The 224,408-nt window shown below is 41.7% G+C and overlaps 1 protein-coding gene across 1 annotated transcript; it reads right to left on the bottom strand.

The window, feature by feature from the left end:
* Positions 1-687: 687 nt before the first annotated feature.
* VAX2 (ventral anterior homeobox 2) lies at positions 688-162,458 on the bottom strand. The gene is made up of 3 exons (XM_033934020.1): positions 162,206-162,458; positions 151,623-151,810; positions 688-2,316 (listed from the first exon to the last, which is right to left on the bottom strand). Exons 1-3 carry the CDS (start codon positions 162,456-162,458, stop codon positions 1,852-1,854), a joined length of 906 nt encoding a protein of 301 aa, XP_033789911.1. The 3' UTR covers positions 688-1,851.
* Between the last annotated feature and the right edge of the window lie 61,950 nt (positions 162,459-224,408).

The following is a 224,408-nucleotide window of genomic DNA, read 5'->3' on the forward strand; positions in this document are numbered from 1 at the left end:
ACGGGTGGGCCTGGGTTTAGGCCTACCCAGCATCAGTGCGAATTACTGCACTAGTGTAGCTGGCAGAGATCCCCAAGCCCTGCCAGCTAAAGCCTCCCTGAGCAGTCTAAGCCTCAGAGCAGTCATGCTGAGAGCCTCTCACTCATGCTCAGTTCATGTGCATGAACTAAACGTGAGCAAGGAGCTCTCAGCATCAGCGGTCAGATGCATGCCGCCGGCTGCCCCAAGGTTTAGATAGCTCAGGGAGGCTTCACAGAGGACTCTAGCCGGTAAGCTTGAGGGATCCTCATCAGACCAGGTATTCATTTATATTGTTTCAGAGAAGGAATGGGGCAGCAGGCGGAAAGGAAATGGGTGGTCCTTGCCTACCCAGTTCACCCCCTGGCCCACCCAGAAATAGAGTGCTCCTACTGCACAAAGGCAAAAATGCAGATTATTATACCTAACTGGGGGATTAGAAAAGTCATCTCACACACTCATCTAGCTTTTCTGTGGCCTTACTCTGGAAACAGGGAAGATTTATTGTGCATGAACTGAATTGTGCCCCAGTGCTAAACTCTGATCTTTCAGAGTCTGGATCAAAGTGCTTCAAAGCCAAGAGGTTGTTTTTGTTGGGGGGGAGGGGTTTGGGGGGGGGCGGTAATGGAAGAAGTCACTGATTTCCAAATATGAGTTACTCATCTGTGTTTTTTAATGAGTTGGGGTATTGTTAGTTTGAATTCCAAAATAAAAATAAAACAAAGATGTTTCTAAACGTGGACATGTTCAATCTTTTGACTTTCAGAAATTAGACTTCAATGGTGCCCCATGCACAAATGTAAACACTTATGTTTCACAGTGGCATCTATAACAGAACATTTACAGAGTCAAACCAGGCTTCTTAAGTAGTCAGTTTCATATCATTATGATACTTAAGTATTGTCTATCATACTATGAACAAACTCTGTCAGTATTCGCAGTAGATCCTCCTCTGTATGAGCTGGATAAGGCAACGAATCATCCTGATTGGACAAGCAAAGTCGCATGATCATGTGGTAAGACATAAGCCTGGTATTAATGTTTACCAAATATCCACCCGAGAATATTCTATGCTTGTGTGTGTATATTTATTTTGTGAATAAGCTGTTTAATAAAAGCAGAGGTAAACTGCACTCAGAGCTTAGACTCAGACTCAGTCCTTTAGACTACACTCAGCCCATAATCAAATGTCTTCCCTCCCCCTCTCCCACCTAGTCATGGATTACCATATTAATTTACAGGGCCTGGTGAAATCTCCAATAAGAATTTTGATGAGGTTTGGCTATGGGACTCACCGAACAAGCAATAATTGAAGTAGACTGTGGGCAGAAACCACAGATACACAAAAGACATGCTGATTACCTGGGCATCAGAACATTCAGTGAACAAAACAATGGTGTATTACTTTTATCCAACTCTATTAGCATCTTCTAAATCATGTACATCATATAGTAAATTGTACAATGCCCAACAGAAAAGGTGGTAAAATCCCTTCCCTAAACCACCCTATCTCCCTTCACATTACCAATGGCACAGCAAAATACTCATGTAAAAAATATATTAAAACTGTGGCGAATCAGCAATCAAGCACCATTCAAATGTGACAATTACAAAGTGTAGAGGGGCAACGGTGCCCTACACCTTTTCTTTTCCTCAGCACTAGATTATATGCCCCAGCGGGCATCTTCAGTGGGTTTCCATGAAACAAGCACACACACAGACACCACCTAAACCTTTGGTAAACAGTCTATGCATTTCCACTTTCAGAGCTATCGGTCAGTGTGTGGTATTGAGGAACAGCGATACAGTGGACGCTGCGAATTTTGTGTTTATTTAAGAACTCTGTTTCTTGCTGGGGACACTGTCTTTCCTTTCCAGTCTCGAGTAAGGCTCAAACGCTGAGGTGCCCAATCCATATCCAGTGGGTAGTTCATGTAAACTTCCCAATATTGGAGCAGAGAAACAAAGAGGCGCTTGTAATCTAGGGGAGGATGAGGACGCCAATGAAGGGACCTGGAAATTGAAGGCCCCTGTGCCTGAAGGAGTGTTGCTTATCCCAGGGGATGTGTTTCCTGATGTCCCCAGGTTGGAACCATTCCCGGTATGAGTCCCAATGACATTCTGATTTGGTGAAAGTAAATTGGGTGGGGCAGGAACAGACAAGAGTCGGCCTTGTTCCAACAGACGCAAAATGTTACAAGTGGCAAAAGATTCCGAGATCGAGGAAGATCTTTTTTCAGAGTCCCTGCTCTGGTCTTTCTTCTGTTTTGTTCTTCTGTTCTGGAACCAGACCTTTACCTGTGTTCAAAACAAAAAAAAAGGCAAAAAAGTAGATAAGTTGTACATATAAAACACATGATCTGATCCACAGTGATTTCCCTCGCCCTTCCTGTGTCATGAGAAGAAACTTAAGGGCTGGTATTCAAAGGAATTTAACCCCTCTAACCAAGGACTTAGGGGTCTAAATCACCAGGGGTGAAAATGTACCCCAGCAGAGCAGTCAAATCCAGTTTCATTGGATATTTGTGAAAAGTTGAGGAGAATCTAGCTAGCTCATGCTGATTTTTAGCATTAGCTGCCTAAATTCTTAATCCTAAACATAAACATTAATTACTATTCTAAATTGAGCCAACTAGATTTTGGTCACCTAAAACTTCAACTGCATCCTGACCCCTTAATGCACCAAATCCAAACTGGTAAGGAAAGCTGGTCACTGTTACAGCATCGAGATAATAACTATCGGTAGTTATGTTTATAAGATCGCAAAGATAACCAGTTATGAACGCAACCAATTATCTTTGTGATCTTAGAAACATAACTGGCTATGTGCTGGTTTTCAACCCCTCAATATTATACATGTATTTTCCTAAAATGGATGCTTATGGTGCAAGCAGCCTGCACATAAAGGTCCATTATTTCCTGTAATCCAGAACAAGCTCTACGTCTGCAGATTCTGTTCTAAAATACTGGTGGAACTTAAGATGCACTGACCCGTATATTTCAATTCCTGCTTTTGCGGCCTATCTAAAATGGTACTATGTATGTTTTCTTTTTTTTTTTCTTCAAAAAGCATGATTTAAATAGATCTTTCAATTTTCAGTATATATGAAGGCCTCCCTCACATGCTCATTTTGCCTTCTGATGTGCACCTTATCATTTCTTGTTTTCAGGTTTCATCAAAATGTATTTTTCAGTAGGTCTTCCAAAGTCACAAAAGGCCTCAAGAGTTGTGCATCTAAGGTAGGGTAACCAGACTGCTGGATTTCCCCGGACATGTCCTCCTTTTGAGGCACTTTGTCCGGGTTTTGAAAAGCTGTGTCGGGCAGGGAGGAAGTCCCCGCACGTGCGACGTCATCACGTAGCGACCACGCATGCACGGATTTCTTCCCTGCCCGATACAGCTTTTCAAAACCCAACAAGAGCAGGCAGCAGGGGAGGGAGGGGGCCGAGGCTAGGGCGGGATTAGGGCAGGGGTGGGCATAAGTAGGCGCGTCTGCCTTTGAGTAATTCATTTATACTGGAAGTTTTATATAAAGCAGCCGCTTGGCATTAAGCCTGCGGCAGTACGTGGCATCTGAGCTGCTCACAGCACCCACCCTTCCTTCGTATATGAGACATGAAACTAATTTGGCCAAATTTAAAGCAAGCCTCAAAACCTTTCTTTTTTAAAGATGCCTACAGGGTATAAATATGAATTCCGATTTCAGCTTATTCATCCTCCTCTTTCTTTATTCCCTTCCCCATTCTTTTTTTTTTTATTATTATTCTATGAGATGATGTAACCCTTGCCGTCTTCCTTTTGTATCCTATGTTGTCTCCCTTGTTATCGTTATTGTTCATGTTAGCTGCCCAGATTTTAGATTAATTTTTTATGTATACCACTTAGGATTTCTGAGAACCAAAAACAATCTCGACCGTTTTAAGGGTTTACTTAAAAGTTATTTGTTTAAAGAAGCATTTACACTAAGACATCCCTCATTTCTAGACTCTGTTCATCAACCTTTTGTCCTTACCTTCAATGGTCTCCTTTCCTTTTACAATTGTATTTCATGCCCTTCAACCTTGCATGTCCCGTTAGTCAAATGTCCAAGTTTAATTCTAAATAGAAGTTGGCTAGCAGTCTTCGTCCCTTGAGGGGAATGTGAAGGATAGAAACCAATCTATTAAATAATGGACATCAGTATGAGCCCTTTGAAAGTAAATGAGGGATTATGGGCTCGGGCAATAACTCATAGGTGACCAGCACCAGACATAAGTCTAAATAAGAATTGCCCCATACATCATTTAGTCCTTTTCAATATAACCACTATAACCAGTGTGATATAAATATTGAATAGATACCTTTTTAACATTACCATCAAGGGAGAAGACAAAATGAAAAATAATAAAGAAAAAAATCAATAAATTCTCCAAATCGTCACAGTATATGAGGTCCTTAAAGTGTAAGTGCTCTACAAGAATTCATGCTAAAATTCATATGAAAAATTAATGCTGAAAATCTTCAGTGCTGCAAAAAATTGTTGCTAAAATTTGTTAATGTCTCTTAATAAGGGATGGTTAATAAGACTAAGAATGTTATAATGCCCCTGTATTGCTCCATGTTGCAACCTCATCTGGAGTATTGCGTTCAATTCTGGTCTCCTTATCTCAAGAAAGATATAGTGGCACTAGAAAAGGTTCAAAGAAGAGCGACAAAGATGATAAAGGGTATGAAACTCCTCTCGTATGAGGAAAAACTAAAAAGGTTAGGGCTCTTCAGCTTGGAAAAGAGACGGCTGAGGGGAGATATGATTGAAATCTACATAATCCTGAGTGGAGTAGAACGGGTACAAGTGGATTGATTTTTCACTCTGTCAAAAATTACAAAGACTAGGAGACACAATGAAGTTACAGGGAAATACTTTTAAAACCAATAGGAGGACATTTTTTTTCACTCAGAGAATAGTCAAGCTCTGGAACGCATTGACAGAGGTTGTGGTAAGAGCGTATAGCTGGTTTTAAGAAAGGTTTGGGCAAGTTCCTGGAGGAAAAGCCCATAGTCTGTTATTGGCAAAGATAGAGGAAAGCCACTGCTTGCCCTGGATTGGTAGTGGAGTTCCCCAGTGTTCAGCACTTTCAGCATTATTATTTTATATTTATATGGCCACAATTGGTCAGTTGTTTCAATCTCTAGGGTTCGAATACCGCATATATGCAGATGATATTATTTTTTTCTTCCCAGTATGTGTATGGGGAGATGGATTAGAAAAGTTACTGAGTAATTATATGAGTAAAATTACTGGATGGATGGAAAGGCAGGGTTTAAGATTGAATGTAGAAAAGACTGCGGTAATGTTTGTGGGAAATCTGATCAGGCTAATTGGCCAAAAATTTTGAAAGTGATGGATGAGTCTATGACAGTCCTGGGAATAAAACTGGATCCATATGTTTTGCAAAGATACATTTATTGTATCATTTAAAACCAATGTTGTTACCATCTGACTTTCATGCTGTTGTACAAACAATGATCTTGTCGCATCTGGACTACTGCAGTGTCCTGAACCTGGGAATAACTAAGACCAGATCCAGGGCTTTGCAGGTGGTACAGAATGCTGCGGCTAGATTGATAACTGGAACATCAAGATATGAGCATATTACTCCATATCTCCAACAATTGCATTGGCTGCCAGCTGCATTCAGAATTCAATGCAAAGCAATTATGATATGTCACCAATTTTTATATGGTACGATCCCTGAATTTTATAAAGGTTTGATATCTGAGTATCAACCATTAAGATCATTGTGCTTTGAAAGTTCAGCATTCCTGAAAACGAAGGCTAACCCTAAATATGTGGAAATGGATGCCATGACTTTTACATGTGCAAGGGTTAAGTTGTGGAATAGCCTGGTTGATCAAATCCGAAAATGTAGAGATAAGAGCTCATTTAGGAAAAGCTAAAAAAACACAATTATTTGTAGATGCATTTCTTAGAAAAATTAATTTTATGTAAGGATTGAATCTGTTTGTTTTGTTCTATCCTTGTTCTGAATTTTATAATATTTTATGTATGTAATTATTTGTAAACCATTATGGAATAAAACGGTATATTAATTTTAAAAATAAATAAATTGTTACTCCTTGGGTTTTGGCCAGGTACTAGTGGCCTGGATTGGCCACTGTGAGAATGAGCTACTGAGCTTGATGGACCATTGGTCTGACCCAGTATGGCTATTCTTATGTTCTCTTATAGTGTATGGTGAGCCCTCAAAAACCTATTGGACCCAAATGTATACCATACCAATAGCCCTTATGCCTGCAGGTGTCACCTGTATGTAGGTACAATGGGATTTGGGTGGATTTTGGAAGGCTTACATATTCCATCAAAAGTGTAGTAGTTAGAGTTGGATATGGGCCTGGGTCCCCATATCTATAGTCCACTGCACTGCCCACTAAGCTTTTCCAGAAACTTGCTTGCTGCTCTACTAGGACTGGCCATAACATGTGAAGCTCTCATACAGGTAGGTATGTACTGTTTCATTCACATCTTTGGGGGTGGGAGGGGGTCAGTGACTACTGGGGGAGTGTGTGTAGGGTCATGTTTACATCCCACCAATGGTCATCTGTTCAGTTTGGGTACCATTTTGGCAGGTTTTTTTATTTATTAAATCAAGTCTAGCTCCAGATGCCCAAATTGTGCTGGACGTATTTTTAAATGTTCGATTATGGCAGAAAAATGGCCAACTGATGAGCTTGCTCATACCATGCCTCTAATATGCCGCCTTGAGATTTCAAACTACTGGTCAACAGCATAGATATCTTCTATAACAGCAGTTCTCAACCCTATCCTGGGGGACCCTCAGCCAGTCAGGTTTTCAGGATATCCCTAATTAATATGCATAACTCAAATTCTTAAAACCAGCTATTAAATATTTAATACAAACAAATATTATCTTAATTCAATTTTAATATTATCTCCCACAATTCTTTTCATTACAGTACAACTTATCAATACTTAATTTATTGTTAAGTATCAGAATAATTTAGTCAGTGAACCTAATCCCCATCAACTCATACTCACGTCACAACTTTCACACACATACTACAGTCACTGTGATTACTTTTATCTAAAACTGGATCTTAGTTAGTTTATTAGTCCATGATCATCTAGTCAGAGAGGCTTCAAACTGAGAGTTGTACAACAGTCTAGCACATGAGAATCACAGTTTCTTAAACACAACCGGCAGGCCTCTCTGTCCTCATGATGGTCCTGTTCTTCAACTCACAAAAGCATTCAGCTAAACGCAAGACTGTGTTTCGCCACCTGGCGTCTTCAGGAGCTGTATTTGCAAAGCTCACCAACATCACAACTTCACCAGTAAACTAAGCATGACTCGAGCAAGGACCCAGGATTCGGCACAAGCTGGGATCAGCTGACAAGCAAGAAACACACTGTCTACCAGGAAATCAAACTGGTGAAACACAGTCTTGTGTTGAGCTGAATGCTTTATGAATTTAAGAACAGGACCATCATGAGGACAGAGAGGCCTGCCGGTTGTGTTTAAGAAAATGTGATTCTCATGTGCTAGACTGTTGTGCAACTCTCAGTTTGAAGCCTCTCTGACTAGATGATCATGGACTAATGAACAAACTAAGATCCAGTTTTGGATAAAAGTACCGTATTTTGCGCTCCATAAGATGCACTTTTTGCACCTCTAAAAAGGGGGTGGAAATAAGGGTGCATCTTATGAAGCGAATACTACAAACCATCCCCACCCCACCCCCGTACCTTTTTATACTCTCCCCCCGGTACCTTTTGTATTTCCAGCACTTCCCTCGCTGGACGGCTGCGGAAGTGATCTTTTTCTACTCCAGGCACTCCCCCGTTGGACGGCTGCGGCAGCGAGATGCAGAGTGGCAAACAAGGCAGGCAAGAGCTTTTCGCATGCCTGCCTGGTCCCACGCCACTGCGTGAATGGTTGCTGTCAGTTCTCGTGAGAACTGATAGCTATTCACGCAGCAGCGCGGAACCAGGCAGGCACGCAAAAATCTCGGCCTGCCTTGTTCGCCACTCTGCCTTTCGCTGCCGCTGCAAAAAATACAGTAACTGCTAAGTTTCAAGGTGAGGGTGCTAGTTCTGTCTATGAGAATCATGGTATGTTTGCATTGCTCTTAGTATGAGAAGAAATGAAGGGTAAGCATAGAGGAATGATGAGACTTGAAGGTGTTTTGAAGACGGGGTGCCTATGGGTGGTTCCTGGAGGGGGCTTCTGTTTGGGGAGAAGTGGGAGCTCCTTTGGTTCAAGGGGAGGGAGTGGAGGCTGTTCCTTTTGGGAACTGGTCTGGTTTGGGCTTCAGTTTTGGCCAAAAGTGAGCAGGCTGCAGATTCTGTTTCAGCTGACAGAAAAAAAAGGTTTTGGTCACTCTTTACTAATAATCTTTGCCAGGTGGGTTCATGGATAATAAAGCGAAACTACAGATTAGGATCTTTGTTTCCATGTCTGGATAATTAATTAAATATTTCTCTAGGGTATGGGGGAGATGAATGCCTACACAGCATCATTTTGATGTTGGAGTTTATCTGATTTATCAAAAATTGTTGCATTTTAACCTAATCACTTTGGAATTCATACCTTTTTCTTCTCTCCACCGGTACCTTTTTGTACTCACAGTGCTTCTCTCTCTGCCGCAGTCGTCCAGCGAGAGAAGCGCCGGGAGTACAAAAAGGTACCGGTGGGGAGAACAAAAAGGTACGGAGGACCCTGCCAGGATTCAAAAAAGGTACCGGGGGGGTGCCCCTGCTTGCTTGTCCCTACCTGCCTGCCAGACACTAAGTCTGCCTGCCCTTTGCCCTGTCCTGGCCTACCACTAGACCACCAGAGGGGGGATAGGGGACAGAGCATGGCAGAGACAATTTGGTTCAGAATGTTTTTTTTTTTTTTCTTGTTTTCCTCTAAATTTAGGGTGCGTCTTATGGTCAGGTGCGTCTTATGGAGCAAAAAATACGGTAATCACAATGACTGTAGTATGTGTGTGAAAGTTGTGAAGTGAGTGTGAGTTGATGGAGATTAGGTTCACTAACTAAATTATTCTGATATCTATATAATAAAACCGTAGGCGGCGCATGCGCATTCTTATCGGCGTGCTTCCATGATCCGTATGTCCGTGGCCGCCAAGAGTGCAGCATGCCCCGCGCTTACTACGGCTCCACGCGCAGCTGAGTTCGGCACGGCGGTTTCCCCAGATAGGGGAAGTCGAACATCTCACTCCCGACGCGCAGCTGAGTTCGGCACGGCGGTTTCCACAAATAGGGGAAGTCGAAAAACTCACTCCCGGCTCTCCTCGGCACCGCGGTTTCCCCAGATAGGGGAAGCCGAACAACTCACTCCCGCCGCTCCTGTTCACAGCGACCTGCACGTCAACGACTCCCCCCCCATCCTCCCGCAACAGCCGCTACCGCTCATGTTCAAAGCGGCCTGCTGAGGTTCGTGACCGGCTGTAGCGAACCTCTCAGGCCGCTCTCCACATGGTAGCACGTTCCCTCTGACGCGATCGCGTCAGAGGGAACATGCTACTGAGGTGGACAGCGGCCTGCGAGGTTCGCTACAGCCGGCCGCGAACCTCAGCAGGCCGCTTTAAATAGGAGTGGCAGCGGTGGCAGAAACCATGGATACACAGGCACAACTAAGCGCCAGCTCCTCCCGAACTCGCCCGAACTCACACACACACATAATTGTCAGCTCATTTGAAGAGCCCGAACTCACAGCCACACCTAAACATGCAGACCGGGATCGTGGGAGGATGCGCCCTGGCAAGTGGTGCACAGGGACTTGAGAGGGAGGGAAATTGGCTGGGGAGAAATACAGGCAGACAGCTTTGTGATGTTCCCAGAACAAATGTGGCAGCTCAACCTAACCTGAATGGAAGTAAAGAGGTATGTACGTTCTTCTTTGCTTCCACAGTTGACAAAACAAATTTCAGACACTCACAGAAGGACAGTAACACTGGACAAGGAGAGAGAGACACACAGACACTCACAGAAGGACAGGGGGCTAAAGAGACAGATTGAAAAAAAAAATAAAAAAATACAGTGGACAAGGAGAGAGAGAGACAAAGACACTCAGAATTTCTGGACAGGGATCTAAAGAGACATTGAAAAAAAAACCACAATAAACACTGGACAAGGAGAGAGAGACACACACAGACACTCAGACTTATACAGATTTGCAGAAAAAATGGACAAAAAAAACAATTTATTAAGCACAAAGTATGCAACAAATAGGAAAAATATAAAAACTTTAAATAAATCAACCATACGATGGATATTAAAGCTCTCACATTAAGTTTTCAGTAATTTTCACATATATTCTAGCACCCGTTAATCTAACGGGCTTAAACACTAGTTTATTAATAAATTAAGTATTGATAAGTTGTACTGTAATGAAAAGAATTGTGGGAGATAATATTAAAATTGAATTGATTAAGATAATACTTGTTTGTATTAAATATTTAATAGCTGGCTTTAAGAATTTGAGTTATCCAATAGGCAGCTATTTAATTAACTGAAAATAAAACCCAAGCTTAGGCTTTAGTTTAATTAATATGCATGGGATATATTTGCATGCCTGTCTCCTCTATTATATGCAAATCTATCTCAAGTATATTCATTAGGGATATTCTGAAAACCCAACTGGCTGGGAGTCCCACGCGCTAAACGCTAACGCGTACATGTTAGTCTATGGACGCATTAGCGGTTAGTGCGTGTTAAAATGCATAGCGCACCTTAGTAAAACAGGGGGTTAGTCTTGTTGAGAAGTGAAAGTGTCAGTGCCTTGAATTCTATTGAAATTAAAGAAAAAGAGAAAAAAAATAAAAGACAGACTTAGTAAGAAAATCCATAGTTTGCTGAGAGTTGAGTATAAAATTCAGTTTCCTAAATGAGGTTATTTTGACTCTAATAAACACAATTTTTGCTTGCTTTTCTGGTCATTGTAAAATTATATGACATCAAATTATGGTTTGGTGGGTAGAATAAGGGGCTGATTCTATTAACAGGTGTCCCAATTGTAGGCAGTAGGCATCCTACCACCGACTGGCAGCCAATCAAGATGCACATTAGAAGAAAAAACCCCTCAATGTAGGCCACCTACACTGTAGGCATTTGTCGCGGGTCTAGGGAGACACGCAGGGACACTTAAGCTCACCTAAGGCTGGGTGTGATTTTGCCTGGAAGTGGCCTTGGGTGAGCTTAAGCAGCCCTAGGCATCTCCCTAGAGCTGCGACAGATGCCTGAAACGTAGGCCAGAAAAATGCTGGCCTACATTTCAAATATTAAAATAGGCATGGCCAGCTGAGCTGATCAGGGGAAAATACCCCTGCTGCAAAAAGCTGAGCAGCTACGGCAGGGGACCACCATCAGCCGCCCAAATCGGCAGGAGGGATGACTACTGCCTCCGGCCACGATCCCCCAACACCCCTCCCCCTGCGAAGCACCATCGGCAGGAGGGATACCCACTCCCTCCTGCTGCCACCCCCTCCCCTCGAAACCCCAAACACTTGGATAGAGTATATTTCCAAGGTGGAAGGGTATACATAGGGATGGATTCAGAGCAGAGCATGGGCGAAGCTCCCACTTATATTTTGCTTGTTTCTTTGACATTTAGATGCAACCATTTACACCAGATGTATGGTACATAGGCACCTATCTATCTGGTTAAGCTGGTAGTTCTTAAAGGAAAGTAAATACATCTTTTCCTTTATAGAAGAGGCTTCTACCAGGCACTCTGTTATAGAGCTGCCCTTATAGCGCAGAGATGGTTTTAGAAACATAGAAACATGAAGGCAGATAAAGCCCATATGGCTTATCTGGTCTGTCTATCCATGTCATCCACAATCCTTTCCTCTTCTGTAGAGATCCTATGTTTGTGTCCCAAGCTTACTTGAATTCAGATACAGTCTTCATTTATTTATTAATTCAATTTTCTATACTGTTCTCCCAAGGGAATTCAGAACGGTTTACATGAACTTGTTCAAGTACTCAAGCATTTTCCTTGTCTGTTCCAGTGGGCTCATGCTCTCTCTAATGTACCTGGAGCAATGGGGGGACTAGGTGACTTGCCCAGGGCCACAGGGAGCAGCATGGGTTTTAACCACAACCTCAGGGTGCAGAGGCTGTAGCTTTAAGCACCACAACACACTCTCCTCTCCCACCAGCCCCAGGAGGCTGTTCCACAGTTTTACCACCCTTTCTCTGAAGAAATATTTCCTTAGGTTGCTTCTTTCACCTTCATCCTATGCCCCCTCGTTCCAGAGCTTCCTTTAATAGAAACATAGACTTACAGAAACATGATGTCATACAGGCCAAATGCCCCCTCCAGTCTGCCCATCCACTACGGTATGGTGCATACCAGCTGATGGCATCAGCTCAGCAAATAACAAAGTAAAATCCTCTTTCATTCTAGTGAAAGTGTACTGAAAGTGCTTATAGGTAGCTGAGTAGGGAGTTTTGGACATCTTAAAATAGTTTCAGTGAGGGAAAGAAGGGTCAAAATTGGAATCGATTTTGTGCAAAATGAAACCTCAACCTGTCTTAACCGGAAATAATTTCAGTAACCCAGAGTAGTACTTTAATGAGCAGCTGCTCATATTAATGACTGGCTATCTGGGTTCTGCATCTCATTCACACTTCTTTTTTTGTTGTTTTTATTGGTTTTGCCTTTCTTTCCTAAGATAGATTAGCAGGAGCAGTTCTGCCTTTCATAAACATTGCTTTCTTTTCCTTAACCTGGTCAAGTTTACTGAGCACTTGAAAAGGACTTTTATGACTCTGGATTGCAAAACCATCTTGTTTTTTCTATTGCCAGGATTCATTTACTAGGCTGGATAATGCAACCCTTTCTGACATTTTATTGCTAGAATGTATGAGCTTTTACTCATGCGTATTTCTGACTGAATAGCAATATTTTATTTCCGTTTGTTTGCATTTTTACAAATGGATGTTTTAAGACTAATATATGGCTTTAAAGTTCTGCGAAGGAGTTAGGTCTACATTTTAGGTAAATGCTTTAGCCGAGGTGTACAATCAGTACACAAAAGCCAAAGATGAAAACGGTAATTGTTCTTTAGAGTTGAAAAAGGAAATTATTTACTTAGATAACCATGGGGGCCCCAGGGAAGAGGTTTCACAGTGAGCACTTGTATAGCACCATAGAGAAAGATTTCACTTTAGCAAACTTCATATATGCAGAACTGCCGGATTATCGAGTGCATTTGTAAGTACAACACAATGCTCAACCCCCAGTAGACTCTGGGCTGTTTTACCCTCTGCCCCTGTGTAAAGCCCAGAGCATTCTGGTCCCTTTAGTCTGGTTGAGAAGTGGAAGTATCAGCACCTGAATTCTACTGAGATTAAAGAAAGAGAGAAAAAAATAAACTCTGATTTGGTATGAATATCAATAGTGTGCTGATAGCTGACTGTAAAGATTCATAGGGCTCCTTTTACTAAGGAGCGTTAGGGCCTTAATGCGCGGAATAACGCATGTCAAATTGCCACGTGCGCTAGACCTTAACGCCAGCATTCTAGAAGCGTACCGTGCGGTGTAGCGCGTGCTAATTTCGTCCTAGACAGGGTTGCTTTGACTCTAATAAACACAACTGCTTACCTTGATGGACATTGTAATATAGTTATGTGACATCAAATCAGGGTTTGGTTTTAAATGAGGGTCTATGATATTTCTAAATACTGTATAAAAGAAAGCTAGAGGAGAGGAGGGACAGGGGTGATATGATACAGATGTTTAAATACTTGAAAGGTATTACTATAGAACCAAATATTTTCTCGAGAAAGGAAATTGGTAAAACTAGAAGGCATAATTTGTTTATTAACTAATCAAATGTTGTTTCATTTCTATTATGTTTTTAATACTTGTAAACCGCATTGAACTTACCGGCTATGTGGTATAGAAATAATTTATTGTTATGTGTTATGTAAATTGAGATTGCAGGGTAGTAGACTTAGGAGTAATGATAGGAATTTCTTTTTCACGGAGATGGTGGTGGATGCCTGGAATGCTCCCCCAAGGGAGATGGTGGCGAGGAAAATAGTGACAGAATTCAAAAAAAGTGTGGGATGAACACACAGGATCTCTAATTGGAGTATGAATGTATAAATCGAAGAACTAAGGCTGGTACCAGGCAGAAATGCATGATCTGTGTCCCTTGTATAGCAAATTGGTTTAGGATGGGCTTCGACGGGAACCCCAGCAATTTGGAACATGAGGATGATGCTGGACAGACTTTCACAGTCTGAATCTCGCAAATGATGAGATTCTTTGGATATAATGGATGAGTTACACCAGTAGTTGAAACCTAAGGATAGTGCCAGGTGGACTTCTAAGATTTATAGCCCAAAAATAACAAAGAAAAAAGACATTTCAATTTACCGTAATCCTGAAATTGTAATGCGTGTAATTATAGGGCAGACTGAATGGATTGTTCAGGTCTTCATCTGCTGTCATTTACCATGTTACTATTGTGACCCCTCACTCCTCCGAGGTAAAAGTATCCCTTCTGGATAAAAGTAAATTTTAGTAGTCGTGGTTATCCGAGGGTTAAAAATAGAAACTTCATCCCAGGAGGAGAAGAGATTAACATTAAAAAATTGTTTGTTTTTACCTTTGTCCAAACCTTTAGGACCTCAGAGTGACTTATTGAAGAAGTAAACAAACTCTGAACAGGTAAGTAAAGTATATAAAATTTTTATTATACACTTAGAACAAATTTTAACTTTCTGCACTTCTCTATATGAATAACATATCAAACTCTATAACATCAAAAACATTTATATACAGTTAATATAACCATGAACCAATGTTTGAAGAACCTAAACAAAATCTTAATATTCTTTTCTAGGAAATTTCTTTAATATAGACATTAAAGATTTCGCTCCTCTGCCAACTATCAGATAAGTATCATTTTATTTCCCTTATCTAGATAGTGACTAATTCAGTTTATGCATAATGTCTCTGGATTTAGAACTGATTCTTTGTTTTAAACTTCTATCTTTTCAGATGCAGCTTTCTAGGGGGGTGCTAATGTGTGCATGTTAGTCTATGGATGTGTTAGCGTTTAGGTGCGCTATTCGGTTAGCGCACCTTAGTAAAAGGACCCCTTGGTGAGGTACGGTAAGTATTCTTTAAATTTTGTTTCTCTGCATCTGTTTTTCTTTCTCAAATATGACTTTTTGTTGGGTACCTTTCTTCATCAGTGCATGCTTGATTGAAGTTCTCTGATATCTACTCCTTGTCTCAAATGAGAGAAACCTATTTTTAACTAAAAGAATATATTCCCTGCCTAATCTTTATTTAAAGCAGGGGTGTCCAACCTGCGGCCCAGTGAAGTATTTTGTGTGGCCCCAGTCGAGGGCGATGCAGTGTTTTCCTTTGCTGCCCCTGGGTGTTTACCGTCTTGCCAGCTCCCTCCCTGTGTCTTACTGGAGCGTTTGCACGTTTGTGCGGCCCCAGAAACATTTTTTCCGGCCAATGCGGCCCAGTGAAGCCAAAAGGTTGGACACCCCCGATTTAAAGGAAAAGGTCATTTGTGGTCCCTATTTTAAACCCTCCCTCAAAAATACAAACATTAACCATGATGTAAAATCTACAGCACAGCCTTAATAAAAGCTCCGTCAGAAAAAATGAAAGACAAACTCTCAGTAGTACAAAAGAATTGTGTTGAAAACAGCAGTTTCACAGGACAAGCAGGAAAATTTGGTTTCTTCCTAAGGTGTAAAGTGATCTCTTGGGATGGATAGATTTAACAGCAGTAGCAGAAATTCCTCAAAAACTCTCCATTAAAATAGTCTCTTCTCTAGCAAAAATTTTAGACAGCCAGTGTTCAAGTAGCTTAACCAAGATTAAAGAAGAAATTGACAATATTACCAAAAATTGAAAGATATGTCTTGTCAGAGGCTTCTGACAAAAAAAAGGAAAGGTTTTCTTAAGTCAGCCTCCTGGCATTCACTTAAATCATCAGAAGCCTAAAATATCTCCACACAGAGAACACGCCTCACAGGTACAAAAACCTCCTGTCACAAAATATACAGATGACTGCTCACAGATACCAAGAGGTGACACAAAAATAATATAGTTGCTCAGGGAAGCCACAAATCTTACATATAGCAAATAGAATAATTGTCACCAAATTTGTTGTTCTAACCCCAAACTATGAATTAAATACTACCACCAATTTATTAATCAACTTGAAGAACCTTTTAACATTAAACCATAAAAATACCACAGAACTTTTCATACTACACAGGGCTATCAAAAATTAATTTAAACTTCAACAACCTTACAGATCAAACCAGAAACTATTAACCAAAGCCCAAACTTCACCAAAAGATTCCAATCCCTATCCAAAATTCAATAAAACCAGCTATATTTACCTTCTCACAAGGCACAGAATCCAAAACACACCTGTCCAGACCAAGGAACCTTCCCAACTGTCGACCTGCACGAGGTCACACAAACTTGTGCAGGAAAACACCAGTGCAAGCAGAGACCCGGGACCAGTCAACAAACCTCCCGGCTCTGCAACAGGGCCCAGGACCAGCCCACAGGTAATTAAAAAAAAATAATTTAACTTTGGTTACACTATGTTACAGGTAGAGGCATTTTCAAAACACTAACCCTCCCCCCCCCCCCCTTTTATGAAGCCACGTTAGGCTTTTTTATCGCTAGTCATGGTAGTAAAAACTCCTATACTCATAGGAATTCTAAGAGCGTCAGTTTTTATCGCCACGACCTGGGATAAAAAAAGCCTAAAGCGACTTCATAAAAGGAGGGGATAAGACATCCAAAAATGGTATAAATTGACACTTGGATGTTTTTCCCGCCAAAACATCCAGCATCTGTCTGGACATCTTGCGAGGCATCCTAGCCGCTGTGCATCCAGAACTAAAGGGGGACGTGTTGGAGGCGTGTTCTGGGCAGGCTTGGATTTAAACTTTAGCGGTAATAATCGAATCTTTCCCAAGACGTCCTGGACGGAACTTAGATGTTCTGAGCTAGACCTGTTTTAAAAGCATCTAAGTGCCAAAAACTGACCAGATGACCACTGGAGGGATTAAGTTATGACCCCCCACACACTCCCCCAGTGGCCACTGACCTCCCTTCCACCCACTCCAATTATATTAATGACCATGCCTCCTTTTGGGTTACAAGTGAGACACTTTGGGTTTGCATCGTTATTGACTAACGAATAGGCAAATCAGCACGAAAGTACAAATTAGTGGCAATGACTTCTTAATTAATTTGTGCATGGATCTCAGGGATGTGCTCACATGTGGACAACCTTCATTGAGCCTAGAGGATTGTGCCTTGTGAAACTTTTCAAGATCTGGTATATTTTTTCACTTTTGCTATCTAAAGAATAAAAATCAAAATGCATTATCACTACTACTGTCCTTCTATATGTTCTCCACCCTGTGTTCTTGGTATTATTCTCTCCTAATCCTGGCAGCGAGGGTCCTCCTGAGCATTCCGCCTGTAACATGGCGGCTGACATAAGAGAGCCCAGCTCTTGCCCTGCCCTCTCTCCTCGGCTCCCAATGGCATCACTCCTAACGTCAGCGGGGGACTCTCTGTTCCCATTTGAGGTTGCCGGGAACTGGGCAGTGCAAGATCCTAGAACCGCCAAATTTCAAATTCGGGGTGCAGAGAAGCCCTGGTCCTTTCCTCTGGTTTTCTTTTCTGCTTTTGGACTGTAAATTGCTTAGGTGTGTCCTATATGGTTATAGCGGTATAGTAAATGTGAAATAAATAAATAGTGCTGTATACATTATGGAGTGCAGTATACATTATGAAGCAAATTCTATAAACAGTGTCCTGTTTGTAGGCAGTGGTAGATGTCCTACCGTTGTCTAACCAGCCAATGGGGTTTGTTGTCCAGCACTGTGTGGTCTGGTAGCGCTTTATAAATAATAGTATTTTGCGTACATTTCTAATATACCGCTTCTATTTGAAGTGGTTTACATTTAAGTACTCTAAGTATTTCTCCCTATCTGTCCCGGTGGGCTCACAATCTAACTATGGTACCTGGAGCAATGGAGGATTAAGTGACTTGCTCAAGGTCACGAGGAGTGGCACAAGGATTGAACCCACAACCTCAGGGTGCTGAGGCAGGGGTTCTAACCACTAGTCCACTCCTTCCTAGTAGAAGTAGTAGCAGAGCACTTCTGCTGCAGAGGCTTGGCGACCCCTACCAGCCAGGGGTCTGAACCCCAATTAGAGGGAAGGCAGGCAACCAAGGCCCCCCTGTGACTATACCCTATACGTTGTGTGGGTACATAGAAGTAAGTGGCTTTGCTCCAGTGGTAGCGCCTGTACTAGGCAGAGTAGAGCGCACACAGGTACTGATTCTGTATGAGTCATCATGCCATAAAGTACGGCAGGCTCTGCGGGTGCACACAACTAAGTGGCTTTGCTGCAGGGTCACAATTACAATGTTGTTACAGGAAAGGGTCGAAGGAACATGCATACTGAGTCTGTTTGTAAGTGTGAGAATCATTTTGCTATTAGAGTCTAGCGCAATTCAGGGATACACAGGAGTGAGTAGCTGTGCAGCAGTGTCATAGGGACAGCAACCTTACTTGCCAATACAACAGGAAACACAGAGTGCAAAAAAAATTCTGAATCACTCTATGAATGGGTAAAAAGTGGCTTCTTTTCGCTCTGATGGACAGTGATTGAAAACCCATAGGTAAAGAACTAGTAGCAAAGATATGGCTTGTACCCAACTGACAAATGAGAGAAGGTATAAATCTAAAAATGAATACAAAGACACAAATATATAGTTATATATTCCTCATGTTAGCCGATTGCCTCTCAACACAAGAGAAAAGCTCAGGGTTTTTTTAATTATTATTTCATATTTGTACCATACTACTTTGTATTACACTAGAAAGCATAATCCAAAGCAACAAAAGGACACTTTAGAAGGGAAAAAGCAACTTTTTAATACAGCAGTTCAGTGCTGGAGCTTTGAATTAAATCAGTTGGTACCTTTTCCCACCGGTCGCACCACCTGGGTAACATCTATTCTATCAACTTGGCTCCGCTCCACAAAACACTAAAGTTCCTTTAAGACCAAAATCTGCTTTTTTGTGCCCACCTGTACATTAGACTTAAATTTGCTCAGTGGCAGACCGTACAACAAGAGGCATTTAGAGCCAGACAAAAAAAGCTAATAAGTGGAAGGGTATGCACTGCGGAGCAACGGCAGCCTTCTGACTGTGTAAATGTGATCAGTGTTCCAAGCAGCAAAGGAAAAGGGGGAAGAAAGGGGCATGACATTCCGTCCCATAAGAACATAAGACTTGCCATACTGGGACAGACCAAAGGACCATCAAGCCCAGCATCCTGTTTCCAACAGTGGCCAACCCAGGTCTCAAGTACCTAGCTAGGTCCCAAGTAGTAAAACAGATTCTATGCTGCTTATCCTAGGAAGAAGCAGTGGATTTCCCCAAGCCATCTCAATAATGACCTATGGACTTCTCTTTTAGATATTCATCAAAGAAACCATCAAAAATGTATTCCTTTGTACCCCTCATGCACTGCAGTTCTGTTTAACATAGAAACATGACGGCAGATATTAAATATTAAAAATAGAAGATTAAATTGTTTAAATATTAAAAATGGATGATTTAATTTGGGCCTGGTTTTGATCCAATGTTAATAGCCCTGATTTAATTTTGACTGTGGTTCCTGTCCCATGCTAGCAGCATCCTGGCTCCAATTTAAAACTGAACTATAATACAAGTTCATTATTCCTTTACCAGGAATCATATTTTCACAAAACCTTACAAGCCCGTGCAATAAATGGCAAGTCCTGCTTATTGTAGTTTCCAGTACAATCGACACAAATATATTAAGTGTCTTTATGACATTAAGAACATAAGAATAGCTTTACTGGACCAATGGTCCATGTAGTCTGCCCATCCGCAGCAACCATTATCTCTTTCTCTCTCTGAGAGATCCCATGTGCCTCTCCCAGACTCTCTTGAATTCAGACACAGTCTCTGTTTCCATCACATCTTCCGGGAGATGCATCTACCACCCTTTCCATAAAAAAGTATTTCCTTAGATTACTCCTGAGCCTATCACCTCTTAACTTCATCCTATGCCCTCTCATTGCAGAGTTTCCTTTCAAATGAAAGAGACTTGACTCATGCAGATTTATATCACGTAGATATTTAAACGTTTCTATCATATCTCCCCTCTCCCACCTTTCCTCCACAGTATGCAGATTGAGATCTTTAAGTCTGTCCCCATACGCCTTATCACAAAGACCACACACCTTTTTAGTAGTCTTCCTCTGGACTCCATCCTTTTGATATTTTTTTGAAGGTGCGGCCTCCAGAATTGTATACAATATTCTAAATGAGGTCTCACCAGAGTCTTATACAGAGGCATCAATACCTCCTTTTTCCTACTAGCCATACCTCTCCCTATGCAACCTAGCATCCTTCTAGCTTTCACCGTCACCTTTTCAACCTGTTTGCCCACCTTAAGATCATCACATACAATCACACCCAAGTCCTGCTCTTCCGTCGTGCACATAAGTTCTTCACCCCCTAAACTGTACCGTTCCCTCTGGGTTTTGCAGCCCAAATGCATGACTTTGTATTTTTTATCATTTAATTTTAGCTGCCAAATTTCAGACCATTCTTCAAGCTTCGCCAGGTCTTTATTCATGTTATTCATACCATCCGGCATGTCTACTCTATTGCAGATTTTGGTTTCATCCGCAAAGAGGCCAATCTTGCCCGACAAACCTTCAGCAATATCATTTATAAAAATGTTAAAAAAGAACAGGCTCAAGAACAAAGCCTTGGGGCACAACACTGGTAACATCCCTTTTCTCAGAGCGATATCCATTGATCACTACCCTCTGTCACCTTCCACTCAACCAGTTCCTGACCCAGCCTGCCATTTTGGAACCCATCCCAAGGGTACTCTGTTTATTTATCAGAGGTCTGTGTGGAACATTGTCAAAAGCTTTGCTAAAATCTAAATACACCCCATCTAGTGCACATTCTCTATCCAATTCTCTGGTCACCCAGTCAAAGAAATTGATCAGATTTGTCGGACAAGACCTACCTCTAGTGAATCCATGTTGCCTCCAGTCCTGTAATCCACAGGATTCTAGAAACTTGACCATTCTCTGTTTTAAAAGCGTTTCCATTAATTTGCTTATCATAGAAGTCAGACTTATCAACCTGTAATTCAATACTTCTCTTTTATATAGATATACAGATATCTAGATTTATATATCACTCCTAGCAGAATTCTGTGCTACTGCGCAGAATTACTCCCTCACTGCAGGCTTTCCTTCACCGCGTTCCCGCTATTGACGATGTTACTTCCTCATTCTTCAGGCATTTGTTATTCTGTAAACCACTTTAACACTTCATGCAAAATGGTATATAAAGTCAATAAGTCCAATCTGCCAAAGTTGGTACTCCCACGCATGCTCAGTTCAGTTGCTGAACTGAGCACGCACGAGAGAGCCAGTACTGGTGGCTGAAATGCACCTGATTACTTAAGTGCTGCTCAGACAGCACAGGCAGGACTCACACAAGAGACGTCTTCAGCTAGCGCCGCTTGACATCCCTGCCAGCCATTAAAGCAGAGATGGCCCGAAATGAAAGTGAGGGGCCCAATACCCCAAGGCACCGCTGTAGCTGCACCATTGGGTACAAGAATATTTTAAGGATGAGAATCAAATAAGATCCAAAGAGGATCATGGATGGAAGATCGACCTGGAGAATTCAGGAACAATGAGTTTGAGAAATCATTAACCTTATTGTGGTTTTCCTCTCATATACTTCCCTCCTGCATAACATAACATTTGTATTCCGCATTACCCTTCAGATCTATGTGGTGTAACAAAAGTAAAATACTGCTACAACACTGAATGAAATACATTTTCAATCTTTCAAAAATTTCCTAAATAAATAAGTCTTTAATAGTTTCCTAAAATTTTGATATGATGTAGATGTAAAGAATAATGGATGAAAATCAGTATCCCAAGTACCGTAGATGCTTGAAATCACAATAGTCGATTATGTATAGACTGTATCTTTCCTTATCCCTTCTTTCCTCGTGTACAAAGTTGTTTAATTTGCTTATATTTTTCTGTATGTCTCCTCCCCATCCCGTTTTAACATTTGCGAAAACTGCTTAGCTTTTCTTGCAATGCAAGCCATATATCAAACAAAACGGAACCTAAGCAGAGTCCAGGACTCAGAGGAGGAGGAGCCCAGAGGGAAAGCCTATATCAGTGCAATGGATGGGGCTTACATCCTAAGTGCATTCCTCTTCACAACTAAAAAAAAAAAAGCAGTGCAGAGGTGGAAGGGACCTGTTCCCCAGGTGTGTTCCACACCTCCCAGACTAGTTGTGTAGTTTTATGTGTAAATCTTTTTATTAAGCAATGACAACATCAGGTATAACCGTAACAGAAAACAAGGGTTACAATACCAACCAACTGCCGTGGAGGACTGGACTCTGATGTCCTCCACGATCCAGAGCAATATATCAACCCACCCGGACAGAACCCCACCCTCCCCCCTTTCCCCCCCACCCCCACCATGAAAAATATACCCCAACACCCAAACAGAACAGTGAACAGCTTTAATACCTTTTCTTGGTAAGGAAAGCAAATATTCCCTTAAATTTTTTTCTCTGACCAGATATTGAGAGATTTTTACATTTCTTTCTATTAGACCAGACACTGTCTTACTACTAGTAATAATAATAATAATTTTATTCTTATATACCGCCAAAGCCGTAGTAGTTCGAGGCTACTATTAATTATTTCTATAGTGCTACCAGACGTACACAGCGCTGTACAGAGTCATGAAGGAGACAGTCCCTGCTTGAAAGAGCTTACAATCTAAACAGAAAGGACAAACAGGATGCCATGGATACAGTTAGGGGGAAGGTTAATCCGCTGGCTGGGTTGGAGGGCAGTGGGGAGCAGGGTTATGGCTTGAAGGCTACATCAGAAAGGTGGGTTTTTTGTCTGCTTTCAAACAAGGGAAGGGGCTTGACGGACAAACTCAGGTAATTTATTCCAGGCATAGGGGGTAGCTAGATGAAAGGAACAAAGTCTGGAATTGACAGTGGAGGAGAAGGGTACAGCTAAGAGCAGCTGATCTGAGGAACGGAGTTCTCTGGGAGGTGGGTAAGGAGAGAGAAGAGAGGAGAGATATTGAGGGGCAGCAGAATGAACACACCTGTAGGTTAGTAATATAGATTAATGAGGAATGCGAACCTGAGGAGTGCAGCCTGCACCCAAGAAGAAGAAAGAAGAAAAGACATAGTAGAGGCGTGCTTCATTTCTAATGACAATAATAACCCCTGAGGTTGATATTCAGCCAGTGAATTTAATGCTGGGCCCTGATTGAGCTTTCATGAGGAGTGCCTGGTGGTTAGAACTGCTGCCTCAGCACCCTGACGTTGTATCTTTGATCCCAGCCTGCTCCTTGTGACTCTGGGCAAATCACTTAATCCCTCCATTGCCCCAGGTACTGCAGTTGGATTGTCAGCCTGCTGGGACAGATAAGGAAAATACTTAAGAGTACCTGATTACTATTTAGTGTATTGTAAACCACTTTGGGTGAATCTCTACATGAAAAGGCAGTTAATAAATCCCAATAAAAATAAAATATCTGGCTTTGCAGAGCCAGCTAATTTGTAACCGGCTAAATGCAATATTCAACACTAAATCAGCTGTGAGTTACCACAGAAAGATAGGACTAACTTTTATGTTTTTCTATTTATACGGTTAGCCTGGCTAGTTAAGTGCTGAATATCATCACTTAATCGGCCAAGTGTCAACTCTGATCCCAGAATGCCCCCAAAATAGCTAGTTTTCACTTCAACACTAACCAGTTATTTTCAGCGGCACTAGCCAGTTTAATGCTGCTGAAAATTCGTAGTTAGCCCTGGCCCCTGAACAAGCAATTTAACCAGCCAAGAGCCATTTCTGGCCAGTTAAATCACTTTGAATACCGACTCAAGTATTCTAAGGAACTCAGGCCCGGATTCTCTAAACAGCACCAATATCGGTGGCCACCTAAAAAGAGCCACTGATCGCGTGTCAACCACGCCATGGTGCCATTTAAAGAATCACGCCTCCAGGAAAGATAGGCACCAGAAATGTAGGCCAGGGTTTTCAAGGCCTACATTTCTGGTGCCTATCTTTGCCGTGAATCATGCCTCTGTAGGCGCTTTATGGTGCCTAAGACCACTTCCAGCGTAAGCCACACCTATAATGGCGTTAGGTTCCAGAAGGCGCCACTGGAGGCGCAATTCTGGCATCTTTTATTTAGGCACCATTAGGGACTTTAAATTTAATGTTGCATGCCATTTCAAATGGCATTTCTCAATTAACTTAGGCACTTAAGTTTAGGCGCTGTTTATAGAATTTCCCTCTCGGTGACTACCACTTATTGATTCTCCTATTTGATTTTACATATTTTGCACTGTACGGCAGATACTTTATTTGTGGGGATCTCCAATAAAAATGTTTTCATTAAAGATACCTTTGGGGCCCACTTGTCTCCTTTTGCATTGTTGTCTCTTATTTCACTCCTTCTTAGGCCCTGAAGACTTCACGCCTCCCCCTATCCACCAAGAATCTTTATTTCATTGTCTCACTGGTATTATTTTGCTAATTTTCCTGCTTATGTTTAAAATTTAGTGACCCTTTTCTTCTTTTATGTATGCCTCTTGGGCTACCCTCATTGCCCCCCTCCCCCCCCCCCACCTCCACCCATGAGCACCAAGTCCAGCAAAGTACAAATCACTATCAAATGTACATTATTATGTTTTGTGTTTGAGCAGTGGCATGATATGTTAAAGGCATCAATCTGACAGATATTTGCAGTGTATTTCAAGGGGAAAAACCTAAGAATGAACATTTTGGTTGTTATTCTTTTTAAACAACAAAAAAAGTAATTTTGTTTCCCTGCTTCATCTTACAGTGCATGTGTCACAGGGAGGAAGGGAGTAGGGGATTATATTTTATGCATTTCATGAAGGGCTCTTTGTCCTCCATTGTTTAAATATTAAAAATGGATGATTTAATTTGGGCCTGGTTTTGATCCAACGTTAATAGCCCTGATTTAATTTCGACTGTGGTTCTTGTCCCATGCTAGCAGCAACCTGGCTCCAATTTAAAACTGAACTATAATACAAATTTATTATTCCCTTACCAGGAATCATATTTTCACAAAACCTTACAAGCCAGTGCAATAAAAGACAAGTCCTGCTTATTGCAGTTTTACGGGTCTCTCCACATCTGGTCAGTTACAACCGACACAAACATATTAGGTGGCTTTATGACATTGAGAACATAAGAATAGCTTTACTGGACCAATGGTCCATCTAGCCCAGTATCCCATCTTCACGGAGGCCAATTCAAGTCACAAGTATCTGGCAAAATCCCAAATAGTAGCAGCACACCATACTACCCTGGAGGATCTGAATTTCAGCTTTCTACCTAGGAACCTAAATTTGGCTTCCAGAACCTCCCTCACATATGTCATTAGTACCTACATGTACCAAGACAGCCAGCTCCTTCCCAGCACTATCTAATATCTTATCTAAGTGATGCATGAGGTCCACCACCTTCACACCAGGCAGTCTAGTGACCAAGCGATCCTCATGCTCACTAGCCACCCAACTATCTACATGTCTAATGATTGAATCTCCCACTACATTGACCATCCTAACTCCTCCCTTTTGGACAGAAGTCCCTGGAGATAGATCCTCGGTGCAAGAGGATATTGCAGGTCTAGGCTACAGGATCATTTCCTGCATCACCAGGGTGATGTTCTCCTTATAGGAGGCCTCCCTCCTCCAAGGCAACAAAGGGGCTGCCAGACTGGAGGTGTGCCTGCATAGCCTTCAAGATTCTACATGGCGTCCTTCCTCCCGTTATCCCACTCTTCTGGAATTCCTCAAACCCGCTCTCGACTAGATCCTCCCAAAAACTGAAACTATCTTTCCCTTCTATAAAAGGTATATCCCGCGCAGGAAAACTTGGAACATCCCTCCCCTTTAGAACCACAGAACTCTGGAACAACCTTTCATTCCCACTCAGAAATTCTAGCTCCTTCCAATCCTTCCGCAAACACTTGAAAACTTGGCTCTTTTCAAAAATCTAATCACCTCCCGTGCCCTAGTATCCTGTCCCCCTCTATCTCCTCAGTCCCTCTCCCTTACCCTTTCTCTGTAGTTCCTTTCCTCTCAACCTCTGTAAACCGTGCCGAGCTCTGCGCACGCGGAGATGGTGCGGTATACAAACCTAAGGTTTAGTTTAGTTTAGTTTAGGTGGGACTTCTCTACAATGTCCCTGTAGGTCTCCTCTATGGACCTCTCTGTCTCCTTCAGCTTCTCCAAGTCTGCAACTCTAGCCTCAGGAGCTCTTTGCATCGAGCACACACATATAATTCCTCACCTACTGTGACACTCGGTGCAAAAGTTTTCCTCTTGCTGCTGGACTACTTTCTGCGTCTTATTATTGAGCTGCTTAATTAAATCTTATTAAGCTACTGGATATGTTAGACTGGTATAGAGAGCCTTAAGATAATTTGCATGCTTTATTTAGTTTTTGAGTCTTAGCAAGTAAAGAAATACAAATTATATATGTAGTTCACAGGTTGCTGTGAAAACTAGGGTTACCAGATGTCCAAATTTTCCCAGACATATCCTCCTTTTGAGGACATGTCCGGGGGATCCGGACAGCTTTTCAAAACCCGGCACTTTGTCCGGGTTTTGAAAAGTTTATATCAAATTGCCGTCTCCGCCCCATCCCCACGAGCTTGGTCCCTGTCCCCACCCCGTCCCTGCAAACTCGGTCCCTATTTCTGCCCCATCCCCACGAGCTTAGTCCATGCCCCGTCCCCACAAACTGTCTGATCCCATCCAAACAAGTCTCGAATAATTATGATTTTATATTGAACTTATTTTATTATAGTATACAAAGAAATAATATTCTATACATTTGTCCTTTTATAAATACAAATAATCCTAAGCAAGGATCAACAAAACCTCTTTCTCCCTTCCCCTTCACAAATATCCCCTCCACTATCAAGAAAACTGAAAAAAGCCAAATTATTACAGAATACTACACAGAAAAATCATGCTAACAGAATACTGCAGTCACACATAACAGGAATAGTGTTTGGGGAGTGCAACTGCCCCCTGGTCAGAAAGAGCCCTAAGCCAGCTGGAAGCTAAAGAAGCATGGCCTGGGCTTTGTGGTCCCCAGGATACATATTTCAAATCTGATATATTCTAATTACAAAATAGAAAATAACATTATTTTTTCTACCTTTTTTGTCTCCTCATTTTATTCTTCAAATCATTTTGGTCTCAGGCGCAAGTCTCTGTTTCTTTTGTCTTCTCTTCTCATTTGCCAGGGTCTCCTGACCATTTGACATTTCTTCTTTCTCTGTGCTCACCATCCAACTTCTATTTCTGTGTATGTATTGTTCCCCATGTTCAGCAAAGAACAAACAGCTTGGGAGAGGCCTGAGGCGCCTGAGCCAATCAGGGCCTTAGGCTCCTCCCCGTGCATTACATGATGCACAAGGGTAGGGCCTAAAGCCCCAGTTCATCGAGGGAGGCCTATGGAGCAGGAAGGACTGAGCACCCCTCTTGCTCCCAACGTTTAGAGGTACAGGAGGGGGAAGGGACTGGAGCATCTGCGTTAGTTTTTTTGGGGGGAGGGAAGGAAGGAGTCAGCAGGATGGAGTCGACATCCCTCCTGCCATTTTGGGGGTTTGGGGAGGGGGAAGGGAGAGAGCGCTTTGTTGGGGGTGGGGGCTTTTTTTTTTCTTTTTTTTTTAATGGCCAGATATTTCTGTGACTATATATGAACAAACTGGTTGCAGCTGATTTCTATATCAAGAACTCAAATACCGAAGACACTACTTAATTTATTTTGTGTCCTTACTGGGGTGACGTGTTCATCACCGGTCTTGTTGAATTTTTTAATGCAGGCTATACCCTAATGCATATATGTGATACTATAAATGATTTTAGGAAGAGCACTTAACTTATAGCCCAACGGTTACCCAGCCGTTTCACTGGCATGTTTCCTCAGGGGCTGTTGCTTTTCTCTTCTGTATTATTTATTAACACTGCTGAATGGGCTCTCCCTATACCACTTGTGTTCCAATTCCAGCAGAAGCCTTGACAGCAGTGACAGGAGGCTTTGACAGGAGCAGTGACAGCAAATCATTTGCATACAAAAAAAGATAGCGAACCAATCGCTGTTTTAAAATCGGCCAGGAATCGGCCAATAGCGATTGAATAGCTATCTTTAGTGAATCTGGGCCTATGTTTGATTTTCGAGGGCCTCAGACAAAATGGGCCAGAAAACTTAAAGAACAAGCCCTTTATACATCGTCAAGTCCTCTGAGGTCCTTTCATGGTGCATCACTATCTGTACCCTCATCAAAAGAAATTGTACGATGTCATACCTGCCAGCAAGCCTTTTCAGGCTCTGGAATTTACTCCCAGAGGGGCAGCATCAAACTCCAGACTACCTCTGCTTCAGGAAGCAGGTGAAAGCCTGGCTCTTTACCCAAGCCTTTAATACATAGGGTGATTGACTATACACTCATTATGCCCCGGGACTAGCTTGCCACATACTAACTAAATCAATTCCTTATATCTTGTTTAGCCTCCCATCTGTTTATCCCAACACACTCCATATCACCCATCTTTTCCTCATCAAATATCTGCATTTGATCCCTTGGCTAAAGGATAAACTCTATTATTGAAAGCATTAGTATCATATCTATGTTATTTGAATGTTCTGATTTGTGCTTATTAGATGCTGCATAAGTATTATGTCTCCCTTTTAGTATGTTTTATATAGGATTACCAGATTTTCCAACGTAGAAACCTGGACACATGGCCCCGCCCCATTCCATCCCCAGCCCCGCCTTGTCCCACCTTCAGTCCCACCCTGTTCTGCCTCTAGATCCACCCCATTATGCCCCAACCCTGCCCCCACAAATCCTCATCTTTCTTCTCCGACCTCCAGGCCATGTCTGGAGGGCCTCCAAGCATAAGCCGATGCATGTGATGTCACCCACGCATGCTCAGAGACCCTCCAGACAAGGCCAGAGATCGGGGCTTTCCAAAACCTGGAAAACTACTGGGTTTTGGAAAGTCTGTCCGGGCACCCATAGTCCTCTAAAAAGAGGACATGTCCAGGTTTTCCCGGATATCTTGTATCCCTAGTATTATATCTCTTTCATTTATATCATTTATATCTCTTTCATTAACACAGGTATAGAAAGCTAACCAGGTAATAAGTATAGAAACCCAACCAGGTCGTGCATGTGCAAGACCGGAGGGTTAGGACTTCGATGGGAAGATAGGACTCAATGGGAAACCAAGGTGGCAAGGGGGCCCCTTCTAGTGATTCAGACAGGTCGTGACCTGTTTGGGCCGCCGCGGGAGCGGACTGCTGGGCAGGATGGACTTATGGTCTGACCCGGCGGAGGCACTGCTTATGTTCTTATGTTCTTATTTGAATTTCAGGATATTTTGACAACACATCAACTGATATACTCGCTCTCATTTTTTTTCTTCACTTTACATTCTTGCTTTAGTGATTCATTGTCATCCACATCAATATGAAAATGCAACAGAGTGATCCATCCACACTTGTAGAAACACCTGCAAATCTGCCAATGCAGCAAACCCTGGTGGGACAAATACCAGATCAAGAACATGTCCCACTTTTTGTTAGATCACTCAATTATTGCAAATCCAAAGAGAAAAGTGCATCAATAAGCACATGCAAGACAGAAATTCATGGTAATATTGGTAAATTTTTTTTTAATCTTTATTGATTTTTTTAAGGCCAACAAAAGTGCAATACCATATTTATACAATAATCACCAGGTTAAACAATTATACTCATAATAACAATGCATAAAGAATAACACCCCCCCCCCCCTCTTTCCCTTCCATTACATTTTCATCAAGGAATGAAACAAAGCAAAGAATAACCCTCCCCCGGATGTGTGTAAAAATAAACCAAAAGTAGATAAAAGGCAACTATAATGAAGTACTAAAAGACGTCAATGGGCCCCAAACCAATTTAAATGAATTACTATGCCCAGGCCCAGGGCCGGATTTAGATGAAAAGAGGCCCTAGGCTATTCCACTTATGAGGCCCTTCCAACTCCCATTTTTAAGTTTGTAAATTACATGAGAAATAATAAAATACATCATTACTGTGATATATATCAATATGTTAAATGAAACATGTTGTTATTGGTACTAACCTTTATAAAAAATGTGACACGGATAATAAATAAAAAAAAGTCGAGAACACTTATTTGGACATTTATTCTCAGCACCATATATAGTACTTGTAACAATAACTAATCAAACATAACACACAACATTGCCCCTTCCTATGTCCATAGTGCCCCCAGTGCGTCCTTCCTCACCTCATCCCCCGATGCCAGTCTGGGCCGCCCTGTCCTGACGGATCCACGTTTTGCCTCTCTCCCCGCAGGGCTGGGCTTTGCCCAGCTGTTTCTGGACTAACGTCTTTCCCTCCCCAATCCTCCTCCCAGGGCGAGAAAAAGAAAGGGAGAAGCCGAGTCGGCGCCCCATTGCGGCCGGAGCCAGTTCCGATCCCGAAGCGTAGAATTTCTCCTTATTTTCGGTTCAGTGTTTTAGTGTTCACTGTTTTTAGAATAGTGTAATTTTAATTTTGCTAACAATTTGAATGTAGGCCCCTCTTGATCTTGAGGCCCTAGGCTGAAGCCTAGTTAGCCTAAAGGAAAATCCGGCCCCTATGCCCCACATATCTGCGTTCATTTTCTCATACCTGTAGCATAAGCATAAATTCGCCCACCAAAAAGGAAAATTGATGCGATCATAATTTTTCCAATTACAAGTAACCTTTGCATGGCAATCTGAGTCATAATCAGGAAAAGTCTGCCTTTATATTGGTCTAATGGGGGCTTGACGCAATAACGTCCCACATATGACAATCTCAAATGTCAATGAAATTGACGACTCCATAATGATATTAATCTGTCCCCAAATTGACCTCCAAAAATTAAGTATCAAAGGACAATAGAACAACATATGATCCAGTGTCCCTAGGTCAAGATGACAATGCCAGCATCTATTAGACTTAGAACTATCTAACTTCTGTAAACGAACTGGGGTCCAGAAAGTTCTATGCAACAAAAAAAAAACCTAGTTTGTCTCATAGATGCTGATGCTGTACATCTCATCCTCCAAGTCCAAATTTGTGGCCATTGAGTAGCAGAAATCTGCTGCTTAAATAATATTGGTAAATTAAAATTTCCTGTAATCAACAATTTTGATATAGCCACCTGAGGGTAAATTTAAAAATTCAGCTTCTTTGAACAATTACCAGTCAAGGCACCTTGTGGACAATAGACCACACACACTGTTAAAAAAATAATAGCCCATTACTAAAACATCAAAAACATTTGTGTACTTTTGTACTTATGGACAAAATCAATAAAAATGTTTGAACTAAAAACATCAATTACATCAATTTTTCCTTGATAAATTAACTGAAATGCCAGACTTTCACAATCAATAATAATACTCCACCCCCCACCCCCCTCCTAAACCCTTGCAAACAACTCTGCTTCACTAATAGGGTACCTGATTCCTCCAACCAAGATTCTGTTACAGTATAATCTTGTTATAACGGACTTCAAGGGACCTGGAAAAACGGTTCGTTATATCCAGAGTCCATTATATTCAGAGTTGCATTTCTTTTTAAATGTTATGTAGGTCAACTTGAAACAATGTTCAATCAATGAACAACAGTCACTGCACAACCATAACAGCAACATCAAGAACAAAACTCAGCAAAATATTGGTATGGCACGAAATGTTTGCAAAACCAGAACACTAAAAGATGTTCTAAAGCATTATGTCGTATTGTCCTGGAAAGAAAAATACTTTGTCATTTTCTTCTGGGCTGCATTTTGATACTATATCACCGGCATGCCACATGCCTTGTAGGCGGAGCCTGCATGTCCTTTATAGCCGAAGAAAACTACAGCTAAAAGCGGCTCTGGGGACCAAATTGATTGTCCGTTATATCCGAAAGTCCGTTATATACGAGTCCGCTTATGCATTGATTTTCTGTATGTTTATAATGGTGCACGGCCAGGACCAGCAGACCTCGTCCGCTATAGGCAAGTTTCCAGTATAAGCGAGTCCATTATAACGAGATTATACTGTATACCTAAAACATCAAAGTTATTATCTCTAACCAAATCATAAATTAACACAGTTTTATTTCTCTTAGAATGAGGTATTCAACAATCGTATCTTCAAACAACCAGGTGCAGAAAAAGTCTGCAGTTGGTTCAGCTGAATAGATACCATTGTCATATCACATTTTATATGTCTTTTGTATTTGGGCGTGTTGACAACATGCCATACAATAGCTTGATTATACCATTATAGCACATGGGATTACAGCAAAGTGGTTTACAAAATTAAAAGCCTAAGAGAGGGCAGGGGTAAGGGCAGAGCCAGCATTAGGGTGGAGCAAAGGGAGCAGCTGCCCTGGGCCCCACGGCTTCAAGGGGCCCCCTTGCCTTCTATTTTGGGCCCTCACCTGACCGCAACAACAGCACCTGCAGCCACAGTGGTCATCAGCATGCACCTACCGGCAGTGCAACAGAAATGATGCATCCCGGCGCCATTAATTCACACCAGAATGCAATGCTGGGGCCAGCACAGTTAAATACATTTCTGATGCACTGCCAGCACGCGCAATCTGATGACCACATCAGAGGTGTGAATTACTGGGGCCGGCACAGTTAAATTACCACCGAAGGGAAGAGGAGATTGGAGGCAGCAAGGGAGGGGTGGGGGTGGGGCACTGACTGCTTCAATTAGGCTTGCCTTCTTGAGTCCCTCCTCCAGCTCCACCTCCCTACTGGTCTGGCCCAGCATTACAATGTGCAGCGAGGGGGGGGATGGACCCAGAAGCCGTTGTCATCATTGGACCTGGCAGCAACTTCCTGCTTCTGCCGGTCCACCCCCTCCGACATAACTTAATTCTTCCGAAGCAGAACCGGACGTAGTCACCTCAGTGCGGCTGTTGACTCTGCTCTAGAACAAGCACATCGGAGGGGATGGACCAGTAGCCGGCAGCTGCAGTAATCGTGGGTGTGACCTTGCTGCATGGAGGGAGAGAAAGGAGCAGGACTGCTGGTATGGAAGGGTGTTGGAGGGAGAGAAAGGGGACAGGGTTTTATGGAAGGGTGGTGCTGATGGAATTGGTGTGCAGGGAAAGGGAAGAGAGACATAAGGGGAAGGATACTGGACAGAATTGGATTAGAGGGAAAGGGGGCAGATGTTGATGGAAGTGGGGGAAAGGAGAGACAAGGGGTAGATGCTGATTGAAGAGGGGTGGAGAGAAAGGGTAGACATTGGATGTTAGTGGGGAGGGTAGAGGGGGAGCCTATACTGGATGGAAGTGCAGATGGAAGAGATAAGGGAGCAGATGCAGGAAAGAAGTCAGGAGGAGAGAAAGAGGGGAGCATACACTGGATGGAAGTGGACAGAGAGAGAAGGTACTGGATGGAAGGGGTAGAGAAAGAGGGCACATGAAGAAGGACATAGTACTACTTGAATGGATCCAGAGAAGAGCGGCTAAAATGGTTAAGGGGCTGAAGGAGTTGCCATACAGTGAGAGATTAGAGAAACTGGGCCTCTTCTCCCTTGAAAAGAGGAGACTGAGAGGGGACATGATCAAAATATTCAAGATAATGAAGGGAATAGACTTAGTAGATAAAGACAGGTTGTTTATCCTCTCCAAGGTAGAGAGAACGAGAGGGCACTCTCTAAAGTTAAAAGGGGGATAGATTCCGGGACAAACGTAAGGAAGTTCTTCTTCACCCAGAAAGTCGTAGAAATCTGGAACGCTCTTCCGGAGGCTATTATAGGGGAAAATACCCTCCAGGGATTCAAGACAAAGTTAGACAAGTTCCTGCTAAACCAGAACATACACAGGTAAAGCTAGACTCAATTAGGGCACTGGTCTGTGACCTAAGGGCCATCGCGGTAGCGAACTACTAGGCACGATGGACCACGGGTCTGACCCAGCAGTGGCAATTCTTATGTTCTTATGATGGAAGGAGGGGGTAAATAAAGGGAGGGCACATGATGGGGGGGAAGAGGATTGAGTTAGTAAAATACTGGAGGGGGTGATGGAAAGAGGTGGCAAGCTGTAGGTAGACAGTGAAAAAGGAAATTGATGACAGGATAGTAAGAACGTAATCTAGACATGCAGAAAATAAATTGAAAAGGAAAATGAGTGAAAAAAAGGAAAGGGAAAGGGATTAGAGAGGAGAGGTGTGAGAGAGAGAAGGAAGGAGAGGAGAGAGATGCCAGACCAATGGGGGTGAAGGGAGAGATGGAAGGGGGAGGAATACAGTTTCTAGAAGGGGCATAGAAGGAGAGAAGATGCCATATAGAAGGGGCAGAGAGAGGGCAGACAGTGGATGGAAGGAAGAGAGTAACAAGAAGATGAGGAAAGCAGAAACCAGAGAAGACAAAGGTAGAAAAAAATTTTCTATTTATTCATTTTTTTGCTTTAAGGGACATGCATCGCTGTTTCTGTTGTGTTGCATTGTATGCAGAGTCCAGCTTCTTGGTGGTTCAATTTAACCTTTGTCTACATATTTCTATTTTATCCCCCCTTTTACAAAACAGTAGAGCGTTTTTTTAGTACTGACTGTGATGGTAACAGCTCTGATGCTCAGAATTCTATGAGCGTCTGAGCTGTTACCACCATGGCTATAAACCATACTACAGTTTTGTAAAAGGGGAGGGGTTAATTTGTGATTACATATTCCATACTAAGCGAAGGTGTTTTCTGTGTTCTGTGTGTTCGAAAGACATGGTTTTCTATTAGGATTGACTGTGCAGGATTGATCTGTACTAGTCTGGCTTGTTTAGTTTTACAATGGGTGTATTGATGTTGTACTACTCACTGCAGTATGTAAGATGCTGCCTTTTCCTAGGTACACTCTTGTATGAAGTATGGATTGTTACTAAAAATCATGTTTCTCATAAAGATGGGGGGGTCAAAAAATGATGGGCCCCAGGTGTCACATATGTGTGAAAAAGTCATTTAAAATTGTTTTATATGTATATGGTAGTAATGGTGGGTATGAAAATTGGGAGAGGAGCCCCCTCCTTAATTTCTGCCCTGGGCCCCAGCATGTCTAAAACCGGCCCTGGGTAAGGGAAAGAAGAAGAAAAGGGGGGAATAAAGTAAATAAAGATGATTAAGCTTTGAGAAATTTCTTGAACCCTGAGTATGAAGATTCTGTTTTTGATATTTAAAGGCAATGTATTCCAAAGTATAGGAGGAGCATATGAAAATGAAGTTTTTAAAGGTGATAGCCAAGAATATGATAGAGTGCAAGGGAAGTTGTAAAAGTGATTCTTGCAAAGATCGGAGGGGATGACTAGAAGTACAAAGAATGTAGCGGTCAAGATGCCAAGTGTACAAAAGCCATCCTTAACATTTTGCTATGCCCTTTAATATCCCACCAGGTATACTATTCCTGTGCCTGCCTGAAGGCCCAAGCTGAGATAACTTCCTGCTACGGGTTTACCACCCACAAATGGGGAGGTTTCTCCAGAGGGCATCAGTACCCACTTGAGATGCTACTTGTTTTGCCTCTTCATTCCATACAATACTTACTGCCTCTAGCTGAGTGCAGTTTGTAAAAAGAAAAAGACAACACTTGACACTGCAGCCACCACCACCAGCATATAACAAAGAAAGAATTGGCCTGCTTTTAATGCTGCTGTTGTGAGACTCTGGTTTATCAGTCTTTTAGTGGCAGGTGGGCTGTAGGCTATGCTTACAAGTGAGTCATTAGACATTTCTAAGCTTCAGAAATGAATGCATATGGAATTTGATTAGCATGCATAAGAAATGAACATAAATCAATTTTATTATGTGCATAAAGTCAGTTTAATCAAATTTAAATCAGTAGCAAGGTAATCCTTAAGGTGTGGACATTCTGAAACATATTTGGCAAATCCCAGCAACAATTACTTCAATTTCATAAGGCTTATACCGCTAACACTCTTCAGCAGTGACCCATTTCATACATGTACACAGCCTATAACTCGCTCACACTCCTCATCAGGTATGTATCAATATTATATTGATCCATACAATTGCTATATTTGTTTTAATTTTTAAAACATGAATTCTTAAATAAATGTAAATTACTTGTCTTCAAAAACTATTCACTCTATACAGAAGTCACGGAGCTGCCCCATGGAATGTTCCATTTGCAGTATTCCTCGAAAGGAGTTTAGCATTAATTTGTGATCCGGGACCATACACTGATGCGATTTTTGAAGCATGGCCTATGTCAATGCGGCTCCATGACTTTCATATAGAGTGAATAATTCTTGAAGATAAGTGATTTAAATTTATATAAGAATACATGCTTTAAAAAGAAAAACAAATATAGCAATTGTATGGATCAATATAATATTGAAACATACCAGATGAAGATGGTGAGCAAGTTACAGGCTGTGTACCTGTATGAAATGAGTCACTACTGAGGGGTGTTGTTAGCGGTATCATGGGAACCAATTTTGCAAAATGATTAGGGGTGCTAAACCCTATGGAAATTAGCTCTCTGTGGACAGAGTTAAGGAATTTGCTCAATACCGTAGGTGCTCAAGCATCCACAGCACCCACAGAATGGCCCCCAAGAGCAGTATAAGCCTTATGTAATTGAAGTAGCTGGTGCTGGGATTTGATGAATAAAGTCAATTTAATGCGCATTTATTATACACATAGATTTTTTTTTAACCCCAAGCCAAAAAGAAAACCCCCCCCAAACCCCAAACCTAAAAGAAAAAAAAAAAAGCAAATCTTAGAATAAACTAAGCCCAAGGGCTTTGTATTGAACAGGGTTATTGGTCCCTTCTGTGGCAGCATGGATACTTCTTTTCTACTCTATCCTTTATCACACTAGCAGAACTCAAACCCTGAAATAATAAAGTTCAATCCAGAGGCAATAGGTGATGGCTCTAAAATGTCAATTCTTTGCGAGGCATCCAAAATCAATTATGTGAACAAAATCCATAACCACAGTCTCCACGGTAGACAAAATACAGCATCAGAAGCACGTTACAGAAGCAATTTACTCCTAAATGATTGAATTTATTTCTGACGCAGCCAGCATGCCTTCTTCACGCAATAAGCATAGATGCTCACTCCTTTCCTGAAGGTTATGTCAGAGGGTGAGACCTGTGGATCAATAGCTCAATAAGGTTCTTAATTTCTTGTCCCTACAGTCCTAGGTGATCTTTTATTTGGGTCCAAGGACTTAGGAATGGAGTGATTTTTGTTTCTCCATAAAGTGGGCTGTACAATCTGCCACTGCACAAGTAGTCACTAGAAACCTTTCTCTTCCAGATTTTCTTACATCCTCCCCCTATGAGTTGCACCATATATTGTATACCAGGGGTGCCCAACACGTCGATCGCGATCGACCAGTAGCTCAGGAAGGCAACGAGAGTCGATCGCGGAGCCCATCCCGGGCTCCGTGATAGACTCGTGTTGCCGTCCTGATCTACCGGGCCGATCAGCCTTCCTCTCCAGTGTTCTCTTTAGGGCCTTTTAGCTGGGCGGTCCGCCCAGCTGTCATCTGCTGCTGCCGCCGCTGCTGAACATTAAAAAAAAAACCAAACAAAACCGGCTTGGAGATTTCAGCCCGTAGCGAACTTATGCTCCGTGGCTCTAACGTGTGCGTGCCGGCTTCCCTTCTCTTCCCTCCGAAACCGGAAGTTATGTCCGGGGGGGGGGAGAAGGGAAGCCGGCACGCACATGTTGAGAGCCCTGAAGCAAGCGTTCGCTATGGGCTAATGCGGGAGACAGGTTAGTGAAGCATTTGCTCTTCTTGCTGCTGGGTCCTGCCTACTTTCTGTTTCCGCGAAGGCAGGACCCGGCAGCATTTCCCCCAATAGGTCGATCGCGATCTTGGGCCAATCAGCCTTCCTCTCCCCGACGGCAGAATTGACGTCGGGGAGAGAAATGCTGGTTGGCCGAAGCAGGGAGAGCTTTGGGCGGTGTCGGCTTTCGGGCCTGTTATTGGTGGCGGTTTGGGGCCTGGTCCCCGATGGCAGTGGCTTGGGGGAGGGCAGGTAGAAAGAAAGAAAAAGGGCAGGCAGGGAGATAGAAGGAAAGAAGAGAAACAGAAAAAAAAAGAAAGGGAGGCAGAGAGAAAGAAAGGGCAGGGAGAGAGGAAGGAAAAGTTGGGGGAGGGAATGAGGTCTGGAGGAGAGGAAGCACTCAGGCTAAAAGAAGGGAAGAAAGATTGGATGCACAGTCAGAAGAAGAAAGTGCAACCAGACTCATGAAATCACCAGACAAGGTAGGAAAATTATTTTATTTTAAATTTAGTGATCAAAATGTGTCTGAAATTATATCTGCTGTCTATATTTTACACTAAAGTCCCCTTTTACTAAACCGCAATAGAGTTTTTTAGCGCAGGGAGCCTATGAGCATCGAGAGCAGCGCTGGGCATTCAGCACACTGGGCATTCAGCACCCTGCGCTCTAAAAACTGCTATCGTTGTTTAGTAAAAAGGGAGGGGGGTATATTTGTCTATTTTTGTATGGTTGTTACTGAGGTGATAGTGCATAGAGTCATCTACTTTGACCTCTTTGAAAAACCCTGGAATAGGAATGATAATTAACATTTTCTATGCGTACAGTGTGCGTTGTGTTTTTTTAAAATTTCATTGTTGGTAGATCATTTTGACTTGGTCATTTTAAAAGTAGCTCGCAAGCCCAAAAAGTGTGGGCACCCCTGTTGTATACTAACAAGTAGGGAAAGCATGCAGTGGAGTCATGAGATTCATTCTAACCTCCTCTATATGTGTGTACACATACACATGTGTGTGTGCATATCTGTGTGTTTGCTTGCATGTGCTTGTATCTGTATAGCCTGTGTGTGTGTGTGCATATGTTTATGTTCTCTCAATGTATCTATGGCCTGAAGGAGAGAAGATTGGAGCAATTTAAATGGAACAGTTCCCAAACATTCCATTGGTTTGGAAAGAATAATGAAATGAAACCAAGTAAAGTGTGATAACAAAGTAACATGGTACATGACAGCAGATAAAGACCTGAACAATCCATCCAGTCTGCCCATTAGTTATACCCATTAAAAATACATGATTAAATTAACTTGCCTCTTCTTTGATATTTCTGGGTCATAGACTGTAAGTCCACCTGATATTGTCCTAGGTTCCAAATGCTGAAATTGCCGTCCAAGCTCACTCCAGCCTATCCAACCATCCTGTTTGCAGGATATCTACCACAAAGTCTGGCCAGTAACATCCTCATGTTCCAAGTTAGTGGAGCTCCCATTGATGCCCTCCCCAACCCATCCTACACCAAATCACCACACAAGGGACAGAGACCATGCAAGTCCTAGCTCTTTAATTTACATCCTTCATTTTCTAATTAGAAATCATCTATGTTTATCCTACGCTTTTTTTGAATTCCATCACCATCTTCTTCTCCACCACTTCCCTCAGGAGGGCATTCCAGGCATCTATCACCCTCTCTGTGTAAACTGTCAGTGCCAGCAGATTTGAAATGTTGCATTTTACGTTTAAACCACAGTGTGTCACTGTGAAAAGGCAATAGTTGTTGCCATGTTTTTATACCACTAGGAGGCTGTACACGCAGCAACCATTCTGCATGGTACAGTTGCTCGATGTCACCAGCCAATGCAATAATTAAGAAGGCTATACAGTTCACTTACTAGATTTCATAGTAGATTTTACCATGAAGAAAATGAAAAAAAAAAAGCACATCAAAATCACTAAGACCAAGCACGGTTGGGATGTAGTAGTAGGGACACAGTTCCAGTGTGTAAGTGTGTGTCATCTAAGTTTCACAAGTGTAGTATATCAAAAGTGAACTCATTGGAACAGTCATCCCACTTTTGAGATGTGATTTGTTTTCCATAATTTATGCAAAGACAAAAGCAAAAGATTGATGAATACTGGTTATTGGATTCGGGAGTCTGAGAGCCCATCTCGGGGGTGATAGTTAACACGGGGACAGGAAGCATGCGTGTGCAGCTAGTAGGGGGCAGGTTTAAGGTATGGCGGGTCAGGAATTGGCTAGCGGTGTCTTCCCACCAAAGATTTGGAAGGCCATTGGAGGGCTGCGACCACAGGGGACATTTTGAGGGAGGGATTAAAAGCTGGGACCTTGGAGGACTCAGGGCATTCTTGGTCCTCTGAGATGGCTTTTCCTGCCCACCTTCCATTGTGGGTGTTTTGAGGGTTGTTCACAGGTTGTATTCGGGTGGGATGAGCTGTGGGCCAGCAGGGGAGCCATGCCCAGGGGTCAGGTGACCCTGGTGAATTGGGTTATGTGGAGGACATGCCACTCCTCAGATCCTTGCTGACATGGCAGGATCAGGGGCTATACTTTGATATTTTGGTAGCTCGGGACAATTTTTCTGTTGGTTGGTTGTTAAAATGTTAATTATCAATAAACAGAGCTGCGGCTATGTTTCCACCAATATGCTTCTGTGTGATGATGTTATCTAATCTAATCTAATCTAAAACTTAGACTTGTATACCGAATCTTCACCTAAAAGGAACTCGGCTTGGTTAACAATAAGATAATATAATGAAATAATTTATAAAAGAGAAAGTGAGGAGAAAATTCAAATATTATTTTGTTATTCAAGATCAAGAATCCAAATATCGTTGGAATAATACTGTGTTCATAGATTTACTAAAAACTTGGAAAGAGGTAATCATTCTAACAGAAGCTGGAAGACCATTCCAGATTTCGGTTAGTCTGAATAAGGATTGACGCAGCTTTCCAACAGATTTTATACCTTTCAACGATGGAAAAGAAAGTTTAAATTTATATTGATCTCTTGAATCAAGCAACCACATAGTATTTATAGTCAATGAAACAAAAGATATAAAGGTGGCATATAAAAATTTAAACATTATACACGCACATTTAAATTGTATTCTATTAAAAAATGGAAGCCAATGGAGTCATTCCAACAATGGGGAGACATGATCAAATTTTCTTGTTCCAAAAATCAATGTTATATGAGTTGGGGCATTTGTGCTTTGGGGGATGGGGTGGGGATCTTGCTGTTATTCTCTTTTTTAGCCATTAACTCTACTCTGAGCCTCACAACATTTCTTTCTAGAGTGTTTGGTTTGGGTTTTTTTTTAACTAGAGTAGAGCGGTTTCAAGTTTTAAAACGGTGTGCTACAGATGACTTACAAAGGTGTGCTGAAAAGTTCTCAGCCCAACCAAAAAGAGAATGACATGGATATGGTTCAATCAATCTGAAATGATGTCAAAACATAGAATTTTTTTCTGCGAATTGGCACTTAATGAAATAAGATAACACTCTTTTCAGCTACAGTTTAGAATTTAGGAAGTTGGTTGGTTGGGCTGAAAACTTTTCCGCATCCCTTCATACATCTTCCAAAGAACTATATATCAACTCTTTGCATACATCAAGAGCTCTTTTTATTAATTACTTAAAGCAGGGGTGTCCAACCTTTTGGCTTCCCTGGGCCACATTGGCCAAAAAAAAATGTTTGTTTCTGGGGCTGCACAAATGCTGCAGCAAGACAGAGGAGGGAGCCAGCAAGACGGTAAACACCCGGGGGCAGCAGAGGAAAACACTGCATTACCCTTGACCGGGGCCAAACAAAATACTTCACGGGGCCGCAGCTTGGACACCCCTGACTTAAAGTGTGAAGATTGCATATGAGTAAGCTTGTTTTTTTTTAAGATATACAACTTTACCTTAAGCCTTATAAGAGCTGTGCATCAAACTGTAGAGATTTAGAAGAGCTAAATGCGGCACTCCTTTTGAAAAATATTACATGGTAATATATACTTGTCACAATTTTTGATATGTAGTTTAATTTCAGAATTTATATTAAGTGAAAAGTATGCTATTCAATTTAAGAATTGATTTAAGGGGGGTTTTTAGACCACAGGTTCTCATCCCCAAAATTGGAACACAGCCTGTCAAGTTTCCAGGATACCTACAATGAATACCCATGAGATAGATTTACATACAATGGAGGTGAACCGTCGCGCAGGAACCGTCTCTTGCATGTTTAATGTACAGCACTGTGTGCATCTGGTAGCGCTATAGAAATAATAAATGCAAGTAGTAATAGTAGATTACATTAAGAAAACTAGTCATTTCTAAGAGCTATAGAAATATAGCGATCATGGATGGAAATTCAGAAATATGTGTGACCTAAATAATCAAGTCAATTAAAAAAAAAAATCTCTAAATCAGATAAGTTTTCAATTTTTGATGCACAGCTCTTATAAGGCTTAAGGTAAAGTTGTATATCTTAAAAAAAAAAAGCTAACTCATACGCAAACCTCCTACTATTTTCATCACCCTCCTCTGGACTGCTTCAGATCTTCTTATGTCCTTCGCCAGATACAGTCTCCCAAACTGAACAAAGGGCTAGATTCACAAAGCAAACTGATCGTGTACCGATTGGTTTGCGACCCCGACCCGATTCACTAACCTTCTGGCTGATCCTGTCCACACCCGATCCGATCCATGCATGCAAATGAGGGAAATGGCATGCAAATCTAGGAAGGCAGCGATTCACTAACATTTTTCAGGCACACCGACTGGACTGGCCAAACCAAAACCAAGCAACTGATGAGGACCAGTCACTCTCTCCTTTCCTGCTCTCTCCTGCCCTGAAATACCAGCGCTGCAGCCTTGAAAAAACCCTACTCTCTGCCACCCTGCCTGCCTCGTGTGTTCAAGCAGCAAGCCTGTCTCTCCGCTAAACTTTTGCGTCTGTGGGGAAAAGTGCCGCCCCGACTCTCCTGCTCTCTGCCGCCCTTCCCCGCAGTGCAGCCCTGCTTTAAAACTACGGGTTTGCACTGTGGGGAAGGGCATCAGAGAGCAGGAGCGTCGGGGTGGGTTATGTGTTCTCTAGTCTGGCAGTTCCCCCCCCCCCTTGGCTTTTTTAAAAGAGGCTGCAGCGAGTCCCGTCGAGAGACGAGATTATTTCACCACCTCTCCCCCTTTGTTTTGACCTCATTGGTGTAGGAGAGTGGCGCATGCATGGATCGCATGTACATCCATCAATGATGGTCTGCGCATGCATCGTGATCGGTCTTCAGCGATCCGTGGGATCGCTTTTGGGCGTGTTTCCAATTAGGTCATTTGCATGGGGAACCTTTAGTGAATGGGTCACCCGGCAAGATTCGGAAACTGATTGGAACCGGATCAGACAGGTAAGGGGGCTTTAATGAATCTAGCCCATAATACTCCAAGTGGGGCCTCCCCAACGACCTGTACAGGGGCATCAACACCTTCTTTCTTCTACTGGTCATGCCTCTCTCTACACAGCCTAGCATCCTTCTGGCAAAAGCCATCATCTTGGTCACACAGTTTCTTTGCCTTTAGATCTTTGGACACAATCACCCCGAGGTCCCTCTCCCCATCCGTGCATATCAGCCTCTCACAGCCATCCATTTGTTAATTCCTTCGAAGAAGTACAGTAAGTTCGTTAGGCATGATCTCCCCTTGCAGAAACCATGTTGGCTTGTGATTAGAAGTTTATTTCTTTCAAAATGCTCATCGATGCTGTCTTTTATCAGCGCTTCAGCCATTTTCCCCGGAACCAAGGTCAGACTCACCGGTCTGTAGTTCCCCGGGTCACCTCTTGATCCCTTTTAAAAGATGGGCGTAACATTGGCTATCTTCCAATCCTCCGGAATCACTCCTGTTTTCAAGGATAGATTGCAAACTTGCTGTAGTAGTTCCGCTATTTCCTCCTTAAGTTCTTTCAGAACCCTTGGGTGGATTCCATCCGGGCCCGGCGATTTGTCAGTTTTTAATTTTTCTAGCTGCCTGCGTATGTCTTCAAGGATTATTTCCATGGATGTTAGTTTATCTGTTTGGTCTCCTTTGAAGATTTACTCAGGTTCCAGTACGTTGGATGTTTCCTCTTTTGTAAATACAGATGAAAAGAACATATTTAGTCTTTCCGCCACTTCTTTCTCCTCCTTCACCACTCCCTTCCTGTCTCCGTCATCCAGCGGTCCCACCTCCTTCCTAGCCGGCTGCTTCCCTTTAACATATCTGAAGAACGGTTTGAAATGTCATGCTTCCTTGGCTAGCCTTTCTTCATATTCTCTTTTGGCTTTTCTAACCACTCGGTGATATTCTTTTTGATACTTCCTGTGCTCTTTCCAATTCTCCTAAGTTTTGTCCTTTTTCCATTTCCTGAATGAATTCTTCTTATCCCCTATCGCTTTCTTCACTTTTTTGGTTATCCACGCCGGGTCTTTTGTTCAATTCTTTTTGCACCCTTTTCTGAATCTTGGGATATGCAAATTTTGAGCCTCGATCACCGTGTCCTTGAATAAAGACCAGACTTGCTCTACAGTCTGCCATTTCAGTCTGCCATTTCTTTGAGGTGTTCTTAAGTTTCTTCCTTACTATTACTCTCATCGCTTTGTAGTTTCCTTTCATGAAGTTAAAAGTTGTCACTATGGTTCTTTTTCCCTTTGGTATTCCTACTTCAATTTTGAACTTGATCATATTTTGATCGCTGTTTTCCCAACAGTCCCATTACTTCCACTTCCTTCGCAGGCCCTCTTAGCCCATTTAGGATTAGGTCCAGAGTGGCATTCCCTCTCGTCGGTTCTCTAACAAGTTGATCCATGAAGCAATCCTGTATAGCCTCCTGGAATCCGGTCTCTCTGGCGCATTTGGAGCTTCCAAGACTCCAATCTATCCCGGGATAGTTGAAGTCTCCCATAATAATCGTGTTACCGCTTTTGCATTCTCGCTTCATCTCGGCTTCCATTTCTTCATCGATAGCTTCGGTTTGCCCAGGTGGACGATAGTACAGGCCCATCTTTACTGTTTCAGTGCTGAAATGGGATCTAAATCCCGATTGTGAGTCATGAAGTAATGAGTGTTGCTCAAGATACTTATGGTTTCTTTTAAAAAGCCGTGTGGCAACAGCCCTGATGCCCTTTAAATCTCTATGAACTTCAGGGTCGTTAGCGCAGTGCAGCTGCGGCTTTTTAAAAGAGGCCGTTAGTCAATTGAATCCATGGACCAAACCTTCCATGATTTTTACAAAGAGGGGGATCGATGCTATTGGTCTATAATTGGATGACAATAAAATGGATTCTTTAGTATTTTTAATTATTGGAGAGATAATTATGTTGCCATCTTCAGATGGAAATTTTCCTACATCTAAGGAGTCAGTGATCCATTCAAATAACTTCAATTTAAAATTTAGAGGTGCAACAGCCATCAGATCAGGGGGGCAGGAATCAAGTCAACAATATGATTGTGCATATCTTTGGAATAATTTGAAGAAGGCATGACATTCTGGCTTGTCGAATGTAGACCAACACAAGTCTGTGACAAATGTCAGAACCTCCTCAAACATTCTGGTGGAGGCACACCAGAAATGATAGGGAAGGAAGGCAGGCCATGACTGTCTTTTGAGAATCCTAGGGACTAAGGGCTGGATTCACGAACCTGCCCGATCCGGGCAGGTCCGACAAATTCTTCAAACTAAAATATGTAGATGGGGGAGATTGGAGGATCGCCGTTGTGTATATATGTGTATATATATATATATATATATATATATATATATATACTACAGCGATCCATGCCGGCAGATGGGGGCGTTCCTCCAATCTCCCCCATCTGTATATTTTAGTTTGAAGAATTCGTCGGACCTGCCCGGCTATATATATATACTAGCTGATGCCCCGGCGTTGCACGGGTATTTAATTATAGCAATAACACTGAAAATGGATTCAAATAAAGATACTTTATAGTGGTGAATGAAATTATTTTTTTACAGCTTAATAAAAAGTACAATATTCAAATTATAATGTGAAATATTTGACAAAATGAATACAATACAACTAACGCAAAACATGATTATAAACAACAATTTTAGTTTCACCTCCTGGAGCAAGAACATATAAATTCTTGGGTGAACCCACCCTTGAGCAAGCAACATAGAGTTGTGGGCCGCGAGACCCCCAGAACATATCACCCCAAGTAGTGAGGGATCTGCATACTGATGTAGATAGGCCGCTGTCTAGGCCTACCTCGGTAATGAGACCTCGAACGCTATATACTGGTTCAATAAGTATATATTTATTTAGTCAATCAATAACAGCTTACAAGTATAGATCATATAGTATATAGCGTAACAGAAGGTGATGACCTCTAGGCCCAGAGGTCCTCCGATGTCTGTTCTGACCTCTCCCTTCTAAAGGCCTGGTTTTTATACATTTCTTAGTGGCCAACACCACGTTGGTTCACATCACATGATACATCCTTATTGGTTATTTACTTATGCATTACTGCCTAGCTACATTCATTTATTGGCTATTCTCATCTACGTCATGTTATATGTCTACTCTGTTTTCCGTAAAACCTACCTTTTCCCCGAAATGCCTGTTTCCCCACCATATTAGTATTTCCGAGCACAAGCCCCCCTCCCAACTTTAAACATCTCCGATACTTTCTATTAGATGATATTTCTTATGAATTCTTTCTTCTGAGAATTCTGTCTTCTGACCACGGTCTGTTTATCTCTTTATGGTATCTGGCTGGGTGGGCCTTGGTGTAAAACCACAGCTAGCCCACAGCCTCAGGACCTGTTGCTTTTTCTCTAGTTTTAGTAGCTAATTGAACTCATAAAACAGCGTATTTCTCCATCTTTGCATGCTCTTCAGTTAATGGTGAAATATCTTTTCATAGTTAATCTACTGTTTCTATCATCTGCAGAGATAGATAAGGTAGATGTCAGTTGCAGGGGGTGAGAGCAGATTTTCTGTTAAAGAGAAAAGTGATCTTTGTCTTCCTTCCATCCCCCTTCACCTGGCCAATGTCAGGACTTTCCGGGATGTATCCAGAGCTTCCATGCTTTATTCTCTCTCATCCCCTCTTCAAAGCCCCTCCAGGTGGCTTTGACCCCTGTTCATTCGGTGAGGAGTTAGTTTGTATCAGAAACTGTACATTATGGGCCGGGTCTATGTGCTAGGAATCACCCATGGTAAAGGAAAGAGACAAGTACCCACCCTTGCTATGCTATCGAGGACAGAGCAGTATAACATGTCGTAGTGTACTTATTGCATATAATAATAAGCTAAGTTGTTAATAATTCAGATATTGTGCGAAGCAGAAATTACATGGGCATTTAAGCTTCAAATAAATGACTTATACCTTTAGGGTTAGACTGCTGTGTTGGAAACATCAGCATAGATTACTGATGTAGTGGGGATAGGTGGTGACTCGTGGGAGGGGAAATCAGCTGCTGGTGTTTCATAGGGAGGTACATTAAAAATCAGCCAAGTCAAGATTATCAAAAATGTTGTGTATGGGTCTGTGTAGGGGTCTCTATTTCAACATTTGGGATAGTTCGGGCAACCAGGCATCTGCAGGGGTTCATAATTTAACCTGATTTATTTTAATATATTCTCTCTTTATGGCTTCATCCTGTTATGAGCATACTACATCCAAAAGGGATGGCGGGATAAATTAACAAGTTAGATTATTTCCATGCTCTTCCAAAAACAGCTGGGATCGGTGCAGACTCGGCTGGGTCCAGACGCCAGGGGTGAAAGTCCAGGTAACCACATCAAATCTTACGTCATCATCCTTCAGCTGGGCTCATCACTTCTTCTTCACTGCAGTGCTCCTCAGCTTAGCAGCAAGAAAGGGAATGGAAAGAATCCAACTGGAGGGGAAAATAACTAGGGAGCTATTGTGGGAGTCAAAACAGGATGAAAATGCATAAAGTCACAATCAAGAAAAGCACATGAACTTGCAATAGGGCTGTTAGAAATAATTATCAACACATGAAAATATATATATGTACTAATACTGCATGAGTCCATAAAAGAGTGAACGTGCAAATTAATAAGTCCATAATTAAAGCTGTAAAAGTTCAAGGTCATAAAGGTCATCCCGTCTTTGGTAGCAACAGTCAGGAAGTCTTCGCTGGTAAGTCTAGGCACTTATCCAGTTTCTTCTCCGGTAGCAAGATCCTTCCGTTGGGGCTCATCCGTCATCGGGGTTTCCTACGGCCGAAAATCTTTCTTCCAGCGATGATATTTCAAATAGCATTAGTCCATAATTATGCAAATAAGTCATTAATAGACATTAAAAGGATGTAAACACGGATTCTCATGTAGCATACAGCTTCCTCTGATAGGCAATTGTCTTTGTGAAGTGATCCATAATTAATAAGGCAAAAATATCTGTACTGTATATATCATTTAACTTGTTTCCAACAATACCTGAGCAATATTACTAACAGGATAAGTACAGCGTTAACAGATGACATACAAAAGAAAACAAAAACTTATCTGTTTTAATTCAAATAGGCTAAGGTCTAATATATGTATTAGCTGAATTATATTTGTCAGCCTAAGGGAGTTATAGTTACAATGGCATATGATGTTCAAAGGACAGGAGTAATATGCTAAACATAAATATGAATTAGCAAACCCAAGCAAAAGGATGGCTAAGCTATAGCCTTAAACATATTAACACATAGGGTATATTGAAACATACTAAAATAAAGAGGATAAACCCTAAAAATTACAATAAAATAGGATTTATGGGAAAAATGTCCTTCCCATGGGATTCTATCAAATCATGGGTTCAATTTTGTTTCTTTCACTAATATTCTGAATGTCAATCAGCAAAAAGATCTAAACTACAGTATTTTGAATTTCCAATCAATAGGACTGGATATTTCCTTCACCAACTTATTAGAAAAGTTCTTAAACAACAGTTAGAACCATTTTTTTTTTTTTTTTAAATAAAGCCAAACGCTAATTGCATTGTGTTAAACCAAAAAGTATTTCTGCGTGTATCAGAGAATATGTAAGAAAAAGAAGAAGTAACATTTCTTTTACAAGTTCCAAGAAAAGGCAGAGAGAGAAAGACTGCTAGAAGGTTTTTTTTTTTTTTCCTAAACTGTTATGATAAGTAAAGGAACAATAGTTTCCCTTTTATATTGCTGTTAACCGTGCAATGGGTTAACAGTACAGTTCATGAAGAAAGCAGAAGTTACTTTCGCTTCGGTGTGTTAGCACAACATTAATTAATATTACCATTTGGGATAGAAGCGGATCATAAGAACCCTATGCAATATGTTCCAGTTATTGTAGAGACATGAATAATGAAAAAACAAAAAGAAAATTTCAAGTTAAAGAAATAGAGCACTACATTTCCCAGTGTCCTTAAACATAGACACATCAACCAGGAAGTAGCTCGGTATGTTTGTGTAACGGAAAAAAAGAAGAAGAAGCATAACTCATTTCTTAAACTTTGATCACAGACAAAGAATAAGGTTTGAAATCGTTGTGGTGAGTAGAAAAAATTAAATCTTCTTTCATTATATTGGTAATTATAGTGAGCGCTCATAAATGGAAATCCACTCGTATTTCCATAAACACTGAATTTGACATATGACACAATACAACAGATAATGACTCATAGTAACATAAAAGACTATAACGCTGAAAAATAGACAGACATTAATTGCTAGCAAGTATTAAGGGAGTTCCCCTCTTGTATAATTTATTTCATTTTCTTTTCTATTTAGAGTATTAGCATTAGGTGTTCTCTTCGAGTGCACTGTAGTTTTTCCTAACTCTAGAAAACAAATGATCGTTAGTAATGGGAAACGCCCATAATAAAAATCCCAGACCTAGAAAGACAAAGGGTGTGTTTATTTTTACATTGTCAGTTATACTTAATGCCTGTCAGTTATTTGGTTAGACATAATCACCTGTCACGAATCCTTCCTATCTACGTACACTATCTCTATACTTTCGATATTTGTCTCTCTCCCCTTCTTTCCAATACTGTTTGTATTTATATATAAAAACAATAGTGATCCAAATCATTTCTGTAATTTCGTTCTTCTCTTTCTCAAAAACAATCCTTTATAATCCAGCAAACTTATATGAAATAAATAATTGTTTAATGAAAGATTAAATATATACTTCCTCTTTCAGTCTCATTCACTCTCATCCCCCTCACCCCCCCCCCAATTTTTTTTTTTTTTCTGGTTCGTGACCACAAAAGAACAGGAAACAAAAACTCACGAGAGCAATGCTTTCGCTGTCTCACAAAGCGCCATATGTTACACAGGTCAGTACACAAGCGACAGCTAGCATAAACGGAAGAATAAAGGAAGCCTGTAGACAGCATGACAAGCTGAAAATATTACAGTAAAACACAGACTCAGAGCTATGCCAAGGCTAGAAGACCCCTCTTGTTAGTAGCAAAGAAATAAACCCAGAAAAACAGAACGAATAAGCCAAAACCCATACAAAATAGTAGCCATACATGATAATACTACATCATAAGGGGCTAGGTAACACAAAGCACAATGCAGAGAAGAGGTGTATACTTTCGGCTCAACAATGGTAGGAAATATGGGGGCAAAAGGAGGAACATGATCGTCTAAGCAACAGCTTAACAGAAGATCAAGAGTGGAAAGTGGGGGAAGGTGGGGAACGGGGTGCATTGCTGTTGAATAGTTTCACAGATATCTAATGCCTGAGAGATAGTGGCCCACGGGACAGGGGAGTAACGACCAGTATGTGTTGTAAGAGTGTGATCTGCTGGCCATTGCACTTGGTGTGCAACGGAAGGTGGAAAGATAGGACTCGGGTTAAGAGTATTTGCTGGGGAGAGCAAAGGGGCAGTTGCCAGTGGCAGAGAGCGATACAAACAGGAGGACTGAGACGCTAGCAGCAAAAGCGGAGAAGCAGGAGAAGAAGGGGGTGGGAGACTGCAGGAGCAGGCAACATGGGAGAAATAAACATATATCCAACTACAAAGTGTACAAGTAACAAACCAATGAGTCTAAAAATAAAACTAATAAGAATACTTACAAAATGATGCAATGCGATCACAGAAGAGCAGGTACCTTCGTAGCAATAACTCAGGCGTGGCCAGAGACCACAGAAACAGCATAACCACCAGTCAAAGCTGGTTCAACAGTCACACCATAACAGTGATAGTTTGATATAGCAGAGGAAATGTCAGGCTTGGCCCAAGACCACAAGAAAGAAAGGAAAGAATTTAACTAGCAAACGAATCAGTGTCTGTACCAAAAAAGAAAATTTTAAGGAGAGTAAAAAGAAGGCATATAACGGAAGTGTTAGTGGGTGACAACACATATATACATCAACTACGCCCTGAACTAGAGGCTGACTACACAACCCGCCAACCATTCTGACTCTTATCCTATTCTGACTCCTATCCTAACCTATGGACTGACTACCACCCACCAGTCATAAACATATATACATCCTAATTCCTAAACTATTCCTAAGCTATGGACTGGCTACCACCCACCAGTCATAAACATATATACACATATCCTAATTCTTAAACAATTCCTAAACTATGGACCGGCTACCACCCACCAGTCAATTCTTAAACAATTCTTAAACTATGGACCGGCTACCACCCACCAGTCAATTCTTAAACAATTCCTAAACTATGGACCGGCTACCACCCACCAGTCAATTCTTAAACAATTCCTAAACTATGGACCGCCTAAGCTATCGGTGGACTACTCGACCCGTCCGCAAGCAAATATATCATCTTATGAACTATGGACTGCCTACCACCGGTCAGTCCGACTAACTACCCAACGCGCTAGTCTATACAGGACCCGTAGGACAGCTAAGGATGGTAGCCCGGTCCTGGGCGAATTGACGTGAACTCCTGCTCCAGGTCCGGGGTCCAAAGTTGACGCCACAGGGCCTGTGTAACGACAAACAAACAGGATTAGTAAGAAAAGAGAAAGCAGTGTTTAAGGCAGACCACATTCCATTGCTGGCTTTAAACTAGAAAAAGAAAGAAAAAACCGCATAAAAGGGGAAGTAAAATAACACAGCAAATCTGCAAGAAAATAAGGAAGTTTAGGTAGAGACACTGCATAAGTACAAGCAGGCAACCCAGAAACACACTTTTGGCCAAAAGTAATGGAGAGGCAATCTGACAAGCAGAGTATAGGCCTTCAATCCAGAGAGGTCTCTAAAAGGGGCATGTTCCCTTTATTTCAACGTCGGGGTTCACCACTGAGGTAGATAGGCCGCTGTCTAGGCCTACCTCGGTAATGAGACCTCGAACGCTATATACTGGTTCAATAAGTATATATTTATTTAGTCAATCAATAACAGCTTACAAGTATAGATCATATAGTATATAGCGTAACAGAAGGTGATGACCTCTAGGCCCAGAGGTCCTCCGATGTCTGTTCTGACCTCTCCCTTCTAAAGGCCTGGTTTTTATACATTTCTTAGTGGCCAACACCACGTTGGTTCACATCACATGATACATCCTTATTGGTTATTTACTTATGCATTACTGCCTAGCTACATTCATTTATTGGCTATTCTCATCTACGTCATGTTATATGTCTACTCTGTTTTCCGTAAAACCTAACTTTTCCCCGAAATGCCTGTTTCCCCACCATATTAGTATTTCCGAGCACAAGCCCCCCCTCCCAACTTTAAACATCTCCGATACTTTCTATTAGATGATATTTCTTATGAATTCTTTCTTCTGAGAATTCTGTCTTCTGACCACGGTCTGTTTATCTCTTTATGGTATCTGGCTGGGTGGGCCTTGGTGTAAAACCACAGCTAGCCCACAGCCTCAGGACCTGTTGCTTTTTCTCTAGTTTTAGTAGCTAATTGAACTCATAAAACAGCGTATTTCTCCATCTTTGCATGCTCTTCAGTTAATGGTGAAATATCTTTTCATAGTTAATCTACTGTTTCTATCATCTGCAGAGATAGATAAGGTAGATGTCAGTTGCAGGGGGTGAGAGCAGATTTTCTGTTAAAGAGAAAAGTGATCTTTGTCTTCCTTCCATCCCCCTTCACCTGGCCAATGTCAGGACTTTCCGGGATGTATCCAGAGCTTCCATGCTTTATTCTCTCTCAATACCAAGTTTTGTTCAAATCGGTCAAGCCGTTTTTGAATTACAGTGAGAATGGCAGCTTTTTACATTTTTTCCATTGACATGAATGGGGTGAAATCTGATTTTCTGTTTGTAGCTCTGCCCACGTGTGCAGGTGGGCCGCGAGACCCCCAGAACATATCACCCCAGGTAGTGAGGGATCTGCATACCAAGTTTCGTTCAAATCGGTCAAGCCGTTTTTGCGTGATCGCGGCACATACACACACACATACATACACACATACATACCTCCGATTTTATATATATAGATATATACACACACAAACATATTTTTTAAACTCCTTCCCTTCTCCCCCTCCACTCCCCAGGGTTTGGCATCTCTTTACTTCCGTCTTCCTCACTTCGGTGCCAGGCAAAATGGTAGAAATGACTATAAAACATAAAATTGTAGAACATGTAGACAAACATGATTTAATGAGTTGGAGTCAGCATGGGTTCAGCCGAGGGAGATCTTGCCTCACAAATTTGCTTGACTTTTTTTAAAGGTGTGAATAAATCTGTGGATAAAGGTGAGCCGGTTGATATAGTGTATCTAGATTTTCAGAAAGCTTTTGATAAAGTTCTTCATGAGAGGCTCCTGAGAAAATTAAAGAATCATGGGATAGGTGGCAAAGTTCAGTTGTGAATTAGGAATTGGTTATCGGATAGAAAACAGAGGGTAGGGTAAAATGGTCATTTTTCTCAATGGAGGAGAGTAAACAGTGGAGTGCTGCAGAGGTCTGTACTGGGACAAGTGCTATTTAACTTATTTATAAATGATCTGGAAATTGGGATGAGTGAGGTGATTAAATTTGCAGATGACACTAAACAAAGTTGTTAAAACCCATGCGTATTGTGAAAAATTGCAGGCGGACCTTAGGAAATTGGAAGCCTGGGCGTCCAAGTGACAGATGAAATTTAATGTGGACATTGGGAAGAATAACCTGAAATGCAGTTACCGGATGCTAGGGTCCACCTTAGGGGTTAGGGCACAAGAAAAGAATCTGGGTGTCATTGTAGACAATATGATGAAACCTTCCACCCAATGTGTGGCGGTGGCCAAATAAGCAAACAGGATGCTGGGAATTGATAAAAAAAGGGATGGTTAACAAGTCTAAAAATGTCATAATGCCCCTGTATCGCTCCATGGTGCGATCTCATTTGGAATATTGCGTTCAATTCTGGTCTCCTTATCTCAAGAAAGATATAGTGGCGCTAGAAAAGGTTCAAATAAGAGCGACCAAGATGGTAGAGGGGATGGAACTCCTCTCATATGAAGAAAGACTAAAATGATTAGGGCTCTTCAGCTTGGAAAAGAGACGGTTGAGGGGCGATATGATTGAAGTCTACAAAATCCTGAGTGGAGTAGAATGGGTACAAGTGGATCGATTTTTCACTCTGTAAAATATTACAAAGACTAGGGGACACTCGATTAAATTACAGGGAAATACTCTTAAAACCAATAGGAGGAAAATTTTTTTCATTCAGAGAATAATTAAGCTCTGGAAGGCGTTGCCAGAGGATGTAGTAAGAGCGGATAGCGTAGCTCAGAGGTGTCAAAGTCCCTCCTCGAGGGCCACAATCCAGTCGGGTTTTTAGAATTTCCCCAATGAATATGCATGAGATCTAGTTGCATGCACTGCTTTCATTGTATGCTAATAGATCTCAGGCATATTCATTGGGGAAATCCTGAAAACCTGACTGGATTGTGGCCCTCGAGGAGGGACTTTGACACCCCAGGCATTGCTGGTTTTAAGAAAGGTTTGGACAAGTTCTTAGAGGAAAAGTCCATAGTCTGTTATTGAGAAAGACATGGGGAAGCCAATGCTTGCCCTGTATTGGTAGAATAGAATATTGCTACACCTTGGGTTTTGGCCAAGTTCTAGTGACCTGGATTGGCCACCGTGAATATGGGCTACTGGGCTTGATGGACCATTGGTCTGACCCAGTAAGGCTATTCTTATGTTTTTATGATCCCCCTCCCCCTTCCAATTTGTCATATTTTTCCCTTACCCTTCCCTTACCCCCATTTCTCTCTTCCTCTCCCCTCTTCCCACCTTTGGCGGCCCTGCAAGCTTTTCCTCTGCCTTAATTTCCTGTTCCTGCTGAGGCAGGACGCTGCAGAGGGAAAGTTTCCAGGCTACCAAAGGCAGCGTGTTTAGCTGACTGATGCTGCCGGTGGCCAGAAGATTTCAAGTTGCAGTGTGGAGAAAAGAGAGATGTTTTCTGTTGGGTGAAGGTAGGTGGGATGCTGGACAAGCAGCTCACTTTGCCCCCCCCCCCCCCCGCCCCATCCCCAAACTACGGCCATGCATTTACTGATGAGCATCATTATTCAAAATGGTTCACAAAGCTATAAAATACAATATATTTGGAAAATCAAAATGAAATTACAATAAAAGCATAATAAATCTAAAATACCAACCATTCAAAAAAACAATCAGAGACCGGTTTGACCATCTGGAAACAAATACGGCCTTCCCAAACACACAAGCTCTCCTGAACTGAGCTAAAAATGGAATTACTAGCAGTGTTTTATATTCAGAGAACTGATTTAAGTGTCTGCATCCTCCCCGATGTAAACATCATTTTTAATCATTTCTTTCATGTTCTACAACACGCTGACAAATCTAGAGCCAGAAAGCTGAGTGCAGTCATTCAGTTGTCATATATTATAGAAAGATTACTGTAAACTGCTTTTATGGGCTCAATTAAGCTCAAGAAGCTGTCTAGTAAATTATATTTGCTATACTGCATTGTATTGTTCATTACCAGAAAATAGCACAGGGTATTTTTCATTCAGGCTGAGCTTCACAGGGGCAGCAAGCCGGACAATCATTTGAGGACCTAATTACACAAGCAGATTTCTTGGTGAAGCTAAGATATGTCTCTGCTGTAGAACTTTGGAATATCAAGCCTTGGCTAGGCCCACTTCTTAGTATTTTTTCTAGATTCCTATGTGCCAGCTCTACTTTCACCAAATATAAGGTTTCTCTAAATGGCTCAGATTTGCTGTCCTAGCATTAAGGATTACTTTTCTGCACTTTGATATGGCCTTGTATATGCTGTGAATTAAATAGCATTTTATCATAAGAACATAAGAATAACCTTACTGGGTCAGACCATCTAGCCCAGTAGTCCGTCCTCACAGTAGCCAATCCAGGTCACCAATACCTGGCAAAAACCCAAAGAGTAGCAACATTCCATGCTACCGATCCAGGGCAAGCAATGGCTTTCCCCATGTCTGTCTCAATAACAGACTATGGACTTTTCCTCCAGGAACTTGTCCAAACCTTTCTTAAAACCAGCTACGCTATCCACCCTTACCACAACTTCTGACAATGCGTTCCAGAGCTTAACTATTCTCTAAATGAAAAAATATTTCCTCCTATTGGTTTTAAAAGTTTTTCCCTGTAACTTCATCGAGTGTCTCCTAGTCTTTGTAACTTTTGACGGAGTAAAAAATCAATCCACTTGTACCCGTTCTACTCAGGATTTTGTAGACTTCAATCATATCTCCCCTCAGCCATCTCTTTTCCAAGCTGAAGAGCCCTAACCTTTTTAGTCTTTCCTCATACGAGAGGAGTTCCATCCCCTTTATCATATTGTGATGAACACAGAGGATCTCTAATCAGAAAATAATGGGTATACATTGAAGGAACTAAGGCCATTACTGGGCAGGCTTGCACGGCCTGTGTCCCGTATATGGACATTCAGTTGGGAAGGGTTTTGATGACTGAGATGGTTAAGATGGGCTGGACAGAGCTTTGATGGAGACTCCAGTAGATGGAACCTACGCACACTACTGGGCAGGGCTCTGGGTTTCTGGCCCAGAAATATCTAAGAAAAAGGACCATTTAAACTAAATTAATTTATGGAGCATGTATGGTTGGGCAGACTGGATGAACCACTCGGGTCTTTATCTGCCGTCATTTACTATGTTACTGTGTTACTATGTCACTCTGTTTTGAACCTTTTCTAGTGCCGCTATATCTTTCTTGAGATAAGGAGACCAGAATTGAACGCAATGCTCTAGGTGAGCGATACGGAGGCATTATAACATTCATAGTCTTGTTAACCATCCCTTTTTTAATAATTCCTCGCATCTTGTTTGCTTTTTTGGCCACCGCCGCACATTGGGTGGAAGGTATCATCATATTGTCTACAATGACACCCAGATCTTTTTCTTGGACGCTATCCCCCAAGATGGACCCTAGCATCTGGTACCTGTGATTTGGGTTATTCTTCCCAATCTGCATCACTTTGCATTTGTCCACATTTGTCAACTTTTTTAAATGATTGGTTGCTAAACTCAAAACAAATTACCCCTCACTAAACACAGTGAAGGAGTTTACTCTAGAAACTTGATTGGGGTGCACTTCCTCCACACTGGGAAGGCTAGATGTTGGAAGCATGGTGCTCCAGTAGTTAATGGAGTTCACAGCTGGATATACAGTTGAATGCAAAAGTTTACACATTCATGGTCAAATTGTATATACCTACATGAACAGATGGCACAATCTCTACATGCTACAAAGTTAAACACAATAAGACAACAAGCTGTGACCAGAAAAGCAGCAAAAATCAAAACATGCATTTTATAACATAATTATGGAGTAAATAGTTAAGAAATTAATACTTGATTGAAAGATTTGAATTATGTCAAGTCTGATAGTATGATACCCCCAAATTATAATAAATGAAAAAATTATTCCGTATGAAAGAATAGTGATATGATTATAATTTTTGGCTGATTAAATTTCAAGATTTTTTTTAGATCACCTGTTTTTGGCATATACAAAGGTAAACACCTAATGTAATGCGCTGTCGCACAAATCTCAAATGCACTCTTATATAGCAATTCTTAGAGATTAACCGGGATCTCAAGTGCTCACAGCCATAATATTGAGATATTTTTCAAAGTCAATGGCCGATACCGTGAGCTATCATTGAACCCTTATGTATTTCTCTATCTTTATATTATGTGCATTTTATTCTTTTTCTTTTCTTTTTTTCTGTTATAAAATATATAAATTTTTTGCTTTGCTGTTCCATATAGTGTAGGATCACTTATCTTTTTTTCTTCTTTGTATTTCTCCTGATGTCTATTCACTTCAATATTTTGTTCTCACTTCCTTTACTTCAATGTTCTATTTCACTTCCTTTCACTTTATAGAACAAAATATTGAAGTGAATAGACATCAGGAGAAATACAAAGAAGAAAAAAAGATAAGTGATCCTACACTATATGGAACAGCAAAGCAAAAAATTTATATATTTATATATTTTATAACAGAAAAAAAGAAAAGAAAAAGAATAAAATGCACATAATATAAAGATAGAGAAATACATAAGGGTTCAATGATAGCTCACGGTATCGGCCATTGACTTAGAAAAATATCTCAATATTATGGCTGTGAGCACTTGAGATCCCGGTTAATCTCTAAGAATTGCTATATAAGAGTGCATTTGAGATTTGTGCGACAGCGCATTACATTAGGTGGATAGTGAGTTTCACAATAGTACATTGAGTGGTGATATACAAAGGTAAACACAACATTTCTGCAATTTATAATGCAAAATTTCTACTTTATTTACATATTTATTTACTTTTTTACAGATACAGAATACATAAACAGTCAATATGACAGATGAAAAGTCTAGATATTCTTTCAGTCGAGTAGGCACTTTGTAACACCTCCTTTGTTAGAAATAATGGCTCCCAAATGTTCCTACAGCCAGTTAAGAGTCTTTCTGTTCTTGCTTTTGGAAATTTTTCCCACTTTCCCTTGCCGAACTCTTCCAGCTCAGAAATGTTCTTAGATCTGTTTGCATGCACTGCATGTTTGACATCTCCACACTGATTTCCAAACCCTTCATCTTTCTTTCCTCTAAGTCAGTGTTTCTCAGCCAATGTGGTCCTAACCCCTTATTTGTCCTGTTTGTCCTGATTGTAAGTCCTGCCAAGCAGGGACTGTCTCTTAATTAATGCAACAAATTCTAGATATCAGCTCCCACCTCATCAAGATGGAAAGACAAACAAAACAGCATTTAACTCACTACCATTTGACCCTTTACTCATTCCAGTTTTTAATTTCCAGTAACTAGAAGATACTGCCGCTCTCGGCGACATCTCTTTAATCGATGCTTGTGAAATGGAGAAGGTTAGGAACAATTTCCTTTGCGGTTCCAAAGAAGTGCTAATGTGGCAAAGGAAGCCTTGGAGAATTATTGTTCAATATATCTCCTCAGGTGGAAATGCTTCCTATAAACATGAAAATGACTTAAATGAGTTTACAGCTAGGCAGTGCTTACGCAGGGCACTGTAATCACGCAGTCATTTCACCACCAGAGCAATTCTGTGCAATTTCAGCTGAATCGCACCAATTTCTTTGGAAACTGGAAAAAAAATGAAATGTAGAATGCTGGATTTTTATTTATTTTTTTCTTTTTATTACTAAACAGTAAAGATGCTTTGAATAGGCCAGGTTGGGATAAAGGCAGGATCTTCAACAGAACAAGAGAAGGGTTTTGGTTAAACCTAGAGCACCCAAACTACTCATCTTCCTGACCCAGAATTCATTAGAAGCTCACCTGCCATCTCACAAATCCCCTCAAAGGGCTAGATTCACTAAGGCCACAGATCCGATCCGATCCGTGGCCGGGGGGCTGATTGACGAATCTGAATCACGCCCCAACCGACCGCACGGATCGCTAAATAGCGATCCCGACGCAAGCGCAGACCATCTGTAGATGGTATGCACATGCTTACAGAGCAGCAACCTTTTTATTACTTCACTTCACGAGCCCGTGTGGTTATGGGGATAGATTCACTAAGGGCACGGATCGGATCCGATCCATAAGAGATCGGGTCCGATCCGTGGCCGGGGGGGCTGATTCACAAAGCGCCCTCATGCACATGAGTCTGATCGGAATCACGCCCCCAACCGACAGCAAGGATTTACGCCCCCAACGGAATCAAGTTTCAAGTTTCAAGTTTTATTTAAATTTGATAAATCGCTTATTACATACTAAGCGAATAACAGTAAAATATAAGATAGATCTAGAGTTCATTATACAGCTTTAAAAGGGGTTAAAAACAAACTGACAAAACAGACAGACTCGGATACATAAGGGAAAGGAAAAGGAAAGGGAGACAGTTACAATATTAATATTTTTCATAATTGAAAAGAAAGGAAAAAGCCAAATAAGGGAAGAACATGGAATCACACCACCAACTGACCACTCTCCAGCGATCCCGACGCATGCGCAAACCATCTGTATATAGTCTGCGCATGCAGTGGCCCTCCGTGCCTGGCAGAGCTGGAATCAAAACTTTACTACTTTTCTACTTTTACTTCACGAGCCTGTGGTTTTAACACACTTTAAACCCCTGCGGGGAAGGTTAGAAGAGTCGGGGCAGAGAGCAGGGTTTTCACACAAGCGACTGGTCCTCAGCAGTCGCTTGTTTCTGGATTGGCCAGCCCAGTCGGTGTGCCTGTGTTTGTTTAGTGAATCGCGTCCTTCCTACTTTGCATGCTATTTTCCCTCATTTGCTTGCAAATTTCGGATCGGATCGAAGGGTGATCAGCCACGAGGTTAGTGAATCGGGTCGGAGGAAAATCAGGTCGCAAAGTGGTCGGACACAATTGGGGTCCTTAGTGAATCTAGCCCATAACCCGCTTTAAACCCATGGGTTAAAACCATGAGCTCGCACTGCAGGGAAGGCAAGGAGAGTCAGGGCAGAAGTAGGGTGGTGATCAGGGCAGTAGCAGGGTGGCGAGTCGGGGCAGAAGCATGGCGGCAATTGGAGTAGAGAGCAGGAGAGTCGGGGCGGAAGCAGGACAACGATCAGGGCAAAAGCAGGGCAGTGAGTCAGGGCAGAAGCAGAGCGGCGATCGGGGCAGAGAGCAGGAAAGTCAGGGCAGAGAGTAGGAGAGTCAGGGTAGAAGCAGGGCAGGATTGGGGCAGAAGCAGGGTGGTGAGTCGGGGCAGAGAGCAGGAAAGTCAGGGCAAAGAGCAGGAGATGCAGTTAGAAAGGACGTGAGTGATTGGGCCCCAACAGTCGCTTGTTTCTTGATCGGCCAGTCCAGTCGGTGTTCCACTTTTTTGTTAGTACCTGCCTACTTTACATGCCGTTTTCCCTCATTTGCTTGCGCAAATCTGATCAGAATGGCACAGAGGTTAGCGAATCCGGTCGCAGGAAAATCAGGTCGCAAAGTAGTCGCTAACTGGGGGACACAAACGGTGTCCTTAGTGAATCTAGCCCATTGTCTGTATAAACTGGCCTACATTGTAAGTAGACGCGGCCGCTATACTTATCGCGGCAAGGGATCTCTCTGCCGCTATAAGTATAGCGGGCCGCGGCCCCCTGACCAGGAGGGTGCCCAAACCCTCTGCCCGAAGACGCACCCCCCCCACACACACTACCGACCGCCCCCCCGACACTACCGACCGCCCCCCCCCCCCCCGACAATATTGATAGCTGGCAGGAGGGTGCCCAATCCCTCCTGCCCGAAGACGCACCCCCCTCCCCGGCGCTATCAACCCCCAAACCTCCACTCCACCAAACCTGTTCTTAGATGGGTCTTGCACGTATTGAGCCGGCAGGCACGCCTCGTCGAAATGAAGCGGGCCCACCCCTTCCCGGCCCATCCCGCCGAAGCCTAAGGCCTGATTGGCCCAGGCTCTAGAAGCCTGGACCAATCAGGCCTTAGGCATAGCGGGTCCGCCCATCCCCACTTAATCTAAGGCCTGATTGGCCAATCAGACCTTAGACTTAGTGGGGATGGGCGGACCCGCTATGCCTAAGGCCTGATTGGTCCAGGCTTCTAGAGCCTGGGCCAATCAGGCCTTAGGCTTCGGCGGGATGGGCCGGGAAGGGGCGGGCCCGCTTCATTTCGACGAGGCGTGCCTGCTGGCTCAAGACGTGCAAGACCCATCTAAGAACAGGTTTGGTGGAGTGGAGGTTTGGGGGTTGTTAACGCCAGGGGGGGTGCGTCTTCGGGCAGGAGGAATTGGACACCCTCCTGCCAGCGAAAGATATTGTCAGGGGGGAGGAGATCGGTAATGTCTGGGGGGGCGGTCGGTAGTGTCGGGGGGGGGCGGTCGGTAGTATGTGTGGGGGGGTGCGGCAAGATCCCTTGCCGCGATAAGTGTAGCGGGCCGTGCTAATCTAACCCGTTTCTCTAACCCGCGTCTGTAACATGGACGCCGGTTACAGAATCTGGGTTTAGTTTAGGCCGATTCTGAATAGGACGCCTCTCCCGGGCGTCCTATTCAGAATCAGGGCCTCGGTGTCTTGCGGGCCTCGCCTTCAATATAGGCGGCCTGCCTGGGGAGCATTTTTTTAAAAAAATGTGCATCCCAATTGGCTGATTAGACAGCTGTAGGACGCCTACAGCTGCCTAAAATCGGGACGCACTTTTAGAGAATCAGGCCCTAAGTGAAGAAGAAATCTTTAAACTAAATAAAAATTTAAAAATGAATGTCCACTCTAAATTGCAATTCTGGTGAAAAGGGGTTAAACCAATCTGACAAGCCAAGTCTGGCCTATTGAAAATACTTTGGTTTTCATAAAAAGATTTTGCAAGTTTTATTCTAGTGCAGACATCATTGGGAGGGGAAATATGCATGAAGGATACTTTGGATGGTGATATAGAGGTCTGTGACATAGAAGAAAGCGTAGACAAAACAATGTGTACCCTTTTTATGTTACATAAGGAAGGTATGTAGGATCTTGCCAGGTACTTGTGATTTCGCCTGGCCATTGTGGGAAACAGGATACTGGACTTGATGAAACTGTAAGATTTCCAGTTTATTAGCAATCTCCATCAAACTAAAGTCTGCAACACATTCAAATCTATTGGCTAGCAAACTTTCATGAAAAATTCCGCTTCTGGGATGGGTCAAAATTATTCTTCCTTTTAAATATTGTATTGTTCTTTCATATAAAATAAGTCTGCTAACTCTCAAATCTCTTCTTTATAAAACTCCTGCTTTCATTCATAGATTATTGATTCCCCACACTCCAACAAGATTACTTAGGACAAACGACCAACATTTATTAATTGTTCCCTCTCTCAAAAACATTAACACACGGCAGCAATTCATCTTTCCTGTCACAGCCCCCCAAACATGAAATTCCCTTCCTATTCAAGGAAAGAACGTAACCTAGACAGATTCAAGAGCAAGCTAAAAAGCTTACTTTTTAAAGATGCATTTGACTGCTAGAAAGCTAGATTAGGAGCCTCAATTGAATCCTATTTCCCAACTTATTTGAAGCCCACCGCTCTCACCCTTCCTATTGTTTTTTTTTCCCCTACTTGTCTTATTTACTATCAACAACTTTCTTTCCCATTTCTTCCTTTTGTTTAATATGTTTTGTCAGTTTAATCTTATTCGTTTGTTTTGTTTCCCCCAGAAATTTGTAATTTTACTATTTTTTTTGTACATCGCTTAAAATTTTGAATAAGCAATTAATCAAATTTTTAATGAACTTGAAACTTGATGTGTTTTGTTGTTTTTTTGTACTACAAATAAGATATGTGCAGTGTACATGGGAATTCATTCATGTTTACTTTCAAACTACAGTCCGGCCCCCAACAGTCTTTGAACTGGCCCCTGTTTAAAATATTTGAGGACCCCTGATATAGAGGGTCCAAAATATGTAAACTATATTTACACAGAACGCCAAAACGTGATAAAACACATAAGAAGGCCATAAAGTGGCATTTTGCATATACAGTATATTTTACAAGTTGCAGCCTTTTAAGAAAAATATTTATAATTCAGTATATTAGCTTATTTCTGTTGTAAATCAGCACTGTCCCTCCTGCCATGTCTCAGATGATCTGTACTCCTAGTAAATCTATTAGGTCCAAGCCCAGCTCTTGGAGGAATATAACAGAAACCTGGCAAATGTGTTGGCAGCTCAGTGAAAGGCTCTTGTACCAAATTTCAGCCACACTCATCCAGGAATAGGGCTTCTTATACATTCATGCAGATATTGGCTACATCAATAGGTTGTGCTCAAGAAATGCACCCAAATATGGAGACCTATCGGTGACGTGTTGGTAATTTTTTTTTTCTAGAGATAAACCCATGCTAGCAGACTGAGTTTTCATAAAAATTCCACACAATTTATTAAAATATTCCAAAACAGAGCTTCTTGGCCAAGTTTTAACACTTAAACCTGTATTAGAGACTAATTTGCAATCTATAAAAAATAAATAAATGAAAATAAGACATCATTACCATAGCATACAATAAATAGAATAAATCATAATGTGTGGGAAAAACACAGATGAACACTATATAGAAAAAGGATATAAAGCAAAACATAATCAACCTAACAACTGAAGTGAGCTATGAAGACAGCTTCAGAGATTGGGAAGTATAACCAATGCTGACAGACTTCTATGGTTTTGGTTCTGTAAATAACCAAAACAGATTAGGATCAAGGCTGGAGTGGGCTTCAACGACAACTCCAGTAATTGGCAAGTAGGACCGGTGCCGGGCAAACTTCTGCGGTCTCTGCCCCAAAATTGGCAAAGAGAGATGAACGTATTTGTTCCTGAAATCCTGAGGCAGCTACACTGAACAATCTCTCCCCACAATAACTGACCGCTAAATCTTAACTCTGTTCAATTCTACTGCTTGCTTTACAAGGCTATCAACGGAGAAAGCCCAACCTACTGGAATAACCGACTAAATCAATCCTCCTCAACCAGACACAGAAGAACCCACTCACTATTCTCCCACCCATCGTCCAAAAATGTCAAACGAAAAAAACTTTATGACAACCTTATAGCCTCCAAAGCAGCTAAACTGGACAGACAAATCACCACTCTGTTATCTTCAACTACAAACTACAAAACCTTCAAGAAAGATACTAAAACCATACTCTTCAGAAAATACATAAAACCTATCCAGCACGACCAATCCCAATCCAACATCCAACACTCTCTATACCCTTAATATTCTCTAATACTCTTCTATTTACCAAACGTTATCTAAAATCCCATAATTCACCCTATTCCTATCTCCTAAAAACTTCTACTTCCCGTTGATAACTATTTTACCCGACATTTTTATTACCTTAAAAATTTTATTTCATCGCTTATTCTATTCCTTCAAATTTTGAATGTAATTCTTGTTTTAACTTGGATGTAATCCGCCTTGAACCACAAGGTAATGGCGGAATAGAAATCACTAATGTAATGTAATGTTAGTACTACTCAATCTGTAACTTTTTAATCATTGTAAACCGCATAGAACTTCACAGCCCTGCGGTATATAAACTGTTGTTATTATTATAAAGTATAGCAGTGTTTAATTAGGAAGAAGTAGAGCCCGTGCAGAGTGCCAGATTCAACTCTGGTTACCTTGATGGGTACAGGAAGCAAATAGGTAAACAGTCCACAAAGGCCAGACTAGCAGGGAAGAAAGACTAAGGGCTCCTTTTACTAAGGTGTGCTAGCATTTTTAGCGTCTGCACGAAATTACCACGCGCTACACCGCACGGTACGCTTTTAGAATAACGCCAGCTCAATGCTGGCGTTAAGGTCTAGCACGCGCAATTTAGCGTACCCTATTCCACGTGTTAAGACCCTAACGCACCTTAGTAAAAGGAGCCCTAAATACTGTAGTCCAAAGAAGCCATTTTATTGACTAACCACAGCGGAGGAGTAAAAACTGCCTTACTTGACAACAGACTGGTGGCTGAGAGAGAAAAACGGGTTTACCAGCTCTAGAACAAGTATTTATGGTTCACTCGCTGATGTGGCCTAGAAGAACAAAACTTAGGGCGCTAAAGCCACTAGCGTAACTTTGTAAAAGGAGCCCTTAGCTGATCTGCAATTGTGTCTGATGTGGTGTTTAATTTGTTATGAATGTAATTTTTGTAAACCGTAGAGTTAATCTTCTTCTTCTATATATATAAAATCGGAAGTATGTATGTGTGTATGTATGTGTGTGTATGTGCCGCGATCACGCAAAAACGGCTTGACCGATTTGAACGAAAATTGGTATGAAGATCCCTCACTACCTAGGGTGATATGTTCTGGGGGTCTCGCGGCCCACCTGCACACGTGGGCGGAGCTACAAACAGAAAATCAGATTTCACCCATTCATGTCAATGGAAAAAATGTAAAATGCTGCCATTCTCACAGTAATTCCAACTACCTGGGGTGATATGTTCTGGGGGTCTCTCGGCCCACTTGCTCACGTGGGCGGAGCTACAAACAGAACATCAGATTTCACCCATTCATGTCAATGGAAAAAAATGTAAACAGCTGCCATTCTCACATTAAAACAAAAACGGCTTGACCGATTTGAACGAAACTTGGTATGCAGATCCCTCACTACCTGGGGTGATATGTTCTGGGGGTCTCGCGGCCCACCTGCACACATGGGCGGAGCTACAAACAAAATCAGATTTCAACCATTCATGTCAATGGAAAAAATGTAAAAACCTGCCATTCTCACAGTAATTCCAACTACCTGGGGTGCTATGTTCTGGGGGTCTCTTCACCCAAGAATTTATATGTTCTTGCTCCTGGAGGTGAAACTAAAAATGTTGTTTATAATCAAGTTTTGTGTTTGTTGTATTGTATTCATTTTGTCAAATATTTCACATTATAATTTGAATATTGTACTTTTTATAAAACTGTAAAAATATAATTTCATTCACCATTATAAAGTATCTTTATTTGAATCCATTTACAGTGTTATTGCTATAATTAAATACCCGTGCAACGCCGGGGCATCAGCTAGTATATGGTATATAAATTTTTAAATAAATAAGTGAGGCACAGATTTGGTATTTTTTTACCTCTCTGCTGTTGTTCAGTACAACTGCTTCATTGGACCGTATTTAAGACTATTTAGTCTTTTTTCTGATCTGCTCACCTTGATGGGGAGACTGGATGGACCACGTGGGTCTTTATCTGACAATATGAATGTATTTATTTAAAACCTTTTTATACCGTTTACAAAAAAATGAAACGGTTTACATCAGGGGTGTCCAACCTGCAGCCCGAGGGCCGCATGCGGCCCCGTGAAGTATTTTGTGTGGCCCCGGTCGAGGGCGATGCAGTGTTTTCCTCTGCTGCCCCTGGGTGTTTACTATCTTGCCAGCCCCCTCCTGTGTCTTGCTGCAGCGTTTGAAAGTTTGTGCGGCCGCAGAAACATTTTTTTAGGCCAATGCGGCTCAGTGAATCCAAAAGGTTGAACACCCCTGGTTTATATCAATTAAAACATACATAAGATAAAAACAAACCATGTCATAAAATCTACATAATTAAACAATTTCTAATCTAGACAGAACCATCCTCTGCACAACAGTGTGAAAATCAGAAGACAAAATCAACTATTTCAAACAACAGAGTATATGAAGTTGGTTAAAACATGCCTTAACCATCTTAACTATTTGCAGCTTTATGGTCAGATCTGAATCCAAAACAAGCCTCAGAACAGTCATTTCTTTCCTCACAGGTAGTGTTACCCCCCCCCCCCCCCCAAACACTTAAGGAATCAGGCCACAGCTCTTCCCCGCTCCTTCTAACAAACATTAACTATGTTTTTCCCACATTTAAGCAAATGACACTATTTAAAATGAAATGATGCTACTTTTAATTATTAACCTCTTTTTCACCTGCACGCCCTGGGGAACCGGGCTCAATTCCTACTGCAGCTCCTTGTGTCTCTGGGCAAGTTACTTAAGTCTCTATTGCCCCAGGTACTAAATAAGTACCTGTATATAATATATAGATCGTAACCACAGAAAGGTGGTATGTCAAACCCCATCCTCTTTCTAACACCTGTGTTAATTTAATCAGTCCTATCATAAATGAAACCTTCTTATTTGTCCTGTTAATCTGTCTTGGATGGAATATAAGACCTCTTGAGCAGAGACTGTCTCTTATGTGTCTGTGTACAGCTATGCATACATGGTGTAGTGCTATAGAAAATATAGTAGTAGAATATGGCATATAGTAGACAGAATGAAAGCTTTAAAAACCTCAATTAAGACAAAAACATTGCACATGCACTTAATGGAGGAAGGAGTGGTGTAGTGGTTAAGAGCTACAGCCTCAGCACCCTGAGGTTTTGGGTTTAAATCCCACACTGCTCCTTGTGACCCTGAGCAAGTCACTCAATTCTCCATTGCCCCAGGTATGTTAGATAGATTGTGAGCCATCCGGGCAGGGCCGCCATCAGAAATTTCTGGGCCCCTTACTGAGCAATCCTATTGGGCCCCCCACGCACCCCGATGCCCCCCCTTCTTCCATGGGCCGAATACACACATACTTTTCTGCTAATGCTCCACCTAAGCCAGTCCCGTAAAATCTTCTCACGTCCATTGGGTGATTTGGCATAGAGGAGATATTCATAAAAAGAACATCCGTCAAGATCTTTACTCATAGACTGTGCCATTTGCTTTAAATCATCTTCCATCATTAATCCAAATTGCACAATTCTTTCTCTGTCTTTGTCCTGAATGGTATCTGGTCACATTGCTGGATCCTTCCAGTCAACAAATTTATGAGCAGGTGCAGAGAACGCATTTTTAAACAAATGTAGTTTATCCTTGTACTCCTTATGTAATTTTAATCATCTATGGATATGTTTGTATGTTTATTGTTCAAATGGTTTTATTTATTTCCCCAAATTTATTTTTGTTATATGCATTGAAAATATTTGATATTGCGTTTAAATCAAAATCTCAATAAACTTGAAACTTGAAACGAGTGCCCGTGAGATTTTGGGAGGGTTAAATACTCAAAACTTAGAAGAATAACAATTTACTTAAAGTTTTTGCTACGCCAGCTTTCTGGTATCTTTACATACAGTGGCGTACGTAGCATATGTAACACCCGGGGCCCATCATTTTTTGGCACCCCCCCCCATCTGTAAGAAAAACATGATTTTTAGTAACAAACCACACGTCACACATGAGTACCTAGGAAAAGGCAGCATCTTACATATTGCAGTGAGCAGTACATCAATACACCCATTGTAAAACTAAACAAGCCAGACCAATCAATCCTACACCGTCAATCCTAACAAAAAACCATGTCTTTCGAACACACAGAACACAGAAAACACTTTCGCCTAGTATGGAATATGTCATCACAAACTAACCCCTCACTCTTTTACAAAACTGTAGTGTGGATTTTAGCCACAGTGGTAACAGCCCTGACGCTCATAGAATTTTGAGCATCAGAGCTGCTACCACCACGGCTGGCGCTAAAAAATGCTCCACAGTTTTGTAAAAGGGGGGATAAAGTAGAAATACACAGTTTCAACGCTCTAGCTCAGAGGTGCCCAAACTTTTTGAGCTTGTGAGCTACTTTAAAATGACCAAGTCAAAATGATCTACCAACAATAAAATTAAAAAACACAAAGCACACTATACGCTGAGAAAATGTTAATTATCATTCCTATTCTGGGTTTTTTTCAAAGAGGTCAAGGCAGATGACTCTATGCATTGTCACCTCAGTAACAACCATACAAAAATGGACAAATATACCCTCCATCCTTTTTATTAAACCACAATAGCAGTTTTTAGCGCAGGGAGCTGCACTGAATGCCCAGCGCTGCTCTTGACGCTCATAGGCTCCCTGCGCTAAAAACCACTATTGCGGTTTACTAAAAGGGGACCATATTGTAAAATATAGACAGCAGATATAAATTCAGAACTGTGCATAGTAAGTGAAGGGAAGTTTTCATCTCTGGGAATTTACCCAGTTAACTATTAAGTTATTTGGGCAAATTCCTTTGAAAACTGTGGTAATACTGCCTCCACTTTGCTAAATTTAAAATAAAATCATTTTTCCTACCTTGTCTGGTGATTTCATGAGTCTCTGGTTGCACTTTCTTCTTCTGACTGTGCATCCAATCTTTCTTCCCTTCTATCAGCCTGTATGCTTTTTCTCCTCCACACCTCATTCCCTCCCCTAACTTTTTCTTCCTCTCTCCCTGACCTTTCTTTCTTTTTACTGTTTCTCTTCTTTCCTTCTGTTTCCCTGCCTGCCCCCTTTCTTTCTTTCTCCCTGCCGTTCCCCAAGCCACTGCCACTGCCGCTGCCATCGGGGAACAGGACCCACCAACGGAGAACAAGCCCCAAAGCCGACGCCGACGCATGCTCTCCCTGCTTCGGGCCGATCAGTCTTCCTCTCCCCGACGTCAATTCTGCCGTTGGAGAGGAAGTTCCGCCCAGCCAGACAGCGATTGGCTGGCCCGAACTTCCTCTCCGACTGCAGAATTGACGTCAGGGAGAGGAAGACTGATCGGCCCGATAGATTAGATCGCCAAGACAAAGTGAGTCCTAGGTGATCGACTCACTTTGCCTTGGCGAGCTACTGGCGCCCCTGCCTTAGAACACTGCCTAGGACCCTGGGGGAGCCCGGGCCCCTGAATGCAGGACTGGTAGTACTGCCCTGATGGCGGCCCTGCATCCGGGACAATAGGGAAAAATGCTCGAGTACCTGATTGTTAAACCGCTTAGATAACTTTGAAAGGCGGCATATAAATACCTAAAATAAAAAAATAATTGAAATAATTTGATAACAAACTTAAAAAACTAGAACATGTAGTTCATACATGTGCATGCCCATACATGTAACATGTATCCCACTTATGCCCCTATAGGCCTGGTTTCTATAAATGGCACTGGCAGCAGCCACCGCCTTAAAAATGGCCACCAATTGCATGTCAATCACGCGACAGTGTCGTTTATAGAATTGCAGCTTCGGGAAAGGTAGGCGCTTCGAAATGTAGGCCAGGGTTTTCAAGGCCTACATTTCCAGCACCTACCTTTCACGTGAATTGTGCCTACAGAGTCACTTTATGACACCTAACGCCACTTCCGGTGGTAGGCATTGTAAAGCACCTCTGTAGATGTGATGCAGGTGCCATTTTTTTTAAGGCGCCTACATTTTTTTGTTATAAATTGCTTTTAATTTCTTTTAAACAGCATTTTCAACTTGTTAGGCACCAGTAGGACGCCTACTAGTGCCTAACTTAAGCGCTATTAAAGAATATGGGCCATAATATCTAAATAATAAAGGGACCAAAGAAGTTAATAAAAAGTAAAACTACGGTATAACCAGAAGCAGTAAATCAGCGCTGTCAAAATAAACCCCAAACTGTCAAAATGATCAAACAGAAAACAAAAGCCCTTTATGTTGCTACATTTATAGTATCAAAATAAAAACTAAATTACAAGAACAAAAAAATTGAAAAGAATAGGAGTAACACAGAGAATAAAACAACCCAGAATAGGCTGACTACAATAGGCTCTGATAGAATGTAACCTGTCACATAGAGGCATCCACCCGACCAATTGTTTCCCTCCAAAATTCTTTTGCAGAATTTGGAACATTATGATGCTGAAGAAATCAGAATTGAGGGAAAGACAGAGTCAAAACTTCTCTCCAATGCACATACAAAACATCTCATAATAAAAAGGTCACGCTACTAGGGGAAACCATTATGAAAGGCCATGGGAACATTGAATTAGGAACAGAATCCATGGGTCCCAACAAAGTGAAATGTCTTACGGGTTCTTCAGCTAGCAGGCATGTAAACCAAATACTGAAAGTAATCAGAGAAGAGACAGGATTCTTCAGTTAACATTGTAATCTACCTGGGAACAACTAACCAGGCCAAGGGTAGCATACTTGTGGAGTACAGAGCTTCCGGAAACTGGGAGATGGGATGAGGTCTTTGGTAACTTTTTCTGAAATACTGCTTGCTTATAGAGAGGGTGAGGAAAGACTATATGAGAAGTTTAACAGGTAGCTCAAACCCTGGTATCAAAAAGAAAATTTTAAAAATATGGGAGGAAAATTTTAAACATATGGGCAATATGTGGAAATACAAAAGGCTATACTATAATGATAGGCTACATTATTCTTTATCACAATAGTGCTGAGATAAATAGATAGATAATTTTTTAATCTATCTATTTCACAATGTTTCAAAACTAAATAATATTGTGCTATGTGCTCAGTACTCCAACTTAAAGGTCATACGTGAATAATAAGACCAATAGTTCTGGAAACCATCATCAAATCACTTTGTTCCCAGCTCCTATATTATTCTTTGACAGGAAACAGTATCCTTAGTGAGAAATTCAGCCAACATAGTATTATTTTAGAAGCTCTATTCCTGTTTTGGACTTCTGAAAACTGGAACTTAGACCTCCATATTGCATTGATGTCCAAATCCCAAGTTTGTAAAGGCAGGATATGGATATCTAACATTGCAGCCATCCAGGACGTTTGTTCCACTCAGCAAGGCCTGCACATGAAAACATACCGATCTTACTACTAGCGAGGGAGGTATTTAGGGGGAGGACGATGTATAGGCCGCCACAGTTATGCAAAGCGCACCCACTAGGCCGGTTTGCAAAACCCATGTATAGGCCGCGGCCTATACATGGGAAAATACAGTATTTTTTTTTTTTTAGGTACAGCGGCCAGAATTGCACACAGTATTCGAGGTGCAGCCATACCATACAGTGATATAAGGGCATTATAACATTTTCATCTTTGTTTACCATGCTTGCATGTTTTATTCTACTCTTTTTTTTCTTTTTTTTTTTTGCCTCAGACTTCTTCAGAATGTGGACTTTATGCAACATATAGTATTTTGTGATTGTTATTTCCTACAAGTTGTATAGGGAAGTTTGTCGCTATGTCACAAGGCTAAAACGGAATGTTTTAGTTGCCATTCAAATCCTTATTTACTTTTCCATATTAATGTGACTGGCCAAAGCTCATCTAACTAGGGTTGCCGGGAAGCAGGTAGTTTCAGTTGTAGTGGTCCTGCTGGCAAGTGTAGAATGGTTTCTGGTTTTCTGTTTTTGGCACGATATAAAAACAACAAGAAAACGAGTAGAGGAAAATCCCTTCAGGAAACTAGACTGGGTTGCTCTAGCCCCGAATCAACTTACAAATCATCAGTAGTCTCAGTTTTGTTACCAATTATTATCCACACATATCTCTGAACAACTACACCAGTGTATCGCAAACTGTGTGCCCTGGCAGATACCAGGTGTGCCCCAAGATGCCGACGAGGCCATCTTAATCTTTTCAGCAACAGTATGTTTCAGCTAGCGCAGGGGTCTCAAAGTCCCTCCTTGAGGGCTGCAATCCAGTCGGGTTTTCAGAATTTCCCCAATGAATATGCATGAGATCTATGTACATGCACTGCTTTCAATGCATATTCATTGGGGAAATCCTGAAAACCCGACTGGATTGCGGCCCTCAAGGAGGGACTTTGAGATCCCTGAGCTAGCGTTTACCCAGTGAGTGGCTTAATGAGAGATTTTTGAGTGAATTTAATGCTTTGGATCAGGTATATGTAATAGGAGCAACAAAATATACATGGGAGGCTATTTATGTCCAAACATTTTACTTAATAAGATCGTTTTTTAAAATATATTACATAATAAGATTATGTTGCAGATTGCTAGGATTAGGGCCGTTAAAAGTTCTTTAATGTTTCTATTTTTTGGATTTACAGCATTATGCCCTAAAAAGCTCACCTGTTCCCTGAAGAAAGGGTTGAAACGGATACTCCGTCGGAGAGGTGGTGCTGTTAAGCAAGCTAAGTACACGATTGCTAATTTTTTGTGTATCTTGCTGGTTCATTGATGAACTGAATAAGCATAATTTGCACAAGACTGAACAAATGAATTGATATACTATTTAATTAAATGAATTGAAATATTACTTAATCAAATAAATTAGAGAATTAAATCAGTTAAAGAAACTATTTATATAACACATAAAATAAACCAATGGGACTGAGGAGTCCAGTCAGTTTGTGTCTGTTGACTCAACTGGCATTCTGAAGACCCAATGGTTGATTATCAGCAAGTCTGCACATACCTTTTTGCAAAAGATGTACTTTGATGTATAGTTTGGGCAAGGAGGAGAGGCACCAGCACCAGCTGACTGCTTACAGGACGTGCCTCTCATGGTGAGAGGCGCCGGCACCTCTCCTACTCACTGCCATCTTTGCTTCTTCTCCTCACCTCCCCTTCTGCAACACCCACCACCGGTGGTAATAGGAGGCTCAGGGCTGCGGCTAGAGGATATCAATGTGATGATGTCACGCTTGCGAGGACATCGACGTGATGTTGTCACACATGCACGTGATGTCATCGTGCCAACATCCGCACATTTCTGGGTGCTCTCCAGAAGCAGCCCCGAGATTAGTGTGCCGCAGTTTAAAAAGTTTGCGACACACTGAACTAGATACTTTCTGCAATGTGCAACCTGTAAAATAATACACTGCAGACACTGGGGTCTAGGGACTCCTTAATAGCTTTCACCTCATATTTCCTTTTCCCCCTGCCACAGATTTAATGTTGAGTAATATTACTCATCGACTCCCTAATTTTAAAACCTTATGCACTCAAATTTCCAACTAGTGTACAAATTTGCACACACAAGTTATAGGATAAGATAAGTTGTGCACATAACATAATGCAATTTGAGTAAATAGCCAATTATTGACTATAATTGGACTTAATTGGTGCTACATGGCACCAATTTGCCACTATGCACATAACTTAGTTTGTATGCACATAATCTTAGTTTGTATTCTATAAGTTGCACGGTCAAATTCCAAAGTGCACAGTTTCAAGGGGTGTGGACCTGGAAGAAGAAGGGGCGGGTTAGGGACACATGCGGGTTATAGAATGCTATCATTTACATGCCTAACTGCCTACAGCTAGGCAGGATTATATATGACAAGCGCTGAGCTGGTGTAAGTGTTTTATGCACAGAAATGCAGACCTAAAGACCAGCATTGGTATTAATAAGCCATATGAGGGGGTGCTGAAAAGTTCTCAGCCCAGTCAAGAAGAGAATGACATGGCTATGGTTCAATAAGTGATCTGAAACAATGTCAGAAACAAAGGATTTCATTTCTGAAAATTGGCACTTAACAAAATAAGATAACACTCGTTTCAGCTACAGCGGCAAAATAACACTCAATTTAGGAAGTTGGTTGGTTGGGATGAGAACTTTCAGGACCCCCTCATATTGTATGAATATCAACAGCTATTTGGAGGTGGTATCTAACAACAACAGCTCGCTCCAGTCATGATACATGGGCTTGTTGTGCCACTGCGGCGTGCGTGCATCTGAAAAGCTGAAAGCTATGTCGGCGGTAGTTTCACTACCAGCAGGGCCTCCCAAGGCAGATAGGTTTCAGTGGAGATGTAAGAATAATGATGTACCACCCATCTGGGCAGTGTTGGAGGATCGCGTTTGATACGACAATGGCAAGAACATCAAATTTATACTGCGAGGAAGAAAGGCCCGGCAATCTACTTCTGTATTCTGCCACATAAATTTGATGACGATCGTCAAGTCGCTTGGACTCGAACATGCGTCAATGGCACGTAACAACAACTCACTTTACAGAAAAACTCAGGCCTGTTTTTGCTTCATTCAATATCAGACTCGGAACACTTGTGTCCCAAAAGCTGAATTTTAGAATAGTTTTTAGAACACTTTCTTCATATTTATGGTATTTAATTGAGCTCTTCTCACTGTGAAAATGTCTGAAAAAAATAACAACTAACTGATTTTCCTATATAAACATTTTCTTTCCTTTTAAACTCCTCTATCTGTCACTTGTCATGAAGTACAAAACTGGATAATTGACAGTTGTCTGCTATTTGGGGGAGAAATATATGAAAGCAGGACATCCCACGTATCATTAATCTTGATTTTAATCTGATTTTGATTATTGCTGGTGTTTCTCTGGAGGACCTTTCAGCTTGGGCAGTAATATGGGGTTTGATTCACTCATTATGAGGTCAGAAAGGAGCCCAAGATAAACAGTTATTCAGGTGAATGTGTTACATGCTAGTATGAATTTAAACAGTCGCTCCAAGGGGGGCCACACAGAGGTGAATAGGCCAATAATGAGTATGTAATGAAGCATTGTAGACCAGCCCCTTTCTGTGGGTGGGAATATATTATCTGCTGCACTTAAATATGCATGAGGCTGATAATTCTTTTCCAGAAACGCAAAGATGCTCTGCCAGACACATGAAGAGCTGAGCATGCTCAAAGAGTGATGTCATTTGTGGTCTAAAAGCAAGAAATCAAAGCAGCTTGTCCACACTTCAGCCTAACACAGCGCCTCATTTAAATATCCTTTCAAATCCTCACCTAGTCTGCTGCACAACGTATAATGGGAGAAATGAGCAGTAGCAAGAAACATATAGAAAATGACTTTCTGGCGTACAAAAATACAAAGAATGACAGAGAATCGTAATGATGAACTGCTGGCATGGGAAGGTCAGAACATATGAAAACATTATTTTTAAAAAAACCTTTTTTTATATTTATGCAATATGTTTTTCTGTTTTATTCAATGACCACTGTCCTGTCCTACCCATCAGAATGCAGCATTTGGCCACTCTTCCAACAAAACGGACAGACCTTATGAGTACATAGACCAGTGTATCGCAAACTGTGTGCCTCCTAAGATTTCAGGTGTGCCGTGACACACTGTGGAGGAAGAGAGATGCCGGCGCCAGCTGACTGCCTGCAGGACATGCCTCTCGCTGTGAGAGGTACGTCCTGTAGGTAATCAGCCAGCGCCAGCACCTCTCCTCTCTGGCTCTTTTCCTTGTTGGCACCCACCACTGCCGGCGCAGGGCCCGTTTGAAGGACCTATGTGTATGCGCGGACGTCAACATGATGACATCACGCATGTGCGTGACATCATCATGGCGACATCACGCACTTCTGGGTGTCTCTAGCCACGGACACTAGGTTTAGTGTGCTGCGGCTTGACAAAAGATTGTGAGATACTGGCATAGACTCATCAAATTTTCTGTAATTTGATTTGCAGCATCCCTGTTATCCTTTTTTTTTTAATTCTGTATTGATTTTTAATTAAAATACAAAGTGCAAAAAAAGAAAAAAATTTACAAACAAATAATTCAATGAACAGCACTTACATCCAATCAAAATAATACAGTACAAAACATATTTTTCCCCTCCCCTCCTTTCCACTCTCCCTGGATGTGTGCGAATAACAAATGGGAATCAAAAGCTTATACAATTAATCTGATTTAATGAATTCCATTAACAGACCCCATGTTGCTTTAAATATTTTATTGTGCCCCAATATTTCCGAATTCATTTTTTCATATTTATAACATTGACACAAAGAACCCGACCAAAAGGAAAAATTTAGCCTATCCCAGTTCTTCCAATTCTGGGTGATCAGTTGTATGGCAACTCCTGTCATAATTATAAGTCTGTTTTTATACCTATCTAATGGATTTTTAGCGTTCAACAACATCCCACATATGACCACATCGTAGGACAATGGAATCGATGTTTCCAATATCTTATTAATTTGTCCCCATATTGATTTTCAAAAATTGAGTATCAAGGGACATTAAAACAACAAATGAACCAGTGTCCCTACTTCAAGATGACAATGCCAGCATCTATTAGATTTTGAACTGTCCAACTTTTGCAAACGAACAGGGGGTCCAAAAAATTCTATGTAACAAAAAGAACCAGGTTTGTCTCATGGATGCTGACGCTGTAGATCTCATCCTCCAAGTCCAAATCCATGGCCATTGAGTAGCAGAAATCTGCTGCTTTATCTCAATGCTCCAAATGTCTTTTAGGCTTGTTTTAGGTTTTTTATTCAAATACTCAGATATTAATTTATACCACTTGGCGGCCTGGTGCCCTTGCAAATCTGTCTGGAAACATAAGCCCGGCAAGCTATACTGATTTTTTAAAGTTCGCCAATCAGAGAACCATTTCTGAATGGCCTGTTTCAACTGCAACCATTTAAATCCTTGAGACTTTGAAATGCCAAATGATTGTTGCAATTGTAGTAAATTTACCATTTTCCCATTCTGAATAACATCATCTAAAGTACGTATGCCTGCCTGCAACCAACATTTCCAGAGGATTTTAGACTCGCCGATTTGTATCTTGGAGTTTAACCATAGAGATTGACACATGGATTGTTCTACTGGAGTAGGTGTTAAATTATTAATAAATTTTAATGTATTCCAGGTGGAAAGAAGAATACTATTGTCCTTATATATTCTATGCATCTTGATACTCAAAATATGGTTAAGACGTAAAGGGGACCTGAGATGACTCTCTAATATCAGCCAATCCGGTAGATTCTCCATGAGTTCTGGAAGGATCCAATACATACCCTGATGCAATATGAAGGCTTGATGATACCTATAAAAATTTGGAAAATGTACTCCTCCCCCTTGTCCCTTTGCAAAGATACTAAGGGCTCCTTTTACTAAGCCACGTTAGGGCTTTAACACGCGGATTAGCGCGCACTACATTGCCACGTGCGCTAGATTTTAATGCCAGCATTGAGCTGGCGTTAGTTCTATAAGCGTAACGCGTAGTATAGCGTACGGTAATTTCCTGCGTGCGCTAAAAACGCTAGCGCACCTTAGTAAAAGGAGCCCTAAGGCTATTCTAGCAGTTTTACCAAGCCAAATAAATTTTGTAAGAATCCCATTTAATCCCTGTTATCCTTAACCTAGATGCTGCAAATCAAATTAGATACGAGTCTCTTTCCATGTCATTTTATTTATTTCCAATATTTCTAGACCGCCTAAAACTAAGCGGTTAACAATTGAAAAACATTCACAATAATTCATACACAATACATTTACAAAATGCGTTAAATAACATTACAATTACATAGCAATCTCATCCCTTAAAAATAATTTTGAGAGCTCAAAGAATATACACATTAGCTATCACTGTATATAAAATGCAATAACCACAGCTTAGAATTCATAAGATAAAATCTACGAGGATAGAAACCCAGATGAAAAGTGAATCCAAGATGGCCGCGGTTGTGGAGCGCTGAGCAACCGCCCGCAAATCTTCACTAAAGGAAACTTTTCTTTAGGCGGTTAACACCGCAGAATTCTTACCATGCCGAAAAGGAGGGGAAAGGGAGCCTCTTCGGCCCCGCGGCGTCCCGGTTCAGCCTCCTCTGGCAATATTGAAGACTTGCTGAGACGGATGCAGGGCGTCATGGGAACGTCGGTGGTGCCCCCGGCTGGGACGCTCCTTGGTAACGGACTCGAGGCGTCTCTTCGGGCTCATGAGATCTCTTTGAGCCCCGACACAAGAATCCCTCCTCCCAATCCTCGAGCCACCAGTTCCCCGGGAGTGGGGAGCCAGCCGGAAGTCGGCGTGAGCTCTCCCCCAGAGGCTGCAGGGAACAGTGAGATGAACATCGACTCAGGCTCACAAGGATTGCAGCAGAGCCTGAGTGTATTTGAGGATACAACAACGCTGGGATTAACTCCAATACAGGAGGGACGGAGAGGAGAGGTTCCTGTAGCTGGTGAGCCTAATATACAACTATTAAACTTGCAAACTGTTGACCTTGTAAAGCCCCAAGAAGTAACAATGGGAGCTTTGTGGGATTTGATTGCCAATCTGACTAGAACAGTAAATAGTAACCATCTTCAAATAGAGGGGAAAATAAAAACTCAAGAGAAAGAAGTTCTTCAGATAAAACAAGACTTGGGAGAATCAAAACTAGATATCCAGTGCATTAAAGATCAACTTAAATCTTCCAAGCTTCTTCAGGACACCTTAATTAAGGATAATATAAATTTAAGAAGGAAGATTGAGACATTTGAAAATTTCTCCAGGAATAATAACTTAAGATTGATTAATTTTCCACGAATTTCAACAGTGACTCCAAGAGAAATGTTAAAAAGGTATTTGCTGGAGATATTGGAAGTATCGGAAGATTCATTGCCTCCTTTCACCCAGGTCTATTATTTGCCTAGTAAAAATAAGGATCTTCAAGAAAAAATGCAGGGACCAATTGATGTATCTGCTTTACTTGAACTATCTGATAAAGAAATAGCAATACCTGCTACATTGATTGTTACCCTGGCTATTACGCTAGATAAGAATTGGCTTTTGAGATTATTCTTTAAAAATAAAGAGAAAAAGTTTCTTGATTTAAAGATTCAGATGTTCCCAGATTTGGCAAGAGATACACAAAGACGTAGAAAAGAGTTTTTATTATTAAAACCTGGTGTTTTGGCTCTTGGGGGAACTTTCTATCTTCGACATCCTTGCAAGTGTATAGTTCAATATAATTCTCAAAAATATGTTTTCTTTGAACCAAATCAGTTAACGGCCCTTCTCTCCATGTCTCGCCTGGAAAAGGGGAAAGAATGAGGGCTTGAGATATAAGGCGCCTGGAATTTCAGTTAACCACGTACCACTTATCTTTTATAATATGGTTCTTTGTTAAAATTCCGTTTAATTCACATCATGGATTAAAATGGTGGACTTGAGAGATTATACAAATATTTGATTTCTATATAATTCATTATGTTTCTATTTGTTCTTTTTGTTGTAATCACTTTCTGTACAAGATGTATCTTGATTTGTTAATTTGAAAATTATAAATAAATAAAAAATAAAAAAAAAAAAAAGATAAAATCTACCAAGTAGTTTTAAAAAAGCCTCCACAAACAGTTGTGTCTTCAACATCTTTCTAAATTGTAAGTGGTCGGAACAGGTCCTCAGGATACCAGGGAAGGAATTCCAAACTTTGGCCCCTGCTACGGATAACATTGCCACTCTGGATGTAACATACCGGACAGTTTTCTCCATTTCAGAGGTCAATCTCATAGTTCCCTCAACCTTAAATTCCTCCTCGGTTGATACACCTCCCACAAAGATTGAAAGTTTAAAGAAGCAGATCCATAAGCAAGTACTAGGGAAGATTTGAAAAGTCACAAGGAACAGCAAGATGTAGGCATGGGTGCATGGTAGATACATGACCAAAGAAGCGATCTTCTCATAATTTGTGTTGAGTTGCCCTAACTGTTTAGGTACAGTTTACAGTTTATTAAAACGATATACCACCAAGCCAGCACAGGTTTAAACAGTTAACAATAAAACATTAAAAAAATAATTTAAATATTTTCTTGATTAATAAGTGATATTAAAGTTCATAGGATTGTATTTCTACTCAATTGTTGAAAGTTTAAAAATGAATAAAGAATTAAAAAAAATTAAAAAAGGAAAAAGAACACCAAAGTTTTTGGATAGGACAGACCTAACTCATACACTCCTAAAGCAAAAAAAAAACAAAACCCAAAGGATAAAATACTATTACATCTCAACACTGGTATACCTTCCACTCCCCTTCAGCCTGTAAGTTGAATGCTAGGTTTAATAATATTTATAAATGTTTCAAAACCAATTCTGCCCAGATAACTTTAGGCAGAGCATTCCAATGGATAGGAGTGATCCATTCAGAAAGCATTTGTGCATGTTGATTCCCATTGAAAACTAGCAAATGATAACAAAAAATCATTCCATGATCTTGCAAAGATCTCATAGCTCTAAACACCCCCCTCCCTTTTTTTTTTTTTTTTTTTTTACAAAAACGTAAATGTTTTTTAGTGCCGGCCATGGTGGTAACAGCTTCAACACTCATAGTAATTCTATGAGCATCGGAGCTGTTACCACTGCAGCTGGCGCTAAAAACCACGCTACGATTTTGTAAAAGGGGGGGTTAATGGTGTATTTGGAAAAGCAAAGTTGCTTAAATATTAGGAATATGTTTATAATATGCTTTATGAGCAAGAATTAAGATTTTAAAGCAAATTCTGTAACTAATGAAAAATGCAGAAAAAGTGGCATGATCAAACTTCCTCACATTTCACAAAATTCTCAAAGGAGCATTTTGAATTATCTGTAAACGCGTGGAGGAGCATAATCGAAAGGGACGTTTACGTCCATCTCGCAAGTCGTCCAACGTTAAAAAGAGCCTAAGACACATTTTCGAAAGAGACATTCAACTTTTTTTGACTTTCAAAAATCGTCTAATTATACGTCCTGCCGATCTGATCATCCAAGCCGCTAAATCGTTCATCTTTATACATTTCCGTCCAATTTTCTGTCCAAGTCCAAAACGCCTAGACCAAGCCCTGTTGGACATGGGAGGGGTCTGCAAAGTGATGGATTGCACACCCAGACATGCCACCTAAATAGTGGGGTACCTTACAGGTCACTGCTGTGAACTTCACAAAAAGGATGCCATGGTTTCTCCTCACTGCAGCTCCCTTATAGGTGATGGTGAGCCCCCCAAACCACCTCCAGAATCCACTAGACCCACTTCTCTACCACTCCAATAGCCCTTATGGCTGCAGGAGCCACTTATATGCCAGTCAAAAAGGGTTTTGGGGGTGTATAGGACAGTGCACATGTTTCAATATCAATGCAGTGATTACAGGGGCCTATGGGCATGGGTCCTCTTCTCTATGGGTCCCTAACCCACCCCCAAGATGACTTAAGCTGCCTCTGGGCTGGACGACTAGACTTTCCTATGCCAGGCGGCCAGGTGATGATGGTCTGAAGGCTGAAATTTAAAGTATGATTTTTATGGGGGGGTGTTGGTGATCACTGGGGTAGTGTGTGGGGGTCTGTGTTATGTGTTTGCAGTGCTTATCTGGTAAGTTTAGGTGGGTTTTTGTGACTTAGACCATGTTTTACATGGACACAGTCTGTCTACCACCCTTTCTGCAAAAAAGTATTTCCTTAGATTACTCCTGAGCCTATCATTTCTTAACTTCATCCTATGCCCTCTCATTCCAGAGCTTCCTTTCCAAATGAAAGATTTGCCTCATGTGCATTTATGCCACATAGGTATTTAAACATCTCTATCATATCTCCCCACACATGTTATGATGAAGACCACTGACCATTTTAGTAGGCTTCCTCTGGACCAACTCCATTCTGTTTATATCTTTTTGAAGGTGCGGTCACTAGAATTGTACATAATATTCTAAATGAGGTCTAATCACATTCTTGTACAGGGACATCAAGACATCCTTTTTTCTTACTGGCCATTCATCTTCCTGTGCACCCTACCATCCTTCTAGCTTTCACCGTCACCTTTTCAACCTGTTTGGCCACCTTTAGATCATCACATACTATCACATCCAAGGCCCGCTCCTCTTTCATGCACAAAAGTTCTTTACCTCCCTAAACTGTACCGTTCCCTTGGGCTGTTGCAGTTCAAATGCATCACCATGCATTTCTTAGCATTAAATCTTAGCTGCCAAATTTCCACCCCCACTCATTTCTTTTCTGGTCCGCTTGATTGAGGCTCAGGAAGAAACTTACAAAGTTCCACACTGTCCAGATTGAAGAGATTTTTTTTTTTTTTTTGGCAGGCTGCAAGTCAATCTGGTACAATTATTCCCTCTGGCTGGAATGTCCCTTTGAATGACATTTGGATGGTAGTATCTAGGAATAAAGGCTTATTTAAGGGTAATATTTCCCAATAATGTGAATGTTCTAAAAATGCTGTGGGCAAAATGGAAGGCCAAGATAAAAAAACTGAAAATAGTTGAATCTTGTGTGCCCATGGGTGACCTCTCCACATGTTGTTGGGGCAACAGCTTTAAGGACAGCTTGATTGTCCACATTAAAACTGAGCTGATAAAGAATGTGGCAAAAAATAAGAATTTATGTTTTTTAACATTATACAGTGATAAGGTTTTTATTTTCACTGGAACTGTGTAGGAAATATTTGAGGTAGGCTTGCTTAACCTCGCCAAGGAAACATTATGGAAAGTTTTCCAAACCTACTATGGCAGTTATTTTAGATGTTCTATTCTTGTTTTGGAAACCTGAAAACTGGCATTTAGAAATCCATGTTGCATGGACTTCCAAATCCCAATTTTACAAAGGCAGGATATGTGGTATGTCCATATGGCAAGGGGGCATGATGTTGGTGTGTTTGGGCAGGACTACAGAGGGCCCAAAATATGAACATCCAACTCCAATCACAGAAGGGAAAGGGACATCCAAGTCTACAAAAAAATGGACATCCGTATTTAGATCTGGTACTTGACATGACCAGGTCACAGAAAGTTGCTCTGATTGAGCAGCTATCCATTGGTGGGATTAAGGCATGACACCTTCTTAATCCCCTAGTGGTTGCTGGATCTTCTCTTTTCCCTGAATGTGAAACTGGCAAGAGATATTAAGCTCTATGACATAATGGTTAGTACAGCAAACTGAGAACTAAGGGACCCAGGTTCAAATCCTGCTTCAGGTATGTTTGTTTTTTCTTAAAATATGAGCCCTGCAGGGACAGAAGAATACCTACTGTACCTGCAAGTCTAAGGGGTATTGGAGTGGTGTACAATTTTTTAAAAAAATCACAAACAGCTAAAGTGTGATTTGAACCTTGGTCCCCTGATTCTCAGCCCTCGAACCAGTATACTACCCCTCTGTTCTCCATGGATATCTGTTTGACTATTTTTTTTTTTTTATAACATGGATATTCCTATGCTGCCACACAAATTTAAATGTGCCTTGGTTTCCCCTATTCATAATTCGGGCATTTCAGTTTGTAAAATGAATGTTCATGACGGACATTTCCTATACATGGATATCCACTCCACATGTATTTTAGAACAGGCTGTATCCTATCCTAAAATACAAGTGAGATGGACATCTGTTTATGATGTTCTGATTTGTACGTCCATTTTCTAATTTGAACGTCATTTCAAAAATGTCCCTCCATGTTCCTAAAAGCATACAGGTTGGTATACAGGTGTAGGTGTATACCCTGTAGGTGGTATACAGGGTGAGATGGATCATATTTTGGCCTCATTTTATGAAACTGCGCTAGCAGTTTCTAGTGCGGGGAGCTGTGCTGAATGGCCCGTGCTGCTTCCGACGCTCATCGAGTTCCTGTGAGCATCGGGAGCAGTGCAGGCCATTCATTGTGACTCCCCGTGCTAGAAACTGCTAGCGCAGTTTCGTAAAAGGAGGCCTATATCAGCAGCATTGCCTTGAGCTAATAGCCTTTTCAGAATCATCTCAGGATGTCATCACATGCGTATTGTTATTGATTCATCTCTTACATTTAAGGATCAGCTAAATTCTCGTTAAAAAGTGTTTCTTTAGCTTCCATATCCTGAGAAGAGTAAGAGCGCTCTTTCATCAGCAACATTTCTCTGTATTGGTTCAGAGGTTGGATTATTGCAACTCAATGTACCTGGATCTCTCAAAGGTCAGTCTGCAGAGACTTCAATTGATACAGAGTATCTCTGCTAAGCTCATTTTTGGTAAGAGTAAATTCGATCACGTAATTCCATTGCTCAAGGAATTACATTGCCTTCCAGTGTATCTTAGAATTCAATTTAAGTGTGTTTGTATTTCATTTAAAATTCTCTTTGGCATTTTTATTACTTTGGTTCCTTTAGATTGGAATGTACACAGATCTCATCTCGCTAGGAGTTCAAATAAATTAAAACTTACATTTCCTTCCCTTAGGGGTAAAAATAGAACTTTCAAGAGATTCAGCCACTCTTTCATTTTCAAACTATCTGAGCTCTGGAATGAGTTAACGTTTTCACTTAGAAGTCTAGGCCCCTTCATTTTATTTCAGAAAGCTCTGAAAACTTTCTTGTTTATGTAAACACTTTGGAAACTAAGCCATTCTAGATTACATTCTTCTTCTATATTTACGTACTATATTTACATTTTTGCAAACCAAGTCGAGCACCTTTTTGGTTGAAGACCCAGTCTATAAAATTAAGTTTTAGTTTAGTTTAGTTTAACTTGAGCTACTCTGCTATCTCTTTTCTTTCTGATAGAATAAACCTTTGGTACTTAGGGCTTACATTAAGAAAAAATGGACACTTCCTTATTTTTTATTGAGATTTCTTTTTTTTTTTTTTTAATTCTTTATTCATTTTCAAATTTACAATAAGTGTAACAATATATCCAAACAAATTAACAATAAATTTAACACTTAATAATCCTCAATGGTACAAATAATATGCTCTTATCTCCCACCCTTCCCACCCTTTCTTATCATATAATCAATACCTTATACAATATGTAACAATAAATTTACCCTCCCCTCCCACCCTCACAATCAAACTTGTAAATTTAAGGGAAAAAAAAAATAAAATAAAATGTCATCTAATTGGTACAATACTTTGTAAATGGCTCCTACACATCCTGAAATTTCCTGAAAAAACCATGCTGTATTGCAATAAATTTTTCCATTTTATAAACATGACATAAGGAATTCCACCAGAAATTATAATTTAATCTACTCCAATTTTTCCAATTATACGTAATTTGTTGAATGGTAACCCCTGTCATTATAAGTAATAATTTGTTATTATTTGTAGAAATCTGACTTTTTGCTCTCATTGCCATACCAAATAGCACAGTATTTCTATCCCGTTCTCCCAGGAGCTCAGAACGGGTTACAATTGACATTCACAGTAAAGTTACAGGACAAAAAAATTATAGGCAATCGAAGAAGAGACAGGTGAGGGGATGTAGATAGAGAATGGGTGGGGGGAGCAAGGAAATGGAGGAGGGAAGAGGAGGGTAGAGATGGGGGAGCGGTAGTATAGCAAGACGTTAGAGGAAGGGGAGCAGGGAACAAGAGAAGGAGGAGAGAGGAGAAATGAAGGGAAGCTAGGAGAAGGTAGTCTATTAGCACTGTTCAATTGAAGAGATGGGTCTTCAGCATTTTCCAAAAGGTTATCAGCGAGTCTTGTGATCTTATCTGGGCAGGTAATTGGTTCCAAAGACGGAGGATGAAGTGGATGTATGAGCGTTTATGAGCTGTTTCCAGTTAGAGGAATCTTCCTGGAGGGATGTATAGTTGTTTCTCTGCTTGAGAGCGGAGTGAACAGACAGGTGTGTATTGAGGGAGTTTGGATGTAATGTAGGCAGGGGTGATGAGGTGGAATCTCTTGTAGGCCATAACAAGGGCTTTGAACACACAGCGTTTGTTAACTGGAAGCCATTTTCTGCACGGAGGGCTGGGGAGATGGGGTTGTGGTAATCCAGGTCATGTAGGAGGCGGATCGCAGAGTTCTGGACTCACTGGAGGCACTTGAGTTCTTTGACAGTGATTCCATTGAAGATGGAGTTACAATAGTCTATTCTGGAGAGTACATAGGCGTAGAGCAGTTGGGCTAGGTCAGGTTTAGTGATATATGGTTTGATCCTTTTTAGCTGACGCAGATAGTAGAAGGAGATAGAGGCCACTTGTGAGATATGGACTGAGAGGGACAGGTGGCCATCCAGTACCACTCCAAAGCTTCACACTTGGTCTTTTGCTGACAAGAGTGTGTGATCCCATGTACTGGGCAGGTAAAATTAGTGTTCTTCTTTCTGATCCATAGTTTAGTTTTGGCAGAATTCAGCTTGAGTTTGTTGTCTGTCATCCAATTCTTCATGTCGGTGAGGCAGTGTTGAAGGTTGGTGAGTTGGGTAGATCAGTCTTTACCTAGCGGGAGGAGAAGCTGAATGTCGTCCACATAGGAGTGGGTTTTAATGTTGTATTTTTGGGCAGTATCGATAACTGGTCTGATGTATAGGTTAAAAAGGAGTGGGGACAGCAGGGCACCCTGTGGGACTCCATATTTGATGGGTTTGGATTCTGATTTGTTTGGGCCTAGTAGTACTGATTGAGTTCTCTGTTGAAGGAAGGAAGTGACAAGAGCAAAGTGGAAATGTCCAATCAGATTGGTGCACAAAAAAGTGTCTTTCAACTCATCTGATAAATCCAATGGTCTTTATTAATCCAAAATAGCTCATACATCCAAAGCAACTCAACGACTCGACATGATCATGTTTCGGCCACCGCGGCCGCATTATTTTGTGGTGTTACAGATTCGGAGCAACGGTTTGTTCGTTTTGCTTTAGACCATTTGAGACCATTTGATACCCAAAGACTCCTAAGACTCCTGATGCAGGCCAGGTGGCCGAAACATGATCATGTCGAGTCGTTGAGTTGCTTTGGATGTTGAAAGACACTTTTTTGTGCACCAATAAGAACATAAGAACATAAGCAGTGCCTCTGTCGGGTCAGACCACAGGTCCATCCTGCCCAGCAGTCCGCTCCCGCAGTGGCCCAAAAACAGGTCAAGACCTGTCTGAATCATCAGAAGGGGCTCCCCTGCCACCTTGGTTTCCCATTTAAGTCCTGCCTTCCTATCGAATTCCTAGCCCTCCGGTCTACACAAGCACGACCAGGTTGGTTTACTCATTTCCTGGTTAACTTCCTACACCCGTGTTCCATCCCAGCTCCTCCCTCAGTATTCCACGATCCCTCTATCCCTCAGGAATCCATCCAATCCCTGCTTGAATCCCTGTACCGTACTCTGCCTGATCACTTCCTCCGGTAGCGCATTCCAAGTGTCCACGACCCTTTGGGTGAAAAAAAACTTCCTTGCATTTGTTTTGAACCTGTCTCCCTTCAGTTTCTCAGAATGCCCCCTCGTATTTGCTGTCCCCTTCAGTCTGAAGAATCTGTCCCTATCCACCCTCTCTATGCCCCTCATGATCTTGAAGGTCTCTATCATATCTCCCCTGAGTCTCCTTTTCTCCAGAGAGAAGAGCCCCAGCCTATCCAGCCTCTCGGCGTATGAGCAATGTTCCAGCCCTTTTACCATTTTCGTTGCTCTCCTTTGGACTCTCTCAAGTACCGCCATGTCCTTCTTGAGGTGCGGCGACCAATACTGAACGCAGTATTCCAGATGTGGACGCACCATCGCTCGATACAATGGCATGATGACTTCCCGTGTTCTGGTTGCTATGCCCCTCTTTATGATGCCCAGCATCCTGTTGGCTTTTTTCGAGGCTGCTGCGCACTGTGCAGACTGCTTCAGTGATGCATCCACCAGCACACCCAAGTCTCTCTCGAGTCTGCTGTCTCCCAACAATACCCCCCCTAATTTGTAGCTGAACAACGGGTTTTTTTTCCCTATATGCATGACCTTGCATTTGTCCACGTTGAAGCGCATTTGCCATTTGTTTGCCCAGTCTTCCAGCTTGTCCAGGTCCCTTTGTAGGTCCTCACACTCCTCCCTGGTCCTAACTCTGCCACACAGTTTGGTATCGTCTGAGAATTTTATAACCTCACACTTTGCCTCCTTTTCCAGGTCATTGATGAATATGTTAAAGAGTAAAGGCCCCAGCACCGATCCCTGTGGCACACCGCTCGTGACTCCCCGCCAGTCAGAATATTGACCCTTTACTCCAACCCTCTGCAGTCTACCCGACAGCCAGTACTTGATCCATCTGTGCACATCCCCTCCCACCCCGTGATTGGACATTTCCACTTTGCTCTTGCCTGTTTGATTTTTGTGGAATTGTTTCCCCTGTTTTATTGTGAAGGAAGGAAGTGAACCATTGAAGTGCAGAATCCTTGATTCCTAGGTCGGTGAGCCTGTGGTCAATAGTGTTGGTGGTCAATAGTGTCAAAGGCTGCACTTAGGTCTAGAAGTACTAGCAGGGCATCGCTACCTTTGTTTAGTATTGAACAACTGTCATCAATGATGTCTAGAAGAACTGCTTCTGTGCTGTGGACAGCTCGGAAACCAGATTAAAAAAGGGGAAAGGGCATTTTGTTCTTCTATGAATGGGAGTAGCCGGTGGAGTACTGTTCTTTTCGGGATTTTGGATACAAATGGGAGGTTGGAGACTGGGCGGTAGATGTTCGGGTTGTGTAGGTCGAGAGTAGGTTTCTTGATAGTGAGTTTGATAATAGCCATTTTCCAACTCAGTGGGACCTTACCAGTTGCCAGGGAGGTGTTTATGATGGGGAGGAGGGATTCAGCTAAGGCATCGGCGGTGGCTAGGAGGAGGCTGGAAGGGCAGGGGTCTAGGATAGTTTTGAGGTCAAATGATACAGATTTTTCTAGATATTGCAGAAAGCACTTTGCTATGTAGGAAAGCATTTCTTTAATTGAAACCATGCATACTTGTACTGGGAGCAACTTTTTTCCTTAAATTTCCTTGGAAGTGCCTATCTATGGGAGAATAAGTATGCATTTTGGACCCATTGCAACTAGAGAATTTTCTATCGCTGAATAATTTTTTTTATTTCAGCAATTTTATTTTTGTTAATGTAATAAGGGTAGTAATAAGATGATTGGGTGACTTTTCAGGAAGTATTATTCTAATTTTCTCCATGTATTCTTGGATTATTCTCCTTTTCACTTTTATGTGGATGAGTTATGGTTATTTTGTTTCACATTTTTTCTTAGTACTTACATTTTTTTAATGATATACACTGACAGTGAATCTATTTTCAAAAGTTTCATTAAAATTAAAAATAAAGAATAATGAGCTGGTGCACGGAATGTGGATAGAAAGTTCTTGCCTTCTGTGCAGCTGCACTGAAGAAAACACAAAGTATGTGCTGGAAATTACATGTGGAAATTTCTCTTCCCTCACCTAACTCCACCCCTTTTATTTCCTCACATAAACAAGGGATTCAGTAAGCAGGCTGTGTTTTCACATGTGTGAATAGAAATTTATCTGTGCAAACACTTCTAATTATGATGCCACATTATCCTTATGAATGTGATAGATGATAACAACTATGTTTCACTCACTCGCATTTTTGTAAATCATTATCTTTGAAGAAGACCCTTCATCTATTTTGATTTAATTCCACATAGCAGGAAGAAAGCATACAGAGTGCACCAGCATTTGTTAGATTTTATAGGCTAGAAACTTCCAGTGGGGGGGGGGGAACTAGACCATCTGCCCATGTCACTGAAATTAGACTTCTTCAGAACAGAGGTTAGCAACTGAATGTGTTGAATATTCTTCACTCAGGTTTTACAATAACTGACAGTAGAAGACAAATAGAAGAATAAAGGGAGTGCTAATATCTTTCAGACTGGATGACAAAGAAGGTCTGTAATTTGAACAAAAAAGGCCTTTAATAGTGATGAAACCTCGAATTTGTGTTCCTACTTCCTCCCTTCTCCAGAAAATGAAATGCAAGCCCTTTTAAATTAACTGCATTGGGCCCATTTTAAAAAAAATGAAGATATAAACAATCCTAAATTATATTTTTGCTATACTTTGCAAGCAAACCTAGAACAGAACCTGGAATGGTATATACCACATCCATCTCCCACCGCCTACATCCACAACCTTGCGACACAATCATGACCATTATGTATCAGATGTCATTTCTCTTCAAATGCCAAAATGCCAAAATACCTTTTTAAAATGTTTTTGAAAAAAAAAAACACATTAGAAAAAAAGGCTATGTTATGATCATGTTAGTCCTTTTTATGCCAGACTGCAATGGCTGCAATTTGAGGCCAGAGTGTTTTTTAAGTTTGGGTGCATTTGTTATAAGGCGCTTTTTGGATTATTACCCTCTTATATGGTATCTTACTTTAAATTGTCTTATTCAATAAAACATACCAGAAATTCAGGTATGTTTATCTTCCCTACCCCAATGGCCTGTCGTTACAAGACTTTTTTGGACAGGACATTGGAGTATCAGGCAGTAAAACTTGTATATTGTACAACAAAAGTTGTTATTTCATTATAGGTTTCTTGTCACAGAAATTGCTGTGTGTCTAAGCAGAAGTTATGGGTAATATGAGCGTTCATTTTTTTAATTCATGAATTGAAAATTTGTTTCTGTAAATAGGCAAAGCTTTCAGCTGGTTGGCGCAGCTGGGATTCACACAATTGTTGCTATAACTGAGCCACCTGCTGTAGCTTTACAGATTTTTCAATAGCTACGGGAGAAAACAGCTAGAAGCCGCTTTATCAAGCATCAGCATAAAACTAAGAAAGAGAACCTATTTTGTTCAGGCAAGGTTAGAGCCCAGCCTGTCAGGCAATACCCTTCTCGTTTTTCCTATGGATCCACAGAACAGCTTCTATTCTGGGAATCGGAAAACTATTGCCTCCAAGTGGGGAAATCTCATTTTATGGTTCCTGGCCTAGTAAGAGATCATAAGCCAGAGAACTTATAAGAGCATATGAAAAACTCTGCTGGGTCATACCAATGGTCCATCTAGCCCAGGATCCAGTCTTCACGGTGACCAATCCAGGTCATAAGTATGTGGCAAAACCCCAAATAGTAGCAACATTCCATGCTACCGATCCAGGGCAAGCGTTAGAAAATTATCTACAGTATGTTAAGTATCTACAGCATGACAAATCGCGGGTGCCAGGTTATTAAGGCATTTAAAATTTGAACCATGGCTCCTGGGATTCATGCTGCCACTACCACCACTGTTACCAAAGAAGAAAAGATGACATATACCTTGCATCTGTCCATGGCTCTTATTAGCCTTAAGCTGCCTGGTATAGGATTGTCTAGTGCAAAGCTTGTGAGACATTCCCCATATATGGAAGCCTGGCCCCTAGCGGAAATACCCATAAATGGAAGTTTGAACCCCTCCCCCGCCCAAGCTCACATTACTATTCGAGGTCTCAGTGGCCATTTTTGAGACCCAACAGCCACAAAGCAGGAGTGAATGGGCATTGCTCATGCTTCTCTAGACACCAGAGGCCAATGATAAGCCCAGAGACTGAATTGGGGAGTAGACGGTGTGCGTGGTTGTGGCTGCCAAATGTTGGGTTTATGCCCATTCATGGGGGCCTGCAAGAAGGATATTTTGGTCAGTTAAATAGTGCTGAATATCGGCCGGTATGTGTTTTATTGAAATAACCTCAAAAGAGGTGCCTACTTGACCTCCTAACCTCAGTAACCTAATAAAAAATCATCCACAACTAGTTCTTCGAGGGGGTGCTGAAAAGCTTTCAGCCCAACCAATCAACTTCCTAAATTCTGAGCATGATTTTGCCACTATAGCTATATCTTATTTTGTTAAGTGCCAAGTTGCAGAAACTAAATTCTATGTTTTGACATTGTTTCAGATCATTGATTGAACCATATCCACATCCCAGATGTGGGCGGAGAATTTTTCAGCACACCCTCGTATAAATGCTTTCAATAGCCAATCTAGAATTTAAAAGCCTAGTGCCAGTATCCCAGTTAGCATTCTGCCCTGGCTTTTATTCTGTTTGTGAGAGTAAAGCTCTGTGGTTACAGTCCTGTAAGTGGAAATGAAAGGATAATCTGGTTTGAGAGTCAAACTGCATTCAATTTGGTGAATTGAATGCTTAATTAATTCCACAGTCTGTGTCCCAATTAATACTAGATGGAGGTGGATGGGCTGGAGTGGGCTTCAACTGCAACTCTGGTAGTTGGGGAATAAACTCCAGTGCCGGCCAGACTTCTACAGTCTGTGCCCCAACATATCAAGGACATATCAAGATCAGGTATGCATATGTTATATTGTTATATTGAAGGTGAAAACAGTCCCCAGTCGACATAGTAGAACAGATAAGTGCTTTTTAAGCATATTTAAAAATTGAAACTTTTGATACTATTTACAATTTAAATGAAATGCATAAATAAAACGTATGACTAAAGTGACGCATAGAAATAAAGCACATGAATAAAATGCATAAGTATAATGGATAAAATTGGGTCAATGAGGAATGCTAAGTAACGATTAAACTCGTGAAATCGTTACCTAAGCTGTGTACATATTTCCGTGGATTAAAAGTGATCAAATACGGAAAGCATATCTGATAACCTAATAGATGAGCTTATGTTCAAGTTATAGATGGCTTATATTGCCTCACTTTTATTCATATTTGTTGTTTCCTGGAATTGGTGAGTGAGCAAAATACTAATAATTCAACAGCCAATTACTGAACATATGTTATATTGTATCATATCATATGCCATGAGTTATCTTGCATGGATGGATCATGCAGGTCTTTATCTGCCATCATCTACTATGTTGCTATGTTACCAATATGTAACTCTGGCTTCTAGGATGCAACTATTAAAAAAAAAAAAACCCACACAGTTAACAACTGTTGTTCAAGTAGGTGTTTCAAGTTTCAAGTTTATTAAAAAAAAATTTTTAACCGCTTAATCTGATTTCTAAGCGGTGTTCAATCTAAAATTTACATAAAAACGTATTAAAAATCAGGAAGAACTACAATCGTAAAAGAAAAATGAAACAAAAAAGGAAAACACAGTGGGTTAGGGTAAAAAGTAGATATTTTGCAAAAAGGTAAAAACTTTTGAGTAGTTAATAAAGGGATCCTTTTACTAAGGCACACAAACCGATTTAGCATGAACTAAATGCCGTTATATTCTATGGGTGACTTAACATTTAGCGTGTGTTAATCTTTAGAGCGCCTTAGTAAAATGAACACACACACACACACGATATTTAAGGCAAACAGAGAGAGAGAGAGAAAAAAAAAATTTCATAAAACCTTTAACACTCTCCACAGTAACAGCAGACCTATCTACCCAATATGATTCACCAAAACACATATGGCTTTTTGGATCTAGTGCATCAAGCCATCAACATTTATTTAGTATTTTTTTTATTTATTAAAAACTTATAGCCCACCTATAACTAAGCGGGTTCCAACATACATAGTCATAAAACAGATAAAACTTTAAAACATACATTAAAACAGTATACAGTGCATTTCTTGTCATAAACATTCCCTCCTATTCATTTTTCCATCAATTCTTCATGTCTCAAAAAGCATAATGCACACTTCATCTCTTAACCTTCATCTCCTGATTCAAAAGAAGGCTTGTACAAACAAAGTAGTTTTTAAAAGTTTTTTACATTTCCTTGTATCACCAGCCAATCTCAACTGTCTAATCAGGTTATTCCACAATGTCACCCCTGCAACTGAAATTGCCATAGTCCTTGTACATGCATATTTAATCTGCTGTATCCCATCAATAGACAAATGCATTGTCGATTCTCATAAGGTGTGAAAAATGGGCTAAGCCATTTGGCCACGGGACCACCATATTAATGGCTTGATGCACTAGATTCAAAAAAAGTTGCAAATCGGCAAAATTGAGGGTTAGCCTATTCTTCCATATGTACCTCCAGGACCGCTCGACCTGAATATATTTAATTATGCCAATGCATTCAGCAGCATATTCAGTTCATTAGTATCTTTTAAAACATTTCAAGGATGATTCTATAGCAGGGTGTCTAAATGTACATGTCACTTGCAGGCATAAAATTACAAAAAATACTAGCACTTCCGCAGACTACTTCCACAATTACACATGTAAGTGCTACCTGGAGCACCATTCTGTAAATCTGTACGTAAGTGGCATAGCTCGTAAATGCAAAGGGAGCTTGCACATGGGATTATTAAATATTGTAAGTTATGCACACCCTTGATGCATTTATGCAACCACAGTTAAGCCAGGTCTAAGGCTAAATGTTGGTGGTTAGACTAATATTCCATAATGGACTCTGGGTGCCCAAATGCAGTTATAGAATAGGATCTCACCACGCCTAAACAGAAGCACCCACTTATAGAACTGCCTCCTTAGTGCTCACTAAATTGATATAAAAAGGCAATAAAACAGCATAAAACCCTAATTAAAATAAAACCAGTTCAGTAAAAGTGGGATGGACCAAAGGCACCAACAAAAAAGGGGGCACGTCTCAATTAAGCAACAAGCCATTAACTAGCAATAATTGAGAGTTAACAGTTAATAGGATTTGCGCACATCTTGCTAAGTGCTGTTCTATAAAGATCCATGCACACAACTGCAGAGGGACATGGTCAAGGGAGGGGCATTGGTGGGTTGGGGCATTCACTAAAGATGCACGCAGTATTATAGAATTGGGGGGGATCCACACCTAATTTATGCACTAAGATTTACATCTGGTTTCACTTGTGCATCCTCGTGCCCACAGTTGAGCATGGATCCCAGAGCTATTCTATAAAGGGCACCCATCCCAGAGTACCCTTTACAGAATATTGTTCAGTGCCATGTATTAAAAAAGGAGGAAGGAAAATCAAATGGCAGCCAGTATGGTTAACGAGTGAGAAGGAAGTCATTAGAGACAAAAGAGAATCCTTCAGAAAGTGGAAGAAGAATCCAACTGAAAATAACTGTAAACAGCACAAGGAATGTCAAGTCAAATGCAAGGCGCTAATATGGAAGGCAAAGAGAGATCTTGAAAAGAAGACTGCTCTGGAAGCAAAAACACACAGTAAAAACTTTTTTTAGGTATACTAGCTGATGCCCAGGCGTTGCACGGGTATTTAATTATAGCAATAACACTGAAAATGGATTCAAATAAAGATACTTTATAGTGGTGAATGAAATTATTTTTTTACAGCTTAATAAAAAGTACAATATTCAAATTATAATGTGAAATATTTGACAAAATGAATACAATACAACTAACGCAAAACATGATTATAAACAACAATTTTAGTTTCACCTCCTGGAGCAAGAACATATAAATTCTTGGGTGAACCCACCCTTGATCAAGCAACATAGAGTTATGGGCCGCGAGACCCCCAGAACATATCACCCCAGGTAGTGAGGGATCTGCATACCAAGTTTCGTTCACATCGGTCAAGCCGTTTTTGAATTACTGTGAGAATGGCAGCTTTTTACATTTTTTCCATTGACATGAATGGGTGAAATCTGATTTTCTGTTTGTAGTTCTGCCCACGTGTGCAGGTGGGCCGTGAGACCCCCAGAACATATCACCCCAGGTAGTGAGGGATCTGCATACCAAGTTTCGTTCAAATCGGTCAAGCCGTTTTTGAATTACAGTGAGAATGGCAGCTTTTTACATTTTTTCCATTGACATGAATGGGTGAAATTTGAATTTCTGTTTATAGCTCCGCCCACGTATGCAGGTGGGCCGCGAGACCCCCAGAACATATCACCCCAGGTAGTGAGGGATCTGCATACAAAGTTTCGTTCAAATCGGTCAAGCCGTTTATGAATTACTGTGAGAATGGCAGCTTTTTACATTTTTTCCATTGACATGAATGGGTGAAATTTGAATTTCTGTTTGTAGCTCCGCCCACGTGTGCAGGTGGGCCGCGAGACCCCCAGAACATATCATCCCAGGTAGTGAGGGATCTGCATACCAAGTTTCGTTCAAATCGGTCAAGCCGTTTTTGCGTGATCGCGGCACATACACACACACATACATACACACATACATACCTCCGGTTTTATATATATAGATTAAAAGCAAGAAGCCGGGAAGAGAACCGGTTGGACCGCTGGATGACTAAGGGATAAAAGGGGCTCTCAGGGAAGACAAGGCCATAGCGAAGAGATTAAATGAATTATTTGCTTCGGTCTTCACTAAGGAAGATGTGGAGGACTTGCCAGTGCTAGAAACGGTATTCAGTTCTGATGAATCAGAAAAACTCATACAAATCTCTGTAACACTGGATGATGTAATGGGTCAGTTTGACAAATTGAACAGTAGCAAATTGCCTGGACAGAATGGTATACATCCCAGAGTGCTGCTAGAATTGAAAAATGAACTTGCAGAGCTATTGTTAGTAATTTGTAATTTTTTTAAAAAAACCAGTATAAAACCAGAAGACTGGAGGGTGGCCAACATGAAGCTGATTTTTTAAAAGGGTTCCAGAGGTGATCCAGGAAATTATAGTGAGTCTGGCATTGATGCCAGGCAAAATGGTATAGACTATTATAAAGAACAAAATGCCATTTTCTGCTTTGCCAAATTGCTGTGCCTGATGATCTGGGGGTTACAGCGCAGCCCAGCTGTTCCTGAAGAAGGGGGTGTTCACCCCCAAAACGGAGTCCCATTGGACGAATTTGTTACTTGCTGGCTGTATCATCCACGGAGAAGCTAAGTACTTCCAGTTGGCTTTTGCTTAGTTGGATCTTGGCGTTTGAACCTTGTGCTTTGGCCCCCTGGATAAGAGGTAGAGACAATTTTATTGAACTGTAGAGTGTGTTTTTGATTTATTTTTTGCACTTTCAGCACTATTTGTGTGCACATTTATCACAAAAATTGCACGGAGAGAGCCCGGGGATGTTTCACAGTTAACACCCTTCTGGGTGTAAGCCAGTGACAGCCATCACTTCTGGGAGTTCCCAGAGGGAGGCTGTGTGACTGAGGGCTCTCCCAATCTCTTGAAACCATATTATTGGGCTGTCTTAATTACAGCAGTGTAATCATTCTTTGACTTGTCTCTCCTCCTTATCCAGTTCTACTTCTTGGGGTTTGGGAGTTTTGTTTTTTTCAGAACATATACATAAGCATGGATTAATGAGAGAAAGCCAACATGGTTTTAGTCAAGGAAAATCTTGTTTCACCAATCAACTGCATTTCTTTGAATGGGTGAATGAACATGTGGATAAAGGTGAACTGGTATTAATTATGTATTTGGATTTTCAAAAGGCATTTGACAAAGTACTTTATGAAAGACTTCTGAGGAAATTAGAAAGCCATGGGATAGGAGGTAATGTTCTATTATGGATTAAGAACTGGTTAAAAGACAGAAAACTGAGAGTGAGTTTAAATGGTCAATATTCTCAATGGAGAAGGGTAAATAGTGGGGTTCCTCAGGGGTCTGTGCTGAGTCCGCTGCTTTTTAACAATGATCTAGAGATAGGAATAACTAGTGAGATAATTACATTTTCTGATGACATCAACATTGCTCAAAGTTCTTAAATCATAAGAGGATTGTGAAAAATTGCAAGAGGACCTTGTGAAACTGGAAAACTGGGCATCAAAATGACAGATGACGTTTGTTGTGAGCAAGTGCAAAGTGATGCATGTGGGAAAAAGGAACCCAAACTATAACTACGTGATGCTGGGTTCTATGTTAGGAGTCACTGCCCAGGAAAAGGATCTAGGTGTCATTGTTGAGGATACATTGAAACCGTCAGCTTAATGTGCGGCAGCAGCTAAGAAAGCAAATAGAATCTTAGGAATTATTAGGAAAGGAATGGAAAACAAAGATAAAAATGATATAATGCCCTTGTATTGCTCTATGGTACTGCCACAACTCGAATACTGTGTGCAGTTCTGATCACTGTATCTCAAAAAATATATAGTGGAATTAGAAAAGGTACAGAGAAGGGCAACGGAAATGATAAAAGGTTTGGGACAACTTCCCTATGAGGAAAAGCTAAAACAGCTGGGGCTCTTCAGCTTGGAGAAGAGATAGCTCAGGGGCGATATGATAGAGGTCTATAAAATACTGAGTGGAGTGGAAAGAGTAGATGTGAAACGCTTGTTCACTCTTTCCAAAAATACTAGGACTAGGGGGCATGTGATAAAGCTACTAGGTAGTAGATGGTTTAAAACAAACCATAAGAACATAAGCAATGCCTCTGCTGAGTCAGACCTGAGGTCCATCTTGCCCAGCAGTCCGCTCACGCAGCGGCCCAACAGGTCCAGGACCTGAGCAGTAATCCTCTATTTATACCCTTCTATTCCCTTTTCCAGCAGGAAAATGTCCAATCCTCTCTTAAATCCCAGTACTGTATTCTGCCCTATAACGTTCTCTGGAAGCGCATTCCAAGTGTCCACCACACGTTGGGTAAAGAAGAACTTCCTAGCATTTGTATTGAATCTGTCCTCTTTCAACTTTTCCGAATGGCCTCTTGTTCTTTTATTTTTTGAAAGTTTGAAGAATCTGTCCCTTTCTACTCTCTCTATGCCCCTCATGATCTTATAAGTCTCTATCATATCCCCTCTAAGTCTCCTCTTCTCCAGGGAAAAGAGACCCAGTTTCTCCAATCTCTCAGCGTATGAAAGGTTTTCCATCCCTTTTATCAGACATGTCGCTCTTCTCTGAACTCTCTCGAGTAACGCCATATCCTTCTTAAGGTATGGCGACCAAAACTGGACACAGTATTCCAGGTGTGGGCGCACCATCGCCCGATACAGCGGCAGGATAACTTCTTTCGTCCTGGCTGTAATACCCTTCTTGATTATACCTAGCATTCTATTCGCTCTCTTAGCGGCCGCTGCGCACTGTGCATTCGGCTTTATTGACCTGTCCACCATTACCCCCAAGTCCCTCTCTTGGGTACTCTCATTCAATAACATCCCTCCCATCGTATAGCTGTACCTCGGGTTTCTGCTTCCCACATGCAATACTTTACATTTCTCAACGTTGAACTTCATTTGCCATTTTGTCGCCCATTCTCCTAGTTTGTTCAAATCCCTTTGCAATTCCTCACAGTCCTCTTTAGTCCGAGCTCCCCTAAATAGTTTGGTGTCATCTGCAAATTTTATTATCTCACACTTCATTCCTGTTTCTAGATCATTTATGAATATATTAAATAACAGCGACCCGAGTACCAAGCCCTGTGGAACACCACTCGTGACCCTCCTCCAGTCAGAGTAGTGTCCCTTCAACCCTACCCTTTGTTTCCTACCTGCCAACCAGTTTCTGATCCATCTATGTACGTCTCCGTCCACCCCATGGTTCTTCAGTTTCCGGAGTAATCGTTCATGAGGCACCTTGTCAAAGGCTTTTTGGAAATCAAGGTATATGATGTCTATGGGGTCACCTCTGTCCATCTGTTTGTTAATTCCTTCGAAGAAGTGTAGTAAGTTGGTTAGGTACGATCTCCCCCTGCAGAAACCATGTTGGCTGGTTGTCAGAAGTTTGTTTCTTTCCAAGTGATCATCGATGTTTTCTTTTATCAGTGCTTCCGCCATTTTTCCGGGAACCGAGGTCAGACTCACCGGTCTGTAGTTTCCCGGGTCACCTCTTGATCCCTTTTTAAAGATGGGCGTGATGTTGGCCGTCTTCCAATCCTCCGGGATCACGCCTGTTTTCAGGGATAGATTGCATATTTGCTGCAGTAGTTCTGCTATCTCCTCCTTTAGTTCCTTCAGAACCCTTGGATGGATTCCGTCCGGACCTGGAGATTTGTCAATTTTTAGTTTATCTATCTGCCTGCGCACATCTTCAAGGCTCACTTCCATGAGTGTTAATTTTTCTGCTTGATTTCCATTGAAGAATTGCTCAGGTTCCGGTATGTTGGTTGTGTCTTCGTTCGTAAATACAGACAAAAAGAACATGTTCAGTCTTTCCGCGACTTCTTTCTCCTCCTTCACTACTCCCTTCCTGACTCCATCATTTAGCGGTCCCACCTCCTCCCTAGCTGGCTGTTTCCCTTTAACATATCTGAAGAACGGTTTGAAATTTCGAGTCTCCCTGGCTAACTTCTCTTCATACTCTCTTTTGGCTTTTCGAACCACACGGTGACATTCCTTTTGATACTTCCTGTGCTCTATCCAGTTTCCTTCAGTTTTGTCCTTTTTCCATCTCCTGAATGAATTTTTCTTATTACTTATCGCTTCCTTCACTATTTTAGTCATCCATATCGGGTCCTTTATTCGACTCTTTTTGCTCCCCTTTCTGAATCTGGGGATGTACAGATTTTGCGCCTCGCTCACCGTGTCCTTGAAAAAAGACCAGGCATGTTCTACCATCCTTCATTTCTTGGAAGTGTTCCTAAGTTTCTTCCTTACCATTTTCCTCATTGCTTCATAGTTTCCTTTTCTGAAGTTGAAAGTTGTCGCCATGGTTCTCTTTCCTTTTGGTATTCCTGCTTCAACCTTGAACTTGATCATGTTATGGTCACTGTTTCCCAACGGTCCCACTATTTCCACTTCCTTTGCAGGTCCCATTATCCCATTTAGGATTAGATCCAAAGTGGCATTTCCTCTCGTCGGTTCTCTAACAAGCTGCTCCATGAAGCAATCTTGTGTAGCCTCCAGGAATTCTGTTTCCCTAGCGCATTTTGAATTTCCAAGACTCCAGTCTATCCCAGGGTAGTTGAAGTCTCCCATAATAACTGTGCAACCGTTTTTGCATTCTTGTTTCTTCTCGGCTTCCATTTCCTTATCGATATCTCCGGTTTGCCCGGGTGGACGATAATATAGGCCCATTTTTATTTCATGTCCCTTTCTACCTGGTATTTTAACCCAAAGTGATTCCAGCTTGTTGGTTGTCTCCGCTGTGTGAGAAAATATTTCTTTACACAATGTGTAGTTAAACTCTGGAATTGGTTGTGGAGAATGTGGTGAAATCAGTTAGCAGGGTTTAAAAAAGGCTTGGATAATTTACTAAAAGAGAAGTCCATAGACTATTACTGAGATGGCTTGGGGAAATCCACTTCTTATGCCTAGGATAAGCAGCATAAAATCTGTTTTACTACTTGGGATCTAGCTAGGTACTTGGACCTGGGTTGGCTACTGTTGAGAAAACAGGATACTGGGCTTGATGGACCTTCGGTCTGTCCCAGTATGGCAATTCTTATGTTAAGTGTGAGCATCAGTTATTGAATTTAGTCATACATAGGCAGCAATTCATGAAATTGTACCTTTATTAGAAGTTCCAGGACTTATACGAGGGGCCGCTGAAAAGTTCTCAGTCCAACCATGAAGAGAATGATGTGAAGTCATTTTACAGGTTATTCCACACTTCTCTTGACACTTTCTTCATTTCATTTCATTTCATATCATTGAAATGAAAAGTGTCAAAAAAGGTGTGGAATAACTTCTAAGTTTCATGGCTCCACATCATTCTCATCTTGGATAGACTAAGAACTTTTCAGCGACCCCCCCCCTCGTATTTCACTCATATCCACCCAGGGCTGTAACATCATCAGTTCGGGCAGTGCGGCCACACAGGGTGCAAGGGAGGTATGGACACCAAAATTGCTTCCCTTCCATTGTCTCCTCTTCTTGCTGGACATACAGGACGTGATTCCTACGTGGTACACTGCTGCATCCACCTGACACACCTCTATATAGTAGTGCTCTGCAATGTTATTATTACTTAATGTTTACGTATGGATGGATTTTGATAGCCACACATTGTTCAGGGTACATAGTTCTATCACTAAATGTATAGTGTTTGCTTATGTGATAATGGTTGTGGCTATGGGCTCCTTTTACAAAGGTGTGCTAGCGTTTTTAGCGTATGCACCGGATTAGTGCGTGCTATAGCACGCAAGACCAGAAAAACTACGGCATTTTAGCGTGCCATATTCCACACATTAAAGGCCCTAACGTACTTTTGTAAAAGGAGCCCTATAATTCACTCACCAAAGAAAAACAAAAGAGGTGACCTGTGGTGCTTAATCTTTTTATTCATTCAAGACCCGACATGTACGTGTTTTGGCCATATGGCCTGCCTCAGGGGTCTACAAAAATAAAATATTTCATAAAACATAAAAACTATATATATAATCACTGAATAAAATATTGAAATAATGAGGCATCATTGATATAAACTAAAAGAATATTAATATTATATTAAACATATATGTCAAAACTTAAAATTCTGCATATGTTAAGAAATAAAATAATTATAAACAAAGCAAACATATCTCATCTTAAGAGGAAGGGGAAGGGGAAGGGAGGGGGAAGGGGATAGGGGGTTGGGTGTTGGAAAGGTTGGAGGGAAGAGGGGAGAAGAGGGGGAAGGGAAAGGGAGAATGGGATAAAAGGAGGAGGAGGGGTGGGGAAGAAGAAGGGGAAGAGGAAAAAGAAGGGAGAGAAAGGAAAAGAGGGGGGAAGGAACAAATACCCATGAGGAATAGCATAAAACAATTGTCTAATACTCAAATGAATTAAAAATAAAAACAAATATAAATATAAAAACATAAAACACATTTGCCACAGAAAAACAAAATACAGCTCTTGTAGGAATATAGACACATATAAATACAACATTGTTGTGCAAACCATAATATAATGAACCAAAACGTATATTGCAATTTTGTAATCACAAAATCATCTTGTGTTCAGTAACAGTTACACATTTAATACATTGTGACATATAAGAAAACATTAATGAAACCATGGCTCTTTTTGAAATATGGACACATGGAACATATAAGTACAACATTGTTGCTCACACCATAATATAATGAACCATAAACTTATATTGCAAAATTTTGATCATAAAAACATCTTGTGATGAGTAATGGTTTATACATTGTGGAAAATAAAAGTGAATAGCATTTGTGAAGTGCAGGATAATGAAAGCTAGAGCAAATTCTACCATATTTATTTATTTCTAAAAATTTGATACCGCTTTATATCAAAACAGTTTACCAAATGATTACATGCATAAAATGTTAAAATAAATCTGGACAAGTAGAAACAGACAGCATTAATTTAAACAACAATCAGTACTCAGAAAAATGCATCAACAAATAATTGTACTTTTAAAGTCTATGAATCGAAATGTTAATGCATACCTTATCCTCAATGCAATGCACTTTATTTGTAATTGTCCTCTGTACATAAAGAAATGCACATAAAAAAAACTCTTAAGGGTCCTTTTACTAGGCACTCTAGCCGTTTTAGTGCACGCTGTACCCTAACGCATCCATTATATTCTATGGACGCATTAGCGTTTAGTGTGTGCTAAATCGGCTAGCGCGCCTTAGTAAAAGAGGGGGTTAGTTAGCATTTTGGAGATGGAGAGGGAAAGGAAAACATAAAAATGAGAAAACAGATTTCAATATACCTTATAGTGAAACAATCTAAATCTATATGAACGAATGGTGGTTCAAAAAGATAACCTTTAAAAGCTGAAAGGAAAATTAGATGAATAAAAAATATAACCCCCCCCCCTCTTTTACAAACACATAGCGCGGGTTTTAGCACCGGCAGTAATTGCTCCAACGCTCATAGGATTCCAATCGTTGCCGGCGATAAAACCCGTGCTATGCATTCATAAAAGAGGGGGGATAGTGAATAAGAAAGATGCAAATAGAGTAAAACCTTGGATTGCAAGTAATTTGGTTTGCAAGTGTTTTGTAAGACAAGCAAAATATTTTATTAAATGTTAACTTGATATACAAGCAATGTCTTGCAATTCAAGTACATACAGTATACACACGTCACATCATCACAACTGAGCTGATGGTTCATCTCTCTGACGTTGCAAGAGTGTTCTAAATGAGCAAGGTCGTATAGTATTTTTTGTATTAAAGTTTTTGAGTTGTGGAACGAATCTTCTGAGTTTGCATTATGGCCTATGGGGAACTTTGCTTTGATATATGAGGGGAAGGGGTAAAACACTGACCTGACAGACCTCGCGGATCTAAAACCGCACGTCCTTAAAAATCTGAGGTCCGTGCCACTTGTAGTTAGTTTCTGGCTCTGACAGACCTCGACGACAATTTAGCGCTGATGGATCCGTCTCAGCATAGGGAGGGAAAAGTATTAGGATCCGTCAGCGCTAAAATGTCATTGAGGCCTTTCAGAGCCAGAGACTAAAAGTGGCGCGGACCTCAGATTTTAGGAAACCGGTTTAAAGGATTCGTTTTAGAGCTGCTCCAGCACTAGTCTCTGGCTCTGATAGACCTCGATGACATTTTAGCACTGACGGATCCTAATACTTTTCCCTTCCTATGCTGAGACGGATCCGTCAGTGATAAAATGTCATTGAGGTCTGTCAGAGACAGAAACTACAAGTGGCACGGACACGGACCTCAGATTTTTAAGGACGTGTGGTTTTAGATCCGCGAGGTCCGTCAGGTCCGTGTTTTACCCCTTCCCATATACAAGTGCTTCTGGAACGAATTATGCTGGTAAACCAAGGTACCACTGTAATACCAAAATTATTGGAATGCCATTTGGTAATAAGTCTGTCAAATACTCCACATATGCTGATGATGTTTTGATGTACTCCACACCCAGTTCTATTCCTGCTATCCTATAGGGCTACACACTTAGGGCATGTTTTACAAAGCCACGCGGCAACAGCCCTGAAGCCCTTTAAATATCTATGGGCTTTGGGTCTGTTACCGTGCAGCAGCCGCTAGTGCGGCTTTGTAAAACAGGCCTTTAGTCCAGCGATTTTCTGCTTTTTTCATTCCATATTTTTCCAACAGAACGAAAAAAGCGGAAAATCTCTAGACTGAGTGTATAGCCCTCAATGGAGATTGCCTCAACTTTGTTGGTTGGGTTGAAAACTTTTCAGCAGCCCCTTGCAATATTGTTAGCAAAAACGAAAAGCTTTACCTGAAGCTAGTCTAAAACCATACCTAATGAGAACATAAGAATGTTATAAAAAACATATAGGCAAAAGGGGAAATCCCTGTGGCACACCACAGACAGATCTCCTTTTAACTGCATGAGCTCCCTCTATTTTTACTAAATAATGACTGTTGGAATTGGAAAGAAAGCCAAGAAGTCAACTTAACACTTTCCCCTGTATGCCCAATTGATCTAATAGCATTGAGGCATGATCAACTAGGTCAAAAGCACAAGGATGGTGATTGCACATTGACCCTTGCTCAATAAGATTTTTCCATGAGTCCGATCAGAGCAGAGGAGAAGGAGGACTAGGAGGCAGGAGGCAGAGAGAGGCGCTTGCAGCGCAGAGCACGAGGGGACTTGCTGGGGTCGCGGCGTGAGTAGCTCCGCCCACCCCACGACGTAAGCAAACAGCGACCGGGCTCCTCCATTAAAGGAGGCAAGCCAACAGCGCGCAGCCATTCGGTGCGTGGCAAAGGCGAGAGCGCCTTTGCGAGGAGCCAAATCTAGGGAAACAAGACACTGCAGGACATCTAGCTTAAGCTCAATCTTACATCCTAGCTTAAGCTCAATCTTACATTCACACATCCTGCTGCTTAGATTTCTCTGACACACTAACTTTTCAAAAGCTACCCTTCAGACACCCTCTCATACTATCCCTTCTGACACCCTAACTTTTCATTCACTACCCTTCAGACGCACTAACCAACATACTCTCATACTATCTCTCTTTCTCTTTTATTCCCTCTCATATACTCTCCCTCATCTCTCATCTTCTCGTTAACAGGCAGACCACATATATTTCCAAGTATGGCAGGGCGAACAAGAAGCGTGAAGCCTACAAGCAAGATCAGCACTCCCTGCACTGAGGAAGTCTCAGTGCAGACTGAGACCATCCCACTGCAGTACATTACGACCTCTACACAGACAGAAGAGGTCGGCCAGCAGGACGATGACATCATACAGGAACTAAAGAGCCTCAGGGAGGAGGTGAAACGCCTGAGAGGCATCAGAGAGGATGAGGCTTACATCGATGGAATAGTGCAGGAGCTGTCCCTTATAACCGAACACGCCTGTGGCAGATCCCTTGTTGAGACACCAGGGCCGTCGACGCTGGAACCAACAGTTGGAATCCAGGAGATGGCTGGAGACACTGACTCCTGGCAGTTAGTGACCTCCTCCACAGGTAAACGTAGGAGACCCCCCCTCCCCCCCCCATCTACAAACTCTTCACCTTCCTATTCTTTCTCTCACCAGGGCAACTCCACATCGACTCCACAACTTAATCTGAAGAACAGATTTCACGTACTGCAAGAAGAGACTGCCGATGTGAAGCAGGACCAGGTTCAACACACGTCATCATCCCCAGGGACAGCAGATCGACCCCCCCCCCCCCAAAAGAAGTGGAGAGTAATAACCATTGGGAACTCCATGCTGAGAGGCACCGAGGGACCAGTATGCAGGCCAGATATACAGTCGAGGGAGATCTGCTGTCTGCCTGGAGCCAGAATACGTGATGTGACCGCCTGCCTTGACAGACTTCTTAGGCCCCAGGACCACTTCCCCATGCTGCTCATCCACGTTGGAACGAATGACACAGCCAAGAACAGCGTGGAGGACATAGCTAGAGACTTCGGAGATCTGGGGAAGAGGCTGAAGCGGACAGATGCACAGGTAGTATTCTCTTCAATTCTTCCTGTTAGGGGCAAGGGAAGAGAGAGGGACGAACGTATCCTGAAGACGAATGAGTGGCTACAACGGTGGTGCCGGGAAATGAACTTCGGATTCCTGAACCATGGAGAGACGCTGCAGGGACTCCAGGGACCAGACGGACTACACCTGACCAGCAGAGGTAAGAATGTCTTCGGACATCGTCTAGCCCGCCTACTTCGAAGGGCTTTAAACTAGGTAAGTTGGGGGAGGGTACCCACTTATATACAGGAGCAGTAAGTAACAACCCTGATGTGATGATCCAAAACCCCGCTTCTAGGTACGAGGTAAGTACCCTCACTGCTAGAGATTCGCTAAGAGACTCTTTGACACAGAGGGGTAGCTCTCTACATGGGTTTAGCAAACACAAACAGTGGAGAGCTATGTATGTTAACGCACACAGTTTAGGGAATAAATTTCTAGAACTGGAAACAGAAATAGTGGATGCAGACCTGGACGTGGTGGCAATATCCGAAACATGGTTCACAGACTCTCATGGGTGGGATATAACTATTCCAGGGTACAACCTACTCCGCCAAGACAGAGAGGGTAAGTTAGGAGGGGGGGTTGCACTTTACATCAAAGAAAACATCAAAACAACCAGGATCACCGATGTCAAGTACACCGGGGAATCCATCTGGGTAAACCTGGCCAGAGGCAGAGAAAAATGTTTATACCTTGGGGTGGTATACAGACCTCCAAGACAATCAGAGGACAAGGACGCAGAATTAATTGAAGACATTGAGAATATCACTTTAAGGGGGGACGCTGTTCTGTTAGGGGACTTCAACATGCTTGATGTAGACTGGAATACACTCTCAGCAACAACTTGTGGGAGCAAGAGGATATTATTGTCCATGAAGGGAGTACGGCTTAAACAAATGATACATGAGCCCACTAGGGCCCAGGCCATCCTAGATCTGGTACTTACAAACGGAGAAAGCGTCTCGGAGGTCTCAGTGGGAGAAACGCTAGCCTCCAGTGACCATAATATGGTATGGTTCAACCTTAGGAAAGGCTTCCCTAAATCACAAACAAAAACGAGGGTACTCAAATTCCGGGGCACGGACTTCGCACGCATGGGAGATTTCGTCCAGCAAACGCTACAGGATCAGGAGGAAACTGATAATGCGGAAGCTATGTGATCAATCCTGAAACTGACCCTACAGGAGGCAACTGTCCGTTACATAAAATCGGTAAATAAACAACAAAGGAACAAGAAACCTCAATGGTTCACGGATGAAATCTCGTATCTCATCAAGGAAAAAAAAAGAGCATTTCTTTCATACAAACGTACGGGGAAAGGAGAAGCTAACAGTCAATACAGGGTCAGGTCTGCAGCAGTCAAAACAGCAGTTAGGGAGGCCAAACTACGAGTGGAAGAAAACCTAGCAAAGAACATTAAAAAAGGGGACAAATCCTTCTTCAGGTATATTAATGATAGGAAAAAGAACACCAGCGGAATAGTACGCCTTAGAACCCCGGATGGGAATTACACAGAAGCGGACTCCGACAAAGCCAAACTACTGAATGAATACTTCTGCTCAGTCTTTACCTGCGAGGCACCTGGACACGGACCTCAGCTGGTATCAAATTCAAGCGTGGAAGACCCATTTCAGAACTTTGAATTCACACCGGCTGACGTTTACAGCGAACTGGCAAGACTCAAGGTGTACAAAGCCATGGGACCAGACCAAGTGCACCCAAGAGTGCTTAGAGAGCTGTGTGGAGTCCTGGCAGAGCCATTAGCCATGCTCTTCAATCTTTCCCTAAGGACGGAGAGAGTCCCACTGGACTGGAAAACAGCTAACGTCGTTCCTCTGCACAAAAAGAGTTGCAGAGCAGAGGCTGCGAATTACAGACCAGTGAGTCTCACATCGATAGTGTGTAAACTCATGGAAACACTACTTAAACGCAAGTTAGACATGATCTTGGAGGATGGGAATCTGAGGGATCCCAATCAACATGGATTCACTAGGGGTAGGTCATGCCAATCTAATCTCATCGGCTTCTTTGATTGGGTAACAATGAAGCTGGACTCCGGGGAGTCTCTGGACATGGTGTACTTGGATTTTAGTAAAGCTTTTGACAGTGTCCCACACCGCAGGCTTTTAAGCAAGATGAAATCAATGGGGATAGGTGAGACGCTAACTACTTGGGTCAAAGATTGGCTGAGTGGTAGACTTCAAAGGGTGGTGGTCAATGGCACCTTCTCTGAAACATCGGAAGTGACCAGCGGAGTCCCAAAGGGCTCAGTTCTGGGTCCACTCCTTTTTAACATATTCATAGGGGACTTGACAGAGGGCTTCAGGGTAAAGTAACATTATTCGCCGATGACGCCAAAATATGCAATATAGTAAGGGAAAATAATTTGCAGGATTGTATGACACAGGACCTGCTTACATTGGAGAACTGGTCCTCAACATGGCAGCTGGGCTTCAACGCCAAGAAATGTAAGGTCATGCACCTCGGTAGCAGGAATCCATGCAAAACCTACACCTTAAATGGAGAAACGTTGGCTAGGACAATAGTTGAGCGAGACTTGGGAGTGATCATCAGTGCAGACATGAAGGTTGCAAATCAGGTGGAAAAAGCATCATCCAAGGCAAGACAAATGATGGGATGTATCAATAGAAGTTTTGTAAGCAGGAAACCTGAGGTCATATTGCCACTGTACAGAACCATGGTAAGACCTCACCTGGAGTACTGTGTGCAGTTCTGGAGGCCACATTACCGCAAAGATGTGCTTAGAGTCGAGTCAGTCCAGCGGATGGCCACTAGGAATATTTCGGGGCTCAAGGGTCTCTCGTATGAAGAGAGACTGAACAAACTGCAGCTCTACACTCTGGAGGAACGCAGGGAGAGGGGAGACATGATTGAAACGTTTAAATACATCACGGGTCGTGTCGAGGTAGAAGATGACATCTTCCTACTCAGGGGACCCTCGGCCACAAGAGGGCATCCACTCAAACTCAGAGGAGGGAAATTTAGGGGTGACATTAGGAAGTATTTCTTCACGGAAAGAGTGGTGGGGCACTGGAATAAGCTTCCGGAGCAGGTGGCCAAGGCCAACAGCGTGCTTGACTTTAAGAATAAATGGGACATCTACGTGGGATCCCTACAGAGGCCTAGTAAGACACTCAGACTTGATAGGGCGGGTCAATAGAGTGGAAGACTTGGTGGGCTATAGCCCTTTTCTGCCGTCACCTTTCTATGTTTCTATGTTACTGTTTCCATGCTATGATTTTTCCTGAAACCTGACTGAGAGATATGAAGAATGGCATGTTGCACCAAATAGTTCTCAAGCTGCTCTCTAACATACCCCTCCATTATTTTCACATAAACAATGGGATAGAAGCCACAGGATAACAATTACTGACTTCTGCCAGACTTACTTTAGAATCTTTAGGAACAGAAGTAAGAACGATGTCCCCACCTGATGTTGGAAAAATACCAGATTCAAAACATGAGCTTAACCAGTTGGTTAAAGATGTAGGTAAAACAGAAATGCCAATTTAATCAGATAAGGTACACATGTATCTAAACTACAAAAAGATTTAGCGTCCTTTAACAGTAAGCTCTTCATATCATTGTCATTAATTTTATTGAATTAGAACCAATAACTCAACAGAAGGACTTATTATAAAATACCTCTCTAGTAGTAATTATTCTCTAATTTTTAGAACCTTGCTTCTGAAATACAGGGCCAAATCGTCAGCTGTTGGTGAAATGCTCTAATTGGCTGTGACAGATTCTGCATCCAATGTGATCCAATGGTGGAAACAATTACTTAATATTAGGTTTATCATGCCCCACCAATTTTAAGTAATATTCCCTTTTGTTGGTAGTTAATTTCTGCTTATAGTCATGAATGGCAGCATGCCATTTGTTTTTATTAACATCTGTGGGACATCATTTCCAAATTCTTTCTTTACTTCTACACAATTGGGTTAGTGACAAAAGTTCTCGATCAAGCCATTTCTCAGATCAATGCTGCATTTTGACCTTTGGGCTAGTCTGACTAATATAGAGCTAGAGATTTGATTCCAGCCTACAGAGAAGCATTCAGCTGTGGCAACACCAGATGCCAAATCAGCATCAGCTACCTGCCAAAATAAAAAAGGTTCAATTTTGTTTCTAAACTGTCTTGTGGTTGTAATGACTACTATAGTATCTGCCCTTCTCACATTGATGACCTTCCAAGACTAACAGAAAAGTGGTTCGACCAGTGACCTTCAGAAGTAGTGTTAAATGATAATGAGTCCACCAAAAACTGTCTTCCTGCCGCAAATAGTCCCAACACCTATGTTGTTCATCAGAAACTGTTTGAACTGCGATACAGTATTTATAAGAAATTGCAAATAATAGAAGTTGCTGAACCTATCCTGCTCTGTTAATAGACCCAACACTCATGTTAGTTCACTAGTAATTGTTAAAACTGCTAACTCTTGCTAAGTATGTAAACTGTTAACTCATACGTAATCTTGTAAGAAATTGCTGATATTACAAAAAGTTGCCAAACCTATCCTGCTCTGTTAATAGTCCCAACACTCATGTTAGTTCACTAATAACTGTTAAAACTGCGAACTCTATCTATGTATTCAAACTGCTAACTCTTATGTATGTTAACCTGAAACTCATTCTAGGATCTTCTGTGGAACACCAAAGTAGGCGTGGCCAATGTTGGAAGTGGAATTAGGCAGGCTAAAGCGGCTACCTAGCCGCAATTCACAGCAAGATTGTTGGCTGAAATCTAGGCCCAGAAAACCCTGGCCTACATTTCAGCCACTTATCTATGCCACCGAGGGATCCTAAAGTCAGGCTGCAGCAGCCATAAGCTGATCACGGCAGGGGAAGTTATCCCTGATCAGCTGAGCTGGCAGTGCTTCCCGAAGCCATGAGGAAGTACTCCTGCCATGATCAGCTGAGCGGCTGTAGCAGGGGACCCCCCCCCAATCACGATAGGTAGGAGGGATAACCACTCCCTCCTGCCATAATCCCAAAGTACACCCCCCAACTGCGATAGGCAGGAGGGAAGCCTACTCCTTCCTGCCTGCAGGACCCCCAAACCCATAACCCACCCCAACTTCTGATATCCCCAAAACCTCCCCGAACCCCCCACTCCAACACCATCCCAAACACCAACTCTCCACTGAATCCATAACTCCCAACCGCCATTACTCCCAACCTCTCCCCCCCCCCTGTACCTTTTGTAGTATGGCCGACCGGACGGATGCCTACACCCTCTGGCCTGCAAGCCTGCCTCTTCATAATGGTGGGCCTTCCCCTTCCTGGTGCATTCTATAGGAGGGGCCTTAGGCACCTGGGCCAATCAGGGCCTTAGGCCCCTCCCCGGTGCATCCCAGGATGCACCGGGAAGGGGAAGGCCCCGCCATTGTGAAGAGGCGGGTCTGCCAGCCAGAGGGTGTATGCTGTGACATTGTCTCAGATCATTGATTGAACTGTGTCCATGTCATTCTTTTCTTGGTTGGAATAAGAACTGTACCATCTTAGCGGGTGAAATATGCACCTATAATTTAGGAGTGGGTATTTATGCTAGCTATAGAGCAAATCTAAGGGCTCACAATTAAATGCCTGAAATTTGTGCTCTGTTTAGACTCCATCCATGTGTATGCCTACTCGTAAAATTCATGTTCTTTAAGATATGCACATATTTACAGCATAGTGCTTAGGCAGAATTTTGGCATTTGTGTGCATATGTTTGAACATATATGTGTTTATACCATTATTCTATATAGTCACATGTAAATGTTACCACTACTTTACAAAATTGCCACTACTACTATTTATCATTTCTATAGTGCTGAAAGGCGTACACAGCGCTGTACATTTAACATTAAATAGATACTCCATGCTCAGAAGAGCTTACAATCTAATTTGGACAGACAGACAGGACATCTCAGGGTTTGGGAGCTTCTAGCAGAAGGAATGATACAATGGGTAAAGGTACCTGACAGTGAGTGGGAGTTGAGTTGAAAGCAGCTTCATAAAAGCTGCTTTTGAATATTGCTAGAGATGGAGCATAATGGATATGGTGCAGCATAAAAGACGGGATGGAATCTGGAGTTTGCGGTGGAGAAGAAGGGTACAGATAAGAGGGACTTACCCGATGAACAGAGTTCACAGGGGGATCCATAGGGGGAGATAAGTGTGTCTTTATAAAATATTAGCACAAACCCTGCAGAAATTGCACCTTCATTGAAAGCATGGGCATGATACTTGCTTGAGAGTAGGTAGAGATACTAGTGCGTACTTCATACACATAGCACATGCCTATAAAATATGTGTAATTGCAACTGCGCCCTCTCTGGCTATGAGCACACCTGCTGTACATTGCACTGATTGCACTATACTTTCTTTTAGGCATGATCTAATGTTAAAAGGTACTTTTTTGGGCAGTAGATTTATAAAATTACCTCCATAATGCAGAAATTCCTATTGAATGGGTGGCAAATGGGTAGGTATATACCTTGCAGTTGATACTGAGGTCATTATCATGTGTAACTTCTAACATGGAAAATACCATGGTTCTATTAGCTATCTATTTATTTACTTATCAAATTGGTGTAAAAGTATGGAATTCTTTACCTTTAGGTGTTAGAGAAATTCAGAATTACTGTGAATTTTGGAAGGATTTAAAGTCCTATTTGTTTACTAAGATCAGAAAGTTATTCTTTAAAGATGTTTATTGGAATTCTCCTAGAAATGTAGAATCTCTTTTGTTGTAATTCACTGACAATCTATTTTGAAATTTAGTGGAATGTAATATACGTATATACAGGTACAAGGTATCTGTTATATTTTTGTCCACTGATACTTAGTTTCTGGAAGTCAATCTGGGAATAAATAAATCTCATTCTTGGGTCATCTATCCCCTTATCCTATGAGATGGTAAGATGTGGTACGTTACTTCATGTTAAGCCTACTTTAGACAAGTATAAAAGTCACCTTTTCCTGATCATGACAGGAATAGGTGTTCAACTGATCACACATAATTGGAAGAACTATGACAGGATTAATTATACTTTTTGGTGGGTAAATGTGTGTACCACATATAAGTATGAAAGAATGATGGCAGAACATTTGGGGACAAGTAAGTTCTTTAATGATGTATTGAGTCCATTGACTACTTCTGTTGCATTACAGTAAGGGTCATGTTTCTTCCCTTTTCATTAGATTTCTTTACACATCCAGGGAGGGTGGGTGGGGGGAGGGAAATGTACAGTGAGAAGTTAAAATATTTAATTATAATATTGAAATCACATCATATGTATTATTGTATTAATAATTAAGATGAGGATGGGAGTAAATGATTGTTTAATGTAATAATTGAGTTCAAAATTATTTATTGTTTTCAACAATTCATAACACAAAAGCATTATAAGAAAAAAGATATCATGAACAGTACCATATCAGCAAAGGCGAGGATCACTAAAAATACATATAGTGGGGTATGAGCAATATAATATGAAAGTCTAAGTGTCCAGCCCTCATGACATGGACATGTAAGTAACCTGGGGAGAAGATGAAAAATCAAGAAGAGAAGAGAAAAATAGACAGTTAATTGTTCAAAAAGTGAAAGAGAATTATCACCAGTAGTCAGGGAAGAAAAAGGAAAAACTTCGGAGCGGGGCGATCGACCCAATCACAGTATAAGGGTGACGAAATATAGTAATATGGAGTGAAACCAGATGATTAAGCGAGAAGGAGATGTCAGCGGTTAAAAAGAGAAGGATCTAATAGGGTCCCAAATTTTGGAAATAGTAGATTTCCTACCAGAGCGTTCAGTTATTAGTGCGTTCCATACAGTATTTATGATTTACCAATTGTATTGCATTATCAAAGTTTGAAAATCAATAAAGATTTAAACAAAAAAATTAAAATTAAAATACTTTGATGCACTGTTTACACATTTCAAAAACAGGAAGGGTTGTTTGGGTTTTTTTGGCCAATGATGAAATGCTAGAGTCTGCTTGGAGCAGTAAACTAAGCCCCCTGCAGCATTTTGAAGCCTTTCCTTCATTTTTTGTAATAGATATAAGTTGGTATGAACCTGTTTGAAGCGGTGACAAAGGTTTGAGTGATAGATTATATTTGTTGTGATATACAACTACTATAGTCGTAATTAAGCTCAGTTGGCAGCGGGTTCCAAAGTAAAGACCTGACATAGCAAAATGCTTGTTTCTTGTGGTTGTCAGCTTGACAAAATGCAAAGAAAGAAGTTTCTAAGAAGAGTGCAAGATACATTGAGATGCCCAATTAAATCACTTTGACTCATAAATGCATCTATCTATCTAATATAAAAGGTGCATATATTTTATTCCAAACGGTTAATAAATTAGAGGAAGAATTTATTAGGTAGGATAAAGCAGACCTAGAAACAAGCTCAGTGGTATATGTCATTTCAAACAAAAAGAACATCCCTAGGGTTAAAATGCAATAACACGTATATTAGCTTCCCATGGTTAGAAACTTGTTTGATTACATATATTCAGTAAGAAGCAGCTATTGATGCCAATACAAATAGGAATGTATGGGTCCACCATTCAGTTAAAAGATAGAGGATGTAAAAAATGTATAACTAGAAAATTGTCTCCATGAGATTCTGCCGGCGGTGCCAAAATTGGAAATTCAATGCTGGGCCCAGTCTAGGCTTTGGCATAGAATTTCTGTTCTTTAAAATGTTTAAGTTTTTGTTTTTTATTTGAAAATTCTTTATTAATTTTTGAATCTTGCAACAAGTGTACAATATTCAATCATATAATTTGTACAAATCACTTGACATTCTTAACAATTATTATCCATTACATATAAAAAAGACTCCCCTCCCCCCACCCAACCCAATCATCAATAATAAATTCATTAAATCACATAACATGCCTCCCCATCCCCACACTAATTATATTCCTATGTAATAACAAGGTGTCGAAAGTGTCTATTCAGACTTAACCAGATATGGGTAAACAGATAAAGATAGATTATTTGTGCAGTCTTATTTATCTGCTAAATCTGGCCAGTTACATCTGAATATTGGATTGCAATCAATTTGGCATGCATAAAGCTCATATTGTTGAACTATTATTGATAATCCTTATTGGATACCTTACGATTGGGGATGGATCAACGTGGGACTTATTGCGTGATATTGTTAGATGTATCTGAAGCTTTTGATTCAGTGGATCTTCACAAACTGCTGTTGAGTCTTGAAAATCTGGGAATGGATGGTGTAGTGTTGAAGTGGTTTTCTACATATCTGATTGGTCTTTCCTTTCAGGTTAGGAATGGATGTAAAGTATCAGGTGACCATGCTGTAAAGAGTGGAGTTCTTCAGCTATCGGCACTATTCAATATCTACATGGCCACTATAGGTCAATTGTTTCAATCCTTGCAGGTTGATTATTGCATATATGCTGACGATATCATTTTCTTTTTCCCAGTATATGTATGGGGAACTGAAGTGGAAAAGATCCTGAGTAATTATATGAAACACACTGTTGAATGGATGGGAGAGCAAGGTTTCAAACTGAATGTCAATAAGACAGAAGTGATGTTGGTAGGGAAAGTAGATCAGGATAGGTGACCAAAGGAATTAAAGGTAAAAGATGCAGTTCTTCCAGTGAGAGAATCAATAACAATCTTAGGAGTTAGACTTGATTCAGGTCTTACAATGAATAGTCAAGTGGCAAAGACTGCACAGACATGTTTTGCACAAATACATTTATTGTATTGAGTGAAGCCGATGCTGGCATCCTTTGATTTCCGCACTGCAGTGCAGACAATGGTCTTGTCGAGGCTTGACTATTGCAATGCCCTGTATCTTAGAGTGACTAAGACAAGGTCCAGGGCATTGCAAATGGTACAAAATGCTGCAGCCAGACTGATTACAGGAACATCAAAATATGCTCATATTACACGTTGGCTTCAGCAACTGCACTGGCTGCCAGTGGCTTTTAGAGTACAATATAGATTGTGATGATTTGCCATCTATTTTTGTATGGTACAATTCCAGAGTATTTAAAACGTAAGATGACTGCTGCATTCTGAAAATTCTGCTTTGTTAAAGGCCAATGTTAATCCGAAATATGTAGAAACCTGTGCAATGACTTTTTGTTGTTGCTGGGGTGAAATTATGTAATTCGATGGTAGGGCAGCTAAGGAAATATGCTGACAGAGGAACTTTCAGAAAACTCCTCAAAATACAATTTTTCGTTCATGCTTTTTTTTTTATAGGGTCTGACTTGTCTTGATTGAGGATTAACTGTGAGCTTAATTTTTGATGATTTGTACTGTTTTTAAGTATGGTGTATGTGGAACTAGACGGTACAGAAATTTTATAAATAAATAAAAATACTAAAAATAACTGGACTTTGCCCCCGGAACGCCTTCAACATAGCTGGCTTGAACTTTGGCACTAGCCAGTCATGTTTAGTGGAACTAACTAGTTAAGTGCCAGTAAAAATGATTGGATAGCTGCAAACAAGCGAGTTAACTGGTTGGTGGCCATACCCAGCTGGTTAACTTGCTTTGAATATCAGCTGGCCTATGTTTGCAATGTACAATAAAACCTTGGTTTGCGATCATCATTCGCTCCGGAAACATGCTCGTAATCCAAAGCACTCTTATATCAAAGCAAATTTTCCCCATAGGAAATAATGGAAACTCGGACGATTCGTTCCACAACCCCAAACTTTAATGCAAAATGCTTTATGCTGTGAGCGCTTGAGCTATGGGTAAATTGGGTGTGACACTTCTATTACATTCAGCCGCGTTCGGCGTAAGGTGCGCGTATGTAGTGCGTGCTTGAACTGAGGATAAATTGGGCATGACACTTTTATTACGTTCATCTGTGCTCAGCGTAAGATGTGCGTGCTTCAACTGCGGGTTCTGATGACGTAACGGAAGATATGCGCTCGTACTGCAAGACAACGCTCATTTATCGAGTTAAAATTTAATAAAATGTTTTGTTTCTCTTGCAAGCAGAAAAAACAATGGAGATGACTGAATGGTGTTCAATCTCATTTATTGAATTTAAAAAACTCAACACGATCGTTCTATCCTAGATGCAATTTTCAGAATTTTCTCACTAATGAGGGAGCACATTGCTTTCACTAGCTTGCTGTGCAGGGTAGCTCTTTGTAGCTATTGGTTCATTGTATTTTTTGCTTGCAATGTGTACTTTTTGCTTTCAATACTTAGTTTTTCAGTGTCTTTCCTTCTTGTGCTTGTCAGTCATTTGGGCTGAATTCTGTGCTTTTGTTGTTGTTACGCACTTCAAAGGGCTAATTTTAAAAACAAGTCATCTATAAAAATTCTAAAACTAAACTAAAACTTGGCTTTGTATATCGGGTCATCACCAAATGAGGAGCTCGACTCGGTTAACAATTATTTTAAAAAGTAAAAAATGGTAATAAAAAAGAAAAAATAGGACTTTAAATCAAAGGATAAAAAACTAATGAGAGTGATTTCCAATATGATTTGCAAACAAAATTGTTTTTAAAGTTTTGCAAAAAGATTGAAATGAGCCAGGACCCCGTAAAGTAAATTTTTTAATGGCTTTTATTTCCTTAACTGAGGGAAAAGAAAGTTTGACACCTATTTTATAAAGGCATATATATAAAATCTTCATTGCTCATTATTAATAAAAATATATAAGATAGACTTTCATATGTGGACAAACTTCATCTGTACTGAGACTTTTCCCAGTAGGGATCAAATTGATCTCTACTCTGAACTTTTCTAAGTAGCGCACCAAAATATTATGAGACTGAAGACTAAGCTCCGAAAACCGAAATTTGATGTGAACCGGAAGTGGTCAATTTCCCCAATGTGACATACATCGGGGAATCTCAGACGTTAGCATTTGGGGGAAGTTATCAAGGTGTGGTACAAGATGGGCTTTTACCGCATCTTGATTTATCACGAGAGTCCCCAACGCTGAAACTAACGCAGGTACATGGGTTTCTCTTGTTCTCTGCACAATTCAAGTCAGAGGGCTGGAAAATGGCAAAATGAATTCCATTCAGGGTCACAGTGAGAAGCAGAAAAGAAGGTGTTTTTATCTCTGTCAATTGTACACAAAGTTGAGGCATTGAAGAAGCTTGATCTTGGTGTATCTGTACAATGGCTGACTGAAATGTTTGGTGGCAATTTTATGGTCTTATGGTCTGTCTTATTCTGACTTTAACATCATCATTCTAAAATCTGAAAAATTTCCCAAATCATAATATGCCTGGTCCCAAGAATTTTGGATATTTTTAAAAATAGACAGTATTTTTAAAAAATCTAAATTGTATTACCTAAATCAATGTAACTACAAAAAAGGCACTTAACATTTGGTGCTTTTTCAGTGCTCCTTGACAAACTGCTTGCTTCGGGTCCATTTACTGATGGTGGCCAGCATGTCACAGAAGCACCATTGTATTAGGGAATGGACCCATTTATCTTTTATCACTGAACTCCATATAAATGGGTCCGATTCCCTGATGCAATGGTAACTCCATGAAACTCTGACCACCCTCAGTAAATGGACCCAAAGCAAGCAGTTTGGCAAGTTGCACTAAAAGAGCACCATAGGATAAGTGCCTTTTTTGTAGTTGCATTGATTTGGAGGGGGCACTGGGTTCTGCAAAATGGATCATGGAATGGAATGGTAAGGTTACTTACCATGGCCTAGATGCAATAAATGGTCCAATCGTGTACCGATAGTCGCTAAACCAGTTTGACTGATTTTAGCGACTGACCGAATTTGCCAACCCAATGTTCAAAACAGCTCACCACATGGTTTTCCATGCATTCTCCGACTCTGGTATGCAAATGACCTCATTACTATTAAAATGAGGTCATTAATGTTAAAACACATCTGGTCGATGGCCTAACATTGCAATGCCATAGTCAGATTGGTAATACTGACACAATATCTGCCCTATTAAAAAAAGTCAAGCCACCACCTCCCCCCTCCCTGATGATGGTGCCCTCCTGACGACCCCCCTCCCAAACAAAAAGAGGCAGGAAGGATGCCCACTCCTTCCTGCTGCCATAAAAAAAGCCCCAAACAGCTGACTGGCAGGAGGCTGCTTTGGGGCTTCCCCTGCCACTCAGTTGTTCAGGCTTCCCCAAACCGACTCTGCGCATGAGTACGAGCCGGTTTCTAAACATGCAATCGGATGGGATTACGGCTACCTGCAACAAAACTCATTTGCATGGGAAGCTGTTTGAACTAGAGAGTTGCGCGGGGACAGAAATCCCACCCGTCCCCACCGGTCCCCGCCAAAGTCCCACCCGTCCCCACCCGTCCCCGTGAGGAATCCCACCCGTCCCCACCCGTCCCCGTGAGGAATCCCTCCATCCCCACCCGTCCCTGCGAGGAATCCCCTCCGTCCCCGCCCATCCCTATAAACTTCAGAAATAGTTATTTCATTTAATTATGCTACTGAATTAAAGGCTCTGGTAGAAACCCATTTACAAATAAGCAAAAAGACTTTATTAATTTGGAAATATTAATTGGAAAAAATACATACTTTGTAAACGGGTTTCTACCAGAGCCTCTTTTGTTTATAAATTTTTATCAACACAACTAATATACTACTTTATCCTGAAGCAAAAAAAAAAAAAAAGAAATAGAATGCTTTTCCTACCTTTGTTGCCTGGTTTCTGCTTTCCTCATGTTCTCATTCAGTTCCTTCCATCCACTGTCTCTCTTCCTTCTGCGTCTTCCATTTGCTCTGTTACTGTGCCTCTCCCTTTCTCCCCCCTTCCAAATTGGTCTGGCACCCATCTTCTTCCCTCCGCTCCCCCCATAGTCTGGCATCTCTGTCTTCTTCCCTGCCAGCATCTTCTCCCCACTCTCTCTTCCCCATTTCCTTTCAGCGTCCTTCTCCCCCCCCCCATCTTCCCCATGTTCTGTCAGCGTCCTTCTCCCCTCTCTGTCTTCCCCATGTGCTTTCAGTGTCCTTCTCCCCCCTCTGTCTTCCCCATGGCCTTTCAGCGTCCTTCTCCACCCCAACCCCGTCTTCCCCATGTCCTTTCAGCGTCCTTCTCCACCCCTTTGTCTTCCACAAGTGCTTTCAGTGTCCTTCCCCCCCCCCCCCGTCTTCCCCATGGCCTTTCAGCGTCCTTCTCCACCCCTTTGTCTTCCCCAGTGCTTTCAGCGTCCTTCTCCCCCCTCCTTCTCTCCCGCCCCGGGTGCAGCACAGCCGGCCAGGTCCCCTTACTTTTGTGGCGCTTCCCCGACCGACCGACCGACCAACCGACAACAGCCCCGGTCCGACAAACCTCCCTGCCCTTACAGCTGCTGTAAGAAGGTAATTTAGATTCGCGGTTAAGGGCAGGGAGGTTTGTCGGACCGGGGCTGTTGTCGGTCGGTCGGGGAAGCACCACAAAAGTAAGGGGACCTGGCCAGCTGTGCTGCAACCGGGGCGGACCGCCACCCCCCCTCCCTTGGTAGCCACTCGAGCCGCGAGGCTACTCTCCTCCTTACCTGCCCTGCCTGCAGCACAGAGCCGAACGGAAGTCTTCTCGATGTCAGCGCTGACGTCGGGAAGACTTCCGTTCGGCTCTGTGCTGCAAGCAGAGCAGGTAGGGAGAAAAGCCGTGCGACTCGAGTGGCTACCAAGGGAGGGGGCGGTCCGAGTGGCGTACCAAGGAGCCCCGCAGGAACCCCACAACCCTCGGAGGCGTCCCCACGGGATCCCCTCGACCCTAGGGGGCGTCCCCACGGGATCCCCATGACCTGTTCCCGTGCAGCTCTCTAGTTTGAATATCGAGCGCCGTTTAGAAATCAGCCAAAATATCTGTCCACAGTGACCCGCACGGTCTTAATGACCGTTTTTAGTGCATCTCCTTTAACTTGCACTGTTTCACACATTAGCCAGCCAATGCTCCCAGGGGAACATTAAAAATACCTCTTGCTACTTTCATTGAATAGCACAACTTGTGAGGTTTAACACAAACTGCATTATTAATTTTACATTATAATGCGAAGTTCTGCACATAGTTTCACCTCATTATTATTTAACATGTATTACAGTAACAAATCTCACATTGCCTCAGGTACTGTAGCTAGACTGTGAGCCTGCCAGGACATATAGGGAAAAATACTTAAGAGTACCTAAATGTAATAATTGCCTTGATGGTTTTGCAAAGGGTGGTACAGTATTTAAGTACCTTAATAATGTACATTGTTGTCTAATGCAGTTTAGTAAAGAGAGGCCTAATTTATACTTGAGGGACTGACTTATCCAAAGCTATAAGGAGTACCAGTGGGGTTTGAAACATGGCTTCTGTAACCACTAGGCTACTCTTGAAATAAAAGTTAGAACTATTTTCCATTTAAAATTAGATTACATCAGACAGTGCCTGGAAGAAGGGAATCTCAGACATCAGCATTTGAGGGGAAGTTATCAAGGTGTGGTACAAGATGGGCTTTTACCGCATCTTGATTTACCACAAGAGTCCCCAACCTGCAATATCTCAGTACCACAGGTTACTGACTCCCTTGCTGCATAAACAACGCTACTTGTGAAGTACTTCACAGTGTTATTCCATTAGCCTTTACATGGAAACATGACCCCCTAGTGGTAGTACCAGAAGATTACAGCTAGACCTCACCAGCATCATTTTGGATATTGATGCCGGTAATGGGATTGCTCCTCCGTGGGGGTCCCTCCTACTGCATGCACTACTAGGGACCAGCGATTTTACTAAAGTTAGCCAGGAGAGGACCTTCGTAAGCATGGTGAGGCCTTAGGAGGGTCTGCTGATGTGGGAGGGATACCATCTGGGGTGGCACTTTTAGTTTGGAGGATCAGGCTAGAGTGGCAGGGCCTTGATTTGGGAAGGAGTTAGAGAATATTATTGACTTGGAAAGGAAAAGCTCTGGCCCCTATTATTTCTTTGGATGCTGGCCCTTTTAATATACAGCCTGAAAGTATCAGGAGATGGCTAGGTAGCTCCCAGTGCACACTGCAAACCACATTATAGTATTTACATAGTAATGTGCTGCTTACTTCTCACTACTTTGTAAAACAGGGTCAACAAAATAATGCTGCATTAGGGGATCACAACCAACATTAGAGCCTTGTAACATGCTTTAAGAGAAAAATAACATGGGTTAGGGCCCTAACACAGTTGGATAACTACATCCTCACTGTCCAGATTTAGCAAATGCATGCACCTGGTTCTAGACAGAGTTGTGAATTGTGACCCCTGGCCAGAGTCTGTCTCTGCAATAGCTAAACCGTAAGGGTGAGGGATCATGAAATAGGAGAAACACCCCAGGAAGTTGTGAAAGATGGTTTATTGTACCATAGCCAGTAGAGGCTGGTTCCAATAGAATAGATAAGCTCAAAGAAGTCAAAGGAAAGTGTCAGCTCCAAAAACAAATGAAATATGACACGTCAATATTTCCAGAACCTTCCATAGCAATGAATAGCCAAAATATACAATAAGATTTAATGATCTAATATTTTAACAAATTAAGATTAAAAAAAGAATTCATGATATCATTACATAGCACAATCTTTGAAGAAGGAATTTCAGTTTTGTTGATAAGGCACAATATAGGTGAGTATTGCTTAAAGCAGGGGTTCTAAACTCAGTCCTTAGGATACACCCAGCCAGTCAGATTTTTAGGATATTAATCATGAATATGCATGAGATAAATTTGCATGCAATAGGAGCAGTGCATGCAAATTTATCTCATGCATATTCGTTATGGATATCCTGAAAACCAGCCTGGCTTGAAATGTCCTGACGACTGGGTTGAGAACCCCTGACAGACTATTTTGTCAGACAAATCCAAGTCCATCTAAGAATGTAAAGAATCAAAACAATACCTATGATGGTAATTGAATATCATTAAAGGTAGAACATGTTATATAGGCAAGGGCCAATGTAGTAAAGGTTTTATCCCATTTTGGCCTATTAAAAACTAGTCAGTAAGTGGAGGTCCATTTTCAATAGGATGTCTAAGTCCGACTTCGGATGTTTCCTGCAAGACATCCAAATGTCAGGGGTGGAGAAACATCCATTTTCAAAACCACTAGATGTCCAATTTTTTTTTTTTTTTTTTTTTTTTCAAAAATGGCCTACTTGGACATCTTCGTCGTTAGAATGTACAACCTTAGGATGTCTAACTTTTTTTGCCATTTTCGACCACAAAAATGTCCAAGTTCAAACGGCTAAATTCAGGAGGGGCAAGTATTGTATTGGACTAGCTACACAGACTTGGCAACAGAGCAGTTGGGCACCTTAGAGGGCACTGCTGTAAACTTCACATAAAGGGTGTCAGGTGTACATCACATCATAACCCCTTATAATTTATGGTGAGTCCTTCAAATCTCCCCCCAAATCTATTATACCCAATAGCCCTTATGGCTGCAGGTGGCACCTATAAGCCAATATAATAGGGTTTTGGCAGCCTCACACTTTCTACTATAAATGTCATGTTCAGAGTGGCTTATGGGCCTGGGTCCTCTTCTCTATGGTTCACTAGTCCACCCATCAGGCTACTTAAGATACCTGTGTGTTGCTGTAATAGGCTTTCCCATAATAGGTGCTGCTGTTTTAGAGACAGGTATTTACTGTTTCATTCAGATCTTCATGGGGTGGGAGGGGGTCAGTGACCATTGGGGGATTGTGGGAGGGTCATTACTTAATGTCATCTCATCAATGTGGGTACCTGCTTGGCACTTAAATGCCTTTAAAATAGGTCTAACTCCAGACATCTAAGTTCCATCCTGGACGTCTTGAAAAAGGTTCAATTATCACCACAAGACGTCCAAATGCTAAGCACACCAAAAGCCCTCTCATAACATGCCTCCAGCTTGCCCCCCTCAAACTTTGAATTCACAGTAGCTAAGAAGCCTAGCAAGACATCCAGAAAGTCAGTATCAAAAATCGGCACTTGGATATCCTGGCAATTAAGATGCCGAAGTGCCGGTTTATTCTGTCTTTTGGACATCTTTCTTTTTTGAAAATGAGCCCCTTAGAGTCTGTGGTCAATGGTCAAACTACAGGATAGCATAACTTGGATAAGCAAAGCCACAGTTGCCATGAATAATTGATGCATCATTGCACCCAAAACACGTTTCCGTCAACCAGAAATAGACTGCATTGGAGAAAGAAATAGAGATTATAGCTGAACGAGTGTAGCACTGTACTCCTCTGTCTATCCAAATGATCTAGACACACACCTGAGTACTGGTGGGAGACCAGGCTGCAACCTGTATAACCACAATCTTGACATGATTCATCACAAATCTATTCTGTCTCCCTCTCAACAGTTTAAGTAAGCAATTTCAAAGATTATAGAGGTATACAAGTTGGGTTTTTTTCCAACCTGACAAGAGGATCTTTATGAAATAAACTAACAATTACTGACAAGAACAGCTGAACCAATCATGTACAGTATCTAGACCAGACATGGGCAAACTACGGCCCGTTTAGCGTTTTAATCCTGCCTGCAAAAAATTTCCTGCCGGTCCGTGCAGGACTGACAAGATCAGTGCTCAGAAATTTCATGCCAGCCCTTATAGGGCTGACAAGATCAGGGGGGCCCAGTGAGCGCCCACGTTTTGCTTCCCAGCCTCCGACAGCAGCTTCCTTCCTTCCCCTCCCAGCAGTCTCAGTACTGCCTGCAGCAGTGCCAGTAGCGTCAGCGCAGTGATTCATTTAGGCAGCCTTGGGGCTTTTGCTGAGTCGCAGCCCACCTCTGATGATGCAACTTCTTCTTTCCTCAGAGGCAGGTGTGACCTATCAAAGGACCCAAGGCTGCCTAAGTGAATCACTGTGCTGACACTACTGGCACTGCTTCAGGCAAGTACTGAGAGCTTCTGGAAGGGGAGGAAGCCACTGTTGGAGGCTGGGAAGCTGCTGGACTAAGTAAAATATAGGGAGAGATGCTACTGGACCTGGAGGGAGGGAGGGAGAGAAAAGAGATGCTGCTGGGAGGGAAGGAGGGAAAGGGAAGGGAAGAGAGTTACTGTTGGATAGGGAGATGAGGGAAGGGAGAAGGGGTACTGCTGGACAGGGGAGGAGGAAAAAAGGAAGGAAACAGCTGGCAGGGAGATTAGAGGAGGGGAAGGGTTCAGGGTGGAATGGAGAGATCAGATGAGGGAAAGGGGAGAGACAGATGAATGAGAAAGTAGAGAGAGATCGATACTGGGAAGAGGGTCAGCAGAGAAATAAGGAAAGAGGGGCAAAGATGCTAGATCTGGTGTTGAAGAGAAAAACGAAGAGAGCAGTGAAGCTAGAATGAATAATGTAAAAAGAAGAGAGGGGGTGCAGGCTGGATGGAAAGGGGAAAGGAGTATAGAAAGAAGGCAGATACCATATGGAAGGGGGAGAGGGCAGGCAGTGGATGGAAGGGGCAGATGTTGGATTGAAGAGACAGAGAGGGCAGACGCTGGAAGGAAGAGTGAAAAGAAAATGAAACAGAAACCAGAGACAACAGTCTGCCCTTTGGGGGGGAGGGTCCTTTCTTTCTTTCTGCTTAGCCTCTTCTCTTACCATCATCATTCTGCGGTGCATCAGAAACACACACCCGGTTGCCCGTCCCCTCTGGAAAATTTAAGAACTCATTGTGGCGCACAACTCAAAAAGTTTGCTTATCCCTGATCTAGACCATTTGACAATTTGAAGGAAAATGCCGATTGTTTCCCTGGTCTCTCCCATTTTGAAATAATTTGGAAATGGCAAAATCTTGCATTAGTTCAAATGGTATTTGAAAATATAACATCAGTACATTTGTCACAACACAAACCTGCATCTTACCATAGTATTTGTAGAATTCATTATCATCTTCTCCCAAAGATCCTAACATACAAGATCCCAGTTATTTGACAAATTTGATATCAGTGTATCGGATACAACTTTCTTTGATATCCTCACAGGAATTTCTATTGGCATTACCATAAAACCATAGCTGTCAATTAGTGAGTACAAGGAACTGGACTTTATTTAGAAATATCCCTGGCTTCTGGAATGGTTTACCATCCAGTAATAGGGAAATCTCCAACTACATGATATTTCTGCAAGCTTTAAAGATTTGGTTATTCCAAAAGTATTTGTTGAGCTGATTCTCTGAGTGATCTACTCGTGTTTTATGTTTTCTTTTTTAATTGTATGAAAGTACAGTATAGTTTGCTATTGAAATAGACATGGGAAAAGTCACTGCTTGCCCTAGGATCGGTGGCATGGAATGTTGCTACTATTTGGGGTTCTGCCAGTTGCTTGTGACCTGGTTTGACCATTGTTGGTAGCAGGATAGTGGACTTGATGTACTATTTGTTCTGACTCAGTATGGCTGTTCTAATGAGCTTATGTTCTAATTGCTATTTTAATATGACTTTATAGTATGATGGTCTATTTTATTGCTGTGACCCACTTTGAACCTGAAGGTTAAGCAGCATATAAGTGATAGAATTAAATTAAATCTTCAGAAGAGTTTTGCCATGGGCATATAATGGAAATGCAATGCCTTTCACATTAGCTTCATTCATATGAACATGTCATACAAAATTTCTTCAGAATTAAGAGTTGGTTTCAAAGCACTACATGGTCATTTGTTCTTGTTTTGACAGGCATGTTTGCACCTATCTTCTTGTTGATTTTTAAAAGATGCCATTTATCGTCTGAATATTCAAGAGTTTGGCCTCATCATCCTGATACCAAGCTTTACTCCTTCCAAAGTCAAATGTATATCAGAATTATTGTCTTTCCCTTGCAATATATGCTAAGTGCCCTCACTCAGCTGCCCTGTGAATGACCTGGGACTTGTAAGCTATTCATCCAGCTGTCACAAAAGTGACCTGAAAGGTTTAAGCTTTAAGCTATGCGCTGATCACCTCATGGTTAGGCATCTTAAGGGGCTATACATAGGGCTGCTCCTATATCCACTTCCCTATCTGAGCAACTGAATGACTGTTCTACAGATTGTCCAATTTAAGTGTGCATGGTGACAGCAATCCTGCAGAAGTAAATCATCCTCTCTGTGCATGTCCTATATATTCTGGAAGCCCTACCACTTATTTCTGTACCTGTGAGTCTTTGCAAAAACCTTTAGCAAATTTTTCCAGGCTCCTACAGTACTTTTCAGCACCATTTAGTGAATCCAATCTTTTATGTGTAAGGGAAAAGTGATTGGTACATGGGAACCTTAATTTGCTTCAACTTGGAATTTAGTGACCTATGAAAATCTTTTGCCGCCTTAAAGGATTAGATGTGTCCAGTTACCTCAGCTTAGAGTCCTCTTCTAGAAAGAGCCTGAAATGTGTTTATAATATTTAATAATAATAATAATTTATTTTGTATACCGCCATACCCAGGGAGTTCAAGGCGGTTCACAACAGATAGATGAATCACATACAGTGCGATTGAAAAAAAAGAAGAACATAACAAGGCAATCGTAGGGTCAAACTCGTTTACATTAACAATTTAGGTGAGGGAAGGGCTAAATACGGAGTACATACAATGTGTGCTGTAATAGAATACAATTGAGTTTAAGAGAAGGGGGGAACAAAGCATATTAGATGGAAAGGGGGGGAGCAACAATCTTAGAAGGGGGGCGGAAAAGTAAAGGAAGAGGTGAGGAGCGTTGAGGAGGGGGGAAGGGGAGCGTTAAGGGTTTGGTCTGTTGCAAAGAAAGGTTTTGATCTGTTTTCTAATGTGGAGAAGGGGAAACGTTTAAGAAGACACAATAGTCAATCTGGGGGTCTTGAGGTAATAGGGTCCCCTTCTTTCTTCATGTGTACCACCTTTTAGTCAAATCTGCTCAACACCATAGAACTTCAACTATTTATGCTTTTACCGCCAAATCTTCAGAAATGCCTCCAATGGATATAACCTGAAAAGGGAATCAGTGGTTCAAGATGGAAGGGCATGAAATATTGAGGGGGCATCCTTGATACAACCGAAGGGTGAAACATGTCGGATAATGTCCCCGCTGACAAGTTGCAGTAAATAAACAGATAAATGCAAATATTTACAATATTATGAGAATCATTATAAATACTGCAAAACAAGAGGAGGGAATGAGTTTGGAAGCAACTGCATAACAGATCAATGATGAGGAATAGTGCGCAATCTCCGATTGGTGAAGTTATAGCCATCGGAGGCACTTCTGAAGATCTGGTGGTAAAAGTATAAATAATTGATGTTGTATGGTGTTGAGCACATGAAGAAATAATTGTCATTGCATTAACTGTAATAAGCACATTTTAGCCTCTATGCTATATGCTATGTTATAAGATTATAAAGGGGCGAGGGCATACTGCATGTGACAAAAGCTTAATAAAGAGCCCACTTGGGAATCAGCACAGCTACACAAGCCAACAGCTAAGATTTGAAAGCCATGGGAAAATTGGTGACTTTACTAGGAGTCATACAAAACGTTGCTATAGACTTCATGACCTGTAAAGTCCTTGTCCCTATAATATACATAATTTGTGCAGTGATGTGTTGGCGTTCTAACTTATTTGGAGGCGTTGTATACTGTAAATGAATAGTCTTGAGAGAGTCACTTCACTTGGGAAGTCTTTTTGCTCTCTATTTCAAGCTTGTCAGATTTTATAGAAGTACATACAGTAAGTGAATAATACAAGGGTCCAAAATAATAACAATAATAATACAGAAAATACATTTCCATGAACTATTGTTGAACTCCCTGCTTCTGAGAACATCTGTTCAAAGCTCCACCTTCTAATCTTCCAAATAGAATGGTTTTTGTAAGGACCTTTTCCTGTTCAAAAGAACAGTTTGATGTAGTACCAAGGGTGTTCTCCTGAGAAGTATCCACTATAATAACAATAATCTCTCTTCATGTGGTTTACATTGTGCTGTTTATCTACACGTGAACCCAACACAGTTCCTTCCAGTTATATTTTGTGAATAACAGTTGCTGAAGGAGAGGTGGGAAACAGGGCAGGATGATCTATCTCGGTCTGCTTTCATGATGTGCTGAAGAGGGGCAGCCTGTGGGGAAAGTGGAAGGTTCCAGGGCCATGTTAAGAGACTCATTGTGAGGCATAATGTACATAAGTCTGTAAGGACTGAAAAGCAGAGCCAAGTGCAAAAAATATGGCCGCTCAGTGACAAGGCTAGCCCTGGTATTCAGATCAAAAGTCTGAAATAATGTACTTTCTAAACTATAATAAGATTGGAATGTATCAGTAGGCATGACACTATTTCAGAATACTGCTTGAATATGGGTATTTGTTTATTTAAAAACAAACAAACAAAAAATCATCATTACCACGCAAATTGCTCAACCTCTAAGCCAGCGGTGGGCAACCTTGATCCTCAAGGCCCACAACTCAGTCGAGTTTTCAAGATTCCCCCAATGAATATGCATGAGATCTATTTGCATATAATGGAAGCAGTGCATGCAAACAGTGCATGCAAAGCATATTCATTAGGGAAATCCTGAAAGTCAACTGGGTTGCGGTTCTCCAGGACCAAGATTGTCTACCCCTGCTCTAGGCGACCTGCATGAAGCATATGAAATAGTCAAAATGGCATAAACAAAATATACAAAAGCGCCTCTCTTCAGAGGGACAAACATCTAAATCTGTAGCTATAACAGGCTAGTGTTACCATATAGCTCCAGAAAAAGGAGGACGGATTGAGACATCCGGGTTTTACTTCTACTGCTTTCACTGGAAGTAAAACCCGGATGTCTCAATCCATTCTCCTTTTTCTGGAGCCATATAGTAACCCTATATAATACCCTAAACCTATTTTGAATAATTGCAATAATTGGAACCATTCTCCATTAGATTCTGGTATCATGAATCTTCCAAAACTCAGCCCATCTGTAGCAGTGGCCATAAACCACCTTTCTCTCCAGAGCCTACTTAACATGGATCCTAAGACTGTTGTGAATGAGGGGGGAGACTTGGGAAGAGGGAAAAGGTAACTATAGCCACGATGCATCAAAGAATAAGGAAAATTACACCTCAAGGTTATGCATAAACTATATTAAAAGAGCGGCCTAGTGATTAAATCAATGAGATGAGAACCAGGGAAACTAAGGTTCAAATCTCACATTTCCCCACTGGCAACTTGCAACAATGAACAAGTCGCTTTCCCCTGGATTCTATATATGGTGCCTAGATTTGCATGTCCAAATTTAGGCATGCTCCTGAGACATAGGCAGCGGAATACTTATTGTTTGGTGGGGGGGGAAGTTATACCCTAGATCTGTCTCTCCGGCTCCCGGCTCCCCCACCTACCTACTCCCTGGCCACTCTCATTTTAAATCTTCAGGCAGCAGCAACAACTGCACGATGCAGAATGAAGACTTCTGGGTCATGCCAACAACAGCATGCTCACCCGATGCCATTGCCCAATGATTTTAAATGCAGGTGAGTGGGGTAGGCAGGAGAGCTATCTCTTCTGACCTCCGACTGCCAATTTTTGGGAGGGCCATGGTCCCTGTGGCCCCATTCCAATGCCCATGTCCTGAGATGCACACACAAATTAATTGAGTGATGACTTATAACCATCAATATTTGTGTGCCAAAAAACCCCAAAAGTATTGCTGTTAATTGGCACCCATTAGAATTTGCGCATACATCTGGCTGCACACTATTCTATAAGGCAGTATAACTAACTCCCATAGCACATAACTCAAAAGGGGGCATGTCAGGCGCATGGGCATGTTAGAGGCATTCAATAAAGCTCCTTGCGTTGTTGCCGAACAATGCCTCAATACCCCTAATTTGGGCACAAGCATTTACACCAGGTTTCAGTAGGCATAAGAACAGGCATCAGAATAGGGGAGGCCATAGGGGCCATGACTTTCCCAAAAATTGGCGGTCAGAATCAGTTATGGCTCTACTCCCCCACTCACCTCCTCCCACCCACCGTAATTTTAAATCTTCAGGCAGCCACCGCGTAGAATGAAGACTTCCGGGGCATGCCTGCTTGTTGACGCTGCGCAGCAGCTACCAGAAGATTTTAATTTACAGTGACTGGGGAAGGTAGGTGGGGGAGTCGGGAGATGGAGAGAGAGGTCATGCCTGCTGGAGAGAGAGGTCATGCCTGCTGGGGATAGGAGGAGCCTCTGAGCCCCTCAAACGAAAAAGCGTTCCGCTACCTATGGGCATAAGAATGGAGCTTAAAGTATGGCGCGTGAAATAGCCGTAAGCATGATTCTATAAAGGACGCATGGCCCATGTATACACTTAGGGCCAAATTCTGTATAGGAAGTCGGGTCTCTGAAGCTGCCTAAGTAGCTTTTTAGAATTGCACTTGGGCGTCCTAGATAGAATCAAGTCTGTCCTCATAAACAGACGCCTAAGCCCATATAACACCACGATTCTCTAACCAACGTCCATGACACAGGCACCGGTTAGAGAATCGGGTTGCTGCTGAGCTGATCGTGGCAAGGGAATCTCCCTGCCACGATCAGTGTAGCGGCCGTGGCAGAGAACCTGATCCCCCATGAAGACTACCAGCAGGAGGGATGTCCAGGCCCTCCTGCCGGAAACATACCCCCGAGACAACTCCCAGTATCCTGACCCCCCCAAACCCACCCAGACCCCCAAGTACCTTTTTCAGTTGGCCGGCCAAAGGGATGTTTTCTCCCTCCGGCCGGCAGGACTGCCGCCACTGAATTACGGGCCTTCCCCTTCCCGGTGCATTGTGGGATACACTGGGGAGCAGCCTAAGGCTCAGATTGGCCCAGGCACTTAAAATCTATCCCATAGGAGGGGCCTTAGACACCTGAGCCAACTGGAATCTTAGGCCATTCTCCCAGTGCATCCCAGAATGCACTGGGAGTGGCCTAGGATTCCGATTGGCCAGATCCCTTAGGCCACTCTTGCCGGGGACTATTTCTGGGTTTGCGGCAGGAGGGATTGGGCATCTCTCCTGCTAGCTAACTTCGCAATGGGATGGGTTCCCTGCTGTGGCCGCTAAACCGATCAGGGCAGGGAGATTCCCTTGCCGTGATCAATTCAGCGGCCGTATCTATTTGAAATGTAGGCCAGCATTTTGCTGGCCTACATTTCAGGCGCCTATTGTGGCCCTAGGGAGCCACCTAAGCATGCCTAAGGCCACTTCCGGATAAAAACACGCCTACAATTCTTATGTAATGTTACAATTCTTGTAACCTCCTGACAACTCTTGTGTAATCCGCCTTGAACTGCAAGGTAATGGCGGAATAGAAATCACTAATGTAATGTAATGTAATGTACACCTAGCCTTGGGAAAGCTTAAGTGGCCCTATGCACCTTCCTAGGTTTGTGAAGACGCCTACAATGTAGGCAGACTGTCTTGGGGTGTTCTTTTTTAAATGTGCATCCCAATTGGCTGGTTAGACAGTAGTAGGGCACCTACCGCCACCTACACTATGGGCGCCGTTTATAGAATTTGCCCCTTAGTCTGTAATTCATCTTGAGCACTATTTGGAAAAGTGACTAAAAATCCAAAGCATTCAAATTAAATATGGTTTTTAAAAATCAGAATATTTCACTGAAATATAAAAAGGGTGTCTTTGCCTGTTCCTGATCTTCCTATCAGGATCAAGAGATGATGTGTTCCCCATAACAAATCCATTCTTCTCACTTTCTCCCTCTCTCAAGTGCTTGCCTTCTCGCTCCCTCACCTCAGTTGCTTTTTTTTTTTGTCATTCTCTTGCCCCTTAATCCCCTTAGTCATTCTTACCCCTCTAGGAGCCAGATGCTCTAAAATTGCCGTTAAAATCCTGTGGGTCACTGTGGTGCCAGTAAATTCTCCGATTTGAAAATGGCGATCAATGTTTACACAATTTTGCGTGCAAAAGTCAAATCAGCGATCAATATTCAAACAATTTTGCATGCAAATAAGTTTCGTAGAGGTCCGCCGTAATCCCATCCGATCAGTCCTAGGAGAAAGTGGTTCACACATGCACAGAATAGATATGTCAAAGGGATGCATGAGCATCAATCATAGGTGTGCCTTATTGTAGTGCATCATTGGCGCATGTCATAAGAGGGGAGGGGTGGAGAGATAGCAACAAACCATGCAAATGTGCAAACACAAGATATATATGCTTTTTTCTACACATGCAGGAGTGCTTCCTTTGTGACTACTTACTTCCCTCCTCTGTCTGCTCATAACAAAGCTTAACTATTGCAGATTTGGCAAGTCTCAGAAGAATATGGCTCAATTTGAACAGTAAGTCAACACAAAAGGAGAAAGTAGCCACAGGTAAGAAATGCGAGCACTGAAGATCATGGCTCTTCGCTATGTTTCTTCTAGAGCATATGACGGTTGATGAGCCATGTTTCACTTTTTGTACGATTTCTTTCCCTTTTCCCTTTCCCTTTTTTCTGTTCTTGATCTTTGAATGTACTTATGTTATAATATGTATAATCATTACATTTGTACTATGCATTCCTTGATCTTGTTGTATGCCTTTTTGCTTTATCACAAAACCAATTAAAAAAAAAAATAATTTTTTTTTGAACTAAAAAGGATCAGGATTCTTAAGATTGTCATGTAAGAGGCCTCCAGGTGCACTCACATCACCCAAGAGGTTATGGTTGCAGATGGGACAGGCATCTCTTTCCTTAAGGCACTCTGTGCAGTCACACAGTTTGCACACTCCAAAAGCCAGCCTTCTCTGTGAATGCTGCTTCTGTAGCATCCCCAGTCCAAGCCTCCTGAAGGAGCAGAAGTTCCATCTAGGAATTGCCACAGGTTTGTTTTTTTTAAGAAATATCAATCCAAAACAGGACCCAAATTAGAAGAACAAAGTAATATGACCTTAAATTGAAGTTCTTCTCTACCACTACAATCTGTGTAATCAGAAAAGGGAACACACCTTATCAAAACATATATGCAACTCTCTCACAATCCAATTAAAAATATGTGAAAGCGTGTCCTCAGTATGAAAGCATAAGCTGGTAGAACCGAGAACAAGCTTAACTTGTGCAATGGCTATTTTTGCCATATGCTACACACCAAAATAAGAAAACCCGAACTGTACTAGAACACACTAATATAGTGAACAGAAAAGTTCTAGATCAGGGATCTCAAAGTCCCTCCTTGAGGGCCGCAATCCAGTCGGGTTTTCAGGATTTCCCCAGTGAATATGCATTGAAAGCAGTGCAATCACATAGATCTCATGCATGTTCATTGCGGAAATCCTGAAAACCCGACTGGATTGCGGCCCTCAAGGAGGGACTTTGAGACCCCTGGTCTAGATGATACTAGCTTGAGGCAGAAAAATGTGTACTGCAACAATATATATAGGTATGTAACACTAATATCGGTAATAATAATAAAAAATTTTGTAATGAGAAGATCTCTGTGGATTGGTCAGTCAAATGAACGGAAACCGTTCAATCCTTCAATTTGTGCGCGAATGACAACCCAGCACACCACACCATCATAGAATCTTACTCGTGTGTAGTGAATCAAAATAACAGTGCACAAAAACACTCGTGATAAATCATACAAAATTATATAAAGTTGCAGTAACACATTAACTGACAACAAGGTAGAAAAATTGCATAGTCTATCCAAAAAGCAGAAAAAAGACTTAGGGCTCCTTTTATCAAGCCGCGCTAGCGGGGTTAGCACGTCGGACATTTCATCAGGCGCTAACCCCCGCAGCCGGCTAAAAAACTAACGCCTGCTCAGTGCAGGCGTTAGCGGCTAGCGCGGCAGGCAGTTTAATGCACGGTATTATGCACTTTAAACCCCTACCGCAGCTTGATAAAAGGACCCCTTAATTTAAGTGGATGGCCTGCAAAAGCAGGAACTCCCCAAACGAGTTTCACAAGGGGTCCAATTGCAGAAGCTGTACTCTAGGAAACATAGATGGTTCAACTGATTCAGTTTCAGAAATAATCCTTCTTCAGGAACCTGTCCTAAATGAACTTCCAAGAGAGAATGCCCAGATTAGAACTGAAGAAGGCATTTTGCCAAAACAATGGCCCGTGTAGGGACAAAGTTCCAATGTGTGTTTTGTCACAGTTTTCAATAAAGTTTTATATATTTTTATTTCTTGGCTCCAAGTCCTGGTTCCATTTTGTCCATAATTTTATTCTCTATAATAGTTTCCACTGTCTTGCCCAGCACTGAAATCAGGCTTACTGGTCTGTAATTTCCTGGTCACCCCTGGAACTCTTTTTAAAAAAACTGGCATTACTTTGGCCACTCTCCAATATGCCTTTCCTTCAAATCATAGTACTGAAACATTGTTAGCATCACTCATTGATGAACTCAGGTGTGGGTTTGATCAGGGCAAGGAATATAATATGATGTCATTAGATATCTCTGCTGCCTTTGACACCTTGGACAAGAAAAGCGCTCTGGCTACAGACAGTCAGAGCAGGGGGTTTTCTCCTGCTCAGGACCAGAAGAGCGGAATAAGCTTCCATCTTATATTAGACAACAGAGAAGGTTAAGTGTCTTCAAAAAACTATTGAAACACCATTTGTTAGCTGAAACTGTAGCTATGACGGAACTATTTATTTATTTTTAAAATATTTTATATTTTATAATATTTTATATTTTATAATATTTTATATTATAAATATATTTTATATATATTATAAATATATAATATATATATAATATATATTTATAAATAAATATATTTATATTTATATATAAATATATATATAATATATAAATATATATATTATAAATATATTTTATAATATTTTATATTATATTATATTTTATATTATATTATATTTTATATTATATTTTTTAAATATTTTATATACTGTCTAGGTCCTAGGCAGTTTACAGTATATCCACATACAAAATGCCTAAAAAACAGTACAAAAGAGAGACAAATCATCAAAATTTGGATTCATAGCAATTCCTTGAACAGGACAAGTCAGACCCTATAAAAAAGCATTAACAAACAATTGCGTTTTGAGGAGCTTTCTAAAAGTTCCTCTATCAGCACATTTTCTCAACTGCCCTGCTAGTGAATTCCATAATTTGACCCCAGCACAACAAAAGGTCATTGCACAAGTTTCAACATACTGTGGATTAGCATTGGCCTTTAACAAAGCAGCTGTCCAATTAATGATGTCTGTTACGGAAAAGAAGAGTTGATAATTGTATAATAATGGTTTTTAATGGTTTTGGTTTTATGATGTGTGGAATTTTTCCATTTTATGATGATACTTTCATGTAGTAGGTCAATTTTATTGTGTGCGTTGCACTGTACTCCACTTTGTTAAAGGCGGATGATAAATAAAACAAAGTGAGTTTCCCTCTTACTAATATAGCTTCTTGTTCTTTCAGGCCTAGCATCTAAGCCTCACACTATCTGGATCATCAGTCACTCCTATATCCATTATGCAGCTAAAAGAGCAAAACTGTTCCCCCAAGAACTCCATATGGGGTTTGCCGCCAACCATGTGTACATTTCCTGGTGTGCTTTCAAAGGCATGACCTGGGATCAACTTTTGCCTTCTATATGAGACTTCATAGCTGTTTCAGTGCCACTAGCAGCCCTAATCTTGCACCTGGATGGCAATGATTTGAATTCAGTTTCCTGCAAACAGCTGAATGCTTGGACTAGATCAAATAAGAACATAAGAAGAAACGCCTTCACCGGATCAGACCTTAGGACCATCTATTCCGGCGACCCGCACACGCGGAGGCCAAGCCAGGTGCTCCCAGATGGAGACCCTGATCACCCGTATCCCTCAATGTGATTTGCAAGGAGGTGTGCATCCAACTTACGCTTGAAACCCAGAATGGTAGACTCCGTCACCACCTCCTCCGGGAGAGCATTCCAAGCGTCCACCACTCGCTGTGCGAAACAGAACTTCCTGACATTTGTACTGAGCCTGCTGCCCCTCAGCTTTAGTCCATGACCTCTTGTCCGTGTCACTTTTGACAATGTGAACAACGATGTTTCTTACTCTATTTTGTCGAATCCTTTCAGTATTTTAAAAGTCTCAATCATATCCCCTCGCAGTCTCCTCTTGAGGGTGAACAGTCCCAGTCTTCCGAGGCGTTCTTAGTAGCTCTTTTCAAACTCACTCCTCTTGCCAGCTACTTGCATATTGTGGTCTGACATCATACCAATATACAGCTAGGCACATCTTCACTGTATCATTTCATTGCCATAATTGTACCCATCTTTCTTTCTGTTTGTACCATTTTTTCTCTCTGTTGTACCATTTATTTCTCTCTGTTGTACCATTTTTTCTCTACCACCTAATTTTATCTGATTGTAACATTGTACCATTTTCGCTGATTGTCCAGCCCTTCTTTGTTGTAAACCCGCCTAGAACTGCTATGGCTTTGGCGGTATATAAGAAATAAAATTATTATTATTATTACCCTCTAGAGCTGCAGGAACAGGCAGATTGGTCTGTGGAATTGTTCCCTAGGGGCTCCTTTTACTAAAGTGCGTTAACCCTGCGATACATGGCAAGAACTAATGCCAGCTCAATGCTGGTGTTAGCATCTAGCGCGCTAAAATCACGCTAAAATGCACGCTAAAATCGCTAGCGCAACTTAGTAAAAGGAGACCTAAGTGGCTGTAAAATATAGCACCAATGGGCCACCTCTTGCAACCTGAATGTAAACCGCTTCAAACAGAAGCGTTATATAAGAAATGTACATAAATAAACGAACTTCTGCAGGGACCACATCCATCTTTCAGATATGGCTCAAGATTTGTTCCTCAATGACTTTCAAAAGGCCCTTCAAAGTTGCTCCACAGATTAGACGACAAAGGCCTTAGCCATAGACTTTTCTACTCCTTATATTGAGGGGGGGGGGGGGCATGACAGGCATTGATGCCCAGGGCTGTGGCAGGAAAAGGGAGCACCTGAATCAATAGAGTGCCAGTTTGCTGTAGCGCGGTATTTGCGAAGCAAAAAATTAAATCACCATTAGGTACATAAGAACATAAGAACATAAGTAGTCACCTCCGCCGGGGCAGACCAGAGGTCCATCCCGCCCAGCGGTCCGCTCACGCGGCGGCCCATCAGGCATATTGCCTGAGCAGCGGTCCCTGACTAATTTTATACCTACCTCTACACTTATCTCTAAACCTTCCACTACTCTTATCTGTACCCCTCAATCCCTTTGTCCTCCAGGAACCTATCCAGGTCTTCCTTGAAACCCTGTACTGTGCTATTTCCTATCACGGCCTCCGGAAGGGTGTTCCATGTGTCCACCACCCTCTGTGTGAAAAAGAATTTCCTTGCGTTTGTTCTAAACCTGTCCCCCTTCAATTTCATCGAGTGACCCCTTGTTCTTGTGGTTTCTTTCAAATTGAAATCTGTCCAGGTACTCTGCTGAATGACAAAAGCCAGCTGGAGAGTAAGGTGGGCATGGACTGAGCCACAGAGCTGGAGACATATAACCTAGCTGGACATCGTGATGGTGGGTCATTGCATATCCATATAGGATAACATGCTCCAACTGACTGATTGTGGGGCAGAAAGCATAGGACATTAAGGACTATGGCTCAGGTGCTCCCTAGAATTGCTGATGTTTGTTAATAAAGCTGCAGTCTTGTTTTGCCCACATTTGAATGGCGTTCATTTCCTGTTAATAAAGCTAGTGCTTTGTTTTGCACCCATTTTGAACAAAATTCCTTGTTAAAAGTAGTCTAGAAGTTGTGAGTGCAGAGAGGGGCCCGACATGTATGCTGCCTGCCTATGTTATTGTTTACAATTTCAGCAAACCCATGAAAGACGGTACAAATTTGGAGCTGAGGTAGACTGGAATAGTGATATTGTTTAATTTGCATCACCACAACCCTTGTTGAATATGAAAAATTTCCAGTGCTCTTAATCTGTCATGTTTCACCAGCACTAAGGAGTCACTAATTTGAAAAAGCAATACAAAGCATCCCTTCAACCAGGCATGAAAACCTGTAACTAGGAATGGGCAAGGAGCAGCCATCCACAGCACAAAGCCCCTTGGAAGTAGAAAAAAAGACTGAAAAAGGCTAGCAGCAGATGAAAAATCAGGAAGAGAAGAGCGTGGCTCACCTCCTGCCATCCAGCTTGAGGGAGTGAAAGAGGATGGGGGGGTGATTATGGGGAAGGTAGAGAGAGTGCAGCAGGATCAGGGTAGAGGTGAGGGGTGTAAATTTACTTGCTTACCCTGCCTAGTTCATACTCTGTGATATCAGGCCACCAAGTTCTGTCACTTCTGCGCTCCCATACTAGCAAGGGCTGGAGTATTTGGCACTGAAGATAGGGCTGCTATTCCAAAATTCAGATTCATCATTGCACTTACAAGAGCTAAGCATTTTTGGGAAAAGATGATTTTTTAAAAAGCTGTGATTTTCCTATGGAAAACAACCACATGAGTCGCACGGCACCCAGTACCATTTTGTCTACACAGGCTGACTTCATCTCATTCTACAGGCTAGAAATTATGCTTTGGATCTGAATAGAAGCCAATGTGCACATCTCTGCTGTACACAGGGAAAGGGAGAAAGGACTCTTACCTCTTCTGCATCCTCACCACCCCCCACAATTCTATTCCTCCCCAAACAAAGAAGCCTTCAAGGCTCCACGATAGCAACAAGATTTATGACCCCAACAGCACCACAAATTTCTCAGACTACGGGAAATAGGGGATAGACAGAAATGGCTTAGCAGGTGATCATTCCCCCACCACACCCCCACCCTAAAAAAAAAAAAAATGCATGCATCTATCTACAACTAACCCTGCCTAGGTAACCCCTGTCTTCTATATAGGAGTTTTAGAACTGTGGTGGCAATTCTATAAATTGGCATCAAAATTTAGAAACTCCAATGTCATACACTTACCTCCAAATTCTGTATATATTATGTTGCATTAAATTGATGTGTGCAATCTAATTGTCTAATTGTTTATTAAGCCTAATCAGTGCTGATAATTGACAATTAACGCCTTGTAATTGACGCTAATTTGCACTAACAAAAAATTAAGTGCACAACTTGGTAGCGTATTCTGTGAAGTGTGTGAATCTGAAAAGGGGGTGTGGCCAGGGGGAGAAGCATGGGCGGATTGTGGACTTTCCTAGAATTGCTGTAGAATACACCTGAAGCGTGCACAAGGCAGGCGCAGGGATTTAGCACTGGCTTTCCTTGGCCTAAATGGGTGGGCCTAAAGTTGTAACACACACCGGCACTTAGCTTGAATCTATAAGGTGCACATATCTTTTATAGAATTGTGCTAAGTGCCATTCAAGTCGGCATCAATGTTTTTGGGTGCCCTAAATATAATATGGTTCATAGCACCAATTCTATAAAGGCATCTTAGCACTGAGATTCCATTATAAAATACTAGGGGAAATGGACATTGGTACACCTAAAGTTAAGCACCAACAATTATACCAAGCAAATGGCACTGGTAATTGTTGGTATGTGTTTTCCCTGGAATGCGCATTACTTATAGTATTCTATAAGCTATGCACATGTCTCAATGTATGTCCATGATCTGATCATAATCTGACCATTTTTTGCACCCCCTCACACTTATGCACCAAGTGATTTTGGCACATATGTCATAGAATAGTGCCTAATGAAACAGTAAAGGGGGCAGAAAGAACCACACAAAAATAGTCCAAACAAAAAAGCTGGAAGAAACCACACAGTATCAGGATGACACCAGGAGTATGCAATAAAATCGTAAAAATATACGTATTAACAAATGAGGTAGCAAACCACAAGGGTGAGATAGCAAATCACAATGTAGAATGGTTCAGGAAGGCCTCAATACGGTCCGTGTTTCAGCAAACTCTGCTTACCTCAGGAGTTGGTATATCTTTGCTACACCTCACTTGTGCATGAAATAAATTTGTGAGTACTGACAGGCTCAGTGTTAAAACACACAGAAGTGCGTTTAGCAAACCATTCGTAGCTATGCATTCATAAGTGAGGAATAGCAAGGATATACAGACTCCTGAGAAAGACAGAGTCTGCCAAAACACAGACCATGTTGAGTCCTACTGGAAACCATTCTGCATTGTGGTTTGCTACCTCACCCTTGTGGTTTGCTACCTCATTTTTTTTTTTTTTTAATAAAAAGAAATTATGTCCTTACCTGGATAACGTCTTTTCCAGTAGATAGGTGAGACATTCTAGACAAGTGGGTTTTCTCCCAATGACCGCAAGTCACCTGCAGAAGGAATCCACTCCAGATTTTTTCGCTGACCCTCCTGTACTTCACTGAGAGCTCTACTGCCACCTGTAGTTAATGCCCAAGCAGAAAGAGCTCTATCGACAGCATGCGAAGTAGGGTTACCAATTGGAACATTCCCAAGAATCAACTGTTCTGCTCAAAAAGGAAGCACAGAAGAAAAGAAATGTGGAACCAGTTCCTGGACTTCCATGAGTTTAAAATCGCAAAGTTATTTTTTGTATATATGGAAACATTAGAACAACAAAAAGCCAACAAAAGCATCAAAAGAGCACAGGAAGTGCCTCTGCATGCACGTTGAACATACATACAGAATTCTTCAAGGCCCCAAAAGGGCTAACTGGCATCCAAGAATCAAACTTGGAGAAGCATAAGCAGAATAAGACAGTAGGCAGGTGCAGGAAGCACAGGCAGCAGTCTAGAATGAATCACCTATCTACTGGAAAAGATATTATCAAAGTAAGGACATAATCTCTTTTTCAGTGCAATAGGTGAAACATTCTAGACAAATGGGACATACAAAAGCAGTCCCAAAAAACTAGGGTGGGCTGACTGCACCAACCCTCAAGACCAAGGTCCCAAAAGCAGAGTCTTGTCTTGCCGCCACATCCACTCTGTAAAATCTGGCAAATGTGAGCAGAGTGAACCAAAGAGCTGCTCAACAAATCTCCTCAGGGGAGATCCTCGACCCATGAAGAGATCACAGTCCTGGTAGAATCCACCTTAATAGAAACAAGAGACTGTTTACCACAAAGAAAGTAGGCTGACAAAATGGCTCTACCGATCCATCTGGAAACAGTGGCCTTAGATGGATCCAAATTAAGAAAATAAGAAGAAACACAAGCACTGGCAACTTAGATGCAAAGCATTGATAAAGAAAGCTAAGAAAGAATACGAAGAGAAACTTGCAAAAGAGGCAAAAACTCATATCAATTTTTTAGGTACATAAGAAGCATAAAACCTGTGAGGGAATCTGTGGGACCGTTGGATGATCAAGGAACAAAAGGGGCACTCAGGGAGGATAAGACCATAGCGGACAGACTGAATGAATTCTTTGCTTTGATCTTTACAGAAGAAGATGTAAGAGATCTACCTGAACTAGAAATGGTTTTCAAGGGTGATGATGTAGAGGAACTGAAATAAATCTTGGTGAATCTGGAAGATGTACTAAGCCAAATCAACAAGTTATAACGTGATAAATTGCCTGGACCAGATGGTATACATCCCAGGGTACTAAAGGAACTCATACATGAAATTGCTGACCTGCGGTTAGTGATCTGTAACCTAATGCTAAAATCATCTGTAATACCTGAAGATTGGAGGGTGGCCACTGTTACATCGATTTTTTAAAAGGGTTCCAAGGGAGATCCAAGAAATTACAAACTGGTAAGCCTGACTTCAGGGCCAGGCAAAATGGTGGAAACTTATAAAAAATAAAATTGTGGAACACATAGACAAACATGATTTAATGAGATGGAGATCTTGCCTCACCAATTTGCTTGACTTCTTTGAAGGTGTGAATAAACATGTGGATAAAAGTGAGCCAGTGTGATGTAGTTTATCTAGATTTTCAGAAATCTTTTGATAAAGTTTCTCATGAGAGGCTCTTGAGAAAATTAAAGAGTCATGGGATAGGTGGCAAAGTTCAGTTGTGAATTAGGAATTGGTTATCAGATAGAAAACAGAGGGTAGGGTTAAATGGTCATTTTTCTCAATGGAGGAGAATAAACAGTGGAGTGCCGCAGGGGTCTATACTGAGACCGGTAATAATTAACTTATTTATAAATGATCTGGAAATTGTAATGACGAGTGAGGAGGTGATTAAATTTGCAGATGACACTAAACTGTTCAAAGTTGTTAAAACGCATGTGGATTGTGAATAATTGCAGGCAGACCGTAGGAAATTGGAAGACTAGGCATCCAAGTGGCAGATGAAATTTAATGTGGGCAAATGCAAAGTGATGCACATTGGGAAGACTAACCCAAATCACAGTTACTAGATGCTAGGGACAGCCTTGGGAGTTAGCGCCCAAAAAAGGATCTGGGTGTCTTCGTAGACAATACAATGAAATCTTCCACCCAATGTGCGGCGGTGGCCAAAAAAGCAAACAGGGTGCAAGGGATTATTAAAAAAGGGATGATTAATAAGACTAAGAATGTTATAATGCTCCTGTATCGCTCCATGATGTGACCTCATCTGGAATATTGCATTCAATTCTGGTCTCTTTATCTCAAGAAAGATATAGCAGTGCTAGAAAAGGTTCAAAGAAGAGCGACCAAGATGATAAAGGGGATGACACTCGATGAAGTTACAGGAAAATACTTTTAAAACCAATAGGAGGAAATTTTTTTTCACTCAGAGAATAGTTAAGCTCTGGAACACTTTGCCAGAGGTTGTGGTAAGAGTAGATAGCGTAGCTGGTTTTAAGAAATGTTTGGACAATTTCCTAAAGGAAAAATCTATAGTCTGTTATTGAGAAAGACATGGAAGAAGCCACTGCTTGCCCTGGATCGGTATCTTGGAATATTGCTACTCCTTGGGTTTTGGCCAGGTACTAGGTACCTGGATTGGCCACCATGAGAACGGGCTACTACGCTTGATGGACCATTGGTCTGACCCAGTAAGGCTATTCATATGTTCTTATGTTCATGGACTGTGGGGCATCTGCAACCTCTTGCATGGAACTTTCAGCCTTGCTGAGCTCCCCCAAAAGAAATGGCTACCTCAATGGGTTACACAACAAAGAAAAATGAGGAGACCCAATGATCCACAGTGAAAATAATAGCACAACAGTTTTTTGTTTTTGTTTTTACCTCAATGGGCTAGCCATCCATTTAGTCACCTGCTTAGACAGCAGAGAGGTTAAGAATGGTAGCTCTGCAGGTTCTTAACTTGTGCAATCTTGGCAAGGATTTGAAACAGAAGAGCCCAAAGACTCCATCCCAACAAGATATGAGGCATAAATGCAGTTCTGGATGTGCAAGGAGCTTTTAAAAAAAAGATTGCTAAAAATCCAAGATGGCGCAAATTTGTGCCCAAATTGCAATATTTTTCACCTGAAATAAAGTACAAAAATGACTATTTTAGGATTTTTCAGGCTCCTCCCACCCTCTCTACGCCACTGGCTGTAGCAAGCTTTGTCGAGGCAATGTGGCCACACAGGGTGCAAGGGAGATGGGGATTCCAAAATTGTGTCATATCCATTGTCTTCCCTTCTTGGCTTTGATGCAGTGGGAGGGATAGGCACACTAAGGAGCATATCACATGGGGTGCATTCATTCTGTTTGAAGATTTTTGGGAAAAGAAATAAAAGGAAAGTCACGAACATTGTGTTTTCCACATTCTGTTCTTATTTGGATTGTTCCTTCTTCTGTGGAATACTGGGTCTTCTTGGGAGGGGGGGTCGTACTGTAAATCTTGGCACATAATATAGGCGCAGATCCTCGGTATTCAATAATACTGCATACATCTTTAGTGAATGCCCCTGATCTGCCCATGACCATGTCCCCCTTTTGAGTTGCAAGCTATGAAATTTGCTCAAATCCAAATTGTTGCCAGTTAATGGCAATAATTGATTGTTAGCATCCAATTGTTGGTGCTAATTGGCTCATTGCTTAATTTAATTGTGTGCACATGTCAGAACAGCACACAATTTTGCACAAAGAATTTTGCATGCTATTTATAGAAATCAGAGGTAAAGTTCTATAGAAGTCAAGCTTAACCAAGGAGGATGTGCGGAGTAGCCTGGTAAAAAGAGGGGAGGAACTGTGCCTGGTACTTACTCAAAAGAGCAATCGCTAGACACAGCTCTTCCTCCTACCTGCAGCCGCCATTCTTCTTCCCTCTGCCCAGCTGAGTGCAGCTCTGGAGCCATGATCAGATGAGAGCCGGCACAGGAGAGAGCGATGGCTGCCAACTCAGCCGGTGGTGTAGTTAGGGAGGTTGGCATTTGGAGTGGGGTGGTGGCACCTGTCATCGCCATCTGTGTGCCCCCCCTGCTCCTCCCCACCACACCACGCACTCCCCATCCCCTGCACACCTCATGAAATGTTCACCAGCACAAGCAGCATCTTTCACCCCCCCCTGCTCGCACCAGCCTTGTCTCCCTTCTGACATCATGTCCTGATCCCGCGACCAGGAAGTGACATCAGAAAGGAGCCAAGGTTTGCACGAGCAGGAGGTGGAAGATGCTGCTCAAGCCGGTGAACATTTCAAGAGATGCACAGAAAGGGGCAGAGAGGAGGAGAGATGCTGGTGCCCCCATGAAGACGGTGCCTGAGGTGCCCTCCCCACCACCACCACTATGCTACTGGGCTCAGCTGATTCACAATTTCCCCTGCCAGCTCCAGAGCCGCAATCAGCTGATCAGGGCTTCCGGCTTCCCCTGCTTTAGAGCTGGCAAGGGAAACCCCAATCAGCTGATCGTGGCTTTGGAGCTGGCAGGATAAGCCGTGAATCAGCTCAGCCAGCAGCCACCGCTCTCCCCTCAGCTGTTCTGCGTGTGTTGTGTGAGCATACAACACAGGCACAACTGCTGCCAGCAGTTCCAGAGCTGCCAGAAGATTCCCCCCCTCTTAAAAGGGTGGGGGGTGTTTCCTTTAGTGCAATACAAGGAGATATCATTAGAATATTAATGAGTTCCTTGTAATGCATTTGCATAGTGTTCTTGGTGACTGCCGCGAGGATCGGTAGAAGCCACGGAAAACCCTTTTGTGCATCAGAAACTGTGTTTCCGTGCCAGTAAGACTCCTTTAATGAGTCTTACTGGCACAGAAAGCTTTCAAGCATCAAGGCCCAAGAGGGAAATGAGAAACCCTTTGCTAAGGGACCGATTTACTATATTATGAACCACTTTTAAAGTGACCAGTTTTCACATTGCTACATTCCATTAAGTATGTTAATAACATGCAGTAGATTAACATGGGCAGCAAAGTTTAGTAAATCAGTTCCCTGTTGGCTAGTTGCGGGTGAGGGGTTTACTATGGGCATAGGTTTTAGATTTTTTATAAAATATCTCCAATGGAGTGGAGTACGAGGGGGTGCTGAAAAGTTCTCAGCCCAACCAAGAATAGAATAATGTGGATATGGTTCAATCAATGATCTGAAACAATGTCAAAACAAAGAATTTTGTTTCTGTAAATTGGCTCAGAATTTAGAAAGTTGGTTGGTTGAGCTGAGAACCTTTTAGCACCCCCCCCCCCCCTCGTCATCCCAGTGTACATGTTATCCATTTTTTTACATGGAAAATACTGTACCATATATTCTACATAGCAGTTTTCAGATTTGTTCTTGTTCTTTTTTATTCCTGATGGGCTGGATTATGAGAGGCAGAGGCAGAAGCCAGGGCTGGAATATTGTAACTGTTTTTCTAAGCATACTTTTGACAATCTCCAGCCATTCCCACAACAGGATTGCTATCAGGAGAGGAGTGTTCTAGGGTGGCAGGACACAGCTGAGTGCCAGGGCCCCCTGAGTTCAACAGTCAGCAAAGAATTCAGAAACTGGGCAGCACAAATTCAAAACCCACCTCCCACTGTCTGACCTCCAAGCAATCTCTTAACCTCAGAATTCCGCCTGAGCATCTTTACAGATGAGTCCTTGTCACCCAGGTGAGTTATTTTGTCAGCAATGGAGGTACTGACAGCCTTTACAAATAAAGAGTACTATTATTGTCCCTTCTCTGACACTGACTGCATGTGACCGTAAGCAATTCACTTTACCTCCTCCTGCCTTGGTTTACCCGGCTATAATTGGGTAATCATAATAATGATGGCTGCAATAATATAACAATATTATTCCCCTCATTGCAGAGACATCATGCAGTGGGCAAACCACTGTGCCTAGCCATCCACTCAGCAGGTAGCTAGATGTAGGTTTCTGTAGTCTGCAAGATGGAAAGTGATTCAGGGATTTGTTTGACTAAAAATAACCTGACAATCAGTGGGAAAAAAAAGTATTATTATTCCTTTAAACTTCAAAATGAATAACCCCTTTAAATTAAGTGATTCATATATCTACCTAGCCTCTTTAATTCTATATTTTCAAATAATTGGACAGTATGGTTGTTTTTGTATTTTGGTTTTGATAGGCCGTGCATATGAGTTCTGGGAATCTGTTTGAAGGGTGAATACTACAACAAAACTGACCCCCAAGGTCCATACAAAGATTACCCCACCGCCACCAATAGTAATAATACCTGGCTTTAAAGTGGTTCCCTTCCTAAACACCTCACTCCTCCCCCAATCTAGGCCGGATTTCTGTCAAAAGGCCTCGGATTCTTCACCTATCGAATACAGTCAGATGCTCCTTAATCCTTTCCAGAGTTGTTTTACCCAGGTATCTGGACAGACCTTTGAAAATTATTATTTTTTTCTCTTTTTGGCCTCGATATTCTCCCTTCCCTACAGCTCCTTTCTTCCCAGTGATCGGTGCTGGCTGCCTCCTGCTCTGACAAAATTTTACTCCCTCGTCAACAGTCCCATCCAAAATTTCCTCTAGAAATAAACTTGGTGGCCCTTTCCTATGAACAGAACGAATGTCACACTGTTCTTATGAAAATAAACCTACAATCGGTCTTTCCTGGCCACCATGCTCCAATATAGTCATATAAATTTCAGATGTGGGAGACTTTCCTCAGCTATTTTATCCCTTATCAATTTTTCCGATGAATCGGCGAAAAGACACACCACAAAAGTGGCTGGTGTGCACTGTATATTTAATGTCCAACAGATGAGCCTTCTTCGTTCTAAATATCCAAGTATGGACGCTGGCTTCCTTTCTCGCTCGTGTTACAGAAATAAACACACATCTGAGCAGCTCCAAGGTAAAATAGAGACTGGGCACCTGCTTTTCAAGAACGGGAAGGGATAAAATACGGACCTCGCGGATCTAAACTTGCACATCCTTATAAATATGAGGTCCGTGCCACTTTTAGTCTCAGCATAGGTTATGGCTCTGACAGACCTCTATGACAATTTAGCTCTGATGGATCCTAATGTTTTTCCCTCCCTATGCTGAGACTTAGAGCTCCTTTTACTAAGCTGCGCTAGTGGTTTTAATGCACGCTACAATGCTGCACACGCTAGATGCTAACGCCTCCATTGAGCTGGCGTTAGTTTTTCCGCACAGCGTGGGGGTTAGCGTGCGCTAATCTGCAGTGCGCTCTAAAAACGCTACCGCAGCTTAGTAAAAGGAGCCCTAAAAGTGGCACAGACCTAAGGACAAAAGTTTTGTCACTTTTAGACTCAGCATAGGGAGGGAAAGCATTACAGTCTGTGCTAAAACATGAAAACTAGGATTCTTTTTCAACAAATTTGTCTTATGTCTTATAACACTTCACCACTATCCTCCATTATGTTCGTTGCACCAAAAGCATTTTTGTTGTGGTTTCTTTTCTGTATAACTTAATGCTCTGAGATCTTAAATCTCAAATGCAATAATATAGCTATCTCAGCGTAATTTACACAATATGACTATATTGAGCAGCTTCTGACAGTATAGTCCTAATTTTCACTATTAATATTACGATATCATCATGACTATGGCCCTAATTCCATAAGCTCTTTTCCCACTGACAATGAATGGGGGAAAAAAGCTTCAGCAAATCCACCCTGCAGTTTTCTTGTTTTTGCTAAACTCAGAATTTAAAAAAAAATAGTAGTAATAATATGCATTTTTTTTTTTAAACAGAACCTCAAGTTTTTTGTACTTTCTCTGCAGTCCCAAATTTAAACATGCGGCCAGATCTCTCAAATCAAACACAAGTAGATTTTTGCCAGTGTCAGCAAATGCATTTTCAAGAAGGCCCAGGATTTGCAATTTATTTTCTGTTTTAGTAGTGGAAGTATTGGTAAGTCTTTGTGTACCATTGGAGAAATAGTAAGTCTGTGTTTTCATCAGATCAGTACTCCAAGAATTTTTACTATAAACATGAAAATAAAAAAATAAAAAAACTAAGCTTACAGGCTGCCTGACTCAGACCCAAAATGGGAAAAAGCTAATACATTTAATTAAAAAAAAAAACAGGACTGTTTTACCCAAGATTTACACTTGTAAAACATGGACTAGATTTATTAGATTTACCAACAAAAAATGTTATGTCTTGACTGGTATACCATGTTGGTGCCATTTTTTTTGCACTAGACTAAGAAAAACTGGCACAGTCCTGAAATCGGCCATTTTTAAAACTAAAGAATGAGAACGTGCTCCATTGAAATAGGATACACTTACTTTCTCAAGAATACTCTAAATCATTTTTTAAAGTCAGCTGTGTAGCCTCCATCACTGAGGCGCAAAGTTTTGCGCCTGTCCTAATCCCATTTACCGAAACGGTAAAAGGAAAGTTATGTGCAGAGAAACGAAGGTGCAATTTCAAGGAGCTAGGACGGGAAAATAGTATTTTCCCCATCGATTTGTGAAAAGACAAAAAAAAAAAGTCATAAAGCGGCCTAAGTACAACATGCCCCTTTGTTCTCAGCGCTCCTACGGGGTTGAAATGTATTTACCTGCGTTAACAGTGGCGCTGATGATCCCTTACAGTTAATATATCCCCATGCCCTTGTAAAACAGTTATTTTTTTATTTATAAAACTAAAACAGATTTGTTTTTAATTTAAACTGTGGCACTAGATGAGTTGCAAACTGATTGTAAAATCTATCTGGACAATCCACCGGCTCCCCCACCCCCGAAGTAAGAAGCAAAGGACAGGCACGGGTGTGCCATATCTCCATGGCTCAAAGTCAGAATAATAACAGAAAGGAGACCAAGGCTAAGCAGAGGGGAGATGTTTTCCTACCTGGGTTTCGGAGAGATTAAGCTGCCTGGCTAGTTCGGTCCTCTCCCTCCCCACCACATATTGGCACCTCTGAAACTCCAGCTCCAGCCTGTACAGCTGCTCGGCCGTGAAAGAAGTCCGGGTTCGCTTCGGCCGGTCCAGATCCAGACCTTTAGGGAGAACAATCTCCCGGATTGTCCCTTTGGCATCTGTAATTAAATAAATGTAGATAAACAAATATCTATGCTACTCACAATGAGATGAAAAATAGCAAGCAACCCCCACCCCACCCCACCCCAATTAATAAGATTCAGTTGGAATTATTTCGTTTTACTGAACAGTTTATGAATGGTTTAGACAATTACTAAGATACTGCCCAATTCTTGTGTCATTGAAAACAGGGCAGGATCATGTCCACTACTAGAAGCAGCTCCTACAAACTGAGGGGAAAATAGACATTTTATTTCCTGCCAAGATTTAAAAAACACACACACACACACACAAAGAGGAAGCTCACAAAACCACCCAAACTTCCAAACTTAATAATTGGGCGCCTTTACAACTAGTGCGGCTAGATGCCTGGGTCTAAAATATAGCCCTCGAGAGATTTAGGAGCAACTCCAAATGAATTAGACTAACCACCATTCATTCAGAACTGGGCCTAATACCACACCGCAAGAGCCTGAGCTTTGTGGGAGATGGAAAATAGCTCCTTTCCTCTGATCTCCAGTCAGATACAAAACCCAGGTCACTGTCCGGATGTGGACCTTGCGAAACAGTAACCCCCAAACTCCGAATTAACAAACACATTTTCCAAGGTACCCATATATTTTTGTGCCCACTCTGGCTTTGCCTTTCACATCCAGAACATTTACAGCGAAAAACAGGTATTCAGAGCACACTTTTTCTTTTTTTTCTTTTTTTTTGTAAGTTTCATTGTGTTGTCTATGGAGATTTCAGATCTGCTCTATCCTTGCCATTAAATTTTTAGGTTGCTGAAGGCGAATCAAATTCTGCCAGTAAAGCTGATTTGCTAGTTGTTGTGTAAGCGTTTGGTGGCTTGCCCGCCGGCTTTAAAAGTTAGTGCTAAATTTAGAGCACCGCATACGCGTTATGATACTCTAGGGCTCCCGTAGTCTCCCTTGTGCCTCAGCACCCCTATTGCCCTCAAGTACAGACCACGGTTAATTTCTAAATACATATTCATAACAAGTAGACAGGGTTTTCTGGAGTTCCCTGAGGAGGCACTATCAGTTTCCGAACCAGCGTTGCCAGTGTTTGAAAGAAGTTCTTCTGACTTAGGCCAGTCCTAAACTTATGACAACAGGAAACAAAACTATATTTTAAGAAAATAGTGTTCATCTAAAAATATGAAGGTCAAACCGACAATAAAGAAACAGAACTTAACCCACCCACACGCCCATCCCCCTTTAACAAAACCCTTGAAGCGGTTTTTAGCGCAGGCCTACACGCGGAATGCTCTGTGCTGCTCCGTCACTCGTAAGAGTTCCTATAAGCGTCAAGCGCAGGGCAGAGCATTTAACGTACCAGATTGCGCTAAAAACCGCTTCCGCGGTTTTATAAAAGTGTGTGTTTGGGGGTGGGTAATATATTTTTAATAGCAGTTTAGGATCATTGTCAAAATTGGTGAGGATGGGAGAACATGATAACACCGAAGACGTCATCAACTCTCACTGTCTTATACTTAAAAAAAAATAAACGTTTTGCACAAACTGTAGGTTTCAAGAGTGATTAGGAAGCATTAGCTCACTGGAAAATAGATTTACTAAAATGTCACTAAAGAAACAAAAACATATCGCAATCGGGTAGAAGAACGCTTTAAAATCACAGATTGAAAGATAGCAGCAGCTTCATTACCAGGGGTGCTAAAAAGTTTTCAGTCCAACCAACCAACTTCCTAAATTCTGAGAGTTATTTTGCCAATGTAACTGAAAAGAGTGTTATCGTATCTCCTTAAGGGCCAATTTGCTGGGGAAAAAATTCTCTTTGGGGTTTTTTTTTGTTTGTTTTTTTTTTAACATGGTTTCAAATCATTCATTGAACCATATCGCACACTCTCCTACATACCAGAACTGATAAACTATGAGTTACATGTAAGTAATAAGCCTGTTCAAGATACCAGTTATTGGTAAAATTGGATACATCTGCTTTATTATGAGCAGGAATGTTAATAATATCATATACATTCCGAAGTAAGACTAACTTTATTAAAGTTGAATCTGCAAAAAAAAACAAAACAAAACCCAGAAGTGATGTTTGTTGGTAATGAAGAACAATTATTGCATTTGTGGGAGATAAAAATGCATAGTGTGAAATTGTCTGTATGAGAGTGATGGGTATCTACTCGGATAGCCCTCTGACCACGCAACACCACATTCTGCATGTTGTTAAGGGAGCTTTTATGTAGATGAGGATATTATCTAGCTAGAACAAAGAAAACGCTGGCGAGAGTATATTTTCAAACCGTAATACAAAGGGGTCCTTTTGCTAAGGTGCGCTAATCAATTTAGTATGCACTAATCAATTTAGTGCGCGCTAATAGCGATTTAGTGTGCGCTAATCGATTTAGTGTGCGCTAAATGCTAAGGCGCCCCTATATAATATAATGGGTGCCATAGCATTTAGCACATGCTAATCTTCAGCGCGTGCTAAATCAGTTAACGCGCCTTAGTAAAAGAACCCCAAAGTCTTGTTATTGAGAAATCGGATTTTTGAGGGGCAATGCGTTGTTTTGGGGCATGGCTAAATCCAAAGTGCATGCTTTACAAGTGGTGCAGAATACAGCTGCTAGGATGATGACCAGAACTTCCCGTTTTCAACATATCTCCCCAGTGTTGAAACAGCTACACTGGTTGCCTGTCATATTTGGTACTGAGTACAAAATCTTGACAATTATACATCAGGTAGTATACAGAATATATGGAAAGGCACCTTGGTATCTAGTGCAAGTGTTAAGGAAGTACTTACCATCTCACTCTCTGCATTTAGAATTAACAATGAAGTTAACACTTGAGCATGTACATGAGATACATTATAAGAAAACATGGATGACAGCCATTTCTGTGGCAGGCCCAAAGTTATGGAATGCTCTGAATGGTACGTTAAGGTTGTGTCAAAATCTGAAGTCTTTTAAGAAAACTTTGAAAACTCATTTGCTGGTTAGATCATTCCTATAAATTTGGCAGACTTTTCTATTTTGCCCTGCTATCTATGATTGCTTATTTGTAATGAATTATATGCTTGTGATGTAATGATATAGTAATAATTGGAATTATGTATGTAAATGCTGTCATTCGCTTAGATTATAAGTTGAATACAAACTTTTTTAAAATAAATAAACTATTTTGAAATCATCTTGCCGTGTTTAGATCCAATGTATATCATCGTGCCTTTTTTTTTTTTTTTTTTTTACAAAACTGTAGTATGGTTTTTAGCACAGGCCATGGCAGTAACAGCTCTGATGCTCATAGGAATTCTGTGAGCATTGGAGCTGTTACCACCATGGCCCTGGCAGCATAGCAAGGATTCTTGCCATTGATGCCTGCTCTGTGGATGGTGTATGTACAAACTCCTTCACTGTGTCCAGTAAGGGACAACTGTCTTAAGTTTAGCTTCTCCATTCATTTTGAAAAGTTGGCTTCCGTGATTCTTGCATTATTTCACAGCTGCCCAGCTGTGGTATAGGGATATGTGTGTGCTAGCCACTCTCCACCAGGTAGTCTAAAAGACTTATTTAATACTAAATATTAAATTTCCTCCACTTCTGAAGAGGGCAGAAATGTTTCTACCATCCCTGGGATCTCCATTTTTCTTGATTCCTCACCCCACCTTCTAGCGCTTTGTTGCCCTCTAAATCAGTCCAAGATCTGAAATAAAATTCTGGAGTGAAACCAAAATATAGGATCCACAGTTGCTGTTGCTAACACTGGCATCTACCCTCAAAAGGAATTGCACCTGCTTTCCCAGCCCTTCAGGGCAGACCATTCTAAGACTTCTTCTGTCGGACTGTAATAATCGAAGTAATAATGATGTAGTCAGCGCTTCACTATTTTTAATAACCATATAACAAATAAATTATTTGCCTGACACCAGGTTGCTGGATGGCGCTGGTTGGGTATCTGCGGATTTGTAATCTCTAGGCTCCCTAGGATTCAGATTTCCAAGAATTCCCATGCTTCCACCCCCTCCCCCCCCTTTCCCTCTCTCCCAAACATTTTTAGAATAATCTTCACTGTTACCTTTGGGGACACCTGCTCAGTCCCCAATGCGCCACAGTCCCTCCTCTCCCCTGTGAATGGAAAATGTTGTAGGCCGCCTTTCAGTCTGAACAAGGGCACCCATTGTCCTCACTAATAGATCTCCTCCCAGTCTAATGATGAAACTGTGATTCTTCACGGTTCCTTTGTGGACTGCACTGTCCTCCACCCTTCCTAACAACCCTCATTAAAAAAAAAAAAAAGGAAAAACCTTACCATAAATGTTGCACTTTGGGAAAGGAAGGATTGCAGAAAGACTTTTCAGCTCTATTCGGTACAAAAGAAAGGGTGTGCCTGCTCCTTTTTTTTTATTTTTTTTATTTTTTCAGAATCCCTACAGTATTCAGAATTTCATTGGCTAGTATTTTTAAAGACAACAGCAAAATACCATTTGTAAGCATATTTGTTTCTAGGCCTCAAGCATGCAATATCATATTATAATAATAGCAGGACTAGTGTAAGTGACTATTGTTCCCCTAAATGTTCCATCCCTGTTTCACTTATATATATATTTAAGTATATATTTCTTTAAAAAAGGAAAGCAATATTATAGTTACATATCTGGTTATAAATAAGTAAATACACATTGTAGGATAGTAATTCCTTCTTTCTTTAGTAAAATTAGTTTTATTATACCAAGCTAATTATTTTTTTGGGGGGGGGGATATAAAATGCAACTCAACAGAAAACTTCAACACACAGGAAAACCTAAAATCTAGTTTGCGGTATACAAATGTGTAATACAAATAACAATCTGAATATTATATCACACTAGTGACTTAAGAGAACGCCACGCTTATGTTTAGTTATTATAAGGTCAGCTATGTAGAGATCTTAGAGAGGGTGCTGAAAAGTTCTCAGCCCAGCCAACCAAACTTCCTAAATTCTGAGCGTTACTTTGCCACTCAAGCTGGAAAAAAGTGTTATCTTATTTCATTAAGGGGTCCTTTTATTAAGGTGCATAACCGATTTAGCACGTGCTATAGATTAGTGCACGCTAAATGCTAAGATGCCCATAGGATATAATGGATGCCTTAGCATTTAGCATGCGCTAATAATCTTTAGCGCGCGCTAAATCGGATAGCGCACCTTAATAAAAGGGCCCCTAAGTGCCAGTTTGCAGAAACGAAATTCTATGTTTTTTGACATGGTTTCAGATCATTGATGTCATCAAATCCAAGTCATTTTCTTCTTGGCTGGGCTAAGAACTTTTCAGCACCCCCTCCCAATATCAGTTTTTTCCAAAATCATTTCAGTAAAAGATATTTCATTTTGTTAAAAAGACCATCCGATAAATAGATTAAAGCTATCCTTTCTCTGCTAATTTCATCTTGACTCTACCATTCAGTGCACTGTGATTTGAATCGATTTAATTGTGCCAACATTCTGATTACTTTTCATCTGCTAAACCTGAAAAAAAAAATGTCAGTGGCTCATAGCCTTTTTTTTTTTGCTATCAGACGAAAATTACACAGCCATCATTTTTAAAAGCCTTTTTTTGCTTTGCGACTGAGGTATAAAAAGAACCATGTAATTTGAGGTTTATATACCTATCCAAAACCATAATCCATAAGCTAACGAGTAAGTCATTACTGTCAACACATTGCTTTATTTTTTGCTGACAGGTCTTATTTGTGGCGCGTATACAGCAGGTTTATGAAAAACTCACTGGCTATGTTTCTCTCTATCTCAATCAGAGTCTTATGAAACACTAACTTCGTTGCCACTGGAATTCAGGGCAGAATATAGGGGGGGGGGGAAATCAAACAGGTATATTTAAAATGAAGTATTTCACATTTAAAATAAGGTTTAGGGGCCCTATTTTTTTTTCTAGAAATCATACCTTACAAAGCCAAAATGAAAAATAAACTTTGAATACCAGGACCCTGTAATAATTATCAATAGAATAGATTAAGGCCACAGTTGTAAAATTTAAAAAAATAAAAATAAAAATTGCATGTAATAGTAAGGGTTCACACGCATTTAGGAGGGAAAAGAGATATGGGAGAATTAAAGAAGCGAATGTTACAGGGCTGAAAAGTTCTCAGCCCAACCAACTAACTTCCTAAATTCTGAGAGAGATTTTGCCACTGTAGCTGAAAAGAGTGTTATTTTATTTGGTTAAGTGCCAATTTGCAGAAATTAAATTCTATGTTTTCTTTGTTGTTTTGTTTTGGGGTTATTGTTTTGGGTTTTTTGGGTTTTTTTAACATTGTTTCAGTTCATTGAATGAACCTTATCCACCTCATTCTCTTCTTGGTTGGGCTGAGAACTTTTCAGCACCCCCTTATACAGTTAAGTCAGTATGAGAACTACAGACCCGGTCTTAACCCCCCAGTCCTGCACAAGTATTAAACCCTATTACTAAACAACGCCTGGAAATTATCTTTCTGGCCCAGGAGCGTGCTCCCCTCCCTTCTCCCATTAGAAATATTGGAAGAAAAATATGACGAGAGGATATTTATTTAAACAACGTTTCATCTAACCCTTCATTTTCAAAAATACGCATAATCCTCATTTTACCCGGTCCCCAATTTAGTCAACAAGGCATTGCTACAATGTGGTTATAGTAGCTGAATCTCAAGTGTTTGGGAAGAGATTTAGCCAGAAAAGGAGGGGACTAATGGATGTCAGATCCTTCGGTGATGGTAAGTAAAAACTACATAGAGGTTTGGGGAATTTTTTGTTCTTCGGAGTTAGAAGTTGATGCATCACAGGCTACTTTCATTTCAGATACAAAACATCTCTCCTAAAGGGCTCAAACAAACACATCTGTGTCCATTTCTATCTTCATAACATGTTTAAAAGGACACCCCAAACCCTTTCTCCCACAGATTCAGTTTTACTCCGATTTTACGTTTGTTGCGCGTGGAAGAGGTCATGTTATTGAATGACATTTCCATCTTTCCTTTTATTCATCTGTTCAATTACGATTTTGTTTTGGGGGGGGGGGAATATGTTTACATTTGGGAACTACGAATGTTTAGAGCTCAAAGGAGGGGATTGAAAAAGATAGGACCCTCTTGTACCACCATTTTGTTGCTACAGTGGTGGGAAGAGTAGCAAAATGGTGGTTGCTCCTACTTCATTGACCAAGGCCCCTGGATCTAGATTTTATTTATGAGTGCTTCAGAATTCCGAATTTCGGGAATTCTGAACCTTCTTGGAGCTTACCAGCATGATAGCTTGAGATCTGGGCGAGGTGGCTTAAATCTGGTCGCGTCTAAAAAGAAAGCGACCAAGTTAGGCCATTGGCTTTCCACAGATTTTAAACTTCTCTCTTTCCCTCTTCTCCTCGGCACGAAACCCGCACTGTTGAGAGCCAGCTTCTTTTCCTGTGTTTCCGTTCCCAAGCTGGAATATACCAGAGGAATACACTGGACAGCAAGAAGGACTATGTCTGGCACCTCTTCCAGCCCAAGCAGCTCCGTATTTTGAGTGTCAGTCAGGTGCTAGGACTGACTTACTGACCTTGGAGTGACCTTATTTGTTTAGGAACTATTTAATGGATTTAAACGCCGGCTTTAGCATCAAACCCTGCCAGATGATGCAGGAAGGGTCTTTTCTGTTCTACGATCAACCTTTGCCAGCAAATCAGGAAGCATGTGCCTTTCCCAAATGCATTATCATGTATTCATCTTGTTATAATGTAAATAAAACATCTGGTCACCTCTTATGTTGCGGCGACAGTTACTGTGAAATAATGTATGTTTATGACGATTATGTGTCTTCTAACGTGAAATGCAGCACAGCTGTTTCAATCATATTTTTCTGATTCACTGTAAATGATTTTGGAATATAACTTCTTAAGGGAACAAAGCCATCAAAGCAGTTGTGTGCAGCTCTCTAATGAAACAGCTTTCGATCAAGTGGAGAAAAAATATTATTCTATTTTTATGTAGGTCTAGAGTTGTGTACGTTTCAAGTTACATAAGGAGATATTTTTTTCTAACAGCTCTCAGTTAATATGTGCTGTTTTCTAGGCATTTCTTATAAAAAATTATTCACTTATCATCAAGTGATAGGCCTTGTCACATAAGCGCGTGTTAAGTGTCATAAAAGTAAGAGAAATATATATATATACTGTATTTTGTTAGTACTGTGTAAAGGCTTATGAAATATAGAGCTCCTTTTACGAAGCCGTGTTAGCGGTTTAACGCGGGTAATAGCGCGCGCTAAACTGCCGGCCACCCTAGCCGCTACCGCCTCCTCTTGAGCAGGCGGTAGTTTTTCGGCTAGCGCGGGGCTTAACCGACTATAAAAAGTCGCGTGCAATAAAGCCGCTAATGTGGCTTCGTAAAAGGAGCCCATAGTTTGGATATTATATGGAGTTTAATAGAATGTAGCTTATCTCAGCTGAACTGGCAAAGTCGAACAAAATGTCATTAGCTCCAAATCAGGCGTCATCGAATCGCCAGGCTGTATTGTTAATTTCTTTACTGTAGAAAAAACCGCAGACACGTTTTTGAATTTTATATATAGCTCTTTAGTTGCTAAAGGTCATCTAACTGTGCCTATTTTGCATTTTTTTAATTGCACACAGATGGTTAGACTACTTTAGAAAGCAAGTGTTTAAATTGTATTCTGACATGCTTAAAAAAAATAAAAAAATCTACCATCTGGTTTCGATATGTTTTTTTAACAAATTAAAGAATTTCTGTAATAATAATTAAAAATAAAAAATAAAAAAATCTAAATAAGCTGGTTCGAATGCTTCTCTTAATTGTCAGTTAAGGGAAACATGGTAAAGTTTAAAGTAAAGCGTATAGTTTAGGATAGGCAGAGAGCTCCAGTTTTTCAATGGCATTTTCACCTCCCAACACCTCCGCAATTAAAGAAAGCAAAGCTTTTAAGATGCCAAATATTTACAATACTTAAAAAAAAAAAAAAACCTAGGAAGTTACCAATATACAGGGGCCGCTGAAAAGTTCTTAGCCCAGCCAAGACGAGAATGATGTGGAGCCGTGAAACTGGCAAGTTATTCCACCCTTTTCTTGACACTTTTCGTTTCATTTCATGCCATTGAAACGAAAAGTGTCAAGAAAAGGGTGGAATAGCTCGCAAGTCTCACGGCTCCACATCATTCTCTTCTTGGCTGGGCTGAGAACTTTTCAGCGGCCCCTCATTTGCTATAAGATAAGCGGTCGAAATTAGGTGATTTGATTCGGGGGAAAAACTGTAATTTAACTTACACTCCTGTTAGATAATGCCTGTTTTTTATTTTCTCGTAGTAGTTTAAGCTAAAGGGAAATATGATTAGAAAAAAAATTAAGCTGCGATCTATCCATCTGAGCAGAAGCAAATTGACTGTAACAATTGTTACTTTTCTGCTTTAAACGTTAGAGTTAACAATATGACCAGGCAAATAGAGTTGGATAAAGGAAATGCCTCCCAGGTCCTTCCATGGTCTTTCTTAGAAATTTATGACTACCATGGAGGGGAAAGACAATATGGGCAGTGTGTGCTAGATCTTTTAAAAGCCAGGGGAAATGGAATTTCAGGAAATTTCCTCGAATCAGAAGCACGTGGACCGGCTCTATTTGTTCTCTAATACAAACTTTTTTTTTTTTTTTTTTTAATGTCAATGCCATTTTAAATGTAGCTTATCCACGCTGATGCTTTTATGACGACTTATGTAGGCGACATTCCATCAAGCATCTTGGAAGCTCTTTGGGGATTTTCGAATCTAAATCTGTTTATTGTTCCAGGAAGGGGGGGGGGGGGGAATGAAGAGGTTTCTTTGAGCCAGTGGTTGATCATTGAAAAAAACCCCAACAATATTTATAGCTGAGGAAAAAAAAAAAAAAAGAAGTTAAAGAGCGCTTGCGCAGAGAGCCGGAGAAAAGATCGAGTGGAGCAGCCTTGGGGAGGGGGGGGGGGTATGGATGAGGAAACCCTTCCAATCCTATCAGTGTCCAAGAAAACTAGTCCGCGTTATTGTCCTGCATTGAGCCCCCCCTCTGCTCTGCTGAAGTTCCCCACCAGATGGCTTGCACTGAGGGACCTCCATCAGCCAGTCGCCCTACTAACACAGCTATCAGCCACCAATGAAGGAAGACAGCGCCATTTTTTGCAGCCTGCATGCCCAAGAGAAAAAGTGCGAGAATAAATACAAATATATTTATATATGATCTATCCCTGGTTTGTTGGGGGGGGGGGTTTATCCAAACCCCAATACTGACTAGGTGCAATATGTTGGGGGGGGGGTTGTTTTCCCTTTGTATTGTCACTGTAAAAGAAGCTCCCTTTGAATCGGTTTTATTCCGTCTTCCTCGCCCTCTCCCCCCCCCCCCAGCCGTCTCCATTCGTTCTATTTTCCAGCCTTACCTCGGACCAGGATCCGGCGGCAGTAATCTGCTTCTCCCCCCGACTGGCTTTCCTGCCCTTCCTCCTTAGAAGATCCCGGGCTGGAGGTCGAGGTCCCCGGAATGTCCTTCAGCCCGTGACCACGCAGGGCGCACTCCAGCTCCACCCGAGTCCCCTTGTCCCCGGCTCGGTCCGGGCACGACGTGCCCGAGTCGCGCGCCGAGCTTCTGTCCTCCGCTACTCCATCGCCCATGCCGGTGTCCTGCTCCAGCATCGGCGGAAGCCCCGGCCACTACTAGCCAAAAAAAATGAAAGCCAGAGAGCGTAATCCCGAGAAGGAGTCAAAAGTCAGAGCCCCGCCAGGAACCTCCAGGATCCTGCCGAGAACTTCCCCAGGGGTCGCTTCATGGTCATCCGAGGCGCGAGCGGGATTGTCCCGGGAGAGCTGCAGGTACGATTTTCTGGAAAGGCATAAAAGGTAACACAATCGCCAAACAAAAACAAAATTTTTAGGAAAAAAACAAACCAACCCACAATCCAACCCCACTACAGCTGAGGAAATCCAGAGCCTGAAAAAGACTTTCTAGGATTTCTAGGGAGGTAATTAAAAAAAATTTGGACTTTTTAAAAAATAGGATAAGAAGGGATTAGGCAGAGCTCAAACTTTGACAGTTCACGGATTCTTCTTTTTCAAACTTCTGAAGCCAGCGTATCCGCGAAGTAATTGCTTCCAGGTATGGGTCCCGGATCCCTCTCTGACCTAAGAATTCCTTGATCTGCTCAAAGCCCTCCTTAGCATTTTACTAGACAGGTTGGACCTTCAAATATGATTGAGTGGGCAAAGATCAATACTGCTTGAATTTTTTTTTTGTTGGGGGGGGGGGGGGGGGGGAGGGGGGTGGAAGTAGGTGGAGTAGAGAGGAGGAGGAAGGGGAGGAGAGGTGGGTAGGAAAAGGGGCAGATTAGTGAAGGCTGTCTATATTTTTTCAAACCCCCTCCCTTTCCTTCCCTTAGTTGAGCAAAAGAGACTACCTTGGGATCACACACCGCAACATTAATGATTCTGTTGAGAAAAGAGGTTGGTAGGAGGTATTTTTGAATTGACTGCCTGCCACAACGTAATTTCCTGCTCCGCTCTCCGGCTATTGATTGGTAAACAAAGATTCTATTTAGTTCCAGGCACATGAATTCATTTGGGGGGAGAGAAAAAAAAAAAAAGTGGGTTGTAAATAGAAAAGAACGAAGAACGCTCGGCATTTTAAGGTCTTGTTTTGTAAGTTACAAAAAAAAGAGAGCACGGATTAGCAAATTATTTAATTAGGTTATTAAAATGCAGGAGCCTCTCCATCACGAGAGAGAGAGAGAGAATAGTGGTGAGGATGGTGGTGTAAATCGAGGGACGAAGGAGAGACTTCGAGACTACTAAATTAAATTATGAAAAATAAGATTATGAAACATTGGTTTGAATAGTTTAAAACTGCCTTAGTTTTTCTTTTTAGATCCAACTTCCCTTGGAGGTGATGGACTCTCTCTTCACTATGTGAACTCTGATTAGTCATATATGTGGAATTATTATATATAATTTAATGTAATTATTTTCCTTTTCAATTGTTAATTTCTTTAGATTATTGTTAAACAATTTGTGAAAATTATAAATAAATTAAAAAAAAACCTGCCTTAGTATACACTTGTACGAAGAGAGTTGTATATTATTTTGTGGTTTTCCATATGGTACACATTTGTAAAATCAATTCATTTTTTCTACACACAAAAGTGTGTTTAATGTTTAGGGCGGCTTTCTCCCTCTCCCTCTATTTCCTAACAGTTATGGAAGGAGTGCCACATACTTATTATTCGAAAATATTCATATTCGACAAGTATGGACATTTTCGATTGTTCCATCTTAACCGTAGCGGCTGAGAAAAATGAGTGCTGCTTCCTAATAAATACAGAGGTCTGTATAATAATAATGTGTAACTGATCATTGACTACAATTAAATTTTTATCTTTCTTAGAAAATGGATTTGCAAGAACTTGTTTGGTTATTAAATGCTTATAACTGAGAACTTTTGCGCAGTCTACCTTAGTTTTGACAATTAAGTGCTCACAAAGTAAACATGTATGTAGGTGTACATAATTTTTGCAAATTAAAAATTGAATCATATTATTAAATCTGAACACAAGTTGTGATGAAACTCTTTTCTGAAATTCCATAAAATTTTATACTCCTGACATTCTTGACTTCCAATTGGCAATAATAGCTCTATTTTCAATCTGCTTTTAAAAAGAAGAATATGTTTTCTAATGGTCAGGAATGGGGAATTCACTATTTACAAAACAGGGGCTCAAAAATGAACCCCAATAAATTGTTGCCAAAATGTACCCAATTCATGTAAACCTAAGTTGCAAATATAGGTAATAATAATAATAATAATTTGATTTTATATACTGCCATACCCAAGAAGTTCTAGGCGGTTCACAACAATTAAATGAAATACAAACAATGCAAATCATTGAAATCAACAAGTTATATGTAAGTATCTATTAGAAAGATGTCTGTCAGACAAGGGGGGTGGGTGTGAGCCCACCATGGACAGAGAAAGTACCTGCATAGGAGGGTGCTGAAAAGTTCTCAGCCCAGCCAAGAAGAGAATAACATGGATATGGTTCAATCAATGATCTGAAATAATGTCAGAACAAAGAATTTTGTTTCTGCAAATTGGCACTTAACAAAATAAGATAGCACTCTTTTCAGCTACAATGGCAAAATAACGCTCAGAATTTAGGAAGTTGGTTGGTTGGGATGAGAACTTTTCAGCACTCCCTTGTATGTAATAAAAGTGAGCCAAGTGTAGGACAATCAAGCTATTGTGACATCACTGATCAGATTGGCTCATATTGGTGGAATGAGGCATTGTGACATCACAATCTCAGCTCTGGTTACAAGAGACGGAAACTCTTCACACTATGAGGGGGTGCTAAAAAGTTCTCATCCCAACCAAGAAGAGAGTGATATGGATATGGTTCAATCAATGATCTGACACAATATCAAAACAGAGAATTTCATTTAGCAAATTGGCACTTAACCAAATGAGGCAACATTCTTTTCAGTTACAGTAGCAAAATAAACGCTCCGAATTTAGGAAGTTGGTTGGTTGGGCTGAGAACATTTCAGCACCCCTTCCTATATTACGTGCAAGGGGCCGCTGAAAAGTTCTCAGCCCAACCAACAAAGTTGGGACAGTCTCCATTGAGGGCTATACACTTAGCCCAGCGATTTTCCACTTTTTTTCAATCCATTGGGAAAATGCAGAAAGATAAAAGTAGAAATTGCTGGTCTAAGTGTACAGCTCTCTATGAAGACTGCCCCAACTTTGTTGGCTGGGCTGAGAATTTTTCAGCGGCCCCTCCTACAGCACTATAGAAATGATAAGTAGTAACAATGGTAGTGGGGTGTATTATGTGTGTGATCTTTCTAATTGCTGTCATTTGTAATAAGGGATAAGGAAGATAAAAGCAAGATTGGGGTTAGTAGAATTTGATTTGTAAGAGAAATTAGAGGGTTTGTAAAACACACTAGTTGTGATTCTACACCATAAATGCTGAGCCTTCAAATACTGTAGCTACCAAAGATGATAGTGTAGAAATCTTCAACTAAACGCTTCCTATATTCTCCCATTTCAACACATTTATTTCCATTTTCAGGAGTAATTATTACAACTGAATTAATGGTTTGGGTTTTAATTTATAACATTTTATTGAAGGAAATCAAATAAGTATGCAATAATATAATTGGGTTTTTATTCAACAGTTGACTTTCTAAAATCAAATGGATAGATTTTTCTTATTTATTAAAAGAGTAAAAAAAACCAGTCTGTTACTAATGTACCCCTTTCCCCCCCCCCTTTTTTTATTTTTTTTTTTTTAGAGCCACGCTAATGTAGGGTTACCATATGGCTCCAGAAAAAGGAGGCTGGATTGAGACATCCTGGTTTTACTTTCACTAAAAGCAATGGAAGTAAAACCTGAATGGCTCAATCCATCCACCTTTTTCTGGAGCCATATGGTAACCTTATGTGAGTGGCTGCCACTGCAGTAACTGCCCCAAAGCTCATAGGGATTTAAAGGACTTTGGGGCTTTTGCTGCACAGCTTTGTAAAAGGGGGTGGGGGAGGGGCAGTGAAGCAAATATAGAGGGATAAGACTGTCACAATCTGTTATTGGAGTTTAAAGTGCAAACTAGGCCAAAGTTGCACCTAGGGTTCTGAGAAAAAAAAATAAACCAAACACTAAGAAATCCAAAATGTAATTCATATTTTATTTTATATACTTAGGCCATAGAAAGCAATAGTCAGTAGTAAAATAAATAATTATCAAAATTGTTTTGGAACAACAATGTATTTCCTTTTTTCATGAAATTTTATTGCAATAATTTTACAATATAATAGAACAATAAAAAGTATGAAATACAAGGTGAGCAAAGTCATCAAAGGTAGCTATCACAGTACAGCTAAAGCAGTCTCTATGGAGGGCTGTACAATTCGTCCAGTGACTTTCCACTTTTTTTGTTCCCTATTTTTCCAACGGAATGAAAAATGGTGGAAAATCACTGGACTAAAGTGTATAGCCCCCAGTGGAGACTGCCCCAACTTTGTTGGCTGGGCTGAGAACATTTCAGCGGCCCCCTCATATTATATGAGGTGGGTAGAAAAGAGTTTCACAAAAAAATATGAAGTTAAGAAGTTATTGAGCAGGGTTATGAAGATAGTTTTCCAATAAAGATCACATTAAATGCTGCTTTTTTTTTTCTGAGCAGATTCTGATCATGAAGCTATAAAAGATTCAAATTTGTAATGCTGAAAAAGCATTTGCCACCAGAAATGAATGTTTAATAATTGAGAAGACTTCCAACTAGATAGAACATGTTTCTGTTCTAGAGTGATAGATATCAAATAGCCGCTTATGCAGATCCAGAAGTTGCATTTTAGGCGAGGAAGATTTGAGGATAATTATGGATGGAAAGATGTCAGTTGAAGATATTTTAAAAAAAAACCTTTGTAGTGATAATCCAGCAGTCCGACCAGAAATTTTTGAATAATGAGGGGGTGCTGATAAGTTCTCAGCCCAACCAACCCACTTCCTAAAGTAGAGTTGCAACTCCAGCACATGCCATCTTCAAAAAGACCAGTGGAGGCAAGTCTAGGCAGTGCCCATAAAGTTCTAGGATATAACATATAGGGCTCCTTTTATCAAGATGCGGTAGGCGGTTCACGCGCAGAATACCGCGCGTTCAACCGCCTGCCGTGCTAGTCGCTAACGCCTCCGTTGACGAGGCGTTAGTTTTTTGGCTTGTCGCAGGGGGTTAGCGCGTGATGAAATGTCCGATGCGCTAACCCCCGTAGCGCGCCTTGATAAAAGGAGCCCATAGATAGATTGAATAGAGGAAGCTGAAGACAGAGGCCTCAAGATATATGCCCCCAAAGTATTCCAATGATCTTTTGTAAGACTTATATTTAAATCTTTTTCCCATGTGTTTTGAAGACCTAGGGCTCCTTCCACTAAGCTGCGTTGGGGCTTTAACGCGCGAAATAGCATGCGCTACATTGCCGTGCGCGCTAGACCTTAACGCCCGCATTAAGCCGGCGTTAGTTCTAGAAGTGCAGTGCGTGGTAATTTCCTGCGTGCGCTAAAAACGCTAGTGCACCTTAGTAAAAGAAGCCCCTAATACCTGCCTTGAGGATGAAAGGGAAGGGGTATAACGCGGACCTGACGGACCTGACGGACCTCGCGGATCTAAACCCGTACGGCCTTAAAAATCTGAGGTCCATGTCCGTGGCGCTTGTAGTTTCTGTCGCTGACAGACCTTGATGAGATTTGAGCGCTGATGGATCCGTCTCAGCATAGGGAGGGAAAAGTGTTAGGATCCGTCAGCGCTAAAAATCTCTTCGAGGTCTGTCAGAGCCAGAGACTAGTGCTGGACTTTGGAGACTTCTTTTCCATAACGCACGTCCAAAACCTATGTCCCCGCTCTCTTGGCTTCTGCTCTGCTGCTCCAGCACTAGTCTCTGGCTCTGACAGACCTCGAAGAGATTTTTAGCGCTGACGGATCCTAACACTTTTCTCTCCCTATGCTGAGACGGATCCGTCAGCGCTAAAATCTCATCAAGGTCTGTCAGCGACAGAAACTAGAAGGGCAGGGACACGGACCGACATGGACCTCAGATTTTTAAAGTCGTACGGGTTTAGATCTGCGAGGTCCGTCAGGTCCGTGAGGTCCACGTTTTACCCCTTCCCAGGATGAAGCAATAAACATTTTTGCACATAGCTGAAGTTTCATGTCCCAGTAATAGCACTGCAGGAATTTTAGCATATAAATATGGCGCTTCCTTATGAACAATATAAAGAATTTTGCGGGAACGAATTCCCAATGGGACAATTGCAACCATTGTTAATGTAATAGTCAAGGTTCAGCTTGTCTTGTGTGCTATACAGACTCAGCTTTCAAAAAGCAGTCAAAAAAATAAAATAAAAGGCTCCTTTTACAAAGGTGCGCTAGCGTTTTTATCGCGCACACCGGATTAGTGTGTGCTAGCCAAAAATCTACTGCCTGCTCAAAAGGAGGCGGTAGAGGCTAGCGCGTGCGGCAGTTTTGAATGTGCTATTCCGTGCGTTAAGGCCCTTTGTAAAAGGAGCCCAAATTATTTATTAAGTAACTCGGCTTTACTACCTTGATATGACATTATCAAAGCAGTTTGCAAACGAAGCAGAGTGATCAGCGACATAAAGTTCACGGGACCCAATTTTTTTCAAAATAAAAATTTTTGTCACTCTGAAAATACTCTCAGACCCGCGAGGTTTCATTGATGCTGTGCACGCTTTTGAATATAGTGTCTCTTTATACACTATACCTGCACTTATGCTATGCTTGTTTTTTCCCTCCCAAAAAACCTGTTAACATGAAGACACTTTCCTATAGACATTCCTACACAATGCTCTAAATCAGTGGTCTCAAACTCGTGGCCCAGGGGGCCACATGCGGCCCGCCAGGTCCTATTTTGAGGCCCTCGCCTTGTTTATCATAATCACAAAAGTAAAATAAAAGTTTCTTGATCTCTTTAGCTATAAATGACAATATTATATTTAAGATTTAGCCAAAAGGAAAGATTTATAAACTATAAAGAGTTTTACATCATGCAAAATTGTCATTTCTTTAATAAGACATTAACTATTTTTTCTGCGGCCCTCCAAGTACCTACAAATCCAAAAGGTGGCCCCGCAAAGGGTTTGAGTTTGAGACCACTGCTCTAAATCGATCAATTTGAAAATATTTTTGGAAAATTCTTAACTCAACAAAAGGCTATTTTTCTGTTTCTAGGGATCCAAGTTGCACAGAGGACAAACTACATTTGAGAAATCAGACTCTTGTCTATTGGCGCTTTAAAATAACGTTTCAAGAGGATTTATGCTTTTAAACAGAAACAGTTAGGCTAAAATTTGGCCGATTAAAATATTGGAAAAGTAGCCCCGTAAACAAAAAAAGTATACATGTCCAACTGCTTTTGAGCACTTGAATATTGCAATTTTGATAACATGTCTAAGTTCTCCAGTGTGTGGGGAAAATTGCCATATAAATCTATGCCACATTTCCAAAAGGCATACTTTATTTCCAGGTAAGTGGGAGAAAGAAGCCGAATCATTGTATTAAATACAGCAGTATATGCCATATTTAAATACATTAAAAGTCAGGCATCACATTAAATACCTATCAGAGGTCAGGAATGTTATCTAATTTCATTTATTGAAGCTTAATCCACTTATCTACTGTACTTATTCTAAAGGGCCTACACAATGTTCCAAAATTAATTAAAAGGTCTCTATCAAACCTAAAATTCTCTGGGTGGGTCTCAATTTTGGAATTGCACGTATGTATTTAAATTCTGTTCAGAAAACGAACAGACATCCCAGATAGGCGGGGGCTTCGGGGAAGGGCTCATCGGTTTCACTCGTCCACTCTTCGCTGAGACCAAAACAATAAATTATAGGACAACAAAACTCTCTCTCTCATGTTTTAGTATGACTATATACGCCTATACCTCCAATGCATCGACATCCGATATCCACATTCATATTTCCTGCCCAGGGATCGAAAGGTCAAAACCATCAGAAATATAAACAGTGCACATTTCATGTGAGGATTTTACCAGTGCAATGTGCTAGCAGAAGCAGAATTTGGCCATTACAATGCAGGGAGATGCTCATACTAAGCGTAATATGTTCTGCGTGCCCTACTTGAGCAACTGTGGTGCTAGGAGACAAGGGAAATGCAATCGAAAAGTTCCAAGTGCTCTTTTAACAGTTTAGTGCTGGAAAGGGGCTCTTGGAGATTCCCCAGAGCCCCTCCTTAAGCTAGTTATATGAAGGCCAAGGGCGTCTGTGGCAGTAAAGCAGGCGGGAACCCTCATCCGGGGAACGCGGGAGCCTGGAACTTCAGATGCTCTTTCGCAGAGGAGGAGAGTGAAATTTGGAACTCTGCTTGGGGAGGATCCTCCTCACTCTGGTTTGTACAGAACTGGAATAATGGGGTGTTTTGTTTTTTTGGTTTTTTTTTAAATATAAGAGTGGTGCTGCTGATAGATTCACTGGGAATGTGTGCAATTGAGATTACAATAGTAAAGCGGGACTTTTTAAAACGTGAAATCTAAGCTTTTGGAACGTCTTATTCTGGGTTTCTGGACCCCGTTCCTGCAGGAGCGCTGACCTTGGTTCTGTAGCCGCGCACAACAGCGGATCCCCAGCTGATAGAATTCCAAAAACAGATAGCTTTTGGCGAATGGGTAAAAAACAACAATTGAAATGTGTTTATATTGGACACACTTCACACATTTCTGAAATAGGTTAGTCGGGCAAAAGGGATCACACAAACAAAATTAGTGACATCAAAATTGTGTGTGTGTTGGGGGGGGGTGCTTATCAGTGGCCTCCCATTGATGTCTTCATGTGAGGTACATTTTGCAATTGTCGCCCATTTCCAGGTTTAAAAATTTAAAACGGGGTTATCCGTTACTTTCTATTATAATAGCACTTAGCGGTTAAACTGTGTAGCAAAACGAAAATCCAACTTGACATCTGCCTTACCTCAGGGCGACCAAAGGAAGCAGAATGCTGGGGAACGGGATATTAAAAAATGGTTCAGTTTTAGAATAAAGGGACAAACACAAAAAGTAGCCTTTAGGACGGGGTAGGGAACTCCGGTCCTCGAGAGCCGTATTCCAGTCGGGTTTTCAGGATTTCCCCAATGACTATGCATTGAAAGCAGTGCATGCAAATAGATCTCATGCATATTCATTGGGGAAATCCTGAAAACACGACTGGAATATGGCTCTCGAGGACCGGAGTTCCCTACCCCTGCTTTAGGAAGTCGTACTGTTGTAATCAAAAGTCTCATCAAGGCTTATATATTTTATGTTGTAATAAACCTTATCTCCCCACCCCCTCCAGCACATACACACACCCTTCAAGATTGTACCGGAAATTGCAGCAGGTTTTTTGTTTTTTTTTACTTCCACTACTCCTTCGGATTTGGTGAGCCTGCGGCAAGGGTCTCAAAGTCCCTCCTTGAGGGCCGCAATCCAGTCGGATTTTCAGGATTTCCCCAATGAATATGCATGAGATCTATGTGCTTGCACTGCTTTCAATGCATATTCATTAGAGAAATCATGAAAACCCGACTGGATTGCGGCCCTCAAGGAGGGACTTTGAGATCCCTGGCCTGCGGTATAGATCTTCGACCAGAGACTCATGCAAACTGGGAGAAGCCCTTTAAAGATCTGACTCCTGCAGTGATCAGCGAGTTTAGAGCTTGGAGAGGCCAATTTCTCTTCTGGTGACTTTCAGGGCGCTACAAAAATAGGAGCCCAAGACCTCGTGTCAACGGGCGTAAAGTAACGCAGGGCTGGTAGAGCCCTCGCGTTGCCCGTCGGCTGGGGGAGTAGGCGGGTTAGTGTAGTTAGGGGGAAGGGCAGAAATAGACAGGCAGCGATTGGCTGTAGAGCCTGTCAGGGGAGATAGTTTTGAACTAATTGGTGGAGTGGTGCGGGGGCGAGGGCTTATAGCCGACACCCTGGAGGACTCGACTCCTCCTCAGGTCCTCCAGGGCGGTTTTTCCCACCCTCCTGCCCTCTGTTGGGGGTGGCTATAGTAGTTTGGGGGGAGGCGGATTCCCGAGCTACAGGGTCAGGAGGCTCATCAGGTGATGAGCGTTGGGTCGGCAGGGAGCCGTGCCCGGTGGGTCAGGTGACCCGGAAAAGGGGCATGAGGGTCATGCCACCCCTCTGACTCTTGCTGTGGTGGCAGGGTTGAGGGAATAAATTAAGACACTCTGTAGCTCAGGAGGTTTTGGTTTATTCAAGTTCATTATGTTAATGAAGTTAAATTGTTATATGTTTGGCTAATAAACTGAGCTGCGGCTAATTTTACCAACAAAAATGACTCATTAGTGTTTTTTGAATTAAGAAGGGGGTAAAGAAAGGGGGTTGGTGGTTATGTATATATATTTATATGTAGGCAGTCAGCAGGGTCTATCCAGATCCCGCTGTTACATTGTATTTCAGGAAAGAAAGGAGACAGCCCGGACAGTCCTTCCCTTGCTAAATAAAAAGAACTCTTTAGTGTGCACTCCAGGAGCCTCAAAACAGAAAGAAAACCAGCGTGGAAAAGAGAAGATGAAAACTCAACTAGAAGAAAGACTACTCAGATCTTCACTCATAGGAAGAATATGGTCTCTACTGCCGAAGTAGAAGGTCGCTTATCCGCAGTAGTGAATGTTGAGGGGAACATTTATTCTTAACACTGGGATCTGGACTGGCCCTTTTGTGCCCCATTTCCCACCCCCTTTTTTAAACTCTTACCCTTATGATACTTTATTAACAACATCAGTAATAATGCACAAACTCTTTAGCTGGAAAAACTAGGCTGCAGCTTTTTGTATTAAACAACATTTGAATAGATAACTTCCCAAGCTACTATACAGCTAGGGCCTAGGGGTAGGCATGAACCTCCATGCCCCCTTTCTGAATCACCTGACCCAAACCAAACTTCTCACTGAGCTTATTTCTTGCAGAACTGCTCATCACCTGATGAGCCCCCAAAACCCCCCAAGCTCAGGATCACTCCAGCTGCAAAAATCTCAAGCTCCAATCTTACACAAGGAACTTCTTGTCCCCTTAGGTTGGGTGAGAGGGAAAATCTACCTCTGGGGAACAGAAAGGGGCCTGTGATCTGGAGGCGACACTTTTAAATCCTACACTGAAGCTTACCCCTCACTTTATCTTCCCTACAGCAGGAAATCATTCAATTTTAATCTCCCGCCTCACCTCCTCGCATCACCCCCACCCCTTATGATTATTTACTTCTTGCTCTGACAGCAAACCTTGACCAAAAGATCTCAGTGGGTGACCAGCACGGGCTCCCTGTTAAGGTTGCCTATTGAGACTAGCTCTTGGGCTCTAGATTACTTTTAAATATAATCAGAACCTATCCTGGTCTTGTCTGAAAGACCCGCCGAGTTGTAGAAAGGCTGCGTAGAAATCCTTCAGTTTTCAAGAATGTTATAGGAAACTATAGAATGTTGGCAGAGCAGGTGACTATAAAAATATGAGTTAATCCTGTTCTCCAAAGAAATAGAACATAGAGTTTGGTTTGCATAAGATGCTAGGTCTCCCTCTTGTATTCTGAATTCTTAGATGAGAGATGGGATGACTAACTTTGACCCATCTTAAGGAAGGAATAGTTTAGATTTCTGAGAATACTAGTAGACCCTAATTTCTGAGAATACTAGTCAGAATTTTTCACAACAGCTGAAATTGATGTTCCACAGAACCTGGAGAAAGTTCTTTAGTCTTCATTTAGTTAAAGGGTTAATATAATTTTATACCTACTGGAGGGTCCTGTTATTTCAAAGGGTATCCTCATTCAGCCTTTTGGGTCTTGCTGGGTTACTCAGCAGTAAATAGAGGGATGAGTTTTCTGTTCAATAACCAACAAACTTTTCTTATTTCTAATCCCAATTGCCTACTTATTGAAGAACTGAAGTGTTGATCTAATCAAAGAGCGATATTAAATGAAAGAATGGATCTAACAACTGTTTTGAAATAGGTGCTAGATCTTTAGTAAACAATATTAGATTATAATCATCTCAGAACTTTTCTGCAGGGTGTATGTACCGTGTTCTATTTGTACCAGCTAACTGGTTTAACTGGACTATGCCCTGCCACTTTACTGCCATATAGTACCAAACACGATATACTCACTGAAAGAATATATGCTTAAAACATCAGTGCGTACCTTATAGGACTTTAATTCTCATTCATAAATCTGCTATAATATTCCAAGATCAAAATGCTAAACAAGGAAGCAAATTTTTGACATCAGATCTATGAAATGTATTAACATAGGCAGGCTGCACCTTCTCATCCACCCAGCCCTTGGCATTAAGAATAAATTCACAGAGACAGTTCTTGGGAATAAAAGGCCACAACTTTATTAAAGATACACATGAAATAACATCCTAGGAAGCACCTAAGCTATAAGCCCTCTCTTAGACTCGCCTTGCCCTCCAGCAAGGGAGCATGCGCTTTAGTCCCATCCGTGACCTGCCATCCTCCTTTCCAGCGAGGCCACTGCATCACTCCATTAATCTGTAGCATGAAATAATTTTATAATTCTGATATGATCTTAAAATATGTAGCATGATATAGTTAGTGTTGCCTGACCCAATAGATCATTTATTCTGAGGGACCTTAAAGTAAAAATGATATGGTTTTACAATTCTGCTTGGAGTTAAAGTATATTAATTTGATGGATTTAAAAGTGAATTTCTGATGTGGTCTTTGAGCCAGCACAGCCATCTGTTCAGAAAGGTGTTAAATGCCCCATTCAATAGAGCACAAAAAGAAAGGACTGAGCCATCACCTTCAGAAAGTGTTAAGTATACCTATTCAGATAAGTCAAAAGACATGGCCAGGGTGGATACCAGAGCTAAACAGAACTTTAACAGGATGTAGATCAAACAAGAAGCCCTTCACACCAAATTCATCTCTGGACTACAAGATCAAACAAGAAGCCCTTCACACCAAATTCATCTCTGAACTAACAATAGAAGCTCATTCAATCAGATGACCTCATCTGCATATCCTCCATTTTAAATCACTCAGAAATAGGGCTAGATTCACTAAGCAAACCGATCATGTACTGATCGGTTTGGGATAGCCGATCAACCCAAGAAGTGACTGCTGGGGACCAGTCGCAAACGTCCTTTCCAACTCCATTGCCACCCTGCTCTCTGCACGCCCTGCCCTCTGCTGCCTCGAATCTCTCCTGCCTGCCACCCTGCTCTCCTATGAATCGCCGCCTGAATCTCTCCTGCCTGCTGCCCTGCTCGCCCCCGAATTGCTACCCAAATCTCTCCTGCCTGCTGCCTTGCTCTCCCCCAAATCTCTCCTACACACTGAGCCCATGGTTTTAACCCACAGTTTTAAAGCGGGTTAAAACCACGTGCTCACTGGGCTAAAAAGTAAAGTTAAAAAAAGTTGCAGCTCACACAGGTCTTAGACGCATGCGCAGACCATCTACAGATGGTCTGCACATGCGTTGGGATTGCATACTAGCGATCCGTGCTGGCAGATGGGGCATTCCTCTGATCGCCCCCATTTGAATATTACTGGTTGAAGAATCCATCGGACCTGTCCAGATTGGACATGGATTGATCACGTTCGGGCAGGTTAGTGAATCTAGCCCATAGATTCAAACCTCATCCAACACAGCAGTAATACTCTATATTGGTACACCATGTTAAGCCATTGTAATTCAATCATCATCCACCTAGGAACAGAGAATGGATTCTATTTTTAGAACAGGTCTCAACCCTATAAATATTAAGCAAATCCTTTCTTAGAAGGGAAGACACTCTACCTCTGGAACCAGCCTAGATCAAGCTACAATTCTTCTCCTCCCTGGATCACCATGCTGCTTCACTAGGCCATGCGGCCTATGCTCCATTTTAAGGACTATTCATATTGTGAGTAACTTTTTGAATCCAGATAAATTAATCCTTCTGCTTTAGCAACATTTGGCTTGTGCAATCTTGTTATCTTTGCTCAAAAGGTCCCATCTTTAACAGCTTTACCTGCTTGATTAATGCTTAAATAAATTTTCAGTTTGCTTATAAATGTTCTGAGTCTTAGTTCTTGATATGTAATGAGCTAAATTTTAATCAAGTGAGCTAACTTTCAGCAAATTAATAGTTCTTTATAATACATGTTTGTCTAAGGCAGAGAGGATGTGTATTATTGGTGGAATTCCATCCATTTAATAATAATTTTTATAACAAGTCCATCTGCCATGCAAGCCAGTGTGGTGGACATGTCTTGCCTGTACGCGTAGTATGCTCTCTCCATGAAAGTCCAGTCTCAATACTTGGCTGGAATTTTCAGGGCTCAGGTGCACCCGCCATTGTGACAACATCAGCAGAATGTGTACAACACTTTGGCACACTTCTTAACATTACATACCTGACCCTGCCATGCATAATCAGAGAATACAGGTTAATGGCACACTTCTTACCAACATAAATCCTAACTACTGCTGCAAAAGAGAAACTTAAGAGGCGGGTGGGCAGGAGCAATTTGAACACCAGGAACACAAAGAAAAGGGCCGGTGCTCCCCAGCATTCAGAATTTGATTTTTCCCACAGGCAGGAAGCTCCTCCCCTTTCTCCCAACCCACCCAATGAGAATACGGCCATTGCCTCCGACGTCAGGGATGATGTCATAGAGATCAGGGGAGGGTCAGGAAGTGGGGTGGAGCAAAGGCCAGGTTCCTTCCGGGCAGCCGCCACGTGACCATTGCTGCCGGCACAAACAATTGCTATTGCTGAGCACTGTAACTAGGGCCTCTGAACATTCCAAAGCCAGAAAATGAATAAGTATGTATTATTGACCTGTTTTTTTCTTTCCCTTTCCTTCCACTTTCCTTGGGCAGGCAGGTAATAATTATGATGATTTCTTGTTAAACATCAGTAGAAGTAAAAGAACACCTAAAATCAAAGTCACAACATCTTACATTTCTCTATGGTCCTGCCATTTGCCAGGATAAGAGAACTGCTAAATATTTGTAACAGGATCTGGAACTGGACTCGTCCAAGACCTACAGCTGCCTTACAAACTGCTGCCATGTGCATGCAAAGCTATAAAGGCTATAGGTCAGACACACCAAGCATTTTCCCACAGAAGATACAAAAAGAGACACTCATCTGGTCTTTAATTTTGGACACCTCCAGCAGAAAGTTGTCTGCCTTCAGTTGATACTGCCCTATGGGTCTCCTGCACCAGAGTAAACTATTTAGGACAGGCTAAAAACAAAATGCATGGTTAAATATTTGTGCAAATTACAATGGATTCTGAAACATTTAAAAGCACTCTTTGCTAGAAGTGACAAAAGAAATAGAGCGCACAATCTGAATGACAGGCAGATGCAAGCATGACTCCTTTGAATAAAAGCTATTGTGTAATTATATGTTCGAGGTCTTGTTTTATTTTTGCCTTGACAGGATCCATCTTTTAGGACTCTGCTGTAGATGAGACCAAAAATAAACAAATTATCAGAGACTGCTAAACTCTTCTCATTTAACACTCACTTGTTATTCCACCACACTTCTGCTACGCATGAGGATACGTTTCCAATGCTGGTGATAACACACAGGTTAATAAGGCATACCTATTGGTGACCCTATACCTCCCCCCCAGCCACCCTACAGGTGGACCACTTTGATCCAGGATGGTTTGAAAGAATTATCTAGATGGGATAATGTACCCCAAGCATATAGAAAATAGGTTCACACCTTTTTTTTTTTTTTAATTCTTTATTAATTTTCAAACTACAACAGTGCAATACACCTAATGCAACGCATAATGATACAATAAAAGCACATTCATCTTTCTCATGTTCATAATCATCCATTTCCCCCCACCCACCCACCCACCTAATAATCATTCAATATAACACAAACATATATTATCATAAATATCTGACCTTATTCTGAATAATGATATCTTCTCACCCATCCCAAGTATGAATATTCAAAAATCAATTTATGACATAAAGAATCTCCCTCCCACCCTGCCCTGGATATGTACCAAAGTAAAGAACAAACAATTACAATGAGGGAACATAAGATGCCAATGGGCCCCATATTAATTTAAATATATTACCATGTCCTAAATTTTCAGCATTTATTCTTTCAAATCTATAACTAGAGCAAAGACTTGCCCACCAGAACGAAAAATTTAAACGATCACAGTTCTTCCAATTTTGAGTGATCATCTGGATGGTTATCCCTGTCATTATAAGGAAAAGACGATCTTTATATTTATCTATAAGGGGCTTAACATGTAAAATTGTACCACAAATGACTGCCTCATACGTTAGAGGAATTGATGATTCTAAAATGTTATTAATTCTACCCCATATCGACTTCCAAAAATTGAGTATCAAAGGACAATAGAACAACAGATGATCCAGTGTCCCAATGTCTAAATGACAGTGCCAGCATCTATTAGATTTAGAATTATCTAATTTATGCAGCCTAACTGGGGTCCAAAAAGATCTATGTGACAGAAAAAAACATGTTTGTCTCATAGATGCTGACACTGTACATTTCATCCTCCAAATCAAAATTTGTTCACAGCTTTAAAAGTATACCCTCAGGATGTACCAGAAAGGCGTCATCATTCTCAGTGTAATCTATGGGCTTTGGGTTTGATTTTTTTAATACGGTGTTAGACTACCCCTACTTCAAGTTTCAAGTTTATTTTAGTCTTGATGTACCATGCATACATGTCTGAGTAGTGTACAATTAAAAGATAATGGGGGGAAAATAAAATCATTAAAAACAACTGAATAATAATAAAACACCTACAAAATGGGGACATTAAAGGAAAAATAATAATAGGAAAAAAGGGATTAACTCCAGTATCTTGATAGGAAAGAAAGTGAAGGAAAATTGCATGAGGAAAGAGGACATCTTTAAATAAAAAGGCTTTGAGACCAGATTTGAATTTAGCTAGAGAGGTTTCCTGATGAAGATAAAGGGCTCCTTTTACGAAGCCGCATTAGCGGCTTTATCGCACGCAACTTTTTAGTGTGCGCTAACCCCCGCGATATCACCTGCTCAAGAGGAGGCGGTAGCGGCTAGCGCGGCCAGCAAATTAGCGTGCGCTATTACGCGTGTTAAACGGCTAACGTGGCTTTGTAAAAGGAGCCCAAAGTGGGGGGATGTTACTGAGAAAATAGTTTTGCGAAAAGTGATGTAATGGACAGAAGGTACATTCAAAAGATTTTGTTCATTGGAACAGTGTTCTTGTATGGACATAGGGAGTAAGTAATCTATCTATAAATGCTGGAGTATGATCTTGTCTAGCCTTAAAAGTAAGGAGTAAGATTTTAAATAATCAATGTTTAATTGGTAACCAAGGTAATACAGAGAACAATGGAACCTCCCGCTCCCTAAAACCTTCTTCCCCTACTGAGACCTTTACTATGTTTCACTAACTTATACCTTGCCTAGCAGAACTTTTCCTAAAGTAAAAGACAACGGATACATGGAATGAAATAAATTTATAATAAACTGAATGATAAAAAAAAACATTTGTACCAGAGCTTAATACACCCCCCCAAATTCTATAAATGGAGTCTACAATTGGGCACAAAATTGGGTACATGGTTATAAAAAGCGTCAGTTCCATGTGTAACTTAATTGGCTCATTAGTGCCACATTGACACTTAATTGGGTTAGCAAGCACTAATTGTCAATAGTTATGCACTAATTTATGTCCCTATTTTGTAAACCAAGGGCTAGATTCACTAAGCAAACCAATCGTGTACCGATTGGTTTGCGACCCCGATCAGATTCACTAACCTCTTGGCCAATCCGATTCCGATCCATGCATGCAAATGAGGATAAACGGCATGCAAAGTAGGAAGGACGCAATTCACTAAACTTTTCCAGGAACACCGACTGGGCTAGCTGGTGGGTACCAGTCGCTCACGACTTTTCCTGCTCTCTGCCGACTTCTCCTGCCTTTCTGCCCCGACTCTCCTGCCCTGCTTAGCCCCGACTCACCTGCCTTGCTCAGCCCTGATTCACCTGCCCTTCCCCACAGTGCAAGCCCGCGGGATTAAAGTGGGTTAAAACCACGGGCTCGTGAAGTAAAAAAAACAAAACAGTCAGCTAAGTAAAAAAAAGTAAAAAAAGCTCTGCCGGACACGAAGGGCCAGCGCATGCGCAGACCATCTATAGTCAAGGAAGATGGTCTGCGCATGCTCAAGGATCGCTCTCTGGCGATTCGTGCGGTTGGTGGGGAGGGGGGTGCCATGCAGGCCTTTAGTGAATTTGTCAGCCTGCCTGCAATCGCCCACGGATCTAACACGGAAAGAAAGGTTAGTGAATCTAGGCCCAAATGTCTAATTCTTACGGTTGAGAACTTCTAAGGAGGCGTGGACAAGGAAGGGCATGGGCATGACAGGAGTGTGCCACAGAATTAGGCCTGAAAACAGAGCATTAAGAACCCATTGGAAAATATAACCAAGCACCATTCCTATTATTAATTTTTTAAAAATTTAGATTCATAGCAACAAGGGGTAGGAAAAGCCTCAGAGAGGGGGAAATCTCTTATCTGGTGTCTCAGACACTCTTCCGCTTCACACGTTCTTCAATCACTGGCATTTTAAAAAATCTCCCCTATGTTTACATTTTTTAAAAAACTTATTATGTCCATGGGACAGCCAACAGTAATGGGATCTCGCAGTCTTGAGCAAACTCTGAGACTGTCAGCGTTTCGCACTCTCATAGCCGCTGCATCAGGGAGAAATCTTAAAGCAACGCATCAGAGTTTACTCAAGACTGCAAGCGGTGGCGTAGTAAGGGTGAGCAGCGACCAGGGCAGTGGTGCCCCTCCCACCGCGCACAGGCGCACGCATACCCCTTCCCTTTCCCTGTACCTTTGTAACTACTCTGGTGTGAGCAGCTTGGCCACGTTGGTGTCAACTTGCCCTTTGATGTCATTTCCTAGGTGCGAGTTCTGGAAGCAACATCATAGAAAGTGCCGATGCCGACACGAGCAGCAACATCACGCCAGGGAAATAAAAGATGGTATGGGAGAAGGCAAGAGGCATGCGGTCATGGCAAGGAGAGGAGGAGGGGTGTCACACCCTTAGGAAGACTGTGCCCAGGGTGGATCACCCCCCCCACACACACACACATACATACACACCCCTTACTATGTCACTGACTGCAAGATCCCTTTACTGTCAGCTGTCTCAAGAACAAGCTTGTGGATCAGCTATTAAGCTAAGTAACATTTTTTTTAAAGCCCAGGCTGATGGACTTCAATATTTACAAAGATATGTAAAAAGTTGAAAAACTTAAAGATAGGGAGGTATTTTTATGCTAATGATTGAAGAAAGCAGGAAGCAGAAGAGTGTTGTGAGACACCAGGTAAAAGCTTTCCTCCTTTCTGAGGCTTCTCCTACCCCTTATCGCTATAGTATATAATCTATAAATGTTTATAAAAATTAATAAAAGGAATGGTGGCTGTTTATATTTTACAGTGGATTATTGATGCTATGTTTTGAGGTGATTAACCTACCCTTAAAGACTCCTTTTGTAACTCAATATACTCAGCTCAGGAACTCCCCTCCCCCCTCCAACGACCACCACCACCACCATAACCATCACCTCACTACAACAAGCTATACAAAAACAGGTTTAGCCAATATTTATACAACCTAATAAATAAAAGGAGTGAGGCAATAGGGTGGGGCGGTTGAGTAAGCCACCTCTGAGCAGCAGAAAGGTCTCCCAGGCACACTATTAAACTAGATTAAACCCCGCCCACAGATTCCACCAACCAACAACTTCCAATTTCCCAAACCAGATTTAAAAGAAAAACTTCTAATTGGGATGATCTGCTTCCCTTTGTGTGACTATCACTTTTTCCGGGTAATACTTAACAGTCTAGTAATTCCTTAACCTTACTCTCCCTCTCCATTCCCTCTTCAACTTTATAACTGCCCCCCAGAGGTGGCCCTATAATAAGGCGGTGGCCTCAGGCGGCATCTTGCTGCTGTCCAGCCTACCTGCTGGTTGGCTCTCTCTGCCGCTCCCCTTTCTGGTATCTGTTGCTTTCACCCTTCATCTGCCTCCCCCAATCATCATTTTTCCCATTCCAACCCTCCCCCTGCTTCTACCTTCAATTTATCGTAATAGTTTCCGAGAGGCGGTAGCGATTCACAGAGCTACCCTGCTGCTGGCCTCGGCATCTTCTCTCCACTGCAGCCCGCCCCAGCAGAAACAGGAAGTTTTCAGAAAGGATGGGCCGCAGTGGAGAGAAGATGCCGGGACAGGTAGCTCTGTTTAATCGCTACCACCACCTGCCAACTTTTACGACAAATTGAAGGTAGATGCGTGGGAGGGGTGTGGAATGGGAAAAATTACCGATTGGGAGAGAGAAGGATGAAAGTGAAAAGCATAATAGTTGAAACAGTCCTTGTCCAACTCCCATTTTGGATGCTCGGGGGGGGGGGGCACCAGTTCATCCCTCGCCTCAGGCAGTAGATTGCCTTGAGCCACTCCTGCTGCCCTCCCCCCTCCCCCCCCAATGGTCAGCTAGGCTCAGCTGCTGAATCTGCTATGGCCTTACCCCACTGAAAGGCAAGGGGAGGTATTTTGTGCCAATGATTGAAGAAAGCAGGAAAGCCCTTGCACTAGGTTCTAGAATAGACAGGGGTCCCCTGGAGAAAATAGCACTCAGTGCTTTTTCACTCAGAAACATCCTCCACTGAGTTACGATATCATGAGCTTTCATTCAAAACTAGCTGGGTTTTCCATCCACATTGCCCCAGGTACATTAGATAGATTGTGAGCCTGCCAGGACAGACAGGGAAAAATGTAAACCTTTCTGGGCTCCCTTGGGAGAACGGTATAGAAAATTGAATGAATAAATAAATAAATTTATATAGCCTTCTCTGAATTCAGCTGGGCCATTTCTATGAGACCTCAGTCCAGCTGGCTTGGGAGGTGAGCAAATATGAACCACAAGTATGGCCTATAGGTGCTGGGTGTTGAGTGATGTCTGTGACTCTACTTCCCTCTCCCCAAGGCTTTGTAAGAATATATGAATAGCCATACTGGGTCAAACCAATGGTCTACATAGTCCAGTATCCTGTTTCCAAAAGTGCCCAATCCAGGACACAAGTACCTGGCAGAAACCCAAATAAAAGCAACATTCTATGCTACTGATCCCAGGGCAAGCAGTGGTTTCCCTTATGTGTGTCTCAAAAGCAGACTATGGACTTTTCTTCCAGGAACTTTTTTAAACCCAGACATGCTAACTCCTGTTACCACATCCTCCAATAACAAGTTCCATAGCTTAACTATTTTTTGAATGAAAGAAAATAATGGGCTGGTTGCTGAACTAAAATCTTTGTTGTATATTTAGTTTTGCAACTTTTATTTCATATACATTTAACATGGGTAAATAAATATTTTTATCGATTGTTCTAAGTTGCTGATTGTCTGACAAGCCAAAGAAAATTGCTTATGGACAAAGATTCTAATTCAGCAACCACCAGGAGAATTCCCACCAGACAGTTCCATCTCACCAATTGCTACCTGGAAAATATCCTTCTAGGTCAATTCCCCCTCCCCCCCCCCCAGCTCCACCCCATGAAGGACAGTTCTCCTCCATGACATTTATATGTCCAAACATACTTTCAACACAGTATACATTTAAAGGAAAAACAATATAATCCATTAAACCAGACATATAAACAAAAATAATTTTTAAAAACCCCAATTATCAGAATATGAAATATTTTTAAAAATTTTAAAAGCAGCACAGAGAAATCCCTCCTTACATCTCTTCAGACTGCCATTTGACCCTCTGGACCACTGGCAGTCCCTTCAGGAACTAGATAGATAGCAGCATTGCCCACCAGGCTTCCCAGGACAGCATGGGGTCAGACTCTGTTGGACAGATCTGCCCACAAGGGACTTTACACCATATAGCTCTTACAAGCAGAGAACCAAAGTTGAGTGATCTGCTGAGAATTGGGCTGTTCCTGGCACTGGGGATTTCTGACCAGCCTGGTGCTTCCACTACAGCACTAGTGTTGCTGTTGGGACCACCTGGTGTGCACATCTCAAAGACCCTGCTCCACTGCCGGTGCCAGTGGAAGACGTGTTTTGGCACCGGGCATCACCCACATTAGTGCGTAGCCTCTGTCAGTTTCTGCAGGCACAGGTGACACTGAGCAGTCCAGGCCAGTGATAATGTCTTCAAGAAGTTTTTGTAATGGTAATACGAGCAGAAGTGGGAACTAATTGGGAGGGGAAGAGGGGTAATAACATTGGTGGAAATAGACCACCTTGGAATGGGAATTGTTCTGGAGGGAATAGACCTAGATGATAATTTTCCAGGTGACAATTGGTGAGTGGGAACTGACCAGAGAAAATCATCCCGGTGGTTATTCACCAGGTTATTCACGGAGGGGTCAGAGGTAAATCACCAGCCGCACTTGGCTCCATCTCTCCAGCAGCTCGCCCCCTCGCTAAGAGAGATGCCGGCAGGTCGTCTGCCAAGGGCTTGCCGCCACTGCTGATCCTTTGCCTGCCTTTTTTCTCTACCTGCGGGAATCTTTCCTGCGGGTATATCGGGGTGCTTGTTGTTTTCATGCCAATAGTTTGTAGGTAACCCAGGGCGCCGCCCCCTAACGATAAGCCACAGGCCTGGCATCATACCTGGTCTCCTGCCTCTCAGAATCATCCATTCCTGCCCCAACACCCCTTAGAAGTGTGCTATTAACCAGGCGATATCCATTCGCCCGGGCTTTACCTGAATACACTTACCATATTAGTTTTGTCGTGTGCTGGTCATTGGTCACTTTATAGTTTGCGTTCATTAAACGTTTTTGGACAAACACAACAAAGTGTCAATAATTTGGTGATTTTAGTGGGCTTCTCCAATTTTGTTCTAATTTGCCTTGCCTTCATATTGGTTCAAACCACTGTGACTTTTGCTTGCCTCTGCAATTTTATTTTGGCTAGCCTTTGCGTTGATTCTACATTGCAATTTTATTTTGCCTTGCCTTTGCGTTGATTCTACAACACTGTGTGCAGAATTTATTAAATCACCTGTGGTGGTATTTTAACTTGTTTGGCGGTATTTGATTTTATCTGGTTTGCTGGACATGTGTTTGAGTTTTTTGATGATTGTTTGGTGGTATTTGATTATTGGTGCCAGTATGATGAATTCTTATTTTTACTTTTAGAACTGCATTTGTGGTTTTGGCATCTCCAGTCTTTGTATTGCACATCATCCAGAGGTCTTCAGTTCCTGTTGATCTTTAATACAGTGACAGTTTTGAACCAGATTCAGCCAGTGTTTATACTAACTTAGCAGATTCGGCCTTCTTACATCCAGCCACCCCAGTATAACAAAGATGAGTGTTCCAAAGAAGAGCAAAACCTACCACCTTCTCTATGCCCCTCAGGATTTTGAAGGTTTCTATTTTGGAGGAGACATGATAGAAACCTTCAAAATCCTGAGGGGCATAGAGAAGGTGGACAGGGACAGATTCTTCAGACTGTGGGGAACCACAAGTACAAGGGGTCACTTGGAGAAATTGAGAGGGGATAGGTTTATAACAAATGTGAGGAAGTTCTTTTTTACCCAGAGGGTGGTGGACACATGGAAGGCACTTTCGGAGGTTGTGATAGGCCAGAGCACACTACAGGGTTTCAAGGAAGGTTTAGATAGGTTCCTAAAGGATGAGGGGATTGAGGGTTACAGATAGATGTAGAGGTAGGTTACAGAAATGGTCAGGAACCACTTCACAGGTCACAGACCTGATGGGCCGCCGCGGGAGCGGACCGCTGGGCGCAATGGACCTCTGGTCTGACCCAGTGGTGGCAATTCTTATGTTCTTATATTCTTAACACTTTCATGATGAATGGGAAATGGACTACTTCTTCATCATGGTGAAAGACAAGTGTTATTGTCTAATTTGTAATGCCCCAGTATCCTTGCCCAAAAAGGGTAATCTGCAACATCATTGTAAGGCTCTGCATAGCAATAAGTTTGATGCTGATTTCCCACACAAAAAGTGAAATTCGTAAACTGAAGCTCAAAAAACTTAAATCGAAATTGGCTACTTGGCAACAGTTGATGGCGAAGCCAAGGTCATATTCGGTCAATGCAACCATAGCATCCTTCAAGGTCAGCAACCTGATCACAAAGAAATGCAAACCTTTCACTGAAGGGGAATTTGTAAAAAATTGTTTTCTTGAAGCAGCTGACAATCTTTTTGAAGGATTTAAAAATAAGAAAGAGATCATAACTGCTATTCATGATGTACAATTGTCAAGAAACACTGTTATGCGGTGAATACAAAAGATGTGTGGAGACACAACTGAACAATTGTTGAAGGATGTTTCAAATTGTGTTACTTTCTCACTCTAACTGGATGAATCTACAGACATTAGAGACATAGCTCAGTTACTAGTCTTTATCTGGATGGTTTTTGAAGACTTAGTGTTAAAGAAGAACTACTTGGAATGATTTCTTTAAAAGGGAGAACTACCAGTCAGGAAATATTCCATTCTTTCCATTCTTTTGTGACAAAGTGAAATTTTCCATTGCATAGACTTGTTTCCATCACTACTGATGGAGCAAGAGGTTAAGGGTTTCATAGCCCTCTGTAGACAGCATGACAACTTCCCAGATTTCCTTTCTTACCACTGCATCATTCACCAGCAACTTTTGACAAGCAAGAGACTGTCATGGACATCACTTTCAAAATTGTAAATTCAGTTCAAAGATGGCTTTTCAATCTTACTCTTGATGAAGGGGCAGCGGAAACCATTTTGCACACAGATGTAAGGTGGCTAAGTAGGCAGAAATTTCTGCAAAGATTTTGTGATTTGCTGAATGAAATAAGAAGTTTTTTTGAAGGAGAGGGGAGATGACCAAGCAGAGTTGTAAGATAAGGAGTGGTTATGTGATCTGGCATTTCTCGCTGACTTTACAGGCAAACTAAGTGATATGAACCTTGAACTACAAGGTAAAAACAAATGCATTGGTGAGATAATGAGTACATTTCATCCTACAAGAGCAAATTTGAGCTAATGATGAATGACCTTGCAAACATTTTCCTAATACGCAGGGCCACCTGGGACAATATCCAAATTTTGTTTTTCAGAATGAGAAGTATGTGACAGAAATCTGTTATCCAGAAATTCAAAAATAGATTCTGTGACTTCCAAAAAATTGGAACAGTTGTGGAGTATTTGTCATACCCATTCAAAGTAGATGTGAACATTAAAGAAACTGCAGCTGCTATCAGTAAAAATTACTCATTGAACAAGCCATCTCTTGAAAACTAAATATTAACACTCAAAAATGACATTTTTCTCAAGACCTGTGCTGAGCAAGAATTGTTTTGGAAGCTAGTGCCTAGAGACAAATTTCCCATCTTGAGAAGATGCAGTGAAGCTTTATACTCCTGTTTCGGTTCAACTTATTTGTGTGAATCTGCGTTTTCCCATCTGAAAATGACAAAGAGTACACAATGTTTCAACATGACAGATGAGCATCTCCAGGATTCTCTGAGACTGGCCCTCACGCAATATTCAGCCAACTTCAAAAAGCTGGTGGATGAAATGCAAGCTCAGACGTCTCACTAATGAACAAGAGCAAAATATTAAAGATTGTGCAAGATCATCCTGGATCAATACTCAACCTAAATTTAACACAAATTACTCAATAAAAGTTAAAGAAAGTTATTAAGACAGTTAATTATAGTATGGAGTTTCTATGTTTTCAGGCAGACTTCATGGGTCACCAGGCCGCCCAGTGGTATAAAATACTAAATGGATTTACTAAAAAGAAATAAAAAAATGGTCTAAGAGACATTTGGAGCATTGAGATTAAGTATGAAATTACTGCATCTCAATGGCCACGAATTTGGTCTTGGAGGATGAGATGTACTGTGTTGGCATCTATGAGACAAACTTGTTTTTTTCTGTTGTGGACCCCTGTTCGGTTACAAAAATTAGATAGCTCTTTGTCTAATAGACGTTGGCACTGTCATCTAGAAGCAGGAACTTTAGATCATTTACTGTTTCACTGCCCATTCATTATGAATTTTTGGAAATCAATTTGGGACCAAATTAATAATTTATTAGATCCAGTGATATTTGGTATGGAAATGAGAGCAAAAAGTCAGATTTCTGCGAACAACAATAAGTTATTATTTATTATGACTGGTGTTGCCATTCAGCAAATTACATATAATTGGAAGGATTGGAGAAGATTAAATTATAATTTTTGGTGGAACTCTTTATGCCATATCTATAAAATGGAAAGATTTATTGCAATACAGCGGGGGTATTTCAGGAAATTTCAGGATGTGTGGAAACCATTAACAAAATATTGTACGGATTAATTGACATTATTTCCCTTAAATTTATCAGTTTAATAATGATGGGGAGGATATTTTATTATTACATATTCTATAAGATATTGGAATATATGGTAGGGAGGGGTGGGAATGGGGAAGGGATAAGAGTTTATGTAATGTACCAATGATAGTTTGTAAGTGATGTATTTATTGTTAATGTGATTGAACATATATAACACTTTTGTAATTTTTGAAAATGAATAAAGAATTATAAAAAAAAAAAAAAAAAAAGACAGTTAAAGAAAGTTATTACTCAACTAGTGTTTAAGCCCGTTACATTAACGGGTGCTAGAATATATGGCTGTCTGTCTTTCTTTCTTTATGTCTCTCTCCCTGCTCCTGTTTCTTTCTTCCTTTCTTTATGTCTTTCTCCCTCCTGCAATTTTTTTCTCTCTCTCCCTGGCACCCTTTGCCTGTCTGTCTTTATTTCTGTGTCTCTCTGGTTCCCTGTCTGTCTTTATTTCTGTCTGTCTCTCTCCCTAGCCTCCTTTGTCTGTCTGTATTTCTTTCTGTGTCTCCCCCCCCCCCACTTTCCTTTGCAGAAGCAGCAGTGCTATTTCCCTTCCCCTCCAGATCCCTGTGAAGTAGTAGCAGCATTTCCCCCCACCCACCCCCCATTCCCTTCTCTCCCCCCCCCCACTTTCCTTTGCAGAAGCAGCAGTGCTATTTCCCTTCCCCTCCAGATCCCTGTGAAGTAGTAGCAGCATTTCCCCCCACCCACCCCCCCATTCCCTTCTCTCCCCCCCCCCACTTTCCTTTGCAGAAGCAGCAGCGGTATTTCTCTTTCCCTCCAGGTCCTTGCTGAAGCAGTAGCAGCATTTTCCCCCACCCCCCATTCCCTTCTCTCCCCCCCCCACTTTATTTTGCAGAAGCAGCTGTGATATTTCCCTTCCCCTCCAGATCTCTGAGAAGTAGTAGCAGCATTTTCCCCCACCCACCCCCCATTCCCTTCTCTCCCCTACCACCACTTTCCTTTGCAGAAGCAGCAGCGGTTTTCCCTTCCCCTCCAGGTCCCTGCTGAGTAGTAGAAACATTTTCCCCCACCCCCCATTCCCTTCTTACCTTGAGCTGCCCTGCTCCGTTCGGCCCCTCCCCCTTCCCTTCCCGTGTGCTGGCCTGCTGTGGCTGAAGGTTTTTTTTCGGCGACTCCTCCTGTTAAAACTCCCCCCCCTCCCGCAACCGCTCCTGTTCAAAGCGGCCTGCTGAGGTTCGCGGCCGCTGTAACGAACCTCGCAGGCCGCTCTCCAACTCGGTAGCACGTTCCCTCTGACGCGATTGCGTCAGAGGGAACGTGCTACCATGTGGAGAGCGGCCTGCGAGGTTCGTTACAGCGGCCGCGAACCTCAGCAGGCCGCTTTGAACAGGAGCGGTAGCGGCTGTTGCAGGAGGATTGGGGGGGGGGAATTCGTGAGCGGCAGCAGGACCATGAGGCGGGATTGAGTTTTTCGGCTTCCCCTATCTGGGGAAACCGCCGTGCCGAACTGAGCTGCGCGTGGGGCCGTAGTAAGCGCGGGGCATGCTGCAGTCTTGGCGGCCACGGACATACGGATCACGGAAGCACGCCGATAAGACTGCGCATGCGCCGCCTACGGTTTTATTATATAGATAAAACTTTAAGAAAAAATGTACTTTCCATTTCCCCCCGCAGTTCTTACTGGATCTTCGTCTCTATGTTTTGTTTTTGCTTAGTTTGCTTAAAAGCTGTTCACATCCAAATAAATGATAGAAGGTTCATAAAAAATGGGGGGGGAGAATCCTCCAACTTTATTGGGTTCAAATTTAATTTGAAATTTAATTTTCATGGTGGTAGATCACCGGCTCTTTTGGCTGGAAAAAGTGGATCATGACCTGTTTGAAGTTGGACATGCCTGATATAGAGTTTATAGGTTACAATTTACCATAGTTTTCCTTAACAGTGCAAATTTTTTCAATACAAGTTTTTATCCTAACTAGACACACACTAGGGATCTAATATCAATATACATGGAGGGGCATAATCAAAAAATATATCTAAGTTTGATTTGGACGTAAGGTGCTAGTCGCCCAAAGTCAGCAGCTGCAAAATATCCATTCTCGAAAAGTACGTCCAAAATTTTTTTTTCCCAAAAATCTGTACATCTAGGCGTTTGATCATTCAGATCGCCACTACGTCTATCTTTATACCACATTCTCATCCAAATATTTGTCCAAGTCTCAAACCCCAGAATAAGACCTTTTGGGTGTGGGAGGGTTCCAGATAAACATCTCACTAGAACTCCCTTATAGGTTATGATGAGCCCCCTAAAACACTCCCAAAGCCCACTATACCCACCTGTCTACAACCCCAGTAGCCATTATGGCTGCAGATGCCACCTATATGCAGTACAGTAGGGTTTTTGGGGGGTTTGGAGGGCTCACATTTTCCACCATGAATATAGTGGTTAGAGCGACTTATGGGCCTGGGTCCTCCTCTCTATGGTTCACTAGCCCACCCCTTAGACTACTTAAGCCACCTCTGTGCAGCTCTACTAGGCTTTCCTATAGCAGGTGCTGATGTTCCATAGGCAGGTAAGTACATTTTTATTCTGAACTTTGTGGGAGTGCAATGAGGTCAGTGAACATGGAGGGGGGGTGAGTGTGTGTGGGTCTTTACTTTGCTCTGCAGTGGTTGTCTGGTCACATTGGATACCTTTTTGGCACTTATACCTGCTTTTACAGCGTCTAACTCACAACGTATAAGTTTTGCCTAGGAAGTCTCATCAAACATTCGATTATCCCTGAAGGACAACTAACCCCCTCTTCTACAAACCCGTGCTAGCAGTTGCCGCGTGGTAATGACTCCGAAGCCTATAGAGATTTAAAGGGCTTCAGGGCTGTTGCCATGCAGCAGCCGCTAGCGCAGCTTTGTAGAAGAGGGGGTAAGTCTAGGTCAGCCCACATCCTGCCCTAACCACTCCTCCAGAAATGCACCTTTCAGCTCTGGGTGCACAGCGGGATTCTGGGGCCTACAAAATCCCTGGCTACGTCCAAAATGCTGTTTCGATTATCAGCACTTGGACAACCTGTCTTTTAGGATGACCAAGTGCCAACTTAGGCAGATTTTTAGACATATTTAAGTTTTGATTATGAGCCCCATAATGTACAGTTACAGGTTAAATTTGCCATAGTTACAGTGGAAGTGGAATAGGCATGTGGGATCTCTTAGAGAGAGGAAGAGATAATGGTTACTGTGGATGGGCAGACTGGATGGGCCATTTGGCCTTTATCTGCCATCAGGTTTCTCTGTTTCTATGTTAATACATATTTTTTTTTCTAACATGATACATACTGGAATTTCATTGAGTGTCCCCTGGTCTTTGTACTTTCTGAAAAAGTGGAAGAAAAAAAATTCTACACCACTCAGGATTTTGTAGCCCTCAGTCATATCCCCCATCCCCACCCCATCATCTTTTTTCCAAGCATAAAAGCCCTAATCTCTTTAGCCTTTCCTCATACAAGAGGAGTTCCATTCCCTTTATCATTTTGACAGGGGCATGGAACCCAAATCTACAGCAGAGCAGTACAACCTTAGCATGGGGCCTATCCCAAACTCTATCTAAACATATGTTATTAAAGAATTACTGCATGCAGATGGGCCCAGACTTACTTTTAACACACAGGTTAATTGGAATGAGTAATGACATCTCTATGTTTTAACTATTCAAGAAGAAAAAGATGGAGATGGGCAGGGACAGTTGGTCAGCCTCTTTTGTTAATCCCTTCTTCCTAAAGTTTTTGTCATTTTATGGAATCACACTGTTCATTTTTTCTTCTTTATATCTTGAGAGTGTGATGCAATGGTTAAAGCTACAGCCTCAGCACGCCAAGGTTGTGGGTTCAAACCCACACTGCTCCTTGTGACCCCTGGACAAGTCACTTAGGCCCAAATTCTGTAACCTGCGCCTAAAGTTAGGCACCTATTTCGGAGGCGCCTCTCTAAATTGACGAACAAGCTCAATTAAGCTTTTTAATCAGCGCTGATTGAAACATAGGCGCTTATGAAGAAAGCACGATTCTGTAAAAAGGCACCTCTAAAAATTTAGACGGCCTTCAACAAAAATAGGTGCTATGCATGTTAGGCGTGGCCATGGCTTTGTGTTAGGCCCTTGTTACAGAATCGCTGATCTTAAGTGTGCTTAAGCGCTTGCATGGTTGCCTAACTTTCAGTTGTGCCTAGAGCTGGCCTATTTATTGGGCGCCTCCCAAACAGGTGCCGCTCAGCGTGATTCAGTAAACAGCACCCAATTTTACTTGAATCACGCTGAACAGTGCCTAATTCAGCACCTAACTTTTGGGTGCTTCTTATAGAATTTGCCCTTTAATCCCATTGCCCTAGGTATATTAGATAAATTGTGAGCCTATTGGGACAGACAGAGAAAAATGCTTAAGTACATGAATAAATTAATGCAAACCGTTCAGAGATCCCTGGGAGAATGGTATAGAAAACTGAATAAATAAATAAAATGAAACTTCTTCAGTACAGGCAAAGGAGCTCCCTGTGCCAACTTGAAATCCTGCAGCTGAAATACACATCTGGGGACCTAGCACAAGGAACTGGAGCAAGATAAGAATATTTGGTGTGTCCAAATGGGGAAAGTAGTCAGCCCTCGATATCACAGAAAAGGTGAGCGCTAAATACATTTGTTTTCTAAGGCAGAATTTTTGGAAAGTCAGGTCTGGCCATGTGGGTTTGGGTTGTTGTTTTTTTTTTTTTTAATAATTCTTTATTCATTTTCACAAATTACATTGTGTTAATATTTTCATTCACAGTAGTAGCGATATCCGAGACCTGGTTCACAGACTCGCATGGGTGGGATATGGTTATACCAGGCTACAATCTACTTCGTCGAGACAGAGAGGGCAAGTTAGGAGGGGGGGTAGCACTATACATTACATTACATTACATTACATTAGGGATTTCTATTCCGCCTGTGCCTTGCGGTTCTAGGCGGATTACAATATAGAAGATATCTGGGCAATTCCAGTAGAATTACATTTCAGAATAAGAGTAAGTTACAGGAACAGTAAAGAATTATGATACTTCAATTTCACAGAAGAATACATATCACAGAAGATAATACATATAACAGAAGATAATACATATCACAGAAGGTAATACATGTCAACTGAATCAAGTTAAATCGGGTGTAGTGTAAAAGAGTTACAGTACATTCTGGATCACAGACAAAGAGATACTATAGGTGGGTGTTTCCTAAGGCGTTGATTGGGAACTCATTGGGTGGTGGTTAGAGTGATGGGAGATATTTTTTGAACAGTAGGATAATATCAAAACTACCAGAATCACAGAGGTTAGATACACAGGGGAATCACTTTGGGTAAACCTGGCCAGAGGGAATGAAAAATGCCTTTACCTCGGTGTGGTATATAGACCTCCAAGACAACAGGAAGAAAAAGACAAGGAATTGATTGAAGACATAAAGAACATCACTTTGCGTGGTGACACAGTACTGTTAGGGGACTTCAATATGCCAGATGCAGATTGGAACACACTCTCTGCGACTACGAGTGGTAGCAGAAGAATATTAACCTCCATTAAGGGTGCACAACTCAAACAAATGGTATTAGAGCCCACAAGGGAACAGACAATACTGAACCTGGTACTCACCAATGGAGACAGTGTCTCGGAGGTATCAGTAGGAGACACGTTGGCCTCCAGTGACCACAACATGGTATGGCTCAACCTCAGGAAAGGCTTCTCTAAATCAAACACAGTGACGAGGGTCCTCAACTTTAGGGGCGCAGACTTCGACCACATGAGAGACTTTGTCCATCAAGAGCTGCAAAACCATGCAGGAACTGACAATCCGGAAACTATGTGGTCAAATCTGAAATCCATCCTGAACGAAGCAACTAACCGCTACATTAATACAGTAAGCAAACGCCGGAGAAACAAAAGACCGCAATGGTTCAGCAAGGAAATTTCAGACCTCATTAAAAAGAAAAAAGAAGCATTTATCACCTACAAACATCTTGGGAAGAGGGAGGCAAAGGAAGACTATCTGGTCAGATCGAAAGCTGTCAAAAAGGCAGTCAGGGAGGCCAAACTACGAACAGAAGAAGATCTAGCATGGAATATTAAAAAAGGGGATAAATCCTTCTTCAGATACATTAGCGACAGGAAGAGAAACAAGGATGGGATAGAGCACCTTAGGCAGTCAGATGGAAACTACGCGGAATCTGATTCTACCAAGGCAGAACTACTAAACGAATACTTCTGCTCAGTATTCACCTGTGAAGCACCGGGAGCTGGTCCACAACTACAGACAAGAGACAGCCAAAAAGATCTGTTTCAAGATTTCGAGTTTACATCCAGTAGCGTCTACTACGAACTTTCAAGACTCAAAGTAGACAAAGCCATGGGACCAGACAATCTACACCCCAGGGTGCTCAGAGAGCTGTGTGAAGTTCTAGCTGAACCACTATCCGTGCTCTTCAATCTTTCCATGCGCAAGGGAAGAGTACTCCTGGACTGGAAAACAGCTAACGTAATTCCACTCCACAAAAAGGGCTGCAGAACAGAAACAGAAAATTACAGACCGGTGAGTCTCACATCCATAGTGTGCAAACTCATGGAAACACTGATCAAACAGAAACTCGACCAAATACTAGACGAAGAAAATCTACGTGATCCACACCAACACGGATTTACCAGGGGAAGGTCCTGCCAATCTAATCTGATTGACTTCTTTGACTGGGTGACTAGTCATCTGGATGCCGGGGAGTCCCTGGACGTGATTTATTTGGACTTCAGCAAAGCTTTTGATAGCGTCCCACACCGCAGGCTGTTGAACAAACTAAAATCTATGGGATTAGGGGATACACTCACTACATGGGTTAGGGATTGGCTAAGCGGTAGGCTTCAAAGGGTGATGGTAAACGGTAACCCCTCCAAAACGTCAGCAGTGACGAGTGGAGTACCACAGGGCTCCGTCTTAGGGCCGATTCTATTCAATTTATTCATAGGAGATATGACCCAAGGGCTTAGAGGAAAAGTGTCACTGTTTGCCGACGACACCAAACTATGCAACATAGTAGGTAAAAGCAGTGTGCCTGACATTATGACGCAGGACCTACGGCAGCTGGAACAGTGGTCGTCAACTTGGCAGCTAAGCTTCAATGCTAAAAAATGTAAAGTGATGCACCTAGGTAAAAAAAAATCCACACAGAACTTACACACTAAATGGTGAAACCTTGTCCAGGACCACGGCAGAACGTGATTTAGGAGTGATCATTAGTGATGATATGAAGGCTGCCAATCAGGTGGAGAAGGCTTCGTCCAAGGCAAGACAAATGATGGGCTGCATCCGTAGGGGTTTTGTCAGCAGAAAACCTGAAGTCATAATGCTGCTGTACAGATCCATGGTGAGACCTCATCTGGAGTATTGTGCTCAATTCTGGAGACTGCACTACCGGAAAGATGTGTTGAGAATTGAGTCGGTTCAGCGAATGGCTACCAGGATGGTCTTGGGGCTCAGGGAACTCACGTACGAAGAAAGGCTAAAAAAACTACGGATGTACTCGCTGGAAGAACGAAGAGAGAGGGGAGACATGATTGAGACCTTTAAGTATATTACGAGACATATAGAGGTCAAAGATGATATCTTCTGTCTTACAGGGCCCTCGGTTACAAGAGGGCACTCACTGAAAGTCAGGGGAGGGAAATTTCATGGTGATACCAGGAAGTACTTCTTCACCGAAAGGGTAGTCGATCATTGGAACGAGCTACCTCAGCAGGTGATTGAGGCCAACAACGTGTCAGATTTTAAGAGAAAATGGGATATTCACGTGGGATCTCTAGGGGAATAAAAGTCAGGGAATGGGTCATTGGTGTGGGCAGACTTGATGGGCTGAGGCCCTTTTCTGCCGTCAATTTCTATGTTTCTAACAATAAATACATCACTTATAAACAATCATTGGTATATTACATATATTCTTATCCCTATCCCTCCCTATCCCTCGCCCATCCTCCCCCAACCATATACTCCATTATTGTATGATATATTTAATAATAAAATACCCCCTCCCTACCTCATAAATTAATAAACATAAGTGTTTGTTATTAGAAAAGTTGTACAATGAATCTTCCTCTTTTGAAAATGAAACATACGTATATTGTATAATGTGATATCCTTAATGCACTAAGGGCTCCTTTTACTAAGGTGCGCTTGTGTTTTTAGCGCACGCAACAGATTAGTGCACGCTAACCCCCGTGCTACGCGGCCAGAACTAACGCCAGCCCAATGCGCGTGCAGCATTGTAGCATGCACTATTCCATGCGTTAAAGCCCTAACGCAGCTTAGTAAAAGGTGCCCTAAATCTATTTCAGAACAAGGCTGTATTTAGAAATCGCCTCTTTAGCCAACAATTTACCAACCTTTCAGAAAGTTGATTTTCTGAAGCCTGCAAGGGCGCATGAAGTGACTGCTCTTCTTTCTTGCACCAAAATATTAATGTCCTATTTCTGAAGGAAATAGGCGAGTGCTAAATGCCCACATTGACAATGCAGGGGGCAAAATACAAGAACTTGTAAAACCGGATATCTACTTCTAATAAAGGTAGAAGAGCTTCCAATCTAAAAAGATATGTCGCCTGAGGAAGTGTATGCAAAGAACATGAGGACAACTAGCTCTAAAAATAGATATTAAATATTCTATGGGCTTGATTCACTAAGGGCACGGATTGGATCCGATCGGTGAGGGATCCGATCCGATCCATGTCCGGGGGGCTGATTCACAAATCGCCCTCATGCAAATGAGAGCGATCGGAATCATGCCCACAACCGAGCACCCAGATCGCTCTATAGCAGGGGTGTCCAACCTGCGGCCCAGGAAAGTATTTTGTGCGGCCCCGGTCGAGGGCGAAGCAGTGTTTTCCTCCGCTGCCCCCGGGTGTTTACCGTCTTGCCGGCTCCCTCCTCTGTCTTGCTGCGGCCCCAGAAACATTTTTTTCAGCCAATGTGGGCCAGGGAAACCAAAAGGTTGGACACCCCTGCTCTATAGCAATCCCAACGCATGCGTAGACCATCTGTAGATGATCTGTGCATGCTTAAAGCAGCAGTGACCTTTTTTTTTTTTTATTCTTAACTTTTCTAACTTTTGCGAGCTCAGCAAGTCCATGGTTTTAACCCGCTTTCAACTCGCAGGTTAAAACCACGGGCTCGCACTGCAGGGAAAGCGATCGGAGCAGAGTGCTGGAAAGTCAGGGTGAAAGAGCAGGAGAGTTGGGGCAGACAGAGCTGGAAAGTCGGGGACTGAGAGCAGGAGATTGGGTAGAGAGCAGGGCTGCAGAAGGCAGGGCAGTCGGAAAGGACCTGAGCGACTGGTCCTCAGCAGTCGCTTATTTTTGGATCAGTCAGCCAAGTCGGTGTCCCTCATTTTGTTTAGTGAATCGCTGCCTGTCTACATTTGAATACTGTTCCCCCTCATTTGCATGCGCAGATCGGAGAATGATCTGGTCAGAGGTTAGTGAAACGGGCCGGAGGGAAATCGAGTTGCAAAGGGGTCGCAAACCGATCGGTACATGATCGGTTTGCTTAGTGAATCTAGCCCTATGTGCTCTACTTCCTCATCTTCCCTCTTGGTATTTTCGCCTTTTTCTGTCCTTTAACTTCGCCTGAAACGCTGAGTTTATGGCAAAAGCCTCTTTTTATCACACATGACTTTTTCGACCTATCTTTAGTTTCAAGGTGTCTAAGGAAACAATAGCTAGAGACATTATTTTAGGTCCTGGGTCATAGCACACTTCATATGATTCAAACCTGGCTTGTTTCTGTAGTTATCTGGAAACATCCCCAAACCTAACAAAAGTTGCCCTTGTCTTTAAAAGCAGAAACCAGTGTTAAAGTTCTTACAATTTTTTTCCCGTTGTTCTATTATTAAATGGTAATGCTGACAATTGTGTCCCATTTTCCCATGAGTGCTAGTGAAGATTTCTATTTTTATTTTATTTTTTTTTTAAGAAAGAACTATTGTCCCGGTCAAGGGCCTTCTTTTTCAAATATTTTGTGCCTACACAAAACCTTTTGAGACAGAGACCTGTTGAGCCTAAGCTGTGGGGAACACAATAAATATTTATATGTAAATAAGGTTAATGATTCTTATAGTCTCTCACTACAGTGAAGTTCAGGGGTATTTCGCTTTTCATGCCTCCATGTTTTTAGCCTTAATCTGGCAGTCTGGTTAATTCTATTGACAAAAATATTTATATGCTTATTAAGCCCTAGAACTTGTTCTGCAACCGTAATGTAATACTTCTTAATACTTCCTTCATATGTCTTTAAGAGAGTGTTTCTAATGCTGCTCAGCCCTATAGAAAGCTTACAAAGAAAGAAAGAAAGAAAAAAAAAAGCAGGAAATCGAGGAGGCTTAAGGTTTCTACACACTGAATTATTCAACCAGTCAGAATTTAATTCATGGGTCTGTGTTCTTGTAGCTGTAAAATGTTAGTAGCCCGAGAATATCAACGAAAGAATGAAAAACAACCCAAATTCTTCAGGAGTAATTTTCTTTTACCAGAGGTGTAACAACATATATGACAAAAGAAAGGATTTCAGACCGTTTGGGGTTTATTTGTTTTTTCTTTATGGAAGAGGGTGTTCCAAGAGAAAGTTTAAAAAGATCACAGGCATGGGAAAAATTGGATTGCAGTATCTTTATTTCCGGATTGGGGAAGGTTTCTTTTTGTGCCCCAACCTCAAGTTATTTGACCCTATTTACTAGGAATTAAAAAATAAAGTACTTGTAATGAAACTAATATAAAACTTTTAAAATTGTTCTACTTTTTCTCCTCTTCAAGCACTTCAGAAAATAAAAACGGATTACTCCTCCCCTTAAAAAAAATATAAAATCTAGCAACAAAATAGTTTACAATGGATTCTTTAGGGTGAAGGTATCTCAAGATTTCACAAATCTATGACTCTCATTTTAAATAAGGACTATTACTAGTCTCCTATTCCTATTCACATATCTTGCTTTTTTTTTTTTTTTTTTTACAAAAAAGATGGAATCTGAATCAAATTGGTGCAAATCAAAGCACCGGGAGGATTTTAAAACCTCAAAAGGCATCACATTTTTTTTCTCGACTGTGTACAGTATTAACTCTACATCATTTTATCAGAGATCTGGATTTAGCTCGTCCCTTCATTGGTAGCTCAAGGCGAGTAAATATCTTGCCCAGTCTTTGATTGGGCAAGCAACAGCTTAGAACAATCGATAAAAATATTTATTTACTCACATTAAACATATATGAAATTTTTTTTAAAAAAGTTTCACAATTAAATATCTGACAAATAAAGGTCAACAGTTCTTAAAAGTAACCCTCCCGGGACTACAGCACAGCAACTTCAAAATAGCAAACTCAAAGAAAGATGAATTAATTTTGCAAGGGAGTTTAAATCTTAAATTAAATCAAAAACACATAAATCCAGTGTCCTTCAAACAAAAGAACACATTCTCCCTCAGTAAAATAAAACAAACCAGTGGTTCCCAACCCTGTCCTGGAGGACCAGCAGGCCAATCGGGTTTTCAGGCTAGCCCTAACGAATTTGCATGAGAGAGATTTGCATATAATGGAAGTGAAAAGCATGCAAATCTCTTCCATGCATATTCATTAGGGCTAGCCTGAAAACCCGATTGGCCTGCTGGTCCTCCAGGACAGGGTTGGGAACCACTGGTTTAAAGGATTCTGTCACTTAAGTCCATGTTGAGAGTATTCCTCAGGCTTTGCATTTCCACTCAGTTTCCTTTATATCAGGGGGTGCTGAAATGTTCTCAGCCCAACCAACCAACTTCCTAAATTCTGAGCGTTATTTTGCCTCTGTAGCTGAAAAGAGTGCTATCTTATTTCGTTAACTGCCAGTTTGCAGAAACGAAACTCTATGTTTTGACATTGTTTCAGATCATTGATAGAACCACATCCATGACATTTTCTTGGTTAGGCTGAGAACTTGTATAAGCCTGGAAACCAAATATCTTACACAATTTTTATCATTAAACTATGGGCTCCTTTTACAAAGGTGCGCTAGCGTTTTTAGCGCACAACCAAACTACCGCCTGCTCAAGAGGATGCAGTAGCAGCTAGCGCACGCGGCATTTTAGCGTGCGCTATTCTCAGATAGAGATGCTGTAGTGCGTAAATGCCACTTCACATTATGGAAATTGCGAACAATTAGATCTTATTTTGAATTTACCGCTTTTAGATTACTGGGTTCAATCGTTACTATTGAGTCTTCTCGATTATTGTAATATTATCTATCTGACAGTCACCAAGAAAGAATTAGCAAGACTTACAATAATACAGAATACAGCGGTCAGAATGATTTATGGCCGGAAGAAATTTGATCATGTTACACCCTTTTATCGCGAATTGCATTGGCTGCCAATGGAGGCCCGGGTATTATTTAAACTAGGCTGTTTCTGTTACAAGGCTGTTTATGGTACAGCTCCTTCTTACTTCAGAAAATTATTAAAAACTAACCTATTTAACCGTTTTGTAACCTAAGACCTCTTACCCGACCCTTGTCCCCCAAGATCTCTTTTGTCTTACCTCTGCTTCCTGCTCACTGTATATTTGACCCCTTATATTGTACCTGTTTACTGCTTGTATATATTAATTGTATCCATATTCGCTGATTGTCCAGCCATTCTTTGTTGTAAACTGCCTCGAACTACTATGACTTTGGCGGTATATAAGAAATAAAATTATTATTATTACTTAGTCAATAAATTTTCTTTAGCACAGTGGTTCCCCAAACCTGTCTTGGGGGACCCCCAGCCAGTCAGGTTTTCAAGATATCCCTAATGAATATGCATGAGAGAGATTTGCATACCTGTCACTTCCATTATATGCAAATCTCTCTCATGCATATTCATTAGGGATATCTTGAAAACCTGACTGGCTGGGGGTCCCCCCAGGACAGGTTTGGGAACCACTGCTTTAACATCATACAGACACAGTAGAAGAACTCATCCTTTGTTTAATTTTCCATCTGTCCAGGGTTGCAGGAGTAAGAAATTGCTGAATCATACTTTGGCATCTCAGGCAGCTCTTCATGACAACGAATTCCGAATATTGTTGCTTTCTACCCATTCCTATGGCCATTTTAGAAAACAATTGAAGACCTATCTTTTTTCTAAATATTTGAGTGTTTAATGAATCATCTTATTTCATGTAACATGTTTACTTTTATAACTCTTTGTACACTGCGTTGAACTTCTGGTTACGCCGTCAATAAGCACAATGTTATGCGCGTTAAGGCCCTAACGCACCTTTGTAAATGGAGCCCTATGCTTCAGTTTGAAACCTTGTCCTTTTCCTAATAGTTCAGACACAGACTGTTCAATTGCATAGCTTTGCAATAATAATGTGTTGGGTTTTGTTTGTTTCAGTGAAAAGAAAGGCAACATTTAATTCATTGCCTGCCCATAATGTCAGACAGTCAAATTAACCCTTCTGAAAATAATAAGGGAAAATGTGTATTTGGGGGATATTAAATAACGAAAAACAAAACAAACTTGAGAGCCTACCTAGCAAACAAAAGAAAAAAAAAATGTCTAAAGTGGGCAGCTCATCGAACTTTGGTGTCCTTTAGTTGAAATGACATTTGCAAAAAGGATGATGTCCCTTACAATAAATAACAGGTTAGGGAAATAAGAACTAGAAGACAAGAGGTGAGCATTATAGTCCATCTCCTTTCTTTTAACAGTAGGGTAACAGTAAGGTGCAGCTGAAGTAGTACCATCCACCCCCTTAAAGTCTTCTTACTGTTTTAGAGGCCAGTTAGGAGGGTCCTAAGGACATATACCCAGATAGAAAAGCAGAGATCCACTGCTTAGACTACTGCAACGTACTTCTCTCGGGCCTCCCACACGCCCATCTCTCGCCTCTTCAATCCGTTCAAAATGCTGCTGCATGACCCATATTCTGTGAGAGCCACTATTCTCACATTACTCCTCTCCTCAAGTCGCTTCATTGGCTCCCCGTCCATTTCCAAATTCAGTTTAAACTCCTCTTGCTGACTTACAAGTGCATTCACTCTGAAGCCCCCGATATCTCTCCTCGCTTATCTCCCCCTATGCTTCCCCCTCCCCCCCTTGATCTCCACTCATCGAGCAAGCCCCTCTTATCTGTACCCTCTTCCACTGCCAACTCCAGACTCCGTCCCTTCTTTCTTGTGGCGCCCTATGCCTGGAACAGGCTGCCTGAATCAATACGTTGTGCTCCGTCCCTCCCACTCACTACTGTCAGATACCTATACCCACTATAATCTCCCCAACCCTGAAATGTCCTGTCTAAATTAGATTGTAAGTTCTTCTGAGCAGGGACTGTCTATTGTGGGTTAGAATGTACAGCGCTGCATACATCTTTCAGCGCTATAGAAATAATAAATAGTAGTAACAGTCCTAGACAAAGAGGTCAGACACTGAAGGGGCAAAAAAAACATCAACATAAATTCTTAATTCAGCTCCTTTGCGACAAAGATCACTCATCAGGACCAGAGCATCCTAAGGGAACCTGCAGCCTTATGCCCCCCTCCCCACCATTAAGCATGTCCGAAGCTTGGGGGGGTTTGATAATTGAACACTTCAATAATGATCATCCTATAACCTATCTATAAAAACCCATAATTGGATATTAACGACTTTAAAATTACACTTGGTTCTTTGCACTTTGAGTTTCTGTGGCTGTCCAGACTTTCTGTTTTGCTTTCACACAGCTCTCTGCTACCTTTTGCTGCCCTGGGTGGCCACTTAGTCTTGCCTAACGGTTGAGTAGGCCTTGTCATTAGTCACCTTCTGAATCAAAATACGATGCTCTCAATAGCATTTAATTTATTGTACTGTATTTATTTCTTTTGGAATTTGGGAAGAGAGGAGCAGAAAGGATACATAGCCTGACTCCCTGAGGTAGAACCCTGTTACCTCCCTTTCTTCTGACTATAACAGTGGTTGCTGGGTTCAAGATCATCCCAGAACCTTTCACCAGATGAAAAATTATAGGGACCTCTGCTACAGTTTGTTCTGTGCTGGTATTAAAAGAAAAGACAATCATTCCCCCTCTCCCATCCTTCAAAAAAGCTCAGTGGTACCTACTGAATGTCTTTAAGGAGCTACTGCAGGGCTGTCCAAGTCCGATCCTCGAGATCTACTGACAGGCCAGGTTTTCAGGATATCCACGATAAATATGCATGAGAGAGATTTGCCTGCGCTGCCTTCTTGGTATGCAAATCTCTCTAATGCATGTTCATTGTGGATATCCTGAAAACCTGGCCTGCCGGTAGATCTCGAGGACTGGAACTGGGCAGCCTTGAACTACTGTATTTGTAAAAGGCAGAAATTTGGGACCTAAAATCCTGACTGGTGATATCAGTGTTAAAAAAAAAAAAGACAATCTATAAATGCATGGGACCAAAAATAAGTTTTTTACTAACACAACATACCGAACTTTTCATGAAATTGATAAGAAACTATTTCCAGGATGGAAAAGCCTTATCCTTTCGCCCCTGCTTGGTAGCAGGCATGCTGCACACATTCAGATGCCCAGACACAGTCGATCAGAAATTATTGCAAAAATGCTATTTATGGGAACGTAAAGGCCACAACTTTTTTAAAGACAATCATAAAAAATATCCTAGTAAGCACCCGAGCCTACTGCATGCTTTGTGTCTTACTCCCCGCCATGGGACACCAATGAGGTAGCGTGACCCTCAGCCCCATTGTAACTTTCCAGCGAGGCCACAGTATCACTCCATTCAAAAGCTGTCCACAGTTGCTCTGTCCACCTGCCAGGCAAGCCAGCGAGGCAGAAGATCTCTTGTCCATAGGCATAGTATGCTCTCTCTCACCCCTAGAGTCCAGTCTTAATTATTTGTCAAAAATTGTCAGTGCTCAGGTGCCTCCGCAGTTGTGATAATCTCATCAAAAGAGAGTACGGATTATTGGAGAAAAAAGGTAGGGGCTTTTCTGATGCTGGAATTTAAATTTGGTGGCTCTGAGAGGTTACTCCACCCACTCCTCAGCAACATCCAGTGGGGGCAAAGAGTCCCCTGCTGACATCAAGAGTGACATTATCAGGAGCCGGGGAGAGCTGAGAAAGAGGGCAGAGCAAGAGCTGATTTCCCTCGTGGCAGCCACAATGTTACCTGTGGCGTGCTCAGAAGCATCCTCGCTGCCAAGACTTGTACTTCTTGCTGTGATACATCAATTGGCCCTTGTGGGAAGTTTGAAAAAGATGGGAAATAGACAAAATACTGTAGAAGGAAAAATTACATCTTACCTGATAATTTTCTTTCCTTTAATCACAACAGATGAGCCAAGAAATTGTGGGTTATGGCTGTCTGGAGATAGAGGGCAAGAAGGTAGCCAGTATTTTACTATCAAAGCAGTAAAACATAAGGATAAGAATTACCAACTTCTCTTTCTCTGTCATCCAATGAACAGAGAAAACCAGACAGGGCAGGATTTCTGGACTCATCTGTTGTGATTAAAGGAAAGAAAATGATCAAGTAAGACATCATTTTCCTTTCATTTCATCAGCAACAGATGGGTCCACAAATTGCTGGATGTAGCAAAGCAATTCTCAAGTAGTGCTTGCCCTGTATCTGTGGTATTTATAATGTACTGTATCAACAATATGTGAACTGTTGGTAAATTTTATGCTCAGAATCATGGAGGCAATAACTGGAGAGAGCCCCAATACTACTGCCTCACCGCCCAATCATCGCATATTCAAAAAGGAATTGAAAAGGAATTCGAATATATGAATTTGTAAAGTCATATGCCACTTGGGCTGAACTTGTTTACTTGTGTACGCCTATAATTTAAATGTGAACAGCAAACTTATCTTATAGCTTGCAGGTTCCAACATGCCACATTTCGTTCCTGCTTCAGGGAACCAACGATGATTTACATAAGATTTCTAATGATGGGCGTGATTGACTCAAAAGATAGAATATGTCTCACATATTTAGCGAAAAACAATTTGCAAAGCTTCCTCCTGATGTTAGAAAGCTTTGCGAATTCTCCCTCTTTCATCCCCCGGACTGTGTGTAGCATCTTTCGCCCCTGCCCCATGCTCAACATTTCTCTTTCTATTACCCCTCTCTAGAACCGTATATCTCTTCTTCGATTCCCTCCACCACCTGTCCAACATTCCTCCCTCTTGCATCCTTTTCCATCTGTCCCACTGTTCCCTCTCCTCCACCACTACATCCAACATTTCTCCTTCTCATCTCTCTCTACCTCACTCCTCTCCCACCACCATGCCCAGCAATTCTCCTCTTTCTTCCTTTCCCCGTGTACACCATCTCTTTCCCTCTCACTCACATCTATGCTCAACTATTTTTCCTTTCTATTCCCTCCCCAAACTCAGCATCTTTCCCTCCTTCCCTCAATCCTATGTCCCAAGTTCACGCCCCCTCCCTCCATTCCTTCCAGCCTTTATCTCAAGCTTGTGCCTCCTCTCCCCCTTTTGTGTTTCAACACATCCCTCTCTCTATTCTGTGTCCCAAGTTCATGCCCCCTCCTTCCTTTCTTCCTTTGCCCCAAGTTCACGCTCCCTTCCTTCTGTGTCTCAATGCACCCCTCCACCTCCCTCCCATGTCCCAATGCATCCCTCCCCCTCGCTCCCTTCTGTTTCCCAAGTTCATGCCCCCCTCCCAAGGGTGTGTACCTGTATTCTTGGCTGGCTATAAGACATCCAAGTAGGCCTCCTCCTTCTTCCCAGCCACATTTCTTTTTTCACAAAGCCACAGGCAGCAGCAGCAGAGTATGGCCAAAGATACTGGTGTGCTGGCTGGGCAGCTTGCTACCAAAAGGTGTGCGGTCCTGCAGCTTAGAGGGAACCTTGCTTTATTCCTTTTCACTTTTTATCTAATCGACTTTCTATTTCCTCTCATCCCCCTAGCTTTCACTTTTCTCATCCTCCTATTCCCTTTTATCTGCTTCCCATTACCACATTTCTACCATCGTATAGTCATTATTCTGCTCACTTATCTCCTTGACAACTCTCTCACATGGATCCACCATTTCTAGCATCACCTCTCCTTGTCACTTAGTCCACCCTTGTAATCCAGAATTTCTTTCCTCTCTTTCTTTCTTTCTCCATCCCACAAGTTCAACATTTTTCTGCCCTTCCACTCCCTCCTCCCAAGTCTGATCTCTCTCCTTCCTCCCCCTTCCAGCCCCAGTCCATATCCTCTCCGCCTTTCCCTGCCAATCTCTCCTCTCCTTCCTCTGCTCTTCCTGAGTCATCATCTCTCCCTCCCTCTTCTGCCCCTCTCCTGAATCTCTTTCCTCATTTTGCCCTCTCCACCAAATCCATCTCTCCCTCTTCCCATTTTACCCCCTCCACATCCATCTCTCTCTTTCTCCCCCTTTGCATCTCTCCCTCTCTCCCTTTCATTCCTTTTACCATTTCTTCCTGATCCCCTCTACCTTCCTTCATGTCCATATCTCCCTCTCTTGCTCCCTCTGTGCTCCTCTCATGTCCTCCTTATACCCCTTTTGCCACATCTCCCTGTTTTCCTTCTACTCCCTCTGCTGTCCCTAAGTCCATCTCTCCTTCCCTTACCTCATTCAAGAGTCTCACATCTCTTCCTCCTTCCCTCATTTGAGTCCAACATATTTCCCTTCTCCCACTTCCTCCCCTAAGTCCTATACTGCTCCCTCTCTGCCTTCTACCCCTCTCCCAAATCTAAAATGTTTCAGGAAGGGCCTTATTTCTAGACGGCACTCTGGTAGAAGCGGCATCTTGCTACTGGCCAGCAGACCTGCTGGTTAGCTCCCTCTGCCACGTCCCTTCCACGACATCTACTCCTTCTCCCCAGCCGCCATCTCATGTCTACCTCAAATTTCTTGTAAAAACACAGTGCTGTCCCACCATCAGCCCTGCCATCTTCTCTCCACTGTGGCCCCCTCTCTGACAACTTCCTGTTTCTGCTGGGGTGGACCACAGTGGAGAGAAGACACCAGGGCCGACGGCAGGGCAGCACTGTGTTTTTACAAGAAATTTATGGTGGACATGGGGTGGTGGGATGGATGGGGAAGGAGTAGATGTCAGGGAAGAGACGCGGTAGAGAGAGACAACCAGCAGGTACGCTTGCCGGTACCAAGATGCTGCTCCCATGAGAGTGCCATCTGCCTAGGTACACTACTGCAGCCTTGCCAGAGGTATTTGTAGCTGGCAATTTTGGGGGAGACCATGACCCCTGTGCCTCCCCCGTTCTGATGCCTATGAATGTAAAGGAGATGAGTCTTTTCAACTGAAGGAAAACTCATAGGATGATGTTAAGAGGTGATATTCGGCTCAGGAATAAACTAAGGAAATACTTCTTTACAGAAAGAGTGGTAGATGCATAGAATAGTATCCCGACAGAGGTGGTTGAGACAAAGACTGTGTCTGAATTCAAGGAAGCATGGGACAGGCAAGTGGGATCTCTTAGGGAGAGGAGGAGATAGTGAATGCTGCAGATAGGCAGACTGGATGGGCCAGTCTGCCTATCTGCCGTCATGTTTATCTGCCGTCATGTTTCTCTGTTTCTATCTTTTTCTAAGATTTTTTATTTAGATGATTTCAAATTAACAATCACATCAAAAAATGTCATTCCAGAAATATAGAAATTAAACAAACAGGAAATTTTAAATCTCAAAAGGACAAAGAAAATATTGCTGTTATCCACAATCCAAGTCAATAGGACCAAGAATAGGAAAAATAAGTAAAGAAATAACAAAAACAAGCAGACTACTAGAATTAAGGAGGCCCCTCAGCCAATTCATACAGTATACACTAATGCTATGAAATTATCGTGTTATCACAATTCTGGTCTCCTTATCTCACAAAAGATATAGTGGCACTAGAAAAGGTTCAAAGAAGAGCGGCCAAGATGATAAAAGGGATGAAACTCCTCTCATATGAGGAAAGACTAAAAAGTTTACGGCTCTTCAGCTTGGAAAAGAGAAGGCTGAGGGGAGATATGATTGAAGTCTTCAAAATTCCGAGTGGCGTAGAACGGGTACAAGTGGATCGATTTTTCACTCCGTCAAAAATTACAAAGACTAGGGGACACTCGATGAAGTTACAGGGAAATACTCTTAAAACCAATAGGAGGAAATTTTTTTTCACTCAGAGAATAGTTAAGCTCTGGAAAGCGTTGCCAGAGGATGTGGTAAGAGCTGATAGCATAGCTGGTTTTAAGAAAGGTTTGGACAAGTTCCTGGAGGAAAAGTCTATAGTCTGTTATTGAGAAAGACATGGGGGAAGCCACTACTTGCCCTGTATTGGTAGCAAGAAACATTGCTACACCTTTGGTTACGGCCAGGTAATTGGCGACTTGGATTGGCCACCGTGAGAACAGGCTACTGGGCTTCATGGACCATTGGTCTGACCCAGTAAGGCTATTCTTATGTTCTTATTTAAACTAATAAAAATTACAGCATTTGATCTGAAAGCTTATATATGCATGTAAAAGGCCAAGCTTATTTTTTATTAGAATTTATTTACAGGCTTTTTGAAGAAATTCAGATGGTGCACAGCAAGAATAATCTGGGCATAGGTAATAAACAATTATAGCAGAAAAATATTCAAATAACAGTACATATTATAGCATGCTACTTACAATGTCAAACATAGCTTGGCATATGTTAAATTTATTATCCCTCCCTTTTACTAAGCTGCAATAGAGGGTTTCTACCTCAGCCCAGGTGCTAAATATTCCGACACTGCTCTAACGCTCATAGGCTGCTCTTAGAAACCTCTACCGCACTTACCCCTCCCCCCCCCACTACTTTTTACGAAACTGTAGCCACAGCCACAGCAGTAACAGCTCCAATGCTCATAGGAAATCTATGAGCATCTGAGCTGTTACCACCACTCTATGGTTTTGTAAAAGGGGGGAGGGTTAGTAAAAGAGGGCCTATATGCTAAATGACATCTTCTGTTGTAAAATCCCATTGGACACTATTGTTTTATATGTTACTATATAATCTTTAATAAAATTAAAAAATATATATCTTTGCCCTAAAACAATATAAATGCTTCATTTGAGCATCAAATTTACTATTGCTTTAAAGAGTTTGGTAGGGTGTCTATCCTTTTAGATATCATTGATGAGGGCAGAATTCTTTTCACAAGTAATTCTATCTGCAGGGTTAGATCAATAATACAAAAAAACAATATCGGGCCCTAGGCACATGCCTCTTGGGCTTATTCTTTAATCTGTCCCTGTCTACAGCAGACATGTCAAACTCTGGCCCACGGGCCAAATCTGGCCCGTGGGGTGTTAAAAATTTTATAGTAAATCTGGTTCACTGGCATGAACCGCTGCCACCGCTGCTGCTCTTCACTCGTGTCTGCCTTCACCTGGCCTCCTCTTCAAAGCAGCCTGCTGATGATTGCCAGCCGGCTGTAGTGAACCTCGCGGGCCACTATCCACCTCGGTAGCATGTTCCCTCTAATGCAATCCTGTACGTCAGAGGAAGGGCAGGATCATGTCAGAGGGAATGTGCTACCGAGGTGGACAGCGGCTTGCGAGATTCGCTACAGCCAGCCGGCGATCCTCAGCAGGCTGCTTTGAAGAGGAGGCCAGGTGAAGGCAGATGCGAGTGAAGAGCAGCAGCGGTTCATGCCGGCAGGCCAGAGGAGACCAGGAAGCTGGGATCGAGGGAGGGTAGGAACGGCAGGCCAAATATGAAGGTGAGACCAGGAAGAGAAGGGGGGAAAACATGCAGGCCTTCGGAACAGGGACGGGCCCTGGTGTAAGAAAGGGTCCAGATGTGCATATGCTGGACTGAGTGGCAGATAGGGTTGGGCTGGGTAAGAAATAAAACAGAGGGGAGAGAGAGAAGTTGGATACAAGGGATGGTATGGAGGGGGGATAAAGATACTGGATAGGAGGGTAGTTGGGAACAGAAACGGAGAGGTGGTGCACCCTGGGGTGGTGGGGAAGGGGGGAGAGATGCTGGATGAAAGGGTAGTTGAGAGATGGTGGATCTGGGGATGGTGGGGTCCATTGCTGCAGCTGCGGATATGGACACGAAAAAAAGGAAAGAGGTCAGACCTCTGAGGAAGGGAAGGGAAGGGAAACGGAAGGGGAGGGCAGAGATGGAAGATGGATAGTTAGCACGGACAAAGAAGAAAATGACAAATGGGCAGGAGACCCTGGCAAGTGAGTTATCAGAAGACAACCAGAGCCTGGGACCAACAAAAGGTAGAAAAAGCAATTTTATTTTCTGTTTTGTGATTACAATATTTATTTTGTTTACACCACAGAGCTGGTGTGGGGTTGGAGACGTTGTAACCCTATAGTTCTACTAAGACTAAGCCTTAGTCACTTAGGGGTCCTTTTATTAATGTACGCACTTAGCGCGTGCTAAATCGATTAGCGTACCTTAATTAAAGGACCCCTAATAATCTTAATTAAAAATCTGGCCCGCAGCTTAGCCTTTTTTTTTCAGATTTCGGCCCCTTATGTGATTGAGTTTGACACCCCTGCTCTACAGTGAGTGTGTGCATATGGCTTCACAGAGCTCCACATTCCACACAGGCCACACCTGGAATTCAGAGCTGAAGTGGCCAATACATTCTGCTGGCACTAATGGCCTCTTTTACAAAGCCGCGCTAGCAGCTACCACGTGGCAACAGTCCCAAAATCCTTTAAATCTCTATGGGCTTCGGGGCCGTTAGCGCGGCTCTGTAAAAGAGGCCGTAAATACTGCAGCACTGGGGTTTTGTTTTGTTTTTTTACCTAGTCCAGCTTCTTAATCGTTGCCATTTACCACCACTGTCCACATGACCTGTAAACTAGAAATAACAGTGAAACAGAAACATGAAGGCAGATAGAGGCCAAATGGCCCATCTAGTCTGCCCATCCGCAATAATCATTATCTATTTCTCTCTCTGAGAAATCCCATGTGCCTATCCCAGGCTCTCTTGAATTCAGACATTCAGACTCAGTCTCTATTTCCACCACCTTTTCCGGGCTAGCTCTTGATATTGTATGTACTTGCATTTTCTGACAAAAAGAAAAAAGAAAAACACGGAAAGCAGGTGTAGCACACTGAAAGTTTAAAGGGGTTCCTTTAAAAACTTAGTAACTATGGTGCTGGATACAGAGCAGAACAGCATCACTGTGCGTAAAGGTGACCTCCAGGCTACCAGGGGGCTGCAAATTAATAAAGCACTGTTTAAAAGGAACTGGATTTGAAGATGAAACTATAAATAGTGCCAATAAAAGCCTCAGCCCTCTGGGTTAGAAATTAGTGGCAAAATAGCTGTTCCTTAATTTCCTCTCTCCTTTGGTGAGAAAACTGCATTTCTCACCTAACCAGGTGAGACCTGGACATTGCTAGAACTATTTGCAGTGCAGCTCTCCTGAGTGCTTCATTTTAAAACTGCTCTTGAATGCATCCAATATGACTAATTTAGTGCAGAAATATGCATTCCACCCATAGTAAATCATATCCTCACAGTACTGGGCTATTTTTTGCCTAGGGCTTGTATTGTTATGCACTGGCCTGATACACCAGCTTTTATGTATGCAAATATAACTCAAGAAACTGGAATCCTATGGGTCCCGAACATAAGCAGTAACATATCTGATATGCATCAAAATCCCTTTTGGGAGCTACAAACTCTATCTTAAATCACTAACCTTGGGGTACAGCTAGACTCAACACTTATAGTGCTTTATTAACACTACCAGCACCTGCAGACCTTCAGAGATTTTAAAGCGTTAAAAATCGGCACTTCATTTTGTGCATCATATGGGCATCGATCAGAGTGCTCATTTTAATATTGATGAGCTCGTTGTAATATATTTACATATGATTATCAGAGGCTGCCACAAACCATGGGAAAGACTGTGATTTGCCATTTTGGGCATCGATAAGATGCAATGCTTCATCACTGAACCGATGAAAGCTAAACCATCGCTAAATCGATGATTGTTAAACACATGGTGAGTTTTGTGAATCTGGGCCACAATCCCTGATGTCTAGTGGGGTCATAGCAGAAGTGATCCCCAGTTGCTCCTGCTCTTTTTTTTTGGTTCTGGGTTCAAAATGGTGTTGATAACCCTTAGTAGTAGTCTTGCAGTAATACTACCCCACCCAAAACACAACCAAGCCATGCCACCTTTCAAGGCTTCTAAAATAACAACTATAATCTTTTGGACCTATACCAGTTTGGATTCTGAGCTAGCTGAAGTACTAAAACCTTATTGGTGTTAACTTTTGATTTTTTTTTGGCAACACCAGTTACCAAAGAGAAAGGGTACCATTATTGCTTTCCTTGTTATTTCTGCATGGTTTGATTCCGTTGTACACTCATTCTGTTGGATAGACTTCAGATATATTTATTTATTTATTTAGATTGCTATCCCATCCTCCCGTGAGCTCAGAATGGGTTACAAAAGAACATTCACAGTAGATACATTTAGTCAGAATATATTAGAAATTCATGGCACATTACAGTTCTATTAGGAGTTCTTGGTACATTACATAGGGCAGCCATGGAGCTGTGCGTAGCCATGGTAGCGTAGGACAAAACAGGACATGGAGAGATGTACATAGCAGTCACAGAAGGTGTTTCCTGCTGGAAGAAGAAAAAAAGGGTACTGCTTGCTGGAGGCAGTTCAGGTGAAAAGGAAGGTTTTTACTGCTCTTCGGAAGCTCATCAGTGAATTTGGCGATCTTATCTGAGCAGGCAGTTGGTTCCATAGGCATGGGATAAAATGGCTATAGGAGCGCTTGCGGTCTGTTTCCATCTGAAGAGATCTACCTGGGGGAATGCAGAGCTGCCTTTCTGTCTTGGGGCAGAGGAGGCAGGTGGGGGTGTACTGCTGAAGTTTGGAGGTGATGTAGGCTGAAATGGTGAGATGGAAATGTTTGTGAGTTATTATTAGGGCCTTGAATGTGCAACGCTTGTTGGTTGGTAGCCAGTGTCCTGCTTGGAGGGCTGGGGAGGTGGGTTCATGATAATTGAGGTTGCACAGGAGACGGATTGCCGAGTTTTGAACCCGCTGGAGGCGTTCGAGTTCCTTGGCAGTCGCTCTATGAAATATGTTGCAGTAGTCCACCCTGGAGAGTACATAGGTGAAGAGAAGTTGAGCTAGGTCAAGTTTGGAGATGTAGGGTTTGATCCTTCGCAGCTGGAGCAGGTAGTAGAAGGAGGTGGAGACCACTTGCTAGATGTGGGCTGAGAGGGATAGTGTTTAAATCAGTAGTTCTTAATCCAGTTCTCAGGATACACACAGCCAGTCAGGTTTTCAGGGTATCCACAATGAAAATGGATGAGACAGATCTGCATACACTGCATCCATTGTAAGCACATCTCTTGCATGTTTATTTATTATAGACATCCTGAAAAACTTGACTGGGTATGTCCCAAGGACTGGCTTGAGAACCCCTGTTCTAAAACATTGGCCTGGTTCTCTTCCAGTTTACAAGGCCTATTTAACAGGTCCGAATCAGCAGAAAAACCTCAGCCTGGTACAATATTTATTGAGATGTGCAGCAAGGCTCAGCATTGCCATCTATGTTATTCAATCTTTATTGGCATTGCTAGATAAATAAACTAAACTGTGTGGTTAGATCATGTCAAGCAGAGTTTATTTGCAAGATAAACAAGAGAATTCTGTGGAGAAAGAGGGCCAATCCATTATACCGACAGAGCCCTATTTCGGCCTATATCTTTCAGAGCACTGTTTATATTTTTTCTCTAATACAATAAGCTTCCTGCTTTTCCACAATGTCCTCAAAACAACCTAGCAGAGTTCTCAAAACATGCAGTTTATGAGTTAGTGATTGAGACATAACATTCATCTGAGATTCATCAATTTCACAACAGCAAAAGGTTGATGTATATAATCCTCTTTTCTTCGGAGTGATCCCCCTCCTTCACACCCAATAATTCCATACTGTATCTAGTTTCTTTGCCTAAGCCTTGTTTCATATGTCACAGGCAGCAAGCTGGACCCTTTTTTGCATTTGTTCACAGATTTTTGCTTTTATTCTTTTAACAAACTGCAGGCAACTATGTACGAGATGCAGGCAATGTTTATTATACCAAATATTTCATTTATGCAGTTAAAAATACCACCTTATAACAAACCAAAGGACCTGACACGGTCCGTGTTTCGGAAAACACTCCTTCCTCAGAGGTTCATGGTTGCTAAGGTATAAAATAAGCTGCATAAAAGGTATAAAACAACCACCTATCTGTAATCCTTCTTCACTTGGAATGTGTGACACAAAAATAGTCAAGCAAAAGCTTTTGCAGCTTATTTTATACCGTAGCAACCATGGACTTCTGAGGAAGGAGTATTTTCGGAAACATGGACCGTGTCAAGTCCTTTGGTTTGTTATAAGGTGGTATTTTTAACTGCATAAATGAAATATTTTGTATAATAAACATTGCCTGCATCTCGTACATAGTTGCCTGCAGTTTGTTTTTTGTTTTTGCTTTGGCTGGCGGTACTGCAGTTTTCGTTGGATTTTGTTTTTGTGTTGCTTTTATTCTTTTGACATTGCCTCTTTTATAAGGATGGGGAAGGGGGTATTCCTCTATAACAGTGTATCGCAAGCTGTGTGCCTCCTGAGATTTCTTGTGTGCCGTGACACACTGGCGAGGAGGAAAGTAGTTCAGGCCGGCTGCCTACCTACAGGACATGCCTCTCAGATGACTCTCCTCCTGGCCGGCATCTCTCCTCCTCTCCCTGCACCTCCTGGATCCCTCCACCAATTGGTCCTGGCCAGATTGGCCTCTGCACATGTGCGGCTGTTGATGCGAGGACGTCCGCGCATTTCCGGGTGCCTTCCAGCAAGGGCACTGAATTTAGTGTGCCACCAGCTGGAAAGTTTGCGAGACACTGGTCTTTAGTGTCCTTTATGCCGATAATTGAATGTTATTTTTGGCAGAGAAGAAATTAAATGAGACATTGTAGTTAACTATAAAATGGAAAGATTTATTGTATTACAATGGGGATATTTTAAGAAATTTCAGGATGTGTGGAAACCATTAACAAAATATTGTAAGGATTAATTGAAATTGTTTCCCTTATATTTATCAGTTTAAGGGGTGGGGAGGGGGATATTTTATTATTACATATTTTATATGATACTGGAATATAAGGTTGGGAGGGATGGGCAAGGGGAAGGGATAAAAATTTATGTAATGTACCAATGATTGTTTCTAAGTGATGTATTTATTGTTAATGTGTATGATTATATTTAACATATATTACTTTTAAGTAACAATGAAGACAAAGGGATAGATTCTTCAGCCTATTGGGAACTACAAGAACAAGGGGGCACTCAGAGAATTTGAAAGGGGACAGGTTTAGAACCAATGCTAGGAAATTTTTCTTCGCTCAGAGGGTAGTAGACACTTGGAATGCACTTCTGGAGGATGTGATAGGACAGAGTACATTAAGAGGATTCAAAGAGGGATTGGACAAGTTCCTGAAGGATACGGGGATTGAAGGATATAGATAGAAGTAGAGATAGGATTATGAAAGGGTATAGATAGAAGAATAATGGGGATTGAAAGGTTTTAGATAAAGGATCACTTACAGATCATGGACCTGATGGGCCGCCGCGGGAGCGGACTGCTGGGCGCGATGGACCCCTGGTCTGACCCAGCGGAGGCAACTTCTTATGTTCTTATGTAACACTTAATGTAATTTTGAAAATGAATAAAGAATTTTAAAAAAAAGACATTGTAGTGAATTGCTCAATGTATTGTCAATTGTGCCCTGTTTGGACCAGAATGGTCTTAGTTTATATTTTACAATGCGAGTTTTTAATGATAGATCCATAAAACGTCTGTCTATTCAAACCAATTTTAAGGTTAATACTTCTTCCATTCCAATTCATCAGGTAGTCTGCAAATTCTAATAGATGCAGGGGCATATAGCACTGGATTCAGTAAATGACATCTGTAAAGGGTACGCCAAGCTGAATGCTCTTTATAGAACAGCACTAGGGGAAAATTCTATAAAATGCGCCTAATGGCTTCAATTATGAGCTTTAAAAAGCTCATAATTGGAAAAAATTAAAACTGGGTGATGGGCACCTATCTTCTTAGGCATGATTCTACAAAATATAGGTGCCTCTCGCAGGGCACCTAGCAGGGCCTAACTCCAAAGTAGGTGCGTTTAGGAGTGGAGAAAGACTTAGGCGCCGCTAGGCACGATTCTCTGAAGGACTTAGGCACCTATAATGTAGGCCTTTAAAACCTGGCCTACATTATAGGTGCCTAAATTTTAAGTTAGGTGCGATTCTGTAATAGGCGCCTAAGTGTGACTGACAAGAGAACAGGTGCCTATCTTTTTAGACACTGTTTACAGAATTTCCCCCTTAAAGCCCACTCCCACCCCCAAATTTGGGTGCCTGAATTTATGCCAGCTGAACCTTGGTATAAATGCCAGCACCCAAATCTTGGAATTTAGGTTCAGGAATAGCACTGCTCTATAACTCTTCGGGCAATTTTTTTTTGGGATTGGCCCTAGCCATGCCCCCTTTTGAGTTGTGCTCCAGGGAATTTAGGTGCACAGGGTTACAGAAGAGCACCTAGAAAGATGCACATGCAAACATTCACCCTCTCCCTCCCTTTTACAAAACCTCACAAGAGGTTTTAGCACCGGCTGGCATGCTGAATGCTCTGCGCTGCACTAGCCAGCGCTTAAAATCTCTTGTGTGGTTTTGTAAAAAAAAGGGGGGGGGTTAATAATGCTAATTAACTGAAATAATTACTAACATCAATTTATTGCAGTTACTTGGCTCATAAGCCAATTAATTTGCACATGCATCTTCAATCTCACCAAATTGTGAGCGCCATACATGGGCCATTTGACCTTTATCTGCCGTCATGTTTCTCTGTTTCTATCTTTTTCTAAGTTTTTTTGTTTAGATTATTTCAAATTAACAATCACATCAAAAAATGTCATTCCAGAAATATAGAAATTAAACAAACAGGAAATTTTAAATCTCAAAAGGAAAAAGAAAATATCGCTGTTATCCACAATCCAAGTCAATAGGACCATGAATAGGAAAAATAAGTAAAGAAATAACAAAAACAAGCAGACTACTAGAATTAAGGAGGCCCCTCAGCCAATTCATACAGTATACACTAATGCTATGAAATTATCGTGTTATCACAATTCTGGTCTCCTTATCTCACAAAAGATATAGTGGCGCTAGAAAAGGTTCAAAGAAGAGTGACCAAGATGATAAAAGGGATGAAACTCCTCTCATATGAGGAAAGACTAAAAAGTTTACGGCTCTTCAGCTTGGAAAAGAGAAGGCTGAGGGGAGATATGATTGAAGTCTTCAAAATCCTGAGTGGAGTAGAACGGGTACAAGTGGATCGATTTTTCACTCCATCAAGAGATTTTGGGCACATGGTGGTAAATTCAATAAATGGTGCTGAAATTTATGCATGGGATGATGTGTGCCGAGTTCTATAATGACAGTTCCGTATGTACAGCTTCTAGAATCGCGACTATGGTCAGTTGTGTGCGCAACTGCTAACTGATGCCAGTTAATACCAATTTAAGCCAATAATTGACTGCCAATGCCAATTAACAGCTAATTATTAAGTTGTGCGTAGAACTGGTCTTATTCTATAAATTAGGCTCCCAACTTTGCATGGTAAACATAATATTGGGCACCTGACTTTATAGAGTTAAAAGGCTGGTACTTTTCAAATTACAGATGCTGTTATATATTGATCTTACCGACTTTAAGACAACACTTCGTTGTTTAGGGGGGGAGTTATAAACGTGGGATCCTGTTAAGTCAGGGTCTTATTTCATAAAATGGGGCCTTGTGTTAACAGGACTTGTGGTAAAATAACCTGACTTAACAGGAACCCAAGTTGATAATGTCCCCCCTTAGTCAATAGATTATGACAGCTTTAAAATATTTGGATCTTCCAGCATCTTTACTTATACCTTAATCCAGAATGTGGCAGCACATTGGCAGAGATTATGGTTCACAAGGATGGTGTCAGGTCAAAAGCGCGCCGGGACAAAGGCGCGCCCAGACAATTGAGCGCAGTGTGCGCCGCCGCACCGCTCTAAATTACTGTTTTTAGCGCTCCGATGGGGGGCGTGGGGGGAACCCCCCACTTTACTTAATAGACATTGCGCCGTGTTGTGGGGTGTGTGGGGGTTGTAACCCCCACATTTTACTGAAAACTTCACTTTTTCCCTGTTTTTAGGGAAAAAGTTCAGTTTACAGTAAAATGTGGAGGGTTACAACCCCCCAAACCCCCCATAACGCCGACGCAATGTCTATTAAGTAAACTGGGGGGGTTCCCCAACAAAACTCCCCGTCGGAGCCCCTAAAAACTGTAATTTAGAGTGGCACGGCGGCACGCGCTGCGCTCAATTGTCGGCGCGCGCTTTTGTCTTTCGCGCCGTTGTCTATGAACCCACAAGGATATTTTGCTAATTCTGCCCTCACTGCATTAGCTGTCTATGGAATGGTAGAAAAAGTTTAAAGCAGTTGTACTGTTCTTAAGACAATAAAGTTATTGCGCTCTCTTTGGATAGGGGTACCATTATTCTATTATCCATTGGGGTCATATATTATGTTCCCAGGATTGTAGCTTCTTAACAATGCCTTCATTACAGATTGCTTGCTGTGTACGAATGCATAAACTTTGGAATGATGCACCAGACTGAAATGGATTTAAAGAAAGTGAAGGCATTTTATTGTGGATTTTAATGAGCGGGATATAATTACTACCCTTACCCCCCTCTTTTACCAAGGTGCGCTAATCGAATTAGCGCGCACTAAACGCTAATGCGTCCATAGACTAACATGCACACGTTAGCGTTTAGCGTGCGCTAACTCGATTATTTCTTATTTGTATTTGTATTGTTTGTATGCACTTTGGTATACTTTATTAGTGTTATTTGCTTAGAAATACAAATCTTCCCCTATTTTTTGTTTAATCACATAGCACACATTTAGAAGAAGAGAAGAACTAAAACATATATGCACAAAGTAAGGTGGATTAATAAATTATTCATGTTGTGTACATATATGTATTAGTTCTTCTCTTCTAAATGTATGTTATATAGCAGTCTCGTGGGAAGCGGCGCGGGACCAGGCAGGCAGCCCTGTGCGCTGCTCCGCTGCAAGGGAAGAGGACTCGAGCCGCGAGCCTCGTCTGCCGTCACTGCTTGCCGGGACCATGCAGGCAGCTGCGTCTAGCGAGGGAGGGTGACAATGAAAAAAAAAAGGTAGGGGGATGGGTATTCGCTCCATAAAATGCACCCTTATTTCCACCCCATTTTTGGGGGTGGAAAAAGTGCATCTTATGGAGCGAAAAATACGGTAATCCAAACTTGAATATAACCCTGGCTTTTATTGGAAGCCAATGCAGTTTCCTGTAAAAAGGAGTTACATGATTCAATTTTTTTCAGGCTAAAAATTAACCTGACTGCTGTATTCTGAATCAATCACAATCTACGTAGATTACTTTTAAGGCCAGCATAATAAATGATGTTACAATAATCAAAAGAACTAAGAAGCAAAGACTACACCAACAATCTAAAGGCAGAATGGTCAAAGTATGTACAGATATGGAATGACTCCAGCTCAACAAAGACCAGCTGAGTTAGCCCAGACGTTCAACTGCATTTTGGAAGAAATTCACCCAAGGCAGTGAACAGCAAGAATAACCTGGACACAGGCAATACAAAATTAAGAGCTCCTTTTACTAAACGGCAGTAGAGGTTTCTACTGCAGGCTGGTGAGAAAAATGCTTTGACACTCAAAGGAATTCTATGAACGTTAGAGCACTTACCTCACCGGCCCACAGTAGAAGCCTCCACCACCATTTAGTAAAACCTAATGTAAGACAGTAAAAAACATTCTAATAATAGTACACACTATAATATAGTATGCTACTTCTTAAAATGAACAGAATAATAAGTCTTTACTGTTCTGCTAGCATAGAACTGTTATGTTTTCCACAGTCTTTCATTTGTCTCCTATGTTGTACTTTTTGTTTACAAGTCCCTACCCATGACTGCCACATCATCACGTAAATGACAAAGAACATAACTCAAATTTAAATCTGATCTAAGTGTGCCACCTGGTGGTGAATGATAAAGGCTAGTTACTGAAAAAACAACAGGCCTGGCATTTTAAAAAAAGATTGAGCTTCTTAATTTAGGCTCCTAAGGGACCCTTATACTAAGCTGCAGCAAAAGGCCTTAAAGGCAAGGGTTTTTCTCATGCGCTAAGATCAATTTTGCCACAGCTGTACAATAGCTGATTTTCCTTTTTTTGTATTAATGGCCATGCGCTACTGTTGCCATTAAAAAAAAATATTACAATGTGAGCACTTACCCAGGACTAAAAAAATATGCTTTCCCTCATCACTACTGCAATGTCAGCCATGTTCTCTTCAGTGAAAGAGCTCCTTTTTAAATTTAAATTTTTCTACAGTGTAAAGGAACCATTTTTAAAATATATTTATTCATTCACATAAGCATTCCTATATCAACCAATAAAACTCTCCCAACTAGGGGTAGAGAACAGAATAAACAGAATGTTTCATTTTATAACTTAACACACAAAACTCCCTCCACTACCTTGCAAATAGACGTTCAGAAGCTTATCATACCAGCACTAAATTAAGAATGCAAACTGTACCAACCCCTGAGACGCTAAGGGTGACCCATCTCAAAGCTGGAGATTTACCATTGCTATGCTGGAGATTGAAGGCCAATGAGTTAGGTTTTTCTTGAGGGTCCCAGTCATATCTAAAACCAGTTCTGGCAGAGGCACAATCCAAAAACTGGCATATTCTAATTAATAAAAAGAAAATAGAATTATTTTTTCCACCTTTGTTGTCTAGTCATTTTATTTTTCTTAATGAGTTGGACCCAGTCTCTGGTTTCTGCTTTCCTCTTTCTTCTCTTGTTCGTGTGTTACTTTTTTTCTCTTCATGTCCACCATCCATCGTCTCTCTGCATTCCTATCTACTTCAACCAGCATCATTCCTGTCTTCCTGCCATGTTGAGCATCTTCCATCTCTGTGTCCCTATTCTTGCCCTATCTAACATAACTCTTCTGTGTCCCTATGCCCTGAGCTATGTGCCAGCATCTTTCCCTGTCACTTCCCTCCTTCTACCTCTGCCACCCTCATAATTTCAGATAATAGACAGACACTGACTCAAGACTACATCAAATACACACAGAACACAACATCAACCTGAGAGGCTAAGGCTGCCCTCGGGTGTAGGAGCGTAATCCACCCCTCCGTGCCGCTTCAGACACCAAACCCTTTGCGAAGCGATGGAGCAGCAACACCAGAAACATTCTCAGATCATTCTACTACAAACTCTCTGAGACCACTCTACCCTTACTTTGTAACTCTCACCCTAACTGTGTATCCTAGCCATCTTGCTTAACCTGCATTTATAAGTCTTCACTACATTTTGTATTCTAGCATTATAGCCTGCAATTCTAACATCGTTTTCCAATCTCCTGTTTAACCTGCACTTGTAATTCTGCACATGCATTTTGCCTACCTGATCAACCCTGCACATACATTTTTACACCCGTAACCTCTCATGATCACCTCTGTTTACAGCCTCCCCCAACTAACCATGCTACCCACCTGAAACCACCTCCTAACCTACCTGATCTTATACTTAATCTGCTCTCAACTCTGGTCCAACGGGACACTAGCATTTGAACCCATTCCCCACACTTACCACTCCCACAACAAACAAGTATGGCCGGACGGCCACCATCCCCACCCCCAACTCGTCAGCCAGAACCCTGGCCCTTTCCCAATCCAAGTACTCCACACCACCTGCCACTTTTCAAAACATACCTCCCTGAGAAAACAACGCCGGGTAAAGAACATCACTATCTCGAACACACCTCCACTCTGGACACCCACTCCCTCTTCTGTGCCTACCTCAACATATGCTCCATTAGAAATAAAGCCCAACTAGTAAAGGACTGGCTAACTGAATCCCAGCTCGACTTAGTATTCCTAACCGAAACCTGGGTTATCTCTGACAATGACATAATTATCCATGACATCCTTCCTAGGTGCTACAAGATCATTCCCCTCTCCAGAAACTTCAAAAGAGGTGGTGGAATAGCCATCATCCTTAAAGACCACTTTCACATCCAGGTCATTGACTCCAAATCAACTGAAGACCTAGAAATTCTCACCTGCAACCTAACAAAACACGACCTGACAGCCAACCTGAACACCACCCTGTTCTATATCCCACCCAACAGATGGAGTAATGCTAGTGAAGACTTCTCCGAATTCCTCCTACTAAACACTTCCAAAGACAAACACAACCTGCTACTTGGCAAAATCATCCTCCACCTAGAGCTACAAGACAACCCAACTGTCAAAGAATTATTCTCCTTCTTAACATCCATAGGATTTACCATCCCCCCCATGCCCCCCACCTACCAGAAAGGCCACCACTTAGACCTAATTTCCTCATCCAAAGACCCTCACTCCTCACTCCTCAGCCTAACAGATGTAACCTGGACTGACACCATCTGGTCGGACTGACTGAGGGCTAACTTTCAAATACTATGGAGCAATCCGCACCCCCGCATACATATACAAAATATAGAAAGGATAACCCAACAACAACCTTCAGACTCTCCCTTAATCCTACAGAATTCTGGTCTCACTTTGATCTACCATCCAACCCAAACACAGAAATAGATTTCAACACCAACTGGATCACCCTCAGCAATCTGATCCTAGACAAAATCGTTCCACTAAAGAAAGGCAAAACAAGACATCATATAATCAACGGGTGGTATGACACGGAACTAACCATACTCAAAAGAAAAGCATGCCAACTGGAAAGAATCTGGAAGAAAACAATGAAAGAAGAGGATAAAGCAATATAGAGATCCAAAATCCATGAGTACAAAAGAATCACCAAGGAAAAATGACGTACCTTCTACTCCAACAAAATAGGATCCTCCACAACCAACAGCAAAGAACTTTTCAGATTCATCAACTCACTACTTGAAACCGATCACCACAAAAGATCATCCTCCACACAACTACCGACTGCTGAGAACTTCGCATGTTACTTCAAGTCAAAAGTTCTCAATCTCAGGAACTCCTTCCAAAATACACTATCTAGCTCTGCCTCAACTACCACACCCATACACACTAACTCAATCCCGGTAGACAGGAACTGGAGCCACTTTGAGCCCCCTAACCGGTTCCAATTTCTCAAGCTGTATAATAAATACATCAAAACCTTCTACCGCCTAGACAATTGTCTGCCCACCATCATGAGAGCAGCCCCCACCTCCTTCAAGGCCATGCTCTTCGACTGGATCTCTCATCTAACGGCAAACGGCAAATTCCCAACCCACCTCGTCTCACCCATTGTTAAGAATCGCAAAGACCCCATATCAACTACATCCAATTACAGACCAGTAGCCAACATCCCCTTCTTCACCAAATTGATGGAAGGTCTGATCAACACTGCCCTGATGAACTACCTGGATAAATTCTCAATACTTCACGAATACCAATCAGGATTCTGCCCATATCACAGCACCAAAACAGCCCTAGCCTCCATCATAGATCACATCAC

The sequence above is a fragment of the Geotrypetes seraphini genome, chromosome 1, assembly GCF_902459505.1.
Source record: "Geotrypetes seraphini chromosome 1, aGeoSer1.1, whole genome shotgun sequence".
In the NCBI taxonomy this organism is placed as follows: Eukaryota; Metazoa; Chordata; class Amphibia; order Gymnophiona; family Dermophiidae; genus Geotrypetes; species Geotrypetes seraphini.

Excerpts from the sequence above, each read along its gene's own strand:
- VAX2 (XM_033934020.1), bottom strand. The coding sequence starts at position 162,458 with ATGCTGGAGCAGGACACCGGCATGGGCGATGGAGTAGCGGAGGACAGA. Across the intron at positions 151,811-162,205 it reads CCGCCGGATCCTGGTCCGAG|ATGCCAAAGGGACAATCCGG; the intron begins GTAAGGCTGGAA and ends ATTTAATTACAG. Across the intron at positions 2,317-151,622 it reads TTAATCTCTCCGAAACCCAG|GTAAAGGTCTGGTTCCAGAA; the intron begins GTAGGAAAACAT and ends TTTTGAACACAG.